Here is a 288,358-nt window from a genome sequence, read left to right as displayed (position 1 = left end):
GTACACCAATCAGAAACGGTCGGGCGGAGAGGACGCACCGCACTTTGTTCGAGCCACAGGCCGTCTCGGCGTGCTGAGCTGAGCGCCGTTCCGCTCGTTGGAATAATTTTAAAGTGTACATTAACATTTATGCACAGTTTGCTTAGTCGTTGGGTAGCGGCTAATCACTGTTTTGCATAAGGCTCATACAAATTGTAATTGATATTCGTATTACGTTAGAAGCAAATACTCGTAGATTGTGCGAAGACCTTACTTCTCGTACATCTGCCGTTCTCAAACTAAAAGGCGGCGCCACTTTGTCCGTATCGACATTTTTAGACGTGACTGTACCTATAGTAATTTATTTACTTTAATATAATACACCTGAAAACCCTTTTGTTACACATTTGAAAGCGCAAACAGTCATGTTAATGTTAACAACGCGGTGTCTTGTCGCTGTGTCACAGAGTGGCGTGGGTAACGTCGCGGCTCGACTGCGTGTTACCGCGTTCACAAACCACATGACGTAGACTTGCGACCTGACTAAAGGATGACTCACGTTAGACCGGGCCGACCGGGCTGTGTCCGAGCCGGAGCTTCCGGCGCTTACTTTTCTATGACAGATGACAGGTGATCACGTGATGCTTGCCATAGAAAACGAAGGTCCGGAAGCTCCGGCCCGGACACGGCCCGGTCTAACGTGAATAATCCTTAATGCTCCCAGGGTTACGTGATCTTAGTTGTTTCGTTTGGTAGCGAAGTCAAGTAACTTTCATCAAGTAAAGATACTATTTCATGGGTTGCTCAGTTGATTACTGAATACTAAAGTAATGTAATCAAGTAGTCAAGTTTTGTCGAGTTTGCTATTTCCCAACTGAACAACTACGATGTACTTACATGACATAATGATTAAATTCATGCATAAAACTACACAGTCTCAACACAGAGATATTTAAACGCGCGCACCCGAGCTGCATACATCGCTATCATCGCATTGTTAGTAGCTCGGTACACGTCAAAGGCCGTCGGACCACTGTCACTTTTACACTGTGGTACTAGGTACATATAATATATCATAAAAAGTCACTATATGCTATATCGATCTCCAGTGACGTAAATATGTATGCCCGGCTATACATATAATACTCGTACATGGGAATAGAAGACTAAAACTCATTCTGGTTAATTTGCCACCCGACCTCCTTAGAAATATACTTAAGTACAAAATTACGGAAGGCTTGACATTTAATTTCATCATCATCATCATCATTCTAGCCTTCAGTCGCCCACTGCTGAGCATAGGCCTCTCTTCGTGTACGCCACTTATCCCGGTCCTGGGCTAGTCTCATCCAAAAGTGGCCCGCGATTTTCCGAATGTCATCCACCCAACGAGCCAACGGACGCCAGGCGCTACTTTTATCCGAAAGCGGCCACCAATCCGTCAACATTTTGGTCCACCTGCCATCACTCTGCCTAGCAACATGGCGCCCAACTCCATTTAAGCTTGGTGATGACGTCACCCACGTGTCGCACCTTGGTGCGGCGTCGGATTTCGACATTCCTCACTCTTTGCAGTTGGTCTTGCAGTTTAATGCCGAGCATGGTGCGCTCCATGGCTCTTTTGCTACTCGTATTTTATGCACAGCCCACATCCATGAGGGTGAGGGGTGAGGGTCCATGTCTCGGCACCGTATGTCATGGTGGGTAGGACACATTGATTAAATGTTGAATGCTGCCCAACCCAACTGGATTTACATTTACATTTAATTTACTATCTAAAATTTCATAAATTGTTAAACATTACTAATGATTAGTTATACAAAATCTAAGTAACTGTGGCAACCTTAACCCTTATCTTGGCACTGTAACACCCGTGATACATGGAACATAAAAAAATCTAGCAAGTTCACTTTATTACAAAATAATTCTGCTATAAATATCTTGATCTAACCTCGCAACGCTTTAGAACTATTGCAACCCTCTCTGTTCGAAGTGTGGTCACTGAACTTTTAATGCAGACGGCTATAATAGTTATACATAATATATTGCGTTTCGAAGATATCTTCAAAAGACGCATTTACCACAAGAGATGCATTTACCTATATATATATATATATAATTTCCTATACGTAGTTTAAAATTAGTGTCGACTTGCTGCGTAGAAATGTGCTTATGTACTTCATAATCTAGTGCTAGTGTATCAAGTTTTTGTTTTTGTTTTAGATGACACAAAGAAAATGGTAAAACAGCTATTGCAAATAATTAGGACGAGACCATTAAAAATTAAAGCCTTTGGCGGCATAGGTGTCAACATGTCGCTTATGCTGTGCTCTTGTGGTGTCCTACACCGTGGCTATAGTGCAGTTTAATTTAGTTATAGCTACTAAAGAGGCGAAACTACAAATGTAGTGCATAATTGTTTTCCATCGTATTTTCCCGGAAATGTTCGTATTTTGTCATGCTACTTCAGTCAACTTCAATAATTTTTGTACCGAGACTGATTGATATAGCAAGATACGTTCGTACATTTCCGTGAAAATACGATGGAATATAATTATGCACTAATAACCTAAAAACCTTATTTTTTCGATCGTTCTTTTAATTTAATGATGAGGAATAAATATAGGCCGATACGACTATCCAAATGAAACTAATTAAAGAACTAACTAGTTAATAATAACTTAATAACTAATAATAAGCTATATAAAAACCTATTTGGACTGAATTGAATGAATTGAAAAAAAAAACAATTACAGAAAAGCAACCAGAAGCGACATTCAGCTAATCAGAATATGTATAAAATTAAAACATTACAAAAATGTTACGTAACTTAAGAGCTCTTGCCCACTGACGCCCAGGTTTTTACGGGTACGGTTTTCTGCAGGATCCCGTTTAAGTACTCGTAGTAATATATTCGTGCTAATATAGTAACGTTCACACGAGCATTCTGTTTGCGGGATACTGCACGCATTCTACTAAAAACGTGATCCTGCAGAAAACCGTACCCGCAAAAACTGGACGTCAGTGGTCAGCTCTAAAATGATTAATTTTAAAAGTTTCGTCGTTAACTACGTAAATATGACACACAGTATCAGATGTTGTTCTGTTAACACATAAAATAGCCATACATAAATTTATCATAAATGTCCGTCTGTTACCTTTTCATGCTTAAATCGTTGACCGATTTAGATGACATTTGGTATGAAGATAGTTTTAGGCCCGGGAAATTACATAAGATAGTTTTTATCAATCATCATCATCATTTCACGCAGACGAAGTCACATGCAGAAGCTAGTACGAGAATAAATACCAGCTTTTGTTGAACGATCTGCACAACACACACACACACACATTCATACTAATCTATTCTGTGTCACGTATTTGGAAAGTTCCCAGTCCAACGCCCCACGAACGTGTGAATCAAATCCCGGCAATCATCATAATGCGTTATGCGCTGAACTGCTTATTGCAACGCAATCACATCCGATTGATGATCGACGCGGAGCGAGTAATGGGATTAACTGGAAACTGATTACTAAATGAATACAATGATAATTCGGGCTTAACTACAAACTATCGCAATTAGCTGAAAATTTGTATTGAATTATTTACAAATGGAAAACGCAACAGCATGAACAAATAATAGAAGTTAGGGAAAGTTTGCCCTAATCAAGTTCTTAAAGCGTTTCATAGTGTAAGTAAGTCCTTAGGTTTAATAAAGATGGGTAGTCACTATACAATCTCAGCCAAATAACAGTATCCGGACCCCTAGACCTAATTAAAAACTAAGTTGAACGCTTGAACTTATTAAATATTAGTGAAAATTAAATTTCCAATTGGCGGTCTGGTCACAATACTAGTGGTGTTACGAACTTACGACCTATCAAAAAGTAGGTAATGTATAAATACCTATTTATGTAGGTAAGTACTCCTTAAGTTGAGAATCCCCAAAACTCTCAAAACAAAACTCTTGAATGTATATTTCTGCTCGCATTAGTTTAACATTAGGATACTTAGCCGTTCTGAAAAAGGGAAACTATGGTGACAAGGGGCGGGGCGACGATAAAATGAAAATGAGGGGGCGGGGGGCTCGTTAGCGAGCGGTCTCGCGGCGCGCTGCGATTGTCACGAGCTCAATATTTACTCCTCCGACCCCAACCAAAAAACGACCTTATCAATTGCACCACAACGTCCAATTTACATCATCCACGACATTTTAAAAACGCTGACGGAACAAAGAACGCATAAAATTCTGCAATACAAAGGATTTTCAGAAATGAAACAGACGTAATGTCTAATTAGATGATTCGTTCGTCGCTTCTGAAAGTGGAATCGAAATTTAAAAGCACCCATTTGAATATTTCGAGACTTTCGCGAGTCGACTTGTGAATAGTTTATGAGTTCGGTTTACGACGCAAGTTAATTTCAAGTAAATTAGGTTTCTGTATTCTGTTTGCATTTTGACAGTGAGGTACAAACCAACAAAACTTACAAATAAAATACTTCCACTTATAGTAGTATACCCTATAATGGACACGGAACCAGTAATGGGACAAAAAAACACAATTCCTCTAAAATAAGTATATAAAAGTAGTTTATAAACACTGGATATATTTTTATCATAAATAAGAGTCCTAGAGCTGATTATGTTTGAATTTTTATTAAAGTCGGTTATTTTTTAAGAAATGTGCGTCAACCCAAAAGTTGTCGTGCCACTGAAAAAAAATATCACTAAAAATTCTTAACAACTTCGCTAAGAGAGGTGAGTTAATTTATTAAATTTTAATTAATTAATACTTGATGAAAACTAGAATGTGTTTTGTTAATTGCATTTACCATGAGATAAGGTATACAACACACTATGTTGTGACTCCACAGATGTAAAAAACATAGTGGTATTTGGCCCAATCCCATTATAGGAGCTGTAAAACTGCATACCTCCTATGATGGGACAATTGACATAATGATGCTTGCCATGCCATAATTTCATGTTTTAAACAATACAGAAGTAAAATGTAGTTACGAAATATGTCAACCAGGGGTATTCTCGGACTTAGGATAAATTAATATCGTTTTTCCAAACTTTTATTTAACTTGCCTTGTTAGTTAGTGTGGGTCAAATCTTGGTAGCTGAATTTGACCCACTTTTCGATTTCCGATTCAGTTGAAATTTTGTGTAAGTACGTAATTAAGTATGCAAATCGGATGATAATGCAATATTATGATAACATGGACTTGATCTGATGATGGAGACAGGAGGTGGCCATGGGAACTTTATCGCAATAAACCCTAACTAATTGTGTTTGGGTAGGTATATTAGAATTGTCTCGATGAATCTAATACAATAATAATTGGCTGTGGAAAGAAAAATACATTCAGCGATAAAAGCTTATACCAAAAATTTTTTTTTTTGCCATAACTTATTCCCCATTTCAACATTTTATACTGATAGAGCAATGTCCATTATAGGGGGCCCATTACTGGATCCACGTCCATTACCGGGGGCCCATTACTGGAGCTTTGGTGTCCATGACTGGAGAAAAAAAGCATAGTTTTAATTTGTTAATTATGTGGAAACTCATTGCAGTATCTTTGATACAAGACGCCTAAAACATGAAAGGCGGATAGGACTTTCATCTTTTAACACGCTAAGCGGAAGACCATTTACATGTACAAGGGAAATATCATAAATACTCCAAATTTCCTCTTAAATGTCCCATGACTGGTGCTGTTACTATATATTTTAAAATATGTTCAATATATATTTCGCCGCAAAGCAATAATGAGTTTCTGTTACGGTGGCAGACCGATCTGCCTCTTCTTTTTTTTCATATTTACAGTAGGTAAGTACCTATTCTAAATATTCAACTATCTGTTAATTTATTTTAAATTTATAAAAATAATAAGGTTATAAATTGTCATGCACACCTGCGTTAGCAACGTCGTCTATTTTAACTGGAAGTAATCGAAATATTAATAATTCTAGCCGTTCCTCTTTAACGCAATGTTCCTATTATGTCCACAAACATTATTATATAACAACAAATACAAATTATCCCTGTAATCCCCTAATAGAACTATAATTTAAAGTTAGGTACCGTATCCGCGCCGAGCGACTTAATTTCCTCGGGAACGACGCTATCTGTATGCCATCTGCGGTGAATGGTGCGAGCAAACAGCTCGCGAGATATCACCACTCAGGTGTAGACGCGCCACAGATCACTTGCCGGTAGATGCACTCGCTGTCTGAACATCATTGGCGCTGTCATACTAATTGAGGATTGTCTTTTCAAAAGGGCTTATTTTTTGTATGGTGTCCATAGAGAAATAAGCCCTTTTGAAAAAACTCTCCTCATTTGTATCCACGCTTACGCACTTGTCAAAATAATTCTAAATAGATTTTAAAAATCTGTTATTGTTTTGATATTGATATTAGGTAGGTACTATGTTTGCATCGCGCTAATATTGTTAACTTCAAATTTTAATCGTTATTTTTTTTTATTTAAACTTTATTGATACAGACAATATGTTTCTACAAATGTCATGTCATGTGACATTCTCCTCTAGATAGGGCTAAACAGAGACAGTTATTATTTACCTATTTTCAAGTTGTTCCCCTAATTTGATCCACTTAGAATTAGTTTCAAACAACTATAAAATATGCAAGGTATATAAAATTGCCAATGGTTGATGTGACAATGTACAAAGACCCACTAAAAAAATTATAATGTTAGTCCGAAAATATATTTAAAAACATTAATCAGTAGAAATAATTATAATTATGAAATGTATTGACGTCAATAATTATAGGGTTCAAAATTAGCTGAAAATGAGCTGTTGTTCAATAAACCGAGTGAAAGTCTTGTGACCACTCAATCAAACGGAGTCTGTCTTGAAGGATATCTATGCGACGCACACATAGCCGCCCGTCGCGACACCGAGAGCTACAATTTGCAGTGGTATTTTATTTGAACAACGGACAAGCTCGACTAAAATCCACCATGCTCAAAGCGAATTCTAGAGAGCCAAAAAAGCATTTTTCTATGTCAAAAGGGCCTTTAACCATCAAACGTCGTATATTATACGTACGTAGGCAGTGGACCTTCTAATAATAAAATTAGCAGTATCTCGTCTACCTGTATCCTACCTATATGTAACAAAACGGCATAAATGGACCTTATCATCGAATTTTCAAAACCGTTCTTAATCCAAAATCATTATTACAACGACGCTATCAGGACACAACACTTCAAAGTAACATAAACAGCCGACAGATTCTCGCTATAACAATCTCTTACACGTGCCTTTTAATGTAGTACCTCACCATCGAAATATCGGGTACAGTTTACCTACACAAAGCTATGGGAATTGTATGGAAAACGGTGTACCTACCTAAATATATTCGGTTTCTGAGGAATTGGTGCTAAATAAGAGGGAATAAACATACAAATAAAACGGAGTACGTGTAATCGCACGTACATTGTACAGTCAGGAAAACTTTTAGCTTAGCACCCCTGTATTAACGTTGGAGAAATACGTTTACGCATGCCACCTGGTCCGGGGGAACCAGGAGCGATGACGGAGTAACCAGTGATAGGACTAGCGTCTAAAAACGCCAACGAATGCCGACTCCGCCTTGTAGAGAAGCGCCGCAGGATCACTATCAGCATTCAACTGCGTACTAGCTTAGCACCCCTGTACCCTGCATACATATTTGTATATCCCTTCGAAGTTTTGTAATAATAACGTCCTCTGAACTCTTTATAGCTCCTTGCTCACATACACTCTCGGTCGATGAAAGAGCTCTCTCGGGGCAAACGTCGGACCTTTTAATGGTAACTGCCCCGCTTGTTCTCATGAACAATAACAGAGGTTCTCAGACGGCCGTCAGCGACTGGAAATGCGACGGGGAGTTTGCAGTAACATACAGATAGATATGATAAGGGTTCATGTAACTTGTGCGTAAAACGTAACACAGTCAACATTACAAAAATCTATGTTAATCTCGGTTTTCGCGGGAATGCCAGGAAGGGCTAGGGTGACTGCAATACGAGGGCTGATCCGAAAGTTGTTAGTTGCTCCGGCTCTACTCATGCGATTGCAATATGATTTATACCATTGTGAGGGATATTTCAGTATGTAAAGAGGTGACGTCAATTCGTTTTTAGAAAAAGCATACTTTTCTTTTCAATATTTTTTTTCTGCGACGTGCCGAAGCCTATGGCCAGCAGCCAGGATGATTAGTATTTGAGACACCATTATGTGGTATCATTTTATAAACATTTTTAGTTTAAAAACATATAATTTTTTTAGTTGCTGCTAATTGCGAATCTCGATCGTCTTTTTACGTAAAAATCATTTTGATTAAGTAAACCTAATTATGACTTAATAGGTGTCAATAATGAGTCATTTCATCAAAAGTAGTAATTTCAGATACTTATTCAAAAATGTGCTTTATCATATAAAATTATTTATCCATTATACATCGAAAATAGCAGAAGGAACCGAATAATTAATCCCAGGTAAATATAAGTTGAATCTTAAAGATTTTAATACGAAATTCAATAAATTACTAAGAAAAAAATCGTTTTTTTCTTAGTAATTTATAACTCCATACAAAACAGCTATCAGTAAAAAATATATTATATAAAAAATAAACATTTATGTAAAAAAAAAAATAATGGCCATAATTAGCATTGAAATATCCCTCACAATGGTATAAATCATATTGCAATCGCATGAGTAGAGCCGGAGCAACTAACAACTTTCGGATCAGCAGGGATCAGCCCTCGTAGTTATCGGCCACTACATAGTAATTGGCCACTCCTAACAAATCAGAAAGAAACAAGCAAATTGAACTGTATTAATTCTGTCTGTGCCATTAGCTAGGGATATACGTATAGATATATATTAAATAGAGTAGGACCAAGCTAACTCTGCATCGCATTTCCAATGACAGTGTGGCCATGTCATCATTAAGGACCTATGAAAATATGACGTAGGTATATAATGACACTCCACACTTTGTTCTATTAAAGTCTATGCTAAGTGAGTTTAGACGGACTCTATCCTTACCTTTAATAATTAACAACTGTAGGTATAATTTTATTCCATTGATATTTATTCAATAAATAAATAATTGATAAATTGGACGGTCCAATCAGTTATCAACAAAAGCATTCCTCCCCCATTTGTGTCATTTTAACCCGTCAAGTAAAATTAGGTTAGCAGCGTCCGTGTGAACGGGTTATGCAAATCCGGTTATCTGTTTTTCAACGTCCGGTTAATTCAGTTCTTTCTCGTTTGGCGCGCGAGCGCAGGAAAATTGCGCTATTTTGCATTTTGATGAACAATTTCGTTGAAAAAGACAAATATTGTCGCTAGTGTGTTGGCCGAAATAAAATTTATATATTTTCGACATTTTCTTGATGACAACAAATTGATGTCACACGAACCGAGCACCGATAGACGAGCCGTAAATAAACGTTCTTAGGGTTCAGTCAGTATTTGAAAGGTTACAATAGTAACAATATTACCTCTTAGATATTTCAATTGTTACTTAACTAAAATAATTCAATATCCATTTTAGCTGCCATATTGTATTTTAGCTGCTATAGCCTAAAACCCTCTCGTGCTTGAAAGGAGGCATTTGCCCAGCAGTGGGACGTATATTATAAGCTAAATTATTATTATACATAGGTATTATTATTTTTAGCTGCCAATAAAATTGCGCCAGGGACAGTATACGTTTTCTGATATTTTTTGCTGTTTGCTTCTTTAAGGACCTTAAGCTTTCATAAAATTCAATGTTATTGTAGCCTTTTTCACGATATCGAATTTTTTTACGTTTTAGGAGTGCTTTTTCCCGTAGGTATTTGCTTATATTTTCAAATAACTTACTTACTTAAAATGTAACTGTTCAACTGAATAACGTACCTACATTGTTATATTAATTGTGATGGTTGCTTTATTATTCTTATCAACGTAATAAAACATAATACATAGATATGGCGACACGCTCAAAATAATGACATTAAACCACATTTTGCCGCACTTACATTTTAAAAAATACATCGTATATTGTAAACATCCGGTCATAAAGCGGACCTCGTAAAGCGCGCCATTACGGCACAGATGTTATCACGACATAAAACGCCAAAATTAAAACCTATAAAATAACGAGGCCTGATTTATGTCGAACGCGTCGGTATAAACGACATATTGCGGTTATTGGACGTCGTAAAAATATTGGGTGTCTCCCCATTTGTTAAGTAGTACATAGAATTGTGATTCTTGGGAAATGTTCATATTTTGACGTAAAGTACGCTTATCACCCCCATGGAGCGCGTGGATATTCGAACCGGCAACAAGCGGGCAGGTTTGTCCTAAATATTTAAATAATGATACGTGTATTTGAACTATGTATTTATGAGTCACAGATACTTGAAATAAATGATTTTTTTTAATTTTTTTAATAAACGAAAACACATACGAAGTCTCTAGTGCATGTAAGCTTTTATGTCTAGGATTATTAAAAGTAACTATATATTTAATACTTACTATTTTTATAAAAATCCTCAACGAGTGACAATACTACCTATGAGATACTTATTAAATAATCAAATATAGGACGCGATTCTACGTGCACATCGCCTAAATAGCCTAAAATTAAAATGTCTAAGTTTTAATCATATTTTAGACGGCGGATTTAACAAGTGCTATTCCAGAACGTCAAGCTGACTAAATTTAGCCAGATTTTAGACGGATTCTAAAATTTCTAAGTTGAATTGAGTGTGTTGCCACTTTAAAAAAATAAGTGAACGAATGAATGAATGATATCTGTATAAAAACTGTAAAATCGTATTTTCTTTTGGGTGAAATATGATAATTTAATGAATTTTATTCCATTACATATATTTAACACTAGTGTACACACCTTAGACCACTAAAACGTTACTTTTTAATTATGTAATTAAAAATAATTAATCAAATTTTAATAGGCAACATTTAAAAAAATCTGCTGTCAAGTACGAAGAAGTTTGTAAACTTTGTTTGTATTCCAATTTGTTTGGTTTTGTTCCGCGAAAGCGGAGCAATAAAACGCAACAGGAGGTGCTCGTAGAGCATCTCCATGCTAACTTGATGTTAGCAAGAGGTAAGCATGTTTATTTACTAATATGGTGGCACCGTCCCCGCTCGTAGCGCATCGCCTTCACACAGAGTGTCCACTACGTGACGGCCCATGGCCCGCGACAGCCTAAACAATTTACGGAACTTCCGCTCGGACCGGTCAAATGGGTTAGACCCGTCTCGCAACCTCTTCAAATAAATTTTTTCACCCTCGCCCTCGCCATACTCCCTCTCTTCGGCCACCACAGCAGCTATGACGTATTCTTCATCCATTTCGAAAAAGAAATTCTGCAAAACTTGACTTTTTTGTGTTATCGTATTTTAAACGGGACTATTTTATTCGCCGCTAAAATTAGTCAGTTTAGCTTGACGTTTCTATGTTTTTGTTTAAAAAAGACATGTACTGAATAGCATTTAAGCAGCTAAACCTAAATTGAATAGACCGCCTAAATTAAGAAACGTCAGATTCAAATTGGTGTTGTCATTTGATTATGACAGCTGCTCATAGAATAGCAAAGTGGTTTAGCGACGCCTAAATAAAATTAGGCGGTTTAGCGGCCGCCGTAGAATCGCGTCCATTATTGGTTTAGATATAGGTATGTCACGTTTATGATATAGGTTAGGTACCTATCTTCAATAATAAGGATACTTAAAATTCGCCCATTCGCTCTCAAGTGGCTAGTTGAGTTGACAAGTTGACAACCTTTTTTTATGGAAGTCGGTTAAAAACCAAAGAGGCGCAACATCCATTACCTAAATCAAAGTGGTTATGTTGGAAACAGTTGATTACTTACCGTAACGCAAGACTGCCTCGGCTTTCAGGCCGACTCACTGGGACTGCGAGCCGATTTTTGAAATTCGACCGCTCGATTTCGTGTATTTCGTTCAATAATATCTCCACTACTAGGCATTTAAATTCTACTAATAGAATTGAAAATGAGTGGTCAATACCACTAGATTCCCAATTTCTATCGCTCGTATTTCAAAAATGAGCATTTCGTCGTCTTCCACCGATTTTCGAGTGACGAAATCGAACGATCGAAATTCAAAAATCGGCCCTCTGGGCTTACAAAAATGCCGAGTGAGAGACCTTTCGTATTATGGTAGGGGAGCCCAAGAGGGGATTTTTGTGTTTACTCGAGCGCGTCAGATTAAGATATGAATGATATCTTGCTACCCCGTGTAGTCTACCTTTACCCCTTTTAGCCATCTATGTTGAGCCCTTGGTTGGTGGGGGGTTCAACAAATTGTTAAGCAGATTGTGGATTTGGTCATATTAGTCCAAATTAACGCTATTATTGTGCTATTACTAAATCTTATAATTATTTGCACGCCTTTCCTTAATCTGTCGGTTACAGTGTAAAAATTAGGCGTCAAACTTGTGTTCGTCAGATTAAGAAAATGCCTACAAATAAGTGTTATATTAAGTTATAGAAAAAATATAGCATTAAAGTGGACAAAAACGACCAAACCCACAAACTGCTTAACGATTTTTTAACCCTCCACCAACCTCCCGAAATTAAAAAAAAATTGTAGACTATTAATTTTTAACCCGAAATTAAAAAAAAATATATATATAACTTTTTTTTCTTCTTATCATCTTATATTTCGATTCCAATAGGTCTGTCGTATAACGCTCGAGTAAATCCCGATTTAGCATCGTGGGCTCCCCTATAGGGGAGCCCTTAGTACACTATTACATAGTACAGTGGAAACTGGATAAGTGGAATCGCAAGGGACCGGCTGTTTAGTTCCGCTTATCCAGGTTTTCCATTTATCCAGTTTTCCACTAAACCAGGTTCAAATAAAACATTTTCTCACTTACAGAGGCTCTCGCTAACAGAGGTTGTGGATGCTAGTAATGTCGCTTATAGAGGTCACGTATGGTATGATCAAGACTGAAATAATCATCTTTTATTAAATATGTATGTAGATATGTATGTATTAACAAAAATAGGTATGTAATCCTGACTTTAAAAAAAGCAATACTGTAAATAATCCACAGTACCTACTCGTATACAATTTTCAAAATTACAAAAACAAAATCACTCCTAATATTTATTTATGCAAGAGAAACCAGTATGGTTAAATAAATCAATGTACCGATTGTACTTTAATGCAAAAAAAACTGAACGATGTGTGATCTCATACAAAATACGTAGTTAAAACACGAACCATAATGTTAACGAAACAAACTACCCTCCTTGTGACGGTTTATTAAAAATACAAATTTTATAACGCCGAGCTATTCCACTCATAGAGGTTTCGGAGACGGCTGCTTCCAGTTACAGAGGTAAAAATAAGAAATTTTCGAAAAAATGGATTCCGCTTATAGAGGTCCCAAAATTCCACTTATAGAGGTAATTCGTTGCCAAGGGACTGGAACCGAGAACTTGGGTCCACTTAAAGAGGTTTTCCACTAACCCAGGTTCCACTTATCCAGTTTCCACTGTATACGATAGTATACTATTACCTATCCGACATGGTGTCGGCACCTTACTCGACTACCTAAGATGTTCTTGTAGTAATTAAAAGCCGGTTTATAGCTGACTGACGTTTATTGTCAAATCATCTGAAATCTCATGTGCCAGTATAGTAACAACCTTTTTACAATCGTAGCATCTCTCCCTCTTAAGTTAGCTACCCGGTAAAATAAAATAAAGTTTTAACTAAACGTTTAAACGATTTACCATAATAGAACACAACTAGAAACATAAACACAACTAGTACTATTTACTGACTAACACTACACTTACTTAGCTAGACTTTTGGGCCCGCATCCAAGCGCGCAACGCACGGGCGGAAGCATCGGGCGGTGGCGCGGCCGGAGCAATCAGAGCATCCGCCGGTGGCGTCAGGACACCCGCTAGCGGGAACGAGCTGCGTCAAAGGCTGCTCTGGTGCTGCCTGAACTTCACCGTCCGATGCATCCTCAAACGCTTCGTCAGCACCCACACCTTTAATCTACATGCCTTCGCCATTCGATTCCCTGACCCATATCAACCGTATAAGAAACTGGACCAGTTTGCGACTTAACCCTACCTTCCAACCACTTCTCCCCTCTTACGATCACTGTTACGATAGGTATTGGAAAAGAAACATATTAAGAGCGGTAGGTAAGTCCGAGCCTTCGTGCAGAACTCTTTTCATAGCTTCTTTAATTGTTTTTACCACATTTTCACCAGCACCGTTGCCTTATGGCCTGTACGGTGCTGACGTAACGAGCTTAATACAATTTTCTACAAAAAACTTCTTAAACTCATTAGCTAAGAATGGCGGACCATTGTCGGTCACGAGCTGCTCAGGAAAGCCAAAACGCGCAAATACGGATCGGAACGCAAGGATAGTTGTACGAGCGTCCGTGTTTCTCATGATGCGCGTTTAAGTATCTAACAAAACTTGTTTCGCCTCTAAAAAGGCCTGCTTACAAGCGGAATCCCATTTCCAAACTCTGGTTCTTAACAACGCATGCAACGGATGCAACAAAGGGCTTACATTTGGTATAAACTTTCCGTAATAATTCAACATCCCGAGAAAACTTTTAAGTTGCGATACGTTTTTCGGTTCTGGAGTATTGGAAATGGCCTCTAGCTTAGTCCGATCTGGTCGTAAACCATCTTTGTTAATAATCAAACCTAAATAATTAACTTTATCTTATAAGACCTTACAATTTGCTTAATTTTAAGGTCATTCCCATGGTGCGTAAGCGTTCAAGTACAGCGCGCAAGTTTTGCATGTGCGCCTGTTTATTAGGCCCGGTCACGCAAATGTCATCCAGGAAAACAACACAATTAGGAATCCCGCGCAGTTTTCCCCATAATCTTTTGGAACTTCTCCGGAATGCACGAAAGCCCATACGGTGTGCGACGGTACACAAAAGTACCCACATGAGTGATGATTGCAGTGTACGGCTGCAAGTCCTCCGTCAACAGACACTGTTCGTAAGCGTGACGTAAATCCAGTTTAATGTACTGCTCCCCCCCCCCCCGCTAAGATTAGCAAACAGCTCCTCTATGCGAGGTAAAGGATAATAATCACGCTTAAGATTAGGACCGTCACCTTGTAATCAGGACAAATGCGCAATTCTCCATTCTGTTTAACTACCGGTACTATTGGGGTTCCATAGTCAGAATGATCAACGCGGCACAGGGTTCCGTCGCCCTCCAGACGTTCAAGTTCGCGTTCAATCCGTTCGCGCAACGCGAGCGGTACCGGCCTCGCACGAACATAAACAGGGTCGTGGTCTGTGAGCTGTAATTGAATGCTTTTTTTACAAGTACCTAATTTATCCGTGAACACCTCAGGGAACTCACTACACAGCTGGGTCACCAGTCTGTCCTCCTCCACTATCTCATTTATAGTTATCTGGTTGACCTTAAGAGCACGTATCCATTCACGACCCAAAAGGGGCCGCCCTCCGTTTGGAATGACATACAATGACAAGTTAGTAGGTCTGATACCGTTTAGCGCAACGTCAACCGATAAGTATCCAAGGGCTCCGATTGGTGACCCAGAGTAGCCGCGAAGGAAACTATCATTAGGTTTAATTATTTTATGAGCAAACTTCTGCTTATAAAATTCCTCATTAATAGCAGAAATGCGACTACCCGTATCGATCTCACAAACAACATCTTGCTTGTCCGTCCACATTCAATGTAATAAAATAAGGTTTGTTACCGGTGACACTTGAATGTTAAATAAATCCTCATCAGATTCTTCGTCCATGTAATTTTGCCGTCCGAACTGTCGACGACCCTCATCGCGTCTTGACCGCACATCACCTTCAAGTGACCGCGCGTGTTGCATTCATCACAGTTGTAATGCATATATTTACACTTGTCCGGCCGGTGCGCCTTCCCGCACCGCCAGCACTGCGCCTGGTTGCCGCGCGCCGTGCCGCGCGCCGTGCCGCCCCGGGCCGCGGCCGCGCCGCCGCCGGCTCCGGGCCCGCGCTTGTCGCGCCGAGCACTCGCGTGATGCAAACCTTCACCAACATCGCCGCCGCCGCCGTCGCCGCCCGAGGTGCTCGCCGGCGCCACCACTACGCCGCTCACCTCCGCGTGCTTCTCCGCGGCCTCTAGGGCGAGAGCCAGCTCCACCGCTTCTTTATACTGAATATTTTTTTCAGCGAATATCCGAGATCGCATCGCCTCGTTTGCCAGTCCCGACACGAACTGGTCGCGCAGATTCTCCTCGAGCTTGGTGCCGAAACTGCAAGTGCTCGCTAAATGCTTTAAGTTCTGCAAATATTCTGCGAGCGGCTCGCCGACTCGCTGTCGGTGCAGCCTAAAGACGTGCCGCTCGGCGATCTCTGATCGCTGCGGTTACAGATGACCAGTTAATAATTTTACCAGCTCTTCAAATGTTTTGGCCTCAGGAAGTGTCGGTGAACACAAATCGCACATAAGAGAATACGTGGCATGCCCGAGAACTGTTATCAGCAGAGGCACCTTCAGTTCGGTCTTCACTTCATTTAATACCATGTACCTACTGTTCCACTCTGCGGATATATGCCGGCCACTGTTTAGATGTCAAGTCAAACGGTTCCAACTTCCCGACAGTCATTTTGAAATACTAAATAGCCCGATAAATTAACTGAAAACACAAATAAAATCCGAAATCCTGTCGCCAATGTAGTAATTAAAAGTCGGTTTATAGCTGACTGACGTTTATTGTCAAATAATCTGAAATCTCATGTGCCAGTACAGTAACAACCTTTTTACCATTGTAGCAGTTCTTACTGATTAATACTTTTTCAATTGAAAAGATTTTCGATAACATTTAATATAGTTACGTCGTCCGCGAAAAACTAAAATCGAAATTTCTTTATCAACCTCCCTGTCGCTCAAATATGCAAGTTATTTCTTTCTCGTGGTACGTCCTCTCTTGACACCGATATCGAAGCTTATCACGTAAACCAATACAGCCGGGTAAGTCAATGGGGTTAAAAACTACCAAATACTCGCTTAAATGTGCTCTGGGGAAAGAGCTCCATTGACAAAAGATAGCATGTTCTTTAATTTTTAACAAGCAGAAACGTCTGCGAACGGTGCTATTAAGCTTAGAATAAATTTTAAAAGTGGAAAAATTACTGTCTTGGGTGAGACTTGAACTCAATCCACTTCCACTTTCACTTTTCACTTTAAAAATTTATTCTAAGCTTAATAGCATGTTCTTTGTTAGCCTATGCTTTATTTTTCTTATATACTGACCAACTGGGACTCCAGCACTGCACTCAAGACTCTTGAGTCAAGAGTCAAAGATAAACAAATAGAACTAAATCTAATCTATCTATACCTGACGAAACCTGAAGTGGATGAGCTATCTGTATGATGACGAAGCCTGCACTGCATGCACTGTAGATCTGAAGGTACCTATGCTGTTTTTTTTTTGTTTTGGATTTCACGGGCCTATAAATCCCGGTCTTTTGATAGGCTTGCGTGGGGATATAGATCAGTTATTATTATGTTGTTTTTTTTTTGGGTCAATACATTATTTTAATTTATCTATCTATCTAATCTATTTCTAACTATTGTGTTTGTTTTATTTACACTCGGCTTGTTTGCACCGAGTAAAATCACTTCACGATAGGAGACATTTTAGTACCGATACTAGTGTTAGCTAAACTAATAATGAAGATGGCTTAATTATGCCGATGGTTACCTTCTAACTTTAGGAAGGGTTTAGGGAATTTGCAAGTAAATTAGTAGCTCAATACGTCGGCGTAGCCAACTCTTGTGACGTAAACTTCGTCCCCTATGGACACCGCGGTTTCTGATACGGCGAGGGTCCGTTTACACTACTTAGGTTGCAAGTGATTTCTACTGGCTTCGTGGATTAACTTTATGTGAAGGATAATAAATTTAAATCCTACTTTGGAACACAATATTCATCGATATCACCTAAATGGATCAACACGTTATATCCAAGCATTGGATGAATATACATATCTTGTGAGATCCGCAGTGGATATGATTGTAGACATTGTTCCCAAGCTAATTTAAACAACTATGTTTTTATATTTATATAACAACAACTATATAAGTGGGCAAAAATATTGACATTAGTTGACTGAATATTTATTAATATCAGCAATATCCTGCTTAATACCGTGCTAGGCATAGCCTCCAATTAAACCACTTGGGTGATCTTATAAGACCTACCTAATTCGTCCGATTTTAGTGATTTAGCCAGGTAGCTTTGGTGAATATCCAAAGGCCTTATAAATTTAAAGTAATCAAACTAATCAACATAAATAGACATAGATAGATAGATAGAATAAGAGTTAAGGCGTATTTATTCGAATATTCATTTCCTTTGTTCCTATTCTAGCATCATTTTATTTGACGAAGCATCTCTGCATCGCTTGTTGTCATTATCATAAAAGATAAAGGCATCTCATTACTTTCCCCATTGTACTGAAACGTGAAAATGTAATCATTTTCTCCCTAAGAAATTAAGCGGGCGTAATCTGTGGATAAAAATTAAAACCGGCCAAGTACGAGTTGAACTTCCTATTAGAAGATTTTGTACATTATTTTATCAAATGAATAAACGTTCTTATAGTTGTTTAAATTGTTGTCGCTAAATGCAGCTCCTAAGCTATAAACTGTTCAAGTGAAGGAAGCTAGCATGCAAGTAGCTTGTCAAGTGGCATCAGGACGCGCGGAGTTAAGCCAGCGAGACACTCATCCAGGGCAAAACTTTCGCGCTGCCACACCAAAGCCAACTTGCCCCTACTTTACCCAACGTAGCGGAAGAGAAACATTTATTTTAGACAGTCATGTAAACTCTAATATGAGTATTCGTGGAATAAATTTAACAATAGGTACCGAGTTCATTCATATCTCAACGAATACATTATATTCAGGAGATAATTTACTGATACTTATATAATACATATCAGCGCTTTACTGTACTGAAAGTCAATATTAAAGAGCTTAAAATATTGCATTACGAAACAAATCTGCAAATAATTTATAAGTTATAATGTGGAATGTGGTGTTGAATATCTAACTTAGGATTTAGATTACTTAGGTATCTTACAGACTTATTTAATAGATTAAGTTGCGAGAGATGTTTCAAAGCACAAGAGGTGAAAAAACTACCGAGTGAAACACAAAGTTTATCACTACGATGAAAACGATTAATTTTATCTTTAAAATTAACGAACTATATTTTAGATATTAATGCTCCTATTTACTTAACAAACTGTAAAAAGCAACAAAAACACAATGTGATCCATATCCGTTTAATTTCGAAAGGGCCGAAAACAAATCCCTATCAATCCATTGAGAATCTTCCATCTCCAAATCCGTATTAACTTCATTAGCTTCGAAAAGCTTTGAGATACGTTCGTAAGGTATCAATTTAATCAGCCACCGGGAGTTTATTCTCGAATGAGCACTTAACGTATCGAAATGATATCGACATTGCGTGCATTTATTTGCTCCAAAGGTTTATTCATTCTCATGTGTACTAGCGCAACGAATCTTTGTATTCATTTGATTATTGAATGTATTGATTATTTAATCTTGACAATTGAATGTGTTTTATATTGTATTTTTATTTTTATCTTTTCATTGTTTATAATTTTATCGTCTATTATTACTAAACTTAATTAGTGTTAAGTTAGTTAAGGCAATATTAATTTTGTACGCTAACAGGCAAAGCACAGAATTCTGTTTACTGTATATTAAGACACTTGATGTAAAAGTATGTTATACAAATAAAAATATTCTAGATAATTCTATAAAATACACACAATATATTGAAATAGAAATTGATATCCATTGAATATTGTCGGAATTCGGTCTCGTATTAGCATCTGATGCAGCAACGTGGCTTCGGCTCCAGGTAATCCCTTGTCTAATAGAGATTGATGTAGCCTACGACCTGCGGGACGCGGTGATGCTTCATCATCAAATTGTGACATTTAGGTGTGTGCAGTGATTTATATTACCTGGCTGCTACAGTTATTAATTTCTGTTATATCTAATATAGTTTACAATATTGACCACTAGCTGTGCCCGCGGCTCCGCCCGCGTGTAATTCGGTCTGTGTCAGTAAGCGGCTAATTTCTAATCCTAATTTCTCTCCCTTTCCCCTGGAGGCGGAACTTGAAGTAAAGTTGACATATTGATATGCTAGAGAACTGAAATCCAGATAAAATATTTTACAATTAGGTACCACTAAATAAAACTACACTCCAAAATCAATAGTTTTATACGCCCTTATTCAAATTTTACACGTGATTTAAACTTAGAATATAACCAAACGGAGTGGTCATTAACAGGCGTTCCCCTCTGTCGAAAATAGGCGGCCAATGGTCAACCGACGTTTATCTGACATGGCTATGTTTACGTTACGTGGGTACACATTTAATGTGCCTCTCCCCCGCAAAAAACGCCAGACTATTTTGTACCGAAAATTATAGACATGGCGTCTCCGTTGGTTATATTCTCTAAGGATTTAAGCGACAGAGTAGTGGGTGTATATCGGACGATACAGTAAGGTATACGCGCGCGAGCGAAAGCGAAGCGGCCTGCCTGGCTAGAGCGCCACTTACCGTGGTCTTCTTCAGACTCCTGAGGAAGACCACGTGCCCCTTGTAACCTCAATGCGTTGCGAAACTTTCGCGAATGATTCGATTTTTTTCGGGAAGGCATGGTAATGCGTATAAAATGCGAGTCCCAAATCGTTTGACTCCGCAAACGACCAGTCGGCCGGATTAAGATATTTTGATGCCCTAAGTATTTCTAGACCATGGTGCCCCCTCTCCCTAGGGTCATCAAGTTCACATTGAATTTTTTTGGTAAATTGAGTGACGTTCATTGCTGCATTTCAGCTGAGAATGGAAATCAGTCACATCATTTTTCGATAATTTTTGGTGCCCCCTAGGCATGGTGCCCTAAGCAAGTGCTTATTTTGCTTAAAAGGGTTAATCCGGCACTGCAAATGACAGAGGTCAATGTTTTTTTTTTCAAAGTACCCACCTTCGTGGCCATTATTAAGTGCTTAAGGAGGCGATACGTATGAATATGGATTTGATATGGATGCGATATAATTACGATTAGGTATAATTTATTACGGAGAAAATAAATTATTTTATGCAATTATACGCGTGTTGATATGTGTGTTTATTTTACCACTACGTAACTATGGTAAACTCATTTTTTATTGGTTACCTACTTAATGTTTACTCAGTTCCCCAAAAGATGGCACTGTGCAATGAGGGGCAATTAATATACTGTCGTTTAATTTTGTTGTATTATTAAATCAACACAATTATTCAATGAAATTTGTTGATATCCGTACGATTGATTGAAATTTTAGAAGAGGGGTCTTCTAAACTTAGAGTTAATTTGGCAAAATCCTTCCTCGGTGGCTTATTTATGTCACATCGTATTAAATTCAGCGCCATTTGTTAGTTTACCAGAGTACTCTATAGTGTCAGCACATATTTGAAAAAAGTTTGCCCCTCCTTCCTAAGTAGCGCCATACGATTCAGGGGCAAACTTAAGTCAATCGAGTGTTGTGGCTACCCCCCCTTTTAGGGGTTGAATTTTTATAGCCTATAACCTGGCCGGAGATTTTCTCGACAGATTAGTAAAGTTTTTATCAAAATCCGTTCAGCCGTTTTCACGTGATGCGCGTTCAAATAAACAGACAAACAGATATTTAAACAGACAAACAGACAAAAATTCTAAAAACTGTTGGAACGTGTTCTGTTATCAATTCTAAGTATCCCCAGCCAACTTTTTTTCAAATATCTTCCATGGACAGACTTTCGACCCTCTTCAGCTTTATTATATGTATGTATAGATAGATAGAGTCTGGCTACTGAAATATTACACAAATGTTTGGCGGGAAATTCAAAAAATCTTGGGCTGGTCACACTTTGTGTAGTAGGAATTATAGTTTTGATACTAGAAAATATTTTTTATTTCTGTGCACATGTAAGGTACCTAAGGATATAAGTTAAATATACGTTGACGTGCACTCAAAGTCAGCTCACATAATTTCTACCACTATGTAAAGTACAGTCAACGATAAACACATATGTTAACACTTTCTCACCATATACCATTGTAACAAGGCGAAAAATGAAATGTAGTGTAAATAAGATCTAGCTCGATAATACCGTAATATTAATCCATCACCAAAAAAATACATAAGTACTATGCCAAATATGCTAAAAGCTAAGTATCAAAATATTTATAGAGCACCAACCTCCGAATTTGTTTACATTTCTTTAGGAGTTGTAAACATTGCAGTTTTTCGTTATACAACGCTACACGTCGACTTCGCACATTGTCGTAATTATTTACGAGCTTAAATAATACTTTGCGAACCTCACTCAGTATAGACATTATTAATATTATTTAAAATAAACCCCTTATAAACCGCAAACAATTTGAATGAATGACATAAATTGACAACTGACTTTTAGCTTTTTTTTTTAATCATAGACAATTGGTGATACAACAACGAAATATCTGTCAACAATTTTTGGCTAGCCAGACTCTAGATATTGCTATAGAGTCAAGAAAAGTTTGAGGTTTTATAGTCTATAAAAAAAAATTGTATTTAGTATGGCGTATCGTTATTGTTGCTTTGTATAATTGATAAAGTGATTGAATTGATAAATATTTCAAAACTTAATATTCAAGATTTATACATATAGGTAATTTAAAAGTTTTTCTTCGAAACAATATACGAATGTGATTTGATTCCTTTTCAAATACTAAACAGGTACGTACGTACATAGGTAAATATTATCACCACTCGGCCAAGCTGATGATACTTTTAAATTGTTATAACAAAGTGATATGCAATTAAACGAACAGTATAAAATATCAAAGGCATTGTAGGTGTGTAATGGCGCAGAAATAAGCTCAACTGGGAACTGTCACGGACACCGCGGGACGTGACTAGGAGCGTGTGCGACCGATACGTGATTTAGGTAAGTTTTGCAAAACGGGTTAAATTAAATGTATCTGCTTATTCGGACCCCTACGTTAAAATTAAAAATCAAATTGTAAAAAAAGTATAAACGTATTCGAGTGTATATTTTTAGATAAGTAACTATATTCGAGTAATTTCTGAATTCTGCAAATTTCGCAATTCTGCAAGATTCTAAAATTGAACCACCAGCGTAGCGAGTGGTTCGAAAAATGTAATCTTGAGCATTGCGAGGGTTTCAAAGCACGAGGGTTAAACAAAATTTGCCCCAAGTGAATCACAAAATTTTTCACGACACCAACCCGAAGCAAATATTAAATGTAAAATATCAAACGAAATCAAACCAAATGAATGTTATTAAATATTTATCATCGAAAATCATCATTTAAAAGTCAATTCTACCATCAAACATAAGAAAACAACTCAAAATTTGCATTTGATTACTTTGTCTCACATGTGAATAAAATGCAACTTTGCTATCAGTTTTTGAAGTGCAAAGTAAGCCTTTCCGAGCTGGTGTGGTGAAAAAAGTTTTAAACTAACCTACATCCAGCAACATGAATTTCCATTTTTAAACAAAAATGTGTGAGCATATTTAACATAATGCCTCCACAAAATAAAGAAAACGCCATCATCATTTAGGCCCAAAAGCGTTTGCATGTCATCGTTACAAGAATAAATTCCGTGTAATAAAACGACAGTGATTTTGAAAGGACTGTTTCATATTTACGGCTATTTGTCACTATTTTTTGCATCATTTACAAGAGCGGTTGACATTGAGGTATGTTGACGATTAATCTCAAAGTAGGGAAAGGACAGGGTTGCCAGAATTACTAAATAATCTGTAGATTTATACATTTTGTAGGTATTTGACTTAAACTTTGACTATTTATTTAGATAAGAAGATAAGATATAGATAAGAGACTACAGACTACCCACCGTGTTTCCTAACAAAGATACAGACTTTCGTATTTTCCAGTCTGTTATGATAAATTCAAGCGGCACACGTCAAATATTTTAAAGCATAAGCTTCATTCTTAATCTGTGCATATGAGCAAGAAATCGCAATCTGACACACAAGTAGCAATATGGACCCAACTAGAAGGTGATTCTAGTATGTTCTCGAGTTTAAACTGGGTCTCATATATTTTCAGAAAAAAATATTTCCGTCAAATAATTAGTTATAAGTACAGTCAAGTGTATATTCCGTATTCCAAAAATCCTGGCAACACTAGAAAAGGGGTACGGAGGAGGCGAGAAAGATGGTCCTCATTATTTAGTCGAGCATTATATCAAGCCGAGGTTCCACACTTCGGCGGAATTAAATCAAGGCTCGACTGCCGCGGAGCTATCGTTATTCGTTAGTGACTGCCTGAGCTTGGTAAATTAAAGTTAGCATTGGCGGTCCTTCACTTCTCTTCATTTACCTATTCTTGGATAGGTAGTTAAATGATAAAGACGATGAATAAAATAAATAGGTAAGTAGTTCAATCAAATTGATGCTCCATATCACAATTGAAAATATATACGCTAACGTCTCCGTTTTTGCGCGCGCTTTTGTTCGCGTGGTACAGGTTGCGATTGTGCTTGTTTAGTATGGTTTATTTATAGTAATAATAACTCAATGGGGAGTTCTAATAATTAGGAATAAATAATAACCATTATTCACTTTCGCTTCGCTACAAAAAAACACGCTAGGCGGATTCACTTTGTATAGGAAGGGGGAATACCAACTGAGATTACCGACTCTACATTATCCCCATCAAACGCACTGCTCATACTTGAACGAGTCGCGGTGAGTGTAAATAATAGATAACGGTCCACCAATGAGCTGTGGATGAGCAAAACGAAATCAATGTTAGCTATTTTGTTCTGCGTGCCGTGTCGGGTCGTGGGCGTAGGGGAAAAGGGAAAGCAGAGCCATTTCTTATACCTAAGAGTTTATTTGAGCTTAGCCAGAAAGGGTCAACATTCAAAAGTAATGTAAATGGGTCATTTTGCATTGACGGGTAAATATTGCCATCCAGCAAGAGCAGGCGTGGCTCACTCCCCGATTTCGTCGCTTTGCAACAGGTAGCTACAAGTACATCCGTTCCACACCAATCTTGGTGGCTAGCTATAAGCCGCGCGTGGCGCTGTCGCCACCTAGCGGCCATATCTGTCCTGATCGTAACAGACGCGTTTTGTTAGATAGTGAGTCTTCTGTACCTAGTACATATTATTTATTCTGTGGCAAGAGCAAGACCGACGGTATACTTTGGTAAATGGTAATCAAACCACGAATTCTCATAGCGAATTCTCCTGATCAAGTTTTTTGAATACGCATAATTTATACATATGGGCGCGAATAAATATCTAAATGTAAACCTTAGGATTTTCCTATAAATCAATGGATACTCATTGCCGTAAGTAATATTATTGGTCAAACTTTCCAAAGATACCATAAACATGTTTAGAACGCTTTTTCCTTGACTGAAATACCCAATAAAAGTGTAAACCTGGTAGTTGTAAAAACTGATTTTAAATCAAGTTGAAATTAAATAAAAAATCATAGGAATTGAATTGTAGTGTGGATTAGAGGGTATCCACTACCTATTTTGTTCAAATCGCAACCTTAGAGCTGGCATTAGTAAAAATACCTCTTCTGTCACAAAACATTATTAAATTGCACAATGGCGTATTTAAGTTTTAAGATTTACCTCCGACGTTTCGAGGACGGCGTGGTCCCCGTGGTCTCGGAGAAGACTGGCTAAAGTTGACATCAACATCTTCTAGCCATTAATTGAGCATCCTTTTAAATCCAATAGCTGCTCCACTGTTTTTGTCGCGCCCCATAGTCGATATTCGTCGGTCGGCCCCGCGTCGATTTGAATCCACGCCAGACCAATATTCAGCGGAGCGACAAATCAGCACTTCGATATTGCCTCCATTTGCTATCCAAATCAATATTATGGAAAATCGGATTTTTCATCGCGCCAAACCGCGAGCATTAAGTGAACCGAAAATGTTTAATGCTCAAAATGTATCGGTTTTTTCTGGTTCAGCAAATTTTTGTGCTAACGCGCGAAAGATGGTGAACCACTTGAACAAAATGGATTTATTTAAACACAATAAAGGTTTTATATTTAATAAAGGCTGACAATAATCTTTTGATAGGTACTTTCACATAGTATTATACTATTATGTTCCTCTTCATTGTTGTCGAGTGGTTTTTATCAAGGGAGGTCTATGTCGTGATTTTGTATGGCGCTAGACGTCCTTTTATATGTTAATCCCATAGTTTCCCATACTTTTCTATTGCCGATCACCAACAACGTACAGCATTTATGTGCCAGAATTCCAACTACTCACAGTCTTTTTGGTTGTTGCTAAAATATGTTTAGTATGTCTGTTTTCGTCATTGGTACCGTATTACAGGAGTATTATCGATGGAATATGACAAGTCTTTACATTTTTTGCCCTTTCCCCTTAATGTAACAATTTTTTCGAACCAAATCTTTGTATTTTGTTTTACAGGGGTTTCAATGTAACACTGATCATCTTATCAAAAATCCATTCCATCTAACTCCAACGCACCCTATTTCATTATTACATTTCAAGTTACCTACCTACTCTAAAACAAAATTAATTCAGAGATAGGTATTTTCGTATCTCGTTTCAAACTGAATTGATTATTTATACAAAATAACACGAATTTTGATTATTATTTATGGATGCGTACTGAGATTCTCAATAATATTGATTTCAAATTGTCTTAGTGCGTTTCTTTCGCACCAATTTATGAGTGCGAGCGAGATACATACACATACATTTAATATTTTAAATAAATTTGTTTCAAGAGCTACTTTTCTGGAACGTGTAGTGTAACTTACATCAACTTCCTTGTAATAAGATTATTGTTCGTATTTCGTATATATGTATTTAAACCATCGTCTTGATTGAAGCAAAGGAAAATCAAAAGTATCTACAATCGGATGACCCTTTTATTGCTAACAGATAGGTAGGCAAGAACCAGCCAAAATCACTATTATTCTCACAGGACATTTCCAATAAATTACCTTGAAAAAGGTTTTCTAATAAAACTCCTCGGTGACGATTGTCACGCCTCTATCTTGTCTTTTGCGTAGACCTACAGTAGTTACTAACATAACATGGATTGGATACTACGTCGTACCTAGATTGTTGAAGAATCAAGACGGCGAAGCGAAGTGACATTAGTTTGATAGTGATGCTGTAGTAATTTTTAGTGTGAAGAAAAATAGGAATGTACGTATTGGCTCATCGCATATTACGTTTTTGTTTTGCCTCGCTTTGACTGTACAAATAGTAAGAAAGACTATATTTTTGTCACGTCATCAAGGATTGTATCGTGGAAGGACTTGTAAAGGCAATCAAGAGTAACCAATGCAATGGTAAGAGTGCTACCTATGCAAGTTACCAATCTGTATAACTTATCTTCGATTATAGTGAGGCAAAAGTAATACCCCAACAAAGATTCATAAATACTAGGATTGTAGCCTATTGTTAGTAATAATATTACACTAATTAGTTACACATATTATTTATTTATAACACTGAGATTATTGCCACATCATCTGCTTATAACCTTACAATATAAATCTTAGACACAAATGACAGCACTCAAAAAATAGTAAACTAGTATAAATACTGAAGGTTTCCATGCAGAAATATCTTCTTAGTACCTTCGACTATCTAAAATCAAGTGAATACGGTATTTTCTGTGTAAAAATAACGTACAAGCATTTTGCTTATCGGTACGTGATTACATTACCGCATTTTATTACATTTTAGTTAGTAATACGAGCGAACAGAATGTTAGATCTGTTTGTAATACTATTTTGCGCTTCCGGAAAGTACGGCAATATGTGGATCCACGAGTCCAGTGACAGCGTCAAAATGCTTACCTGAAAAGATGTGTAATTTAATCTATACCGTACTCGTAATAAGTATATTTAAAATTTACTTCACAGAATTCATGTTTTAAGTAAGTACGTAGGTCAATAAATATAGTTAAACTGGACCTCAATTATATACTATAGAGTCTGTGCGGAAGGAGACGAGCCGTGGAATGTAAGTATGAGGCACAATACACGACTCTTATCTTTCCGAACAGACTCTACACAGATATATGTATAGCTATTCATAATTCTTTACCATTAGATCATACAAAGAAACTATATCAAATAGCAACTGGATATCGATTCCGTATTTATGCAAAATTACTTCAAGTCGATATTCGTATACCTACTTATGTAATTAACAAACGACAATAATAAAATTTCTCGCCGACACAAATCACACTTCTGTGCCTTGATTGTATTCCATCCGCCATTATTGCGTTCCATTATCTGACAACCTTTTGTGTAGGTTTTCGGTAGCGTAGAGTATGAATAAAAAGAACTGTCAATTTCGAGGCCCGACTGTACCCTCTTCAATTCAGTTCTTCACAAATTTACTACAATAACATAACCATTGATAGTTTATATAAAAAAACAGGTTAGACGGCCCGATTCGAACTTTAAGATACTTACGATACGATACGTTATATTACGGCTAGATACTATATCGATTAGATATGTCAGTGTCAAAAGTGAAGTTTTTGTTTGAAGAAACGTCACTTTTGACACAGATATATCTAATCCAGATCGTATATCTAGCCGTAATATTCGACGTATCTTAAAGTTCGAATCGGGCCAAGAGCTTCGCTTCATTCGCTTCGCAATCGTTGTTTGTTATTAAATGTTTGACAACACGAAATGGTTGGCACTTTTCATTTGTTCTAAAGATCTGAGACATCAACAGATTTCAAATTTCAACGTCGTACCTACGAAATGTGTTATGTAATATGTTAGATTATATTGGTTATTTCAATTACCGGCGACTTATCTATCTCGAGACAATACTGGCTCATCTTAGAGGTCTCTAAAAAAAGGTCGGCCAAATAATATGTTTAACCGTCAATGTAACTATCATTGACGTGAATTTAACTATTTCAACCGAAAACAAAAGATTATTTTACAATGTTTTAAATCGATGTCTACTGATCTCGGCCAAAAGTTCCTAACGGCGTTATTATACGAGAATCGTTATAAGCTCAAGGTTCGAAAAGAAACAGTGAACGACAGCGTCTCACCCTCACCTTGGTCTCAGCTCTGTAGGAGAAGCAGTGAATGATGCCACGGTGCAATCCCTGCAGAATCCCGAACACGTCTCCGGGCCCTAATAGTTCATGCGTGGTTTCCGTCAAGTCGGGCCGCACGGACACCACGGACACGGTGCCGGAGGACACCCAGTGCATGCGGGCGTCGCTGTCACCCGCTACTACTATGTAGTTACCTAAAACATAGTTTACATTTAATATACTCTTACTACGAAATATAGCTACCCTGTTTATTGATTCGACCTGAAAATGGAAAAGCAATACCTACTAGTGGCGGGGCGTTAAAAATATTCGCTAGGTATTTAAGTCGGAGTTTATTTGGCTCGCTGTTACTTTGGGATTTCTTGAATATAATTCCCAGCTGTCATTAAATGGGCAAGCCAGTGAGAATCTAGTTATACGTTTATTTTAACAGTATTTATTATGTCGAGTTCGATCTTACAAAAGCCTTGTCATCAGGAGGTTCACTTTACAATTTGGTTAAAACAAATACAACCCCGCGCAATCTATAATTCCCTTGACCTTAACATTAATGAATGATGAAAATTACTTATTTCTCTTTAGCTAAAATCTAATGAGTTATTTACGTTTAAAATGAGGACAGAGACAATTAAAAACAAAGTTCCTCGCGTTTTTCTCCTAAATCCTTTTTTAATGAAAGAAAAGCTTAATTAACTGGGGATTTACCAGGGAAGAATATTGTGTAATCCATGGCCACGGTGAGCTGACGAAGAAACGACTCCCCCGTGTCGGCGAAAACGTAGCAGTTCCTCAAATGTTGGCCGAACATTGCCGACATAAGGTCGCACCGTCTCACGTACGGGGTCTGAGCCAAGAGAGCTGGCAACTGCTTGATCAAACATTTAATGTCATTATTACCGCGACAAGTAACGAAATTATTTATTTAAAAATATTCTTGGTTAGTACCTGTCGTCCACGCTCTGTCACCCAAAGTTGTTTGACATACTTCCACAATTTTTGGGATTGGTAATCTTAAATGATAGAATAATTTTGTTAATCAGCCTCTTAAAATAAAACATGTAAGGTACTGGTAAATGATTAGCAGCTGGATTAAAAATATGTCGTTAAGTGAATCGTTTACCTGAAAGTCCTTGATTTTTAAGTACGTCCATAAGTTCTCCCGTTGCCTTTTCGTATTTAGTTAATGTATGTTCTTTTGAAAACGTGACCTAGATATAAAAGTTTGGTCAACATGTTAAGTTTTTGAGTTAAACCTAGTCTAAATTATAAATAATTTGGTTTTTGTAAGTAAAAATAATGTAATAAATATTATGACCAGGCGGTCTAGCAGAAGTTGCGTTATCGCGCCTGAGTTCATACTTGAAATCGCGCTTGATATATGGAGTCGCGCGCGAGAACGCAACTCATGCTTAGACCTCCTGTAGTGGTCAGCAAGGTGACCGTTACAAAGAAAAATATCGTATGAATAGCAGTTGCGAATATTTACCTGCATAGAAGTTGCGACTACCACAGCTGCCAGCACCTTCCCAGAGAGCAGACAAATGTTCTGAATTATCTCGGGAGTCAAGTCGTTGACCAGATACTCGTCGCCACCCGTAGCGGTCAGCAAGGTCGCCATCACATAGAAAGACGTCGTGTAGTCCCACACTTTGGTTGGCGTTTCTCTACAAAAATAAGGTAAGTAAATATATATTTTTTTCATAACTGGCAAAGCGATTTTCCGCAAATTTTATCCGTAGATTTTTGCGCACTTCTACTTTTTATTTAATTAGTTAAATACACATCCTCACCCCAGTCTCTACCGCTTTTCACTCATGTACGAAATGATTTTTGAAATAAAAAGGTTGTATTAAAATATTACTTAAGTAATTCTGTTTATAACCTGCACGCCTCGCCTTTGTTACCATATAAGTGGAAATAAGGATGCGTTCCAATATATTTGGGCACTTAGACCGTTACTATCAATTTGATGCTGAACGTACCAATACAACAAAGTTTTATTTAATAACAATAAGAAATAACACAGCTCGTAGACTCTCTGTATAATCAAAATCCGACTAATGATACAAACAAACGAGAATAATGGATTATCTTTGTAACACACTAATGTTAAATTCAACGAAGTTTATTTGAGGTATAGTTTAGAACGAGACAATACAGATTTCTTGCTTTGTCTTTATTAAAGAAACAAAAACTTTTTATGGGGACTCGTCCCTACATTTATAATCAATTTACAGTCTCGATGTATTTGATTCGATAAAATAACCTCTAAACGCTAAAATATTTTTATTTCCTAAGTATACGCCTCTGGGTACGTTATGGTGATTCACTTTTGTATGGAGAAAAAAAAGTTGTAATATTTTTCCTGACTTTGCTCACCAATGGAGTCTCCCCACACTAAAAACTATCTATTTCAATTTTCAAAAGAATCGAATAACGTTTAGAGGTTGCACAAGTTGAAAAGGTAGAGTGAGAACCCCATACATTGCGTGAAAATGAACTATGTTCTAAAATGACAAAATATAATGAACTGATACTAAAATCGAATGAGAAAACTGAATTTTGCGTCTAAAACACGATAAAAGCACTTTTCCTTTGGAAATAGGTGGAAAAACTGAAAAATCTTAATTAGAACATTTATCGAGTAACCAAAATCCAAGTTTACTATTAATTTTAAAATTTATTTATATGTAGAAGGTTCAGTATCACACTACTCTCTGCTTTGATGGTAGCCGCTTAAACCATTTTCTACCCTCCGATGTAGAGTCGTTGGTTATTTGAAAAATCTTTGTTGATGTTGTGCAACCTCTAAACGTTGACCGATTTTAATTTTTTTTAACGTATAATATTTTTTTATCAGTTAGAACAAGAATTCGAGCAAAGTCAGATGAAAATCGAAAATTCGGAAAAATGAAACACCCTAATGTACGTTTGCAAAATTATCGGACTTTCAATGATAATATTTATGAATTCCCAGGTAATTTACGATTAATACAATTTCTGTTCACAGCTTGTTAGTGATGAAAGAATAATTAAGTTTAAATAACGAATGCGGCTCGACCAGCGCATATTATTATACCACCATGTTTATCATATCTCATTGCAGGTATCAGCTTTATACCTATTATTAAGAAATACGCTGAACATATTTAGGGGTCAAATCGGTAGCTCTATAATTGACCTTCGATTAATCCGCACTGAATGCGATACAGTGTATCTATACAAGGTAACAGTTTCTCCAGAGATTTAGGGACACGTTGGATATTCAGCTACAAAGAGTTATTGATTGTAGAATAGGTCTAAAGTCAACGAAAAAATCATACCTTCGAGCTTGACAGTGAAAATAGATGGCGCCATATGGTCTGTGGTAACTGAATTGTGAAAAGTCAAAGTTGACAAGTAGAATGTACAATATGCAGGGCACCCTTGGAGCGGCTCCCGACCGATTACGTCATTTAAATTTGAATAATTATTTGATAATCAATATTTTTATTAATTGCATTAAAATCAAAATTCCAAGAACTCAAAAACGACGTACCTACGCCACTTGAAGAGTGCGTCATTATTTTTTTTATATAAAAAGGAAAAATGGAACAATTCACCACTTCCGACTCGAATTTGCGACCTCTTGGAACCTACAAGTATTAGAATACTAAATTAAAATAAATATAAAACACATTTACTCTTCAAGAAAATGCGTCTTGATCGTCCGCACGGTGCAGATGGGTTGCACGGCGATGATGACGAAAAGCCACAGGCACGTGAAGGTGTGCACGAAGAACACCACTGCGTGCACTGTCATCACCGCCTGTGCACACACACACACTTATCTATAAGAACATTAAATGTTTTTTTCTACCTAAAATATGTTCGATACATAAGTCCGGCTTATTTCCCTCACAAATTTGAAAAGTATTGTCACATCCGGAAGAAAGCATGAAACTTGGCATGCATGTAGCTTATGTAGGTAAGAAAAAATAGAAGAAGCCACTTGTCAAGTGGATCCTCTCCCACTTTTGTGTTCCATTTTTTAAAGGCGTTAAGAAAAAAAATTGAGCCCAATCGAGCATCAGGAAGCGATTCTAATTTAGCTTCCAATATTTGACTCACACACATATACTTAGTAAAATACTAACTACCTAACAAGAGTAAGTTAAATAAAATCTTGTAACTAACTTAATAATCAATACGAGAATGCGAGGCAGTAACACACCTGTAAGGTAGTAAGGTTATTTGTAAGAACAACCGATGACTTGTTATAAAACTCAAACAAGTATTTGATTCGGAACAGCTTGTTTGCTCTCAGGTAATGCATAGCCTTGATAGTTTTCCTGTAACTAAATGTTAAGGTCAATGTGGCTAATTCCGTCATAGGGGCTATTCCGTCCACTAGCGTTTTACTCGAACAACGAACAAGATTGATAATTTCGTCGACAAAGCAGCGATTGCTTTTCGTTTCAGCAATCAAAAGCAAATGTTTTTTTTTTTACGATTGAAAATCAAAGAAATATACGCTCGTGGACGGATTAGTCCCTATGACGGAATTAGCCACATTGACCTTAATCATTAATAGTTAAACATGAAAAATATTATTTTTAAAAATATATACACCAAACTCGGAGTAATTAACAATGGAGCCGCCATTAACAGGCGTTCCCCTCTGTCGAAAATAGGCGGCCAATGGTCAACCACATATCAACCATATGTATGGACTGACGTTTATCTGACATGACGTACCTATACATTTGATGTGCCCCTCCCCCGCAAAAAACGGCAGACTATTTTGTACCGAAAATTTTAGACATGGCGTCTCCGTTGGTTATATCCTCTAAGACACCAAAGGATATGTCCCAATTGATGCTAAGCTACGAGTAGGTATGTTAACCTATTGAGCGCTCTTAACTGGAGCTGTGAGATAGATTTTAGAGCACATTAATTTTATACATATGTCACCATACACTCTCGTCAGTTTATAATCTCGCTAGTTAAATTATAATATAAACTCGTCAGTTTTTTAGGAAAATTACAAACTAATCTAACCTACGTTAGATTGTAAACACGGGTTCACAATCTTACGGTTGTAATTATATGCCTTATTAACCATAATTTATAATCTGCTACTGGTAATAAGCTCTGGTAATATAATTATTATTAAAACAAGTTAAAGAGAATTCGGCGTAATGAACGCTATTAAATTTTTACACTCGTCGAAGCAAAAGGAAATAACGAGCATGTGTTTCCGGAAAAAAATATCTCGAATGATGTTAAAAAACCAGGTAAGTACGGGAAATAAAATCCAGGGTAGTGCATTTCAAAAATACCTTGCACGCTTCACGGGAATAGGTACTTTGATAAAATCTATACTAGTATCTGCGAGAGAAAAGTTGTTTGGGCTTAGAAAACAGTTTAGTAACATTAATAAAAATAATAAATGGCAACATCGCACGATAGTTCATAGACATACCTCGACACCGTATTGTATGTACTCAGTGAGTAGCGCCAATATTATTAAGCTTGTGCGACTTATATGTAGGTATAATATGTCGTGGCCAGATCATATAATTTGATCATATCATGAAATGCCCTTTTTGGATTGATCACTTCATGGCATGGTGGTAAGGTTAGGTTTGACTTTTTCATGATGTGGCCAACCGGTCAATTCAATGATTTTCACATCATGAAATGATCAATTCTATGACCTACCTGTATAGATAGGTACTTATAAAACAAAGTCCCCCACCGCGTCTGTCTGTTTGTGTGTTTGTATGTTTGTTCGCGATATACTCAAAAACTACCTGAACGGATTTTCATGCCGTTTTCACCTATCAATAGAATTATTCTTGAGGAAGATTTAGGTGTATAATTTGTCAACCCGTGCGAAGCCGGGGCGGTTCGCTACTATAGATATATATTACATACAGTCAAAGAATTTAATTTCCGACCCATTGTCACAGTGACGTGACAATCAATATGAAAGTCGCTAGAGACCTCATACTGTGATAAAGTACAAAATGGGTATGAAATTAAATTTTTTGACTGTACAATAAAAAAATAAACAAATTAAAAGGACAGTAATATTAACTTTCATGAAGGTGAATTCAATATAATTCTTGAAATACATATACTGTAAGTATATGCACATCCAAAATTGATTGCCCTTTTATCAATGAATTCCATTCATAATGTCCATGCAATTTTGTAGCTCGCAGTACATATATCTACGGATTTAACAAAATGTATATTGGTGTCTAATGTATGTACCTGTATTTCATTTTAAGCGGATTTGGGCCGGGAAAATATATATTTGCCTTTCGTTTGTATTTATATACGTTCTCACCTTTAGAGTATGCAACACGAATATTTGACTAGTACGAGTAGTAGACTAGTAGAGTATTCAATCGCAACATCGATGCAATTGCTAACTAAAGACACAACATATTTTTTCCGATATTGCTGGTTTAGTTAGGACAAGAAAAATGTTAATTGGAGCACTAAATCCAGTCGACTTACGGAAAACAAAATCCGAAGAGCATTAATGGGAAGTTAACGAACAGATCTGAGTAGAACAATATTGTATGTCTGTAGTAGTTTCTACGGCATTTGCTAGCGTCCATGATCAATTCGCCACGCTTGCTTGCGTACCCCTGAAAAAGTAACAAGTTCAATAAAATGAATCCTTTGTACATATGTGTTCGTATGTTCGCACCACAGATTCAACATTCCAGTGTCGATTTTAATCCTAATATTAAATAGATTTATAACTGAAAAAAAAATAAACTGAAGTAAATGCCCACTACTACGAAAAACTACCTAACTAACCACCTACCTAACTAAGAAAAAGTGACCAAGGCCTCCCCAGGCTGGAATCGAACCAGTTTCCTTAGCCCATAAGCTTAGCCCACCGTAGTTATTTCAGTTTATAATTTATATAGTAGTGTTTCTACTTGATAAAAAAAATCTGAAAAAAATTACCTCATGCATAGTCAAGTACATGTTCAGATAGAAATAAATGTCGAAAAATGCCAGCGCCCACATAATACCATAGCAGTCGTTTAGCGTAGTAATGCTGTAGAGAACCATCACGTAATTCGCCGTTGCCATGAAACTTGTCAAGTAGCCTCCCATCTGTAAAAAAAATCAAAAGTTATTAAACAGACTACCTACAGTACATACATACTTTTGAAACTGCATACATATTATGGTCGCGACACAGACCAACCACTTTTCAGTGGGTCGCACTTATCCCATTCATAGCGAAAAGAAAAGCATAAATGTCACTTTCTGACACCGCGCAATAGCCAGGCAATAGTATTCAGAAGATATTAAGAGACTCGCTATCACGTCGTTGTGGACGCGATAAACGCGACTTTAGAACTTCTGGGGCCCGTTTCTCAAAAACTTGTAAGTCCCTTTCTAACAAAAGCTGTCAAAAAGTGACATCCGCTTGTATTACAAGTTACAAGCTGTTATTTCGTATAACCTAGCTAGTTTAAGACGCCGCGATTAATTTTTAAACTTTGCAAGTGCGCCGCGGACAGAAAAAGATTGAGTACCCCTGGTACAGGGTGTAAGGACTACGCTTTGTAAAGAAAATAGTACCTATCTAATTAAAAACAATACGTTACCTAGCGTTTTTTATCACCGCCTGAATTAATGCCAAGTTACAAACCTCCGGCAAAATACTCATATTTTATTTCTTTAGCCGGTTTCGGGTACGTATAATTATTTAAAAGGGGAAAAGTAGCGGAGTGAGTGTAAAGGCTTAAAAGATAATCGGCCTGCTGACAATGATGAACGCGAGCCATTTCGGACTTTAAATGGTGTCGCCGGCCTCTAATCGAAGCGGGAATAACCAACACATTGATACAAGTTTCAAGTTTCTTTATTTGGCCAAGTAACAAAGGAACGTTACATCTAACAAGTCAAATACAGGTCATTGCTAAAACTAATCATGCAATGTCTTAATAGGTAGATAAAATAATATAAATCAAAATTTATTATTAACATAGTAAATGATCAAATAGGTAATACTGTAAGCACAGTAACGTTAATTTCTCAGTGCTGTGCCCTGTTTATCAAAAGCTTGTAATTTGTAATTCAAAAAGGGACTTCCACTTGTATTACAAGTTACAAACTTTTGATAAACAGGGCACTGGACACTAATATCTCAGTAGTTGCCATTTTTAATTACAAGTAATAAACTACTAGAATAAGGCTGTCAAGCAGGAAGTTTACCTTATCAAATGCTATTATACCTACACTCAGTAAACTGACTGACAATTAGATAAGTTGGATATTATGATCAAAAACCGATTATTCACAAATATCGCTTTGCATAAAATAAAAATACTCCAATCCAAAAAGATAAACATAACAATATAAGAGTCTGTACAGCACACATAGTTAAGAAACATGCGAACAAAATGCCTGCGTTAGGCAAAACTATCACTCTCTCTACTTACATCTTATAAAACAACGTCCCCTGCCGCGTTTGTCTGTTTGTATGTATATATGTTCGCGATTAAATCAATAAGTAGGTACTGAACGGATTTCAATATGGTTTTCATTTATCAATAGAGTGATTCTTGAGGAAGGTTTAGATGTATAATTTGTTAAGATTTAGTGTAACCCGTGCGAAGCCGGGGCGGGTCGCTAGTATGTAAATAAGTAGGTATAGAGCTAAATATTCACCAAATACATCCAAGTTCCCGGCCTGAACAAATTGTACACGTTTTTTTGGCTCTGCAGGGAAAACGCGCTCATCGTGCCCACCGACTTCGTCTGGCTCAAGTTCGACTGCGAATGGGCGGTTCTTAATGTTGAAGCAGCTGCGCACAAACAAAGTTTACTTCATAAGCAATTTCAAAGTTTCATAAGTATACTAGATTCTACTTGAAATGAAATACTTCTAATAGTATTGATTGGCAGCGCCATCTCTCTCGCTAACTCGGTATCACCTGAGATGATCCAGTTAGAAGGTCTGAACCGTACTGTTCTACTTTAGGGATGGCCAGGGGGCGCCATAAGCCTTCAGTAAGAAGTGCATATACTTGGAAAAATTCGACCTATGCCGCTGTGGCCCGGTGGCCGAATGGCACAGGCACCTGTCGCGATAGCAGGAGGACGCTGGTTCGATTCCAGCCTGGGGCACTGGAGGCCTTGGCCACTTTTTAGTTTATGACATTTATTTCTGTTTATACTAGATTGAATAAGCTGTATGATAGCAAGACAGGTACGTCATTGTAGTAATTTCTCGAGCGAAAGTACGCATTTATACTTTACTGTGGACGTCCACGGTAACGGCACATTTTACCGCCACGTAAATGTATAAGATTATGCAGTCTTTTTAGGGTTCCGCACCTAAATTTTATTCTTTTATTGTATACCTGAGTATTCAGGCAAGTCATAACGACTATCATCGGTCGTGCAGATGGAGCTGAATTTAGAGTCCATAGAGTATATATCGTCGAGTTCTGACCCTTCTGTAATCAGATAATGAGATAATTATTATGTTAATGAATTCGCAATAAAATGAATATAGACCTCGCAGCTTTCAAAATATTGTTACTTCTATAATTCACTGTTTATTTTATAAGTATGTTTGGTTTTTGTATAGATCCTTGATAACTAGATATACCGCTTAAAATATTCTATTTCGAATTTAAGTAGTCATATATTTTTTTTGTCGTATGTGTATCGCAAATGGGGAAGATGGCCGATGGGGTCGAAAAGTGCTCGAGTGGAGACCACGGACTAGCAAGCGCAGCGTAGGACGTCCACCCACAAGATGGACAGACGACCTTGTTAAGGCCGCCGGAAGTCGCTGGATGTGGGTCGCTTCCAACCAGTACGAATGGAGGTCCAAGGGGGAGGCCTATGTTCAGCAGTGGACGTCTTATGGCTGAGTCTCTATGAACTGGTTACATATCAGCTTTAAATATATAGACACCTAAATAAATAATAATAAATTTTCATAATGTACGAAATAAATCGAAACAAATATCAAAAAATCGCGGACCCGGACCGGTCCCCGAAGGCCAAAGAACAGTTTTACTGAAGATATTGATACAAATCAAATTTTCCCTCGCTCCAACATTAAGTTGAATCTGTACCTGAGTCAGAATCATCTGCGATGTTCACATTGATTGGCAGAATGTAGTCTTTCGACGTTTCGAACGCTTTGTTCAAGGGTTCCTGTATCTTGGGGTAGTACTTCACCAGGTTGAAGAACGTCTGGCTCGGGATGACGAGCAAATCGAGGCTCCGGCTTGCGTAAATTGACACTTCGGAACACGATATCGGATGCTGTTACCACAAAATTATTATTTATTCTGATGTAGGTACTTATTACTGTCATTTTCCAAAAGTATTTAAAAACACGCATTGTAATAATATGAAATTTATCCTTTAAGACATTCCTTACCCCAGTAAAATTCCCAAACATTCCGCCTGGTCCCATACAAGTGATCATTTCATTGTAAGAATTCATAACGTCAACCTGAAAAATATTATAGGTATCCACATATTATACTCTAGCGGCCCACCATACGAGTACCTACAAGGAAAATTGCCAATCGAATTTGAATCAAGCGTATTAGAAAATAGAGTTGAATTTGTTTTGTTTTAAAATCGAACGAAACAAAATAAAAGCAACTGCTCCATTTCATTAAGATTTAAATTTCAGTGGAGCTAATTTGTACTAGTATTAGGACATTAAACCCCAAGAGGTAATGGAGTATTTATGGAACGGTAATACATACCTTCAAAAAATTGAATGAATGGCAAACCCGCAATCCCAGCTTCCTTACCTTGCCCCGATAAATAATGTAAATATACGGTTGTACATCCTTGCATTGTATGACGGTTTCGGCCTTTAGGAAGTACATTTCGTTGAGGTGCTGAGTGATGACCCTGATGAAGGAGCGCTCCACTTTGCTGAAGAGTGGGACCTCGCGTAGGGTCCTCTCGTACATGAAGACGAGAGTGTCTTCCATTAATGCAGAGTTGAGTCGCCGGCATATTTGCTAGACATAGCCATACTTTATGTCAGAAACGATTAAAAGATTATTCGAGGTAAATTAAGTAGCCAGGTAATTCGAAAGAGTTCTTGATTATAGTTAGGATCAATCTTAGCAGCGTCGTTTAGTTTTTATCTTAGAGTGCGAGTGATGCGCATTTAGCATTATTCGTTGAATTTTAGTCAACTATCATAAAATTTTATCAGTTCACCTGAGGATTGCTTCCGTTGGTGCGTCGCCACAAATAATCGAAGTATTTTAACGTTCTTGCTGTTAGCATTGGATCAACGTTTTCTTGGTATAAAAAGTTCGCCAAGTCTGATGTTTTTTCCTGAAATAAAAATAATCACTTGTGTTTGGTTATTCAATATGCGAGTTTGAAAAAAAAAACAGTACCTACTTACAATATTGATAATGCATTTTTTTTTGGCGTAGAGCGGAAGCCCTTTAAAGGCGAAGTTAGGAATTTACGGGGATTTTATTATAGAAGTGAAATGCAACTATTTGACACTCACTATGTGATCAAGTAAGGCGTTGCCCGTTGAGGAGCGAGCGGACGCGACATATCCGCACATAAAGGCAAAATACAAGATAGTTAAGATTACAAGCGTTGTAGAGATGAGGGCGTCCGTCGTATTCACCGACATAGTAGGTGTGCATCCGCATCCTAAAACCAAGCCTCTATAAGTCATATTATTGTACACTGGCTGTTCCTTGATACAAAAATGCATGTCACGAAAGGCCCACTTAGACGGCGCGAAACATATGCAATATGCAATTTTCTTTACATTGTAGACTACAGAATTAAACTTAATTCATTCGATCGATCAAACACACCATTATGCCGAAAATTACATATCAATTCTATTTAAATGGGATTTCTGCGCGCCTGACAATTGATACAGGATCACCCACATATGTATGTATGACGTTAATTTTAAGACGTTTCGAAACATTTTGTGTCAAAAACCTCATTTTCAGACACAAAATGTATTTAATTGACCGGTGTTCAAATTTATAGGTACAATTTACATAGTAATTAGTGCACGATGCACCATGTGAAGCTAAATACAAAATTGCGTAGTCTTGAAAAAACGTACATAAGTTTCAACCCCATAAAAAAGTCAATTGATATACCTTAGAAGAAGAACTTAATTACTTATTTACATTTTACAATGGTTAAATGTGCATTAGCAAGTCATACTAACCCACAAAGGTTTTGAAACTGTGAAAGAACACTTTGACATACTCCTTTATTGCACCTAAAAGATTAAAGCAAAATGAAACTAAAAATAGAAATAACTAATAACGCATAACATATGTACGCCTCGCAAGTAACATACAAGCACAAAATGTTGTATTTCACTGAACTAAACGTTAATTACTTTTTAAATATTAATAGGTAGGTACAGCCCGGCAGCTTGAACATGTCATGCTCGCTTAATAGTATATTGTTAACCAAGGGATGAAAGGCACCCATTTCTGTCGAGGTAAAGAGATATGGGTATATTGGGTATAATAATGTCATGGGTCGTCTACGACGACTACGAGTAGTACCTAAGCGTTATTGAGTTTACTGTGAAAATACATATGTCGATTTGTGTAAGATGAAAATGAAAATTGATTTATTTAGGTATCAAAAATGCAGCTTATTGCATAGTAGAAGAGTATTAGATTTTAGGAGTAAGTATTATATTGTTAGACAGCCTAGGAAACCCTAAACTAGGTAAACCTGTCTTATAGGGAATGAAGATTATTCAATAATGTTTATTTATTTCTCATATATCAATGTTAATCCAAAATGCACGCTTTGCATGCCAAAAAAAACCTCAAGTGTGTGATTTGTGAAAAAAAAGAGATGGTATAAGTTTAATGTGGTATATCTGTCACATCGTAGTTCCGCAACAGATAAAAAGATATGAAATCGTTTTTTTATCGAAAGTGTTGTCTGTCGAGATATTTCTTACTCGCTACGTCTTACGTAAGCGAACAACTCGCGAACGCGGCGCGGCGCGGCGAGGAAGAAACAAAACGTTGATACGTATAGGTGTGTCCTACTCACACATGAGCGATTTAGACGCGAAGCGGCGCGGCGCGGCGCGGCGCGGCGCGGCGAACGCGCGGCGAACACGCGGCGCGGCGCGGCGCGGCGCGGCGAAGAAGAAACAAAACGTTGATACGTATAGGTGTGTCCTACTCACACATGAACGCGGCGAAGGCGCGGCGCGGCGCGGCGGCCTTGTCCGACTAGGGAGACACTCCACGATCGCAATGGCCGCACGCAGACACGGTTTATTAGTAAATTTGTATTTAAATTATGAGTAACCTATGTCTTTATGTGGTTATGCAAGTAAGTGCAGCGTTCTTCGTTGTCTAAAATTTTGGTTTACTGGGATTTTGATTTGGCACCGCCTTCAAAAACTAAGTACACAATTACCCGGGTGGTTATTAATTTGCTTATTAGGTACTAGCTTTTGCCCGCGACTTCGTCTGCGTGGAATTAGTAATTTGGGTACCATAATTTTTAAACAAATCTGCTTTTTATTACATCCTTCTTTTCGCCCCCAAAATGGATGACTAATTACAATTAGTCAAAAATGCGAACTTTCTTTATTTGTAACGAAATTAAGATATTATTTTCTTTTATTTATTTATTAATTTTGACGTGATAACGTAAGTTGATAAAGTTGAAAAAGTTGGAGAAGTTGAAGTTGGACAATTTAAAGTTGGAGAAGTTGAAGAAGTTGGAGAAGTTGAAGAAGTTCGAGTTGGAGAAGTTGAATTTGAAGAAGTTAGAGAAGTTGAAGAAATTGAAAAGGAGAAGTTGAAGTTGAAGTAGGAGAAGTTGTAGATGTTGGAGAAGTTGATAAAGTTGAAAAGAAGTTGAAGAATTTCGAGTTGGAGAAGTTGCAGTTGAATTTGAAGCAGTTGGAGAAGTTGAAGTTGAAGAAGTTGTAAAGGTTGGAGAAGTTGAAAAGGTTGGAGAAGTTGAAGAAGTGGAAAAGGTTGGAGATGTTGAAGGTTGAAGAAGTTGGAGAAGTTGAAGTTAAAGAAGTTGGAGATGTTGAAGTTATAGAAGTCTACTTCTTCAACTTCTAAGTTGAAGAAGATGGAGAAGTTCTTGAAGTAGATGTTGAAGTTGAAGAAGTGGGAGAAGTTGAAGTTGAAGAAGTGGGAGAAGTTGAAGTTGAAGAAGTTGAAGTTTAAGAAATTGGAGAAGTCGAAGTTGAAGAAGTTGAAGTTAAAGAAGTAGGAGAAGTTGAAGTTAGAGAAGTTGAAGAAATTGAAAAGGTTGGAGAAGTTGAAGTTGAAGTAGAAGAAGTTGGAAAAGTCGAAGTTGAAGAAGTAGGAGAAGTTGAAGTTGAAGAAGTTGTAAAGGTTGGAGAAGTTGAAAAGGTTGGAGAAGTTGAAGAAGTGGCAAAGGTTGGAGATGTTGAAGGTTGAAGAAGTTGGAGATGTTGAAGTTATAGAAGTAGAAGTTGAAGAAGATGGAGAAGTTCTTGAAGAAGTAGATGTTGAAGTTGAAGAAGTGGGAGAAGTTGAAGTTGAAGAAGTTGAAGTTAAAGAAATTGGAGAAGTCGAAGTTGAAGAAGTTGAAGTTGAAGAAGTAGGAGAAGTTGAAGTTAGAGAAGTTGAAGAAATTGAAAAGGTTGGAGAAGTTGAAGTTGAAGTAGAAGAAGTTGGAAAAGTCGAAGTTGAAGTTGAAGAAGTAGGAGAAGTTGAAGTTAGAGAAGTTGAAGAAATTGAAAAGGTTGGAGAAATTGAAGTTGAAGTTGGAGAAGTGAAGAAGTTGAAGAAGTTGAAAAAGTTGAAGCGCTTCGAGTTGGAGAAGTTGAAGTTGAATTTGAAGAAGTTAGTGAAGTTGAAGTTGAAGAAATTGAAAAGGTTGGAGAAGTTGAAGTTGAAGTAGAAGAAGTTGGAAAAGTCGAAGTTGAAGAAGTAGGAGAAGTTGAAGTTGAAGAAGTTGTAAAGGTTGGAGAAGTTGAAAAGGTTGGAGAAGTTGAAGAAGTGGCAAAGGTTGGAGATGTTGAAGGTTGAAGAAGTTGGAGATGTTGAAGTTATAGAAGTAGAAGTTGAAGAAGATGGAGAAGTTCTTGAAGAAGTAGATGTTGAAGTTGAAGAAGTGGGAGAAGTTGAAGTTGAAGAAGTTGAAGTTAAAGAAATTGGAGAAGTCGAAGTTGAAGAAGTTGAAGTTGAAGAAGTAGGAGAAGTTGAAGTTAGAGAAGTTGAAGAAATTGAAAAGGTTGGAGAAGTTGAAGTTGAAGTAGAAGAAGTTGGAAAAGTCGAAGTTGAAGTTGAAGAAGTAGGAGAAGTTGAAGTTAGAGAAGTTGAAGAAATTGAAAAGGTTGGAGAAATTGAAGTTGAAGTTGGAGAAGTGAAGAAGTTGAAGAAGTTGAAAAAGTTGAAGCGCTTCGAGTTGGAGAAGTTGAAGTTGAATTTGAAGAAGTTAGTGAAGTTGAAGTTGAAGAAGTTGAAAAGGTTGGAGAACTTGAAGAAGTTGAAAGGTTGGAGAAGTTGAAGTTGAAGAAGTTGAAGTTAAAGTTGGAGAAGTCGAAGTTGAAGAAGTTGAAGTTGAAGAAGTAGGATAAGTTGGAGAAGTTGAAAAAGTTGAAGCAGTTCGAGTTGGACAAGTTGTAGTTGAATTTGAAGATTTTGGAGAAGTTGAAGTTGAAAAGGTTGGAGAACTTGAAGAAGTAGATGTTGAAGTTGAAGAAGTGGGAGAAGTTGAAGTTGAAGAAGTGGGTAAAGTTGAAGTTGAAGAAGTTGAAGTTAAGAAGTTGGAGAAGTCGAAGTTGAAGAAGTTGAAGTTGAAGAAGTAGGAGAAGTTGAAGTCAGAGAAGTTAAAGAAATTGAAAAGGTTGGAGAAGTTGAAGTTGAAGTAAAAAAAGTTGGAGAAGTCGAAGTTGAAGTTGAAGAAGTAGGAGAAGTTGAAGTTAGAGACGTTGAAGAAGTTGAAAAGGTTGGAGAAGTTGAAGTTGAAGTTGGAGAAGTTGAAGAAGTTGGAGAAGTTGAAAAAGTTGAAGCAGTTAGAGTTGGAGAAGTTGAATTTGAAGAAGTTGGAGAAGTTGAAGTTGAAGAAGTTGAAAAGGTTGGAGTAGTCGAATTTGAAGAAGTTGAAGTTGTAGAAGTTGAAAAGGTTGGAGAACTTGAAGAAGTTGAAAAGGTTGGAGAAGTTGAAGTTCAAGAAGTAGGAGATGTTGAAGTTATAGAAGTAGAAGTTGAAGAAGTTGGAGAAGTTGAAGAAGTTCGAGTTGGAGAAGTTGAAGTAAGAGAAGTTGAAGAAGTTGAAGAAGTAGACGTTGAAGGACAGTTGAAAAAGTAGGAGCTGAAGTTGAAGAAGTTGAAAAGGTTGGAGATGTGAAGTTTAAGAAGTAGGAGAAGTTGAAGTTAAAAAAGTTGGAGAAGTTGAAGTTGAAGTAGGAGAAGTTGAAGTTGAAGTAGTTGAAAAGGTTGAAAAAGTTGAAGAAGTAGGAGAAGTCGAAGTTGAAGTTGAAAAGGTTGAAGAAGTTGAATAAGTAGGAGAAGTTAAAGTTGAAGACGTTGAAAAGGTTGAATAAGTAGGAGAAGTCGAAGTTGAAGTTGAAAAGGTTGAAGAAGTTGAATACGTAGGAGAAGTTAAAGTTGAAGACGTTGAAAAGGTTGAAGAAGTTGAAGAAGTAGGAGAAGTTGAAGAAGTAGGAGAAGTTGAAGTTAGAGAAGTTGATGAAGTTAAAGAAGTTGAAGTTAGAGAAGTTGAAGTAGGAGAAGTTAAAGTTGAAGTTGAAAAGGTTGAAGAAGTTGAAGAAGTAGAAGTTGAAGAAGTTGAAGTTGACGAATTTGAAAAGGTTGGAAAAGTTCGAGTTGGAGAAGTTGAAGAATCGTTGAAGAAAAGGTTGTTGATTCCCCATACAAACTTCCACCCCCTTTTTCACCCCCTTTAAGAGGGATTTCTGGGATAAAAAGTACCCTATGTCCTTCCCCGGGACTCAAACTATCTCTATACCAAATTTCATGAAAATCGGTTCAGCCGTTTAAGCGTGAAGAGGTAACAGACAGACAGACAGACAGACGGACACACTTTCGCTTTTATAATATTACTAGCTTTTGCCCGCGACTTCGTCTGCGTGGAATTAGTGACAGCAGCTAAACTAGGTATGGCGCCTGGATAATTCTAATAGCAATGATTCAATTCGCACATTGCTTGCTTCAATTATTAGGCAATTCATTAACTCTTTCAATTCCACCCCCCTTTGCACTCTCTTCAGGGATGATTTCCGACATAAAAACTATCCTATGTCCTTCCCCGGGACTCAAACTATCCCTATACCAAATTTCAACTAAATCGGTTCAGCGGCTTAAGCGTGAAGAGGTAACAGACAGACAGACAGACAGACACACTTTCGCCTTTATAATATTAAGTATTGATATAGTATGGATAGTATGGATTAATTACGTTTTGGCAGAAATTGGCTTTACGACGGGATAGGGACTGGACAAGGATAGGGGTGGGGTCTGGGTATATAAAAAAATATTTTGTGCTTTTCAGTGGGTTGGGTTTTTGAAAGGACCTCAAAAGGAAACAACGGAACCCTTATACCCCTTATAGGATCACTCGTGCGTCTGTCTGTCTGTCCGTCTGTCACAGCCTATTTTCTCGGAAACTACTGGACCAATTAAGTTGAAATTTGGTACACATATGTACATTAGTAACCTAAAGATGGACATTTTTTTATAATTTTAAAATACATAGGTTCGAAGTTATTTAAGAAAATAGCCAAAAAATGACCATTTATCTCCAAAACTACTGGGTCTAAAATATTGAAAAACAATATATACAAAATAGTTCTTTACCTATAGATGACAGGAAAACCTATTAGAAATGTGAAGTCAAGCGTGAGTCGGAATTATGTACGGAACCCTAGAAACGCGAGTCTGACTCGCACTTGGCCGGTTTTTTTAAAGAAATTATATTAAGTTATTTTGCTTTTATGTTTGTTTTTTTAATTGATTTATTTATATTTTTACTTTTTTATTTCACGTTATTTATTTTTGTCTCATTATGACGATCGATTGATCTTGCTGCGCGCTCGTAATACAGGGACCCACTCCCTCTCCCACTCGCACTCGCACTCGCACTCTCAATCCCACTGAAAACCGCATCAAAATCACGGACAAACATACATACATAAATACATACCGGTCAAACTGAGAACCTCCTTTTTTTAAGGCGGTTAAAAACGAAAGTAGTTGCTCTTTTCTGTGACCTAGACTTCGCAATTAGCTTAAAAAAATTAAAATAATTACATTAATTACTTTGCCGAATCTTTATTACAGCGAACTCAGAATAGTCGTAAGTGCCATAGACGCTACTGGAGTTAAGTCTTTTATGTCAATTTCCGCGAATTTATATATTTTTTTAGTTTTGTGCCTATAGATTACAGGAAAACCTATAAAGAAATCAAACGGGAGTCGACTAATCAAATCATAGCCGGTAATTCTATATACGCCACGCCTCTAGCCGCGTCATATTCGCGTCTAAAAATCAAATGGATTGATCGCGCCCGTTCCGCGCCGCGCCGCGCCGCCGCCGCGCCGCTTCGCCATCGCGTCAAAATCGCTCACCTAGGACACTTCCATATGCAACAACGGTTTGTTTTTTCCGTGCCGCGTCTCGCCGCGCCTCGCCGCCCGACATTCGCGTGCAAATCGCGCGGCGCCGCGTTCGCAACGAGATCGCTTACGTAGGACACTTCTATGGGCATCAAAGGATTGATTTAGCCGCGCCGCGCCGCGCCGCGCCGCGTTCGCGCGTTGTTCGCCTACGTAAGACGTAGCGTTAGGATTCCGCTTACTAAGTAAATGGGGCTGTTTTAAAATTGTACAAGTTATGATAATATAGGTACTAAGTATTAAAAATAATATAAAATATTATATTGAGACCTTTTAAAAACCCGTTACATTTCAATCAATCAATAATCATTTATTTCGAACAAAAGGCCATATATGTTAATAACATACTAATACGATGATACGATGGATCTTGTTATCCGAAATAAATATATTAAATAAAATAAATAATACTTAAATCTAGGGTTAGTACAAACATAACATTGAAACAGATTTTTACACAATGGGGCATGGAGCTGCACCCAGTACTTTAATCATGGTGAGTCCCACCGGTCGGCCAACGTGCACATGATGGTATTCGAGTTGGCATTTTTTTGTATTTTGACATTTGTCTGCACTTACCTCCAATGTTATGATTCGAGCCGTGCATAACAATAACCCGTGAACAATTAGCCATGATATAATCCGTCCCATTTGGAAGGTAGGGCCTACAAAACGAGATGAAAGAAAATGCAGATGCAAAATTCACAATCGTCAATGCCGCTGGCAAAAATTTTAGTAAAAATATCAATTGGTTAGTCTGCATTATGTCTTCTTCCCAGTAATTCACTGCAGCCACTATTCTGGTTAGCTGAAATTGTAATAATTAGTTTATCAAACGGGCAAATCGTCTGCAAAGGCAATTAAACTGCGTTGTTTTAGTGGGATTTAAGCCCATGCATTTTGGGCTTATAATATAAATAAATAGGTAGTCATACCTGCAACAATTTGTTCAAACGATACTTATCTAAATCTGCTTGATCATTTATAAGGCCTACCTGGAATATGAAGCAATATTAAAAAACACACTTAAATACTGAACATAACCTACAAAACTACATATTATATAACAATGGATAAAGCGCAAGCATTTACATTAAATTAGCATGTACATTATATATTATACAGTGTTCCCAAAACGGAACATACACTGTCCCGAGTTCGAACGTTCGAGTCGAGTTACGTGACATATATTACGCAATTAGAGTTTCGAAAATATACATATTTTCAACTGATTAACGTTGCGTGCTCAATACAAAAAAAATATATAAACTAGGCTTAGATATTTTTATGAGCTTATACTATAAAACCATCGCTCCACTAACAAACTGATTGTCTCAGTTAAGCTATAGTGCTGTATTTACCCCAACTCTTGATTCGTACTTGGCAGCATGACACAATTATTTTACATCGCACCTTAAGTGAATTTATTAGGTTTACCTTAGTAATATAAATAAAAGATACATTAACTTACAAAACGGGATAAAGGAAAACAGATGATAGCATCCAAAACAAATCCATGTTTTAGGTATCGTGATATAGTATTTAAAGGATGAGTGATTAGAAGAGATCGCTCATCGTAATAAGCCACATATGCCATTATCGCCATGTCAACGTACAGTAACATGTCCACGTAATAAACCTCATGGGTACGAAATTTACTGTAAGACACCTGAAAACAAGTTTAGAGTAGTACTTTTACTGCCTTACTTAACATATTATTATCTTCAACCCTATTGATGACATTGTTTGGCTAATGAGAGTGATGACTAGATGAGAGTCTAGTCAAGACGTAGCGAAATCCGTTGCCATACGTCTGAGGCGTGCGATGACCAAATATAGACTTCCGTTAACATATTTCATTTGATTGGAACCCGCTCGGAACATACCACACGAGAATTCTATGCAATAAAAAAGTTTGTATGTACAGAACTACAGACGGTGCTACACGGACTTTTTTTAATTTATGTTTGTTTCCAAACTGGAGATACAATTGAGTAACTTTTTCATAATTTGAACAATGCTACAAATGCTAACAGCTGATTTCTGGAATTTATGTCTCCTGAGGGACTTCTCAAATGAGAAAATAACATAATACCTATTTAATTTAGATAGGGCGTTAGCGCTTGCTTGCTTAAGTTATACCTATAAGTATATTTATATATAATATGGAACCGGATTGTGAAATAAATATTTTTTTTATAAATTATAAATATAATACAAGAGAACAATGCACCATGATATCCATGACTATTAAACAAATGAACTGCTCTCAGTTTACTTTACCTTTTTCGAGTGAAGCAAATCTGTAACTATTCATGAAAATCACGCATCTCGCTTAATCGATACTCACATACTTACCTACGTGCTGTGTTTGAAGTTTAAAGCATGTATTTGTTAACTTAGCGCCACTTGCACCATCCCACTAACCCGGGGTTAACCCGTTAAACCGTAAGGGCCACTTGCACCATCCCACTAACCCTAGGTTAAGCGGTTAAACCGTTAACTTAGTGTCAAATTGTACTGGTAACCATGGTAACTTCAGGTTTAACCGGTTAACCCGCGTTAGTGAGCTTCGATTGTCAACTGACGATGCAACGTCGTACTTACCGCTATGCAATATGGTACAGTGATCACATAATATACGGCCAGGAGGGATCTCACAATGCACCAGACTTTCAGAAACATCCCGTAAGGCGTAATGCTTCCCGGTAATATGATGAACCTTAAAAACCTGCGAATAGAAAAAAGCTGCAATATACTCTGCTTCTGTGTTGAATGCAGATAAGTATATCCTAAATTCTATAATATTTTTCACATAGCTTGGGTATGGTTACAGCTGTCACTCCATACAATTTATCCTTAAAACGTAAAACATTAAATAATTTTACGGTTTAGACTCAATTGTTTTTAGTCACTCGCGGGACAAACGCAAAATCTCGAAATTTTTTATTGAGACGACAGCTGTCACAGACGTAATACCGATGCTACGGGGAAATTACTACAATAATCAATATTTTGCATTTTTAATCGCTAAAAAGGGATCTTTCCCAGAAAGCCATAGTGCCAGGATATGAAGAAATGGGCTCCTTACGTAAGTTGGTACCTACGTCATTGTTACGTCTTATTAGTATTAAGATATTTCATTAATTATGGTATGGTTAGAATTTACTATAGAATACCAACCAACTATTCGTGAATATTTCGACTGTGAACGAGTCGACTTATTAAAGCAATACAAAATGTACATAAATACATTTCAAATGATGTAAAGTATATAAAGATACCACACAACATAAATAAACAGGTAGATTCTCTGTATTTCATCTCTTTCAAAGATTATGTTATGTTGTGTATATAACCAAGCAGCCGCGACGGCACCTTTTGTCATCTCATCACATCACCATCCTCGTCATTAACATCATATCATCATAATGTTTCTCCAATAACCAATATTATGCAGATTCAGCACTTTTATTCCAAAAGGAAGGTAATGTGACGAGACGAGAAACGGCCGCCTGGTTACTAGTATAATATTTTGGGCACGACACGTGTGTTCATGTAATTTATTTGTATTTATTTAAAATTTTATTCAAGCAATAAGGCCAGGTTATGTGGCGCATCTGTTAAATCTAGCATTAAATAATCTGTGCTCAACCGACACCAATTTTTTTCATAAAAACATCACATTATTCATCAAAACGATTTATGATGTTCACGAATAACAATATTAGAGCCTAAAAATATGTTTTTCTAATAAAAACCATAAAATGGTTTTTCAGAAGAAACCAGAATAGGTACTATGATTTTTATACTTGACCACTGCGTGATCTATAAGTGGCTCATTACAGAAACTTTCAGTATTGCTCACTTACACTTCTCACGTGAGGAGTTTACTCAATTGATAGAAATGAAAATACTGAGAACGGGTGCCATAGTAGACCACATTATAAAAAAGTTAAATTACGTGCTATGGCGGGATGACCTAGAGTTGGACACCTGCCTTAACAACTGGACTGAGGAAACACTAAACTAGGAGTCTTGGTAATCAAGGAGGACGTTGCTCAGCAAAGGGCCACTGAAATCGGCTAATAAAAAGTTCTATTAACATAAAAGTTATAAGCTGGAACGTCTTAATGTCACACTTCTACCATAATTTCAGAGACCCGTATTGTTTAAGTATTTTTGCGTCCGTAGTTAGGTACAAACAGTCTTTTAATATTTACCTCATCACTCCTAACTTTTCGAAGGTCTTCGTGTAGTGGGCTCTCTCCTCGCGGCCGCTTATGGCGACGAAACTTTCTTTTATCTCTTGCTGTAAGGGGAACAAACTTTGCGTACGAGGTTTTTAAGAGCCTATGGGCTGATTTAGACGGCGCGCGAACTCGCATGCGATTTTAGTTACATTGCGGACTGTTGGTTACGTCCAATTCTACCGACCGATCAAAACCCGCAATGCGAGTTCTCGCATCGTCTAAATGAGCTCTAATACACACTAGCATTTTTTTGCAGGCAGCCATTCCTACGTAATCAAGCGCCGCAAATCGGACTTGAAAAATAAGCATACGATTTAACCTACGCCGCACTGCTCGCGGCGAACGTCGGTCTGCAAATGCTTTAAAACTACTTTGAAGGCACTGATATTTTAAAAATATGCGTACTAGAATCTCCGACCACATTTTAGATCTTCTTGGCTTTGATTTATACCCGTAAAGATCGGTTTTCCTAGGATAGCGGTGCCGTCATATTATTATAGCGGTAGTCTCCATACTAAATAATACGGCTTAATATGGATGTCGTAGTATTTGTATGAAGACGGCTGCTACCTATATGACGGCACCGCCAGGGCACCGCTATCCTAGGAAACCAGAGCATAACGGTGAAAAGCTATGCCTGAATCCACAGCACGGAAAAGTATCACACAAATTCTTCAAATGAGCATCTTCATTTTGGTACGAACTGAATTTCATTGCGTGCCTTTCCCTGACCTGATGGTAAGGAACTGGCGTGACATCAGTACCATCAGTAGATAATTACTTCCTGATAACTGTAGATAGTGTAGATGTAATGTAAGGGTGCTGAGAAAATACTGCATAATATACCTACCAATTCCGAACCAACAAGTCCTAACAGGTCCTGAGTGTTGGCTTACAAAGTGTTGGCTTGCAAAGTGTTGGCTTGCAAAGCAATGTAATTGGCAGCTATATCTCTTTCTTTGAATTACCTACAGAAATGATGTCTTACCGCAATTCGATTTGTTTTAACGTCTATCCGGCCTACCATGGGTTGAGCAACTTCATATTGAACCACTTCGCTTCGGATTTCCGGATCCTCTAAAACCTGAAAAGCATTAAATTTTAACATAATTTAATCAACAACTGCACAAAGTTACAAAATAGGGTAAAATAAACACCGCAATGCTAAACTAATAGTAGGTATTAATACATCAAAAAAGTGCTGCTTGAAAATGCACATTCAATTTACCATATCATGCGTGGCCGGATCTTATTTTCTAGTCTTTATGTAATACATAAAGCATACTTAGTAAAAATTATATTACGGCATTTTAGTTAAGTACGGCATGTAAGAAGCTTTGGTTGATATTAAACTGTTTATTAGGTAGGTATACAAAAATAATCAAAACCAAAATATTACTTTGCTAATCCGCGAAAAGATAACATGCTAGTCAATCAGTGCTAACCCGTTATACTTACTTGCGTATTTTTTACATGCAAGTAATGTTCCCACCCTCCACAGAACATTAACATGAACATGGAGTAACGCCTGATTCTATTCACTACAAAAATAATATCTATAATTACTATCGTTAAGGGACCTTCGAGTCTATTAATTACAGTCTATGCAATGCAAACATGACTACATGGTTAAGGTAGCGCTCGATATTCCAACGACGAAGCGAGGACGTGGAAGACCACCTGCCACCTGGCTGACGACGGTTCAGCGAGACCTGAAAGACCTCAATATAGACGCCGACCTTGCACTCAATCGTGCAGAATGGAGGAAAAGAACAGGGAAGGCCGACCCCAAGTAAATGGGAACAAGGCCTAGCAGGATGATGATGATATGCAATGCAAACAGTATGGTAGGCAGACAACTATTTTCGTTTATTTAAGCCAATGCCTACTTTCTAATCATAAATACTGAAATTTTACATCAAAAAACACCTAAAAGTCATAACCCCGTTAAAACAAATCCATCCCAGTTACGGGGCATATTAGTTAAGGCCGTGGTCTATCTATCACGTCGTCCGAAACATAATTTTTCTACTTTAAGTTCTGATACAATCAGCTAAGTGTATTTAATAAAACGATTAACTAGTAAAACTGACGAGATATCCCGTATGGACAGATCGTTTCCAAAAATCTTGTATGAAGTAAAAAGATTGCGCATAAGAGATATATTATGTGCACAGGAACATAATATTCTATTTCGCGGATATGTTATGGATTGCAAACCCGTGAGTCAGGGAGACCGCGCTCATCAAACCTCGGTCTCTCACGCTCTCTCACTATCAGACTATAGCCTTATCTCGCATGACTCACCTTCATAATGGGAGCGCTGATGTCGGGGAACGTGCCCCAGCACTGCACCAACGCACTGTACTCCATGTGCAGCAATATGCAGTTAGTCGACGTCAACACGGTGTACACCTGGGCGTAGTGAACAATAGGATTATATTATGTTATGTAGTTATGAGGAGTCCTGTGATAACGTGGAACTATGTAAATTGACAAAGTTAGTACGTCCCGTCCTCCCTTGACAGTATCGTCGTGGTCCAGGGCTCCATTTTAGTATTGTATCTGTGGCTACTCACCCAGCCATGTTCCTCTAAAGTATCTACGTAATAAATACTAGATCTCTCTTGGGGAAACGAAAAATACTATGTACAGTCAAGTGGCAAAATATGGGCGTAGACTGCGTAGACACCTTACTCAAAAATATGACCCATAGTTCTTAATTCGCTGACATAAGAGCTATGCGACATATTTTTGAGATTTATGTGTGCACCCATATTTTTACACTTGACTGTACCTAAGCATTTGTTCCAATAGATACACTGTATTTATTGTGTACCATGGTCCTGTTATTGATGACGAAAATTGAGTCAATTACATCAAACTAAATGGCGAATAAAATGGACAGGACAGTGGTAAAATATTGTAAAGATCCACCAATAGTCAGTTAAAAGTGTGTGGATGTTAGTACTTAAATAACATAGTTACGATAGTACTCTTTCAACATTTTAATTTGCATTTTAAAATGTTGCTTACCTTCGGTAATCCAAAAAGCATTTCGATCATTCCAAATTGACTTCCGGGGCCCACGCACGTTACTACTTTTCCCTGGTTATTAACAATATTGCAGTGACCCTAGAATTATAAACAATAGGCCTGTTGCAAGTAACAAAGAATCATGGAAATAATGGTTTCAAAGAAACATATATGTTAATATGATTCTAAAAAATGGCCCAATCTCAGTATAAACTGAAGGATTATTATTATTAATATATTCAATAAAATAAAAGTGCAAAATTCTCCAATCGGCCCATAATCGGCCATTATTACTGAAACGCCAATCAGAAGCGTTCTAAACAGTGACGTCATCAATCCATAACATATTTCTTAGAGCAACATAGACAACCTCATTGACCGAAATCCATACGTTCTCACCAAAGAGTTCGAAGGTGTAAAAAAAATGTTATTTCGCCACTAAACATTTATTACGTCCAAAAAATATTATTACACGATATAAAGTAGATATCTATTTGTTATTGTCTAAATAATACGATATTTCACCAACCAACTTTTTTAATTATTTGGCTGAATGGAACTATCATTGCCATGTTGGCTGTCGTAACTAGAAAAAATTAAAAAGTAAAACCGGCGCTCGGTGATTTTCACTCAAAATTTACATGTATCTAAATAATTCATCTTAAATTGCAACCATGTGAGAATTTTTGTGTAAAATGAGTTATTGTGATAATTTTCTGTAGTGTATTTATCATCCCTAATCGTAATATATGGTGCTGAATTAACAATATAATTCGGATTCAAGGGAAATTCGTAACTGTAAGTATGTAAACAATGTCTACCACCCTACCACCAACTAAATGGTGACGTCACAAATGTCTCGCGAGGCGTTTTCGCGCGAGTTTTAAACTAGCTATAATAAAATGCAATTATTTATGTTAAATCTTATGAGTATAGCTGAAATATTGTGTTTTTCGGAACCAATACAAGTGTACCGACAATAATAAAAGGGATTTCAAAATTTGTCATCAGGCCTATTTTCTTAGAAATCAATACTTAGCGTACAGTTTATACATGTCTAGCTTAATATATAGCTTAATATAATAACTTGTTAAAATAAAGTTTTAACCTCTTATTTCGGTAAGTGTTTCCTTAGGCTTGAAAAAAGATAAGGTCGGGATAAATTTAATATTTGTCCCTTTCAAAACATTATATCCCCTCGAGTAAGTATACCGAAAATTTTCATCGAAGCCCTGTTTTCTTTAAGATAATAGCTTAACCCTTTTTAAGCCGCGACAATCTAGACGGTTTTACAAAAAAACTTAAAATAAATTCAATACAGTTATTTTTGGTAATCAATTACAAATCCATTTTTACAAACGTTCATTTGAACCTAAAGTCTGACTGCTAAGGTTGAATTTCTATTGAGGTAGATAAATCGGACTAAGTATGCCTGAAAAAGGGTTTTATGCGATAAACATTGTAAATGGGCTCACTAGCTCGTTTACCTTCAAATAAATACACAGCCAGAGAATGCCTGCCTCCCCGTCTCGGCAATAATGTACTATGACTGAGGTGTGTCCTTAGTGGTGCAGGCTGGTGCACGACAAAGAACGCGACTTCGAGGAGCAATGTAGGGTTGACCTCAACGCTAAACGCGAATAGCTGAAAACGCGCCAGCCTGCTGCCATCCATTACAACTACGTGGCTGGTGTCCTCACGTGCCCTCAATGTGCGCGAAGGTTCACCTCGAAGATCGGCTCCGTCAGCCATTATCGGGCGCACGAGCGCCGAACTAACTAGGAGTCGAAGTGGTCGCCGTGGCCGAAAACTGTCGAAGGATCATATGTGCCAATGTTATGGTGTTTACAATTTAATTGGACATGACATGACTTTCCCTTCCTTTGATTTCCCTATACTTACCTACTTTAATTTAACTGTTCTAAATTCTACAAATAACTAGGCTAAGTATTGAACATGATATAGGTTCTCGCGGGCTTGGTTTCCGCAACTCGACGTCATATAATTGCGCATATTTTGCGTTGAACATGATATATTTACCTTTCGAATAAACTGACCTTTTGTACGATATACATATCGCGGCCTATGTCCGCTGCATGTTGGACAACCTCGTCGTCGGGTAACACTATGGTTCTGCTGTTGGCCGCAACCGTTTGCAGTAGGTCTCGGCTACAATCCTTAAAATTGGCACAAACGCTCAGGAAAATATTTCTTATTAATGAAACAAACATTGAACAATAATCGACTTGGTGGGACTTGAAAGGACTCGAAAATGTGTCAAACATGCAATAAAAAAAATTAACATTCTAAAGGTAATTTTTGTTTGATTAAATAAATAATAGGTACTTATAGTCCCCGGGAGCTGGGAATTCAATACTGGCAGGTATCAATAAGCATTTTCAAAAGAAAAAAATATGACTTATCAGTATAAAATACATTTCAGAATTAGAAAGCTCAAATCAAGTAGGCATAAAGTAGAGTCTGGGCGGAAAGAGAAGAGTCGTGGTATGTATGGCTCAATACATTTCACGACATCTCTTTCCGAACAGACTCTATAAAGTATAACTTTAAAATACACGGCATACACGTACATTATTTTGTCAATACTTTCTTAAAGTATAATCAAGAGAATACCTGAAACAGCGGACAGTATAATAATGTCTCCACGGTCTCGATGGACAGCACTTCTTGTTGAATGTTCGCAGACATGTCTTCGAATAGATCCTTGACACATACTGCGTTATTGTAATACCTGTTTAGATCATTTTTTCATTGTTTATCCGTTGAAGGTAGAAACTTTAAAAAACATTGACTGAGAAAAGATTTATTGAAATCCAACCCCTAAAGGGATGATAATGGAATTAACAGTTTATAACGAATGCTACCGGACGCAAACGAAGGTTATTAGTACATACATAAATAGTAAATGAAAAGTTTACAAGCTGAAATATTAACGACACCCTCGTCGCAGCACAAACAAATCCGTAGACGAAGTTTAACCATGCTATCTCAACTACATTGATAAATTTGTCCAATTCTAGGTTTTATTTCATTGGAACAAAGTACACTTTAGAATAATGCTGCGATTTTTGTTACAGCACTCCTTAGCGGCCGAGTTTTTAATCTGCTAATGGCCAAATCTGAACACGACGTTATGGCACAAGTCAAACTTTAAAATATTTAACCAAAAGAAAAAACCACTTACCATTGTACGCAGAAAAACTTCCTCACTCGAGCCTTGATTTTCTCGCTAACCTGATTTACCGATAGAAAGCAGAAAAGTTCCCTCATTGATTCCTGTTAAAAATAAATGTAGGTATCGCAGAACTGAAAACTTTTATATTGCTATTAGGTAATATTACCATACTTATCATATCAGTTAAGTATAGTATATGTTACTGTAATTATACTAATTATATGTTACAGTCGACAGTTATGTTAGTAATATGCGCGTTGCTGTGTGTTTCCGTGATTTTATGTAATTAAAAAAAATTACCTTGAATTTACATCTCCTCCGTGCTGCAAGCATAAAGTGACTGCACATAGTGCCCGTATAGAAACAGCTAACATAAAATCCAAGAACAAAGATTGCAATGAGCTGAAATTGTACATTTTTGTTAATTAAATATTATATTTCAATACACTTGTACAATAACTACAAAAAAGAATTGTTCGGCATCCATGCTTATAATTGTTAAAACTTGACCATTCCACATTTCTCGTAGAAACCCTGAACTGGTGATCGACAACCTGGATTGTATTGGATTTACTCAGTAGATCGACAGCGCGCTGATTATTAGCAACGTTAGGAAACTCATTGTGTTTCCCGAGTCTCGCGATCGTAGACTTGCGAATTGTACAATTGATCTTTGACCCCTTTGCTCATACCAGAACTGCTCACCACAAACAGATCGGCGACCCCTGGGGCTATGTCGGCAATGCCGGCGCCGGTGAACGCCGCGGCGCCGAACATGAGTGATGATACCATCGGCTTTTCGTGCTTCGCGTTTAAAGTCGAAAATACCTTCGTCTCCCAGAATATCAGGTGCTTTACCCATGAGTTCTATAAGCAAATAGACAAACATGGTTTCAGCAACAAGAAATAATTAAGGATCGTTTTAAAATACAGGCGTATTTGACAAACAAAAAGAAGGTATTGTTATTTTTCCTAAACATGGTGTGGAAATAAAGCGAGTAACTAATTAACTAATGATTAATAATTTGAACACGGATATTTTTAGCTTTTTTAAGTATTTCGATTTCGAAAGACTTTTATGGGGTTACATTACCTACTTATGAATATAATATACTCATATAATGAAAACTAGGTCTTGATTTACAAATAAATACCACCACCATGATATTAATCTACAGATTAATAATTTTATACACCTACCGGTCGGCATAACTGATTGGGACAAGAGATCAAATATAGAAAGCAACCCGACCAGTAACAGAATATGCAAAACATCAGAGCAAACTTCAGAACGCAAATAACCTGAAACATTAACATTTTTAAATTACCCTAGTTGAAAAGTACTAACAAGTATTACAGAAAACCTGAGTAATAGACGTCCGATTTGATAAAATTTTGTGGATCACAATGATCACTAGATTGGGTTGACATTGTGTCAGTTTATCTCAATACACTTTATGAAGGTTGGAATGCGAAAAGTTTGACCAAGTGTGACAAAACTAACCTTGGCCCGCAATTTCATCCGCGTAGAAGTCATTAATTTGCATGCTTTCACATTAACAATATTAGTAGGCTTTATGATGACCTTTTTTCTTATGCAGCTAACTATAGATTCTGTTTTAAATCACCTGTGATAAAATTCATAGACGTACCCTGACGTTACTTTTGAAATTCCTTTCCAATTTGTCCATATACTCCCAAATGTGCCACATTTGCAGTACCGGACAAAGGGCCGCCACTTGATTGGCCACTGAACTCCCTTGAGGGTCCAGGGTGTCCGTGAAAATGTAGAAAGGGAACACTGACAGTATGTCCAAGTAGAAACTAATCGTTGCCATTTTTACCTCTGATATGTCCTTTACTGTATTCCTTATCACATTCTGTAAACAAAAAACAAGAACAAAGTGGAGGGTAAGCCTTTGCCAAAATATATTTTTTCTTAATACTTATAGTATTAGTATTTTCCCGTTCATTGAAGTTTAAGTATTACATGTACTTTTTCTTTCTCTTAGACTTCGTACCTATGTGTCCCACGATTTCTATACACCGTGTTTTTTTTGATTTCCGTTAATTTCAAGGGTGCATTCCTGAGCTTAAATCAAGTAACTTTCTCAAAGACACCGATGTTCTAATTAAGTCCATTTCGGAGATAATCCACAATTTATTTTTTTCCTATAAGGCCTCTACAAGCGTGTACACTAGGGTGTTTCATTTTTCCGAATTTTCGATTTTCATCTGACTTTGCTCGAATTCTTGATCTAACTGATAAAAAAATATTATACGTTAAAAAAATTAAAATCGGTCAACGTTTAGAGGTTGCACAACATCAACAAAGATTTTTCAAATAACCAACGACTCTACATCGGAGGGTAGAAAATGGTTTAAGCGGCTACCATCAAAGCAGAGAGTAGTGTGATACTGAACCTTCTACACATAAATAAATTTTAAAATTAATAGTAAACTTGGATTTTGGTTACTCGATAAATGTTCTAATTAAGATTTTTCAGTTTTTCCACCTATTTCCAAAGGAAAAGTGCTTTTATCGTGTTTTAGACGCAAAATTCAGTTTTCTCATTCGATTTTAGTATCAGTTCATTATATTTTGTCATTTTAGAACATAGTTCATTTTCACGCAATGTATGGGGTTCTCACTCTACCTTTTCAACTTGTGCAACCTCTAAACGTTATTCGATTCTTTTGAAAATTGAAATAGATAGTTTTTAGTGTGGGGAGACTCCATTGGTGAGCAAAGTCAGGAAAAATATTACAACTTTTTTTTCTCCATACAAAAGTGAATCACCCTAGTGTACACTTGCCTTAGGGCCGGCTTACATATTGATTAGTGTTTAGAATGAGTTCATACATTTGCTACTAAACTTAAGTACAATCTCGGTCGATTGATGTACGAAATGACATTGATATGTCACAGATTTCAATTGTTTGGTTGAGTTAAATGTAATGCCCGTGTTACAACAACGCTGTATGCTACATTTAATTACTTTTTAAACAAAAAAAAAAACAAAAAAGAAAACAAAAAAAAAAATTTTTTTGAAAATTAACTATGCCATTTAGTTCTTATAAACGTACTAAACTATACCCCGAAGTTAACGGAATTCAATAAAAACACGGTGTATATGATATCTATATATTACAAATAAGGCAAAGGCTGACTAAAAAAATTCATTGGTCTTCTAGACGCAATTTAGCACCGAAAATAGACACCGCTTAGTACAAACAGTAACATTATTAACTGTTAACTGTACATCGGTGGACCTTATGCCGTTTGTAATAAGGTCCACCGATGTACAGTTAACAGTGTGGGCGATGGTACTTCTACATAATATAATGTCCTGGTAAGCCGTAACGCTGCCATTGGGTTCATATTTACAATCTGACAAACCTTATCATAAATGGCAGTAGTGAGCTGAATATAGATGTGAAGCACCAGCCCGGTGGTGATCACGGTGTTGAGCACCTTCTCCGCATCGGACTGCGAGGGCTGAATGATGTTCGAATATGGCACCATTATGCATAAGTACAGGATCATAATGAAGTGAATGACATGCAACATGCGCATCTGTAACGTCCAGAATCCGCTTAGTTATTTTCTCCCCTTCCCTTATAATTCTAATTTCTTGTGACTCAACATTTCTATAACCTACAAAAACTATAGCTAAGCTTATAAAATAAAATAGAAAATAAATCAGGAAACTTAGGAATAATAAGATAAAATGGTACGTTTTCCACTTAAAGGCTAATTGTCGCCAACCAGAAGCGTACCGTTATAAGTCAATGATTAATAATTATTCGATGGGACAAATTATAGATTGTAACTTACAAAATCAGTGTCAGGTTCTAAAATCCAAGGGAATGATGCCCTGAGACAAATCCTCGGAGCCTTAATACTGGTCACTTTCGGGGACATCTGATACAGTTCTAGGAACTCCTCCGTAAATTTCGGCCGACGTACGTTTTTAGCATCTAAGGAAGGTTTTAAAACGTATGTTAACAAACTATTGAAGACATTATAGCTTTTTTTAATAGCCTGTTATAGTGTCCCTGGGCAAAGGCCTCTCCCCTGGATTTCCGCGACTCCCGTTGTTGAGTTTTTTCCGGCCAGTTATTAATGAAGGTGTCTAAGTCGTACCGCCATCCTCGTCTGGGCCTGCCACGCCCGCGGTTATTTTGCGGTATCCACTTGGTGGCTATACTAGCCCAACCTATCCGGATGCATGCGGCAGACGTGACTGAGCTGTCCCACGTCAGCCTGGCGGTTTTCTCCCCTACTTCAGCTATGCGTGTTTTATAATTTATATGAACATAAATTTTACCTCTGTAATACATGTGTGAATCATCCACGAACGTAGGATCCTCGTCCTCTATACCCGCTAAACGATTTTTGAGCACTTTCATTGGTCTGTACCGAGTCCTGATTTGCCTAGAATCATTTTCTTCGTACGCCTCTATTGCCTCCTGAAGAAATATTGTAAGAAAATTAAGCTCGGCAGTTTTTAGCAACCATGTGTGGCTATGAACCATGGAATTTTCGCTAAGCCGACGATATTCGAAAAAGGACTTTATGCTACTATATCCTACTAACTTGTTCTGATACGACTTTTATGTGTAAAACTTACTACTTAGGTACTGATCACACTGAATGCGGATCGGCACACCGCTGCGGTGTGTAAGCAAGATATCGATGGAGCGAGACAGTGCTATATGCACGTATAGAGATACGTGCATATAGCACTGTCTCGCTCCCACACTAGAACAAACGTGAAGACCGCCTTACTTGCTTTGTCCTAGCACTACGGAGCCGTTGTTCTATCTTGTCGCGTATTTCGTACAACAAAGCCGGCTGCTCGGACATAGCGCGCATGAAGTCAGTTCGCCGCAACACCTAACAAATGACAAATTAACCTTTAAAATGTACATGCAATGCTTCATATTGGATTTAAAGTTATGCTATAGTCAAATGTCTATCCTAAACGTATATCTAAGCATGTTTGTGAAATCAGAATTTATTTAGAAAATATAAAATTTCAAATTTTGAATAATAGCGGGCCGTAATTTCAGGTTTTAGGTTAGGTTTCGTTAATGTCGTCTCGGACATGGGTGAATATGGTATCGATGCATTCAGTGTAATGCCCTGAACACAAATATATGAGATGACAAGCGCGAAAGTAGTGGGGGTAGTTGCGGTAGCGTCATAAAGTCTGCAGTACAAACTTTTTTTTTAGTTTCTTTTAAACATACCATGTCGGGTACCAAATGAAAGGGCTTTGTGAGTAGATCACAAATATATAACATACTGTAACATTTTCAATACTTGGTCTAACAAATTATTAGAAAACGTTCAAAAATTTCACAATCCACTGTTGACTTTCAAGTGCTCTAAATTGAAAATGGCTGAATGGATTAGTCTAAAATACATACCCAATGACTGTGAATATTCTCTATATAATGTTAAAAAATAATTAACCAGATATATCAAAAAATAAGAAAAGTACATCAAGTTGAAAAAGTATAATTATCTGTTACATTAAACTGCAACTATTATTAAAACAAACAAAAAACCCGACTGTTTACATATATTTTTGAAATGGTCTTGTCACTAGCTTTCATTTGGTACCCATATTGCTATAGTAAGAAAAAAAACACAATACCCCCCCTCCATTTTTTTATTTAGCCGGCGCCATTTTTGACATATGAGGTGTGGTTGAATTCGTCAGAATTGTGGTAGTGACATAGGCTACATACATTTTGAGAATGGCGCCCGCTAATATAAAAATGGAGGGGGGGGATTGTTTTTTTTTTTCTTACTATAGCAATATGGGTACCAAATGAAAGCTAGTAAAAATACCATTTCAAAAATATATGTCAAACTGTCGGGTCTTTTGTTTGTTTCAATAATAGTTGCAGTTTAATGTAACAGAAAATTATACTTTTTTCAACTTGATGTACTTTTCTTATTTTTTGATATATCTGGTTAATTATTTTTTAACATTATATAGAAGATATTCACAGTCACTGGGTATGCATTTTGGACGAATCCATTCAGCCATTTTCAATTTAGAGCAGTTAGAAGTCAACTGTGGATTGTGAAATTTTTGAACGTTTTCTAATAATTAGTAAAACCAAGTATTGTTAATATTATAGTATGTTATATATTTGTAATCTACTCACAAAGCCCTTTCATTGGGTACCCCACATGGTATGTTTAAAAGAAAATAAAAAAAAGTTTGTACTGCCGACTTTATGACGTCACAGCAACTGCCCCCACCACTTTCGCGCTTGTCATCTCATATATTTGTATTCAAGGCATTACACTGAATGCGTCGATACCATATTCACCCATATCCGAGACGACATGAGCGAAAATCGAGTTCTAGAAGACTTTTCTTTCGTTGGCCGGGCCACTATAAGTAGTGTACTTTCAATTATTTTGCTGTCGGAAAAACAGTCAACAGAATCAGCAGAGATCCTTTATTAAGGTTTCACTTATTTTGACTTTTAAACATGTTTTGACAGTACCTACAAAACTAGGAAACTTTGTAAATGGTTATCTAAAACGAAATGAATACATTTCCAATGATGAAAAGTTGCATCTTTGTGCCTTTGGTGTAATAATTACGTACTAACATAGTTATACGTTAATATAAAATCTTTGGCTTTGTGTAAAAGCCATTTATAAATATTTTCCATTTTCCATAAATTTTACGCTAGGAAAATAAAATTCAGTACCTACTTTCGCGATATCGTTATGAAATCAGAAAATGAAATTGGCCATTATTAACAGAAGCCGTTAATCGCCACGCCGAGGACGGCTTAAAAATTGAGTGCAGCAGCCATTTTAATGGTTATTCATAAAATATTATCATATTTATGTTACTACATATAGTGTTTTCGTTTGGTTTCCAATTAAGCTCCAGCCATCGGTCTAAAAGCTCTTTTACAATAACGTATCATTAATAAACGTAATAAAGTACTTTTTAAATCCACATACATAACCTAAACCAAAGACATATGTAACTTCGTATAAGACGAATAAAGTCTAAGGAAAAAACGTGCCTCGGAATTGAAGCAAAAGTCATTCTCGAATAGATGGCGCACACACCTTTAGCCTATCCTCGGCTAGATGGCGTGACGACACCGTTTCATATTTAACAATTTTAACACATAGATATCAGTGAATGAACATGGATCAAAATGATATAAAAATAATAAAATCATTTATCCATATATATACATGTTTTGATAATTTTATACGTTTTCATTTTGAGTTTTAGTCGTGTGTCGATAGATGGCAGTTAATTTACAGTGACTACAAAATTTACAATGACAGGACCCCTCTATACTATCTATTCTTTTTGCCTAAACTAAAACCTATACATACAAACCTATAAATGTATATATATACATATATGTAAGGTCAATGCGGCCAATTCCGTCATAGAGACTAACTATCCCGCACATGTGCGTATATTTATTTCTTTTTCAATCGCAGGAAAAGAAGCCTATCTGCTTTTGATTGCTGAAACTAAAAGCAATCGCTGCTTTGTGCATGAAATTATCAATTGTGTATCATTGTTTGAAAAAACGCTACGGTACGGAATTGTCCCTATGCCGGAATTGGCTACATTGATCTTACATTTATAAGTCGTAAAAAGATTTTAAGATGTACCTATCATGAAACCTTTTCTAAGGCGCCGTGAGTTAAGGTTCTTCTCTCTGTTCTCACTGAGCGGGAGCGAGACGTCTCTGCGTGCCCGGGATCGCGGATATCATAGTTTAGAATTGTTATAAGTAGTTATTTTCAACAAAATAAAGTAATTCAATAGTTCTATCAACTAAAAATTGCGCATTTTTACATTTTCTGCAAAAAAATTTTTGTACCCGAGCAAGCGAAAGATTACAATATCTTACTATACTAATCTGAAAAACAAAAATCGGGCAAGTGCGAGTCGGACTCGCGCACGAAGGGTTCCGTACCATATAAAAAAAAAACAAAAAAAAAAGCAAAAAAAAAAAACGGTCACCCATCCAAGTACTGACCACTCCCGACGTTGCTTAACTTTGGTCAAAAATCACGTTTGTTGTATGGGAGCCCCATTTAAATCTTTATTTTATTCTGTTTTTAGTATTTGTTGTTATAGCGGCAACAGAAATACATCATCTGTGAAAATTTCAACTGTCTAGCTATCACGGTTCGTGAGATACAGCCTGGTGACAGACGGACGGACGGACGGACGGACGGACGGACGGACGGACGGACGGACAGCGAAGTCTTAGTAATAGGGTCCCGTTTTACCCTTTGGGTACGGAACCCTAAAAACGGACAGTAATAACCGGTTTCTGCTAATTCAGTCGAAAAGTTGAAAGCCTTAAACTTGCCTGTAGCTCCACGTACGTAGCAGCTGTGACGGTAACTTTGGCCGGGATCGAATAGAACAAACTCAGCTCTCCAAGAACCTGTAAAATCAAAAAACTTTTCAATCATAAATCGTATTTGATTGCGTTATAAGGTGCCTAAAGTTTTTGTTTTAAAATTGTATTGGAAAAGTAATGGGATATTTTATTCAAGAAAATACTCAGATTATACATTATTCACTTTACTGAGAGAAAAGTAAATGAGAGTAATTTTAAATTTAACCTCCTGAGACCCCCCCGCGTATAATTTTTTGTACATATTCCACAATCAATTATGAATTTTCATTGAGTAACTAAGGGTTCCGAAATCAAAAACAAAATAACTGCTTCTGGGTCTCAGGAGGCTAAGAGAGACGAGACTTCATTTAAACTCAGGTTTGGTTACATAAGGAAAAAAAACTAATTTGATTTGAACACATCAAATAGGTACATAAAATTTATTCTACGCAGTATTAGCAAAAAGTCAAACATTCCATTGCATAAATACTGAATGATCGCGGCTCGGAGTGACAGTTAGAAATAGCCATAATTGGATCCAAAATTATTCAAAGGTAGATGTTATTTATTTACATTAGACAAGCTTTCGCCATTACACGATTCCCCCTGTCATTTTACAGATCGGAAGTATGGCGAATTGGAAATAATGTATAATAGCTGATGTTAATGGTTGAACGGCTATATCATGATTGTAGATGAACTAGAAACCAACTAGATATGGTTATTTGCTTTCCGGTACAAGTAGGCATGTATTTTCATTGATTTCACCGTGTAAAAGACTGTACACGACCAAACCCGGCCACGTATGATGTGGTAAATTTATATTAAATGAATGTACATTTTCAAGCAGCACTTTTCCCTTAATTTTTGCGGCTCAAACATTTTAGCGCACGCCCACGTTCACGTCTACACACACGCAGTCGGTGTGGCCTGAGGGCCTACCGCAAACCACGTTCGACGTGTTGCCTCTCTGTCTCACTTGTAAATTCGTACGTTAGTGTAACAGGGAGGCAACACGTCAAACGTCATCAACTGAATTTACCGTTCCTTCCGTGAAGGCTATCATCGGACTCTCATTGTCCTCGTCCGACAGCATCTCCACGACGCCCTTCTTCAGACAGATCATGCCGTTTTTCACCACACCTTGGTTCCAGATATGCTGGCCAGCCATGAAGATCTCGTGGCGCATGAGCAGAGAAATCTGGCGCAAAAACGCCTCAGCTGCAAGATAAATGAAATGGAAATATATCAAGATTAGTAAGCGGGATGTCAAGTCACTCATATATCGAATACGTATGTCACATTTCCAATATAGAACTAGCACTCTATGTATTGTTAACTTAGACTAAGACGCAGAGATAAGATATCACGTTCATCAGCAATACGAATAGATACTTATACCCAGCCGTAGACACCGTAGTCACCATTGAGATTGAGATTGTAGTAAGCTATTAATATGTTACTAGGTAATAATTAGGGCGAGCGAAGCGAGCCCTATCACTATTCGACAAACTATGCATTCTTGCAGTGGTACACTTTACGGAAAAACTATCGCACTGATAGGTTTGAAATTTAACATAGTAATTTAAATTCATGTCTAGATGTGTTATCAAACATAAAAATATCATTTTATAAACCTAAAAAAATAAAATAAAGGAATAACACTTTGTATTACTACTAGCGCCATCTGTTAGAAAATTATGAATTAAAATTCGTGCTAATGTATTATGTGCTAACAACAATGAATACAAAAAAGGGTTAAAATTTTGGATTCTGACCCATCTCGCTTCGCTCGGTTTGATTCCCAATTTAGCAATTAAGTTTCTGTGAATACTGAAACATTCGATCTTGCTCTATATTCACTGCGAAGGTCAATTTACTCGTATGTTCTGTTCTGTGACGCCGATGAACTGATCAGTCATGTTGTGTTAGCAAACTTAAATCGGGTTCGATAAACAGTTTTAGTGTTACTATTGCTTGGAACTGCCAAAATTATAAATAAAGATAAGCATATTAGGCCGTCTGTATCGGCCCTAAATCACTGAAGTTTGTTAATACAAACGGACTACAACCCGACTGCAACTTGTATGGAAACTGCACGCCGACTGCACGCCAATTGCAACGTCGGCGTGCAGTTCAACAAAATTACCCAGAACCCTGGCAGTACCTAGTGGAACTTAGGTTTGGTGCAACATAGGCACACGCTGTTTCAGTAATTCGACACGTCTTGATGAATACTTGGGAGAGCAGTACGATAGAGCTGATGCTGAACCCTGGCTGTACCTAATGGAACTCAGGTTTGGTGCAACATAGGCACACGCTGTTTTAGTCATTCGACATGTCTTGATGGGCATTTGGGAGAGCAGTACCCAAGATAGAGCTGATGCTCGCTCGCTCTTTGGTCGGTCCCTCATGTCTGAGGATCGTGGTCAGTATCAGGGTTGCATCTGGAGCGGATGATCTGTCTCCACCTGTCTCTATAGAGCTGATGAGCTGATGCTAAACCCTGGCTGTACCTAGTAGAACTCAGGTTTGGTGTAACATAGATACACGCTGTTTTGGATATCCGACTCGTCAGAATGAGCACTAGGGAGAGCAGTACCCAAGATAGAGCTGATGCTGAACCCTCGCAGTACCTATTGGAACTCAGGTTTGGTGCAACATAGGCAAATGCTGTTTTGTTCATCCGACTCGTTTTTTTGAGCACTTGGGAGATACCCAAGATAGAGCTGTAGCTGAACCCTGGCAGTATTTAGTGGAACTCAGGTTTGTTGCAATATAGGCACACGATGTTTTGGTTATCTCACTCGTCTTGATGAGCACTTAAGAGAGTAGTACCCAAGATAGAGCTGATGCTGAACCCTGGCAGTACCTAGTGGAGCTCGGGTTTGGTGCAATATAGACACACGCTGCTTTGGACATCCGACTCGTCATGATGATCACTTAGTAGAGTAGTACCCAAGATAGCTGATGCTGAACTCTGGCAGTACCTAGTGGAGCTTGGGTTTTATACAATAGAGGCACACGCTGTTTTGGTCATCCGACTCGTCTTTTTGAGCACTTAGGAGAGTAGTACCAAGATAGAGCTGATGCTGATAGAGCTGGGTTCAGCTACAGCTCTATCTTACTCAAGCAGTATTTAGTGGAACTCACGTTTGTTGCAACATAGGCACACGCTGTTTTGGTCATCACACTCGTCTTGATGAGCACTTAAGAGAGCAAATTATACGTAAGTTTATGTGCGGAGCAGCATGATTACCGCCAGTAGGTGTCCAGACGGGATAGTTTTACGCTCAATTGTGTGGTGTGGACGCATAAATAAATTCAAGGACATTGGCTGGGTGGCCCAAGATTATGTAGGAAAGCCAGTTGTCTTCCTTACAAAAAGTCCTGGGCGACCGTGTAGGATGTAATAAGCGGTTATGAAATTGTATGTTACGTGTGGATGATATTGGCAATTTGATTTTGTCGTCTAGACACGTTTTTAATGGACAATGTAAAAGCTGTAACAGACAGGCGTACCGGACAGCGACCGGGGTCCAATTAGTAGGTATATTTCTTTCTTCTCTCACTTATAGCTGCGTCCTTAACGGACTTATTACGTACCCACTCGATCGAACATTGAACAAGCCTCGGACTGGACCAAAGTCCGCGGTCCGGTACGTTTAGGTAGAAAAACTCCGCGAGCTCAGCTCTGCTTTTTGCTAGTTAATATTACCATTACTGCTAGCAAACATGTTATGCAGTCATAAAGAATCAGCAAGAGCAAGCGTTCGTTGGCATTGTGTCTGGGGCGAGAGCGTATCAGACGCTGGGTTTGGAAAACCAATACAATCTTGATCAAATAATTTATTGCCTAATGCTAAAACAAGATGCTAGAAAGTCTTACGTGAATCTCGAAATATCAGAGTATCATGGAAGTGGGCTATGTTAATGTCATAAATTAGTTCCATCTGCAACGGCAGCGGTAGCTTTTGAAGATGATCAGACGTCAAGACTCCGTCTTTCATGCGCCAAAGCTGCATCTTGTATGTATAGGCGAGTTCGACCAGCGTCTTTGGGGCACCGGACTTTTGTAGGTAGTCTAACATGTGGTGGAACTGAAAATAAATTTAAGTTTTTTTAATTCAAATTCAAAATTATTTATTTCATGTGATTTAGGTACACACATAGCAATACACAACAATAAACAATAAACATAATGATATAGGAGGCAAACGAGCAGACGGATCACCTGATGGTAAGCGATTACCGCCGCCCATGGACACCCGCAACACCAGAAGGGTTGTAAGTAAATAAATCTTGTATGTTATTGTGTAAGTGTGTGTGTTACTGGTGAATTTCCAATATGTCTTGGAAGCTTGGAACTCCAATAGCCTTTTAAGAATTTATAACTCTCTTACAGTAGATGCCGCTTGGCATTTGTAGGACATGCAGGTACCATATGAAGGATTTGGTAGAAACATTTGCTGTCATCGGGTAAGTGTCGGTAGCTTAGTTGGTAGAGCGACGGGCTGGTATCCCGGAGTCGCGAGTTCGAGTCTGGCCCGAGACAATGTTTCTACTTTTCCTTTATTTCTAAATTTACAGCATTTATCTATACTTTGCCATTATAAAATGAACAAAGTTTGGTATAGTACATTCATATAAACTTTCGTTTTTATAAACGTCAGCATCGAAAGAAGACTAATCGTTATATTTATGCGTATTACTACGTATACATAGCTAGCCTTAGACTTAGTTCGTGCTCAATCCCAATTTAGCATAACAAGAAGCATTTTTTGCCAGGAGAAATGCTCACGAAGAATACATAATATCGTAGCCACGCGAACAAAAGCCAGTTATCCAATAAAAGTTCAGCATGTCCATGTTCAGCACCGACAAGATTTCTATAGAAACTTTAAACTTCTATTAACTTTCTTGGGAGATGAAATTTTAAACATTCCTTGTAACTACCACAAACGCCTGTACGCGTTCTGTAAAATACTTAACATGCAATATGTACATAGGTAACTAATGTTTTTTTTTCTGGATATATATAGGACAATGCTATGGATGGACACGCCATAGAAAATCGTTTAGTGCATACCTACTTCATGTTAGTGTTCGCATCAATGTCTGTGTAAGTGCCTTAGGGGAGTAAGTTGAAAATATGTTGACGTGGCGTAGGTACCATAACAATGTGGTACAATAAAAACTTGTTAAGTTACTGAAATTGACAGGCACCCATACTTGGCACAATATCTTTCCGTCATCGCGTTGTTAATCGAGCTGAGATTACGTCAGGCAGTAGACAATTCAATTTGCGACTGCGGAGTGAGGTACTTCCATTCGGTGCGGGGTGGAGCGTGTCCATCTGTCCATTATTTACGAGTATGTCAAGACAAACTCGTAAAGATTCATTATAGAGATAATACTATTACTTATTCAATGATAGAAATATAGTATTTTCTGTCTAAATTAGTTAAAGAATAACTTACTTGGTCGACGAACAGCAAACGGCGGCTATTTACCACAACCAAATCCCAAGTGAGCTTTCCAATGAAACGATAGCGCACGATACAGTGTCCCATTATCATCATGGCTGATGTCAGCCACATTTCCAAGGGGAACTATATAAAAATAAATACCAACACGAAGTTAGCTACATAAAACATCTAAAAGAAATTTAAATCATGGAGATAGCATACGACCTAGCCTAGCGTCATTCATTCAATGGATATGTTACCTATCTTAAAACCCGTTTTTTGTGAAAACGCGTTTTCCCTAGTTTAAACTAGTTATCCGCAATGCCTGAAAAAAAAACAAGTTCTAACACTTCTAACTGTTTTTTTAGTCAAAACATGTTTATAATTTTATTATTTTTACTTTATTATTTTTAATTAAGATAATCTCCAACAGTCATACATTTTGAGATGTGGCCGTATTGAGGCAGCGTACGAATTGTTCGAATACTTATTTCAGTGAAAACTAATTTTCACTAGACGACGATACACATAACATACAAGATCTGAATTATCATTATAAAATAATATACCTAGAAAGGTGTTAATTTTTTCGCTGTTGGCTTACATCAACTCAACTTGTTTAATCAGAGATTTACTAGTTTTTATAGACTACTTTTTATAATTTTTGATTGTAGCCCCATTTCACACGTACCTATTTTAAATTCCAAGACCGGATTCCACTTAGAATTTCCTAGTAGAATCCGGTCGGGCAATAAGTACATGCTACAAGAAGAAAAGTGGAAGCGGAAGCTACGGACTGGGCAAGTTATTGGGAACTACATTTTACACAAATGTATTTACTGGCTTTTGTACTCTACTTGTTTAGTATGATTAATAATACATTAATCGCATTTATGTGCAATCTTCCCTCCTTTATATTTTTTTTTTAATAGCATGATTATGGATCAAACTAAATACCATATTCATTACTTATTTCGTAACATTATCTTTGTGGAAACATCCAGATAATGATTTATCTGCCAAATTTTATCTAAATGTATATAAAACATAGGTAGTCGTATGAAAGTGTTGGACTATCAGTCGACCTTAACTATAAGTAGTTCGTTTTTTTTAGTATTAGAAATAAGGTAGGTAAACAATCTTGATGTGTATTTTTATTGAAAAACACGTTTTAAAAATAAGTCACGGCAAATATGTAACAATTATGAATTTAATACGATCATTTATATTCTTCTGCTTTCATAAGTAATAGTTACTGATTTTTTGAAAGCGTTTTTCAATTAAGACATGTCAAGATCGCTTACCTTCTTTCTAATGCTAAAAAAAAGAACTATAGTAAGTACCTACTTAGTACCTAGTAGTCCTAGTATGACTAAAAAAGTATGAGTCCCTAATCATTAAGACTAAATTGAATTTGAAATCGTATTATACTTACAACGGGAAAAGAATCGCCAAATATGACATTTAAAAGGCGACAGGCACAGTAATAGAAGCAAGCCATATAACTGTGAAACAAATAAAACATAATTTTATTATTAAACACCTTATTTTCCGATCTTTTGGTATTAGACACCACATAATATAATTTACATAAAACTCACTTGTTAAACCGTAGCTGGTCAGCCCCGACTTGCGGCGGATATCCCAGGTTGTAATGTTTAGATGCATCAAAAGTCACTTTGTGAATGTAGTACCAAACGCATGTCACACCGTGCAAGAACAGCACTATCAATACGAAATGCTGCGAGAGTAAAATCAGTCTCCTCGAATTGTGCATCTGCAACGGTAACAACCTGTTTTTACAGTTTTTACAAATTGATTTGTGAAGGATTTGTGTTTAAGAACCCATCAACGTGCACACTAGCACTGCTAAATAATCGTGATTATTTAAATTTTAAGAAAGATATTTAAAAAAAGGGAACCGCTACGTACTGTATTTTGTATTTAAGTACCTTTTGAATACATCAAACTAGTTTTTATGTTGCTTGAATCATCGATCTATGAACTCAAAACAAAAACGGCCGTTTTCACTTTGGACGCATAGATGGACGAATCCAGCAGCATAAAAACTAGTATGATGTATTCAAAAGGTACTTAAATACAAAATACAGTAGGTACGTACGTGGCAAATTATTTGATATACTAAATAGGTACTTACATACTCGTTAACTTGCATAAAGAAAGTTAGCAGCCTGTATATACGGCCTATACAAAACCAACAGCTCATGGTGGCCAAATAGCGGTAGTTCACACTGTTCTGAACTAGAAAAAATAAATAAGTACCTACTGTTAAGGTGCCCACTGATTAACAGTCCGCCGGACGGTATCGGCCTGTCAGTTGTTCGGAACTGTCAAAATTTTGTTCTAACTGACAGGCCGATACCGTCCGGCGGACTGTTAATCAGTGGGCCCCTTTAGTGACCATTCAATGCATCGATAAACAGCATGTCATTGTTGTTCTATAAAGTGTGCAGAAAGTGATACGTTTCTGCACTAGATCATTTTACTTTCCGGGTACGATTTTTTTCATTTTATTAAGATAAGCAATTGGAATTTGGTTTTAGGTAAATGGATTTGTTATACAATTTCCATGCTAATAATTAACTCCCCCTTTCCATAAATAACGATACTTTTACATAATATACCTACGGTTAATTGAATGTACCCTAAAGAAATGCTATAAAAAATATACTTACGGCTCGATTCGGAAAATGAATTAGATTTCTACTAGACTTCAACAAGTTACGATACGGATAATTTAAAGATATTTTTATGATAGATATGTCAAATTTGACGTTTCCGCGATTCTGGAGGTCCTCTTGAACGATTTCGACAAGTTATGACTTAGATATCCAAGTCACATCTAACGATATCTAATGTAGATCTAGTTGATCTCTAAATCGTCTCAAGATCTTGTGATTATCTCGAAATCCGAATAGGCCTGTTAATCATGTATTTTACTTTCCTCATATTCGAAATGAAATTTAGAGTGTTTAACTCGGGTGAAAAGCGTTCTTTCAGCCTCGGACTATTGACGCTCGGCAGTGGAACTACCTCGGCAGAAATGCGTGTCTTTCATCCCTTGGTTAACAATCTACTATACAACAAGTACATTTAGGATAGACGGACACATTCATAGTTCAATATACTTACATATCAAGCGCAATGGTATAAGACTGACCACATCGTAAAGTAGTAATATGGAACTTCTCCTGTAAACTCTTATATGAAGTCTAGCCAAAGTCCAACAAGCGTGTAACATATATACAAAGACATCCGCCGCGAAAATCAAATCGCAAATGGTAGTATCTAGCAAGTAGATAGGGAACTCGGTATTATTCAAGTAATATTCAGTCAGTAGAAGAATAATATACTGGTATATATTCGTCACTTGTACTAGAACCTGTAAAGATGAAAATTTAATTAAATAGCGCTTTATGAGACGTTATGATATCATAGGTTTATGTGAAAAGCGAGAAATGTGTCAAATTTAAATTGTAAGACTACGAATAGAAGAAAGACGCAGAAAGACCCACAAAGGAAATTTACTTAGGACCTTTCCTGATTAGGCAGGTTTTGGTGCGACATCAGGACATCACTATCACTACCCTGCATGACCCCCTAAGAATTACTTGCGTTGTAGCGCGCGACCCCATGTCATAATGTCAAGCGCAACTTATGCAAAAAATATGCAATCGCGTGAGATAACATGAGTAATGCTGGGGGGTCTGATTGGCGCAGATGCGGGGATGCGTCCCGCAAATTCGTAGGTATCCAAAGTGATAAGTAGGAACTTTACCGATTGCGCTAACGTTTAATGGCTCCTCTACGCGATAGCGTTAGAGGGAGCAAATGATATTGCTATCTCATTCTACCGCATAGCTGCGTCCCTTGGAGTGGCCGGCGCTGGCCCATCGTGTAGAGGAGCCATAAGTGATTTACTTTCTAAACTTCTCACTGACACTAATACGTCAGTAGGTACGAGCGAGATGCATTAGAAACTAAGACGTTAGCACAGCGGTCGGCAACCTTTTAGCAGCCAAGGGCCACATAGTGGTTAACGAAGTTGGCGCGAGCCGCACTTTTTTAATATTTATGACTTTATCAGACATTGTCGTTTGTCAATATTACATACAAAATAGCCAGGGAGGCTCGCGGGCCGCAAGTGAGAGGTTCGCGGGCCGCTTGTTGCCGACCGCTGCGTTAGCATATATGTCAGTGTGGACACAGTCAGTGACTCGTGGTAAGGTTACTTGTCTTAATAAAGGCTTGTAAAACACTACTGACCTGCCACCACATGAGCCAGGGTAGAAGGATGACGGCCATGGTGACGCGGTACAGCCGGCCCTCGAAGAACCTCTGTCCCCGGAGCCCGAGCTTGTCCAGCTTGCTCTGGTCATGGTGGATGTTGACGCGGCTCGACCTTACTGTTATTTCAGTGTTGGTGGTTCTGTAATAGTACATTTTACGATACAAGTGCTAAAACTAGGAAATTCGAAACAAGTGGCGATACATTAAAACACGACCGAAATCGACACGAGTTGCGAATTACCTATTCGCACATGTATTGGACAACGTTTTACAGTACATATAGCCCTTTAAATTTTCGACAATGTCACTTAATGTGCTAATTATCGCACTAGTGCGGTAAAGTAGCGCCATATGTACTGTAAAAAAAGTAATCGATGAGTTCAATGCCCAATTTTAGAAGCAATATTCATATTAAAATATGAATATTGCTTTTGTGCTATATATTATTGCTTTTTAAGCTTATTGCTTTTTAAGCTTTTGTGCTAAACTTGTTACAAATTTTTAAGGTGCATTTTAGAGCCATGTTCGTGATTTTTTCTATCGAGTGAAAGTCAATAAATCTGGTTTCAAATAGATTCATGAAGTTTCAGAAAGGCCTCAAGATTGCTATTCATATTTATTGGGAACTAAAAAAGTACTACGATTTTTCAATAACTCTGCTGGCTAAACCTATAATACCGCACTTTAACTTTTTTATTTTTATTAGCCTGGTTAAGCACTTTAACTTCCAGCAACTAAACTCTAATTGAGAGTTATCAATGTCTGAATAAATGAATGAAAAAAGCCTGAATAAAAATTGAGTCATCTGTTTAAAAGCCCAAAAAATCCCTTTTTTATACATTGTTTTAGCTTTAATTGTTATTTAATAAATACATGGAAGTCAGTACTACTTTGAAAATGAGAATCGACGGATATTTTTCCAATATCATTTTATTACTTTTACGTTAAGACTTTAATTGCCGCGAGCGATGAACAGCGGGAAATGTATAAAATGGGGCTATTATTATTGTTAACATGAAATATTTAAAACAAATTCCAAATGCAATACAATTACTAACCCGATGGTCCCCAGGGAAGGTTCACTAAGACTTCTCAACATATTTATTAAATTACCCTTTACACACTAATAGTAATAGTTGCAGCCATGATGGTTTCATAACCATCTAGTATTTCATCAAAACCTTTAGTTCAGTAAATGCTTATACAATATTTGTTCTTTTTTTATACGACACGATAGGAAAGGAACTTGTCGAATGTCTCCTGTACATTCGCGTGCAAAGAGACACCAAAAGGGTCCATTATAAGAGAAATCTAATACAGTTTTATGTTTCATTTCGGCTGTATCACTAAGCAGCCGAAATGAAATGCCATATTTGGGCGGATATTGAAATTTTACTGCGCTCGGCTCACGAGAGCGTCAGTCGTAAAGCGTGCAAAACGGACGAGGGCGCAGCCCCGCGGCACACTGGGAGATCATAATTAATATATTGAAACTTCTCACTTATTAAAATTTATTACCGTAAACTCAGGTAGATATATATAGTCCTTTAGCACAACTATGGTCCAGTTTTTAACGTTGATTCTTAAACGAGCCTTTATGATTAGTACTCGTTACATTTATTTTAGAGCTTAGATACACTAATATTTATTACATATTATATAAGCTAATCAACATAATTTGAAAAATACTAATACTAATTTTTCTGGAACTGGAATTTGGTCCATAGTTGTAAGTTGTGCACTAAGGTTACCTGATTTTACAGACAAGTCAACTACATACATCTTTTCTTTATTGCAACCGTTTATGATGCGTATAAGGTTTTACATTTATTCCTGGCGCAGAAATGGATATTTCTGAAACTGACTATATTTCCGATGAAATGAACGCACCAAACTTCTAATGATCATGATCACCATATAAATAATCCCTTGTCTTCGCTACAATCAGTTCGTTTGTAGTAAATCAATTGTCATTCAAGCAGCATCTAGATTATTTGAGTTCAATATCCCGTGGCGCTACTGTGCTGCCTGCTGTCGAAATTGTAAAACCACCCACACCCAGTGTAATCGCGCCTTTAGCGCGTGCGATGGACGGCAAACGCGGTGCTAAACAGGAAAATATCCCCAATGAGGTGAAAGTGCCAAATTCGTAACAGTACATCATAAACCCGCAATCCGTACGTTACTGGTAGATCAGCTGTCGCATTAGCCACATTCGACAGTCTCCTGCTAAAATCTTGGCTCTGTGGCTGCCGGTTTTTCAAGGTATAAGACCACCCAATGTAAACGCACCCTTAGCATGTGCGACAGGCGGCGAGCGCGGTGCTAAACTTTAAAATATCCCCAATGAGGTGTAAGTGCCGAACTCCTAGCAGTGAGCGACTGAGCGTCATAAACCCCCTTGCAATCGGTCCGATCGGTTCGCAAAATGGTACTCTGGAATATTCCGTCGGGACTGTTTGCGTACTTCATGGAAATTGTATATTTTAATAATATTTTTGTAAAGCTTTTTTCGATATAAATTCGATACGTCAAATTCACATTCGAGAATAAAGCCACTAGTGAAACGGCTACGCAGCTTCACGCTGTAGCAACTCATATAAAATGAAAATATGCGTCCAAGCTGTAGCAACGAAAGAATAATTCATATTCAGGAGGGGGGAGGGAGGCCATCCACTTTGCATAGATAGGTAGTTATTTTGGTGAAACCCGTGCACCCAGCTCTCATGTAATTAAGAGATTAAAGATCAGCGGGTAGAGTGGAGCGAACTCGAACAGCTTTTTACAAAAAAATCAACGTGGCGTGCATAACCGCTGAAGCATATTTTTTACATGATATGTTTTGCTCTAGTTTATAAGTGAGAGAGGTTTTGATTGGATTTGTTTATTTATGCGTATCTGATGGGCAAAGTTTTTCTCGTTATAGTGATTTAGTGGAATATTATAGGAACGAAGTTTTGAGGTTGAGATATATTTTGATAGTTTTTGTTCATAATGTAATTAATTCGTACAAGCATACACGACTGGTGCCTCGTTTTGTGGGCTTTTCTACGTTATGATACCGCGATGAAATGCACAATGGTTTCCCATAAAAGTGATGCTAAGTCCGAATTTGATAGTCTGCCACGGCGGAACTTGCCAAAAGTACAAAAAAGAAGGCCACTTCGATGTGTGGGGGCTGATTTAACCCATTTGATACCGAAATAATAGTTATAGCAGCAGTTAGAAATTTACTGGTAGACGCAGAAAAATGAAATTTGTCAGTATTTTTTGCCGGAAGTGCTTGGCCGACGCTCTCAAAGGTGACCATCGGTTATCCTAAATTAACCCATCTGATACCACCAAGAAACCAATTCCAGTCGGTAGGCATGAACCCTCATTTCAGGAATATAAGTCTGCCAAGGGTTTTTCTGCCGAAACACCTTGACAGACGAGATTATCACCTTGCTTGCGTACATAATTCTGTAACCAAACTCATCGATGGACAAGCGTACGGACAGACGGACATAAAGTTTCCTAGGAACCCTAAAAGAATATTAAATACCTAATAAATTATATAATAGTAGGTATGAATAAAAAAGTAAAAACAGAACATTTTCAAAATGGAGTGGAGGATTTAAATCTGTATTCCTCGTTTCGAAATATTTTTATTTATTTTGCCGAGCTTTGATAATTGGTTAAATTATTAAAACGTTACTATTGAAGTCTAAATAAAACGAATATTTCTTACCCATACTTAGGCTACTTATTTATAGATTTGACGCTACGAAGTAACATTTATTATGATTATTAACAGACATATATACGCAGACAATCTACATAGAGCGACCTCACTACCTACTACAAACAACAATCTGTCTGTGTGTTGGTTGGAACCAAAGAGAATATAACCACTACGTTGATGGAACCTATTTCAAGCGCCCTCTGTAGTGAGCGATTGCAAGTTTTTAACCCCATTTAGTAAAAGTAATCCGTTCTGAAACCTTTCATTGTCAGTCAGCTAATCCTCTCCGTGTTTAATGCTTAAGTTCTACCTTTACAAAGTCTTTATCTATGCTAAATTCGCTCGCTGAAGACTATTTACTGGTTTCCAGCCAGCAAGACTAATATATTTTACTTAATGCTTTACTATACTGAAATTAGAACCCTATTGATAATTACATGCAGTAGCTTTTACAGTTTAGGTGATGTAAATAATATATTTTTATTTTACGAAATTGGATAAGTTGTGTCAGCCTATTTTACTGAGTCGGTTACATTGTATAATATTTATACTTATGTACTCAAGATAATAAAATGGTACAGAAAAAGGGGAAAGTAAAGCAAATACAGTTTGTACTAGATTTTGCAAAATAGCATAGTCATAATGCGTTACATGGCCATGAAACTTTGCGGCCGAGTGTACCTACTTCCAACCAATACCACTGTATTAAGCTATCGCTATATTGAAAAAACAAAATCTTCACTATAGCTATCTTTTTTAAAAGAATACGATAATTTTATTCAGTTAAATTGGGGAGATACAAGGCAGCAGATTTATAATAGCTTTAAAAAAGGAAAGAGACACCGTACAAACTTAACCTCCAAAACCTAATTTATTTATATAAATAATAATTAACTTTAATTACCTACGATGTTGCGTAACTGTGCGTTTTTATTACCTACTTAAATAAATGAAGATTCCCAAATATATTATATCGGCCAATAAATGTTTGATTTATTTTATATCACTTCAATGGTAAACAAGCATACTTCTCATCATCTTATGGTAAGCGGTTACTGTAGCCTATTACCCGCAACTCCAGGTGTCATCACATAGCATTACCGATAATTTAAAATCCCGTACACTTCTTTTTTGAAGAACCCCCTTAACTTTAGTCCCTCGAGGAAACCTCGACAGTATTCTCATGTAGAATTCCCAGTCGCATTGCATTTTTTTTAAATGTCCTAACAATGCGGGTGGCTATGCTATCATCATCGTTTGCAACACAGATAAAACATATTATACAATATCGAGGATCACAAACAGGAACAATATCAATGCAGAGAGAAAAGTTTCAGGCAAAAGGTGTTACATGTGCGTGCGTGTGAGTTGCCTACAAATGTGTGTGTGATGCCAAAGCACTCGTCAGAGGCATACGTGTATTGAAATTGTCGAATATTGGACCATTCATTTCATCACAATGAAGTTAAGCCGATATGTTCAGTCAGCAAACTTTAGGTATATTTACAATGGTGTAGTAATGTCACTAGTTTGGGCTTAGTAGTACTTATGGGTACGCTTTGGTATATGCAATATACAGTGTGTGGAAAGATAAGTCGGGCCCTGGAGGGAAACTACCTTAAATCCTTAAGCTGGCTTATTTTACTTAAAGGAGACATTCCTTTATTTTTTAAAAGAAACAAAACTGCATTCAAAGATTTTCCAAAACTCGCTTGCCTCGCCCGGGACTCGAACCGTTTAAAAATTTTATTTTATTCTACTAGTCGATACAGTTAATGTTAATGATAACATTTCTCCAAGAAACATTAGGTCTTACACTCGTCTGTCGTATAAAATATCCATAAAATCTAATATTTAGTACTCAAGACTTTTTAGACAAGCCAAATTTAAGAAAAAAAAAGAAAAATCTTTAAATGCAGTTTTGTTTCTTTTTAAAAATAAAGGAATGCCTCCTTTAAGTAAAATGAGCCAGCTTAAGGATTTAAGGTAGTTTCCCTCCAGGGCCCGACTTATCTTTCCACACTGTATAAGTCAAATGACAATATCAATTCAGTAGATATTAGGTAACTCATTCGATGATGGAGTTAGAAAATCACATTAGACACTTTGTATTAAAACCACTCGTGTCAAAGTTAGGCTGGTTAAAATCATCTCCATCAGTTGATGCCTAAGTATGCAATGCATTCAAAACACATTTTTTTACAGAATCATGCATAACGTGTCTTGTACTCATATGTATGTACGTGATATGTTTACCATGCAATGTACTCGTGTGTCTCAAGCCTCAAATAGCTCAACAAAAGCCGGTGCAAACCGGCACGCCGCAGCCGCCATGTAAAAATGCTTGCCATTCCCGGGTAAAGTGCAGCAATATGAAAGGTGGTAACTTTGTGCAGTAACTGTGCATTCCGCCACGCTGCTGCAGTAACTGCACTTCTAATTAGTAATGTTCGAGCTTTGTGCCCGACATCAAAGCAGTGCGTACCGACGCTCCCTACCCTATTGTAATAACTAGTGAATTTTTCATATCTTTTGTAGGGAACCAATTGCGCTCTTTTATATTATGTATTTACTAAAGCACTACTTTGTTCGTCGTTTTTTAATATTTTAGAGAAACAAAAGAGTGTTTCTGTTGACTTAAACTACTGGTTGAAGAAAGAGTTAGATTAGGTATTTATTTATCTAGCTGTTTGCGAACAGCGGCCAGCGTATATGGAGTTATGTTTTTAATGCGTATGTCTATGTCACATACTGTTTTTAAACGTCAGAGCTTGACAACCAAGTATTAATTTACAAGACCGTACAGACTAGACCACCTACTACAATACTACACTGCTTTACTCGTCTTTGTCTTTGCTAATGATGTACGTTTATTCTACAAAAACTGGTGTCTTGATACACAGCGCCAGCCGAACAATGTGACACTTACAATGTTTCAGAGTCTACCTAACTACTTATATGTTTCCTCCCATATATAGTCAGCAGCAGAAATTGCTAAGCGGGCGAGGTGTTCATAATTACCCTGACACGCTCTTATCCTCTTAATAAAGTCGCGTCAAGATCATTTTGAACACCTCGCAAGTATTAGTATATTTATAATTCTTATCATTTTAGTTATCTACGTCTGAATGCTGTTACTTATATGTGTTCCTTTTGTGTCCATGTTATTGATGTTATTTCGACAGCAGGCGTGATTGAAAAAACGTCTGTTATTGCTTTGGGATTTGGCGCAAAAACAAATTAAGTAGGAGCGTTAATCGAAAACATTTCTTTGATGTTTTCTCAACAATACCCTGAAATAGACGCGATTGTTATTTTACAATAATGGTGCCTGCTATTTGATTAAATAGCGACTTATTGAATTGAATGTTTCAATAAGCATTTAATTAAAACATGGATAATTGATAGACATTCTCTTAAATTTACCTGTGTTTTAATGGGCTTTGGCTAACTAATCGTAATATACCTAATGCCATAGGAACTGAAGAAGTGAAGGTAATTTATGTCACTTACCCTCTTTGCCGTATTAACTAGACGGCGATCGTACAACTCATAAGACCAGAAATTCACGCTCCGTCACGGAATCGATGATAAAGGCGACCTACTTTTAGAGGACCTACATGAATGATAGAATTCAATATTTTACTTTTAAAATGATTCAATTGAATGCGCAGATCCGCCCGTGTCTTTGAAATAACTTAAGTATATATATAGTTGAAAAAAAAACAACGGGTTGCACTCCGGGAGTGCCGACAGAAATGAAAACTCAATGACTAGTCCAAAATGTCTGCAGCACTATACTGTATAATTGACCCATCCTCCTTTCTATTGAAAAACTTTAGTTCCGAAATTTCTGGTCAGTGAGCTTGTTTAAAATTCGAAAATCCAATTTGTAGCGTTAATTGTTTAAAATTCGAATAGAAATTGTAAAGTTACCTTGCAGACCTCGCATCTAAATATATTTGGTCATGATATTTTGAGTTTTATTCACCAGTACTAGAGTTCACTTTTATTAGCGATTTCATCAAGATGTAGCTTTATTGAATTATATTTGAGTGATATAAAGTTAGAATGTAACTGTGAGATCCTCGTATTTCAACCCGTACAAGATTAGAATCTTTTTCATGTACCTAATATCATTGAGTTTTTCTTTATTGATTTAAATGCCATCTAAATGAGTGGCCATCTAAACGTTACGGTCACGTGATCGCGTTACGCTGTCTCGAGTTTATCATATTTTCCCACCTCAAAAAGTGCCCAGAGCCGCTAAAGAAGTTTTCACTTCAATAATAAACGTAGCGAAAATGACTGCGTTCATGTGTCTTGCGACGCTACATACTTTCATAACGAACATAATTTATCGATGGTTGACTGGTAGAGAATGCCATCAGGCATTAAGTCCGCCATGTGTACATTTTTTCATGTTTTGTGCAATAAAGTTTAAATAAATAAATAATTCTAACAATATCTCATGTGAAAATCCGTCAACAAGACTAAAGAAGAGTTCCAATATCAATGGAGTTTGTGAGGTAAGATTAACATTTATTAAAAGACGAATAAAATTTATGGCAAAGCTCACAATTACCTATTAATGCACCCAGTATGTACACTCTTAGCAGGAAAAATAAATAAACCGCTGCCAAAATCCGTATAAAGCAAATAGCTGAAAGGTCCACTCAGGGACAAAGCAAAGGGAAAATACCAGGGAACTTTGTTAGGGTGACATCAGACAGTCCGGTCCTTCGGTCACGTTTCTCGCTGTGTTAACAGACGAATTCGTCGAGAGGAAAAATCCTGTAGAGCGGTGATTGAGTTAGCGCCCGCCCCGAGGAAATGGACGTCCGCTGTCGCCTCTGTAACGTAATACCGCGGCTAGAGCTCGAGGCGGCCATTTGTACGGGATTGAGTTAAGGGCACAAGGAACTAAATAGCTTGGAAGTGGTAACTCACTTTTTACAGTGGGGTGACACTAAAGAAATTCGTGGCCATATATTTACCTCGCTCTGGGGCGATGCTGTTGAAGCGGACTGGAGCGATCTCCATGTCGATAACTGGCGGGAGATGGCACAGGATCGAGACAACTGGCGTTTACTCGTGTCGAAGGCCAAGACTCATTTTGGGTCGTTGCACCATTAAGTATAAAACGGAAAGCTACAGATTTTAAACGTCAAAGAACTAGGTACTTACTAAATTTCTTTTAAACCGTTATTAATCCTCACTTGCCTTATTAACGCGGTCAGTGTTTCCATATACATAAATAAATACGTAAATAAGAATAAATTCGACTTTAACTTACAGATACATACATATACAGGGTGTAATGTTTTAGGTAATACAAGATATAGGTAAATATCTACGCAACTGTACTCATTCGGTACTGTGAGCAACCCTGAAATCGTAAAAAATATCACGAGATCCATATTAAAGTTAAATTCGACAGTTGTATGGAGCGCAGGATTTTATTGTGAGTTCAGAGTTACTGCTATAGTAAAAGTTGATCACAGCAATGAGTACAATCGCGTACATCAATCTTGTATCGCATCTAAAATATTACATCTAGTAATGTCTGAACAAGCACTCCTGTCCAACGTATTGACCATTGAGAACCTGCTCAGATATTAGTGAAAACCTTGGGTGCCCCTATATTTTAACAGGTAGCGACTGCAGCACTTCGTTACCAGCGCACTGTAGTCAAATCATAAAAGACTTTACTTAAAATACCTACAAAGAACCTAAAGGTCTCATCAGTCATCGTACTAACGCAAGGCTTCATTAATATGCGGCTTAGCCTCTTATATTCTGTTTCCACTTACCAATCGTACAGTTCGGGGTATTATATTCAGAAATCGGAATCCAATTATAGTTTAAAACCAACTAAATATGAATATCATTACCTACAATGCACTTTCAAACTATGTAGCTATGCTTTGAACCAACCGAGCGCAAGCTTCAATAAGTTTTCGATACTTTGAATTTACGATAATTAAGCCCCAGTAATCTGACGCTACGTGAAAGGACTTTGCTTTTCACCGAAATCCTCGGGGCCAATACTAGTAGGTGATTCAATTATCGGCCACACACACGTGTGGGGTTTGCACTTGCACTAGCTAGCTAGGTTAATTATAATGGAATAAAACGCTGAATATTTTTAGAAGTACCATCGAGTAGAAATTTGGAGAGTATTTTTTGTTCCAAATATAACAATAAATTTTAAATATTCGGGCTTAAAGCTCCTGTGAATAATCCTTGTATCTCCAAATAGTTAGCTCCACTCGACGGTCTAATCAAATTTGAAATCCTGTCGTCTAATCAACTATTGGTATTATATACTAGGGTGTCAAACATTAGAACGTTTAGTGTGACGTGGCTCTTTCTCATTTTTACGCAATGTGTGTACAACCGTAGTAACCGTACGTACCAACCTGATGATATCTACGTATAAAAGTAGGGGAATCCGGGAAACTTTCTAAAATGGAAAACTGGAAACATTCTTATTTTTCGGCATGCATGTGTGATGCCAAAAAATAAGAAAATGTCATGCCAAACAGGTCTCGTTAGAACTTAGGACACATATATACATATATAGGAGTGCTGATAAAGTATTTATTTATTTTTGATACCTATTTTGATTTTGGCACATTTTTCATTAAAATAATCAAGTCCCCACCTGGCCAAACCTCTCGGATTCCCCCTACAATCTGATTCTAATATCTCATTAGCAGATACCACATGATGCGTGACATTACCGCAGTTCTCGGTCCACTTTTCAACGCTATACATACCGTATATTATATCGCTAAGATTAAACTTCCGCCACATCGCTTTAGTGCCGTGTCAGACTCTTCCCGCTACAATAAAAGGACAGTCTGGACAACCCTTAGGCGCGAAATGAAACCCGACTTCCTGACCCACGGAACTAGACATAATGTAGCATTTTACTTCGCTCGACTTAGAAAGGCTTCATAGTAAGTACGCCGTAAAGTTCATATTATTCACTTTACTGCAGATGAAATTGAGTGTAAAATGGTGTAGGTATAAAGTATACTTATTATAGTTATTATATTCATAAAGGCAATCTGGTTTTACATAATTTACGATTATTAAATTATTATTAAATTATGATATAAAATAATAGTTTTAAATTCACATTTATAATCCTCCACGTTATAGCTAGGTATAATAAAAGTGTTTCACAAATGAACCGGCTATGAGTTCGTGTCTTGATTGAAAGTTTTAGTAGTTAATTAAGTATAGTTATCATATTTTTAATTAAACAGAAAAAAATATATTAACTATAGCCTAAACCCTCTCGTGCTTGAGGTGAGGCCTGTGCCCAGCAGTGGGACGTATATAGGCGAAATTATTTATTATTATATAGTAACAATTAACTTATGCCGTATAGTTATTAATATTATACACGGATATCTAAGAAGAACTATTAAACAATGATTTTTGGCAAAATTTTTACCATGACGGAACCAAGACTTGATTTCGAGTATTTTTTGAAATATTAACCTCACTTTATGCAGTAATTTTCAACCAAAATTTTATCTCAGTATTGCTCCAGTATTGCCACGGTATCCAAAACAGTCTTTATCCTCAAATTTCTACAAAAAATGCTAAGGCACTTAAAGTCTCCGCTACCGTACTTATGTCAGATAGCTAAATAAAAATGTATATTTAAATCTCCCGAGCATTGGGGTCAAAAGGTCCATTTAATAAGTTGGAAATTCTGGACACTCCTCGTAAGCCTCCGGGCTTAGGTGTAATAGCACATACAGCCAGACCCGTGAAAGGGTCTGCTTAAACATTATAATATTGGTTTAGATGCAAGGATGTGCCCCTGCATTTCAATGAACAGAGGGGCCACCGCGAAAACCGAAATTCGCAAATTGCGGGGATCTTTCTCTTTTACTCCAATGAAGGCGTAATTAGAGTGACAGAGAAAAATGCCCGCAATTTGCGAACTTCGATTTTCGCGGTTATAGCCCTGTGCCGCGCTGAGTGAACCTTTTATACAAAATTCTTGCCGGCTGACAGCTCTACATAAATACAACCGATTAATTAATATTTTTGTGTCATGGCATAAGAAAAAGTAATACAAGTAAGTTGTGTTAATATTATGATATCAGGTTTAAGAATCTTTATTTCTCAAGAAGATATAACCAAACTTCACTTAAATGAGAAACACAATACATAAGATTATTAATAAATTATGCATGCATAATTAACATATATATAATATCCACTACCTATCTAACGAGAAATATTATTAATTAGACTTGTTTCATGGGTCATATTTATTCATATAAGTATGCAGTATTTTAGAAATTAAATAAATTAGGTAGATAGGTAATTTAAAATATCAACGAGAGGAGGCATACACCAATTTCTTTAATAAATAAAAATGCGACAAACCTATTTTGTACTGTATTCTTCATTTTCCTCAAAACAAAGAAATAAAGGGAGTAAAAACACAGAGTTTGCAAATTTGGAGCCTCATTATTTGCTTCTTTAATGAGTACCCACAAAGAAGTTATAAACAAAAAAGGTGAAAGTTAAGCACTCGCTTTAGATAGGTACTTGTGGGTCACAATGTTCAAAGAGAACTCGTTACCGACTGCTGCTTGTTTGGGCTGGATGATAAAAACACAAGGCTAATTAAAATAACAACAACAGTTTCACAAAATATTTATTACTTAATCATAATTTTTTATATTTATACTCGTACCTACTAACTAACTATATTTGTTTAAGCAGTAGGTTTATCATTATCACATTCACTGTCCCGACGCACATGTGCGTCCACCGTCATACAAGTTTGTTCCTAGGCCACGGCCCCTGGCAGTGAATGCGTTAAAAGGGCTTTTATTACTAATTAAATAAATCAGGCGTTCCCCGACCTGATAGTTTATAGTAATTGTCTACATACTAGAATAATTTGAATAGATAGGCTTTCCTATTCATATGTTTTTTATTCAAGTATTTCCTTTTAAAACCGTTCAATGACATTTTTTAACATTATGTGACATATTCACATATTATGTATGTCCAAATACAATAAACCCATATTTCTTTCCAAGATGATTGTAAGTAAATATTGTATTTTTCACGTAGCACGAGTAAGGTGACAGCTGTCATCTCAATACATATTTTGTGTATTTTTTGCGTTTTAAAGTTTATAAATTGTATGAAGATGGCAGCTGTCATCGTACCCAAGCTATGTGAAAAATACTATAGGCCCCGTGCATGAACTATAGGGGGCAGCATAGGAGCCGACAGATTTTTGGCGCGAGGCGTAAATGTGTCGTTTATTATGCATCCTATGTAGCCCGCAAGATGGCAGAACCTACTATGCACAAGGAAACGTACCGACGAGAACGGTAGATGGTAGCACTTGCTTTGGCGATGTACATGTGCACATATGTTTCCGATTCAAGCCACAAGATGGCAGACCCTCCAACGCGCACGGTCCCTATAGCAATAAAGGTGAGCAGGGTGTCAACCTGGTGTCAACTATTGATCATCATTAGCATGTTGAGCACTGAGATTACCTTTGTAAATTTAAAAATAATATCGGGAAAATTTACATTAATATTGATTAATGTCACTTCACGGTGAACACATGCAGTTAAAATTTCTGTGATAGCGAAAACCCTAAAAATCACCGCGCCTCGAAAATTATAAGAACGGAACAATGTAACGCGAAATAAAATCAAACGTTTTCCGTGATCGCAGAACGTTGGTCGATGTTAAAAATGGCATGTCGTGAAATTGCCCGCGTTTCCGGAATCTTCCATCAGCCAATTGCAATAAATGAGTGAGTCTGATTGGAATCCGATGGTACATTTTTTTGCCCGGCAGACGTCGAGCGAAGAAATGGAGGCAATTTTCCGTACTCGGGTCCATTTATCACAAGCCATTAGGTATTGCGATGTTTGGACGGTAATTACCGATGGAAATGATTTTGTTAAAGGAGATTGGGGTTACAGGTTCACTAGATTAAGAAAGGATAGCGGGGATAAATACCTGCTCTCATTACATTTTTATTTAAAACATTTTAGCATTATTTGAGAAACATTCATCAATTTTTTGAAAATCAGCGCCATCTGACCTGGATAGTACCTAAGTTATACAGGGTGTCCCTAGCCATTGGACAAAGCCGAAATGTACATATGCATTAGGGTTTTTAGAACCAGTATACAAAGTTTACTTTGGAGCAACCTGTATGTGTTAGTAGCTCCTGAGGTAATAAATAGTATGAAACCTTCTTCGACCGTTTTGATTATCTTTTTTATTTATGACATTAATAAGATTCTGACTTTTGACAAATGTCATCATTGCCGCACATTTTCAAACAAATTGTCAAAAGCACTGCCAATGATTAATACAGTATGTTTCTTTTTGTTGTCGATTATTGGAAATAACTTTTGTTTGATAATTTATTTTTTTATCTTTTGTTCTAATTCAAAAAATATTACCGTTAGAGCATTTCTGAGAAGTAACCCTACGTGGGATTTCAGGGTTAGTCCAATGGCGAAGGTAACCCTGTATATATATATATTATATATTTTTTTATCATATTGGTATTTGATGAGGGTCAGTTGGTCCTCGGTAGGAGTACGGGCGGCCGATTGCCTTTAAGTTTATATTTGGAGTTTGTGCCTATAAAAGGCCATTAAGAAATAGTTGCTTATTATTTCACAAGGGGGCAAAGTTGTTGTTTAACCCCTCGTGCTAATATTGATACCCGAGCAAGCGAAAGATCCCTAAAATGAACCACGAGCGTAGTGAGTGGTTTGAAAAGTGGAATCTTTAGCGTTACAAGGGTTTCAAGACACAAAAACTGTAGTAAAACATTACAAATCAAATCCAAATAAACGCTCTTAAGTACCTACTTATCATTCAAAATCATCACTTAAAAGTCAATTCTACCAATTCGTGAGGGAACAACTCAAAATTGTAAACTAAATACTTTGTTGCCCCACTTGGGGATAAAATGCAACTTTCTCATCCGTATTTAAAGTATCGTTAGCCTTTACGAGGTGGTGTGGTAAAGTCATAGGCGAAAAAATACTGATCTCGACACAAGAAAGAGGGATTGAGGGTGTAATTAAGAAGGGTTAAATACCAATTCTATTCCAATATGCAGTGCCCAGCCAGTGCGAGCGCAAGTGCAGGCGGCAGCCGCGACAGCGCGATGATGCATCGATATTAGTCAAGTCAACGTTTTTATATATCACATTCCTGTACGGTTACCATCAGTTTGTCACTGACATAAACGCCGTCGAGAACGTAATTTACTTTCTATATATCTCGCTCGCACTCGCATATTAGTGCAAACGGGATGTATAGAAAGTAAATTACGTTCTCGACGGCGTTTATGTCAGTGACAAACTGATGGTAACCGTACTGGTTACCACCCATAACGCAGAAAGTTTTCTTGCTATGTACTTGTACTTAGGGGTCATCGATTAATTACATCACACGTTTAGGGGGAGGGAGGGGGTCAAGAAAATGTGACATGTTGTGACAAGGGGGGGGAGTCACAAACTTTGTGACGTCACTTTAACTTCATCAGTAACCGAAAATTTATTTAAATTATTTTATACGCCAATATACATTTAAATAACAAGTTTTAGAAACGATAATCGTTTTTATTCGTTTAATTTTATTTCTTAATCAGTTTTGGGTTATAAAATTACTAATATTTCTTTTGTCAAAAATATTTTGATAAAATATTGAATAAATATTTGCCGATTTCGTTGAAGAAATGTGACGTCACACCAGGGGGGAGGGGTTTGCCAAATGTGACCAAGTGTGACAAGGAGGGGGGAGGGGTAAAAAAACCTAGAAATTCGTGTGACGTAATTAATGGATGACCCCTTATGTAAAAAGACACTTAGTTACAAAGACTAAATGAACTCTATAGAATAAATGAAGTTCCTTATTTAGGTACTTCTATACAGAATCGCATACCAATTATTTACCGGCAATGATTCGTTACTCGTATTGGATGTTTCCATTAAGGTTAATGGACTTAATCCCCCGGCTCTAATGGGTGATTGGATCCCTCGGCTTTCCCGAATCCTGCGATTATTCGCTGGTCCAGCTACACTTTCTTATACAAACACAATATTCCTTTTAGTCTTGCAAAAACAAATATTTCTAGAGTAAATAAACGCCTCCGAGTCTAGTCAAATTGCCAATGTAAGTATACTCTTGGTGGTAAGGTTAGTATTTTGGCCTTTCTGAAAATGTTATAGGTAACTACACAGAAGCTTTTATAGCGGAGAAGTTCAATTCAGCTCTAAAATTCAAGTTTTAGCTTACTGTACCAATCAATTTCTTTAATTATAATTTAGTATACCTACTTTTGGGAACGGAAAATAATTTGAAAATTTTCACAAACACATTCATCTGTGAAAAATCTCCACACTTTTTGAGAGTTAGAGCGAAGCCCGCAATACACTACACTAGAGGCTGTACACTGTGCCATGAGTGGGCTAGGTACGATCATACGATGGTACCTAGTATGTAAATTACAAAATTTGTAAAATCGTGTTTGACGCGAAGCAAATAATATGCATGCAAAGACGTTGCAAAACGGATGACCTGAATTAACTTAGCAAGTGATGCATGTACTCACGTATACTGGGCTGACATCCTTGTGCTTCATAATTGGGGCTAGGCTGCGCCGGAGAGATTTAATTAAATCTTCCCCGCCCGCCGTTATTCCGAGATTGACAGATTGACGCGAATATCCCTGTAATTAAATTTTATGGACACACTTTAATTAACATGGTTTTTGTATTTTTAATTTTTGCTTGCAATTCATCTTCAAACAAAAAGTACGTAAGTTTTCGAAAAATAAAGACACTGCTACTGAACCTATTGTGAGACTAAGACATACCTACATTCTGTTAGATAATAATAGGGATTATTTTGCATATAAGATAATGAACATTGTTTAGAAGATTACTTAAGTCGTATCTCAAGATTAGCCTAAAGAGCTCCGGAGAAGCTCATTGTAATTAAAATCGTGAACCATAAAAGGATTTCTGGTAGGTATATTATCGATTACTGCAACATTGTAAATAAATGTAATGAATGAAGTCAGGCAAGGAAACAGTCCAATTTCCTGGAATACCTTTCAGTCTCGTACGCGCTGTATATATCGTCATCCTTTTTTGAATGCGGTTATGTTTATTATTTCTTAACATTTTATTTAAATACTGATACATGAAAACTTGTGACAGATAAACAATTTACATGTCATGACATGAATTTTGAAAAGAAAGAACTGGAACTTTCGAATGATCCATGGAACATGGCGGATCGTGCTAAAGACATTTTTTTTATTTTTTGCATTCTGCTGTTTAATGTATAATTTAGATAGCATATTATGCAGTGAACGGCAAGTTGACGGGTGCAGTCTTTAATGAAGAATTCTTCTGGAAATGCGAGTACCAATTCTTGGACATCATTCGGCAGTTCGTGGTCTCGGCCGCCATTACGCTTTGTACTGCTGCTCCGGCTATCCTCCAGTGCATCGTGAAGGCCTATCACCGTACATCATGTGTTAATACTTTGTATTGTGAAATATTTTACTTGTAATCTACATTTACTGTATTTTGGCAAGGGCACATGAGGCTGCCACTTCTCCAATAAATAATAATAATAAGAAAGAACTGAGATTATAGTACTTAATCCTTTAGTCCGTAGCGGCAACATACTTGCCATCATACTTAAAACAAAAACGCATCTCTACTATAAGAATTAAGGTTCGAAATCTAATGACTAGAAAGGAATGTCAAATGGTTAAAGGGTTAAAAGAACGAGCATAATCGATCTGAGGTTGGATTACTCTAAATCAAATTCTAAATTATAAATGCGTTGCATTAAGGTTTTGCTACTATTTGTTTTTTACTGGTTTAAATGCGGAACAGTTCACTTGACGTAACTTTCATATGGTGACATTTGTCATCAGTTAAAAAATCACAAAATTTGTATTTATATTTTGATAACACAAACATGTTTTACCCTTTAAAATAAGGTAGCTGACTAGTCGTTGCATTTTCTTTTGGTTGAGATATTAGTGTTTATATAATTAGTTAAATGGATGAGTTGTTTGTAGCAGTGCCTGAGATGATTGGGACAGGCAGTGCTGAAAATGCTGCGGCCGAAGCACTATCGACTACTCCAGTCGAGCAGGTACAGAAGCTGGAATCGGATCTAGAGGCCAACATGGTATCAGTGTCATTAAAATCCTACATCACTGCAACGCACCCTGTGTCATTGAGTTATTATTACTATAGAGACGACATATCAAACAATGAAATTGTTGCAATCACAACATACCACGCGACGAATAGGTCGTAAGCGCCATGATCGTCGTAAGCGCCGTATAATTCATGGCGCTTACGCGTTTAGGTCGCGAGATTCACGCTCCGCTTCTATGGTTTGATGCCAAAACGGCAGCAACTCATGGCGCAAAATACTGGATCTCTGTGCCGGTTCTATACGTTAGTAATAACTGTTCAAATGCTCCGTTCTCACGTTAGAGTTTTTAGATCAAAGAATAGAGTTGTAGCTACCTATTGTTCTCGAGAACGTTGTACTATAGGATCAATTATCGACGTTTGCCATACAGAACTGAGAACGTTCTCGGCAACGGCACAACTCTACCAAAGACAGAGGAAGACTGTGCAGCGCCATCTCGTTTGACCCAACCATCGAACGCCCAAGGACCCTACAAATATCTGCATCACTTTTTATTCATAACATTAAATATGTTTTTAATATATTATTTTACCACCACCTGTGTAAAAAGATCGCAGCGCTAGCGGATTTTGTATAATTGGGCGCAGAATACATCTTCACACACCCATCATCATCTTTTATTAAAGTTTAGATGAAAATGTAATTACGTAATATAGGTACTATCCATCTTTCACAGAAAATAACTGTAGAAGATGAAGACGTAGCCAGGTCAGAAGCCACATTTCGCTACACCATAACCAACATCAGTCAGCTTAAAGAACAAGTACTATCCCCGCCATGCTTCGTGAGATGTCTTCCATGGAAGATCCTCGCCATGGTGCGTCTCACCACGACTCCGGATCGGCAGCAGCAGAAAGCACTGGGAGTATTCCTCCAGTGCAATGGAGAGAGCGACTCGCCGGGGTGGTCGTGCTATGGACTCGGAGAACTCAAGTTGCTTACATACAAGCCTGACAAGGAACACTTGTGTAGAAAACTGCATCACATGTATCATTGGTAAGATTATTGTATAGTTCTTACTAAATATGAAAAGGACTCGTGTCTCACCGTTTTCTTCTCTATGGGTGATACTGATATTACATCGATATTTGAAATAATATTGTAAGCTCATGGGCCACATTATGTCCATCTAACGAACATCCAGAAAGCCCGGCCGTTCAGAGGGGCTGGGATGACATCCTCTGTAGGCTTCGCCACGCGAATTTATAGGCTGGTGCCTCGAGAACTGATCTGGCGCGTCTCAGGGCCGCCTCCAAGCCTGAGTCGGGTGCATGGCTGCACGCCTTGCCATCCCCTCAATTAGGCACACTGCTGGAGAATGATTCCCTAAGGATCGCAGTGGTCTTAAGGTTGGGGTGCAAGGTGTGCAACGCGCACCGCTGCATCTGTGGAGTGATGGTGGAGGAGAACGGCCACCATGGGCTCAGCTGCCAGAGATACGCCGGTCGTTTCCCCAGGCACCAATCTTTAAATGAAATCGACCGTCGAGCGATGCTGTCGGTGGGTGCTCCGTGCCTCCTGGAACCACCAGGGCTGTCTCGAACAGACGGCATACGACCCGACGGGCTGACGCTGGTTCCCTGGCAGAGAGGGCGATGTCTTATATGGGATGCAACTTGTGTGAGTACATTTGCTGCATCCCATGTAGGACACACCACTAAGTCGGCAGGCTCGGCGGCAGAGATTGCCGCCAAAAACAAGCGAGAAAAATACTCTGCCTTGGGAGCCACTTACGACTTCGTGCCCGTCCTGTCAAGACAGAGAGCTTAGCAAGCGCCTCAGGGAGAAGGGGAATGACCCCCGTTCTGACTAATGGCTTGTCCAACAGGTCTCCATCGCCATACAGCGGGGTAACGCTGCTAGTGTGATGTGGACCTTTGGACCCGGCATGGCTCAGAACGGCTTTTAGTTACTTAAATTTTATACATATTGTAAAATGTATCCTTTGTGAGATAAATAAAACTTAGCTCAAAATATCGTATACTTTAACATCACATCGAAATAAATTTGACAGCAAAGAAGATGATTGGGGTTTTGGACATTTCATTTCATGGAAAGAATTAATAGATCCCGACAACGGCTTCGTCAAAGACGACTCCATCACAATGGAAGCTCACGTGATCGCCGAAGCACCTCACGGCGTGTCATGGGACTCCAAAAAACATACCGGCTACATTGGTAAGAAATTACATGCCGGATACGTTGGTAAATATTATGGTCATATCCTACCATTGTTGTCGTCATCGTCAGGGTGATCATGATTACACTTACCAAATATAACCAATATTCACTCCTTTGTGAGATTCATTAGATACCTTAAAATTAGTCCCCTAAAACTTTTGGCGAGTAAACTACGGTATGTCTATGGAATTAGCACTGCGCAAGAAGATGCATTAATGCTATATTTCCATAAATAATCCTGACATAGTATATTCTCGTATGTGGTTGGTATCTATTCTACTGAATAACTCGTGTCATTTGCACCATCAAACATAAAATGAGTCGTACATGGTCGTACTTAGGTGTTCAATACTTAACATCGGTTAAGATTAAAACGATAGGCGACCAATTGTGGGACAAATTCTATTAGAAATATATTATTTTCCAGGATTGAAAAACCAAGGCGCTACCTGTTACATGAATTCATTATTACAAACCCTTTTCTTCACGAATGTCCTTCGCAAGGCCGTATATCAAATCCCGACGACGGGAGATGACAGTTCCTGTTCTGTGGCATTTGCTCTTCAACGAGTGTTCTACGACCTACAGTTCTCTGATAAACCTGTTGCGACAAAGAAACTAACCAAGAGTTTCGGTTGGGAAACGCTAGACTCATTTATGCAACATGATGTCCAAGAATTTCTTCGGGTATGTATCCTTCCGATATCCAATTGCAGTAGAGATAGATAGATAGAGATCTTTATCTTTATTTGCATCCAAGTACACTTTTACAATACTTGTTACTACTTTATAGCCAACGTAGTACCTATGTACCTACACAATACAATTTGTCCGTGAAACATACACTAATCTTACCAACTACACCGCCGAAACTTGATTTACGATAAAGTCGAAAACGCGTAACAAGTTGTACGTAATCTTAAAGCAGTTTATAATTTCAGGTATTACTAGATAAGTTAGAAAATAAGATGAAAACGACAGTAGTAGAGGGAACCGTACCGAAATTATTTGAAGGAAAAATGACGTCTTTTATAAAATGCAAAAACGTCAACTGCACAAGCACGCGCGTCGAAAGTTTCTACGACATTCAACTTTGCGTTAAGGGAAAGAGCAACAGTAAGTTTCATGAAATGCAATATCTTGAGAAATGTTTAGAAATTCAAACTACTCCAAGTTAAGAACTTTTAATGTTATCGGTTTCCGTCGAACAAGTGGCATGAATTAGATTTAATTTAATTAATTAATAGGTATGTTATTAATATAATTGTATTTAACACGTTCACTGTCCCAATCTGAATTGTTAACCTTACGCCTTTGTAATACAGGCTTGCCGTGATCCATATACGGGGGGCACGGACAGTGAACGTGTTAAGTGATATAAAAAAAAAGATTTTTTTTCACTCTTGCGTTCGGTCATGCGGTGTATCCTATTAAATATTATCGTTGACAATTTTTTCTTAGAAGCAGTTGCCACTGACCTGCTTAGCAGAATAGTTTAGCTTGTGCTTAGTCAAGTGAGTGGGCGTGTTTGTTAAAAGTGTTCAAGTCCCCTAAAGGCAAACTTTGCTTACCGACTGTTGTCTTAGACAACATCCTGGGTAAACTACTTTCCCGCCACTATCGGTGTATATTCGATCCGTAGCTCTATCCCTATCGCTACGGCACTACTTTTCTAACATACATGTATTCAGCAGCAATATCTGCTAAGCGGGCGAGGTGCTCAAAATTATTATGACGCGACTTTATTGTTAAGAGAATGAGAGGAAGAGAATAAGACTTTATTGCCAAGGTAATTTTGAACACCTCGCCCGCTTAGCAACTTCTGCTGCTGACTGTACATGTACAAGGTAGCTAAACGATGACCGCTGAGCCTGGCCAACTACTACGGAGCACCAAAAGTGTGAATACTGTAGAATATCGTACATGTCCTGAGTTACACCTTACACAGCTTAGAAAAACACAAATTGCAGGCTTAAGCAATAGTGACTCATTCCGCGATTTCGCCAATTTTGGTGTCTAGCGTAGTAGTTGCCGCACACCGCTACGGAACGGACGCCTGGTCATATCTGTCGTAATAGACGCGTTTTATTATTTATCCTGGGGCTTATGTATAATTTGTTTTTTTCAGTCTACGAATCTTTCAAAGACTACATCAGCACGGAACTCCTCGAAGGCGACAACAAGTACGACGCGGGCGAGCACGGGCTGCAGGAGGCGGAGAAGGGGGTGCGGTTCGACGTGTTTCCCCCCGTGCTGCATCTGCACCTCATGCGGTTCCAGTACGACCCGCTTACGGACGCTTCCGTCAAGTTCAATGATAGGTATTTACCGACGATCTAAATATGCAGAGACTAAAAACTATGTTAGCATGAGCGTAGAGGGGGATTTCGCTAACGTTTTGTGTCCTTTGGCTTTAATAACAGGTAATAAAGCAGTCCTCATACCTCAAATTTATAATCAGTTTAAGACTCCAGCAGCAATGATTAATTGGCGACGTCACGAAATGACTAAAGCAGCAGTTGACGAAATTCGATACCGTCTTCACGGATTGGGAAAAATGTATTTCAGACCTCTAGACTCATAGTTATTGATTTGAAATTTGTCATTTACCAACCTAGCGAACAAATAGTAAAAAATAAAAGTAGTAGTTAAGACTTTTATATTTTTTAATGTCACCACTTTTTGCCTTTTGTTTAGTTAAGTATAAACAAATGTTTACAGGTTCGATTTCTACGAGGAGATCAACTTGGACCCGTACCTGCAGGAGACCCCGCCGTCGCCGGCGCACTACACGCTGCACGCCGTGCTCGTGCACTCGGGCGACAACCACGGTGGGCACTACGTCGTCTTCATCAACCCTAAGGGTGACGGCAAGGTACAAGGCAAATAACAAGTAATCCCTATTAATGTGAGGTTTGAAATAGTTTGAATTCAACAAGATACTCGAGCATTACAAGATAGGTACAATTTATGTTTCCGATCTGATTTAACTTATATTATAGTGCAAAACTAATAGCATATTATAGTGCTTAACTACGAGCACAATGCATCTTTCGTAGGTACGCAGTAAATTTGAATTTCAACATTAAAATATTTTTATAAGAAATTCGAAAATTTCAAGAAAATTGAAGATATATAATAGTTAATAGTAAAACTCTAGTACCTAAATATTGTTATGTTTTTCAGTGGTGCAAATTTGACGACGACGTGGTGTCCCGCTGTACAAAGCGGGAAGCCATCGAGTACAACTTCGGGGGCAAGGAGGACGCGCCGCATCTCGCTCGTCGCGCCACCAGCGCCTACATGCTCATCTACATACAGTTCAGTATAGTATCTACGACAAGTTAGAATAATCCATTTTTCATAATCCGCAACGCATAAGCTTCGTCAGGTGATGTGCAGATTTCTGATCAGCCACAGGGTGCGAACCGTGTGACGACACAAAAGAATTGGACAAAATCTGCAACAGGCTTTGTCAATATTAATTACTAATTAATTAAAAACCTAGTTACAAAAATGGTATCAGCATCGCTCGTCTCATTCGTTTTTCGTTTATTTCGTATCATTCTGTATTCGTCACTCGTTCTTTACTCGTCTTTTTCGCTCTTTATCAATTTAATCTTTCGGAATATACTTTAACTTGTCTTTCTCCTAATTAGCAACAGGCGGGTTAATGTTCGCAAATCTATGTGGAAAGGAAAACGTCTCTTCTTTATCCGCGATCCCGGACACGCACGAGTCACGACCGTCCGCTCAGTGCTCATCGAGCTGTGTTCGGAGAAGAACCTGAACTCACTGCACCTGTTGTATGGGGGGAGTATTGGGGAACATGGGGTATCTTTCGGACATCGACCCCCTTGAGAAAGGAAAGGAAAATGACAGATCTAATACCAATGCAGGCGAGACTGACTACCACACGGACAGAACTGTTAGCACAACTGATAGGTATCTAAATGTTACCAAAAAACCGGGCAAGTGCGAGTCGGACTCGCGCACGAAGGGTTCCGTACCATAATGCAAAAAAAAAAAACAAAAAAAAAGCAAAAATAAAAACGGTCACCCATCCAAATACTGACCACTCCCGACGTTGCTTAACTTTGGTCAAAAATCACGTTTGTTGTATGGGAGCCCCATTTAAATCTTTATTTTATTCTGTTTTTAGTATTTGTTGTTATAGCGGCAACAGAAATACATCATCTGTGAAAATTTCAACTGTCTAGCTATCACGGTTCGTGAGATACAGCCTGGTGACAGACGGACGGACGGACGGACGGACAGCGAAGTCTTAGTAATAGGGTCCCGTTTTACCCTTTGGGTACGGAACCCTAAAAACAATTACTTAGTTGACTCGATTATTGCATTGACCAGTGAATAACTAGTAGCTATACAATATACTATAAAATTCCCATTTGTCTGGATTTTTCCACAGTACCAAACTCTGAAATCGCAGCCCATTTCATTTTATTCCCATTTACTTATAAAAATCGCCCGTCGATTGGCAATCGTATATAACTGTGATAACGGATATGATTGATGGCCGGTCTGATTGAACCATAGACTACCCGCGCTTAAACGCTACGCTAAAACGGACGCCCTTTTACCACCCTTTACGCCCTTACTTCGACGTTAACCAACCACCCTACACAATTCAGTTGTATCAGAATATTTTCCACTACGACAATATATTTACAACTTTAACCTATTGATAATGAGCTATTTCCTTGAGTTCAGATTGTAAGGTTATCTATAAGTTCAGGAAACAGGAGAGCCTACAGCGAACATCGGAAATATAAAGGCCGATAGAGTACGGATCTCTTCTTCTTCTTATGGTGCCGTCTCCTGCCGGAGGTTGGCTATCATTAGGGCTATTTTCACTTTTGACGCTGCAGCTCGAAACAGCGATACGGATCTCTGAAGCGAGAGATTGCGCTGTCATACTAGTGTGTAGTTTCACATCCTCCATCTGAAAAGTAAGAGATCTGTGGACTTAACTAATGCGCTGCGTGCGCCCAGCGTCCACTGCTCAAAACAGAACGGCAATAACATTTCGAGTAGCACCACCTCACACGATGTAACAGCTTTTAACTTTTACCGACACTTCGATTGGTGTAATTTATATTGACAATTAACTTTATAAATGAACTTAAAAAAAACGGCCAAGGGCGAGTCGGACTCGCGCACGAAGGGTCCCGTAGGTACCACCCAACAACGGCAAAAAAATCGCGATTGTTGTATGGGAGCCCCACTGAAATATTTATTTTATTCTGTTTTTAGTATTTATTTTTATAGCGGCAACAGAAATACATCATGTGCGACAATTTCAACTGCGTTCATGAGATACAGCCTGATGACAGATAGACACACAGAGGACAGACAGACGGACAGACAGACAGCGGAGTCTTAGTGGTAATAGAATAGGGTCCCGTTTTTACCTTTTGGTTACGGAACCGTAAAAATGGGTAATTTATTAGCGTAAGCAGAGACCAAATAGTAATTATTCAAAATGGACGTATACGTAAATAAAAAACTTTAAAATTTGCGGTATTGCGGGTTGGCAGCCTTCTTTATTTACTATACTCTGGCGTAAGACAGTGAACACTAACCAATTCGTTTGTACTCGAATTCCAATAGGTAGGTACATGAACAATGCAATAATTCACCCACTTGATTGTCTCGAGAGTCCAATAATCCACGTAGATATCTTATCTACAGGACGTCCCAGCTGAAATACGTGCTTCAAGACGTCTCCGAGTCCGACATCCCGGCCGATCTGTGCGAGCGAATCAACGACGAGATGCGATACGAGATGGTAAGAACATGTAAATATCGATTTACCGCTTGCAATCCATTATTTTTCTTTTTTTTCGAACGTATAAGCATTAAGCTTTACGCTTTCAGGCGGCAGAAAAGTAAAATGCAGAAAAATCAAATCTGACACCTCAGTCAGTTCAGCAAAGTACTACGCGAGGATTTTCAACGCACTAAAACAGTTCTTCACTTTGCAGGCCCTAGCTGGCTCAAAGTATAAAGGCAGATAGTGAAGTCGTCGAGTTTTTAAATGTAGCTAACCTATATTTTATAAAAGTTTACAATACCTAGAATGTTTGCTGAAACTGTGCAGTCTACCGAACTTGTAAAATTTGAATGTAGGTTATTATAAATGTATCTATTATTTACCGTGTGTGTTGTTACTATTTTTGTATTGTTGTTAATAAAATTTGTTGCACTATTATTGATGTATTTTTAGTATTTAGGTATAAATCTGACGCAATAAGTAGGTACCGCATAAAATTAACTAGGTAATGATAATGACATCTACCGTTCTGTTGTGTTGGTGTATCAGATTGGTTCACCGAATGTCGAAAGCGAATTCATCACATATAAACATTTCATGAGTGCAAAAAGAGGTAAAATACAAATGAAAAAACGTCATCACTTTTCATCGAGCTCCATAGCGGCCGCCAACGGCCGCTTGAGTGTAACGAAACGTAAGGTTAGCGGACTGAAAATACGAAAAGGTGTATTCAAGTTTCAAGGGATATGGTTGGTGATTATTTCTTGGAATATACCTACTGTTACAAAGGCAACTAATTTTATGCGGTCACGTATTATTTCTGAATTCAATACTTCCTACGACCCTTCATCATTCCGATTTAGATTGCACTTTTGATATTAGACAGGCAGTCTTGTAGTAGATCTGTGCTTAAAACTAACTAGACTAACTTAACACGTTGGCTGTCCACCACACTATACCTACAGTACCTATTGCTCCCACGCCCATTTTTCTGTTAAATTTAAGTGAGCTTTTGGTCCCACCGGTGATGCTCATGGCCACACAGAGAAGATTACGTGATCCCACCGGTGAAGCTCATGGCAGCCATGGTGTTAATTTAGATATAATATTTTCGGCCACTAAGTTGTCTTATACAATCAATATCAATGACTCACATTCAATCAGATCACGCCAGCTTTGGTAAATCTTTATTTGTCAATAGATCATCTCGAGAATCCTAAACAATCTTAAGCGTCGTTTGGCATATCTAATGCTAGGCATACACATACCCATGAAAGTGAATAGAATGGGCACAAAATATCAAATGCTTGTCACGTATGCTGGGAGACCCTTGATGGAAAAGCCATCTGTCCCTCCCACGCGACCTATTCAGCCCACTTTAATACTCTATCATATTTGCTAACGTTATACGACATTTAAATATCTTCAGTCGTCCCTAATATTTGTACCTACGAACAAACTATCTATAGATGTATTTGTGGTGAATCTGACTGAAGCGGCTCATGCGTTAGTCGCACTCGATTTTACTGCGCACAAGACGGACAGACAGACACAGATATGTACACAGTAAGCACCGCTGCCAACATTACAACGCGTCGATTTAATCCAGCAACTAATTTATTTGTATGTATTAACTACTTACAACATAAGATAAAACAATTGAAAGCTATAAGACGACTTCTGTCCGTAGAGGGTTAATAATATATACTAACATTGCAACTTAAATAAAAGCTTTTTAGGGTTTTGATAGCTGAAGTACGCGGCGCTATTTCTTCAACTGTGTTGGACTGTTCGTTTACTATACTCATTTTCTCTATTATAGATTGAACCTAAGTAGATAAAAGCTATTTCCTGCAAATACCTGACGCGAATCATAATCACAGTACTTACCCTTATTATCAAACTGCAACCTCGGAGTCTGGTAAAACCTCCGCCATTCTTGCTACCCATCAGTGTCTGTAGTCCCGTGGGAAAGCATTGTTTAGAGCAGTCTTAATTGTACCCGCCGCTTGTTATGAATTTTAAAACGCACAAACAAGACGTGTGATGCTCAGACTTCAGAGAGCTTCCCTGAAGTTTCACTGGTTATGAACGATTTATACGGAGATTGGATGGGGCACGAACAAAGTGAGGTGAGGTTGCTTGCTAATAATTGCAGATAAGATTTAAGATAGCGTGCATGCAATGCATGCATTCTCTTCGGAAAACTTACTAAAGTTTTAGTATATTATATTGGTGTATTTAAATATATACATCTCACTCGCACTAATATACCAGTAAGAGCGAGATGCATGGAAAGTAAGCACAGGTCTATCATCCGCTAACGTGAAAGTAAGTTACATTCATGCAGCGTTTATGTCAGTGCCAAACTGGTGGTAGCTGTACAGATCCCTTCGCCTTTGTTGTTTTGTTATTTCTAATTTTTACTCGTCTTGTGTACAATAAAATGTTTACATAGGTACATACATCTTTTTAAACTTCACACAGGTCGTTCATATAATCTAAGTCGTTGCAATATTAAGTTATAGAGTTAGACCAAGAAAAGTCTGCAGCGAGTTTGATACACCACGCAGTGCAAGTGTTATTTTAAACATCAAACTTCTATGAAATTATGACGTATAAATAACACCTGCACTGCGTGGACTATCAAAATCGCTGCAGACTTGTCTTGGTCTAGCCTTAACACCCTAAGTTCTCAGAGAGCCTTTGATAAATTATTCGTGTTATTAAACCGTCTGGAATATTAGGTAATTACTTTACTAGAAGACATGTTAATATCACCTTTGAGTAAGCTTTACAGCTAATCTCTGGTTTTGCTTTGATTAGTTCTGTTTTAACAAGTTGGATTGTTGGATATCGTCCGTAGGCGTCTAATACCTTATTTTCACTAACCATACTAATCAAACACTAATAGATTCGGCTCATTATGATCTCTTTTTGTAATTCATTATAATCATTATAAAGTTCCAGTCGTAATTTGATTCCTCCTTTTGAGTTCTGGATTAATAGAAAATTTAATATTGTTAAACCTTAAACTTAATATTACGTAACGCTGAACCTAATGCTAATTAAAAACTATGCTGGAACAGCGATACTGTTTTCCGCTAGTTAGGCTAGAATTTTAAACAGCGACGTTCATGCTAGAGCCATAAATCGGCTTGACACGTGATAAATTAGGCGCTATCCGGTGTCCGCGCACAAAATATCAACCAGCTTATTTATCGTGTCGGTTCATTTCAGCGACAAACCGCTACCATTAAATACAGTGACCGGGACGATTGCAATTGACTGCGAATCTGGGTGCAATCGATGCACACCGTATATTATTGGCATCTAAATTATTTTATTAGCCGAGTTCGGACGTGCAAGATTCAAACTGGAGACCGCGAATTTGAATCCGGGTTCGAATAAATGGTCCAATTATTGTCTGGTAAAAAGTATAATCCCTTGGTTACACTAAACTAATTTACTTTCTCGTCTGCCGGCGCTATTCTAGAACCACTTATTTAGCTTCCTTTACAGTTTGTAGGTTTACTTACTATTTTTTGCAATGAATGGATTGAATTCTCAATATCCCACATGTTAGATATCTACAGCCATCCCTTTTCCAAACAAATAGACAAAGTAAATCATAGGCGATGGTTACAAATGCGCCGCCCCTGTCTTCGGCCTTTTTGTCCCAGTAATGAAACGTCTAGGCGGTTCCCATCGGCCACAGAGTAAAACCATCATAGGAAAACCAGTATAAACTAGGCCTCTGATTGATTAAAGTTGTTATGGACCTCGACGACACAGTTATACTGGTCCTCTTGACGTGGTACGCATAGAAAGCGATGGATAATAGCCCAGGATGACGCATCAATCAGGCTAATCCAATCACGGGGAGTCGAATCAAAAATAACGACGTTACTCGAGTAAGTTGGACATTTTTCATTTCTTTTCAGTTTTTATGTCTTATTTGAAGACAGTTCGCAGATTCTTCGTAAGCCATTCGTAAGCCAGTTGAATGTCAGTTGAACAAATCGTGTATAGATTCTTATACTTACCTTTAAACGAGCAATTCTTGTATATTTATTTATACATATATTTCGGGGATCTCGGAAACGGCTCTAACGATTTTGATGACATTTGCTATATGGGGGTTTTCGGGGGCGAGAAAAACCGATCTAGCTAGGTCTTATCTCTGGGAAAACGCGCATTTTTGAGTTTTTATATGTTTTCATAGCAAAGCTCGGTCTCCCAGATATTCTATATTATAGTAAGCATAGGTTATTTAGTTTAAAAATTTCTTACATTAAATCTCAGAGTAGTTCATAGGTACTTATTTCGGTTTCGGTAAATCAGGTCTGTCTAAATAGGATACCTACTTACACTTAGTTCCTAACTAAGACATTAAACAGAAAAAATATGTTAAAATAGTAGTTCTTTTCTTAAGGCTGATGATTTACCCGTAGCCACTTATTTGTCCCGAAATATACACATAATGTATGATACAGTTGTATATTATAACTAAAACTCTAGTTTGCTTTTTACTTTTTATTTACTCATACGTAACACAAACAAAAAGTTTCCATACTAGATCCACTACAAACTCATCCGTCCCGAATATCATTGAATTCGAGTTTAGAGCTGCAACGTTAGTTATAGCTGGAACAATAGGTACCTATGCAAATAAAACTAGACGTCGGATTTTGAAATATAAAAAAAACCGTCAAGTCTCTCCGGACGGCAATTACCGGGAGTCTCGACGGCGTAATCCGGCGGACGACGAAAAACTCTTCCTAATTAATAGTACAGCTTCTGGATTAATTAGTGCCGATCTCCAGCCACTCTTTATTATTTGAATTCAGCCGGCTAACAAACCTATCATTAAAGCTGTAGTCGGAAAAGTTAAACTTTCCAAGCTGTCTAGCCTAGCTTTTTACGGATTTCATGCCTCAGAATGAGCATAATTATCTAAGTTTTATGCAAGCTACGCCGCTATGCAAGACAGTTTTGTCTTTGGTTAAGTAAAGTTGCTCGATTAATTCAAAACTTTATTGCATTGCACCAACTTGCATTAGTAATTACTATCCACTTCTTGTTTAAGAATTATTAATTGACCTAACTTAACCCTGCTACGGGGAAATGAGATATACCCAACCTTATTTACATTTTAGGAGTAAAATTCATAGGTAGAATACAGCAGCAGCAGCACACACACAGCACACAGCACACAGTAGCAGCTCTACGGGAGAAATGGCGACGTGTCGTTAAACAAGTCGCTCAAAAGTCTACATAATGGCCACGACCACTCTGTCAAGAGTGTAACGAAGAAGAAGAATACCTAACTAGGTACTTTAAATAATCATACCTAGGTACTGCTATATTTTGCTGCAAAATGTTTTATTCTCATGTAGAATATGTAATAAGTAATAACCAAACTACAAATCCACGCGTACGTAGTCGCGGGAATCAGCCAGTATTATTATAAAAGGATATTTACCAAGTTCTAGCCACACCATTATCCGGTTCCAATATAATTATACAGTATAAACATTCCGAATAGGACCCCAGTTCGCTTTTACCTCCCACGAAACGAGAAACTTTCATAATGATAATTGGACCCTGGAAGGTAATCACTTCTGATCCCAAAAGAATCAAGTTGTACCTTCCAGGTAGGTAAGGCACGTTTTTGGGTAAATTTTTGAAGAGGGTGTTTTTTAGACATTTGTAGGGCAATTTTTTATTTTTGGAAAATCAGATTTATTATTATCGTTTTAGAAAGGGTTTTTGACAACAATAAATATACTGTACGAGGCACCACTCTACTTTTTATAGTTAGCTAGATATGGACGTTTAAATATTGACATTTGTATGGCATTTTTCGACATTTTATGGCAGTATCAACATTTTTATGGCACTAATTATTGTTTTTGTGGCGTTTGTACGACCCTGACAACATTTGTATAGCACCTTTTCGAAATTTGTATGGCAGTATATCGACATTTGTATACCACAATCGATATTTATACGGTCAAAATAGCCGTACAAATGTTGCCAATAATATTTTTTTGCGAAATTTCCTACACAATATAACAGATTCACTTATTTATTTTACGATATATTATAAGTATTATAACACTGTATTTGTAACTGTTATTGTAAATTACACATTTTTATTTCGACTGTATACCAACATATTAAGCGTCCATACAAATGTCGTTGTAGTTGTACCAAAATATATCGAAAGAGATTTTTGCCTGTTTTTATATAAATAAAACTGCTTCCACGTCTACATTTGATGTTGATCGACGCCCAACTAACCTTACTATTGTGTCGTAAATTTAATTTAACCGTTATTCAATAGACAAAGAAAAATTTGGGGGGTGTCTTTAAGTCATAACAAAACAAGTGCCGCGCGGGACATCAATAAAAAGGCTTCCCTTGATTTATTAAATAACGCATTAAATTATCATTTATTAAATCTATTCTCTAGAAAATGCTCTTTATAACAATATAAAGTTATTCATAATACGTTGCCTACATCCAAAGTTATGATTTTTTTATTGGGTGTGTGCCGCCACTGGGACACGCAAAAAACGGCAAATTTCGCCGTTTTTGTAACTTCAAATGCGATTTTGTCAGAAACAAATAATATTTAAGGTACAGTTGTACATTATATTAAAGCTCACAATACATTGGATGAAAATATATACATACCCAGTCTTTTAGTCCTATGGACTTCGAGTTATAGCCGTGGGACAGCAAAAAATGCCTATTTGAAAATTGACCCTTTTATACCTATGTAACCAAATGTTGTCAGTCGATTTTCCTTGCTCGAGACATGCAGAACAGGTACAAGCATATTTTTAACCTATATAGATTAGAACCCTCTCGTCATCAGTGTTTGTCGATTTTTTTGCACTATTCCTGACGCCCTATATTCCCGGCCCCCGGGACTCCTGCCAGGGCCTGCAGAGGTACAACTGCGCGGGAGAAAAAGGCATACAGATGAATGTAGTCTGCTAGAGCCACCTACACCTTCAGCAGAACTGGGAGACCTACACGGTTAGCAAAATGATCGAAACCATAATACCTACTAGGGTTTGCTCCCGGGAAATACCGGAACCGAAAGTAGCGGGAATTCCCGGGATTTAGAGCCAAGCAAAGAACCGGGATTTCAAAATTAAAATCCCGGTACTTTCGGGATTTTCGGGACTAAAATTTCCGGTACAATATTTGACTGCTTTCTGTTACTTAGCATGAAATATCATGTTTTATAAAGAAAATAAATATATTGTATCAATCTAAGGCTGATATAGAAGCAAAAAATACAGAGAATTTTGTAATTAATAAAATACTACTTGTAATTCAAATTCAAACACGGTATAAGAAACTCTCATATGATAATGATATTTTAAATGAATTAATTTATTACAGTGAGATGCCCAGGATCCTTGGTAAATTCTTAATTCTGGCTGAATAATTTATTGATTTGTCGTATTGTTATTTCTGTTATTACATGTTCGAAGGTCCACAGCTCATTTTAAACGCATGCGAAAATTAGATGATATTACTGAGCCACAATTCAGTTTTTGCCGATCAACAAAGATAGTAAAAATATCACATGTAGTTTAGGAAAAAAAAATATTATTTAGTATGTACGCAGAGGCCGTTCATATCACAGTAGTTAACTGTTAATGTAAGCAGTGATTGTGTGGCTTAAAGATACATATTATGGTACAAAAGAAGTGTGTACCTTCACTATGCTACTTTTATATTGTTTTATGCTTTTCTTACTGAAAATTGATGTAAAAACTGATTTTTGAAGGCAGTCCCGAAAGTACCGAAAATACCGGGAAATCCCGGTACCGAAAATCCCGGTTCTTTTAAACAGTACCGGTTCTGCAATCCCTAATACCTACTGCCTACCAGACCAGCCATGTCGTTCAGGATACTCTAAAGTGGGTTAATACTGTGTTGTGCGTACACTATTATTACCTACAATAACTATCCACACTGTGGTACAAAATTTTCGGCGAATCCCTTAAGATTAAGATTCCTGGTATCTGCGGTAAAACCATTTACCGAGTCAACGTCCATAAATGTCAGAAATTCGTACTTTTACCAATAGGTGCGGGTCGGTGAAACTTATGGTTTACATAGTTCGGGCTTTTACACTCACATGTACCTACATATATCTAAACTTTAAATTTTAAATACCTAAGTTAGGATATCACTAAAGGATCTTCTAACTCCTTTATAAATTCAAATTCTCCAAAGAGGGTGCTGAATGTTATCAGGGCCATCCGTTAGGAGTTACACTTAATGAAGCCTCCCCGAGGAGTAATGTTTCCATTAGAAACGATTACCCTGAATAGAAACTTCGAGAGCCGCTGAACACCCAACTATTATAGCTATTTAAACCCGCTAAGGGTATTGAATAGCTTTGCGATTGTTCCGATTTCACCCGTATTGTTAGTCCACTCCATTGATATGACGTGAATTCAGTCCATTTAGACTACACTTAGAAAACGGAATATAAATAGAGTTAGACCAAGAAAAGTCTGCAGCAATTTTGACAGCACACGCAGTTTAAGATACCTATTACTTATTCTGTGACGCAGTGCAAGTGTTATTTATACGTCATAATTTCATAGATGTTTGACGTTTAAAATAACACTTGTACTGCGTGGGCTATCAAAATCGCTGCAGACGTTTCTTGGTCTAACTTTAATATTAGATTTAAGGTGCTACAGTTATACTACAAAGACATCGTAAGCGAAGAGTAGGTTTCACTGAGATTAATACCATCTTTTGATCATATTTTGAACCGACATTAGGAAGGTACAGGTTCAGTGATCGATTGTGCCTTTTTTGTAGTTTACAATAACGCGCCTACTAACAGTAAGTGATGCATAGATTCCTTTGGTGACACAACCACTCCTAGTCATAAAAGCTACAAATATTTACAAGTACTTGAAGCGGTATTTATATAAATTACAACTGAAAACAATTAAAAAAACCCGGCCAAGTGCGAGTCGGGCTCGCGCATGAAGGGTTCCGTACCATTACGCAAAAAAACGGCAAAAAAATCACGTTTGTTGTATGGGAGCTCCACTTTATAATTATTTACTTTATTCTGTTTTAAGTAGGTATTTGTTGTTATAGCGGCAACAGAAATACCTACGTCATCTGTGGAAATTTCAAATACGTCTATAGTTATCACGGTTTATAAGATACAGCCAGGTGACAGACAGACAGAGAGAGAGACGGACAGTGGAGTCTTAGTAATAGGGTCCCGTTTTTACCCTTTGTGTACCTAAACCCGGAACCCTAAAAAATGGTTTAGGGCTTTTTCGTAAATAAGTAAATGAGGAGTTAATCCATGAAATAAATTGTACTTTAAATGCATATAAAACTACTACATTTAGGTACCTACAGGTACGGTACTGTAACGTGATAAAAGGTAATCTCATGAAATACGCGGAGCAAACTTCAGTGCAGGATACTCTACCTATCCGTAGACCTGATTTGATTACCACTGGACGTGAGTAGTTATGATGGTGGACGCGTGTTACTGTCCATGTCCTTGTCCTGTTCGTCGTCCCCTGGCTCCTCTGGGTACTCCTCCTCTTCGTCCTGTGCTGTACTGTTCTGCGGGACCTGTGTCGGCTTGACCGATTTCTCCTCACATCGGTTCCAACACAGCGGTTCTCTTTCGAAGTTGTTCTCGTTGCCGGCACAACCCCCATAGACGAACGATTTGCAAAGCTTTTCGTTTACGTCGTAATAGAACCTGAAACGTTAGACGAGGTTAGAAAGGTTATTGCTGCGCATAGCATTATTTGAGGATACAATACCGCAACATTTTCGCCCGGATAAATGCGAATCTTGAGCGTTGCGAGGGTTTCAAGAGACATGACCAAGCTTTGCAGCCCTAGTGAAACGCAAAAATGTTCACCACACCAACGAGAGGCAAATACTAGAGTGTTAAACATTACAAATCAAAATGAATGTTTTTAAATATTTTGATAAATATTAAAATGATTTTAAAACCATCACTTAACAGTCCATTCTACCTGTAAACATGAGGTAAAATTTGCACAAAATTTAGACTGATTGAGACACAGTTTTCAAAGAATAAATACGACTCATAGTTCACGTTTGGCGATTTGTCAGGTTTTCAAGTCACATTTTTGTCAAGCTCGAGTTCTGATGATGGGGTCCGTGAGGAACTCAGGGAACTCCTCAAATCGTAGGATCTTTTAGTTATTATCTAAAAACGAAGCATTTGCATTTAAATAAGTGCATATAAATATGGAACTGTTAATGATGATCAGAACAGAATGGACCTCCTCTACAATAAAAAGAGTTTTAAAAGTCTTAAGGCTAATTTAATTTAATTATACCTACATAATTGTTATGAGATGAGATCGGATGAGATCTGGATGAGATGCACTATGGTTGTAAATAATTAAATGTCATTTTAAACTGTTTTGAGGAAGCGATATTTTCCATTAAAGGTTATGTATTTAGTATTTAAAACTATTTTGTATTTTGCACTTGATACAAAATAGTTTTAAATATTGATGAATAGTAGGTATGTATATCAAGGAAGTACCTATTTGTATTTAAATACTTTTTATAAACTACTTCTCCCATCTCTGCAAATACATGGCCTCAAGGTGTACCCATTAAATTTAATATGATTATGCGTGTGTGTATGTATGTGTGTGTTTGTTGATTTTATTAAATATGTGGAAAAGTTACTTACATTGTGAAATGACCCAAACATCGTCCAGATACGGGCTGAAGCTTACAAATGTCTATGTTACCTGGGAGGCTCGCCGGCATGAGTGCAGATCCTGTAGACAATTATATTTGTAAATAGTTTTAACAAAATAACCGTATAACGCATTATTGTACAGTCGACGTCAAAGATATGTTTACATTTTTTGCCTTATTACAAAGGAGTAAGGTGCATAAGTGTAAACATATCTAAGACGTCGACTGTATCGTACGTGGCAGCAGACATTAAGGAGACTGTACAAAATGAAACTTAATATTATAAGGACACAGTTGCAATTTCAATAACAAAGAAAAAATGATTCAGGATGTATGTAGCCGCATAACATTGAAGTTGCAAAAGTAAAGGTAGGGACAAACAGAGCTCACGCAACGCAACGTAGGTACCTACCTATTTACATTATGAAATATGGACCCTGAAATTTGTATGCTTAGAAACATAGGTAAGTACTTGTCATACGCAACGCAACGCATGACAAGTATAATTATGTCTCTAAGCATGCAAATATCAGGGTCCAGATTTCATAATGCATTGCTTACGTTGCGTTGCGTGGGCTCACTTTGCCCCTACCTTAACTGTTGTAGTAAATAGTAGAATTTCTATTTTTCTCGGCTGTTGCGTGTTATAATCGATGGTAAAAATTTCTCATAATAATCGCTCTTCTCTCGATTCAACGACAATCAACTGTATGATTCGCTCGTATCTAAGTATGTCGCAATATTTCACGTACAGTCAGCAAAAGAGGGAGTTACACGATATAAAGGCTTTGATACAAAATATCAAGCAATTTTTCACTAAAGTTGACTATACTACCACCCTTAAAACGATACAATTTAATAGTAAGCGCGTTGATTGACATCGTGTGAACGTGTTCACGCCGCGTGGACACGATTATTGTGCGGATGAGCTGTGATATTGACGGCCACGCCTGCCCATTGAACGCCCCGGCTGCCGCCAAAACCAGAAAGCCATATCACTGCGAAACAAGCGGTTCTAGTCGCCTTTTGTGGGACGGTACCTAATGTCGTGGCAATTGAATTCCGTTTGTAGCACAAAATTAATTAGGCGCTTCGTTTACAATTGGCCAATGTAACGCATTCGTGTTGAAAAGACTTTCGCAATGTCACTCGCAAATATTGATACAGATATGGAACATATAATATATGTATGTAGGTATACAGCCGCCATCAGATATATCGTACGCACTCTAGCGCCTTGACAATAGAGGCGTGTTCAGATATTTATGAGCGCCTCGGCCGCCCCGATGTATCTGATGGTGACTGTACGTCATGCATCACACGGCTAAGCAATACGCACCATTGTTTTGCGCAGACATTTCCATTTTTTTAGCAAAATGTCTTTGTCACAAAGTAATATTTCGGTGTGGGTATAATATTCTGGCTCTTTAAAGCACAAACTCCGTAAGGCCTCTAAACTTTTGTATGGCCGAGATTGCTGAGGTAATCAATCACTTTTAATGCCTACCTTTGCAATGGTTGTGGCACTCCTCGACAGACTCGAATTGGTTCTTGTTGTTCTTTGTGCTGCATCCAGAGAACACATGCGGTAAACACTGATCCAGCTGCATGTTGTAATAGTATCTGCGAATGGGATGCTTGGCAATTATTGGATCAGTTATTAGGAAGCTACTTAACAAAAACATCGATTTGATAGACTTAGATCAAGAAAAGTCTGCAGCGAGTTTAATAGCCCACGCAGTGCGTTATTTTAAACGTCATAATTTCATAGAAGTTTGACGTTTAAAATAACACTTGCACTGCGTGGGCTATCAAAATCGCTGCAGACTTTTCTTGGTCTAACTTTAACAACCTGGAAAATTTAAATAATTGTTTGGAAGAACGGTCCCTGAAGTTTTATTTAATCAAACTTTAAATGCATAATAGGTACAAAATATTACAAAGGTGGTGGGGAGTGATGGAACGGTGCCAGCATTGTGAATTAAAGTCGGAAAATTAACTATTTATACTCACAACACTTATACAAGGGATTTCCATACTTAGTAATTAGATGGCGTGGGTCTTGCTTATAGCAAGCATGGGTATGTACCTGTATTTATAAAAAAAAATATTCAACTAGGCCTAGCAACAAGCACTTTTAATTTACGTTATCTTTTTTTTTCATAAGACTCCGTCATCTATTGTCATTTAACGTGAACAACGTTCACGCAAAACCCTTATTTCACAGAAACACCATTTTCTAAAGAGGTAACATTTTTCTTAGTCACACTTCTGTTTCTCTCCACTGATCTCAACCATGATCTCAACTATATAGTAGAAGGTACCTTAGGAACCTACTTTGTTTGGTTATTTCCGCAGTTGCCAGTTTCCGGTTGCAGCATGCACCAATAATCCCATTTCCACATTTGATCGAAGCGTCCGCGTCCCGTGTCGCCTAAAAATTACAAATAAAGACTAACAGAAATTTAATGCAAGTACCTAAGCACTCCATTTCGTTTTATACTGTACAGTCAGCAGCAATAGTTGCTATGCGGGCGAGGTGTTCACAATGATCTTGACGCGACTTTATTGTTAAAAGAATAAGAGCGCGTCAAGGTAATTTTGAACACCTCGCCCGCTTAGCAACTTCTGCTGCTGACTGTACAGGCAGCGGTTAGGTAAAGTGTAGTAGGTAGGTCGATTCACGAGAACCACATTCGACGTGTTGCCTCTCTGTCGCACTTGTAAATTCGTACTTAAGTGTGACAGGGAGGCAACACGTCGAACGTGGTTAGCGGTAGGCCCTCTGGCACGAATGGAATGAACGAAACTTTCATTGTATGAGTGACACCTGTATCAGTATTCAAATGGCTGCCAAAGATACATTATTGGATTTAGAAGCGTGTTGTGAATGAAGGTCAGAAAATCATGTTTTCGGAGATTGATATATTTAATGTTTTGTAGTAGATTTGGAGTTACAACCTGACTTGGTAAACGAAATACTATGTTGGAGACGTATATCCCTCGGCCTGGTAAAGGGTTAATGTGATATATACACACAACGTACGGTCAGCCAAGAAAGTGGTTTACCACTTTTCAACTCTATCAATCAGATGATAGAGTCAAAAAGTGGTAAACCACTTTCTTGGCTGACTATACCTATGTCATACAGAATGATTTTTTAATCGTGAATCGAAACCATGTTTTCTAATACTCCTGCTGAAGGCAAACACGAATCACTAGTGCTTATCGTAATTAATGAGCTATATTAACGCTAAAAAAAGAAAGTAGATCCCCACTTATCATCTTATATGGTCACCCTACTCGGACCACGTGAAAAATTTAAAATTTCGCCCTGTAGATATTTTCATTCACTCATTCCATTCATGCCAGCTCTTGTGAATCTACCTGTACTGAGTGTACAGTCACCTGCAATAATATGTTACTCTTCGAACGCCGCAAAAATATGTGACACGCTCTTATGGCTCTACGAATAAGATCGTGTCAGATATTTTTGCGGCCTTCATTGTGTAACATATTATTGCAGGTGACTGTACCTACCTACATATGTACCCACTATAGGACCTTCGGTTCCGCCTCTTGGAAAATCTATACATATATGTATGTAGGTACTTTTACATAATAAATTTAATAATGGTTGCCAGTTGCTCTTCGCTGCGCCTGCTAAGGCTACTGGACACTGGACGTGGACACTACTGGAAAATATGATTGCACATAGAAATGCAATCTATTCCGAGAGGATCGTAAGTTATTAGTCCATACTTACTAAAGAATCTCCGTCCACTCCTTTGAAATATATCTGTAGTATATTCAACTTTGTAATCTGATTTTCGTACATCTATTCTCCTTATAAATGTTGTAGGCCGCGCCGATGTCGATTCTGTCTTTGAAGCCGTGGTCAGTTCGACTTCTACTGATGGTGTCGCGTCGTCCGAAGTTCCTTCTGGCTGAGAAACCATTGTGATCATATTTCCATCAAGCAAACGAACCACCATTCCCAATACGACGAAACAAGGGCGAAAATGCATGCTGTTCGATATATAAACTGGACTGGCGAATACAATAAAAGGTAGACCAAATTTATATCCCCATAACATTTTTATAGTTCTCTCAAGACGTAAATAAACCTTAGTAAGGTTAACGTTACATACTGAAATTGATTTTAGTTACGTTGGTATGTATATGTATGATGTTAAATTTGATGTACTTATGCCACATCGAGTGATATTTTAAATATACATAAACTAAGATATTTTGCGTCTACTGAAAAGTATCCGACAGCCACAGAGGTTCCTTTACCTCCACTGCTCCACACACTCGCAGCGAAAGACGCGAAAACCCCTAAGCGCCACTTGCACTAGTCCACTAACTCGGGGTTAAGCAGTTAAACCGTTAACCGTGTCAAATAATTGTATGGTAACCATGGTAACTCCAGGTTTAACCGGTTAACCCCGGGTTAGTGGGATGGGGCAAGTGGCCCTAAGAAACTCCCAAAAATACCAAAAAGAATTGTGATTATTTTCTCGCCTTCTCATTTTTGGTTAACGCTAAAAGAAATAACCAATCCTTTTTCGTCTCAAACTCTTGAGAACAATGCAAAACGGATCTATTTAAAAAAATCTATTCAAATTGACCCGCTTTCATTGCTCTTTTGTTTGTAATAGGTACATACAATGTTGATTATAGTTTGTAGGTACACCGGGCCGACAATGTGGCGGTATGCGATAATGATTTGTGTGTGCACAATGCAACGTTTGATCGCAACTGTTTGCTGATCTAATGGCATTTTCCATTTGCATTCGAATTCCTGGGCTCTGCAGCACTAGGGCGATGGGGAAATGCCGAAAGCCCGGACAGCAGTGTTAAAGGTACAGAAGGTCCGTTGTATACAGCGTGTGTTTGACAGTGTTAACACCAAGGACCAATATTTAACGCAATTCAAATGTAAGGCGACCAACATATAAGTATGATCCGGAAATTATACTTTTCGGAAATATAATACTTTACCAGTTAACTTTTGAAAACCTTAGGTACAAAATCCGTAACATTTAGGTGTAACGAAAACACACCTTCGCCTCCGCTGATGAAGATGGGAATACTGAAGACACCCAGAAATTCCTAGGATTACATAGGGGCACTTAGGCGCCCGATAAAAATACAGGATTTGATTTGGCAATACCAACCTTTTAGGTGCTAAGCGCGTCAAGTTACAAGAGTAAGCAATAAGCAGACATCGTAAATTTTATACTTAGCATTTTTGGTGCAGCGGAGTGGTGTTAACGGAATTGGTATAGATAATTCCAACTGAAATGGTAAATTAAGGTTAATATTAACGTAATTAACGCTAATTAATCATTAGGGTAGAAATTGTTTATACCAATTCCGTTAACACCACTCTGCGGCACCGAAAATGCTATAAAATTTACGATGTCTGGCAATAAGATATAAGAGTAAGCAATAATAGTGATATGTAAGTATTTCGCTTCCACGTAAAGTGTTGAACTACTGACCTGTGTTCCTTGTGCCCGAGCGATGAATACTCGAATGCCCGAATCGGATTATAGCTAACGACTCGGCATTGAGCGGCCGCGGCGGCGCATTCTCGGGGCGCCGACACTGATAAACTGTACCGACTGCGATGGACCAAATCAAGTTAGACACGTGAATCCTTTGCACGGTCAGAAGGATTAACATGGATTAACGAGCTGGGTGTAGGTATTCTCACTATGCGGAAATTAAGCGCGTAAATTTAAGAATATTTAACGTAAAGCCTTTATGTTATATCCTTAACTCAAAATTAGCATCATTTTATTCTAGTGGACCTAATGTTTAGTTGGTCCTAATGTTTCTATAGTGTCGCTACTTGCGTTACAAATAGTTGGTCCTAATGTTTATATAGTGTCGCTACTTGCGTTACAAATAGTTGGTCCTAATGTTTATATAGTGTCGCTACTTGCGTTACAAATAGTTGGTCCTAATGTTTATATAGTGTCGCTACTTGCGTTACAAATAGTTGGTCCTAATGTTTATATAGTGTCGCTACTTGCGTTACAAATAGTTGGTCCTAATGTTTATATAGTGTCGCTAGTTGCGTTACAAATAGTTGGTCCTAATGTTTATATAGTGTCGCTACTTGCGTTACAAATAGTTGGTCCTAATGTTTCTATAGTGTCGCTACTTGCGTTACAAATAGTTGGTCCTAATGTTTATATAGTGTCGCTACTTGCGTTACAAATAGTTGGTCCTAATGTTTATATAGTGTCGCTACTTGCGTTACAAATAGTTGGTCCTAATGTTTATATAGTGTCGCTACTTGCGTTACAAATAGTTGGTCCTAATGTTTATATAGTGTCGCTACTTGCGTTACAAATAGTTGGTCCTAATGTTTATATAGTGTCGCTACTTGCGTTACAAATAGTTGGTCCTAATGTTTATATAGTGTCGCTACTTGCGTTACAAATAGTTGGTCCTAATGTTTCTATAGTAACGCTACTTGCGTTACAAATAGTTGGTCCTAATGTTTCTATAGTGTCGCTACTTGCGTTACAAATAGTTGGTCCTAATGTTTATATAGTGTCGCTACTTGCGTTACAAATAGTTGGTCCTAATGTTTATATAGTGTCGCTGCTTGCGTTACAAATAGTTGGTCCTAATGTTTATATAGTGTCGCTACTTGCGTTACAAATAGTTGGTCCTAATGTTTATATAGTGTCGCTACTTGCGTTACAAATAGTTGGTCCTAATGTTTATATAGTGTCGCTACTTCCGTTACAAATAGTTGGTCCTAATGTTTATATAGTGTCGCTACTTGCGTTACAAATAGTTGGTCCTAATGTTTATATAGTGTCGCTACTTGCGTTACAAATAGTTGGTCCTAATGTTTATATAGTGTCGCTACTTGCGTTACAAATAGTTGGTCCTAATGTTTCTATAGTGTCGCTACTTGCGTTACAAATAGTTGGTCCTTATGTTTATATAGTGTCGCTACTTGCGTTACAAATAGTTGGTCCTAATGTTTATATAGTGTCGCTACTTGCGTTACAAATAGTTGGTCCTAATGTTTATATAGTATCGCTACTTGCGTTACAAATAGTTGGTCCTAATGTTTATATAGTGTCGCTACTTGCGTTACAAATAGTTGGTCCTAATGTTTATATAGTATCGCTACTTGCGTTACAAATAGTTGGTCCTAATTTTATTTTATTTTATTTTATTTTATTTAATAGGTCTGCCAACAGCGGTTACAATGATACATTGTTAGGTATAGGTACATTTGATAGGTGTCTTATGTTTAATGCACAGCTAATTATAGGCACACACCACATGTGTAGACTTAAAGTTAAATTAATAAGATTAAGAAACTAAATAAAATGGGAAATGGAAATACGTTGTAATTCTACGTTTCCATCGAGGTTGATGGTGATCGAGAAGTTGCTGTGGTTGGCCACAGAGCGGCTGAAACTTGGCTGGGTGGAGCTGATTTATAAATCAAGTGTGTAGGTAGATATTTTAAAATTAGGTTTTAGTCCAAGAATTCAGCTACTCTCCACCAGAAAGTCACTACGCAAGTTCCTTGCCAACTTATGTGTTGAGTGATAGGTATTTATATGATCTTACATGTTATTTAATTATACTAATATTATATAGTAGTACAGGAATGAAGAGGAAGAATGCAGAAAAAAGCAAAAAATCACGATAACATACAGTGATTCAGCCCTGGGTGTTAGTCCGGAATTTACTCAAAGAGTCGAAGTAAATATCAGCATTGCCACATTTCTCATTTAATAATCTACTTAGGCGGGGAATAGGGAAGTTTTTACCGAGAATAGTTTTACGAAAAGGAGGGTTTAGGGGTTTTATTGGAGTGCGTGGATATCTATGCGGAGCTCTGAAATGATTTTTTTCTAATAGTTGGGGGCAATCCATTTGATTTCTCGATAGCTTGTATAAAAATGATAGGTCTAAACTATCTTGGCGTTGAGATAACGATGGTAATTTAAAGTGTTTTAAGCGTTTCTGGTAGGACCTAATTTTCTTTGCCATCCCGGTTGTTCTTGCTAAATGCCATACAAAGTGTTTTTGTATCCTTTCCATTCTCAAGTTATGGGTCGCAAAGTGTGGTCGCCAAACTACGCTACAGTATTCTAAAATGCTTCGTACTTAGGTATAATATAAAAGTTTCTCAGTTGTAATCTTACGGAAGGTCTTACTATTTCGAATCACGAAACCCAGCATTTTAGAAGCTTTTTTTGTAATGGCATCTACATGAGGGATAAACGATAGCTTTTGGTCAAATATTACACCAAGATCTTTAACGTGGGTGACTTCCTCTATTATTTCGTCGTCTATGTAATAAGATGATTGCCGAATGTTAATATTATGCGTAAATTTAAGATGATAACATTTATTACTATTCAAATTCATGCCATTGACAGTGCACCAATTAACCAGTCTATTGATATCTTCTTGAAGCAATACAGTGTCTTGTGTCGAATTTACAACGTTGATGAATTTGAGATCGTCTGCAAATAGGAATGGTGTCGCGTTTATTATAAATTGTGGGATGTCGTTTATAAATATGTTGAAAAGAAAAGGTGCTAGATGTGAGCCTTGGGGGACTCCCGATGTTATAGATTTTAGATTAGAGTCGAAATCATTGACAACTACATAAAAAGATCTATTGGTAAGATAAGAACGTAACCAAGACAAAAACAATCCCGAAAAACCATAAGCTGATAGTTTCCGTAACAACACGTTATGGGACACATGATCAAATGCCTTGCTGAAGTCTGTGTAAATAGCATCGACTTGCTTACCGGCATCTATTTGTTCTAATAGTGTTTCGACAAAAGTTACAAGGTTAGTGTTAGTAGATCGAGCTGGAACAAAGCCATGTTGATGAGTTGTTAAATTTTGTTTGATATGATATTGAATTATGGGGCACGTCAGGGATTCAAGTATTTTAGCAAACGTGCTTAGAATAGAGATGGGTCTATAGTTGTCAACAAGAGTATCCTTGTCCGATTTAAATATTGGTACTACTTTAGCAAGTTTCCATTCTTGGGGAAATATACCCGATCGAAGTGACGCGTTAAAGATTAAGTGCAGAGGTTCAACTAAGTTCTTTGCGCATTCATAAATAAACATTGGTGGTATACCGTCGGGGCCAGCACCCTTGTTGACATCCAGACCCAATAGTTTTTTTGTTATTACATTGTGGTTCAATGTCACATTTGTCAATACCTCTGAGCTCACATCTATAGAGTGGTCATTAGGATTAGTTAATACTTCGTCAGTGCTGTACACAGAGGAGAAAAAATTTGCGAACATATTACAGATGACGGAACCATCGCTCGATGTGGTCGCCCCGTCTGTCGTAGTTTCGGGGTACGTGCTAGCACCGCCACGTTTGGCTTTTATAAAGCTCCAGAAGTATTTAGGATTGTTTGAAATGTTCCGTTCAACTCTTTATATATATGAATTATAAAATTCGGTTGCATACTTAGTACACCTTGTCTTAAGAATCGTAAGAGTAATCTTGTCAAGAGGGTTTTTGTATTTGTTAAACCTAATTCTATATTTATTTTTTTCTTTGAGCATTCGAATCATGTTCTTATTAAACCATGGCGGGTACTTAAAGCTTCTATTTTTTCTAACGAGGGGTACATGGTTTTCAATGACAGTATCTAGTGTATCGTAGAAAGTGCGTACCATTACATTAATATCGGCATCCGAAAGAAGTAAATTCCAATTAATTTTTGCTAAAACTTGATTAATTGATTCGTATTCTGCTTTCCTAAAGTTACGTATGGTATTGAAGTCATTATTCTTTAAGGTACCCGTCTTGTTAAATGATAAGTTTATATCTAGTGGCGGATGGTAATGGTCGATTTTACTAAGTACATCTGTTGCTGTGCTAACCGTACAAGTTGTACTAAGGTCAGTGAGAATTAGATCTAATATTCTGTTTTGACTACTCACTATCCGGTTTTTTTGAGAAAGGTTGTTTAAGTTACAAAAATCAATGAGCAATTGTGTTGTGTGTTTATATAGTGTCTAATGTTTATATAGTGTCGCTACTTGCGTTACAAATAGTTGGTCCTAATGTTTCTATAGTGTCGCTACTTGCGTTACAAATAGTTGGTCCTAATGTTTATATAGTGTCGCTACGTTTTTAGTTCCGTTCTTATTTCATTGATTACTTGTACCTGGATACCTAGAGTCAAAATTTCATCATGTAGGTAGTAATTGGGTTGGTTGACTTTTAAAAATTCTCAATCGGGGCTATTGTGAGGAAATGAATTAGAGTAGGTAGGTAGGTATATGTACTTATTTCTTTTTCTACGTTTTAGGTGGTTACCATACCTCAATTCACCAACGCAGCGGCAGATAACGTTTACGAAATTTTATGATATTTAATATCTCCCTGTACCACTTTGCGAGTTATCGCCTGAAAAAATCTTAAAATACCAAAAATTGGTCTAAATTAATTTTATTATTATATCGCATTTAGGTATTTAATCAGTGTTAGATCATTTCTTGACTAATTCGTTTAGTTATTTTTGCATAACTTACACCCTTATTTACTACATCCGTGTAAATCGCCTGTCTCCATAAAACGAATTACCAGCTATCCGCCGTCGGCGATTAGCCGGAAATTGCTTCCAAGTCTTACTTTTACTCTCATTACTTTAATGAATAAACTAATAAGGTAGAGTCGATATTATTCATAAAACTTCAGAAGCCTCAATTAGTTAATTTATGTTTTATCCCGTTCTTACAAATCCTTACATATTTTAAAATTACAGATTAAGAGCTATTTGAGGATTGTAGCGCGTTTATGAATACCTAAATATGCAGTGAGGGAAGGCCCTTCTCTTATTAAGGTAGAAGGTAGACCATCCAAACCATAATCACAGAACACCATTTAAAGCCCTTGCTACACGGTCGCCGACAAGCCTTCAAACCGCGTGGCCTTGGTCTGTCCCGGACCGTGTAGACAGTTGTTACCAACAAAATTTGACCAAAACTGACCAAGGACAGACGGTTAGAAGGCTTGTCGGCGACCGCGTAGCAAGGGCTTTAGGAGGCCACGGGCCATCATAAATGTGTGCATTTCAACTGCACTAAAAAAGTATAAAACTGGTACTTATCCTTGTATGGATTTTTCTACACAATCCGTTTGACATTGCTCTTGTGTGTATAAGTAGGTATGCCTACCTCATGAGTCATAACAAGCATTGTCTACTTACGTATAGCTACGCGCTCAATGCTAGATGCGTTGCGTTCTATCGCTTTGGTTGGCGCGCACACAGCGCACACGTTCAATTAAATGTTATCTATGGAGTTCCGTGCCCGAGCCCGTATGTCTGTCCGCCAACAATATTTAGTCCCATCTGTCGTCCAGCGAATCGTGTGTGTTTGTGTGGAAAACGGATCACTAGGCCGTGTATTCCCAATGCTCAGCACGCTCAAGCGAACTACATACCTACTAGAACAGAACTGTGAACTTGCGATTCGTATTCGCACCATCGCCCACACTGTTAACTATCCATCGGTGGACCTCATGCCTTTTGTAATAACTGTAATATGGTCCACGGATGGACAGTTAAGAGTATTGCTGTTTGTACAAACCAAATACATACCACCATGCCACCACCTTGGGAATACTAGTCCTTAATAGTAATAGTAGTAATAATTTACTATGGAAACAAAAGCAAATCGGTATGTAGATGTGATAACTAGCTAGTCCAACTCGGAAATTAGGATATAAGTTCTTATTGGTTATAATTTATAAAATTGTAAGTTGTAATTGTAAGTGTGTAAAATGTAACTCTTTTTGGGATATTTCGAACCAGCCGTGAATGTCGATATCGTTACAGAACAAGTAGAGTAGGTATAACTTCCTAAGTATTCAAATCAAAGTTATTTACTGAGTCGATATCTAAAGCTCTCAAGTTACTCGAGCGCAGTTTTACGACTACTAAACCGAAAAGCCAAAATACATTTTACTACGCAAAAAGCGCAACCACTTTAGCTGGGTAGGTTTATTATGAAAGGGTCCCATTTCGTTCGGATATTTCCAATCATCGGCCACTCGATGATCCCGTTATCCGATAATCGGGTAATCTTGTGGATGTTTTGAGAATTAATTAACAGATAGATGCCCTTGCTCTCCTAGTTAATTAAATGGATCGGGGCAATGATCTCATAATCCTTGCAATATTTACCTATCTACGTCACTTTAGAAAAGTCTTATTTCATTTCATTTCAATCCCTTGTAACACACCAAACGTAAACAAAAAATTGCCAATCGGGGGAAATAATTCGTGTAGTCGCGTATTTTGGCATAGTTATAGAGGAAATCGTGTATAAACAACAATTTAAAAAGATTTTAAAGCGGGAAAGTTACTTATAATCAATCCTAATATCGTTCTTTTTAGTTTTTCGTAAATAACTCGTAAACGGTAGCTCATAGCAAAAAATAGTCTTTTATGTAGATAAATAATTTTGTATAAAATTTCCTACAAATTAGATACACACGATGTCCCAAAAATATCACGTCAAACTGACACTGGAGGTAGGACACCCTAGTAGTAAAAATTAAATGAAAAAACAGGCTGCATAGGTACCTCGTGAATGTTAACTCTCAAAGTAACTTTGAGGGCTTTCCAAATGAATACCAGCGGCAGCGTCACTCAACCGTCAGTGATAAAAAAGAGCAAAATTAATAAAAACAAAAATCGGTTATAATAATTCTAAAACCATGCAACTTTTACTGAGGTCATGTTAAGCTGGTTTGGATGATCCTCTTATGGTGTCCTACCTCCAGTGTCATTTTGACATGCATTTTTTCGGACACTGTATATCTACATATTTCCTAGGAAATTTTATAAATATTATTTACGTATAAGACAATATTTTGCTATGGGCTACCGTTTCCGAATTATTTACGGAAAACTATAAAAAGGGACATTTAAACCCCGCCCTACCCGTTAGCTTCACCCCCACCCTCCGGTACTTTTAGTATGTTGTTTAATACACCATTCCCTACAACTATGCCAAAATACGCGACTACACATATTATTTCCCTCGTTTTTCCTTCGTTTGGTAGCCTAGTTTTGGATTATTAACAGAGCCTCTACCATCAGTTTTGACATTGACATAACGCTCACGTCTACGTAATTTACTTTCTGTACATCTCGCTTGCACTAATATGCGAGTACGAGCGAGATGCATAGAAAGTAAGTTACGTAGACGTGAGCGTATATGTCAATGTAAAAACTGATGGTAGACGCCGTACTGGTAGGTACAAACAGCAACACTCTAACTGTCCATCGGTGGACTTTATGCCTTTTGTAATACCGATGGACAGTTAACAGTGTGGGCGATGGTACAAACTAATACAAACAAGAGCAATGAAAACGATTTTTATTCCTCTATCAAAATGTTCCCGCCGGGCACAGGCGGGAATAGGTGTTTTCAAATAAATCATTCCCATTTGTCCCAAAGTCATGTATGGCGCCTTTCACGTGGGGCGGGGACAAATGGGAATACACCAAGGAATTGCATTATTTCGCCAAGGCTCACGCGGCCCAATTGCGATATATAGCATTCAGTAAACGCGCGGTGCCGCAGGGAGTAATCAGTCGACCATTTGGCACTGCGCTGTATGCGATTCATTTATCATGGCTAATAGCCGTCACGTTAACAAGTGGCATGGTATCTCTGGATCACTAGTAAAAGCCTTTCTCATTAAATATTTCCTTTCTCAATAAATCCAATTTCTAAGTGCACATGTTTCTTGTAATAGACTTCGAAGCACCAAAAAAATTGCTCCATCAAAATCATTGAAAATATGTACAGATACACAGATACGGTACACTGCCAGCACTAAGTTTTGGAGTGCTTAACCGGCGAGGATTTTATTTGTTAACATGATTGTATGTACAGTCACCATCAGACATATCGGATCGGCCAAGGTGTTCAAAAATATCATCAGTAGAGGCAGTTGTGTACAGATTATTTATGAACATCACGGCCGCTCCGATATTATCGGCTGGTGACCTGCTGTATCAAAACCACTATCAGTCTATCACATTTCAACTAACATTGACTATTGATTCAGTGGCATTCAAAGGGTTAACAAAATTATGAAAAGGTATTAAATTTAAAAACAAACAAGTGTAAACAAATATAGGATTATATTCAGTGAAACATTCACATCCAACATAACAAACATTGGAACACCCTCCAATAGTTTGTAGGTAAGTTGTCACGGCCTGCTCGAGGTCCGAATCCTACAGACGGGTCTAAATAGTGAATCAACTATGAAACTATAATCCCATTTGCCACTATTATTTCCGGCAAAAAATTAGTTTAAAATTAAATAGTAACATTATACACGTTCGGATGTTCTGAGCGGCTTTCAGCCTTAACAATGTGGTGCTAGTTACTTAGGTGCAGCGGCCGCGCCGGGCCCCGGCGCCGCCTTTTGGTGATTCGACAATCAGAATATTATATTCTATCCACACTTCAATATTTTCTATAAAACAGGTTACATAAGAACTCACGTATCGTTAGTTGTTTTTAAGTTAGAAAAAAGCTGAAAACTACAGGTCCGCGATAGTTAAGTGCAGGAGCTATTATGTACAAGCCTCACTAATAGTTACTATTTTATCACAATGGGGATTAAATTTGATTCGATGATGCTAATAGAAAAAAAACGAATGAAATTGTATTAGGATTGTCTATGAACAAGAGCATTCAATGGTCAAGATTCAACACATGATAAAATGACGTAACATAATAATTAAGTATTACAGACAGTATAAATGATAACAATATTATTTTAGTCTATGTTATTAAAGTATGCGGATCAAGCGCGACTATGGGTGACCGTCTACCAAACAAAGCAAATCCCAAATTCATCTTTATTACATTCTTAACAGGACTTTTATTACCTAATGCAGTTTGGCACTAGTAAATTCAATTCGATCTAATAAAATGGTATACATTATTTACCAAAGCTACCGTTAATGCAATTTAATACTTTCATACAGTAGGTTTTATACAGTAGAGTACAGAGGTGGTCACTTTGCCTAGACCAGCGGTCGGCAAACTTTTAGCAGCCAAGGGCAACATAGTAGTTAACGAACTTGGCGCGGGCCATAGAAAGTAGGATCCTATAGAAGTGGTATACGCGTGCCTCCGTAAGGGACAAAACATAGGCAATGCGACACTATGATTGGTCGAATTAATTTGTTGCCCACCATAACCCATACTAATTTAAGGTGGGGAATAAAAAAAATGTGACACTGTGACAAAGACAAACAATAATAGCGCTTTCGCTGCTACTCCTACTGAAAGATACATAAGACTATCCCGTTCGCTCAATTCCCCTACCCATCATGCCTTATCTAGTTAAAATACTAGATTCATGGCGCGGGCCGAATTGTGGTAATATTTGTGACTTTGACGTTTGTCAATATTACATACAAAAGTGCCAGGGAGGCTCGCGGGCCGCAAGCGAGAGGTTCGCGGGCCGCATGCGGCCCGGGGGCCGCTTGTTGCCAACCGCTGGTCTAGACCACATATCTGCCTTGATAGACAATACTTCGAGCAATTACCTACTAAAATACATTCCGTACCACTTATTATTATTTCATTAACGCGAAACATTTTTTTTTTTCAATAAAATTGATTATTACATACATTTAATGATTTTATTCTTGCCATATGGAGCATTTTATATTTAATGATAATTATAATACAACCCACGTTGAATGGGAGAGGCCGGTAAAAGCTAATTGTAAATGACACTCAACGATAGTTCGTTTTTAGGGTTCCGTACCCAAAGGGTAAAACGGGACCCTATTACTAAGACTTCGCTGTCCGTCCGTCCGTCCGTCCGTCCGTCCGTCTGTCACCAGGCTGTATCTCACGAACCGTGATAGCTAGACAGTTGAAATTTTCACAGATGATGTATTTCTGTTGCCGCTATAACAACAAATACTAAAAACAGAATAAAATAAAGATTTGAATGGGGCTCCCATACAACAAACGTGATTTTTGACCAAAGTTAAGCAACGTCGGGAGTGGTCAGTATTTGGATGGGTGACCGTTTTTTTTTTTGCTTTTTTTTTGTTTTTTTTTTTTTGCATTATAGTACGGAACCCTTCGTGCGCGAGTCCGACTCGCACTTGCCCGGTTTTTTTTTGCCGTTTTTTGCATTATGGTACGGAACCCTTCGTGCGCGAGTCCGACTCGCACTTGCCCGGTTTTTTATGCAGGGAATTTGACAATGCCATAGATGCTAAAATTGACAGGTGCCTCCCCCATTTAATTCAAATAGGTACTATGTACCTACAGATGTAGTGAATAATCCTTTACCATCGTATTTGCACGGAAACGCACAAACGTGTTGAACTGTTTATGTCATTTCAGTCAGTCTCAGTATAAATACGGAACCCTAAAAAGTACTGAGGTTGACTGAAGTAGCCTGACAAATACGAACGTTTCCGAGAAAATAGCAAAGGATTGTTCACTGCATCTGTAATATTCTGCTTTGATGGACGGTCACCCAGAGATAAGGAACATCTACATCTTACCACCGAGAAAACGTAAATAAAATGCGTGTCGCCGGCTTGTCGCAGACGACTATAGGCCACGTATACCAAAAAGCGACCACACACAGGCACATTTGACTATATACATATAATAATACCCTTAAACATCGTTATAATATATCTCCATAGTACAAACTCGTATCTAAATAATGCTGTATACTCTGTAGAAATGCTGAGCTCGAGTCGAATCACCAAAAATGCTACCGGTCGGTCAGTTGACGCCCCCGGTCGTCCGGCAATGGGCGACCGACCGACCAGTCCGTGCTTAAGTATAAATAAAGTAGTTTATTCGACATTCTAAGTATTGGGGGAGGCCAAACACGATTTTCGACACTGGAAATGCTAAAAGGCAATACCAAACTGAGATACTTTGAACATAACCGACATTCACTTACCAAGTTCGATACTGTCTACGCTAAAATGACTCATTGCCTGACCGTTATAAGGTTATTTAGCTGCACAATAAAATGTTTCACAACGCTTACACGTCTAGTGAGAAATAAAAAGAGTATCCGCTTACCATCTGAAGCGCACTTCTCCTTTTGCATTATTTTCTAAATTTAAAGGTATGCAAAGTCGCTTTTTCTAGTGGAGACTAGATAGTATTGATGAATTAACAGTAGATGAATGCTCTTAGTAGACTTATTCAATAGTAATAAGGGGATGAAACATATACACATTAATGAATTTGACTTGAAGGGCTACCGCGAACATCGAAAATCGAAATCTCGTTATCTGCATATCTGTCACTTTTGCATATTTCAGCGATATAAAGACAAATAGACGAAAAAATTAAGGTCGCGATAGGCACTGATTTTAGGTCAGTTAGTCATTATGCACGCTTTAACTCTCGTGATGTCTGGCGTTTTATAACTAATTGAAGTCATTTGATTTTTGAATGGTTTAGTAATTTCTTTAAAACAAATTTACAACTGAGCCAGGAGCCCGTCATTTTAGTTTAGACTATTTCTACAACATAACTGTAACGATGGATATATTTTATAGAATGATTGGCCTACACAATGTTTCGAAAAGTAATTCGGCGAATCGTTCAACTATATAAAACAATGTTACGCACATCTGCTAGCAGGACTACTGATTCCAATTATTAAACAACAATGAATGTCACCTATGGTCCAAATATATATAAATACGTAATAAATAGCGCGGTACAGGTCGAACTGGTGTTTGTGGTCGAGTGAACGTAACTTACGTCGTCGCGGACTGTACCCAGCTGCTAGGCCGTACTGTCTACATTACCTTAGTAAACATCCTAGTATATATTTGACAACCTAATTCCAACAATTAACCAACTTTTTCACTATTTATTAAGTATGAAAGTGGCAATTAATCGGATAGTGTCAAGCACTCAAACATTTGAGGTACGTCCTCCTATTTTATAAATTTAACAGGGAGGCATCAACACAGATAACTGAACTAATTAAATAGGCATAGATAGAGAGTCGGTTATGAACGAAGAACGGCGTTATAAACACAGCATCATCAAAATGCGGCTTGATATCAATGTCGCGGTTTTAAATTGTCTAACGCCAACGGTCGACAATACTCCAACAATCATACGGCGCCGTGTCCGCTCTACCTATTGATGAGAGCACAATCTTAAGGGGCCCACTGATTACCAGTCCGCCGGACGGTATCGGCCTGTCAGTTAGAACAAAATTTTGACAGTTCCGAACAACTGACAGGCCGATACCGTCCGGCGGACTGTTAATCAGTGGGCCCCTTTATGCTTGATTTGTGTCGCTCATATATTAGTTCAGGAGCCTGTGATAGCGCCCGGCGCTAAGTTACATTCACTCGGAAAACGGTTACGTCTAGGGCCCATATAAATATGCGTTTTAAAATTACAAAATATGTACATACAATATGGTCTAATCTACTAATGTATAAAACATGGACTCCACCGCATTGCAAAAATATGGAAATTATATCGATCTGCTTCCAAACGTCATAAATAGATAACAGACAAAGTCGGTAACGAAAGTAAATCGTATTTACATAAGTATCGGGGCCCTAGCGCGGTCCCGGCGGCGGCGCGGGGAGGCGGGGGGGGTGGGGGGCGGCGCACGCTCAGTTGTAGATCTTGATGGCCTTCTCCAGGTAGTTGACGCGCGAGCGCTTCGGTGTCTTGTTGATGTGGTCCAGCCCCAGCCACGGCCGCCCCGTCGCATCTGGAAGCGACAGATCTTCTTACATTTTAGCACGCATTCCGGGACGGACTCGAGCGATGACCATCGACAATTTTGAATTTTGCAAACACATTTTCAGGAGAAGAGATCCGTTACGTTAAATTTTCATTTTGGAATGCCGGTATCGTCTTGGGTCGTCCCATTCGTTTTTCGTCACGTTCTTAAATTAGTCCTATTCTGCTTTCGTCACTCATTCTACATTGAAAGCCACCGACGATTGTGACGAATGTAGAATGAGTGACGAAAGCAGAATAGGACTAATTTAAGAACGTGACGAAAAACGAATGGGACGACCCAAGACGATACCGGAATGCCGTTCATACTTATTAACAGTGTCAAAGGCCAAACCGTGATACAGGAACGCAAGGTGCTGCCTAGCGGTCCTGTAGCACATTATGAGAGTATCGACTCGAACGGATCTATTCCCGTGAAAATGTCCGAACACCAATAGCATGCCAATGTAAAGTTTGTGACGGTAGGAGGAGGTACTTACTTGCGTTACTACTCGGCCTGAAGTCGAATATGTTTATTGTCGCTCCTTCACTTATGTAGTTAGGTCTGCCATTTGTCACTATAGCGAAATTGTACTGAAACAAAAAATCACACGTGTTAACATAACTAACTCAATTAATAATTACATAACACTAGCGACCCGCCCCGGCTTCGCGCGGGTTAACAAATTATACACCTAAACTTCCTCAAGAATCACTCTATTGATAGGTGAAAACCACATGAAAGTCCGTTCAGTAGTTTTTTAGTATATCGCGAACAAACACAAACAGACAGACGCGGTGGGGGACTTTGTTTTATAAGGTGTAGTGATTATCATTAAATCATCTGTCAAGATGTTAAAGACCTCATAATGATAATGATAATATTCAATGTTATTACCTTTTCCCACTCCTTGTTGGGTATGTCGAGCTTAGCCTGCAGCCGGTCTTTAACGGCCTGGAACGGCTCGAGGTGCTTCACGCGCGTGTAGAACGGGATACCGAACGTCGCGTACACCTGCTTGTGGAAGTGAGCGCACGGCACTAACGCCTCGTCCTCCTAAAACAACATTAACAAATTTAATACAAAACATCCTCCTTAAAATAAAATATCCTCCTAAGGCCCAAGTGTTCTTGAGTGGAGACCACGACTCGGCAAATGTAGTGTAGGACGCCGCTCCGACCAGGTGGGATGACGATCTGCGAAAGACTGCAGGCAGATGCTGGATGCGGCAAGCTGAAGACAGGGCGCTTTGGCGCTCTTTAGGGGAGGGCTATGTCCAGCAGTCAGCGAAATGCTATACATGGAAGTATTCTGTCCGCTCAATTATGACCCAACGCAAACTACCCCGCGATAGGCGGTACTTACAAACTGCTCGATTGGCAATCTCAGTACGACCGAGATGACAGTCAGTGACAAATGGCTAAATTGATTTATAAAAACAACGTTTTTTTGTAATTAAAAATATATTCATGTGTCGTGAAGTGGTGCAGAAGTTATTTTAGTTCATACCAAGGACAGTGGAATCACTTTTCACTTGTAGTAAACAGATAACTTCAGTAGAATTTGGAAGAAACATGACGATTTGTTTTCAATACTACCGTGCTAAGCTAAAACGTACCAACTGCATACGACTTTCATAAAAAACATACGACTTTTTAAATTGCGAGGATAATAGGGATGGTGTTATGCTAAATGAAGTAGACTATTTTACTTGTGTTTGGTTTAGGTATTTTCTATATAATTATAAATGTAGTAATAAATTCCTTCTTACAGATTTGTATTTTCCTTTTTTATTTCATGAGATGGAGCTATAAAAAAACTACCTAGTTATTTCAAATTAATAATCAAATTTGGTATTGTCATTTTACATTACTTTCCATTCAGATTCCCACAAGATGCTATTCGCAGAGAACTATGGAAAAAAGCTGTCCAATTAGAGAGACATGAAATTGAGTGGATGCCTGGCAAGATATCTAGAATATGTTCTATTCATGAGATATAACCCGTGAGATAATCATACCCGGTCTGCTATATGTAGATACATTTTTCCTATCATGCTTTCACTGAATTAATTTAACAAATACACACATTATCTAAAAAGTTGATCATTTGAATCCACCCTCTACTGTCACATATATGTAGGTTCTCTCTCAAGCCATTTCCGTCAGTAGAAAAGAGCGGCAAACATATTAACTCACATTATAGACGGGTCTAACGCGAATTATATTCAATTACCTTGATTTACCGACGTAAATCAGTTTCGTTTCGTATAATGTGAGTTAATATGTGTTCAAAACGCGGTTATAAGAGCGGCAAATTTAGAAAATGTACGCGCGCGAACGGCTGTGGTCCTATACAAAATTTTAATTTTGCACCTTTTTCTACTGACAAACTTGCTTGACCGGCTATATAAGTACATATAAAATATTCTGAACTGAAAGTGGGGATTTATTGTGACTCCGCCTGTTCAAATATTTTTGACCCGATTCGTGTACCCATGTAAATTTTGCAGACTGTATAGCCAGTCCGATTTCTAAGATCAAGTTCGCCATACATTTACTATGGCGTACTTGATCTTAGAAAAACGGACAGACTATACCTGAACGTGACTTCGCACTGCCATGCAGATTGATAATAAAATATACAAAATACTTATTATAGCGGAATACATTTATACAACAATGATAGATTTACTTATGTTGAGTTAGTCTGTCATGTCATAACAACATTTTAACTAGTTATCTTTTAATCTGCATTAAATTATTATACGTGAATTATTTGACTGGTTCTTCACTGTATGGCATAAACCTATCCCTGTCCAAGTCATATTCTAATCAAATATGAACCGCGAACTCTCAGCGGCCAGTACGTACAGCAAGAAGGTTATTAGCGGATTAATGTCGCTGATTGGTAGTTATTGACATTATATGCATTTCATCTACACTTAGCTATGTACCATTAGTGTAATAAAGATGACTATTATTTCGTTTACCAGCTTTGATTACAGGCTCTGTAAACGCGTCGTCTTATTTGAATATAGGCGTAATTGTGTATGTGTGCTAATTTGGCCCGAGAATTTGAACGGTAATGTTCCTAAAGGCGGTATCCATGGTTATATATGATCGCAGCCAGCAGTGGACTAATATAGCCTGATGATGATGAAGGCCCAAGGTCCTACCTATAGTACCTCTTCAGTTCGGTGTCATTTAAAGCCTATTAGATTGGAACAGAGTCGCTTTTTCTTTGTTACGTTCAATTTTCCAACAACGCAAAATCAACTCTATTTTCTACTTTATAGGTTCAAATTTCAGTGGCAAATATTGGATTTGTCATTTGTATGGCCCAGGCATAGGCCTTAGTAGGATATTACTAAACAAAAATACTGACATGTGGGATTCAATATAATGTACAAAAATCAATAAGAGCTTCAGAACATTTCACATCAGTTGATAATACGTCGTGAATCATGATTATTGTGGCGATAGATAATGATGGTAGAAGCACAGAATAAATAATAGTCTAGGTACAGAATACTCACTCTCTAACAAAACGCGTCTGTTACGATCAGGGCAGGTATGGCCGCTAGGTGGCGACAGCGCCACGCGCGGCTTATGGCTAGCCACCAAAATTGGTGTGGAACGGATGTACTTTTAGCTACCTGTAGCAAAGGACCGCTAACGCGGAGTGAGCCACGCCTGGTAGAAGTAACAGTCCATATAACCGTAAAAGCTTCTTTCTGCCATCGCTCTACCGACAAAATTTCCATCTTCACCACTTAGATAGTTGGCAGTCCTCAACTCCAGAAACTTCTTGCCTGAGACAGCTAAACTGTGGAATAACTGCCGCCAGCAGTAATTCCGGACCGATACGACCTTCATTCCTTCTGCTTTCTGCTTTCGTCACTACCTTCTGCTTTCGTCACTCATTCTACATTCGTCACAATCGTCGGTGGCTTTCAATGTAGAATGAGTGACGAAAGCAGAATAGGACTAATTTAAGAACATGACGAAAACCGAATGGGACGACCCAAGACGATACCCTTCAAAGCTTCAATCAACGAGCGTACTCCCATCTAAAGGCCGGCAACGCACATACAATCCGTCTGGGTGTCCATGGGCGACGATAATCGCTTACCATCAGGCGCTTCGTCTGCTCGTTTGCCTCCTATATCCAAAAAAAATCGCCAAAAAAGTATGATGGGATTTAAACGCTCGAATTATGACATGACCCATACCAACTGCACATATACTGCACTCACAAATCAAGTTAAGATACAGTAAGTAAACACAACTGACCTGTAGATTCAACTCGTCCTGAGGTATCTCCTCTATTCTGTAGAGTCTGGGCGGCGCTATGGTGACCTGGTCGAGCGTCAGCTCGGGGTCGGGCCCAGGCAACACTTTGTGACACGACACCTCAACGATCCGTAATCTGCCGACAAATATTATCATGAATCTGGGTTACGGGTAAGTGTATTGATACCGTAAGTATGTGCAACAACCACGCAAATCGAGAGTGTGACAAGGCCTCAAGGGTTCCCCCACATAATTATGTCGACGCGGAATCGGCAAAATCCGACAGGAAAAAGCTTTATGTCTGCGCAATAAGAGCGAAAAAGTTGTTGTTCGGCTCGGCACGCATCGGCTAGCTAGACGGCTTTTTCGCTCTTATTGCGCGGACATAAAGCTTTTTCCTATCGGATTTTGCCGAATGCACGTCGATATATCTGGGGAGACCCTAAGTTATATTATATAACAGAAATAAGACTTTTATTAACCAAGTACCTAAGTATATTTTGGAAGAGGGTTTAGGGCTATAAAACTAAACTAAACACTCAATCCAGAAAAATAATATTAAAGACACTTACCGGCCCGACCCGTCGGGAGACATTTCAACAACTTTAGCCGCTTCTTCTAATATGTCTGCTACTTTGCCGCCTTTGTTTGGATATAAAATTAATTCTTTATCTTCTTTATAATTAGGACCAACCTGCAATGAAATATAAAGTAAGTTTTTTTAGTTACGAGCTTATGAGGAACAAGTTAATCCCCATTCTTACCAATAGGAACTAATAAAATAACTCAATAGGAACCATATTTGTATAACTTAAATCCGATGCGACAAAACAGTCATCGAAAAAAAAACTAGCTTCTATTTTCCCATCACAACACAACAAACATGTCGCGCGAGTGACTAAGAACAAGTGAGTCTAAACCGTAAAATTATTCAATGATAGCTTCTATTTTTTTACACACTTACCCATAAACATTTGAACTGTTTCTTATTGTCCAATTCGTTAACTTTAATAGATAAAATCTGGTAGAACAATTTCTTAGGGCACTTTGGTTTACAGTACACTAGCAGGTCCTTCAGTATGCCGTCGTAGGAGTACCGCAGCGGCAGACCGGGCGTATCCTTGTAACTGCAACAGTCAACAACAATGATGTTAAACAATACATTTAAATGAACAAATAAAGAAACAACTCGGCAGATCTACTTGGGTCTTAGTTATTTTTACTTTGGGCTGCCGGATATGTGGATTTCCCTAGATTAGTTTTAGTATAAACCCCGTCTAAGGGTGGTATTCCACCTGTCCAATATATATTTGATCAAATTTGTATTTGCGTCTCACATTTTGCTTAATGAGACGCAATGCACATCTGATCAAATATTGGACGGTCTAGCCCAAATCTCTGTTAACCCTTTACCCTGCGTCGATAAAAAAGGCGATGGCACACTATGGCACACTAAGTATAAGTGATACAAGTATTAGTTTATTACAAAAATTTAAAGTGTAAAATGGTCTACAATAACTAAATAAGACTATGTTAAATTGAGCGTTAACCGAAGTCTGATTTCGTATGACGGGAAATAGGTTAAAACCACCTAGTTAAATACATTTACTGGATTTTACTTACTTCTGACACTTGAAGAACTGTATTAAGTAAGGGTCGACGTTGAGCCGTTGGCCGACTGCTCTCGCCATCTGCTCATAACGCATTTGCATAGACAACTCCATTGTGAATCTGCAAATGTTTATCTCATTAGTCATAATTACAATAAAACATTGCTAACGGTTATTTCAAAGGCAGTTTTTATGTGGGTCTATACCATGTAACACTGTCAATTAAATACTATTCCAAAAAAAAACTAAAATAGTAACTGATGTACCATTCACGTGCAGATAAAACACAAAACAAATTGAAGAACTTCAAGCACTCTGCATTACCGATTCGGCGTGTCAACCCTTCCACTTCCTTAAAAGTTTTTCGTAAAAAGTTTTTGTTCTACCTTTTTTATGTGATTGGAACAAAGGAATGTAGTATGCCTTTCAGAAGGGAAAATCGAGATATGCTAGCTTAATGAAATTAATGTCTACTTGCGGTAATAACATCTGTTAACATTAACAATTAAATGTAATCAACTCGCACGATCGTATAAAGTTATGGGACATTTTTGAAAATATTGTTTTGTATTTTGATTTTGACTCACCCCGGATCATTGGGTAGCGTCTTATCCACAAACTGCACCTCGACCTTGTAGAAGATGTACTTGAAGTAGTCCTGGCAGGTAGGCAGCTCGAGCTCCTCGTGCCGATGGTCGGCTCGCTCGAACACGATGATGTCGCCATCCATCAGTTCGTCCAAAGCCTGGCCGCGTGCACACGACTCAACCCGAGCGAGGGCCGCCTTGAGGCCGCCGCACGGGTCGGACACGGTTTAGGGCATGCAATATTACGCGACTACTAGTTAGATTAGGAACGATTTTAGGGGTTTAAGTCATATTATGTTAAAAGATACGGTCGCTTGGATACGCAATAAATCATGGTAAAAGTCTGATGGAAACTACTCTCTAAAACGAAGTAATTAATTAATCCCTTTTTGCAAGTTTTTGTTAAGTTTGCGTACGACTCGCATCTTCAAATTGGAACAAAATCTAAAGCTAGTGCTTTTTAAGCTGTTAGTTAATGTTTGCAAGGTGTTTATGATGTGAAAATTGCATGCCCTATATAAATGATATTTAATGCAGATTCGTTTTAAGTTTGCTTTTCAATTGAATGGCATATTATAAGCATTTTGAAGTTTCATTAAATGTTAGGAAATAACTGTATAACATTGGTATACAACGAATCTGCACGTATTTTCAAAACAATAAATATGTAAGATTAGGATAAAGTATTCTGTTAATGGCACATAAAATGCACATTTTTGACGGGGTTTTCGCTTTCGCAGTTTGTAACAAATGTGCCGATAACGCGCCATTATCAAAATCATTATCCGAAGTGGCAGTAATGGTAATAGCTCTATAAGATAATATAGTGAGAGGCAACCTAGTTACTAACCGAAACATCAAACATCAATATTTTTTAGTTTATTTTTCTTTCCTAGCAGCAAAGCAATAGGAAATAGAACGTAAAAGCCGCTTTTCCGCTAATGTTAATGTTAATTAAGTCAAATAAAGAAATCAAAGCTCCTGTCACTTTAAATGTGTAAAAGACTTCTAGATCTATGACTATCTTACAATTCAATGGTGCTAGATTGCAGAGAAATAGAAGATTCAGGTGTAAGCAAAGAATCACTGATTGTTCAGATGTGTTAGTCTACGACAAATTCTTAGAATTTGACAGCTAATTATGGCGCTGTACGGCTCTGAACATTATGCAGTAATAAACACTTGTTGGTAAAAGTTAAGAGCCCATCAACGTGCACCCTAGCGCCACTGCTAAATAATCGTGATTATTTAAATTTAACGACAGGTATTTAAAAGAGGGGGCCGCTACGTACTGTATTGTGTATTTAAGTACCTTTTGAATACATCAAACTAGTTTTTATGTTGCTGGATTCGTCAATCTATGCGTCCAAAGTTAAAACGGCCGTTTTGGTTTTGAGTTCCTAGATCGACGAATCCAGCAACATAAAAACTAGTTTGATGTATTCAAAAGGTACTTAAATACACAATACAGTACATAGCGGCCCCCTTTTTTAAATACCTGTCGTTAAATTTAAATAATCTCGATTATTTAGCAGTGGCGCTAGAGTGCACATTGATGGGCTCTTAACGTTTGACAAAGTTGCCACAAAACATACGGCGCTATCTTATTCAGCTGCCAAATTTGGTGGCACAAATATTTCTTAGACTTCACACATCTTACACCATCAATAGATATTTGACTGAATGCAATTTTATTTTAGCAAAATTCATTTTGTTGCTAACGGTAGATGACAGCTACAAAGCTATGGTTATGTTTATTGTCTATGGTGTAAAAATAATTGTAATGACACGTACCATACCTGTGCCGGCCATACATGTTAACTACAAAGCAATCAATCGTCCAAGTACCATAGAATGTCTACTACACATCACAGAGTGGGCTTGAGAACTTGAAATCATACTGCTCTTAACAAATGGTAACCATTGACATCCTACTGACGAAAATATTTGTCTCGTACAACATATTTACAATTACATCGTAACCGCAAATATAAGTTACATCAACAGCATTTGACCAAGGAGTACATAATTGTATAAGTACAGAAGATTTTATCGTGAATAATAATTCTGTTCAAAATTACTAGTACTCGAGAACGAAATGGCGGTATCCCAACGTCTGTAGTGCACCATAATGCGTACGTCCATACCCGCGTATGGAAAACCACTATCAGATTTGAGACTCTTATATGGCGAGTTATGTTATGATTTCATTATCAGGCAAAGATTTTCGTGGCAACTAAAGGCTGCATAATGGCCAGATGGATCGATGTAACTTATAAAAGTGGTAGGACATCGATTTTCCAATACTAAGGTATACAACAAGTTGTTCATAAACATGTAGAAACGGGGGTAGACTAATTAATAATACCTTTTCTAGAGGATCGTTGTAATTGTTGATCTTCTCCACGAAGTCGGGTTTGATTTCCTCGTACAGTACTAGGGGAGTATCAGCTGGGAAACCTATGAATAAAAAAACATATATTAAGAATATGACTGGAGTCAGAAATCATTTTAGCGAAGTAATAGTTATTATATGAGTACGTAATAAAATATTGTTTAGTTCAAAGGTATTCAAATTAATCTCTTTAACCACGGGCGCAATCTAGCGTCCGAAAGTCCGAGGTAGCGTCCAACACTTATGTGTTTCAACCATAATAATTATGTAACTTGTAAAGTAATAACAATAACCGCGTAAGTGTTTAAGGATCTCAGCCTTTACTTAGAAACTTATATAATACTCACCAGCGCGTTTATTGAGTATCGGTATGAGATCGGGCAGCTTGCTCGCAATCGGCAAATAGTGGTGTCCGCAATAATGGATCCTCTTCTGCTTCGGATCATAGAACTTGAAGAACAGCACCACATCGTTGTCCTTGTCGAACGTGGGCAGGGTGCTGAGGCCGGAGTCCGGGGGCAGCATCTCGAGGAAGATGTTCCAGGGGTTGGTGTTCTCTGACACGTCTGCTACGGTCTTGTGTTGATCGTTGATTATGTCTAGGCAGGTTGGTCTGCAAGTCTGTTAGAATAAATCATGTTTGAAAAAGTATAATGTGGAAATATTTTCAATCGTTCAGTGTCTGTATGAGACATAAGTTATTTACTCTAAGAGCTCGAGAGACATTAGACCCAAAGATCAATGTTATTTATAATTTATAATATATCTAATTTTCTACTGAAAGTACTGAATTCGCCAACCTTTTATTTTCTATTAAATTTGCCTAAATAACAACACATACAACACCAGTCATACTTAGATGTGTTTTTAACTGTAACAGAGTATATACTGTAAGTAAGTAGGTTCAAAATTCGAAAACATTACCTAACCGCACAAGGCGTAGAAACCGCTCCAACTCATAAACAAAAATCTCTTTCAGTCCATTAACTGTTGTTGTGCATAGTGCGACTTAACTTTTAGTCATATTTTTGCATTTTTTCGAGAACGATTTTTACTGCCCTATACAACACAGCCGAGGTCTGAACCCACGATTTGGCCACCACATACATATGAGCGGCTAATAATGAAAATGCACATTTCTAACCTGATTAGAGCGCGCACTGAACGGCCACGGGCGGAGATGCTTCTGCGGATAACGGAAGTTCTCAGCCAGCATCTCCATGAGCTCAGCGACGGTGGCCTGCTTGCGCACGCGGAAGGCGCGGTAATGCGCACGCTCCGGGTCGTACAGGTCGTTGCCCTGGTGCCCGTCGAAGTCGTCCTCCAGCACCGCGTTCACCGTCATGTACAGATGCGCCTCGTTGCGCTCCTTCCGACGGATCTGAAAGGGAGGATTTTTAGTTTTGATGCTGTGTGTGACTTGTGAGTGAGAACGCTGGCGATTTACGGCGTTATTCATAAATTTCAGTAAAATTTAACAAGCAATTGATAATCGTTTGTCCGTGTCCGTCATTTTGACACGTACTTATGTTTATTAGAAAGAGACAGAGGTTTGCTAAACAATATGGATGTTAGGGTAGGCCTTGATACACACGGCCAGCCAAGGGCAAAAGAGAGAAAGCTCTATCGTATCCTTAAATATATGACGTGTCGCCAAGTCGCCATATATGTGACTATGAGTGTAATTGAACTTATGGTGCTATAATTAAAATAATAAGCATGTGTACTTACAGTTTCAATTCGTTTCTCCTCTGCCAGTCTCTCGCTAAGCTCAGATGGAATATCTGGTTGAGTTACTTCTTGCAACACTGTTTTTAATTGAGAATCCCTGCAAAAAAATAAAAGATGTTAGCAGCTACGTGAAGGTGAGAGTCAGGATCGCGGGTGTACCTAAATAAAAATAAACAAAAAGCATACCATATTTTAGTACCTAATTTGTACTATTTGGTACCTCCTTTAAAAAAATTAGTACCTCACGGTATTAAAAGTTATTACCAAAAAACATTACACCCGCCATTCTGACAGTCAGAATGGCGGGTGTATTTTATTACGCAATGATCCCGCGATTATTGATAAATTCTATAAAAGCCAAATTTTAGTACCTTTTTAGTACTTTCATATTCAATTATAAATTGAGCCATTTTATTTGTGGTTTCCGAGTTTTACTCATTTTACACTTTACATTGCTATTACAATTTTGCAGGCGCTGTAATTTTCCACCGTATCGATTTCGTTTTTAAGAAACGCTACGCTACAACTATTGTTATTACGCCAGGATTTAGTACCTTTTACGTTTAATTTGTTACCTTTTCACGATTAATCTGTTAAGTTCAATTAACTATGAAAATTACGTCTTACAAATGGCCAGGCGCCATGTCATAGAATTCTTCATATGAAAAAATTCTGCTCTTCATTGTGCTTGTAATTGTGTACCTAATACCTACTTTTAAGTATATGGTGATTAATGAAATAAAACCCGCAAATTATGTCTGTTTGTCGGTATATGACTTCTCGTCCCGTTGATGTCCTTTTTAGGGTTCCGTACCAAAAAAGTACAAAAGGAACCCTCATGGTGCGACTCTGTCCGTCTGTCCGTCCGTATGTCACATCGCTAAATATATCGAGAACTACGGAAGCTATCGATTTAAAATTTGGAATGATTATTTGTTTATGAATTTTTAATAATTATGGAAAATGCCCAATATAAAGAGGGGGCAAAATTTACAAGTCTATAGTTACTAGGTCGAGTAGGATATCATTTGAAAGCGCTCGAATTGAACATTACAAAACATTTCTTTTTCACACTGAAAAATAAATTTATATTTGAAGGAAAAATGTGAAAAACAAAACTATTAAGGTCAATGTGGCCAAATCCGTCAGAGGAGTAAATCCGTCCAACAACATTTGCGACTATTCTAACAACAGTATACACTTGCTGACTCGATCGCTAAAGCAGAGAGCATATTTAATACCAGTAGTCAAAAACAGATCACAACAGTAGTCAGAAACAGCGCTCAGTCGCCAGTAAATGAAAAAAAATAACGCTATTAAAGTTCAGGTGCGCTCCGAACTTGATATCGAGCTAAGTGTGCTGCTCTGTTTTGTGAAGTTGGGATGAGACGATGTAAGTTAGGCCTTAATAATGGCTTATTTAGAATTTTAGACGATGCGAGAACTTGCATGCGAGTTTCATTACACTGCGGTTTTTGATCGGTCGGTTGAATTGGACGTAACCAACAGTCCGCAATGTAACTAAAATGCATGCGAGTTCGCGCGCAGTCTAAATCAGCCCTTAGTAAGGTATGTTGGGGTAATACCGGACGGATTTGGGACTAATTGGGAGACCTCGCGAAATATTTTTTTTTCTCGAGCTCAGTACGTGTCAGCTTCTAGAAATATGGTGCAAATCGTTAAATAATAACCGAAGGTTAAGCCTGAATATTGGCAACCTTCAATGTTTAACGGTTTCAGTTTTATTCGAGTGTAAAGATGAGACATATTTTTATTCGAGGGTAACGATGAATTTGTCATCCCGGGAGAACATCGGATGGCGAAAAAAAACCTGTTCTAATGCTCAGATAACAAGGTATCTAAAACAGTATATCCGATGTTTAACCTCCTCCAACGTATATGAATTTCAGCCACGAATAGCTGGAAACTTAAAAGTTCTCATCAAATGTTTAAAACTTTGCATTTTTGCATCCGATCTTGACCCATATACGAAAATTTGGTAAATCTGTGGCTCTCAAAGTGTGATATGTCAATAGAAACAATTTCCTAAGTAATACATTCATACATATATAGCGACGTACACTGCTAATATCTCTTCCTTTTGAATTACCGTCCTCGAATAAAAATAAAGGAACGAAATAATTACGATAAAAACAGAGTTCTTGCAGTCATAAAAAAACAAAGTTTGACAATCACTGCTGAATTTTAAATGGGTAAAGGTCGGATTGTTGCTATCCGATCTTTACCTGCAAGGGTAAAGATCGGAAATCGGTCTACAGCAGTCCTAGGTCTGTTTTGATTGGATTAATTTAAAGATAAACCTTCAAAACGAAATTGGACATCAACTGAATCACAAAAACAACCACAGTTTTATCACAATACTCGACATAAATTACAGGGCGAAGATCGGATGGCCAGAAAAATGACCAAAATTACCTTGCTCCCTTTAAAGGCGCGTAGAACATATCCGATATCACTGAGCGGCGGAGGGACACTGGTGTCCGAAGCGCAATGAAATAGCGTCTTGCACATTGTTGTCAAAATTAAGAAATAAAGCCTACTTTGGCGGAAATGAATTTCCTACGTTCTTCCCCCGCATCCGATATTACCCCAACATACCTTATGTTTATTATTGTTCGATATGCATGTTTATCGGTCTTTTTATCCATTTTACATTATAATCTCTTGGTGAGAAACCATGGGTGGTTAAAATTTGTGTTTACAAAACTATCGAGCGGACAAATCCGTCAATTACGAAACGGGAAAAATCGTCATGTGCCGGAATTTCCCTATTTCATATATTGCCAACCTTTTTTGATTTGACTCACTTAGGTAAGTATAACTCATGTCATACTCATGCAGTGATGCGAGATTTTTACTGAATTGTCAAATTTCTCATATAAATTCGTGGTAGCTTTCGTACATCAATCTAAGATATCTGTGCTGTATTATTTAAAATTAAAAAGTAGATTTCATTTTTAAACTTTTTTTAAAGGTTTAATTTAAAAATAGGACGGATTTGCCCCAAGAATATATTTGGGAATAAAATCTAAATTTAACCTTAAATTGAGTTCACTAAGGTTTAGTTTCGATTAAGGGTATAGTGGTATTTATGTTCACTTGGCGTACCTACATGTTTGTAATACGTCACGATACAAGAAAAATCGTTGGTTGACAGAAATGCCCCAAACCCTAGGGAAAATCCGTCAACTGACATGTCTTTAAAAAAAACATATTTAAATAACCAGCAGTACTAGGAGTTTAATATGAGTACCTTTATATAAATAAATAATTAATATTGGGGACATCTTACACAGATCAACCTAGCCCCAAACTAAGCAAAGCTTGTACTATGGGTGCTAGGCGACGATATACATACTTATATAGATAAATACATACTTATATACATAGAAAACACCCATGACTCAGGATCAAATATTAGTGTTCATCACACAAATAAATGCCCTTACTGGGATTCGAACCCAGGACCATCGGCTTCGCAGGCAGGGTCACTACCCACTAGGCCAGACTGGTCGTCTATATCTCATAGGTTAAATAAATGCTTAATCTATTACAGTGATAAGGTTTATTAAAAAGTTAATATCATCATAGTTATGACCGGCCAAAGTGAACTTAAACTATGACGGAAATGCCCTCATTGACCTTAAATCCCCCCCCCCCCTAAGTATCCCCGAAAAACCAACATACATACAGTGAGTATTTTAGTTACTAAACGTGTCTGAACACCAAAAATTTAGTCGAGAAGACTAGTAAGAGTGGTGGAGTGAGGCCACGGGGAGGCTCACTCGCCAGAAAAAATAGAACAAAATGGATCCATTCGACTAATTTACTGACTAATCTACTCGACTAAATTGTTGGTGTTCAGACACGTAATACTCGCAACTCGCCAATCGACTAATTTACTGACTAATCTACTCGACTAAATTGTTGGTGTTCAGACACGTAATACTCGCAACTCGCCACTCGACTATGTAGTCCGAACTAGGCTAGACATTGATACTCAAGGCGGTTTGTGTACAAGTGGCTTAACTGCGAAACGCAAAAATCGAAACTTCGTTATCTGCCTCTCTATCGATCGAATATGCAAGAGTGATAGAGAGGCAGAAACCGAACTTTTGATTTTCGTGTTTCGCGGTAGGCCCTGTGTTGGTGCTAGTGACGCCCTCTACGCAGAGTTTTGCGTAATATTCCCTGTGGGGTCGCTTTCCGTGCCATATTTATACTCAGACACAGCGACCTTGTCAGAAGAAAAACTGTACCAAGACGATAGAAAAAAAACATCATGTAATAGTTAAATGAAATAATTGCTTGTATTTCTAAAAGGTATGTATTTCAATCGTATGTCTTCTTAGCAAAATCAACGGGATCCCACAAAGAAGTATATTTTTCACACTAATATACCGACAAACAGACATAATTTGCGGGTTTTATTTGATTAATCAGTAATCACGATATACTTAAGAGTAGGTAATGCCGCCAGCATCCTTGGTACAATGCCTCAAGGGCCTATTTTAGATTTAAGCTAGTTATTAATTTCGTTTAGTAGTACCACTGTATATATTTTATATGTAAAAAGAGTAGGTATAGGTACACGGTACGCGGAATTTTTTCATAGGAAGAATTCTTTGACATCGCGCCTGGCCATTTGTAAGAGGTAATTTTCATAGTTAATTGAACTTAACAGATTAAACGTGAAAAGGTAACAAATTAAACGTAAAAGGTACTAAATCCTGGCGTAATAACAATAGTTGTAGCGTAGCGTTTTTTCTTAAAAACGAAATCGATACGGTGAATAATCGAAGCGCCTGTAAAATTGTAATAGCAATGTAAAGTGTAAAATGAGTAAAACTCGGAAACCACAAATAATGTGGCTCAATTTATAAATGAATATGAAAGTACTAAAAAGGTACTAAAATTTGTCTTTTATAGAATTTATCAATAATCGCGGGATCATTGCGTAATAAAATACACCCGCCATTCTGACTGTCAGAATGGCGGGTGTAATGTTTTTTGGTGATAACTTTTAATACCGTGAGGTACTAATTTTTTTAAAGGAGGTACCAAATAGTACAAATTAGGTACTAAAATATGGTATGCTTTTTGTTTATTTTTATCTAGGTACACCCGCCATCCTGACTCTCACACGTGAAGCTATTGAGATAACAAAACATCGTAATTTTAATTAAACGGGGTAGACAAAGAAATTGCAGCTACCCGTTAAAGTTTAATTTCTTTGTCTACCCCGAACATTTTTATAAACTAATTTCGGGTAGTTTAGTGGTGTTTTATTAATATCTCCGTTGACATTTGTTGGGACGTCAGTCTTTCCGTGACCACAGCTGGTGCAACTCAGCTGAAACGTCGGAATTAAAGGTAAAAACAATGAAATTATATCGCGGTAGACCCGTTTGTGTAATTAAATATGTGTACAAAACGCGAGAGTTTAAAGTGTTATATCGTAATTTTAATCAGAACTTGTTGAAAACTAGTGGTGACCATTTTTATAATATCCGCACTTACAAAGGTGCGTCCAGATCTGCCAAACACGCTACGAATGAGCCTGTGTACGAAACTTTTTCTAACTGCTCGCATGCATTACTTAGTACGCTGTGTATCCTGGCGTATCTAAGGGTATTCCACCTGTCCATGTCATTACGTCTCACTTTCTCATTTAACCAAAATGTGAGAAGCAATACACAGTGGACAAAGAAATTGGAGAGGTGGAATACCACCCTTAACAACACTAGTAAAACAAAAGAGTTAGAAATTGAGTCTTACCTAATATAAACCAACATGTAGGCGTTGGTGCAATGGCGCACGGTGAGGGCCATGTCCTCGTCGTGGCCTCCGTAGTTGTACTCAATGGCTTCCTGCTTCGTGCAGCGAGATACCACGTCGTCGTCGAACTTGCACCACTGCACATAACGTTTTCTTTTTTTTAGAAATTTAAATCAGGCAACAAGGCCCATATTGCAAATACCTTACAGACTAAAATACATATGAATTTAATTATGATTAACTCTAATAAACACCATTCCTGCAGTTATAAGAAATACGTTAAACGTTTTTTCGGCGTCACTAAGTTTCTTTTGGGCTAACTTTATTACTGAAAATGAATATCGAATTACTACAATCTACAGATTCGAGTTTGTACTGAACAAACCGTAGAAAATTTCGAGTATGTGTATAAGTGTAATATCTGCAAAGCCTTTGAAAGACAAAGGTCACTAAAAAAAGCAAACATAAGATACCAGCCCAGTTTGAGGTGCTAATAAAATTTAGACCTTATCACTACGAACATAAAGTTTAGATGTGTTAAAGTGTAACTTATTACCCTGCATAGTATGACGTATATTAGCCGAGCGTCTTCTACTGCTAGGCTCGTCGAATTCTAACCTTACCACATTTGACACAAGGTTCAGTTAGCATATGCCACCATCATTAGGGTTCATGAAGACACGTACGGGCCTTTGAGATTGTTGCCTGCTTGCACAAGCTTGCAGCGTGTATACAACCCGCATCTCGAGTGCCTATCGACTTCAAACCTTACCGCTATTGACATAAGGTTCAGTTGACGTACCTTGCCGTCCCCCTTAGGGTTGATGAAGACGACGTAGTGCCCGCCGTGGTTGTCGCCAGAGTGCACGAGCACGGCGTGCAGCGTGTAGTCGGCCGGCGTCTCGGGCTTCTCCTGCAGGTACGCGTCCAGGTTGATGTGCTCGTAGAATTCGAACCTTATTACAATGGGGAAAAGGTTTAGGTTTACAAATATATATTTAGAAAAAAAGGCATTGTTATCAAGTTTAAATTGAATGTCAGCATTAAACAAGGGTTATTATACAAAAAACTCTGTGGTATGTCAACTAGTAAAACTGATACGCTGTTATTCTTTTCAATAGGGGATATTACTGCAATGTTCTGCCGCCAGAGTGCAGCACTACCGACTCAGTAAATTCATAGACTAACTTATACATACTGTGCCTTAAACTGTTATTTGACAAGTTTTCACAGACAATAAAATATGACATTGATGCATCAAGTTTCATCAATTAGTTATCTGCCTCTTTATCGCTCGAATATGCAAGAGTGATAGAGAGATTAGATAACGAAATTTCGATTTTCTTGTTTCGCGGTAGGCCATGTGATTGACGTGACGTGTGATGTGTCAATGTGGTTTGTTTACTGTATGTGCCACAAAGGTGCCACCTACGCAGAGCTTTGCCTAATATTCCCTATTTGGATTTGGTTAACCTGATCTGGATCCCAGTAGATATCTATTTGAAAACACACAATTTAATTAAATTTATTCATTTATGAACTAAGTTACCAATACCACAGACGTGTAATATTAAAGGGCTTGGCGGGTTTTAAGTACTTGCCTGTCATTTCTTGTACATTGTTTTGGATTATTTTCTTTCTGATCTTCACTTGTTTGGCTCCCACGGACACGATATCGGATCGACAAAGATAATCAAATTTTAACTCTGAATATAAACGATAAGCTCGCCTTTGTACTTTCTAATGTATAACTTGTTACCTATCCTTGTTTCGTACAGTTTTTATTACTTACTTAAAACCATGTTAAGGGACTCTCACCTATCGTTAAACTTGACGGAGCTATCCGTGATGGGGTCGTACTGGAACCGCATGAGATGCAGATGCAGCACGGGGGGGAAGGAGGCGAAAATCACCCCCTTCTCCGCCTCCTGCAGCCCGTGCTCGCCCGCGTCGTACTTGTTGTCTCCGTCCAGCATCTCCGTGCTGATGTAGTCTTTGAACGACTCGTCGACTGCAATCAAGTACACTATTCAGCAGCTGAAGTTGCTAAGTGGTATTTCACCTGTCCAATGTGTATTTTGTCTTACATTTTGCTTAATGAGAGAGTGAGACCAAGAAATTTGACAGGTGGAATACCATCCTAAGCGGCTGAGGTGTGTGAAATAACCATAACAGAACTTTATTATTAATATTAAGACTTTGACCGCCAAAGATGTCAACTGTCGCGAGCTGCTACAGCGTAATATTAACCTTCGTGCATGCCCAAAAAGGTTGACGATGATACGCCGCGCGCGATAGGCGTGGCGTTCAAAAGGTTAACAGAATAAGAGTGTGTGCTAAGAAATTTGAACATCTCATCCGCTCAGCTACTTCTGCTGCAGACTGTATAACACACTTTTAAGAGTTTTAAGTGCGCCTATTTGGACTACATACTAAAATATTGCCGCGAACATCTAAATGTGATATTCGCCTACCCTGTTACAACAGGATGATATATAATCTATCGTGTCTATCCCTGTTGCAACAGCATGATAGATAGAGAGAGATATTGGAGTAATAAACAAAGAGAAACACTACTTTAGATTTTCAAGGTTTGTGCGGTCGCCATTTGTTTCAAGTTTTACGGTTGTATACAATCCTGGAGTTGTAGCATGGTCGCGTTTATCACATCACCATGGTTTTGTCATGGTGACAGCACCATGCCTGTCACGTTCTAACATGTATGTAAGTGCGAAAGTGACGCATGATACGACAGGTGATAAAAACACGACCATTTTACCGCCGCTGAAGTATTTAATTCCCGAAAATACCCACACTAGAAGCAAGACCCATCAACGTAAAGTATAAAACAAAATAATTCGGTATTCAAGTATTTGTTAGTGACTTACTGTTCTTCTTCCCCTTTATATTCAGTTGTATGTCGTAGAACGTCTCGACGCGCGTGCTCGACACGTTCACGTTCTTGCACTTGATGTACGACGTCATCTTGCCCTCGAACAGGCGGGGCACCGTGCCCTCCACGCACGTGCCCTTCATTTTGCTCTCCAATTTGTCGAGTAGAACCTAAATTTAAGAATATGTATCAAAAGTGGTTTCTAACAAAGAGTAGGAAGAAGGAAATCATGTCATTTTGAGTCACTGCTTGGTTAGTTCAAAATGGCTGCCATTTAACTAATCACCAGATTTAGTAAAATTTAATACCAAAAAAATATATTTTACCACCCTAAAATAATGAATGATCACCAAAATTATACCACCATTTTAATGTGAAATGATTAGCAATTTTATTATATTTTACTATCCTTTTAAAGGAAATGACACCAAACTAACCATTATTAACCCAAAAATAGTAAATGATTACCAAATTTCAAACCCCATTTGAATGTGAAATGATAACCAAATTTTTACATCTTGCTATCCTATTAAAGAAAATGACACCAAAATAATCATTGTAAACCCAAAAATAATAAATGACCACCAAAATTAGAATTCCATTTTAATTAAAAATTAAAAATTAAAATTCATTTATTTCAAGTATCTGTGACTCATAAATACATAATTAAAATACAGGCATTATCATTTATCATTAAACAAACACTAAACACATACTTAATATTATAATTTACAACATTACAGCAACCGTGGTAAGCACATTGACAACCATCATCTATTTCTCAATGTGTTTACCACAGTGCTGCTGGGCGTATGAAGTCCGCAGCAAAATGTGATATACGGACAATACTTGTCCGCAATCATTTCTAGGACGCTGTTGGAGCTGGCGCGCACGCGTCGCACCAGGAACGCGGCTCGCAGGCGCATGGTAGCTTTAAAACACGACACATGCGCCTCCGCAAACATCCCTGACGCGCTGCAATATCGCGGCAGCCCCATCAGCGCCCTAAACGCGTTATTATACTGTACTTGTAGGGCCTTATACGATTTCAAGGTGAACTTTCGCCATAGACTGCAGGTGTAAAATGTTGTGCAAAAAGCTCTGAACAAAGTCACTTTACTTTCCTTTGAGCATCGAGCAAATCTGCGTGCAATCATATTAGCTCTGATCGATAAGGCCCTACGTTCCCGTTCTATGTCAGCATCGTCTTTGAGGTCGGTAGTAACTATATGACCTAGATATTTGTACTGGTATACCCTTTCTAGGGCAACCGTGTTGAGTCTGATAGGTGGTATTACAGATGGTATTTTAGACTCGACCCCAAAGACCATGTACTGACTTTTGATTGTGTTATATTTGAGTCCGTGCGTGTGTGCGTAATCTTCACACACTTTAAGCAACCTTCTGATGCCACAGACTGACGCACTCAACAGCACCATGTCATCGGCATAGCTCAAGTTGTTCACATTAACCCCGTCTATGTGACAGCCCACATGCATGCTGCTGAGCGCGACAATCAGCTCGTTTATATATAGGTTGAAGAGTGATGGTGAGCTCAACCCCCCCTGCCTCACCCCACATTCCAACCTATATGTCTCAGACAAAGTACCTGCCCATCTCACGTTGTTGATCTGGTTTCCATACCAATATCTAAATATACCTATGAGATCGGGAGCTAAGTTAATTTCCTCTAGTTTCTTCCAAAGTATATCGTAGGAAACCAGATCAAACGCTTTTGATAAATCAAGGTAACAAGCATAAACTGGCGTATTCCTGTCAACATAATACGCGGCGGTGTGCTTAAGGCACAGGATCGCACTTTCAGTTGACAGCCCGGGCCTAAACCCGAACTGGTTGTCATGCAACGAAAGGTTCTTATTCAACTGTGCATTAAGCACACCGTCCAGTACCTTTGCCATAACAGTAGCGAGCGATATCGGCCTATAATTAGTTTTACTAGTTAAGTCTCCTGTCTTGTTTTTCACCACTGGTATGACAACGGTCTTTATCAAGTCCAATGGCAGGTAGGAATGGGATATACATAGAGAATAAAACATTGAAAGTACACGTGAAATATGACAGCCAGCATAACGTAGATGCTCCACACTGAGGCCATCATGACCAGGCGACTTACCACCAGACATAGATTTAATGGATTTGGCTACCTCTAAGGCCGATATCCTTGTCACCTGTCTATTCATAATGGCCCCAGTGCCCGCCCCTCTTTCACATGAAGGTGCTATGCTAGGTTTCACAGTAAATTGGTCTCTGAAGATATTAGCAATAGCTCTATGATCCGTTACTCCCTCCACGCTCGCCGGCGGGCCAGACCTAACATTTATCTTGCTAGTTGATTTCCAAAAAGCCTTAAAATCTTTTTTCGAGTGTTGTGATGCTATTATGTCCATTTGTATTTGATTTTGATGATCTTGACACCATTTTAGTCGGGACTTAAATATACGTCGACTTTCACACATGTTATTATATTCAGTGCCTACTATAGGTTTGCCACTACACACCCACACAAGAAATGCTTGCCTCGCCCGCCAATGAGCATCCTTCACGTGCCTATTCCAACCCACTATACGATTTTTGTTCTTTTTCTTAATTCCCACATTTCCCTTACTAACTATGGCAGACTGGCTGAGCGCAGATACAATGTCCCTATACATGTTATTTAAAATTGTTTTATGAGAGGGGTCACTACAGCATTTATCGCCACAATCTATAAAATCGGAAGGAAAATGGATATTTCTTAACCTGTTATCGCATTCTTGTGTGTATATAGCAATCTGCTCCTTTGTTCTATCCCCCCTATAATGTAAATTTATAACCAAATTTTTAAATCTTGCTATCCTATTAAAGCAAATGACTCCAAAATAATCATTGTAAACCCAAAAATAGTAAATGACCACCAAAATTGTAACCACATTTTAATTAAAAATGTGCAAATATTTAATATATCGTTATCCTAATAAATTAATTAATCCACTTCGTCACCTTTTTGTAGTAGCATTTTATTTCTGTAAGGGTCGCAGTTCAAACCTTTTTTTTTTTTTAAGAGGGGATATGCTTTACGCATAGCACCCGGCGCGGGGACGGGCCGGGATGGTTATGTGGGACTCCCTGTTGTGGGCTAATGAGACCCCAGGTTTACCCAGTAAAACCCCTCTGTTGCCGCCTCGCTGCTATATGGAGAGGTCCCAGGAACGCCGAAGTACTCTTCCGCAACCTCGCCAGCGGCCGTCCGGACTCGGACCCGACTCTAGGGGAAATCACCCCTTCACCTCAGTGGGCGCGTTGATTACACATCGCGCCCGCCCACGCAGGGACCTTTGTGTGGGCGACAGACGTCCCCGAGCCTGCCGCCCACAAGTGCCCTTATGGGGGTAACCGGCGGTCGTATGCCAACCGCCGCCGCCCCACGCGCTTGCGGCGCATTGGCTGAGAGGCCGGATCTTCCTCTCTGCTACGCTCCGCTGCCTCCTTCTGCACCATCACGTCCTCGCAGAAGGAGGCCACCGCCTTCCATCGACTCTCCCCACCAAGCATGGCTTTTACCACCGCTGGCAAGGACGAGTCTCTCCCCACTACGGCCACGAGTGCGGCCCTCTCATCAGCCCACGCTGGGCAAATGGCTAGCGTGTGTAGCGCCGTGTCTTCGGCATTGCCGCAGTCGTGGCTCGCAGTTCAAACCTAACCTAACCCACTTTTCTAGTAGCATTTCTTTTCTGCAAGGGTCGCAGTTCAAACCTAACCTAACCCACTTTTCTAGTAGCATTTCTTTTCTGTAAGGGTCGCAGTTCAAATCTAACCCAACCCATTTTTCTAGTAGCATTTGGTTTCTGTAAGGGTCGCAATTCAAACCTAACCTAACCCACTTTTCTGATAGCAGTTTGTTTCTGTAAGAGTCGCAGTTCAAACCTAACCTAACCCACTTTTCTAGTAGCATTTCGTTTCTGTATGGGTCGCAGTTGAAACCTAACCTAACCCACTTTTCTAGTAGCATTTCGGTTCTGTGAGGATTGCAGTTCTAACCTAACCTAACCCACTTTTATAGTAGCATTTCGTTTCTGTAAAGGTCGCAGTTCAAACCTAACCTAACCTACTTTTTTAGTACCATTTCGTTTCTGTAACGGTCGCAGTGCTAACCTAACCTAACCCACTTAACTGATAGCAGTTTAACTTACTTTTCTAGTAGCATAACGAAATGCCACTAGAAAAGTAGGTTAGGTTAGGTGGGTATTTGGTGCGGGGTACGGGGGGTTGAGCGGGAGAGGCTAATAATTTTGGCATCAGTTTACTTTATTTGGTAGTATGTATACATTTTTTGGTAATCATAGTGGTTTATTTAGATGAAAATATCCCATTAATTTGGTCCTCAAGATTTGGTGATCATTCATGATTTTTGGTGATCATTCAATAATTTTGGTATTTGAATGCAATTTGAAATCCAGTCGTAATTAAAACGGTGGTACTTTTGTATTTTTAGGCCTTATTTTTTTGGTGTTCAGTAATTTTTTTTGGTAAGCATGATTTTTTTATTTAGGGTACCAAAGTATTTTTTGGTGGTCATTATATTTGTAGCCGTTCAAAATACCTATCTAATATTTTCTTGAACATGTTTTCAGAAGTATTTTTTCTGATATTACTCCAAACAATGACTTGCCGATAAGCTTTTATTTATGTTACTAAATAATGTATGCTTTTGTCACATGCCACACACTGCACGTAAGAAAATATTGCACCTATTTTGTGTTTTGTTGTAGAGTCAGTCTAACCTAATTTCATCTACATCTGTCACTATAAACGTATTTCATAGAATTTTCCACACTTTGCCATCATGAACATCAAATGCCAAACTGTAGTGTATAATGGGTTGGCTTAAGGCGAGGTATGCCCGAGGAAAATTTTCAGATTCTGTCAAATTACCCCATTTCACACACAAGCACACTTCACGCACACTACCTCACTTTACTGGGACAGGTCAGTGACCCATCCTGTTTTTTTTTAAGATGCAAATGAGAGTATTTTAAATTTCGTGTTAACCACTAGCCTCCTTTGAGGAAGAGAAACTCTAAAAAAGTTCCATTGAAAGAAGGAAGAGAAACAATATATTTTATCTTACTCTCCTTGTCTGTTCATGTCACATGTGACGTATTTAAATGTAAATTAACTAAAATCGAATTCATTAGATACGCGTACTAAATAAACCGAATAAATACAGAAGTCGTCAGATGAAAAACGTTATTTAGGTACTACTCTATTCAATAGGGCTTTCGATAAGGCGCAAAATCAATTCAATGACAATTTCATTTAAATCATATGTGTATTCCGATGATGTTATTATTATATAACTTACTTACCTTAGCTTAGCTTCAATCTGTATATATTTAGTTGTAGTACCCAGCTAATAAGAAAATTTTGCATGCTTTTTCAAGTGAAATGTAGGGGAGAGCGGGGACAAACGTAACGGCGGGTGGAAAGGAAAGTAACTATTGCTCTGTAGGGTATCTAATAGTCAAAACACCACTCCGCTGCTATTAGGTAATAGACAGTGGCGCCCCCTTCACTTGCATTCAGTCGAAACGGGCGCCACGTGCTATTAGGTTGTGTGAGAGGACGCAACGTGATTTTTCGAATCAAAAGTACGTTTGACTTTTAGTTATTTGATGTTTACGTTGTATTAAAATACATACATTTTCTGAATATTTGCATATCCCCTAGAGTGGCATTGTCCGGCTCCCGGTCTCTACGGTAAGTGGCGGGGAGCCGGGAGACGGACAGACATAACAAGCCGTTGAATGGCGGCGCCTCAGATTTAACGGTGGGTTGAGGTTGAGTGGCGCGGCCATTTTGGAAAAATATACGTCAAGTGGCGGGGCCTCCAGGATGGTCATCGCGAATTTGGCGCGTGTTAGAAATATGACCGTTTCTCAAAAAATATGTATGAATGATATATATTAACTATGTATTATTGAATTCAGCATAAAGTGGTTTATTTGATTGTATACCAATGAATTACATTCTATTTTACGTGAATTATGCTGGACTTGATCAAATCTCATATTATTACCAATTTTTTTCTACTTTCATGTATAAAAATACGTATAATTAGGAAATAAAACAATTGACTGTAGAAAAAGCAGTTTTTATGACAAAACAATACCAAGGACCGGAAAACCCCTCTTTACGCTTAATCCTATCCATTCGGTAACCCAATCGATTCGGTTACCGTATCATTCGGTAACCCTATCATACTGTTACCTGATTGTAATGGTAAGCTTATTGAAACGGTAACCTTAACCTTTAACCGAGTTAATCTCAAAACCCCATCGCGATAGGGTTTTTGTTAGGGGTTTTTAACAGGTTTTTATTCGGTTATGGTAACCTTTATTATCGGTTGCTTATACGTTTGCAACATCCGTATTTAGTGATGTGCCGTCAGTAAAATATTAAAAAAATAGTTGTTTTATTAATTGTTAACTTTCTTAATTTTGTTTTTTTTACTTTTTTGTTTATTTATTTACTATAATTCATTTATTTCATTAATGTTATTTATTTTATTAATAATATTTATTTTATTAATGTTATTTATTTTATCAATGATATTCATTTTATTAATGTAATTTATTTTATTAATAGTATTCATTTTATTAATGTTATTTATATGATTAATATTATTTATTTATTTTTATTATTTTGTTTATTGTATTTATTGTGTTTATTTCGTTCATTTCATTCATTTCATGTATTGTTTAGTATGTGGTTTCAGTGACAGAGTTATTCATACTGCGACCTGCGACTTTCTGCATTATATTCAATTAGAATGTTATTCTGAATTAAGTTAACTTTTGTAGTACAATGTATATAATTTGTAAAATAAATTTCACTCCTCTTTTCAATGGTCGGATTGATTTGAATTTTTTTTAGCGTAAAAGTTGTGATTGTGATAGATAGGTAGGTACTTTTTTTTAGGAGCTTTCGAAACGGTGATGATAATTTGATAATGAAGCTACATAAAAAGTAAACTGCGAAATTATAATTATGATGGTTCAATGTATATTCCTTTGCCAATTAAGTATGTATTTTGTTTATTATTCTTATCAGCCTTGAGGTCTTACGTATGCTATCTCTTTCACACATACGGAAAGTGAATGAGATAGCAAATTACAGCAGGTAAGAAAAGAGTCCTACGCTTATCACTAGATTTGCAGAAAGTCGCAGATCGCAGCATGAATTATTGTATTGTATTATTTGGCGTGTTTCCACTTGAGACCGTCATTTATTACTTATTGGCAATAACAATAAGATTTAGTCGTGGCGTGGTGAATTTTTTGACAGCATTTGTGATTTGAGACACGTGCGGTAGGCGGTGTGTGAAACGATATTAATACCTATTGATTTCCGTCTAATAATGAATGCAAATTTTAAATATCAGCTGAAATTTTTAAAAACACAATGAGTCTCGGTAGTAACTCGGACACTGAAACTACATACTAATGCCTATTCCCATCTGTGCCCGGCGGAGAGAAATAGGAATACACCATATCGAGCTATTCCTTTTATCATACCTTTAAAAACACCTTTTTTAGTGTTCCGTACCCAAAGTTCCGTATCTCATGACCCGTGCTGCCGTCCTAGTCTAAAAGGCAGTTTTTCGACAAAAGCTAGTTTCGAGATAATCGCAAAAAACCAACCCAAACATCTTTCTTGAATTTCTACGAAACGGAAAAACTTTTACCATTTTTTCTTTTTGTATGTGGTAGGTATATATATGTACTTATTTTAGGTATTTATAGTATGTTTCTAAACAGCTCGGTTTTTTTTTTATAAAAAACACTTTAGATTAGTATTAAGCTTAAAAATGTGTAGGTCGTACTAGTCAAGAAGGCGGTAAACATGCGTTATGCGGCGTTCTAACTTAGTTACAAAGTAGAAACTAGGTAAAAACGCCGTATATGTCACATGCTGCCTTTTTGCTTAGTAACAATGTATAATTCGCACTTGAAATCCTAAGTTAAAATACCTTATAGCAGCTATTCGGTCTTTTTGGTTAGTATACTAGGAAAAATTTAGATTTTGTCCAGATTTTCGACTAGCGTGCTAGTGTAAAAAAACGTATACCACCAAAAACACCGAATATACGGTTTTATAGATTAGTATTTATGGAAGAAATGGGAATAAAAAACAGTCACGTAGTTTAAATGTTTTTTATATACGAACAAAAACGCCATACTACTAGGCTATTATTAAAAAAACGAGATCCAGCGATTACTTTTTGGATTATAATCTTAATTACCATACAAAATTAACACATAAATTGGGGTATTCCCACTAGTTACCATCAAGTTGTTACCAGTGGCAACTAATGGGATTTGTTTCCCAGTAGTTACCACTGGTAAAAGGTGGGATTTTTTCCCCAGTAGTTACTACAATTTTGTAAGGGTTCAATAAAGCCTCTATTTTTATAGTATTCTACTTATACTGTTTTTATTACTATTTAACTATAACAACTTGATGGTAACTAGTGGGAATAACCCTATTTATATGTTAATTTTGTATGGTAATTAAGATTATAATCCAAAAAGTAATCGCTGGACCTCGTTTTTTTAATAAAAGCTTAGTAGTATAGTGTTTTTTGTTCATATAATAAAAGACATTTAAATTGTACTGTAAAAAAATGTTGGTGGTAACTACTAGGGAAAAAATCCCACCATTTACCAGTGGTAACTACTGGAAAAAAACTTCCCAGTAATTACCACAAAACTGAGTTGGTGGTAGCTACTGGGAAGAAAGGTGGGAAATAAATTCCCAGTAGTTACCACTGGTAACAACTTGGTGGTAGATACCTAACTGGTGGGAATAACCCCATAATATGTACAAATTTTTAATGTGTACAGTCTTTCTGATTTTATTTGTATCATAGGCTAGGTTTACTCGACTCTACTAATGACATTACATGTACTTCTAATGAGCATGAGCAACGAAACTTAAAAGAGTCCGCAATAAGCTCAGCCGAATTATTACTTCCCATAAAAACGGAGATTCGTACTCATTTTAAAACAACGTGTTGGATTGTAATAAATTGCACATATAATAACATAAGGTATATCTATACCAGTACCTAATTAGTTTATATTCCAACAAAACTAATGAAATAGAGGAAAAATAAGTTTTGTATGAAAAACTTATATTCGCTGTATTTTTTTTATTATGGTATCTGAAGCTACACATTAATTACAGGCACAGATATACCTTATCCTTTAGTGAGTACAAAGTTTTAGAGCAATCTACCTAATCGTTTTAAAATGAGAGCGTAACTACGTTTGTATGGAGATCCCAGCTGGCTGCTGACTTAAATCTTAGCAACCATCTATCTTTGTAGGTGACCAGTTTTCGCATACACGTAACTCACAATAATACATCATGTTTTACCGAATTTGTGGCATCTCTAATAGTTATTTTAGTTTGTTATCAATAGGCATCGAATCATCGAGAGTTTCATCGCACGGTAAGACGTTAGCGAGTTGTGTAGTCTACATTAACAATAAAATTAAACTCGTATTAATTCCTGCACATACTCTGTCATTTATTTAATTCTAAAACGCATTTTAGCGGTTGCACCTAATTAAAAATCAGATTCAAATTTTAATAAAATTATTTTTCTATTAGATTACAAACTCATAGCTTTTACTATTTTAACATACAACTATTACCTAATACACAAACATACCAACTTATTTTAAGATACATATTATTTTTTTTATAAAACCCACTTAGGTATTTAATGGCCTAATATATATATAACTCTCAGTTGGTTTTTGGATGGACCCAGGTTCCATACAAAGATGCCCATGGTCCTTTGTCCTGGTTATCTAAATACTTAGGCGGAAAATGTTATTCTGTCCATAAGAATTCTCATTAAATTTCCCTTTAAAACATTTTTCAATAAGATTTAAACTCTTCGTAATGTCAAATACCTACTTGGCTTATAGGGAATTAAACCCGATACAATTAGCGCTAATATAAATTTGATTTTATTTAAATAAAAGCAGTCAAACCGTCGAATGAAAAAATAAAACTTAAACAACGTTTGCTGTAGAAAAGTACGTATGAACAATTTCATCATCACAAACTACGCTAGAAAGACGTATTTGCTGTCGAGCGTAAGTATTTGCGAGGCAATTTTAAAGTATATACCTTGATAAAAATGATAATACTCGAAGGTACTGATTGTAAACACTACATATTATTGATAAAATATGATGGTAATGCAATAATAAAGTATTTTTCTTACTTTGGCGTTCGGTCAATATTTCGCGCGCAAAATGCCACCTCCGCTCGCATACCGGCAGCCACAAGCCTGCGCTTGCGGCTGACGGCTTTTACTTAGCATAAGGGTGTCTTTCGGCGCGCGGGGAGCATGACGAAGGTTGAAGCATATACTGCGTTACAGACTAGTTAGACGCACTTTCAACCATTATAAAAGTTTGTTTGCGTTTAATACGACGTCCATACAAAATAAGAAGAACGTATAACATTTATACGTTTCTAAAGACTATTACGGTGACGTAAAAAAGTTAAGTGATACTAGGCTTAAATGACGTATGAGACATTTAAACAAAAAAAAATACTATACGATTTTTTAGACTAGTATCAGATCTAAATTTTTGCTAAAGATCCTAATCTTAAAGCGCGTATAGCGTCTTTTACGTATTTTTAGCCTAGTTTTTGGCTTATACGTTATTTTAGGCTAGACATGGTGGATAAGATTTTACGCAAACCAGAGCGTAAAAAAACGTATAGCTGCATATACGTTGTTTTAGCCTGGCGTTGTCAAATAGTCGCTTTTTAGACTAGGAACGCTTAGAAAATTAGTGCAAATACGGTCTTTTTACGATATTTTTCTCGAAAACTAAGCCACTTATCGGAAAACGGGCCAAAGTGGTCGATGCATCTCGATCTCTACATTACGAATATCACAAAAAGTCAATTTTGGCAAAATGTCGAAAAACTGCCTTTTAGCTTAGGAGGGCAGCGTGATAGCTAGGCAGTTGACATTTTCACAGATTATATATTGCTGTTGCCGCTATTACAACAAATACTAAAAACAGAATATTATAAATATATAAGTTGGGCTCCCATACAACAAACGTGATTTCTTTGCTGTTTTTTGCGCAATGGTACAGAACCCTTCCTGCGCGAGTCTGACTCGCACTTGGCCGGTATTTTATTTTTTACATTAAATTAGGCACAGTGAGCCATTGAAGTGTTTCGCTATCCACCATCCGGTCAGATCAGCTGAATTGTACCTGATGATTTAGTTATCACATTAAAAGCAATACGGGTATCGACCAATACAAAGACTATGCGGCAGTAAATTAAAGTAATAAAATTAGGTATAAATTAGACAAGAAACTATTATTATTTACTTCTATCTATACGGCACCCAGACTGCATTTTAATCCAGGAATATTATTAAGAATATAAAATCATGATTACATTTACTTGATTAAGAATGAGATTATTCTTATTAAATTTGTTCACATACGTTTTATATTTCCGATCAAAATTATTGGAATAATTTTGACGGAAATAAAATCAACATGATTTTATTCTTAGGAATTCTTATTCAAATAATGATTTTATTCTTGAATGCCCAACACTGCTTACTAAGTATGTATCTATTTAATTTTATCAAAATTATTTCACCTAGGTACCAATGTTACAGATACTCAATAAATATAATGAATTCTGGTATTAATGAAAGATTTGAAGTATTAAAATAAGGTTATCACTGCTATAGATAATATATATATTTTCTGCTCGCTGCATTAAGCAAAACAAGGTAAATTACGACTTTTAGTTGACACAACTCACCGCATCTGAAAACGTTTAAAAGTAGTTGCTTATTATAAAATAAGCCCATAATAACTACCTATTATGTCATTTGTCAACAATGGTTAAATATCTACCACACTACCACAATCCGCTAACGCATGTATCTTTATCACAAAGTGATTTTTTTAATCACTCTATCTAAAGATAAACTATACCTACCAGTAAAATTACTAGTTAGGTTAAAATATTTCCTTAAATCAGTCTTTACTCTGTAGGTACATACCAAGTTTGAACCCGAAAATAGAAAAATAATATCTAAGTAGCATTAAAAATATAACTAAATAATAGCAGATATTGCTAGGATAGGATGGTGTTTACTTGCAGCAAGCCCTTTTCTAAAAATTCTAAACTAGAATTGCTCCGAAATGAACAAAAACAATAAGAACACACAGGTATAAAGATAAACAAAGGAATGGCCGCGCTGCGGCTGTCGCTCCAAAGTAATACTGTAATCGCTCAATAATGTTTTCAATTTTAGCTTAAGGACTCAAAGTACAATATTGTTTGAATTGACAATAAGCGAAGTTACCGACAAAAAAACATGTTTGTGCTGGAGACTTAATAGACCGCCCATGCCAACCACGGTTATTCAATAATAAGTTCAATTTAAGTGTGCGTAAAGATTACAATCGTTTGAACTGGTTCAAAACCTTATTATGAGGTAACTGAATCGACTGGGTTTTTATTTCGGTTACCGGTAACCGAGGTTAACTCGATCTGATACGGTTACCGAATCAAAGTGTTACCTTATCAGACGGTTACCGTTATGGTAGGGTTTTTTATAACCTCTTTTAAAATAACCCTATGAAAAACCCCGGTTAAGGTAACCGGTTCCGGTCCCTGAACAATACATTTAATATGATTCACACAGTTCTAACAAACTTTATTTTACGCGGGAATTCGACCGTTAAGGAATACCATCCTTGTTTATTGACGAATGCATCTTGCAAGAGTGAGCAAGCAAGGCATAGTTTTAACGGTTTTATTTTAGGCGCGAAATACGATGTCGCACAGAGGCCGGGAGACGGTCTCTGCCACTCACGGGCTTGTTATGACGGAACCGTCTCCCGGTTCGCCGCCAATTAGGGAAGTGTCCGGCTCCCGCCCTCTGCCACGCAGGGGCATATTTTAAAAAATGGCCGCGCCATTTCTCCTACCCTTCAACCGGAGGCCCTGCCACCCGAAGGGATATTGATTATTAATTAGATTGATTGCAATTTATTTTCTCGAGCACGTTCAGTTTCAAAGATATCTTTCATGTTTTCAGAAAAATGCGGTCGGGTACAAAAGTAACAAAGCCGTATAGGTACAAAAGTAACATTTACATCCCATACAATATATACCTATTGAATCTAATATGGTGTCACATGCTTAATGCGTCAATGATGATTTAAACGATGTATGCCATATTTGTGAGTGAAAAAACTCTGACCCTGAATTATCTGAGTAGAAAACATGTTTATAACAGAATAATTGATCTCATCACTTGAAATAAAAACAATTTCTAACGAGGACTTAATATTGATTTATTTTCTTAAAATGCTAATGTTTATGTAGTTAAAATGCAAATATTAAAGTGTGTGATCAATAATAATTTACATATTTAATTAGTACTTTTTGATTTGATATACCTATCATATTATATTAATTACAGCCCACTGTATCTTGTTACTTTTGACCCACACGTGTTACTTTCTGCACGCCAACGGGGTCATGAGTAACAAAAGACGATTTTTTAGTCACTCTGGTACTTACATACAAAATACACAATTATAAGGTTCATCAAGATGTTAGTGTACAGAACATGCAATGAAGTTATATATGACTACATTAATTTCATCAAAATAATAACGGTTAGCCAGAAACTAAGGTCAAAGTACAAAGTGTTGCGTTTCTCCCCGCTCTCCCCTACGCATCCAAAATTACTGTCCACCTATGTTCATCACTACATTTTTGCAAACATATCGTTATCTTCATCAATAAATAAAGTCCTGGCAGGGTGGAAATTTAATTTTGGCGGATTGTTTTTCTCTGCATCTGACTGTACAGCTACGCCAAATTTTTGGTAAACTTACGGTTATATGTTCAGAATCTGAATCTGTGTAGTTATTTAGTACGAAAATACTGAACGAAGATATATGAACATTCCTCTGGTCCTTGAACTACGTCCAAAAGAGAGGTATGGGCACTGTGAATTACATCTCGCTTTGTGTGGTAGGACACAGCACAGCGGATGTCATTCCAGATCTAGAGCAGAGCTCAACCTTACAGAAATCTGCAGCCAAATAACACTAGATCCTACTCATAATAATAATAAAAAATAAAATAAAATATGCACAGAATATAATTGAACTAGAAACTTTGTTTTATTTTATAGTAAATTTGGATAACAACCGATACATAGACAATCACAGTAAACCAGTCCGCAACGGTATTGGCCTGTAAGCCTCGTAGGCAAGTATATCTCGGCCTCACGAGCCGCAAAAACTCACTAGGACTGAGGCTTGACCATAGTCGTTTATTTATTCTTGATTTCATGAAGGTTTGCAGAACAGCACGTAACCGCATTATATATCTGGGCGGACCTCACAGCAACAAAATAGGTGTACCGCTTCAAGATTTTCAAGTAGCACACGAAATATTTACATATCGTTCCGTATTAATAGGTAATATTTGAAGATCAAAAGTTCTCTAACATAAATACAAGATCACAAAATTGTCATCACAATCAGTTCATTGACGTTGACGTACAGAAGTCACATGGGTACGTTTTTAAAATTACGCAATATTAGGTAATACCAGCATAATGAAAATTAACTCCAATCAATAAGTATGGGTCTTCAAACTTTTTTCTTTTTAAGCGGGGTTTCAAGGAGCAAATTACTTAAATGATTTTAGAACCGTATTGTTTTAAGATAGTTTACTGCGTTTTTCAATAATTATCCCCCGTAAACAACAACAAATCAAATTTAAGATGAGACTCGAGCTCTATGTGATGATAATTAATTTACCCTATTTTTGTAAATACAATTTGTCTACTGGTATACTTTTTCGTATACGTATATGATTTAATGTCAAAATAATTGCAAAACACAACTGTCAGTTTAGTGCGCCCCGCGATAGGACCGCCTTCGTTCACGCCCAGCGGGCATCTGATCAAAGAAGTTGCGTGCACGGGACCGCTGATATCATGTTTTTGAACTTATTTATTTAATGTTAAAATAAAAAAAAAAGTAATCGCGGAATTCGCTCAAGCATAAAATTGCGCGTTATTAGAAGCAGTTTTCATATTTTTATCTTTTGTGCACAAATTGTTACGAATGTTTAAAGTCCGTTTTAGACCTATGTTCGTGATCGTTTTCTATCGAGCAAAAGTCAAAAACTTAGGATTCGAATCGCGGAAGTCACTAGGAAAAGCCCTCAAGATTGCTAATTGAATGTATGGCAGCCGTATTGTGAACCAAAAAAGAGCTACGGCTTTTTAAAAACTTCGTTTTCTGAACCCACTGCACCTTAAAGTAATGAGAATTTTCGTTTTCGGAAATATAGAAAAAGACAATAGCTATGGGTTTTCGAAATTTTACAATGACAAACAAGAGCATATTTAAAATTACAAGAAAACATAATATACAATAACGTCTCCCACATCCGATTTCTCATAACTGTGTTCAAACCCTCTGCGTCATGCTTTGGACAACGTTTTATTCACATTCCATAACTGTTTTATTGCCGTTAATTTTAATTATTTCGGCATATTAGCTTCTTATTTATATCATGCCATCATTCTAAAACATCAGACTAAAAATTTTCATGAAATCTGCGACTGATTGATATTTAGAGAAAATTGTTCATGTATCATATTTTGGTAAAATGTATGCAATGACGTTTTTAACTGGTTTTAGGCTCTCGCGGAAAACGACTAAACGTTTCCAACCCTAGAATATCCCCAAGACTTAAATCAATCGAAGAATTTTGGCAAATATTATATACTCTGATATGTATATTGCGATAGTAGGCAAAAATATTATAGAATAAAATCAATTTTACCGTGTAATTACAAAACGATCAGTCAGAGAGTACTTGGTAGTTTGTCCAAAGTGAAAAGCAAACGGTCAGAAGCATGTTACGTAAACTAACACAAGGGAGGCCAATTACTTCATTCTTGAATTTGGATCTAATGTTGGATATTGCATAGTTCTTCAATATAACATCCAGAAATCCATGGCCATTGTCTTTTTGTTTTTATGTCCGAAAACAAAAATTCTCATTACCTTAAGCCAACCCGTTACTAGATATATGTAGTTACGTACGTAGTTCATAGGATATATATAAGGACCATTTACTCATGTCACTGCAATAATAAAGCATCATTTAAACTGAACACTCGTTTCTACTCAATTCCGAATCCTCACCTTACATGGCGATCCTGCCAGGATAATATTAGTGGTACTTACGGTAAATCGAAGTTCATCGGTGCCAGCAGAAGCCTTATTGTCACCTCCGGCCGCAGTTTATGCGATGATAACCTAGCCTAGAGTTAGCTGGGTCCGAATAGATTTGTGTGTGTACTTCTGTTTTGTTTACCCTAAGGAACTCCTGGACGTCATGCTGCATGAAGGAGTCCAGGGTCTCCCAGCCGAAGCTCTTTGTCAGCTTCTTGGTCCCGACGGGCTTGTCCGAGAACTGGAGCTCGTAGAATACTCGCTGCAGCGCTAAGGCGAGGGATCTGGTCAACAGATATTTGTGTTTGATTTACCCTAAGGAACTCCTGGACGTCATGCTGCATGGAGTCCAGGGTCTCCCAACCGAAGCTCTTCGTCAGCTTCTTGGTCCCGACGGGCTTGTCCGAGAACTGGAGCTCGTAGAATACTCGCTGCAGCGCTAAGGCGAGGGATCTGGTCAACAGATATTTGTGTTTGATTTACCCTAAGGAACTCCTGGACGTCATGCTGCATGAAGGAGTCCAGGGTCTCCCAGCCGAAGCTCTTCGTCAGCTTCTTAGTCCCGACGGGCTTGTCCGAGAACTGGAGCTCGTAGAATACTCGCAGCAGCGCTAAGGCGACGGATCTGGTCAACAGATATTTGTGTTTGATTTACCCTAAGGAACTCCTGGACGTCATGCTGCATGAAGGAGTCCAGGGTCTCCCAGCCGAAGCTCTTCGTCAGCTTCTTGGTCCCGACGGGCTTGTCCGAGAACTGGAGCTCGTAGAATACTCGCTGCAGCGCTAAGGCGACGGATCTGGTCAACAGATATTTCCATGCAATATACATTTGAAGTGCTGGTGGCCTAGCGGTAAGAGCGTGTGACTTACAATCCGGAGGTCGTGGGTTCAAATCCCGGCTTGTACCAATGTACGTTTCGGAACTTATGTACGAAATATAATTTGATATTTACTAGTCGCTTTTCGGTGAAGGAAAACATCGTGAGGAAACCGAATCCTAATAAGGCCTAGTTTACCCTCTGGATTGGAAGATCAGATGGCAGTCGCTTTCGTAAAAACTAGTGCCTACGTCAATTCCTGGGATTAGTTGCTAAGCGAACCCCAGGCTCCCATGAGCCGTGGCAAAATGCAGGGACAACCCGAGGAAGATGATGCATTTCTGAGTCGGCCCTTTTGGCAGGCCTCAGCAATGCCCTTGGCCCTTCGCCCTAGCAACTCGTCAGAGCCTCGTACTTGCCAGTAGGGACCTCGTCAGAAAAAGCGATTTTTTCCTTTCTTCGGCAATATTACTATTGAAGAGAGAAATAGAGGGTGAATTAAACGAATGATGAATGCAGGAATTCACACACACACAGATAACATTTGTGATTCCATATTTAAAATGAAACTGACGGTTACATCTCTCTCCACTTACTCAATACTTATCCCTTCAGGTACAGCATGCGTCATTTCTAAGTTGTAGGAACGATAATTTTCTTTCACTCTATTATTTCAAGTTCAATTGACTAAATTATCATCTTGTCCAATCTGTATTATGCTGTAAATAAGTGTTTTCACAGGATGTCCGAATTGAGAATTTTTATATTCACATGGGGCATCCCATAACCTAACCCCTAAAATTACATTGCCAATGTATTGCTCAATGGTAATAATTACCTTGTACTATCGTCCGACTCCGTGGGCATTTTGTAGACTGCCTTTCTCAGTTGGTTGGTGAAGTATAGGGTCTGCAGCAGGGAATTCATGTAGCAAGTCGCACCCTGGTTCTTGAGGCCTGTGGAGAAGTGTTACTTTTACAAATATATTAAAAGACAGAACTAGCATTTTTTATATGTACTTCAGGCTCTAACACTTTAGTTTAATGTGATGTTTTCGCCAGGAAAAATTCAATAGGTATACAATTAACAGGCTAGTTTTCATAATAACGCCATAATAATAAGTATAGGTTAACAGGAAGAGATCTCTCTTAGGCAGAGTCCGCAACAGCCGCCACAGCCTCCTGAGCGTAGTAGCGGGGAGGTGGGACAGTGGCCTAATCAGGCACTGCTCCTCGCTTCACTTAGGTTTAGGTACTAATATAGTTGTTTAAGTATTTTCTTATTACTAACAAACTTATGGACACTTATTCGTGTGAAATAAAGTACTTTTTTTTTAGGGATAACTTCGGCTTTGTACTACACATTTATGTTTTATCTGATGTACCATTATTCCTTTTTTTTTCGTACAATAAAGTGTTTACTTACTTAATAATTCATTTACTTTAAAAGACACTGCACGGACTGCACCTGCATAATCTTTCTGGTTTAACTCATTGGTTGACTGGTAGAGAATTCCTTAAGGCATTGAGTCCGCCAGTTGTACCTTCATATCGTATTGTGCAATAAATATTAAATAAATATGACTGGTAATTTTTTTTTGTGAAATCGACTTGCTGATCAAAAGTACTAAACCTAATCGAAATGATAGAGCATAAAAACTCATCATCGACTAGGTGAATCATCGTGCCATTTAGGTATATATAGGTACCTACACTGTGGTGACGAAACTTCAACGAGCGTGTAAACACACTTCTACGCATTTAGACAGTACTAACTGTTATATCCATATAGATTTCTAAATGTGTATATGAGATTGATATTCGTCAGGTAAAACTATCCTTCGCTTTATTACAGTTGCGTACGTATATTAGGTCTGCCTAGTGAGGGAATATTTATTATGTAGCATCATTCTTAAAAGGTTATTTGAGGGTTATAGACAGTCTTACTACAAAACATTGATTTGGTAATTCTATATGTACTCGCGCAACACGTACGAAGATCGGTTGACGACGCATGACGTCACGCACTGACGTCACGGCTCCCCGTTCCGAGTACCTACATTAGACTGCGACTACATATATATTGCAGATTTCACAAAAACCTAAACGTTACTTGTATCTAGTTATTAAGTTAATAAAAAGAAGATAGTACTATCCTGGAGTTTCATCATTCTTCATCATCATCATCATCATAATTTAAGAGCATGGCTCTTGTCGGTGGAGTATGCGCCAGTTTTCATCAGAAGAGCTTAATTGAGGAGTACATCGTACATTATGCATATTTCGAGAAAACGAATAAATGAGGTTTTGAAAGTGGCAACATATCCCTCCCCTGAGATTTCACATTAAGCCCTGTTCCAGGATCAGTAGAGCCCCTTATGGAGGCCGTGACAAGTATGAAACTTACCAACATAGCCGGTATGTTTCTTGGAGTCCCACGACACGCCGTGGGGCGCCTCCGCCGTCACGTGCACCTCGAGGGTGATGGCGTCGTCCTTGATGTAGCCCTTCTCCGGGTCCAGGACGTCGTTCCACGCCATGAAGTGGGAGAAGCCCCAATCATTCTCCTTACTGTTGAAAAAGAATATCGATGTATTTTTAACCCTTTTTAGGGTTCCGTACCCAAAGGGTAAAACGGGACCCTATTACTAAGACTCCGCTGTCGTTCCGTCCGTCCGTCCGTCTGTCACCAGGCTGTATCTCACGAACCGTGATAGCTAGACAGTTGAAATTTTCACAGATGATGTATTTCTGTTGCCGCTATAACAACGAATACTAAAAAGTACGGAACCCTCGGTGGGCGAGTCCGACTCGCACTTGTTATTTTTGACCCACAAAGACATCAACTTACGCGCGTGACTACCCAATATCAAACTTCGTGCATTCCGACGAGGTTCAGGATAACGCGCCGTACACGATACGCTTGGCGTTCAAAGGGTTAGACTCGTGCCGTTATGTTGTTGACCGTTACTTTTCTCACGCGGTTAAAATGGTAGTTAATACCATGGAACATGAGCAATCCAAATTGGTGAGTACTTATAGAATACCGATAGAGTGCCAACGATAGATTAATCCGTTTGACGCATGATTTATAAACCTACGTTTTTAAGGTTTCTTCTTGGAATTGTGGTTTTGCGCGTGAGGGAGACAAGTAAATGTAAAATATTTTAAATCATATTAAATCCTTTAATTGTATCACTCCATAGTCCGCTGTACGCTGTCTGCCTGTATGTGTGTTCGCGATAAACTCAAAAACTGCTGAACGGATTTCACGCGGTTTTTACCTATCGATAGAGTGATTCTTGAGGAAGGTTTAGCTGTGTAATTTGTTAAGGTTTTGTATAACCCGTGCGAAACCGGGCCGGGTCGCTAGTGTAATATATAAACTCGTTATAGCCTTCCTTCTTCTATAAAATCACTGCGCAATTTCTTCAACCACCTGAGATAAATGATAGATCTATAATAGCACCGTGTAAAGAAAATTTTACACTTAAATCAACACTTACCTGTAGAACAAATGCTGTATCTTCCTAAAAAACGGTTCACAGTCCGGCTTATGCGAGATGAGTCTCAACTCCGCCATGGCGTAACATGACCAGCTGGAAGACTCGCTCTCCCCGTTGCACTGCAGGAAGAAGCCGAGTGACTTCTGCTGCTGGCGGTCGGGCGAGGGTGCCTGCCGGGGCATCACCATAATCTTCCAGGGCAGGTTGCGCACGTAGCAGGGTGGGGACAGTACCGAGTCCTTGAGGCTACGGAAATTCTGCACTGTGTAGCGGAAGGTCGCTTCGGACCGCGCTTCGTCGTCTTCCATTTCGGTGTCTTGCTGTATGGGGAAAATAATGTGTTTATTCATATGTCTGGGTACCACAAAAAACGAAAACTAGTATTTTTTTTTAATTATATACCAGATCCTGTACTTATTTTGTTCACTCCACCTGCATCGTAAGGGCTTTTACGTATAGCCTGGCCAACCGATTTTTGGCGGAAAAAAGGAGATAAGTCTAAAAACTGTAGGTTGATTAGTGATAAATAATCACCATTATTTTTTTTAATTGATAGACAGTATCTTGCCTTAAGGCCCATTTACATTATGCAAGGTTCTTGTACAAAAATTGGCAATAATTGTATGCAATTATTAATTTTATTTAATAATATAATGATAGCATTTAATAATAGTATTCAAGAATTGCACCCAAGAGTTAGCTGTAAGCCACATGAGCAATAATCAAAAAAAACATTATTACGCATGAAAAAACTAAGCAGCATTTAAAAATATTTGCTAAGTTTTTTAATCTGTGATTTAATGATTTTTATCGATTTCCGCATTTCAATCATGTTGTTAAACAAAATTATCAAAAGAAGAGGAGGAGATAACGAAATACTTAATCAGTTGAAATCCGGACACACCAATTTTCACACGTATGAATCGCCTTCAATTAAATTAAAGGACGTCAGAGAATGCTTAAAAATTGTTAGAAATATGGGGCATTATCGTCGATGGCACTTACGCCGCACAGCGTCGCGGCAATGTGTTTATGTCGGAGCATCGTTAATAACGGCATAGCGCCATCGACAATAAGGTCCCTTTTCACAGATAACATCACATATACATCACTTACAACCATAGCTGTAGATGTTGTCTCCTGGTTCTTCATAACCTCACTCATGACTACCTGATCAGTGGACCATTTCATAAGAAGAGTCTCCGTCTCGTCGCAATCCTTATCTGTGGCGGTATCTACGGTCTCCACTGTAACATAGAAAACTATCATTACTCACCTGACGAATTTTGTTTATCAGATTGCATGGATAACAAGTGATAAAGTAAACAATAATATGGATTTCATTCAAGGGCTGCTGACACAATTTATCTGTGCAAAATGAAGCACGCTTGACGACAGGCTTCTAAAGGTTAGTTCCCGATTCGCCGTATTTTTATTTCGCCGGATTTTCTGTTTCGCCGGATTTACTTTAGGACGTGACAGGCCGTCACAATCCGAGTATTTGAAAATCCGACGAAACAAGAATCCGGCGAAACGGGAACTAACCCTTCTAAACACTATGGGAATCAGTATTGCTCCAGAGCCATCTTTGTTAGATCTATTCCCAAACATTAACGTATATATCTATGGCCTGGCCTTACGGGCACTAAAAATGGTACTAGTTTAGCGGTGTGCCTCACGAATTCCAGCCAATCGTGCAGTCTAACGCAACTAGTTGCGACCAATAGCGCGCGTGATGCGAACTCATTAACCAACCGCGCGCGTGATGCGAATTCATCACCAATCGCGTTGTACCGGTGTCACACCGCTGTACTGGCCCCTGTTATGCCTCATTATTATTGTCCATAAAGCCAGTCCCTAGATATCTATGTCAATGTTCCCAAAATATTTATGTGAGTACACTAACACTTTTAGCAGTTCTGATAACCTTACAAGTGTGATATGTAAGTAAAAATAACATTATTTTGCTAGCACAGGGGTCTCCAAACTTTTTGACCCCGAGGGATGACCACACGACCAGGCCTCCGCTTCGTTTTTGCAGGCAGGATTGTATTATATGCTGGGTTTTCTCATTACTTGGGCCTGTGAGCCATAGTGTGGAGAGCTGTGTTAGCAGAAACTACTTTTTTAAACATTTTACAAGATGTGATTTGATTCTTTATGTTATTCATGAGCCTTTGTATTTTGTATGGGGTTGTGGAGTGGGGTTATTCACCTTTAGTATCCAGTTTTGGTAAAGACATTTAGGATAAAATTGCACTCTTTTTAATTATTCAATTCCCTACAGGTAATCTTACTTAATAAATATTAACACATCTTCACATAATAAATATTGCATTCATTATGTCCAAAAGAATTGCTTATACTCTTTAATATATCTAATGACACAATATGCCACAAGTTGTCATATTGGACAATAGAGAATTTGGTACTAGCCAGCTGTAAACTAATTAGGAGTAAAAGAGTTCTTGCAACATTTTAATGTTATTTTTCAGTAAAGTCTGACAAGAAATTGTAGAAAATAAATGAGAGCGCCACTTACTACGTAGCTGTCATATTTTTGACGTAAAATGCTTAAACATGGCAACAATTTAGTATGGAAATTTTTTAGTTTCATTTTATTTAATTTCTACTATTTTATGTCGCACTATACCTAAGAAAAATATTACCTAATTACTTAATAATTACTGTAAAATATTAACATTATGTTTCTCTTTTTTTAGTGTTCCGTACAAAACTTTGTTTTAAAAGTAGATTAAAATGTAGTCTATAAAACCTGGAATTGTCTTTACGGAAAAATTGATTGATACCTCCTTCTTCATATTTCCAACATGCGGATGGAATCCCCACTATTGTACTATCCCTAATATTATAATGCGAAAGTAACTCTGTTTGTGTGTCTGCTACCTCTTCATACTTAAATTGTTGAACCAATTTAGATGAAATTTGATATTGGGATAGTTTGAGGCCTGGACAAGGACATAACATATGTTTTCATCAATCATCATCATCATTCCATGCAGATTATGTCGCAGACAGATGCTAGTACAGTCAAGTCTAAAAATTTGGGTGCACAAATCAACTAAAATAGAGTAAGTTGTCTACACCCATATTTTTACACTAGTTATTGATGTACAGTACAGTTAACAGTGTGGGCGATGGTACAATATAAAGACACAGTCCTATAGTCAAAAACAAAATACAGTGGAAACTGGATAAGTGGAATCGCAAGGGACCGGCTGTTTAGTTCCGCTTATCCAGGTTTTCCATTTATCCAGTTTTCCACTAAACGAGGTTCAAATAAAACATTTTCTCACTTACAGAGGCTCTCGCTAACAGAGGTTGTGGATGCTAGTAATGTCGCTTATAGAGGTCACGTATGGTATGATCAAGACTTAAATAATCATCTTTTATTAAATATGTATGTATTAACAAAAATAGGTATGTAATCCTGACTTTAAAAAAAGCAATACTGTAAATAATCCACAGTACCTACTCGTATACAATTTTCAAAATTACAAAAACAAAATCACTCCTAATATTTATTTATGCAAGAGAAACCAGTATGGTTAAATAAATCAATGTACCGATTGTACTTTAATGCAAAAAAAACTGAACTTGGTGTCATCTCATACAAAATACGTAGTTAAAACACGAACCATAATGTTAACGAAACAAACTACCCTCCTTGTGACGGTTTATTAAAAATAAAAATTTTATAACGCCGAGCTATTCCACTCATAGAGGTTTCGGAGACGGCTGCTTCCAGTTACAGAGGTAAAAATAAGAAATTTTCGAAAAAATGGATTCCGCTTATAGAGGTCCCAAAATTCCACTTATAGAGGTAATTCGTTGCCAAGGGACTGGAACCGAGAACTTGGGTCCACTTAAAGAGGTTTTCCACTAACCCAGGTTCCACTTATCCAGTTTCCACTGTATACAAAACTCCATGTTGTAATTAAAGTACAGATGCATTTTTTTATATGTTGCCATTGTTTTCCAAAATTGTTAAAGACTTTTATAGGAGCTTAATTTCACAAATAGACACTTAAATCTTTATTTCTTAAATATAACAAATAAAATATAGTTCTTTGGAGTTTGATACAAACACATTTTCTATGTTGGCTATTTGGTGCACATCAGTTAATTTTATTATTATTTGTCTTTTTAATCAAAGTGACCCTACATACATGGGATCATGTATACCTTATACATAATATGTACAGAATTATACATTTTAAATTCACATGTCAGCAGCTCATTTGAAATAGGAAACCTTGACTTGATCTCCAAATAGATGTGGAGGTGGGGAAACTATTTTAAATGACTGCAAAGTTTAGTATTTGAGTAGATGAAATTAGGTATAAACTGAGCTTTAGATAATATTATTAAGTACTTAATTAATATTATTGACTAAGAATGTGCAAGTATTGTTTATTAAAATGTACTTTAAATTTTTTCTCGAGACAACCTATAAAGGTACATTTGAGAGATAATTTAGTTATACTAAATTCATGTTTCTAAATTCACCTAACATGAACAAGACAAGTTACCTATAAAAAATAACCCATCTTACAGGCAAGCCAGGTTTCATGATAATTAACACTTTCGGTGCCAGGCGCCACGTTTCCAGTATAAAATGAACACACATATGTGTTCTTGGCAGTGAATGTGTTAAATGTGCAACTAAACCATAAAACATGCAGACAATCTCCTTTTTTAGATGACTAAATATATGTATACAATAAATACTATATTTATAATGTATACAACCACATCAATAACATGCATCTGATATAATAATTAATTTGATGTTAAGTAAAGATCATATATGATCAAAGTTTAATTAAGTATTAAACACAAAGCGTTCTAAAATTAGAAAGTATTGCACTCAGAGGACGACTTGCAATTTTAGAACAAAGGAAGATGTATATGATTATGCATGAACCTAATGCAAGTAAACAATCAAATATTGATGTTAACATCACCAAGAACATGACATGGACATCACATAAACAAATGGTCTCTTTCATACCTACCAATACTATGTTTAATTACATTTGAGGTTAAGTATAGTGTAAATATTTAAAATTTATGAATCAGAATGATAAACAGCCCATGCTCAACCTTTATATCTGGCAAATAGAACAAAACAGCTACTTTGAAATGACAATGACGTTAATCCGACCATTAACCACTGAATAATATAAGTGCATTTGAATGATAAATTAGGCCTAATCCATACGTCATTAGCGTGCCAGATTAGTTTTCCAGGGTTACGACAGATTTAGTGGTGGTACTGACCGTCTTGTGTCTCCATCTCCTCCACTTGGTTTACATTAGTGTCGTGCTGCCTGTCCGCAGCAGACGTGTGGTTCATGTTAGCCGGGCGCGCCACGGGGGACTCTCGCCCACGACTCTTCGATATTTCCTGGACAGATTCAAGATTGAAGCAACTCAACGCGCGATGCTCATTACACAACCCACGACCACCGAATTTTGCACTACACCTACCTACCAGGGGATCGCTCCCTTTGGATTTCCTGAGGAGTCGTTGACAGAATCGCAACGGGCCACTTCGTTTGCTCTCAATCCTTTCGTCTTGCACTGCTGTTTTCTGATATTAGAGCGCTCTGCGCCGAAGTAACGTTTATAAGCGGCGCGGCCGTCTGCAAAGATCAACACAAGGGCCCGACGTCGCTGGTACGCTAATAGCACATTCCTAATATTTTAAGCATCGCCAGAATGAATCGATTACTGCATTATACGGCCGAGTAAAAATGTTCACTAAAGTATCCAGTATTATAATTATTTACGCGAAAATAAACAAAATGGTGGTTAATTTAATTTCTGGCTTCGGATGTGTGGCCCGGTTTGATCGACGAATGCACCATTTTCTCGTTCTCTCACATTCACCGTAGGGATGGCCTCTGTTCGATGTCTTTCGGTAAATAAAACGACTCTGCACGAGAGGCAATTTGTATTTCGTTGTATAGTTGTCTTGCTCGTTCGTTGTAAAAAAAAAGTGACAACTTGAGAAATGATGTTTGCTTTGGACTAAATCGTGTATACCTTGTTTAAATTATAATCAACGTTAAAAAATATATCTTAAATAGCTTAAAAAAATTGAATGTTGCCATAATATTATATTTTCCTCCAAATTAAGGATTTTTATGACTAATCAATGAGTTAGCTCTTGTTGTTTATTTGAACTAACAGCTAAAATAACGAGATTTTACAGCATCATTTAATTGCAAAACGACAACTATACATGTTTTTTGACTATACGCGAACGATTTCACACAACCGATGATGAAAAATTTTTTTTAGTAATTTGCTTAGAGAAATTATGCGGGGAAATATATTGTTGTATAGCAACACTGCAAATCATTCATTCAATTCAATCATGAATCTAGGATATACCTGGATCTGGCATGAGTGGTGGGGGTAACTGACAGAACGGGATAGTCTTATGTATCTTTCAGTAGGAGTAGCAGAGAAAGCGGTATTATTGCTTGTCCTTGTCACAGTCTCACTATTTGTTTGTTCCCCACCTTTTTATTAGTATGGAGAATGGTGGGCAACAAATGAATTCAACCAATCACAGTGTCGCATTTGCGTATGTTTTGTCCCTCACGGAGGCACGCGTATACCACTTCTATGCGATCCTACCTTCTATGAATTCAATACATTCGTTCATTACATAGTCTGTGGCAAAGTTTTAAAACTGTCAAAGTCAAAGTGACTAAATGTTGAGCTGTTGAGCAAACGAATATTTTTATAAATTTCATAAATTAAGCGATGTTTTTAAACAAACGGTGAAGCGTATAGGTTCTAAAAATGTTTCCTACAAATCATAAAACTATTTTCGTACTCGATCATACACCATACTTTGGTATATCATCGGATAATCCAATAGACTTCGATGTCTCTAAAAGCCGGGGCCCTGGCTATGTCCCTTTACCGCCAGTTTGCAAGTCGCTATGGACTTGCAGTGTGGAAGCTGCAGTTGAATACTGCCGAATAGTATGGGATCTATTTCCTGAAGGCAAACTGGTAATGTATTCTTTTCTTAAGTCAGAGCCTCAAGAGGTTATTAACACCTAGTAATTACTCGAATTTGCTTCTATATTCCGTATTTCAGGTCCGATTTGTTGTCAGTGATTCTGCAGCACACATCCTTAATACTTGGGTTGCAGCACAACAGAACTTAACCCATGTAAGTAGTTGATTATTGTATAATGAATACAAAACAATGAATTATTACGTATTAGTGTACTAAAAGCGACGACGAAAACGAAATCTGTGTGCCACACACAAGACATGTCCATGGGGCATATTGCATAAGATACACTGTTTTGTTGTAACGGGGCAGCAGTTAGTTGAGTTTAGCGGTCTGTTAATTTGAGGGATAATCCAGCTATCTGGTAACTACACATTTCCTTTGTTCTGCCTAAAGAATTGTGTGATGATTGATGAAACATGACCGAATAAATTAGAGAGCAACTAATTATTTTGATTATTCTACTTTTTCTTATTTTATACCAGAGAATAAATGGAACAATACCCAGGAACAGCTCCTAATGGACTAATAGTCTATCTGAGAGTTATGTAATGGTGTCTGCAGTAATGCAGTATTATTTTTCTTATGTATTCGGTTAATAATTTAAATAGTAGTGTGGTGTGACTACCTAAAAAAACACAAATCATAACATTTAATGAAATAATTTGATTTGTTTCCTAATTAAAATTACATAACATTTCAAAAATTGCTATGTGAATATTCTAGTCTAGTCAGTTTATCTACTTTATCTGTACCTATTTATAAATTTGTAAATAATTTATTTCTCAAAATACAAAAACAAAAACATTTCAACACATTGATAAATTTCTGTATTTTATATAAAAGTTTAAAAATAAACTTCACTTCTAAGTAGTAAACTGTCAGTGAACTAACTATCCTCAGATCCTTAACGGCTTGTGCCTTGTTGGCGCGGTGCGGCGTGGTGCTGGAGGTGACGTCGTGGGGCTCTGTGCCGCCATTGAAGCCCTAAGTCAGCCATCACCCACACAATCTGCCAGGCCTAACTCAGAAGCACTTTTTCAAAACAGGTAAGCTCGGAAAAGGAATATACTGGGTGACTTTCTGTACACAAAATATTATGTTATGTATTTTGTTTGGGACTACATATGTCGATATGTTAAGCAGTACCTAGGCGATAAATACACTAACATTACATACTTCTTCTGGAAAGAGTAATAATGACAGGCAAAGTTGAAGGCACGAGGCCTCAGGGCCCTCTTCCCAGGGACGTATTTACCCTAGGGCCATCCGGGCCATGGCCCGGGGCGCCAACCCCCAGGGGCGGCATATGCCGCCCTTGGCGGATTGCATTTTGTTTTTCTTCCTTGACTTCTGGGGCGGCAAAACGTATTGGCCCGGGGCGCCAAATTTCAAAATACGCCCCTGCCTCTTCCTACTAGATGGTGTGCTCAAATTACGGCACCTAAAACTGCACAAGGCCATGCGCTTGGCAGGAAACAGAACCCATTGGAAGAAACTTGGTCTTCAACAGAAGGACATGATGTCACGATCCTCAGTATTGAGGGACCGACCGATACTTCTTAGTAGTGATGACAGTAATTAAAATTTGACATTTCGCTGTTTCAGGGGTCGAATAATCTGCATAACAAGTGCACGAGATGATGACTCTATAAGGAGTCTGGCAGAGATAGCGTTGAATGCTCTTATCCAGCAGAACAAGAAAGCTTCCAGTGAACCTAGTACATCTGAGTCGACGAGCACTGCTCAGCCACAGTAAGTTTTATTATTAAGATGTTAGAATTATAGAGGAAATTGATTTTAATATGAAGGTTCGATTTGAGTGATGCTTAAATAATTATTATTTTACCTTATTTTGTCGCATGTATCGGTAGGAATCGCAATTCGTGGATTCGTCTTTGTCGGACAAAGTGAACTCGAAAATCATTCACGAATTGCAGTTTCCGGAGTTTCCCGGCCTCTGCAATACTGCCCTCTTAAGCTAAAAAGCCGTATTTGCATTCAGTTTTCATACAAATAGACTGCAAATACGGCTTTTTAGCTTAGGAGGGCAGAATAATGTACTATTGAATGTAACATCTACTTTAAAATATTTCAGGGCCTACCCTATCCAATATTGCCATTTAGTAATAATAAACGTTACTCCAGAGAAAGCGGAAATCAGAGTGAATAATCAACCATTAACAGAGGTAAGACCACAAATAAACATTGATAAAATGGCGGTACCGTCATATAGCGGCCATCTCCATACAAAATAATACAGCTAAATATGGATGTCGTAGAATTTTGTATGGAGACGGCCACTATATGACGGCACCGCTATCCTAGGAAACCAGAGCTTAGGGTCGGTTGCACCAAACCGTCTGTGATCTGTCATCGTTAAAGCGTTCGCTAAATTTTATTATATGGGAAGTTTCATAGTTCACTGTTGAGTGACGATGATCAGTCCGCTAATTGTGGTTGGTGCAACTGGCACTAACTCTAAACATATTTTTAACATTACACTTCCTGATTCTAGATATCAAACAATAATTCAATATTCTCGCCACATACGTTTCAGATGGGGAACGGCCTGATGGGCGTCGAAGTGATAGTGTCCAGGGCAAGCGCGCTGGCAGCACTGCTCGGGCGTCTAGTGTTGCCACATTACAAGCTGGTGACCACCACTGTCACTGGGATACCGATGAAGGTAATCCGTAGAATTAGTATCTTTGTCTATACTATACTCTTAACATAACCATTTTATGATCGAAAACAGCAGGCGACAGCATAAAGATTAAACTGTTTTGTTAGAATATAAACCATGCCTATGCCCCTACTTTTTTTATTACTATAGTTAAGTGAGAAGCGAAAAACTAACTCCATAAATTCCTGGCAGCTTATAATAATTTTGAAAATTTATAATTTCAAACTAAAGGGCATGGCTATAGTAAATATTTTATTAAATATATATTGTTAATATACAAAGAGGAAAATGGGGACTACCTTTGTATGGAGAACCGGTTGCAAGGGGTCATACACATTAATATCTAATACCTTTAAACGAGCAATTCTTGTTTATTTATATATATTCTGGGATCTCGGAAACGGCTCTAACGATTTCGATGAAATTTGCTATATGGGGGTTTTCGAGGGCGAAAAATCGATCTAGCTGGGTCTGTATCTGGGAAAACGCGCATTTTTGAGTTTTTATATGTTTTCCGAGCAAAACTCGGTCTCCCAGATATTAGGTATTGAAATTGAAAAAGTAAGGCTTGCAGAATTTAGTGACTTACTAGCGCCATCTAGTGCCGAGTTGTCACATTCAAAGGTAAGGACGAACGGTGCTTTTCGGTTCGTATTAAAACTTTTGTCATATTAGCTCTATTTATTTATTTTAGGGAAAATCAACAGCTTTAAATAGGTTTGATAAGCAAAATTTGTTTACTGTTTCGTAATTTCTATTGATCTCCATTTGACCAGCCGGCGTATTATGGATGGCTTTATCCATCTTTATCCACGTGATAAAATAACTGTCACTTTTTAACACCGTGGGATAGAAAGTGACGGATACCGTTTTATCACGCTGTCACGTAGACAAGAACGACCATCATATCCGTACAGAGGCATTTGCCAGGATTTGTTAGCATTTGGACCAATTTAGTTTTTACCAGAGTCTAGTAAAAAATTTAATTTAATTTATTTATTCAACCTTTATTACACGATATAAGAAAGTACAAATGGCGGAATTAATGCCTTAAGTAATTCTCTACCAGTCAACCATTGGGTCAAACAGAAACTTAATGCAATTGGTGCGGAAAAGAAACCCAGTGCAGAGAGGTTAGTCTCTTATCTAAATAATACTAATATAGTAATATGTTCAAGATCGACATCCTCCATATAATTCGAAGACCGTCTATTAACTCGTCTGTCGCTTATGTATAGTTGTAGGAGGTATCGTCTTGGGTCGTCCCATTAGTTTTTCGTCAAGTTCTTAAATTAGTCCTATTCTGCTTTCTTCGCTCATTCTACATTCGTCACAATCGTCGGTGACTTTCAATGACAGACAGACAGACGGAGAGGCAAATGGACGAAATAATTAATGGTGTGATTAACTCTGAGTTCTCTCATTTCCTACACTAAATGGCTTATCAAGCTCTCAAATATGCTGACTGACAGACATACATTTGACACTTTTTGCAGTTTCTTAGGGTGGTATTCCATCTGTCCAATATCTTGGTCAAATGTAATTGCGTCTCACTCTCTCATTAAGCAAAATGTGAGACGCAATCAATACAGATATTGAACAGGTGGAATATATATACCATCCCGCATGACGTCACTTCTGTAAAACGTTACATGATTACGATAATAGATGGCGTTATAACACAGCGAAACTAGCTAACGTAAATTTGTACGACTACACTTGTATGCCATCCGCCATCCTATGTTGATTTACCATCGATTTTTTTTCTAAGGCCTGGCCTTAAATATAATTTTAGGTATGGTCTGGTGTTTATTTTTTTTATTATGCCTGGCCATCATAATACTATGAAACGATTTATTTATTTTCACCACACCAACTGGCAAAGGCTCTCATGATTGTTCAAAAACTGATAGCAAAGTTGCATTTTATTCACATGTGAGGCAAAGTAATTAAATGTAAATTTTAAGTTGTTTTCTTACGTTTGGTGGTAGAATTGACTTTTAAATGATGATTTTGAATGATAAATATCTAATAACATTCATTTGATTTTGTTTGGTAGCTTACAGTTAATATTTTCTTCGGGTTGGTATGGTGAAAATTTTGTGTTTCACTCGGGGGCATATTTTGTTTAACCCTCGTGCTTTGAAACCTTCGCAGCGCTCAAGATTCCATTTTTCGGAATGGCTTAAGGTTCCGTCATACAGGCGCGTTTTCCGGGCGGGGCGCGCCGCTTTTACATATAAAACGCTCACGTGCCGCTGACGCCCCGCCCGGTAAACGCGCCTGTGTGACGGAACCTTAAGCAAAACGTGAGAGCTTAAGAGAAATTGGACAGGTTGAATACCACCCTTTGGTAAACGCCTTAGTGCTCAACATGCTAATACCCTAAAAGATGACCTACATTAATTTAAACTTAATTAAACAAATAAATTTCACTCAGTATTTAATTTACCAGCTTCGCCTACGTTCAGGGGATGCTCTCTTGAAAGTAGGTTAAGTACTAGTAGGAACTAGTAGGTACTAGTACGTAGTCATAATCAGGAGAAAGAAAGACATTGATCAGATTTGACCTACTAGCATGAATTGCGTTCTCGCGCGCGTCTCCAATGTCTCCATACATTTAGCGAACTTATCTACACTCGAGCGTTAAAACTAGAGATGCAACGGATAGTTGTTTGGCCGGATACCGGATATTCGGCCTGACCATCGGCCGAATATTCGGCCGGCGAAACTATACCTACATTTTGGCTTTTCAGGTTCGCATTATGCAGGTTTTGACCTGCTTCGTAGTAGTTCGCGCGGACTCACTTCTAGATTCGAAATGAGTGCGCGAGCAAGTGAGTGAAATGTTTGAATTGTTTTAAAATAATAAACGAGTACGATTATAACCGTGAATGTTTCTTAATCCAATTTTGTTTACTCCAAAATCAAGCAATGTTACTATCCGGTATCCTGCTAGATAGTAGGCCACTATCCGGTATCCGGCCGGATGTTAAAAAGATGGCCGGATAGGCCGGATACCGAATAGTAACCGAATATCCGGTGCATCTCTAGTTAAAACGAATAATCAAAACCAAGTGCAAGTATCTAGAAAACGTTACGAGTAGGTACCATCGTCGACACTGTTAAATGACCTTATTACAAAAGGCATTAGGTCCACCGATGGACAGTTAAGAAAGAGTACGTTTGTACAATTCCTCGCCATTGTGCATGCGACCAATAACGTAATGTAGCGTTCAAAACGTCATCAGGACAATTAATAATGTAAGAGCAGGGGTGCGAAACTCCTGACTTCGGCCAAACTCGGCTCCGCTCGGCTCAGCATTGCTCCAAGCAATTATTAGGGTTGGCACCACTTGACTTCCTTTTGCGTGCACGACCACAGATAAGATAATCACTTGAATTTTGACAACCCTAAATAGCCGAAAGGGATAGTGCCATATATTAGAAAGGGATAGCATGATTCGACCCAGAACCGCTGCCAAACTTCGGTTTTGTAGGAAGTTTCCTTTCTGTACGGTAGTACTATTATTTATTCTGTGGTAAGAGCACGCGATAAAGTTTTAATTGATAGACTTTCATTATGTAGCAGTCACATAAACTACGTACAATTTTCTCGTATTTTTATGATGTAAGTGGTATGCTCATTTCTTGAAGGTTTGAAAGCCGTGTCGGTCCGGAAATACCGCATGCGACATATCGTAACATAAAACATGCATATATCAAGACACTGTTAGATTTGTTGCCACAATACGTCAATAGATGGCGCTGTTCTGGGAGTGATTCATGGTTACAACTGTTCATTGTAAATTATACTAGATCACAGATTTCACGCTCTTCATTGGTTCCAATTCACAATGGTCTCAGACCATTTGTTCCATTAAACTAGACGATCATAATGGCAATTTTTTAAGCTCCTCTTTTTTTTTATAGAGGGGCACCTAGTTACTACTTACTTGGTTGGCGCGGTGACCCAAAATGAGTCTTGGCATCCAACACAAGAGCACGCCACTTTCATCTAGAGCTGGGTCGTTTCGAGTTTTCCGTGAAACGAAACGTAGCGGTATTTTAGAGCTGCGTTTTGCTTTGCGATAGTTGCGTCCGTTATGCGCGACTATGTTATCGTATGTCGCCGCCTCTTTGTCATCGTTTTTATTAGTTTTTATAAAAACAGTTTGTCGTTCCTACCACAAACTGTTATTTCGTTACAGCACAAGAAAGTGTTTTTGAAAACACGGAAAAAAACGCTCAGCTCTACTTTGATCGGTCCAGAGCGGTATCCCGCCAGCTTTCGCCGACGCCGAGCTCACGGAGATCTGCCTCCAATCTATCTGCCCAACGGTATTTAGGATGACCAACAGGACGGCGCCCAGTTGGTCGCCCCAAGTAGGCCCTTTTGGCTCCTAGTTACTAATCATTCATTTCATTTATTTATTAACAAACAATCATGAATACATTTATGATATTAAACACTGATAAGCAGAGCTCGGATTTTTCACGGCAAAACAAAACACTAGCCTAATCTAGCCAGTGCTTGAAATATTATTTTATCGATATCGAGTATTACTAGAGTATATGACAGGTATTGCCTCAATACATTTTTAGGGTTCCGTAGTCAACTAGGAATCCTTATAGTTTCGCCATGTCTGTCCGTCCGTCAGTCCGTCCGTCCGTCAGTCCGTCCGTCCGCGGATAATCTCAGTGACCGTTAGTGCTACAACGCTGCAAGGCTATAGTCGGACTTTCATACACTTGCGACCTTTGATTGTAGAGAATGGATTTTTTTGTGGTAAGCACCCCTAATGGCGTCTATTATTTTGCCCAAGTTTCAGCTTCTTATGTTTGACAGTTTCTGACTTATGTCACTTATACGATTTTCAGAAAATAATGATTTTCTCATAAACTACCTACACAATTTTTTTGAAATTATTAGTCCATATTCTATTAACTAAGACCCATATCTTTACAGAAAATATTAATATCACTTGTTTAAAAAAAAGAAGGAAATAAAAGGAATCGAAAAGTTCAATTTTTTTTATGTGTTACGAGCTAGCGACGTTGAACGTACATTTGGTGTACATAAATGGCTTTATAGTGATAAACGAAACTGTTTACTCCCAGAGAATGTTGAAAAGCTAATGATTATCTACTCCTATCACTATTACAAATAAAATGCCATGTGCTGCTGTGTGTACTGACGTAGATTTTGAAGAAGAAATTGCGTGTGTTTCTAATATATAACTTCATACAAATGTTTTTATTACATATTTATTTTATTTGGTGACGTATTTTCTTCTAGTACTGAATTATCGATATCGATAAAATAATGTTTCTATCACTGGCTAGATTCCGATAGTGTTTTGTTTTGCCGTGAAAAATCTGAGCTCTGCTGATAAGTGATAACATAGGTATTTAAAGACCCTATTCCTAATAACGCTTCAACCGCGCATGGTTCAAAAGAATCAAAAATACCAGCAGCGTTGCCGGAACGTTGAAGTGAGTGAGATGCACTGACATTGGACAAATAAATTGGACAAGTGGAATACGACTCTAAAAGACATAATAATAGAAAAGGCTAAAATCAAGGACTATTTAAGAAACTAGCGCCATCTAGAGGTGAGTAGCGACACTAGGATGGTGTAAAAACAGAATAGAGACCGTGCGTGTTAGAGGGTCTGCCATCTCGTGACCTGAATCGAAAGCGAAAACAATTCACGCTTCCAAGCAGGTGCCACCCCCTACACTTCACGCTGGCTCTGTTTCGCATAGTAGGGTCTGCCTGACACTATGACTTGAGATCATCTAAATCTAAAAATGGAAACTAGACATGATGCTTCGCGCCAAAGAATAGGGGACTTCTTTGCTGCCGTCTACAGTTCATGCACGCTCCCTATAAAAAGTTTAGAGACATAACATAATACTGATTTAAACTTTCACGATTATTAAACATTATCAAACTACACAACGGGACTTAATCGCGTATTTAAGTTTTAAGATTTACCTCCGACGTTTCGAGGACGGCGTTGTCCCCGTGGTCTCGGAGAAGACTCAACTCCGACTCTTCCAACTCTTCTCCGAGACCACGGGGACAACGCCGTCCTCGAAACGTCGGAGGTAAATCTTAAAACTTAGACATAACATAATCGTGCGATTACATACACATACATTATTGTCGAGGCTCGGAAGTAGCTACTTGTAGGCTGAGGATTCGTTTTAAACGGACGGCCTTGGGAGTCCGTTTAATTGAATCCGAAGCCAGCAAGTAGCCTTCCAGCCGAGTCATATATAGTGCTTTTCTCAAAAATGGTGCAAGAAATATAAATATAATAGGAATATTTTACAGAAGCAACGTTCTTACGTATATATTTTCACAGAAAAAAGTAGAAACAATTGAAAAATTTGCTTTGCCGCCTTTTTATTTTTTTAATTTTAAAATAGAAGTGTATTTTTCTGCCGAAAATACGCCAAGCTATTTGAGGCAGCTAAATAGTCGCGGTACCAACATTATAATAATTATTACTAATCATCTGTTGGGCTGTTTAATGGGCCTGTGCCTTCATTTGATATGGCCATTTAAACTTTTAAAAAGTTTGGAACTCGACAAATAATGGAATTTGTATGCAACATTGCAGTCCTAAAATCGAGACTGCAATGTTTTTGTCTTTTTTTTAAATATTTGACTGACCATAAACTCCGCACTTCGCGACCTATTTTTTATACGGTTAAGTCGACTTTGCCGTCCATTTTTGAAAAAAATACTGTTATTCAACGTACTTTTTTTTAAATCATTTTTTTTTTCAGGAGAATTTGATAATATTTTGTACAATAGCTATCATGAAATTGCGATTTACCAATTTGAACTATTTTATTTCTACGCGGTTTTATTGTTTCTACGCGCCTCACATATCTCCAATTTTTTATTTATTTTATACAGTAACTTACACTTTAACCTCGTAAGTCCTGTGTTTTTCCGACAGAAGTAGACATATCTGCCGGCTGTACTATACCAAGTACAAACCAAGAATAGTAACGTGCTTCAGACCGAAACAAAAAGATGTCGATTCTAGAGATTTTTTGAAGTGAGGTCCTCTTTTCAGTATTTTTTATGGCATGTTTATTATGTATAGCACCTCTTTAAGAAGGAAATTATTGAAAATACTTTGTACTTGTGTGAGTACATTGGGTTTTTACACAGTATAATAAAAAAGTTAAAGGATTTATTTAATATTAAAATTAAATCATATATTTTCTCTAAACATCACTAAAGTAAAAATTATACTTTATTACAACATAACGAATCAAACTTCTTATAAAAAGGGGAATTAAAAAACGTCTTTTCATTATTTTAATACCATACTACATCCACGGAGGTTGGATTTGGGTGTTCAAAATCTGGACTTGATCTCCAGACCTACCCCTTGCACTTTGCCCACGTCGCGGCCTTGTGCACTTGTGCTTCTAACACGGCTACGCCACCTCATTAACCACGAGCACTTTGAAATCGATGACTAGATACACGTCCGCGTACTGCAACTTCTATTTCTCCATCTTTATATTCCGAAAACGAAGAAAAGTCCCTATTTGATTCTTGGTCGGGTTCAGATATAAACATATCTTCATTATCCGAGTCCTTGAAGTCATAGTTATTGAGAAGTTGTGATATTTGCTTTTCATCAAATGCTAGAATAAGGAAAAAAATACTTGTAAGTTAGACCGAACGTACTACCGTAAGTACAAATTATTTTGACCGAACCTCCTTAAATATACAGGTTTCTTTGAAATATTGTTTATTTTACAATATTTATAATTTAAATATACTAATACATTCGTATGACAACAGAAAAAACAAGTGATTACTTGAATATAAACCGATTATCTTACCTCGTGCTGGCCAGCGACCTGACTGTGTGGCCATCTTGCGAAAAAGTGACACTGACACTGACAGTTGACTTTACCTGTCTAACATGGCGAAACCGACCATAGAATATAGAATGAGAATGACCGTGTCAGTGTTGCCGTTGTAAAAAAATTACCCGGTAAATGGGGAATGAAAATTTTGTACTTGAGTAAGTACAATAGGCAGTTACGCCATCTATGTAGTTAAAATGTCAAGTCTGAAGTGCTATCCTTAATTTGTACTTGTACAAGTACGCGGGGACTTATGAGGATAAACACTTTAAAAGTTAACAAAATACATATACGACAATAACGGAGTACTTAACATTAACTACTTAGTTCGAGTTACATATCGCTGCCTCAATATTACAGGGTTCTATGTTACATTTTAAAGATAGTTGAAATTCGACTTAATGCCACTATGACAATGTTCAAATTTCAGTTCGATAAAAGTGAAACATGACAGGGGCCAGTACAGCGGTGTGACACCGGTACAACGCGATTGGTTGATGAGTTCGCATCACGCGCGCTATTGGTCGCAACTAGTTGCGTTAGACTGCACGACTGGCTGGAATTCGCGAGTGACACCGCTAAACTAGTACCATTTTTAGTGCCCGTAAGGCCAGTCCATAGATATATACGTTAATGCTTTAATAAGATGTAAGTGGTACAATGAGTTATATCGACAATTTAACACCTTTTGTCTAAAGGTGGTATTCCATCTGTCCAATGTGTATTTGCGTTTCACATTTTGCTTAGTGAGAGAGTGAGACGCAATGCACATCGGATTAAGGGATTGGAAGGTGGAATACCAACCTTAGTTTTATTTTTAAATATTTCTGTATTGTGTTACAGGAAGAGCAAAACGCGAGCTCCAGCGCGAACTACGACGTAGAGATTATTCACTCGGCCGAGGCCCACGCCGGACTCCGGGCGGCGCAGACGGCTGCGGAGGCCACGGAATCTGTAAGTCCCCGTTTAAGGTTAGCTTACAATATGTTCTGTGGGAACGCGATTATGACAGGGTCTTCTATTTTTAATCACAAGGTATTTAATTTTTTTTTCTACAGTTATAATACGGCTCCGGTTTAACACTGTAGTATTACTAGTATTATACCAAAGACATATCGCTGGCCCAATATTACAGGGTTCTGTTTCACTTTTATCGAACTGAAATTTGGACATTGTCATAATGACATTAAGTCGAATTTCAACTATCTTGAAAATGTAATATAGAACCCTGTAATATTGGTCCAGCGATATGTAATTCCGTATAAGATGAATAAAGTCTAAGGAAGAAATGTGCCTCGGAAATCAAGAAAAAGCCATTCTCGGCTAGATGGCGTTGACGCCGTTGACAGAATCTTAACACATATTAGTGAAAGAACGAGGGTCTAAATCATAATAAAATAAAAAATAAATCAAAATCATTTATCCAATATGGTTTACATTTTTTGATATTTTTATACATTTTATTTTTAATCGTGTGTCGATAGATGGCAGTAAATTTACTGTGACTATAAAATTGACTAGGACCATGAATCTAGGATATAACTGGATTTGGCATGAGGGGTGGGGGGAAAACATCGAACGGGATAGTAGTAGAACGCTATTATTGTTTGTCCTTGTCACAGTCTCACATATTTTTTCTTCCCTACACTAAATTTAGTATGGATTATGGTGGGCAACAAAAAAATTCGACCAATCACAGTGTCGCATTGCGTATGTTTTGTCCCTCACGGAGGCACGCGTATACCACTTCTATAGGATCCTACCTTCTATGACTAGGACAGTAACCCTCTATAGTATCTATTCTGCTTGATTATGCACAGGTAGTGCTGCGGTGGTGGACGCCGCGCGGCGCGGAGGGCGGCGCGGGCGGCTGCGGCGGGCCGCTGTGGCGCGTCACGCCCGCCGACGTGGCGTCCCGGCCCTCCGCCTGCCTCGTCAACTTCCTGCTCAACGGCCGCTCCGTCACGCTCGAGGTGCCCAGGTACGCCGGCAACCTGCCTGATGAACACTGAGACTCATCATCATCGTCTCAGCCATAAGACGTCTACTGCTGAACATAGGCCTCCCCCTTGGACCTCCAATGTACCGGTTGGAAGCGACCCGCATCCAGACCTTAATAAGGTCGTCTGTCCATCTTGTGGGTGGTCGTCCTACGCTGCGCTTGCTAGTCCGTGGTCTCCACTCGTGCACTTTTCGACCCCATCGGCCATCTTCTCTGTGTGTCTCACCATAGAGAAAATAGTACATTATTGTCGAGGCTCGGAAGTAGCTACTTGCAGGCTGAGGATTCGTTTTAAACGGACGACCTTGGGAGTCCGTTTAATTGAATCCGAAGCCAGCAAGTAGCCTTCCAGCCGAGTCATATATAGTGCTTTTCTCAAAAATGGTGCAAGAAATATAAATATCATAGAAATATTTTACAAAAGCAACTTTCTTACGTATATATTTTCACAGAAAAAAGTAGAAACAATTGAAAAAATTAGCTTTGACGCCTTTTTATTTTTTTAATAAAAAAATAGAAGTGTATTTTTCTGCCGAAAATACGCCAACCTATTTGAGACAGCTAAATAGTCGCGGTACTAATCATCTGTTTGGCTGTTTAATGGGCCTGTGCCTTCATTTGATATGGCCATTTCAACTTTTAAAAAGTTTGGAACTCGACAAATAATGGAATTTGTATGCAACATTGCAGTCCCAAAATCGAGACTGCAATGTTTTTAACTTTTTAATTTTTGACTGACCATAAACTACGCGCTTCGCAACCTATTTTTTAAACGGCAAAGTCGACTTTGCCGTCCATTTTTGAGAAAAAGTACATTACAGTGCTCACTCCATACATCAGTTTTGGTACCGAAATGACTATTATTTTCGTAGTCGAAATCTAGCATCGAGTAGCGGGATTATTAGTACTGCTACTTGACGATAGATGTAGCGGCGACCGAAAAGTCTTAATACTCAATAATTTTCAGCTACTATCATAACCGGATTAATCGGAATCCTATTTTTAACTCCTGCTTCTAATATTAGTTGTAAATTGTTGTTCAATACAATTTTCGAGAGACATCTAGTATCGAGTAGCGGTACTGATAATTCTGCTATTCGATATCGACTGCGAAAATAATAGTATTTTTGGTACCAAAACTGATGTATGGAGTGAGTATTCTTACTATATTTGTCTACGGTCTCACTGACTATACACTGGTGATGGTGCAGGAAGGGCGGCGGGCGGTCGGCGTCGCACGTGCTGGCGGCGCAGGGCGGCGAGCTGTGGGTGGGCGCGCTGGGCGGGCGCGCGCCCTACGACGAGCCGCCCGCGCTGTCCGAGGGCGCCGGCGGCCGCGTCACCGACTACAGGTGCCTAGCCTGCCCTCCGAAGCGCCACGAGCACCATCCGAATAACCCGGGGCTAACCGGTTAAACCGTTAACCTAGTGTCAAATTGTACCGGTTGCCATGGCGACTCCAGGTTTAACCGGTTATCCCCGGGTTAGTGGGATGGTGCAAGTGGCCCTAAGCCGAATAGCGCTATCTCAAAAACAAATGATTTTGAAAATGGAATTTTCAGTAATAGAAACTAAGGTATAAAGTTAGCTATGAATTTTATTTTGAAATAGCGCTCTTTGGCTTAGCAGGGCATCTACCTATTCAACCTATACTCCAGCTTTCTAGCACGGAGTACGGCCCCGATCCCGATACATAATCGAACTTCAACTGTCAACTCCTACCCGAAATTGGACAAATGGAGATTTCGCCGTACGGCCATGTACATTGTTGCGATGATTATATTTCTCAAAAGTTGACGTTTGATAGTGGAATTCCCGCAAATCATATGGCGCAGTGTAACACCATTGACTTCGGCTGTATACATCTACTACTAGCGCCATCTTGTGTTGAATAGTAGTAGACATTTTTAAAGTTTTGAAGCTAATGGCGGTGTGTATGAACTATTGGGGGCATTTTTTTTTTAACAATTATGGCCTGGACTATTGGGGGCAGCACTGAGTGGTATTTATTGACTTGAAGTATTAATAGTACATTTCAATGAAAGTGTGGAAAGTGTGTTATTATTTATGAGTCCCGAGATGTCTTTTATGAGTCGCAGGCGAATAAAAGACACGGGACAAGTAAATACTAACACTTCCACACGTACATTAAACGACGTTTTTTAATACATTTGCGAAAAAACCTAAATAAAACAAATATTGGTTACATGAGTATTACACTCACAGTTACGAATTTTCCCTTGAACTTGAATGATATTCTATATTATACAGCACTATAAACTACGTTCAGAGTTGATTTACATTTCAAAAACTAATCACATTAACTCATTTCATACAAAAACACAGTTGCAATTTAAGTTAATTATTTGGATACAACTAAATTTTACGTGAAAATGGCGGGCGCCGGTTTTACTTTTTAATTTTTTAGGGTTCCGTACCCAAAGGGTAAAACGGGACCCTATTACTAAGACTCCGCTGTCCGTCCGTCCGTCCGTCCGTCCGTCCGTCTGTCTGTCACCAGGCTGTATCTCACGAACCGTGATAGCTAGCACAGTTGAAATTTTTACAGATGATGTATTTCTGTTGCCGCTATAACAACAAATAAGGTTTACTCGGGTAATTCCGAATGTCGAAAACTGTCGGATAATTCCGAAAGAGACTTTTATTATGATGGAATTAAGGGTGATTTTCATCTGAATTTCGGAATTATCCGACATTCGGTAATACCCGAATACACCTTACTAAAAACAGAATAAAATAAAGATTTAAGTGGAGCTCCCATACAACAAACGTGATTTTTGACCGAAGTTAAGCAACGTCGGGCGGGGTCAGTACTTGGATGGGTGACCGTTTATTTGCCGTTATTTGCATTATGGTACGGAACCCTTCGTGCGCGAGTCCGACTCGCACTTGCCCGGTTTTTTTTCTGTTAACGGCAGCCAACGTGGCAAGGATAGTTCCATTCAGCCAAATAATAAAAAAAGTTTTTTAGTGATACATCGTATTATATAACGTTTTATTTATATAATAACTAATAAATATTTACTTTATATCTTGTAACAATACTTTTTGTACGTAATAAATGTTTAATGGCAAAATAAAATGTATATAAAGTTTTTGAACATCCAAATTCTTAGGTGAGGACCTATCGGTTACGGTCAGAATTAAATTTAAAAAATCTAGAAAAGTAAAAAGCACTAGTTCGCAAAAAACAACTTTGCGAACGCTAAACAGCTACGAAAAGTAGCACTTTTTGAGCAACTGTATTAAAAAAAATAGTTCTCGGTTCGGCCATGGGTGTGTTTTCCACCTGTCCAATTTCTTTGTCCAATGTGTATTTGCGTCTCACATTTTGCTTAATGAGAGAGTGAGACGCAATACCAACCTTACATGGCAAGCGCCACGCGCAAGTGAGCTTCCGTGCAATGTAGCTTACAACTGTAGGTAGGCTATTGGCGTGAAGTTTAAATGTCAAGATTATGTTTCCCATTTAAAAAGATTTTTCAACCAACTCATCAGTTCCTAAATACATATTACTATAAAATTATTTAGTCATTTTTTTTACACAAGATTTATTGCTGACTATAATTGTCTTTCGACAGCCTACTAATACGCATCGAGATAATTTTAACAAACTACACTAAATAAAAGCTTGTAAAAATACATCCTAACATTGATTAATTTAATTTGTCAGAATAAAGGAGTTCGGTGCGCTCATGCAGCAAAACCGGCTGTTCCCGCTGCGCGGCGCCGGCGCCAACGCGCGGGCCAAGGCGCGCCTGCAGCGGCACACCACCTACTGGCCGCTCACCATCTCCTCCACGCTCGTCTTCAACTTGGGCTCCGTGAGTATTCATCGCGGACCACTGACACTACTATACTGTTTTTTTTTTATTAGAAAAAGACTACCCGGTCTTGACCTATCTCTTAATTGGAAAACACAAAAAAAAAACTTACTTATAAAACCAAAATAATGTAAATGAACACAGTAAAACCAAGCTAATTCTGTAGCGATTTTCATAGCACAGATTGTGCAAGTATTATTTTAAACATCAAACTTCTCTATCTTCTAATTTTTTATAGCATAAAATGATGTAGAATACAACTCGGTTTTGCCGCTCGAATCTTAACATTTTACAAGTAAAATTACACCTATTTATGGTGAGCTCGTGCTGTTTGTAAATGCTTGACTTGAATGCGGTGTCTGTGCAGTCTGTGGTATTGATGAACTTTGTTTTAGTTTTATGACCCGAATCCAGCCTACATGAACAAGCAACTCGAAATGCATCAAATTATGCCACTGATGTACATAAAATGCAACTTTACCGTCCGTTTTTGAAGAATAAAGAGAGCATTTTTGAGCTGGAGGTCTAGCATATGTTGCGTTCTCGCGCACGAGTCCATACTTAAAGTCGAGATGTATGGAGTTGCGCGCGAGAACGCAAGTCATGCTAGACCGACAAGTGTGGTGAAAGTAATTAATCATGTAACCTATTTGGACGTCATGTCATTTTTGTATATATGCGACTATACATTTTTACGTCTACCAAAAACTCCACTAGATGGCGGTGTTACAATACCAAACTGGCTAACGACTATACATCGTAAGTATAATTTTACGAATCGACGTCTTCGTTGTTTACGACGTTTTTGACGGTTGTCGTAGAGATCGGTTTCTCTACGACGCGGTGTTGCCAGTTGTGACGTTTATGTCACATAATTTTTAGAGGACCGGTTTTTTTATACCGGGGCCGTTATTGTATGAAACTTCAATATATAAATTAAAAAGATTTGTCCATAGGCCATTCAAATTAGATAAAAAAAAGACTTTTGAGGTTTTAATAGGGGATACTACTGCAATGTTCTGCCGCCAGAGTGCAGCACTACTGACTCAGTAAATTCATAGACTTACTTATACATACTGTGCCTTAAACTGTTTTTTGACAAGTTTTCACAGACAATACAATATGACATTGATGCATCAAGGCGGTTTGTTAACAAGGGCCTACCGGTAAACGCGAAAATCATAATTCAGTTATCTGCCTCTTTATCGCTCGAATATAGAAGAGTGAGAGAGAGATTAGATAACGAAATTTCCATTTTCTTGTTTCGCGGTAGGCCATGTGATTGACGTGTGATGTGTCAATGTGGTTTCTTTACTGTATCCGGCCTATGGAACTCGCCGCGCGAGCTCGGATTAATACCTACGAATCCGCTCGCGTTCACGGTAGACAAGCGAGCCAGTTGGTTGCCACACGCGCTAACGTACGCACGCGCGCTCGAATATGCCTGTGAGATCATTCATACGAAGGAAATGTCATCGCAACGAAAAAAAAATTACACAGCTTGTAGTGTTTATGGCTGCAAAAATACCAAATCAAATAATAAATTATCGTTTTTTGCTCTTCCGACAAATGAGGAAAAGTAAGTAAACCTACCGTTATTTTTACGATAGTTAAAAGCTACGAAATTTCTTTAAAGATGTAATGTTTCTAATGACACATTTATAGTTATATATAGGTGAACCAGGATCTATTGAGGGTGCGCCATGTTACGGAAATTTGTTGGTACTAATTTCTAGCAATGGCAACAACTTTAATAATAGACGACATCTACCCTCTATGATAGTTGTCAATATTGACAATGTAAACATTGCTTTGTCTAGTTTCGTGTGAATTATTATTAGACTGCAATAATCATGCCGAAAGTTTTAGATTTTACAGAGAAAAAGTTGTAAACGGTGTATATAGTTATTTATTGAAAAAAATCGGGTAAAAAAACGTGCGGGAGAGAAATTTCTTCCATTAGAAAACATAACAAAATTACCACCTGAATTGACGGGTAAGTTTCAAACTTATGGACAAATGTCACTATAGTCAGGTCGTCACGATTTGGTTGATGTCTTGTAATAATTTGATTTGTGTATTAGGTGTATCGCATGCATCGGTATCACAGATTGCTAGCGAAGGGCGTAAGGGCGGAATTAAACGACCAAACCTAAAAAAAAGAAAATAGATTTGGATGATTTTGATTTATGTGTCATACGTCGTAAAATTCACGAATTTTATAGCGTAAAAACCGAAGAAATATCCAAACATCAAACTTCGCACTTATTAAAGTTGTCGGAATAAAACAAAAATCATCTGCCAATTTCCATTGTCCCCACTATACAAATTGTTTCTATATAAAATTCAAAACGAGCGCCCTCTTGACAATACTCCCAAAATTCTGGTTTACCTATACTTACCTATCTAAGTATCTATTTGAAACAAGTAGGTAGCTAACTTTTAAGTTCTTTTGGTACTGTCATGTTTATTTTAACGAAAGTAGGTACTTACTGCTATTTCAATGTAGGTATTAAGTACTAAACTTATGCCCTGTTTGTCTTATAATACCTGTATTGATGTTATCTCTATTATCTAACGTAAATCTCTAACAGGTTTTAAACTCCACGAAGTTTTAAAACTAATTCTTGCTGGGATCATTTCGCGGTTTATAAAACGGCGTAAACACTGCGGTTACTGCAGGGACATATGACCTTTTAAAATGAGTATTTCGCAAACACTAACGCATAAACGGAATATTAGGTACCTATTATAATTTAAGATTTAGCTTTCCTTTTATTTCACTCGTAGGTATTTATTTATCATTTTTAAGCGTCAGCAACCCTAGCGTTGTGCCGGTGCGCGCGGTGCGGGGAGCGGCGCGTCGAAGGTCATTCCATTGTATTATTGCGTAGGTATCAAAACGGTAGGTATTTGCGTTTTCTTTGAGAGATAAGTATCTGTTCGTAAGAACTATTATATAATCTGTGACTGTATGTGCCACAAAGGTGCCACCTACGCAGAGCTTTGCCTAATATTCCCTATTCCCAGCAAGCTAGAAATCATTTGAATACCTACATTAGGTACTAAATTCGTATAATCCGAGTTTGCTCCATCCCAGGAGGTGTGGATAAATTTTGTGGGCCTTGGGAGATACATTTTACCTTGGAGTCCTTGGATTTATCACTCTCTTATTTTAGAAGTTACAGGGGGGAGGGACACACACATGTTGCCACTTTGGAAGTGTCTCTCGCGCAAACTATTCAGTTTAGAAAAAAATTATATTAGAAACCTCAATATCATTTTTGAAGACCTATCCATAGATACCCCACACGTATGGGTTTGATGAAGTTCCAAGTATGGGGAACCCCCAACTTTTATTGTTTTTTTTTTTATATTTTTGTGTGAAAATCTTAATGCGGTTCACAGAATACATCTACTTACCAAGTTTCAACAGAATAGTTCTTATAGTTTCGGAAAAAAGTGGCTGTGACATACACGGACAGACAGACAGACAGACATGACGAATCCATAAGGGTTCCGTTTTTTTCCCATTTGGCTACGAAACCCTAAAAACTAGTTTGATGTATTCAAGATGTACTTAAATACAAAATACAGTTCGTAGCGGCCCCCTTTTTTAAATACCTGTCGTTAAATTTAAATAATCACGATTATTTAGCAGTGGCGCTAGTGTGCACGTTGATGGGCTCTTAAATGTTTATTTTACTATGTTTTTAGTATTGGTTGTTATAGCGGCAACAGAAATACACCATCTGTGAAAATGTCAACTGTCTAGCTATTACAGTTCATGAGTTACCTGGTGACAGATGGACAGCGCAGTCTTAGTGATAGGGTCCCATTTTTACCCTTTGGGTACGGAACCCTAAAAAGTTTGTTACTGTTTTGCACGTAATCATGTTTTTTTACGTCTAACAAAACCGCCACTAGATGGCGGTGTTACAGGGCCAAACTAGCTAACGTCTGTCCATCGTAAGTTTAACTTTACGAATTGACGTCTTCCAGTTGTATATTATGACAGAAGTCGTAGAGATCGATATCTCTACGACGCAGTGTTGCCAGTTGTGACGCTTATGTCACATAGTTTTTAGAGGACCGGTTCTTTTATACCGGGGCCGTTAATGTATGAAACTAATAGCACAGAATAAATAATAGTACTAGGAAAGAGAATAGATAGATAGTATAGAGGGGTCCTGTCATAGTAAATTTTGTAGTCACAGTAAATTTACTGCCATCTATCGACACACGACTAAAACTTAAAATGAAAACGTATAAAACTATCGAAAAAAAATATATATATGGATAAATGATTTTAATTTTTTTATATCATTTTGACCCATGTTCATTCACTACCTACGTGTTAAAATAGGCCTGATGACAAATTTTGAAATCCCTTTTATTATTGTCGGTACACTTGTACTGGTTCTGAAAAACACAATATTTCAGCTATACTCATAAGATTTAACATAAATAATTGCATTTTTTTATAGCTAGTTTAAACCTCGCGCGAAAACGCCTCGCAAGCCATTTGTGACGTCATTAATTAGTTAGTGGAAGGGTGATAGACATTGTTTACATACTTACAGTTACGAATTTTCCCTTGAATCCGAATGATATTGTAAATTCAGCACCATATATTATGATTAGGGATGATAAATACATTACAGACATTAATCACAATAACTCATTATATACAAAAACTCTCACACGGGTGCAATTTAAGATGAAATATTTTGATACATGCAAATTCTGAGTGAAAATCACCGAGCGCCGGTTTTACTTTTTAATTTTTATTTTTTTCTGGTTACGACAGCCAACATGGCAAAGATAGTTCCATTCAGCCAAATAAATAAAAAAGTTTTTTGGTGAAATATCATATTATTTAGCATTTTATTTATTTAATAACAAATAAATATTTACTTTACATCGTGTAATAATATTTTCTGGACGTAATAAATGTTTAGTGGCGAAATAACATTTTTTTTTTGAACCTCCAAACTCTTTGGTGAGGATGTATGGATTACGGTCAATGAGGTTGTCTATGCTGCTCTAAGAAATACGTCATGGATTGATGACGTCACTCCTGAGGTCGCTTCTGATTGGCGTTTCAGTTAAAATGGGTGATTGGAGAATTTTGCACTTTTATTTTATTGAATATATTAATAATCCTAATGTTTATACTGAGATTGGGCCGTTTTTAGAACCATATTAACATATATGTTTCTTTGAAACTGTTATTTCCATGATTCTTTGTTACTGTCATCAGACCAATTGTTAAATATGAAACGGTGTCGTCAACGCCATCTAGCCGACCATAGGCCAAAAGTGTGTGCGCCATCTATCCGAGAATGACTTTTTCTCAGCTTTTTCTTGATTTCCGAGGCACGTTTTTTTCTTAGACTTTATTCATCTTATACGGAGTTACATATGTCTTTGGTACTAGGTACAGAAGACTCACTCTCTAACAAAACGCGTCTGTTACGATCAGGACCGATATGACCGCTAGGTGGCGACAGCGCCACGCACGGCTTATGGCTAGCCACCAAAATTGGTGTGGAACGGGTGTACTTTTAGCTACCTGTAGCAAAGCGACGAAATCGCGGAGTGAGCCACGCCTGCTAATAGCCGATTCAAAATACGTATATAGAGATCGTAACACAGATTTGTATAGATGTCGTAGTCAGATCGTATAATCCGCCGTATTACATTACGGCTAGCCGTTATCAAAAACAGGGGCGTTTTGAAATGCGGCGGTTCGACGATTAGCCGGATTGTCATTGCGATACGTTCTTCAATAAGGCGGCCAACGTTTAGCCGCATCGTACTACTATTTTAGATTGTAGAGTGACCAGTTCTTTCGGTCGCCTACGTAACCGGAGTTTGAAAATGTTTGCAATTTAATTTATTTTTACCATGGTCCCACCGCACTACATGTGTTTCTTTTCCAAAACATTTCCTTCACAACTTAAATAGACGGAGCCCCGCAAGCGGGGCTCCTATTTCTGGGCGGTTTGCCCTTCGGGCATCTGAAGCTACCTAACGAACCTAACCTACTTACCTACCTACGCTTTTTTCCCCAAAGTGTAATGTTTTCACGGACGTCTCACTAAATCAATAGGTAGGTAGGTTAGGTTCGTTAGGTAGCTTCAGATGCCCGAAGGGCAAACAGCTCAGAAATAGGAGCCCCGCGAAGCGGGGCTCCGTCTAGTTAAGTTGCGAAAGAAATGTTTTTTGAAAAGAAACAGTCCGACGAACTCCAGATTTGATGGACACCCCAGCGTTTGTCAGGCAGCGCCACGGGTGTTAAAAATGGGAACTAAAAACTGTCAAAGCGGCGGCTAATGACTCGCTGTATTACATTACGGCTAGCCGTGTTGAAGAACGTATGGCGCCGAATACATTCCGGCGGATTCTCATTCAGCCGCATTCAATCCGGCTAATCGTTAAACCGCCGCATTTCAAAACGCCCCTGTTTTTGAAAACGGCTAGCCGTAATGTAATACGGCGGATTATACGATCCGACTGCGACATATACACTAGATGACGCAAATGCATCTACTTCGCGTGTCCGAACCCCGACCAAGCGTCGAGGTTGGCCGTCGCTACTGACACTCCACGCACGTCAGTTGTTGCAGCCGGACGTCCGAGAAAACTTAAAAAATGCCTCGTTGCGTGATAATTAACTGCAACACCCCAAAAATCCCATCATAACTAAGTAATTTTAAAATCATATTATTTGTAAAATAATTTTAAAACAATTTTTTAAGTATTCAACGATGTGATTCCAATAATATCATAATTTTGTGATAAAAAAAATGTAACCTAATTGTATTTGGATTGGTTAGGTTTGTCCCATTGAGAATTAGTTGCCTGCTGAAAGAAAAGTACAGTCAGCGACAAAAGCGTGTATCAACTTGCATTTTCGATTTATTTAAATTTTTATTTTTACCAAGGTGATGGAGCCCCTGACCCGTCTGGTGGTGCAGGAGACATTGACGGAGGACGAGGTGGACACGTGCCGCGGCGTGCTGCTGGCGCTGCTGGGCATGGAGTCCCGCCACGAGTTCCCCACCGCACAACTACCTTCAAACTTGAGGTACCGCTAACTGAACCTGACCTGATTGTGTCCGTTGAATACCTAAGGGTGGTATTCCATTATTACCAAGGTGATGGAGCCCCTGACGCGTCTGGTGGTGCAGGAGACACTGACGGAGGACGAGGTGGACACGTGCCGCGGCGTGCTGCTGGCGCTGCTGGGCATGGAGTCCCGCCACGAGTTCCCCACCGCACAACTACCTTCAAACTTGAGGTACCGCTAACTGAACCGGACCTGATTGTGTCCGTTGAATACCTAAGGGTGGTATTCCATTATTACCAAGGTGATGGAGCCCCTGATCCGTCTGGTGGTGCAGGAGACACTGACGGAGGACGAGGTGGACACGTGCCGCGGCGTGCTGCTGGCGCTGCTGGGCATGGAGTCCCGCCACGAGTTCCCCACCGCACAACTACCTTCAAACTTGAGGTACCGCTAACTGAACCTGACCTGATTGTGTCCGTTGAATACCTAAGGGTGGTGTATTCCATATCCAATTTCTTGGTCCAATGTGTATTGCATCTCACATTTTGCTTAATGTGAGAGTGAGACGAAATGACATTAGACAAAGAAATTGGACAGGTGGAATACACACCCATGGTAGAATCGAGAAATAAAATTTAATACTTCAAGTCAATAAATACCACTCAGTGCTGCCCCAATAGTTCACATTCACCCACACTGGCATTAGCTTCAAAACTTTAAAAATGTCTACTACTATTCAACACAAGATGGCGCTAGTGGTAGATGTATACAGCCGAAGTCAATGGTGTTAAGGCGCTATATTTATCGCGCCTGCATGTTTCCGCCACGGGAGACGATGTGATGAAATATATTCACAAGAATACCCGTTCTACAGCTGCAATCGTGCCATTACGTGGATTTGAGCTCGTTCGTGGTAAGCGTGCCGCGGCCACAGCTGGAAACCCCGAGCGCGGAGTTTTGGCTGAAAGATGTCGTATTCGGCGGTAAGGGGTCATCCATTAATTACGTCACACGAATTTCTAGGTTTTTTTTACCCCTCCTTGTCACACTTGGTCACATTTGGCAAACCCCTCCCCCCTGGTGTGACGTCACATTTCTTCAACGAAATCGGCAAATATTCATTTAATATTATATCAAAATATTTTTGACAAAAGAAATATTAGTAATTTTATAACCCAAAACTGATTAAGAAATAAAATTAAACGAATAAAAACGATTATCGTTTCAAAACCTTGTTGTTTAAATGATAATTAGCATATAAAATAATTTAAATACATTTTCCGTTACTGATGAAGTTAAAGTGACGTCACAAAGTTTATGACTCCCCCCTCCCCCTTGTCTCAACATGTCACATTTTCTTGACCCCCTCCCTCCCCCTAAACGTGTGATGTAATTAATGGATGACCCCTAAGACGCGTAAATTTTAGAGGGTACAGTAGAGTTCATAAATATGTATACATTTCTTCACCTTAATCCATCGCAATAAGGTGAAAAAATGTATATATATTTATGAACTCGACTGCTTGTACATTGTACAACTTCAGAAGGAACTTGTTGTTACCGAATTAGTCGCTAGATGTCGCTGCGCTACTCCGATGGACATCGTACATCGCGGTGTTAAGATTTTTCCTGATTCAATGACCCTTTTCGAACAAGTTTGGATTGTTATCGCTTCTCGGCCTTTTGGCTAAGATCAAAGTGTAGTATCTGTTCTTTTCAGCTTAATATCTGAAAGTTCCCTCACTGAGGGACCAGTATATTAAACTGATTTTTGTAAACCGACGGGATGTTCGGGGCTCGCTCCACTCCCGTCACGGGTCGGCCCGGCAATGCAGTGCCGCCGGGATTGGCCCACATAAATATTTGAAAAATTTCATTGACGGTGCCCATGTAGAGTATATATATAATAATATGTAACCTATGTATAGTATCTCCAAAGACATATGTAACTTCGTATAAGACGAATAGAGTCTAAGGAAAAAACGTGCCTCGGAATTCAAGTAAAAGTCATTCTCGAATAGATGGCGCACACACCTTTAGCCTATCCTCGGCTAGATGGCGTGACGACACCGTTTCATATTTAACAATTTTAACAGATAGATATCAGTGAATGAACATGGATTAAAATGATATAAAAATAATAAAATTATTTATCCATATATATACATTTTTTGATAACTTTATACGTTTTCATTTGGAGTTTTAGTCGTGTGTCGATAGATGGCAGTAAATTTACAGTGACTACAAAATTTACAATGACAGGACCCCTCTATACTATCTATTCTTTTTGGTATCTCTAATCATTGTGTATTATCACTTTAACAAAATCAACGGTGTTTGCGTTTTACCTACTGATTCAAACGAGCCTTCTGTATTTTTCTCCTGCAATGGGAATTAGGAAGGTAATTGGAGAATTTGGGGGAAAATCATGTATTTCTTTCCTAATTTGTTATTTTCCTTACCTCATTACATACCGATTCAAACTCAAACCGCAATAGGGGGAAATTAGGAAGGTAATTGTTGCAAACGTTTTGGAAGGATATATTTTAAATTACCTACCATCCAAAAATATTCTCCTTCCGGTTATCAAGTTATTCAATACCAAAGTAAATTATTATTTTCTACTCGGTGGGTAAGTTTTATTTAGGTCTGTAGTTACTTTCCTGATTTTATAGTCCATTAAAATTAGAATATTAGTTAGAATTATCGTCCTTTTTGACTCCTTATTATTTACATTAGAATTACCTTTTAATACCTTCTTTTTTGACTCGGTGGGTAAAATTATGATTAACTTCCATCAGGAAAAATTTGGATGGTAATATTTTACAACCATTTCCTTCCTTTCTAGGTAGGTAGGAAGGTTGATTACCGCCTGAGTCAAAGAGGAAGGAAATATATCCTGAATTTGGTCCTGAATTTTCTCAGTGTGATAATTTTGATTATTAGCTGTCGCATAGTCGTAAACGATTTAACTCGTGGTCTTTCTACAGAGGCAAGTCGAGCAGTCGCCGCGAGGAGCAATGGCGGCAGGTGTGGAGCGAGCTGGAGGCGCTCGTGCGCGCGCACTCCGCCTCGCCCGCGCACCGCGCGCTGCTGCGCACGCTGCTCGAGTGTCGCGCGCACAACCACCAGGACAGTCAGTATAATACTACCCTCTATTACTCGAGCAGAGAACGTTACAGTCGAGCAGCCGCCGCGAGGAGCAATGGCGGCAGGTGTGGAGCGAGCTGGAGGCGCTCGTGCGCGCGCACTCCGCCTCGCCCGCGCACCGCGCGCTGCTGCGCACGCTGCTCGAGTGTCGCGCGCACAACCACCAGGACAGTCAGTATAATACTACCCTCTATTACTCGAGCAGAGAACGTTACAGTCGAGCAGCCGCCGCGAGGAGCAATGGCGGCAGGTGTGGAGCGAGCTGGAGGCGCTCGTGCGCGCGCACTCCGCCTCGCCCGCGCACCGCGCGCTGCTGCGCACGCTGCTCGAGTGTCGCGCGCACAACCACCAGGACAGTCAGTATAATACTACCCTCTATTACTCGAGCAGAGAACGTTACAGTCGAGCAGCCGCCGCGAGGAGCAATGGCGGCAGGTGTGGAGCGAGCTGGAGGCGCTCGTGCGCGCGCACTCCGCCTCGCCCGCGCACCGCGCGCTGCTGCGCACGCTGCTCGAGTGTCGCGCGCACAACCACCAGGACAGTCAGTATAATACTACCATCAAGAAACTCGCACCATGTAAATGGCGCTTTACTTGAGCAGAGAACATTACCTACAGTCGAGCGGGTGCTGTGGGGAGCCCAGTCTAATAAAACATGGTCTTCTCTTCCCAGAGTGACACAAGCCTACGTCACAATAACATGGCCGCTATATGTATATAGCGCTATCGCATATTATCATATAGCGCTGTCGCATGACGTAGGCTTGTGTCAGTCACGTGACCACGAAAAGACGGGAAAAGAGTACCAGGCGGAGTATATTAATTATTATACCATGGGGGAGCCACTTCTACTATTTCTACACCCTCTGTTCAGACACGGATACGTGTGTAGGAATTTATTGTCTAACGGCCGGTTCGAACTTTAAGATATACGTCAATTAATAGATCTCGAAGCGATATGATTTAGATATGTCAGTATCAAATCAAATGTGGCGTTTCTTCAAACAAAAACGTTACTTTTGACACTGACACAGCTAATCCATATCGCTTTTAGATCTATTAATTGACGTTTTTAAAGTTCAAATCGGGCAGGAACGAGCCCCAGCCGCATTTTTTGAACAATAAAATGTCCTGTATCATTCAGGTGACAGCCGCGCATCTGTAATTCGAGCGACGACGGACTCGCCGCTGTCGCCGACGGGTGCGGGGGCGGGGGCGGGGGGGGCGAGCACGGGGGGCGCGGGGGACGTGTGGGCGGCGCGCGGCGCGCTGGACGCGCTGCTGGCCGCGCCCCGGCCGCCGCGCCGCCCCGACTTCGCGGGCCGCATGGCGGCCGGCGGACGCCCGGCCGTGCTCTACCAGCATCTCCAGCAGGATGTGGAGGCGCAGCATTAGACGCGTCCTGTCCCCGGTATTTGTGAGCTCATTCTTCCAATTTTAATCGATACGGAGGCGATGCTAATCGAAGATGATAATTAATAATGACTATTCAAAGGTTCGGTGCGACGTTTCGCGAATAACCCCGACCCGACCACATAATATTTATGTGAGAAAACCGACACAAATAACCACGCAAAACAGGTGAATGAATATGTATCATTTTCCTGCGTTCACGTATCGAAACAGCAAATACAGATCTGCCTTATAAAACGCAACTCAGGGTTCATCGTAGCTGCCATTCACCATGCCCTGCTATCGGCTGACTTCCTCTCGGTTGACGAAGGAAGATACTATTTATATCACTTACCGTACCTAACTCTGTTCCGGAATCGCTATATTCCGTGTCCTCTTTTGCATAAGGTACCAATTACTATGATTAACTTTGACATAAGAAAAAAAAACCCCACTCTGCTACAGATGGAGATTTCCTTGTTTCATAAAAAACGGTACTTAAAGTGTACTCGGGCAATTCCAAGGAAAAATAACACTAAAATATTGACGGAAAATTCCAAATAGTTACTTAATTTTAAATGATTATTCAGATTCGAAATTACCCGAATACACCTTATATACTTATTCGCGAAATAGTAAACTTTCAGATCGTACAATCTTAATACGGCGGCCACGGCCACGGATTACTGATTAGATTAGGGTTCGAACTAATGTGATTGTTCGTGTTCAGCGCTTTAACCTTTTGGACGCCAATGACCGATATATCCGCACCGCAGGTTCAACGCCAAAGACTGATTAATCGGTCACAAACCACAGAGCAACATAGACCTACATGCATAAAGTTCAATTTCAGTTTTGACACTTCGGTGACGTGGCGTCCGCGTGACAGCTTTTGTTTGACATGGCGTCGAAAAGGTTAAGGGCGTCCGCTAGCTGGCGGGGGCGCACACATGCGGATTTCATTGTAGGTAAAACCACCGTACGCGTCCGCGCCAGTTAGCTCTACTATTTCTCATCCGCGTCAGCTAGCGGACGCCCAAATGTCCGTTTCCAGTGTAAAGGCACGAGACTGTACCACCATGTAGATAATTTGTATTATTGGTGATAAATCGTATGCTAAAACTTTGCGACTGGCGTAGAATTTTGTATAAATCGCGCGTGTAAATAACCTGTGGAACTGTTCGTCGATTGTGTGGTAATCAGACAATGCTATTGTAAATTGTAAGGGAAAAATGTTGAAAATTAACACAATGAGTGTATTGTGAGTGCTTGTTTTATGTCCGTGTAGGCGTGTAAGTTAGTAATAAAGAATTATATTTTGCATCTTATGTTTTTATTTTCAAATACATAATCATAAATGAAGTCCGAAATCTAGTTGCGCTGTCAAGTTTGATAGGGTAGTTTGGGGAGCACCCAAATAGACACCCTAATTGACATAAATATAAACCCAAAATAATACAACTTTTATGTTACGCAGTCATTTAACGAAAGATCATTCATTTTGATACTAATTAAATTCCTTTTTTTTGGTTGAAAATCATTTACTGTATGTATTTTATTTCGGTTAAAAAAGTGTTACATTATCGTACTCCTAACCTGTTCCATTTACCCCAACCTATCCGATCGTCTTGAAAGCGCGACAAGATGCATAAAGCATAAATGTAATATTTTGTACCTTGATAGTTCATCTCACCTTTCAAGTAGCTATCTTTCTACAAATTATAGTATGATCCAGGGGCGGTACCGGTATTGTTTGTATGGGAACGAAACCGGTATTTTTTCGTTCGTTGTTAATTATTTCATTTTCATCACACTCGCTCAGTAAATGTGGAATTGCACGCAGGTTTAGCGGGAGTTATAGAAAAATCGTTCTCCCTAGGGAGTCAATGAAGTTTTTAGTGCCATAATTAACAGTTTTTTGTCTTTATACTTAATTTTTGTATCGCAAGTGTGATGAAAAACATTGTGTGTAACTCGGGGCGTAATAATATTGCAAACTCAAATCTATAAATCGCTCCGGCAAGCCGTCGCGATTTAACTTACTCTCGTTTGCAATATTCAACTTACGCTCCATGTTGCACAATGTACTATTCTAATTGGGCAATCTAATAATACGATATCGTTAGCTAAAAACACAACTGACTCCTACGTTTGGAGTAAGTATAAAAAGGGACAGATCTGGGGGACCTAAGATAGGTGGGTAAGTTTTATTTATTTATTTTATTAGTTTTAATTTATTTTATACTTAGTTTATTCTTAATTTTAATAATAGTTTATAAGTTTTGTTATTGAATTGTTGACATTAAAAAAGCTATATTGGAGTTAAAAAAAAAGTATAAAATAATTTCAAAATATATGGTTATTTCGAAGTTTTTGCAAAAAACCGATTCCGATCCCTGGTATGATCATATTTAGTGTAGACCAGTTATTCATTGTATCTGTTAGCCTTTGGACTTGTCTTATTTGACTTAGTATTCTCGTGGGGTGGATTTTTTGACTTCAAACTGGTGTCAGTTGGTAATACGAAATTTTTGGAAGTACATAATATAAGTAAAGGGATTGTATTCGTTTGTTTAGAATGAAAATGCGACATTATAAAATTAATATTTTATATTTGTTCAATAAAAACTACATTGTGGGCCCGTGTAACACCCGGCGCCCGGGTAACACGTCCTTTGTATTATCTTGTTGCATATAAACTCTGCGGGCAGACTGTGTCATAAGGCAATGGTGAGTTGTCGTCAAGGCATCTGGTCCGGTAGCGGCTGCGGCCGCCTAAACGTACTTGTTACAATTATTGGAATGTCACGCGGGATGCGAACGTTCAAACATTAAAATTATTACAAAACAAAACCTAACACTAGGCTCGAGTCGAGCCGCCGTACACTCGCGTCGCAGTACACTGAGTGCGCCCGGCATAGTCCGTCGATACGCATCCAAAATATCAATACCCTATAAAACTTACAAAACCGACCGGTAATGTTAAACTTAGGGCTAAGTTAAAATTAAACGGAATTCAAAATAAATTACCTAGGTACAATAGCTTAGTCTAGAAAGTTATTTATAGGCGCACGGGGGTTTGGTGGGATGCGCGTGTCAGTGGGTGGCTTCTCGCAGCTTCTTGGCCACGGGCGGCGCCGCCACCGCCGCCGCCGCCGGCGCGTCTAGCGAGTCTCCGAGAGAGTTCTCTTCCGCTGAACTCGCCTCCTCCAGTTGCCTGTCAACAACGATACGCACGTTTAACATTTGCAAGTTAAAATACAGTAGGCCATTAGGAGATAGAACTGGCAGGACTATCAGACATTTCGTTCGTAATGTCAAATCAATTCCTAAGTGGATAGCAGAATACGAAAAATAAGTTTCTATTGCTGTTTCCTGTCCAGTAAATTTGCTTAGAAATTATGTTAGGCGGCTGTAGATTTCTCCGAATTTCTTACAAAAGTAATACTGCACTTTTAACATCGCATGTACTGTAACAACAATACGTCAAATACGTGGCGTTTAATTTAATTGGCGCAGCCGGCGTGATGGGCTTTTTCCCAATGCAGAATATTTTTGGTATCCAATTAAAGGTATTTAGCGTCACATAAAATTCATCAAAGTGCAAACGCCCATTTTATGTACAAACATTGTTATTATCTTATTACTTATTACATTAGAAATCGCCTACATTATTTTGTATTTTACGAGCATGCGAACCGATCAAAAGAAAGAGCGGGTGCTTAGACGAGCCGATCACGATCTGTTGGCCAACAGCATCGTTTATATTTGCGCGGCGTGGGCGGCTGGCTTTGTAGGCGGATGTCATTATTCAAATACGTTTGTTGAATCTTTGCTTTATGGATGAGCGGGCCTGGGCATACACTTCAGTGCAATGGTTGACCAAAAACTAAGGCTTAAAAAAATTAACAACACATTGCCGATTTAATCAAATTTGATAAGCATTTTAACATTTACTATGACGCATCAGGTATTTTATTGTGTTTATCTATCGTCTTTATTATTCCTACTTGTAAGTTTATCCTAACATCATGAAATTAACTAGTAAAGGAACTCCCGTTTGTTTTACTGGACAGCTAAGGTGTTGTGGGATCGCTACGCTCGAGCGAATGCGCTATAAATCGAATGACTTAAGGCGACTTGCACCATTCACTAACCACGGGGTTAACCCTGGAATTACCATGGTTACCAGTACAATTTGTCACTGGGTTAACGGTTTAACTGGTTAACCCCGGGTTAGTGGAATGGTGCAAGTGGGCCTAAGTCAAAATTTTCTGTCTATCATTAAATACGGAGCCAAAACAAAGTTAGGATAAATCAGCCAAGATCTGTCCAGATCTCAAGTCTGGCAAAGGGGCCTCAGTGAGTCTGCTCGCCAAGTGGCGCCAGTATACCGACTGAAACCAGTGTGGGAAATTCATCGATTGGGGGTAAAGATGCCCCGTGGTATTTACTATTTTGGCTCAGTTTGCGCTACAGTTATGGCACTGTCACCAAGTCTGGCTCCATAGCCATTTTTGAGAAAAACATGTTCCATAACATGTTTTTCTCAAAAATGGACGGCAAAGTCGACTTTGCCGTTTAAAAAATAGGTCGCGAAGCGCGTAGTTTATGGTCAGTCAAAAATTAAAAAGTTAAAAACATTGCAGTCTCGATTTTGGGACTGCAATGTTGCATACAAATTCCATTATTTGTCGAGTTCCAAACTTTTTAAATGTTGAAATGGTCATATCAAATGAAGGCACAGGCCCATTAAACATCCAAACAGATGATTAGTACCGCGACTATTTAGCTGTCTCAAATAGACGTATTTTCGGCAGAAAAATACACTTCTTTTTTTTATTAAAAAAAATAAAAAGGCGGCAAAGCTAATTTTTTCAATTGTTTCTACTTTTTTCTGTGAAAATATATACGTAAGAACGTTGCTTTTGTAAAATATCTCTATGATATTTATATTTCTTGCACCATTTTTGAGAAAAGCACTATATATGACTCGGCTGGAAGGCTACTTGCTGGCTTCGGATTCAATTAAACGGACTCCCAAGGTCGTCCGTTTAAAACGAATCCTCAGCCTGCAAGTAGCTACTTCCGAGCCTCGACAATAATGTACTATAGTTACCGTTTGGCGCGCGGCGTGCTGAAGGCCGAGTCGGAGTTGTCGCTGGGCGAGGCGGGCGTGGCGGGCGTGGCGGGGGTGGCGGGCGACGCGGGCTTGGCGTCCAGCGAGTCCTCCGTGCACGACGTCGGCGTGTCCTCGAGCACTGAGTCAGCTGCTAGCTTGCCTGCAAGCAATACATCAGGCATTAGACCTGTATGTAAGGGCTAAAGGTTGGGATAACCAAACAGTATGGAGATTAGAACTCTGCCCTCTTTCTGAGTCAAGAAAGTTTAGTAGGTATAGTACAATGTACAATAAACCGGGTGAACGTGAATTACATAAATTCATAGGTAGTTACGTAAGTACGCATGAGTAATTAACCTGTACTATAGTTCGTTTTTTTTGCATTAGAAATAAGGTAAACAATCTTGATGTGTATTTTAATTGAAAAACACATTTTAAAAATAAGTTATGGCAACTATGTAACAATTATGAATATAATACGATCATTAAAATTTATATTCTTCTGCTTTCATAAGTAATAGTTACTGATTTTTAAAAATCGCTTTTCAATTAACCTTTTCGACGCCGTGTTAGACACAAAAGCTGTCACTCGGACGCCACGTCACCGAAGTGTCAAAACTGAAATTGAACTTTATGCATATGCACGTAGGTTTATGTTGCTCTGTGGTCTGTGACCGATTAATCCGTTTTTGGCGTTGGACCTGCGGTGCGGATACATCGGTCATTGGCGTCCAAAAGGTTAAAAGACATGTCTAGATCGCTTACCTTCTTTCAAGTTCTTTCTAATGCAAAAAAAAACGAACTGTAGGTTTGGTTGGGGATCACAACAGTGGTATTTTGGTTGGGATGGGGCCCTCTCAGGCCAGGATTCTAAGATGAAGCGATCATCGCACATATCATGACAAAAATATGAAGTTTTGGTGGTCGCCAATTTTTATAATACAAATATTAGAACCTAAAAGCTGAATGTAGTTATAAGCTCATTTTTAAATCTAGAATATTTTGCAACAATCTACTGCACGTATCTAGTTGGTGCCTTAACTAAACTCCAGGTAGATAAACATGTGAATGCGCTGGATACTTAAGTAGCAAGCGTATAGGTACAGTCACCAGCAATAACATGTTACATAGCGAAGGCCGCAAAAATATCTGGCACGATCTTATTTGTAGCGCAATAAGAGCGCGTCTCATATTTTTGCGGCCTTCGCTGTGTAACATTATTGCTGGTGAGTGGTGACTGTACACTTGTTAAACTCAAACACACTTTAATTTGGTACTCACCATTGCCATTGGTGGGTGGTTCAAGATTACTTTCGTCGCTTGGCAGTGGTGAGCCTCCGTTTGTGGGGGCAGGCGTCGAGCTAGGGGACTTTCCAATTAGTTCTGGCCGTAGATCTGACAAGATGTTGTGTGTCCATATCGCCAACTCAACCATGTGTGGGTACCATTTTGTGCCACAGCCATTTGTCTCCTGTCAAATAAGTTTGTTTTGAGAATGTGACAACTTAATGGTTATATTTTATATACTTCCTACGTAAAAAAAGTGGAGATGATGTGATTTGAGTCTTGACAAACGATTCTGCTGCTGCTAAAATTGCCAATGTGTTTGAAGCTTTATACTGGTACACTGATGCTACTGTTGATCGACAATGTTGCAATAATGCAGCAGAATGTATGTAGAGTGTACTTCAATTAGCATTACAATACTATGCATTTTCAGACAGGTTACAACATTAGAGCTGTTTTGTTATTATTGAAGTAAAAAGTGATATTTGACTACATACCTTATTTAACCTATCACAGACGCTCTGTATATGTGTAACAAAATTGAGGTATTCCTTGGCAGTGAAGTCGCTCCCCTCCATCTCAGGGATAGCTTGTAGGCATTCGTCGGCCATGAAAGGTGCTATTTCCGGGCTCGCCGCCGCTAGTAGTGCTGATGCTGTGGCCGTGCCTACTCCTTTTAAGTTGCTGAGTGCCGTCATAGCTGATTCAATGTTGGGCAGTTTACGGAATGCTTTCTTTGTCTCCGCCATCACAGCTCGCGGTGTGTTCACTTTTATCAGATATGATAGTTGTGGATAAAACCTCCCTCTCTGCAATGGTAAAATGTTTAATGTTTATTGATCTACATACTTGTAACTTTCTACAATAATATGAAAATGATGCTACGGCTCTTACACCAATGATTTTTTTTTTAATTAAAAGTTGTGTTGTAAATTGCTAAAGGCTTATTAATTAATTTTTTAAACACTTATTGCACCTCTGAAATCAACTATGGCCCTATATTTAAGATATTTTCAACTTGAATGTACCACATTGTCCATTGTCAATAAGGTCAAATTCTAATAAAGTGAATCTTTAATAGCAGCTCCTTGATGACAAGTGATAATAAGTATACTTTTGTTTAAATTTAAATGGTACATTTTATCATAAGATTATGTTCACAATAAATTAATAATATAGGGTTAGGTTTCGTATCCATACCTTGTAGTGTTTTTTTTTTGTTATTACAGACATGGATTATGATGTTTAAATAGTGATGGATAGGATAACAAATTTCATAGTCATCTTGATAAATTCACATGTCCCACATGCCGGAATGTTTTGGAATTTAGTTTGCATTTTATTAAAATAAAAATACAATTTTTTTTACAAATTACAGTAAGTACCTATAATACCTATTTATGTCATTTAACAATGACTGCTGAAGAAAGTATGATGGCACCCAGCTGTTTTATTTCAACCACATGATGAGTTACACGTTATGATGTAGCAGTTTACAAACACTCACCGCTTGTTTCCATTTCATGAGCTGCACCAGCTCTTCATGTATCATGTGCGCGTCCTTGCCCCTGGACTTGATCTTCTTTGGTAATTCATTCTGGTACCTGGAATTAAAGATGAACTTATTAGAAGTAATTAAGGCTAAAAACTTCTTTAGCCTTCTTTGAAAAAGTAAGTTAAAGTATAATAGGTATTGTAGCTCAGAAATCGCAACCAATACTAATGATTTTTTTGAGTTTCAAAATAATTTTGTATTAGCAATGGGTATGTCTGGTTTATATTATTATTTAAAATAGAACCATCTAAATTTTATAAAATACAAAGTTCTGGTGTAACTAGGGGGTACTTAATATAAATTGCTAAAGTTAAGTGTTGCAACTAATCAAATTGCTAACAGGTAATAAAGTAGTACCTTCATAAATAGTACATTGTAATGTGCTATAAGTACATCGTTTTTTTACTACTGCCTAACTTAATTTATTTATTGCAATGGGAAATGGTGATATGAATGTAGATTTATAATTCTCTAATAAATATCTTATACCTATTTTACGTCAGCCAATCTTGTTTTTAGGGTTCCATATTTTAGTTATTTTTATTTATTATTACATGTGTTAAAAATTGAACAAATTTGACCTTGAAAATTATAGCTTTTTAAACCACAAGAAAAGAAAACCACAAAGGAAACTCTATGAAAATAAACAGTACTAAGTATAGGAAGAAGTTTCCTCAAAACAACTGTTTCATCCTGAAACGTGCAAAGTTAGTCGTTAATAAAATGATGACTCATTGTGGTCTTAAAATTAAAATTTGTGACATAAAAGGATCTTAGGCTACATTTAGATATCCTTCTAGAAGTTATCAATTGCAAAAGGAATAACTAAATACTCTGAAATAACATCCAAGTAGATACAAAATAAAAGGCAGTCACCATTTTGAGCGGATGTTAGCGTATCAAACAAAGCATTCTCAATAGAGAATATAACATAAAGTAAGCATGTTTTATTATAATAATATGATTATAGGCTTTATCTTAAGTCCTAATTAGCAGAGGACTTTACAGAATTTACAGTAAATGCTTTAACATAAGAGTTAATTGCACGTCATGATATTAAAGGCAGCCACCATTTTATATCGCCCGAGCACGGAGATATTTTCCCTCATACTGCTTCAGGAAAAACGAGTGTCAATTTGACATCGATCCCACGTGACGCAGTGATTTTAATGAGCGGTCCGCGAACTAGAGATGCAGTCCGCGAGGGAGGTAGCTATCAAATCAGTTTGCACGGATACACACACAATACAAGTTCATTGACACGCCACGGCCGCATTTTCTCCTCTCAAAGACGAATACACTTACCAGTTGTCTAATTTTATGAGCTCCTCTGGTTTCTTTGTTTTCTGTTCAGCTTTTAGTTTAATCGCTTGTGGGTATAACTTCAAAATAGTGTCAAATTGTTTTGCATCTGCCTCCAGAAAGAAAGTAGACGTGTCTTTCGCGGCAGCCATTGTGAACGTTCTAAATGTACAGTACAACACTGCGTTATTTAGTTAGCTATAGCGCCGAACTCGACGCGGCGGCAGCACCTGGCAAACTGGGCGCCCTCTCCCCACTCGACGCCATCTTGTCGAGTGAACCTCGTTATGACGTTCAATATTATTATTTGAAATTGTCTTTTTTCTTAGATATTTGTTAAAAAATTACATTAAAACCTCTACAGAATGAATAGAAGTTATCAACGAGGACCTAATTAAGTCCTCTTTATAAAGTAGGACGTTCCAGAGCGCTAATTCAAAGTGCGAAAATACACTTACTCGACATTACAAGGTCATATCGGCTACACTTCAAGTCGTGGCAGCGGACGTTTGCCTGGCCCCAGGGAACATCGGGATAGGAAAAAATAAACCTCATTTTGCCTTCAAATCACAACACTGTAGATAATTATCAAGCACTCAAATCAAAATCACGAGTAGAAATGAACACTGTGTTCACAATTTAGTCACGTCGACCTCGGGGCTTTATCACAATTTCCTTAAACGTGACGCAACACACGACACCGTTCCACCGAAACGACTTTGGTAAACACGCATATTTTCCGTTGCATTGCAGTACACACTGAGCTCCGAGTAGTCATGAAGTAGTAACTAGCGTGTACATAAGGCATTTAGGTAGTAGGACGTACATATCACCGGGGTGGAACGTCACCACACCAATCGGCTTTGTTGTTTTGTTTATAGATCGCCATGTGCTTTACTCCCTCTTACAATTCAGGTGGATTACGATTTATTGGGTCTTGGATATGAGAGCGGTGCGGATTAACGCTTTGTTAAATTGTCTGACATGTATTGTAATATATAATTAATAATACTTTAATTATCTATTACTACCCTCTAGCTAATACTTCAGTTTTCTAATTGAACTTCAAGTTTTCCGTTACTACAAGTCGGTAACTACTACCGACCGTTTAATTCAAATTACCTAATATTGTACTTACGGCTGTTAAAAGAATTGCCGTCCACTAAAATTCCGATGCTACGTATAAGGGGTCATCCATTAATTACGTCACACGAATTTCAAGGTTTTTTGACCCCTCCCCCCCTCCTTGTCACACTTGGTCACATTTGGCAAACCCCTCCCCCCTGGTGTGACGTCACATTTTTTCAACGAAATCGGCAAATCGAATTAAGTATTATTAATTGTTTGTCAAAATATTAGTAAATTTATAATCCAAAACTTATTATGAAAAAAAATTAAAGTAATAAAACCGATTACCGTTCCAAAAACTTGTTTTTGAACTGTACAGTAAATAAACTGATTAAAATAAAATTTTGGTTACTGATGAAGTTAAAGTGACGTCACAAAGTTTGTGACTCCCCTCTCCCCCTTGTCACAACATGTCACATTTTCTTGCCCCCCCCCCCCAAACGTGTGATGTAATTAATGGATGACCCCTAAGTACCTAATATTTAAATGAGTTAAAAACCATGTCCTGTGTAGATTTTGTTCTTGAAGATGTCTAATGATATTTTTAGTAAGTAAGTAGGTACTTATATGTACCTGAGAAAGTATACGAGCAGAGTATTGTGATTTGTGATCCCGACATTTAATTAGATTACAAAGGAGGTACCTACCTATTATTTTAAATCGGAGCTCATACTTAAATAGCACTATAACTTTGGGGCAGGTCCGCCACCGGAGACAGACAAGACCGATACTTACCTATATATATAAATTTAAAGAGAATGATATATATGTAGGTATTATATTTTTAGGTTGACTGTACCTAGTCCTGTCCATCCTACCGACGAACATGACAGACACGGTTAACAGTGCCACCGATTCAAATGTTCACCACGATAGAGTTAAGAATTAGAACCTTGGCACACCAACATTTCTTGCTTCTAATCGTTCTAATCCAAGTTCCCGAAGGCTCATTTTTGAGTCGGTAGCATAGTTATTATATTACTGTATCTAACTGTACTCCCACCCGCAAAATTGCATAGCCACTTTATGAACGAATTAATTAATTAAGGTTCCGTCACACAGGGGCGTTTTCCGGGCGGGGCATGAGCGCGGCGCGGCGTGAGCGTTTTATATTGATTCGGTCAAATTGTGTTTTTTGAAAAACTAATTATAGCCAGCCTTTTATGAATGTAGTATGATACCTTAGGGTATGGTGCTTTACGCACACTAGTGTCCTTCCCCTCCCCCTGACGCAACCCCCCCTTTTTGCATGAAATATGTCCCGGTTCACAGTTTTTTACATTTTTTGAGGAAGTGTCAACGAAAGAAATAATCCTTAATAAATTCTTAATAAAAAAGGTCATATTAATTTTTTTTATATGAGCACCATATTCATGTATTAGCTTGTCAAAATTCGAAATAACATAGTTTTTACTTAGGGTTCGAAACTGATTTATTATACACGGTGTAACATGAGGAAACCGAATAATTTTAACAGCGTATTCCTGATCATATTTAGCCAAATTGTCCTATAAACTTTTTGAAATTCGCCTAGTTTCAGAGTTAATACCAATAATAAATAAACAAGTTTTTATTGTTACATAGTGCTAAACGCCTTTTTGATGGCGATGTTGCTACTATGGGATTTAGTCTAAATATCCTTATTGATAGATGTCAAAAAGTGACAAGTAACACTTTACAAAAACTAAGTTTTACGAAAAAAAAAGTAAAAATCCATTTTAAGTGACAAGTTTACCAATAAGATTTACTTTTTATGTACAAATACATTCAAAAAATTAAAAAAAAAGCCATGCAACAAAATATTTTTTTTTGGCGAAATTGACCTAAACTCATATTACATCTTTTCCTTTTTTTGACATCATGTATACATTTTAGGAAAAAAGTGTCAATGAAAGAAATAATCCCTTATTAAATTCTTAATAAAAAAGGTTATAGGTATTCATTTTATAACACTTATTAACTTATTATACAAGGTGTTCTCAAGAATGAATGAAAGAAGATGACTGGGGTTATTTGTGACCCCAAAATGCCGATTAAGTTGAAGGGACAGGTCTATAAGACCATCATTAGACATGCCCTTCTGTACGGCAGCGAGACTTGGCCTTTACTAGAGCGGCACAAGCAGGAACTGCGTGTCACGGAAATGAAGATGCTACGGTGGATGTGCGGAGTTTCACGCAAGGATCGCGTCCGAAACGCCCACATTCGGGGTAGTCTTGGCGTCCGTGACATTGCAGACAAACTGCAAGAGTGTCGCCTTCGTTGGTATGGCCACGTCTCGCGCAGACCGGCAAGTTACGTGGGTAACAAATGCCTGGCCATGCCGCCTCCTCCCGGTACGGGAAGAAGAGGCCGGCCCAAGAAGCGATGGCTTGATGTCGTCAAGGAGGACATGCGTGCCAACGGACTCACGACCAGGGATGCCGAAGATCGGGCAAAGTGGTCACGAAGGAGTCGGAAGGCGGACCCCGGGTCCTCGCGCCCCGCGCGGGGGCACAGCCGGGATTGACGCCAGGATGATGATGATGATGATGATGACAAGGTGTTCTCAAGAAATGCGAAAGATTTTATTTCTGAGGTCAAAAGAAGGAAAAAATGTAATATTAGTTTAGGTCAATTTCGCCAAAAAAAATTTTTGTTGGTTTTTTTTTTTATTTTTTGAATATATTTGTACATAAAAAGTAAATGTTATTGGTAAACTTGTCAGTTAAAATGGATTTTTACTTTTTTTTTTCGTAAAACTTAGTTTTTGCAAAGTGTTACTCGTCACTTTTTGACATCTATCAATAAGGATATTTAGACTACGTCCCATAGTAGCAACATCGCCATCAAAAAGGCGTTTTGCACTATGTAACAATAAAAACGTTTTTTTTTTAAATTGGTATTAACTCTGAAACTAGCCGAATTCCAAAAAAGTTTATAGGACATTTTTGTCTCTAAATATAATCAGGAATACGCTGTTAAAATTATTCAGTTTCCTCGTGTTACACCGTGTATAATAAATGAGTTTCGAATCGTAAGTAAAAACTCTGTTATTTCGAATTTTAACAAGCTAATACATGAATATGGTGCATCATATAAAAAAAATGAATATGACCTTTTTTATTAAGAATTTGTTAAGGATTATTTCTTTCAATGACACTTTTTCCCTAAAATGTATACTTTCCTCAAAAAATTTAAAAAACTGTGAACCGGGACATATTTCATGCAAAAAGGGGGGGTTGCGTCAGGGGGAGGGGAAGGGACGCTAGTGTGCGTAAAGCACCATACCCTAAGGTATCATACTACATTCATAAAAGGCTGGCTATAATTAGTTTGTCTTCCCCATACATTAGAACACAATTTAACCGAATTATATGTAAAAGCGGCGCGCCCCGCTCACGCGCCGCCCGCAAAACGCGCCTGTGTGACGGAGCCTTTAGATCACTGAGATCGCTGTGCTCATGTGCATTTATTCTGCTCCACTTTTACCCGAGTCTTATCCAGCATTGATATCGCAAAATGCTATATGAGTTTAGCACCCAAATTAGCTGTATATCAGCTAGTTTGTTTAATTAAGCTAACTAGGGTACTTATTGAAAAGAAAATAGTTAGCCGAAGATTTCTCTATCCATGATATCGATCACGCTCCTGTGTTCGTGATAAAAGAATAAATAGCCCATCTTGTATAAGATGCGGATCGCAGCGGGAATCCGTAGCCCCTCGTCCTTCGACGAGGGCACGTTATTAATGAAACCAACTTCTCTTCTGTACGGTTACCATCAGTTTGTCACTGACATAAACGCCGTCGAGAACGTAATTTACTTTCTATACATCCCGTTTGCACTAATATGCGAGTACGAGCGAGATGTATAGAAAGTAAATTACGTTCTCGACGGCGTTTATGTCAGTGACAAACTGATGGTAACCGTACTGTTCCATTTTGCACCGGACCGACCGGCTTTGCTGAAGTAAGTACCTACCTAGTTTCTGAGCTGCGATAAAATGCAGAAACTTGTTAGTGCCAACATAATTAATTAGATAAGTAGGTACTTTTATTTGATTTCGACTGTCTCCGTTTACATTACAAATGACAAAAATGTATACTTATTCCTACCCTACAATATTAATTAGGTACCTTTGTCTAGGTACCAAAATAATCTAAATGGTCGCGCACTGTGCGATTTAAGAGGAATTTCCTCCCGCGGACGCTCCGGCTGTGGAATGAGCTCCCTTAATTCCGAGGTTTTCCCGAGGGTCTACAGTATGGGGTTCTTCAAAAAAGGAGTGTACAGGTTTTTAAAAGGTCGGCAACGCGCATGTAACACATCTGGAGTTGCAGGCGTCCATAGGCTACGGTGACTGCTTACCATCAGGCGGGCCGTATGCTTGTTTGCCCCCGATGTGCTGGTATTAAAAAAATACCTGTAGCATAGAATTCGGCAGTCGCACCCCCATACAAACGGCAACCTGTGTTTTGCACCCTTAAGAATAAATTCTGGATAAAATTATCGACCCATTTGCTAAATAATTATCATCCCGATCCCGTTTCAGCAGCGAATCGTTTGAGGTTTTCTTAGAGTCGGACCAATAAAAGCCTGCAGCGGATTTGATAACCCACGCAGTGCAAGTGTCATTTATACGTCAACATTTCATAGAAGTTTGACGTTTAAAATAACACGTGCACTGCGTTGGGCTATCAAATCCGCTGCAGACTTTTCATGGACTGACTCTATAAAACTTGTTAAATAATAAAACATGAAACAAAAGAACAAGTGCGGGTTCTGTAATCCCATCCTGTTATCAAAAGCACTGTTCTCTATTCAAATTCAAAGATAACGTGCCGCAAACGAACTATTTGTGTCGCTTTACAACCCGAGTTCCGACAGAATTATTATGGCTTCAACTTCAAAAGGGTGCGGACTGGCAATACCCAGCCCCTAAAAGATGTTAAGTTTCGTTACGAGGGACGGCACAAAAAAGTACAGAAGGGAACAAACGCGTCGAGGGTTCGCCGGTTTTTGGTGAGGTTTAATTTTTTTATGCGAGCGGGGCCGAAAATGCGGGCGAACAGCCGACCGTCTGTTGGAATCGATTATAAGCAAATTCATGTTAGCTTTTATTAATAAATCGTTATTAGGGATTTTTTTAAATTCCTGTAGAATTGGACAATTATGTACCTAATATTTATAATATCATGTTAACATTACAATAAGGATACCTACCTACGTTAACGTAGCTTATGGATAATGTACCTACCTAATACATAATGTAACACTAAGGGACTTTAGTTTAGTCGCATAAGAACCTGCTAAAGTAGTTTTAGAATTTTTAGATAAATAATGTCACAAACTCACATAGGTATCACAATATGGAGGTAAATTAATAAAATTATAAATATACGCTCATAGTTACAATACATATTAAAGAAGTAGACATAAAACTTTAAAATAAAGCCATCTTCGCATTGTAAAAAAAAACTACTATGGGGCTATTCATAAATTACGTCATTTCAAATTAGGGGGGGGGGGTCTGGACATCGGATGACGGTAGCATGAAGTAGGAGGAAATGGGGTCATTTGATGCATGATTTTTGGATGATTATAGGGGGGGGGGGGTCCAAAAACGTCAAAAATCGATGACGTAATTTATGGACAGCCCCTATTCAACGGCTTGCTCATCTGTTTTACAAGTTTTAAATTTCAATAAAAAATAAATTAATTTATATGCAAGGCGAGTGGCCGGAGTGGCCCATATATCCCTATATACCTATACCTATCGAACATTACAAATAGTGGCGTGTTTAACGACCAAAAGCCACTTATTAGTATGTCAAGCAACGCAACGAAACGAACACACTATCGCAGTGGGAATTAAAATCGTTTCTTTTTGCGCCAAGGTCGGCGAGTTGCGATGTGGTTGCGATACCTAATCACAATGTGCCGACTGAACAGTAGTAGTCATGACGCTTGACGACTGTCGCCTCGGGCGAACCAGTGTAAGTGTGATTTCAATTAGCCAAAGCATTATTACGAATCGCGAGGTCAATTATACGTGGGTGGAACGAGTTCACGAGGCTGTGAACGACGAGTTTGTGAATCGAGTAGGCGGCTACGGGCTGCGCGGCCGGGCGATACGGAGAAGTAAGTTAATTTTACATCATACTGCTAGCGCCATCTGTTGCCGATCGTTGCTATGAATATGCTTGCGAAGCGACCTCCAACGGTTATAACTGGTACTAAGTGATTTGGAGGGAATTTCTTGTTTTTCAAATGATTTTGATTGAAAATTCACGAATACATCCTATTTTAATACGCACACCAACCAGTATTCCTCTATGTATGTAGCGATACCCAGGCTTTAAGTAGCTTAGTACCTAATAATACCTACCACCTTTAGCTTTTCAAACCTCCACCTTTAGGGCGATACTCGTTTGAACGCCTTGCAGGTTGCAGGTAGGTAGTAAGGAGGCAATTTTTAGGGTTCCGTACCCAAAAGGTAAAACGGAACCCTATTACTAAGACTTCGCTGTCCGTCCGTCCGTCCGTCTGTCTGTCACCAGGCTGTATCTCACGAACCGTGATAGCTAGACAGTTGAAATTTTCACAGATGATGTATTTCTGTTGCCGCTATAACAACAAATAATAAAAACAGAATAAAATAAAGATTTAAATGGGGCTCCCATACAACAAACGTGATTTTTGACCAAAGTTGAGCAACGTCGGGCATGGTCAGTACTTGGATGGGTGACCGTTTTTTTTGCATTTTTTTCCGTTTTTTTTTTCATTATGGTACGGAACCCTATGTGCGCGAGTCCGACTCGCACTTGCCCGGTTTTTTATAACTGGAACACCGCGCGCACAGGCGATTGTACTATTTAAGTACTTAAGTCCAGTGACTGGACTCCAGTCGAAGCAAAACTCCAAACTATTCTTACTCTTCCATAGAAAATTAAGGCAGGTAATAATTTTGTTCTTATCCTTCGGAGTTCGCAACCGTCTTTTAATACAAAATTATCACACGTTTAGAAAGCAAATCAATAATTTATTATTAACTAGGTAGGTACCTATATAGAGTTGTAGGCTGCTTGTAAACGAAATTAGAATCAAAATATCAATTATCAATGATTCTAAATGTCCGAAAATCGTCACTCTGTCTATCCAACATAACCAATAATCTTGACACTTGACAGGTGTATGAAATTATACAGGGTGACTTGAAAGGTGTGATCAAAAGTAGTAGGATTCTATTTGTGACGTCCCACGGTCAAAGGTACCTTATGGCGGGTATGGAGTTATGCATACCCCAGTAATCTACAATAAATAACCTATCGATAACACAAAAGATCAACCTTCTAGGTTGCGTAGTTACAGAGATATGATTTTTTGAAAATAATGTTGTGAAATGAGCAACTTTACGATAGAGAAGTTTTAAGTTTAGCCGCCTAAAAAACTATGTTCCTGAAGTAAGTTACATAGTTGACTACAAATAATAATGCCTTATATATCTGAGATTAAAAAAATATTGCGACTTGTTCTGTAATGCAAATAGAAACTTTTGATATCGACTGATTTATGTGTATACTAACCAATCTCTTGAAAATAAAGTTTTATTTCATTTTCACCATTGATTGCAATGAGCTCTCAAGATTTAAATTTTATCTATTAGAAAACGACACTGACAGACAGTTTAAGCAAAAAACAATACCGATTTAGAGGTGAAAATGTATTTTCTGACTTTTTCATATAAAATCACAAAATTGAATATTTTTACTTTTAATGTGACACACAATCAATTTTTCTGAGCACATATGAAAGAAATTCTGTCATTCAAATGAAATAAATCCTAAAACCCCAACTAAATACTATATTTAACCCCTTATGCCACTTTAAACTTACATAACAATAACAGTATTTGCTCCATACATTTACGAAAAGGTACCTTATGGAAATAAATCTAATAATACATCACTACAAAATATCAATCATATTATAGTTTATCTTTTATGAATAGAAAATATTAATTTACATTAAACTGCCCCCAATTTAATTAGTTCTTCGTCATAATAATCTTAAAAAAGACCAATAATTTGTATGTAATGAAAAGGTACCTTGTGGTCAAGTTACATGATGAGGCATGATGATGATGGAACAGTTAGGATAAACTAATAATATTTTGGGGTTAAGATGGTATAAATCGTCTATTTCTTATCAATAATATATTTCGGTTGCTATTGAAGATAAGCGGCATTGAGGTTCAATGACCTCAGATATTCCATAAGGTAATGCGTCGGGTATTGGCATTTTTCAGCAAACCAATGGCTGATTTACTGCATGCGACCAAACCAAATGAAGATTATTCTAGTTAAGAAAGACTTGACGAGAGTAACTTTGGTATAATAGCAGTCTACTTGGATTTGTGATGTCGGTCTATGTACGGTTATAATATTTGCGAGGCGCCCCAACCAGAACTGAAATTATCAAATTAGTTTTGTAGAATGCTAATACAGTTCTCTACCAAACTTCTTTTCCCGTATTGACTAGTTTTTTTGGGAATTTTCAATCTTTTTTCCATAAGGTACCTTTTCTACTAAACTCTGAGACGACATTACTAGGCTTATAACTAACTTATAACAAAAATAAAAACAGGTAAACAAACGTTACGCATTAAGGTTTCAGATCACACAATAAAAAAAAATTGAGCATTTTTTCACCTCTTTACAAAACATTTAATATCTCCGAAACTAGAAACCCTCATAAGGTACCTTTTCCCGTGGAACGTCACATTTACGTTCATTTTTCAAAATAAGTATGTCGTATGACCTTCGTATTCTCGCGCCGGATGTACCTAATGAAATGACAACTTATTACTTTAAACCACTATTTAATTAAGTAGTTTACATTCTCTAGCCCATATTTAGTAAAGAAAATGCGGGTTTCTGAAAACAATAGTAAAAATACGAATTTAGTGGGTATTTTTAATAAATTCCCTATTGTATTCGCTGACATTGAATGTGTTAACTTTTAAGTTCTACTTATATTAAACTTGTAAGGTTTTTTTAAAAAGATATTGCCCGCGTAGCGATCGATCGTGATACAGATGTTCATCTAATTTGCAATTGTATCATTGGAAGCAACCACAAACCCAATGAATAGGTTTCACGATGGTTTCTTGAATGAAATGACGTCACTACGCTACGTACGGTTATAGCTATTGTATTATGTAGGATTATAGTACAGATGATTGGGTTCTTTCTGGCGTCAGATATTCTGCTGTTGAAAATGAAATCACGAATTAGTCACAAGTCGGTAGCGATGTGAGCCGGACGCCACGCTCTTTACTTGCCTTCGCGCTCTTTCGCGCCGCGGCCGGTTCCCAGCGGATTTAGGCCAAGTGTTTCTCTTTCCTTCCTGGCCCCAAACGTAACTCTATCCTTTTCTCCTAGTGCTACTTTCATTGATGTAATCAGTTCAATGTTTACACTTAGATATCAGGTGATGAAAATTCATTGTGTTTTGTATGCTGATAAAGGATTTCTCAGCTGGTTGCCGTGCTTTATGTAGGTACTTATATCTTCTGGTATCGATTAGGAAATTACAGGTTTTTGTGGGGAATGAGTATATTTTCGTTGCGTCGCTGTAAATGGGCACATGCGGAGTTATGTTTTAAGTATGTACGTTGGCTGTCGTATCAATAAGACACAAAATACGTCCGTTTGTTATTGGTTCCGTAAATGTTGTGTAACATATTTTATGTAATGTTATCGGATCTTATTTACCTTTGCCGTTTAATGAATCTTCAGGCAGAATAATGGTTTATTAATCTTTTGATAGTTCTGATAGATAGGTATATGTTTCTTATATGTCAACTGCATAAATAATCTAGTTCCACATCAGTTACAATGTTACATAACTTACTTAAATAGGCGGCCGGTCTACCTATTGGGCTATTGGCTAAATTAGTTGGTCGATTAAGGAATTAAACCTCGTTTGACTAATTCAAGTATAAACCATGAAGAACAATACAAGTGTTTATGGTATTTACCCTCTTCATTAAACTAGTGATAGTGCAGTTCGACAGAACAGAATTATTATAATAAACTTCAACATACCACTAGTCTTTAGAGAGTTTACCTCATTTTACTCTTCATTACAGTTAAATGGATAGACGTCACACGTGTCCGATTTTTTGTCCAATGTGTATTTTTGTGTCACATTTTGCTTAATGAGAGAGTGAGACGTAATGATATTGGACACATGGAATACCACCCTGGGGCATTGCCATTGGCAATCACACAATGGCGAAGGTCAAGTGTCAACATAACATGCTATGTAGTACATAATAGTTATGACATTGATCCTATTATCTTCATGCCATAGACGTTATCGTTCTTGGACTTCTTGCCATAACCGAAATTAGGGCGAGAGCTTGGTTTTATTCTGCAGAAAATGCAAGAGTTTGTCAAATAAATCTAGAGCTAGATATGTTCTTATATTTAACCTATTTGAATACCTACCTAATATTGAACCTTCCTGATATAAAACCGTCTGACTTTTTAATCTTCGTATTAAAGGAATCTTCTTTCTACGTAAGAAAAGAAGAAATCCCTAGAATTCCCAGTAAACAACACTCGGAGTATATTTGCATATCAACCAAAAATGGCAAAGCTCCAAGTCTGTTACTGGATGGCCTTTGTGCATACACTGCTCTGAAATGCACCTCATTTCTTAGTGCCAAAGTCAATAGCGAGCTAGAGAAAAATCTGCTTATTTCAGACTACATTACTCCTAATAGGTATTTATCTCATCGGATTAAAATGTCGCGGAGTGCAAAATATGGGTAGACTGTAGCAGTTGCTAGGTATTTATATTTTCGAGTCAGACCAATTTAAGGCAGCGATTTTGATGGCCCATGCAGAGCAAGAGTTAAGTAAACGTCACAGTTTTATAGAAGTTTGACGTTTAAAATATCACAATGCATTGCACAGCCAGGCGCGGATCCAGCCCTCTAAAAAGGTTGTGGTCACAGCCACTCCAAAATCGGTCAAGTGCGAGTCGAGGGTACCTGATGATTCCCCGACCAATAAATTCGCAGAGGGATCGCAAGCGATTTATTTCAGTCCATACACACTTAGATATATAACTACGCTAAAAAACTTCTTCGGCTGTAAATTAAAAGCTGGCATTAAGCTAGAAATAATTGCCCCTGTAAGTAAATAATCTATATTCTTGCAAATAATTAGGGCTCTGTATTCAGCTGGGGTACCTACCCTAATGATTACCCGACCAATTTATAGCACAACAATTACACAATTTATAGCACATTGTCGATTCGCTTGACAACGTTTCGCCGAAAATCGTTTCGCAGAGTCAATTATTCGTAGATGCAACTTTTGGTCGACTAACTTTTGGTAGACTCTTGATTCACATATCATTCAGTTCGCTTCTGTGTAAATTAGCAGACCAATTATTAGAAGAATTACATTTGGCGGAGTAATCTTTTCATCAAGCAACCTTTAGTCGAGTAGGTAACGTTTTACTTATAACTTTTTTTCAAGTTTTTGTCAAGTGGCACTCAATCACACTACATATAAATAAGTATAAGTACTGTGGACGGTTTTACCTGTGGACACTGCCGGTATTTAAAGAACTAATAACGATACACTACCATCGTGAACTTAAAAAAATGCATTTTCTTATATTACTAACAATCCGTTATTCACCGTTTTTTTTTGTTTTTTTTTCTTTCTATAAATAAATATTATAGGACATTTTTACACAAATGACTAAGCCCCACGGTAAGCTCAAGAAGGCTTGTGTTGTGGGTACTCAGACAACGACGATATATATAATATATAAATACTTAAATACATAGAATACAACCATGACTCATTTATATTTATAAATGTAGGGAGATTTTTTTTTCGACTCTTAAAAAAAATTATGCCAATAGCTAAATTTTTATCCTCGTAATATAAATGTGTTTTGTGAATTCGGTAAATGATACAAGTGTGTAAATAATCACAAAATAAGCTTCAAGGTTTCATTGTTGTTTTCTACAGTTTTCGCATTTTGCCAGATGTTTAATTGATACCTAAATACTAAATAGTATATGGTTCATAAAAAGGAGGTAGAGTAGTGTACCTATGGACACCCTGACTAACGAAAAATCAAGCTTTATTCGTCTAAAGCTTTGCGTACTAAACGATGATTACGAGGTCTTTGTAGACCCTGGAGACAATATCAAGTCCAAAAGTTTACCAAATATGACATACGATTTTTTGTAAGGTCTATGGAGCCCTTTCCATACCCATGCGCTCTAAAACTCCTATGACAGACAGTTAAAAGCAGGAATTATTTTAAGAAATTGTACAAAAATTTCTGAATGTATAAATTTAAGACTCCATAATTTAACAATTTAAAAAATTGCTGTTTATTCTGTATCACAAATAATTTGAGTTGTCAGCTGATATAAATACTTATGACAGCTAGGAGTTCTATTTAACTAAGTAGGAGTTCTATTTAAGGCACCGTAACGTGTTTCGGCCAATGGTTAATTTACTCGGGCAATTTTGACGTTCACCAAACGATCACTCTACGAAAAGTAAATCTACGTAGGTATCGATTAACTGACTACTCTGCGTATAACTAATGAAATTCTGCCAAATGTGTCTCTGCCAAGGCGTCTGCGAAACAAAAATCGGTGTAATTCTACTCGGGGAATCAACAGGGCACCCTATCAGGGTTGTGGGCATGCCCACCGTGCCCACAACGGTGGATCCGCGCCTGTGCACAGCCTGTTCTATCAAAATTGCTGCCAAATTAGCTTGGTCTGACTCTATTAGCCTGTAGAAATCAGATTTGGAGTGGTGTTGATAGAACAATAGGTCAATGAGTTCTATGGCACAATAAATAATTACAATTGTGCAATGCCAAGTTGAAGGTAAAGCATAACTCGAATTACATAGATTGTTCTTAGCTCTATAGCTTATTTCTATAGCACTAGGATAGGCCTTTTCGCTGTATTACAATACCAATATTGATAAAAAAAATTATTCAAATTAAATAATTAAGTAACCGGTGGATAAAATTGTATAAATTTCTAGTAAGTACCTATAGTCACCCTGTATGTTCGAGCATTATCTGCATTTTTTAATGGCTACAAATATAATGACCACCAAAAAATACTTTGGTACCCTAAATAAAAAAATCATGCTTACCAAAAAAAATTACTGAACACCAAAAAAATAAGGCCTAAAAATACAAAAGTACCACCACTTTAATTACGACTGCACTTCAAATTGTATTCAAATAGCAAATATATTGAATGATCACCAAAAATCATTAATGATCACCAAATCTTGAAGACCAACTTAATGCGATATTTTCACCTAAATAAACCACTATGATTACCAAAAAATTTATACATATTACCAAATAAAGTAAACTGATGCCAAAATTACTAGCCCCTCCCGCTCAACCCCCCGTAGCCCGCACCGCATACCTACCTAACCTAATCTACTTTTCTAGTAGCATTTCGTTATGCTACTAGAAAAGTAAGTTAAACTGCTATCAGTTTAAGTGGGTTAGGTTAGGTTAGCACTGCGACCCTTACAGAAACGAAATGGTACTAGAAAAGTAGGTTAGGTTAAGTTTCAACTGCTACCCATACAGATACGAAACGCTACTAGAAAAGTGGGTTAGGTTAGGTTTGAACTGCGACCCTTACAGAAAAGAAATGCTACTAGAAAAGTGGGTTAGGTTAGGTTTGAACTGCGACCCATACAGAAACGAAATGCTACTAGAAAAGTGGGTTAGGTTAGGTTTGAACTGCGACCCTTGCAGAAAAGAAATGCTACTAGAAAAGTGGGTTAGGTTAGGTTTGAACTGCGACCCTTACAGAAACAAAATGCTACTAGAAAAGTGGGTTAGGTTAGGTTAGAACTGCGACTGTTACAGAAATAAAATGCTACTAGAAAAAGGTGACGAAGTGGATTAATTAATTTAATAGGATAACGATATATTAAATGATTGCACATTTTTAATTAAAATGTGGTTACAATTTTGTGATCATTTACTATTTTTGCGTTTACAATGATTATTTTGGAGCCATTTGCTTTAATAGGATAGCAAGATTAAAAAATTTGGTTATCATTTTACATTAAAATGGAGTTCTAATTTTGGTGGTCATTTACTATTTTTGGGTTTACAATGATTATTTTGGTGTCATTTTCTTTAATAGGATAGCAAGATGTAAAAATTTGGTTATCATTTCACATTAAAATGGGGATTGAAATTTGGTAATCATTGACTATTTTTGGGTTAATAATGATTATTTTGGTGTCATTTCCTTTGAAAAGGATAGTAAAATGTAATAAAATTGGTAATCATTTCACATTAAAATGGTGTTATAATTTTGGTGATCATTCATGATTTTAGGGTGGTAAAATAGATTTTTTTGGTATTAAATTTTACTAAATCTGGTGATCAGTTAAATAGCAGCCTTTTTTAATGGGCGGCGATCGGTCGATCGTAATTTTAAATATGAAGAATATTAAATTACCAACATGGACAAACGGGACTCGCGCTCAGAGGGTTCCATACCATCACAATCATGTTTAGCGGCAATATGTACAGTCACGAGCTTTAATTTGGGACTTCCATTCAATGTTGTTAGAACATTCGTAATGCAATAAGGTTGAAACTTCAGTTCGATAGTGTTGAAATGTCAAATTAAGACATTTAAAAGTCATGGCGAATTGACCCTTGAAATGATAACCTCTTTGCAAAAAGCTATCACTCCGGTTTTAAATTCTGTATAAAGTGACATTTTCAAAAATATTATTTCACAAATTGACGTAATTGAATTGTTGCCCCTAGAAACGTAAACGTAAGTAAATGTCGATGGTAAACATTATGTCAATTAATTATGACACTGCGTTAAAATATTAGCTCTAAATAGCGTCAGTTTGCTACACGATATTCAACCTTAGGCACCTATCAAATTAAAGCTCGTGACTGTATTTCAGTAAAAATAAGTACTACTAGTTTTAACTTTACTTTTAATATTGTATTATCTTTGACAAATTCAATTGTCGGAACCTACTACCGTTCATAAATGACTAGGTATATAGTTAAGCACGAGGCGTATTCATTTTGATTCTATGTTGTAGGTACTTAATTGTTATTCAAAGAAAGTGTTATCGACCTAAATATATCGTTCATATAGCTACCTACGTAATTAGGTACGCAGAGAAATAATATCGTTCTAATCAGATAACACACAAAACAAAGTTTGTTGACATTCAGTACCTATACTTACAATGTTATTAACCGAGCGAACGAAAGTCTTACCTACCTAATATTGAACTTGGGACTTTGGGACACATCGTTCAGGTACTTAGGGTAGGTATACGCGTACCTACCTATATTTTTAAGTTTACTTTTTATCTATTCACAAAAGTTTCTTTCCCAACTTCCCCAAGAACTTCAAAGTTCAGTTAAAGTTTTTATGAATGTGACAAGAGCATATAATAGTGACAATCTGAGTCTTTTTAGGGTTCCGTACCCAAAGGGTAAAACGGGACCCTATTACTAAGACTCCGCTGTCCGTCCGTCCGTCCGTCTGTCCGTCCGTCCGTCCGTCTGTCACCAGGCTGTATCTCACGAACCGTGATAGCTAGACAGTTGAAATTTTCACAGATGATATATTTCTCTTGCCGCTATAACAACAAATACTAAAAACAGAATAAAATAAAGATTTAAGTGGGGCTCCCATACAACAAACGTGATTTTTGACCGAAGTTAAGCAACGTCGGGCGGGGTCAGTACTTGGATGGCTGACCGTTTTTTTTTTTGCCGTTTTTTGCATTATGGTACGGAACCCTTCGTGCGCGAGTCCGACTCGCACTTGCCCGGTTTTTTTAAGTTTAAATATGAGCAGTATATACCTACCTACCTAGAGATTGGGGGTTTAGGATTTAGGGAGCCTAAAAGCGGGACTCCCTCTGGTCGCATAACAACTTTTGTCATATTTGAAATTGTCATAACACTTTATGCATAAAATTGGAAGTCGTAAAAATCTTCAGTCAGAATTATTCCTGAGCATAACTGGGTTTTTGTCATAAATGAGTTGTCATAATTTTTATAGTCATTAATTTAATTCGCATAAAATTTTAAGTCATATGCTTGATATCCATAATTGTTTTTCGTTCGAAGTATTGCAGTGCATAGTATTAATATAGACATAAAAAATTAAGTCAGATATTTATAGTGGTCATAATATGTTTTTTTCATAAAGTTTCAAAAGTTTCAAAATTTTTGTAACCAAAGCATGAATAATAAATATGTATGGTTGTGAGCAACCTATGAAGCAAATATTACTTTAGTCATAAATGTCATAATCGTAACCACAAAAAGACCGTATAAAAGAGGAGATCGAAGGAGAGGAGCCCCCTCCAGTAGGAGAAACGGTTTTATAAAAGAAACTAATCATAATAGGTAGGTTAGGTTCGTTAGGTTTCTTCAGATGCCCGAAGGGCAAACTACGCAGAAATAGGAGCCCCGCGTGAGCGGGGCTCCGTCGAATTAAGTGTTTGGACAGATATTAGGGAAAAGGTTTTTTTCGAGGAGTTGTTGAGAGGCTAAAATTATGTAAACCATTATGGTTGAAAATTATTATGCTACAAAACGTTATAAGTAGAAACATTATAAGTATCGATAACTATGCTTTTAGGTGGTATATGACATTTGATTCATTATAATCAAAACCTATATGACAACTGCTGAGTATGTCATCAAATATTATGGCTAAAAATGTATGATACATAATAATATGACTTTTAATTTGTATGCGCAATGATGATTATGACACAAGTTGTTATGCGCATCAAAGATATGACCTAAACTTGTATGCAACCCAATATGGACCCCCTAAAAGCGGTTAGCTCTGGTTTCTTGGTTTTGATATGCAGAGACCGGATCTGAGGGCCTACTGCGAATCACGTTCGACGTGTTGCCTCCCTGTCGCACTTACGTACGAATTTACAAGTGCGACAGAGACGCAACACGTCGAACGTGGTTCGCGGTAGGCCCCTAGGCCCTCTGGCAGCATGGTGCACACTGCATGGGTCGTTCATTAAGCTCAATTTAACCCCTCAACGGTCCACAGTCCAAGCAACCAGTTAGTGTAAACGACTTCCTCATTAGCACAATGAGTAAGCGTGTCGTGTATAGTTGGGTAAATGAAACATTAGGGTAATTCAGCTCCATTACAAATATTACAATGACAATGCGTGCTGAAATGTTTATATACTTTTGATATTTATTGAACGACTTCAACCTATAATCTTAGTATACCTACGTATACTAGGATTCCCATAATGTGTTTGCCGTTTTATTTCTTTTCACACCACCTATTCGGAAAAGAGCTTTTTCTTCCCTGCTAGGAAGAAAAAGCTCGATATCAAAGTGGCACTTTTCCTCCCTGCTAGGAGGGATCAAAGTAACACTTTTCTGTTCTAGCACACTATTATTACATTTTTTTTGCACATTATTTTTTTAGCTTAAATAATCTGTTTAAGTATCAGATTGTGTCAACACTAAGATTTTTTTATTTTCCTCATAGTTGATGTGAAAAGCAGTATGTGTCACACGGTATCAAAATTATTTCGTGTTGGGCGTTAACACTTGAATCCCTCATTACGCTCAGGATTCTACTTTAGAATCCCTCACTACGTTCGGGATTCTATTGTATTCTAATCCATCGCTTCATTCAGGATTCAATGTACGCCCTTGACGGAAATATATAATTTTGATCCCTTGTAACACAAACTACTATTGTTTAAGTAGTATATATGAGTTAATTTGGTTGTAAGTTTTAAGAAGTCTTAAAATTAACGGCACATTGACAGCAAGCCCGAAGCGCGAGTGAAGCGTCTCCTTTTCAGCTTTTACAAAAATGCTTTCTCAAGTCTGTCAGGATTTTTTCCTCTACAGCTGTTGCATCTCTCCAGTGGCGGATTTGCAGACTTTGCCGCCCTAGGCCCCATGTCTTATAGCCGCCCCTTTCGCAGCACCTATCATATTGACTAGATTTTTAAGTTATTTCTTGTTATCACTAGCGAATTTTTTGTCACAATTTGCCGCCCCTAATTTTTTGCCGCCCTAGGCCCGGGCCTACTGGGTCTTAGGGTAAATCCGCCACTGCATCTCTCAACTGATTCTCGTACCTACTTTGTAAGCAGGTTCCATAGATAATTATCTGTAATTTTTTTGTGGATTACCGAGGTCTACAGCTCACAGAGCCACTTTTAGCCACTAGTTTTAAATGAATCACAGTTACGGACTTTACGACAACACCTCGGACTTTGCTCGATCTAGAACGCACTCAATTACTACTACCGATGTCACACAATATACTGTGTATAATATTATGTAGGTATAAAAGCGTGACACACAGAATTAGCGTGTTACTGGTGTAACTCACTTCGCTATCAGTAGCAACGGCGCTATCGCAACGAGTGGTGAATTGGTGATCTCAATCTCTGGTCGACCAAGGTACCTATTTTGTATATTTTTTTACATACTTACCTACATATTTTCAAAGAATATAATAAGTTTAAAATAACAATTAAAAATTACAACTAGGTACAAATTACAACTAAACATTAAAACTAAAAATGTACCCGAACAAACCGCTCCCCGCCGTCCCCGGTGCGAAGGTGCCCATGATGCTCGCAGCATTTCCACGCGGGAGTACCAAGATTTTCTAATACATATTTGAAATGTCGGCTTGTAAGTAAACGAGCGCTATTATTATGGGCTAGAAGATTAAGGGCCACTTGCACCATCCCATTAATCCGGAGTTAACCAATTAAATCTAGAGTTACCATGGTTACCAGTACAATGTGAAACTGGGTTAACGGGTTCACCGGTTAACCCCGGGTTAGTGGGATGGTGCAAGTGGCACTAAGGATATTTAGCAATTAAGTGGATTATTTTGCTTATATTGACGATGTCACAATTAATCGATTAAGTATTTACTTAAGTGTCACTGTTCAGTTCAGAGTGTAAATGTTTAGGTCAAATTAACTCTAAGTTTAGAAGAGAGGGTACGGATATCATCAAATATAATTGAATAATTATGTTGATTTAATAATACAACAAAATTAAACGACAGTAAATTAATTGCCCCTCATTGCACAGTGCCATCTTTTGGGGAACTGAGTAAACATTAAGTAATCAAGAAAACTAAAAATGAGTTTTGCATAGTTACGTAGTGGTAAAATAAACACACATATCAACACGCGTATAATTGCATAATTATTTAAAATTATTAATTTTCTCCGTCATGAATTATACTTAATCGTAATTATATCGCATCCATATCAAATCCATATTCATACGTATACCTACAGCTCTTAATAATGGCCACGGAGGTGGGTACTTTGAAAAAAAAAACATTGACCTCTGTCATTTGCAGTGCCGGATTAACCCTTTTAAGCAAAATAAGCACTTGCTTAGCACATCTAGGGGGCACCGAAACTGTAGGCAAAAAAACGCGCAGGCTCCATCAGCATTGCAGTCGTCGTGGAGTAGGTGTACCTACATGAAACTTTTATACGTGTACAAGTACCTTCCCATCTAATAACGAAGGGTCGTAGGGATCACGTAAGAGAGTGAGGGTACGTAAGAACATCTCCAACGTAGGCTTTCGATTTGACCTTACGCGGAGGCCCTTAAAGTCATGGAAAAAAATCTTGCTTTCGGGCTTGCGGCCAGCCGATTTTTTCGACATAGGTTACCGATTTTATAGCTTCGATTCGATTTCAAGCCACTCTTTTGCAGTTCGGCGTTAGGTCTTATGCGAGGCCTTCTGCCTTACGGCAAAGTTGATCTTCTGTCTTAATTACACTTGGGCGTGGATCCAAATGCAAGCTCTTTCGCAGCTGGGCCTTCTGCCTTGCTCACACTTCGCCAATGGGGTTGGCCGGTGGAAGTTTTTAGCAGATGGCGCCATCATAGCTTGCCCCGTCAATCCCTAGAATTGTGTCAAATTTTTGTTTTTTTAATACCCTGGATGCCAGCTCTTTAAGCCAAATCTCATAGAAAAAGGGGCAAGCTATGATGGCGCCATCTAGGCAAACCTTTGACAGTTGCCAACCCCATTCAATTCACTTGGTCAATTCCAAAATTTTCGCGCGCGCTTCGCTCGCGTTTTCAATTACTTTATAGAATATTATAAAGGTGACATACCTTGAAGATATGAAATACCTTACTGTATCGTCCGATATACACCTATTACTCTGTCGTTAAAATCACGTGTAAAATTTTAATAAGGGCGATAAAAACTTTTGATTTTGGAGTGTAGTTTTATTTAGTGGTACCTAACTGTAAAATATTTTATCTGGACTACAGTTCTCTAGCATATCCATCTTTCAACTTTACTTCAAGTTCCGCCTCCAGGGGAGAGGGAGAGAAATTAGGATTAGAAATTAGCCGCTTACTGACACAGACCGAATTCCACGCGGGCGGAGCCGCGGGCACAGCTAGTATATTTCATAAAATACCAATTTCGGTCAGGCCTCAGGCCGTATCTGACAGGCGCAGTAACGATGCCAGCATTGCCTATCTGGCCATCTCCCAAAATCGTGAAACCGGCCCGGCCATTCGTGAAATAGAATTAGAACATTCGTGACCAGCCACTTTGTAATCATTTTTCCGTATTCATGACATTCTATTTTCCTTCATATGCCACGTTAATAAAATTATACTGATGTGTCGTCGAAAAGTTTCTATAATTAAATTTCCATAGTTTAAAGTTCCGTATTGATACATTTCGGAAACATCTCATATTTTTATAGGGCCCGATATTTTTTGTTTCAAAATAAATGTTTCCTTTGAAATTTTCCTGAAATTTCCTAGAACTTTTCCAACTTTTTTGAAACTTTCCGCAACTTGTACATCTCTACGTTATTCGACCATTACTTTAGAATTAAAAAATACTTAACATAATGTACGAGTACACAACACATGTAGAGGCATAAGTACCTAGATACCTAACCTACCTACCTATATAGTGCTAAAGTGGTATATCTAAGTGATTTAATTAGTGGCACTTGAGGAAACGTCTTATTGTAAAAGAAAACAATAAACATGTTAGTTTTAGCGTTCCGTAAATTACAGCTAGAAGGCCACTGAAACAACGGATACTTGGAATGGAAGCTGTCATATTTATGTATGTAGTTGCGAGGTCGTTTAGTTTACATAACATGCGGATATCGACCGCCGGTTATTCTTCAATCGAAGGCAAAATAGTCGATAAGTACTAACGTAGCTACTAGTACGTACCTAGTTCAGTGTCTGGGGTCGTCGTATGTATATAGGGTCTTAGACTAGTTCTCTCTCAACTTAAGTCGGTCAAAAGATAATCTTCTGAGATGGGGAATTGGGCGACAAGGTGATACATTCTGCGAGTGTGGAGTCCCTCAAACAACATACACATGAGACAGTGTTCTCTGTGCTCAACGACGTGCACTGAGGAAGATCTGAGGGCTACACCCCGAGGGCTGGAAGTGGCAAAGCATTAGCAGACAAAAATTTAGTTTTAAGAAGTTTGATCCCTTTACACGAAAATAAGAAGACGAACTCAAGTCTCCCACCCTTCTAAGCCAAGTAGTTTCTTCTTTCACTTTCTTTAAAAGTTAGACCAATTTAGTTCGAGTATAATTAGTTAGAGCATTGACATCGCAGCCTCATTGCTTGTGCAAATATGGTCATTCATTATGTTATGTGATAATATATGAGGACCCTCCTCATTGAGGGATGACTTACCTACTTTGGTGTCATGAGAGGGAAGAAAATCAAAGGGCAGCATAAACCCGGCAGTCGCATAACCAATGAAAAAAATAAAAATAATAATCGTGTAGGCAAATGTCGGTCGTGTCTCGTGTATTATTAGGTTCATTCATCATCCGTTCCATTCGCTACTTTCTAAATCTCAATAAGTACCTTAAAATTATGTACTTTTATAGTAATCTCAATTCAATTGTGGTAATTAGTATTTACCTAATTAACATTGCTTTACGCACTCGGGTTTTATTATTGACTTTAATTTTGTCGGCAGGTATGGGCGACGTGATATCGAGTCACTATGCCGGTTCTACGCAACGCTGATCACCCCGCGTCGCAGGCCACCGACTCGGTGAGCTTGCGCTACGCGGTGGCCGTGCTGGGAGCCTGGGCCGCCGAAGGAGGTACGTCATACTCATCAGTCTAACACTCCGTGTATTGTAGCATGCCATGCCATGTTGTATTCACACGATGGCGGTGGCATTTTTTATCATTCGTTATTGGATTTTCGACTTTAAGCGTTGGTAGTTAAAGCGAATTTAGCGTGTAGACGGATTCAAGACGGATTTTTTTTAACGCGTGTTGAAATAGCTCTCGTAGGAGGCCTAAGCCCGCACTGCCGCTGCGCGGTAGCCGTGCTCGGAGCCTGAGAGCCTACCGCGAACCACGTTTGACGTGTTGTCTTCCTGTCACACTGACGTACGAATTTACAAGTGCGACAGAGAGGCAACACGTCGAACGTGGTTCCGTAGGCCCTCTGGGCTGCCGATGGAGGTACGTGAACAGTCTAACACTCCGCATATTGTCCTGTAACCTGTAGGGCTATAGCCATATGTGACGTCCCACGGTCAAAGGTACCTTATGGCGGGTATGGAGTTATGCATACCCCAGTAATCTACAATAAATAAGCTATCGATAACACAAAAGATCAACCTTCTAGGTTGCGTAGTTACAGAGATATGATTTTTTGAAAATAATGTTGTGAAATGAGCAACTTTACGATAGAGAAGTTTTAAGTTTAGCCGCCTAAAAAACTATGTTCCTGAAGTAAGTTACATAGTTGACTACAAATAATAATGCCTTATATATCTGAGATTAAAAAAATATTGCGACTTGTTCTGTAATGCAAATAGAAACTTTTGATATCGACTGATTTATGTGTATACTAACCAATCTCTTGAAAATAAAGTTTTATTTCATTTTCACGATTGATTGCAATGAGCTCTCAAGATTTAAATATTATCTATTAGAAAACGACACTGACAGACAGTTTAAGCAAAAAACAATACCGATTTAGAGGTGAAAATGTATTTTCTGACTTTTTCATATAAAATCACAAAATTGAATATTTTTACTTTTAATGTGACACACAATCAATTTTTCTGAGCACATATGAAAGAAATTCTGTCATTCAAATGAAATAAATCCTAAAACCCCAACTAAATACTATATTTAACCCCTTATGCCACTTTAAACTTACATAACAATAACAGTATTTGCTCCATACATTTACGAAAAGGTACCTTATGGAAATAAATCTAATAATACATCACTACAAAATATCAATCATATTATAGTTTATCTTTTATGAATAGAAAATATTAATTTACATTAAACTGCCCCCAATTTAATTAATTCTTCGTCATAATAATCTTAAAAAAGACCAATAATTTGTATGTAATGAAAAGGTACCTTGTGGTCAAGTTACATGATGAGGCATGATGATGATGGAACAGTTAGGATAAACTAATAATATTTTGGGGTTAAGATGGTATAAATCGTCTATTTCTTATCAATAATATATTTCGGTTGCTATTGAAGATAAGCGGCATTGAGGTTCAATGACCTCAGATATTCCATAAGGTAATGCGTCGGGTATTGGCATTTTTCAGCAAACCAATGGCTGATTTACTGCATGCGACCAAACCAAATGAAGATTATTCTAGTTAAGAAAGACTTGACGAGAGTAACTTTGGTATAATAGCAGTCTACTTGGATTTGTGATGTCGGTCTATGTACGGTTATAATATTTGCGAGGCGCCCCAACCAGAACTGAAATTATCAAATTAGTTTTGCAGAATGCTAATACAGTTCTCTACCAAACTTCTTTTCCCGTATTGACTAGTTTTTTTGGGAATTTTCAATCTTTTTTCCATAAGGTACCTTTTCTACTAAACTCTGAGACGACATTACTAGGCTTATAACTAACTTATAACAAAAATAAAAACAGGTAAACAAACGTTACGCATTAAGGTTTCAGATCACACAATAAAAAAAAATTGAGCATTTTTTCACCTCTTTACAAAACATTTAATATCTCCGAAACTAGAAACCCTCATAAGGTACCTTTTCCCGTGGAACGTCACATATATATATGTTATGTCGGTGTCGGTTCTACGCAACGCTGAACGAACTACGCGGTAGCCGTGCTCGGATGGGCTACTGAAGGAGTAAGGTACGTCAACACGTCAACAGTCCAATATTATATATGCCAAGTCATACTGCAATTAAGCCATGTCGGTTCTACTACGCGACACCGATCCGACCGACGAGTCTTCGCTACGAAGATACTCTTTACTTTTTTACTCGACGCTATCAAGATTTAAAATCCTATTATTAGTCACCTTTGCCTCCCGTCCCCTATTAAACATGCAAAGAACGCCCCGCCGAGTGCCGCCGGTGAATTCTATTCCACTAACGTAGGTGGTACGTGGGCAATACTGAAAGTTTCTGGATTCTGATATATGAGACGACTTATTTTTTCTAAGTGTGGCCACTCCAGGAATTTTCAGTATGCCCTAAATACGACTACCTAAACTACCTTGGCGTAACTACATATAACTACCCCTTATTTTATTTAATCGTCTTATGTAAATGCGACCTTAATACGTCTCTTAAGAGTTGACATTGACGTAAATCTAGACGGCGTATGTATACAGTTAATTATTTTTGATTGATTTCCATATTTAAGGAAATAATTAAAATTAAATATCTAATAAGTGTCGTTTATTGTTTTTGGCAGCTACGTACCCCTTCGACTTGACGAAGACGCGGCTGCAAATTCAGTCCGAAGTTGCAGCCGCTAACAAAGCCGGATATAAGGTACTACTTATAGGTACAGTAGGCGCTTGTCAATCCGGCATGCCCAATAACCCGACAGTTAGCATCTCAAATGAGCTGCTCTATAATCCGGCAGTTTACACAGCAGAATGCCGGACTACAGAGCGATTGCATTTTTCGGTAGTGCCATGTGTCTGTTCTTGTGCTTTTATTTCCCACACAAATCCACTAATCCGGCAGTTCCATCAATCCGCCAAAGGGGGATAAATTCGGGTGCCGTATTACCGAGCGCCTACTATTTATAAGCCATTAAATTCTATTTCACCGCATCATGGCATTTTTAGGTCTATAAGCATCCCGTAACAAAACGTATTTTATCTTGTAGATCGAGAACCATGGCATGATAAAAACAGCAGTCGGCATCGCAAAACAAGAAGGCGTTCTAAAACTATGGAGCGGCCTGATGCCCATGTTCCAACGACACATCATATACTCGGGCAGCCGTCTCATCTTCTATGAAGAATTCAGAAACAGGTTCAAGGATGAAGATGGAAAAACGTCTCTGAAAACCGCGTCTTTGGGTGAGTTTAGATTTTACATTTAGATTTTTATTTCTTGAATGTTAAAGCACAAATTCGACTGCAAAGTTCTGGAACTGCATGGTTCTCTTTTGTGGAGTTCTGTATTTTTTTCATCATTTGAATGGATATAATGTATAAATAAAGTCGATAAGTTTTGTCGTTTCGTTGTGGAGCATCAAACAATGAATTCCGGAGAACAAGTAAATAGCATTGTGTTCGAGTTCGAAAACAATTGACGTGGACTGAGACTTGCATCACAATTACACAGCAAGTAAAATAAAATACCGTCACTGGATTTATTTAGATTTATGATTGTATATAGGGAGCAAGCAGCAACATTTTACTATGGAGGTACTTGCTTAAGACGAAACAGGAGCTGAGTTTTAAATATTTTAGGTAAATATACCCGTCTCGTTAACGGAAGCGGCACCTAAAAGTAGTGCGATAAGGACAAGGCGAAAAATCCTGCGTAAAAATCTCAAAAATCGAGGTTTCGTACTCCTCTGTTTTCTCCTCCAAAACTTAACCAATCGTAACCAAATTTGGAAATCTAAATGATTATGAAATTATCTGTGTCGGACCGTTTTGCTTTTTATATCAGTTTTGAATGCCACGCCTCTCATTGCGGCATAGTCAATTAGGCCATTTTGGCCATTTTTGAAGGGCTCTAGCGCCTTAAAAAACAAAAATATCAAAAAAAGCAAAACGGTCCGACACAGATATTGACAATATTAATCTGTGTTGAAAAAATCATTGCTCTAGCTTCAAAAACCACGGAGGAAAACGAGGAGTACGTTTGTACTTTGTATGGAGAAATGACCACTCCCGTTGGCTCTTAACACTTTCGCAACCAGGCGAAATTTCAAACAATACCCCAGAAACCGACAGTACTCGCTAGTCGGGCAACGACGTGCAACTCAATGCCGCACGCCGCGAACCCGCTAGTCGGGCAAGCGGCGGACGCTCAGGGCTGTGCCAAGTAACTTTCGTATAAGTACGTGGATAAAATTAAATCTGCTGTCTCATCTGTTTAGGCTCCCCGTTTTGTTCTTCTCCTAATTCTAACTCCTATTGATACATACCCGTGTATGCAATTTCACGTAACCAACTAATAAAAATTTTTATTTTGTAATCGCATTATGTAAAGTAAATAAAAATACAAAGTGAAGTAATAAAATATAATAATCAACTGTACCAACTTTTCGACCACATAATAATCAGAAGACTTACAATTTTTTCTGTTAGTGGCAGTGGCAGCCCTGAGGTAGTGAAGATGCATTGCTTGCCCGCCTGTCGGGCACTTCGGCGTCGCGTGTAGGTTTTATAGCTCTTGCCCGACTAGCGGGTATGCCGGCATCTGAGTAAAGTTTACGAGTGCCCGAGAGTCGGGTACGCGGTGTCGAATGTGTTACCTAATTCATATGAAACTATCATTTCGAACCTTACCTCAATAGAAGGGTTATGTATGGGAGCGATGCATAACGGCTTACAATCATAATGAGTTCATATAGGTGCCAGCATGACAAAATTTACAAACCGGCCGCGTAGCCAACGTGCCAATCGTTAACGCTCCGTAGCTTATCGTAGCCATCTCTCTCTATCACTCTTCCATATTATATTAGTCCTATAGTGACAGCTGCGTTTCGTTCGCTACGGAGCGTAAACGATGGCACGTTGGCTACGCACTCGGTATTTTTAAGGATATTCCAATCTAACAATAGACATCGGGCATAGTTAGGTAGATAGTTTTATTCGCTGAAAACCACACCATAAACCTCAAGATTGTATAAACTCATTGCTTTATTAGTATTACGTCATGTTTCACCTGTTGTTTAAACGCGTGTGTTGTTGAAGCGAAGGCGGGCTGGCGGCGGGCGCGCTGGCGCAGCTCGTGGCGTCGCCCACGGACCTGGTGAAGATACAGATGCAAGCCGAGGGTCGGAGGGTTCTGCAGGGCAAGCCGCCGAGGTATACTGGCTGCTGGCAGACGTACAAGCTGCTCTATAGGGAGAGCGGGATTTTGGGCTTTTGGAGAGGTAATTTATTATCCCCAATATATAAAAAGCGATAGTAGCTCTGTCTGTCTGTTGCCTTTTCACGCTAACCGCTGAACCGACTTAGACATTGGCATGTCGGTAGATAGTTTAAATCCCACATTGGATAGTTGTACCTATCCTAGAAATCCTACTTTAAGAGGGTTAAAGGGCGAACTTCTTTAGGTAATACCCTATATCCCTAACATGTTTATATGTTCAGGAGCCGTCCCAAACGTGCAAAGGGCAGCGCTAGTCAACATGGGCGACTTGGCAGCCTATGACTACAGCAAACAATTCTTGATGCGGGAATTCGGCATGGCAGACAACGCGCTGGTGCACGCCGGGGCGGCGTTCGCGGCCGGTTTCGTGGCTGCCGTTGTGGGCACTCCGGCAGACGTGATGAAAACCCGTCTGATGAATCAGCCCGTCGGTCCGGATGGAAGGTAAGAATATACACTGCTGGACTAGATTAAGGATCTCCAAACTTTTTGGTAACGGCAAGGCTTCCAGCTTTTCCGCTTCCTTTTTGCGGGCCGGGTTGTGTTCCTAATGATTCTGAGCAGCATTCTGCTGGGCGTAGTTCGAATATCTCTGGCTGCATTGGTACCGACCAACGTCACATAAAGCTTCAGCTGTCCACTGTTCCGAGTCTACTGTATAGGTGACCGTATTAGCTTATAGCCGTCTGCGAAAGAAATTAAGGCCGGTATTCATTTGACCGTGAGTGAGTGAAGTTATACTTTGCTCGGTAATTTAGACTAATACAACACTGGTATCGCGAGTCCCGAGTCCCCATCCTACTAATAACTAATCTAATCTAACACTTATCTAGAGTCTGTGCGGAAAAAGAACAGTCGTGGAATTTAAGGGGCCCATTAATAGTATTAATACCATTCCGCGACTCTTCTCTTTCCGAACAGACTCTTAGCTTCTAATCCTAACCCTCTAAGAGTTATGCTACCGTGGCACGTCTGTGTATAAATAATATATGTACGATTATAATATGATATTAGGTACATAATATAATAGGATCACTAATTAATTAACACATTATGCGCATACGTGAAAACAAAAGTTAAGTGTCCAAAAACTAAATCCAACAGGATTTACACTGAAGTGATAATTCAAACAATACTTCAATCCACTTCAATTTCAAACGTTATTATCTCTATAAAACTTATATTGTAAACATTAAATTGTAAAAGCATATCCCATACAATATACAATAAATACGATTACTAAAAAGCGTAAAACACTCGGTAGGTAGGTACTGGAGCGCGTTTAGAGTTTATGAATTCCCTGACAACTTAAACGGCTTCGTCCAATAGATTTGATTAGATGGGTTTCTTTAATTAAGTTACGAGCTCCCTTGGGGCAGAGCTTTATTAGGTACGTAACTAAATATAAACTTTCGACAAGGAGTAGTAGGTAGGTACACTAATTGGTTCACCTACCCAATCATCATCAAAATTAACACGGCAAGTGCCAACTACCTAGCCTAGACAGTCAATTTTCCCATACATATCGTTGCTGTTCAAAGCCATTCGTGTTAACTATAAATAAATAGGCGCATTGACTCCGTAAATGCACATTCAAGATAACGAGTCAAAGAGTCGAATCGGCCGAGGTCGGCCGAACGCGGTCAAAGTCGAACCGCGGTCGGACAAGCAATGTCGTATGAGCATGACCCGGTTTTGCCATACATACACATTTAGCTTGGACTATAGGTATCTACTTAAAAATCAATACTTAGGAGTGACTTATACCAATACCCAAGTTTATCTATTTTGACTAGGAGGCCTCTACCTACGGGTTTTATGGGCGATCTTGAAGACCTGCAATTTAGAATTTTTAGAACAAATGACTAATAACCGTTCCTATACAAGAGGTATTACTATTTATTATTCACTTTTTCGTATGCTGCCCATTTCAGTAGCACTTTAGTTTTTTTAATATTGACCTAGCGAATCATGCCTAAGCGCCACTTGCACCATCCCACTAACCCGGGGTTAACTGGTTAAACCGTTAACCCAGCGTCAAATTGTACTGGTAACCATGGTAACTCCAGGTTTAACCGGTTAACCCCGGGTTAGTGGGATGGTGCAACTAGTGCTTAGGAACGCATACCTAACCTTTTAATTTAACCCTTTTCATGACAACGTATGAAACGTATCTTACAAGATATTTAATAATTTACACCCACTCCTCTTTGTGTTTTTTTCATAGTTAATTTGTATTGTTCTATCAAACACAAGCGAGACTTTTAACGAAAATTATATTGATGATATGATAACCTAATCGATTGTGATGTATCTATTCCAGGGGTGTCCTGTACCGTGGCATGATCGATTGTCTCCAGCAATCAGTGAAGAACGAAGGCATTTTGTCCTTGTACAAGGGCTTCTTGCCCCTCTGGATGCGATTAGGCCCGTGGGCACTGATCAACTGGATGGCTTTTGAAAACATCATGCTTGCCTTAGGGGGAAAGACATTTTAGAAAATAGAACAACAGTTGCTGAAGTCAACAGAAATAAGCAAGACAATGATTTAGGTGATGTGAAGTCAGTTTTAGAAGCTGACTAGAAGTTTGGGCAGCGAACCATAGTGACTGATACCTAGGTAAGCGCTACTTGCACCATCCCACTACTAACTCGGGGTTAACCGGTTAAACCGTTAACCCAGTGTAACCATGGTAACTCCAGGTTGATGGCCCAGGTCCAGTGGGATGGTGCAAGTGGCGCTAATTCTAACTAAACTTGAAGGCAGGTCTATAATGTAAAAAGCTAGCGTCTTCTAGAAATCCTCTTGACATTTCATCAAGTGTAGAAATATGCCACCCCAAACTAAAGCTGGTCAAGCAAATCTTGTCAGTAAAAAAAGGCGCGAAATTCAATTTTTCTATGGGACGATATCCCTTCACGCCTACATTTTTCAAATTTGCCGCCTTTTTCTACTGACAAGATCTGCATGACCAAGTATATTTTGATTGCGTAGCACAATTTTTATATTTTATTTATATATTTTACTTGTTGTTGTTTTATTAATTGATGTAGGTATTTTTATGTGGAATCATAGACCAACTACGTTTAAGTGATATTGCGGGGCTTCTATCCTATCGATGTTTTTTACGTTTGTTTTGGTGTTGCCTTTAAGTCTTTGCGACCAACCAATTTTATTCATAAGATAGATATTCTGCTTATAGGTAAAATACATACTTCAAGAAAACATCAAAAACACGCATAAAAATATCCCAAGGATTAAGCGCAAGGCGTGAACTTAGTAAAATAGAGATAAGTTATACATAGTACTTAAAAAGTAGAATCATATAAAGATGATTTAATTGAATTTGAAACACTTTGATGAAGCGAACTAGACAATTAGGTGCTATCTTTTTTTAAATATTCGATTTTAAGTTACGTGTATATAGTCAATCATGTTAATCTAGTGTAATGATTAATGAAGGGCAAACATCTGATAACTGGAACATTACATTAACCATTATTGTAGGTATACTTACATATGCCGTCAAATTAAAAATGTTACCGCCAACGTCATTGTCATAAATATAGCTTGTTATTGGAGGTTCATCCTACTAAGTTAATTTTATACCAAAGTTTTATTTTATATTCCATTTGTTCTGTAGGTACTATTACAATACTAATTCTTGTTCAGTCTGAATTTAGAAACGGCTTTCCCACAACGTATCCAGGATTCTTGTCCAGGGTCAGTTAAAAAATATATGTAAACAGAAATCAAATTATTTCACTAAATTTAATGCTGTTGTATACAACCTGATTAAATTCAAGGAGTCTACAATTGACGCCTTACAATGTGGTAACTAAAACATTTATGTTATAATCGTTATAACAGTAAAGATCTGCATAATTTCTCGACAATTCAGTACGATATAAAATATTGTAATTGAAATGAAGTTAATTTTATCACAGTTCTAAAATACACTTCGTAGAGTCTGTGCGGAAAGAGAAGAATCGTAGAATGTAATGGTCCAATACATATCACGACCCTTCTCTTTCCGCACAGACTATAATATTTCTCGTACACTATCTAATGCAGTGGTTCCTAACCTTTTCAGTCCGGTCACCCCTATGACTAACTAGGGAACCTGATTTTACCCCTCCTCCCAATAGTAATAAAAAAATTAAACGTGCACGTTTGTTGTATTGTTATATTAGGTTAGCTTATTACCCCCGTAAAATACCAGTTTTACCCCCACGGGGGTAATTACCCCCAGGTTAGGAACCACTGATCTAATGTAACTGCTCAAATGGACAAAGACGTTAACATGTAACAAACACGTGTAAAAAGTACGATATTATGCAAAACTTCTGAAAAACTAAGTCGTATTGTCAGAAGTTTCGAAATCGTACTTATTATTAGGTACATTATATTATTATAAGCCAACTGTTCACAAATCAATATAATTTTTTGTTTTCCTGTATATTTTATAAGAATGCCGTTTACTAAATGTGATGTTATTTAGGTATAATAAATTATTAAATTGTTGAGAATCATTATTGTTTTTGCCCTTAACGTAGGTACCCCCTAGTAGGTATGCGAGCGTTTTTAGGGTTCCGTACCCAAAGGGTAAAACGGGACCCTATTACTAAGACTTCGCTGTCCGTCCGTCCGTCTGTCTGTCACCAGGCTGTATCTCACGAACCGTGATAGCTAGACAGTTGAAATTTTCACAGATGATGTATTTCTGTTGCCGCTATAACAACAAATACTAAAAACAGAATAAAATAAAGATTTAAATGGGGCTTCCATACAACAAACGTGATTTTTGACCAAAGTTAAGCAACGTCGGGAGTGGTCACTACTTGGATGGGTGACCGTTTTTTTTTGCTTTTTTTTTCGTTTTTTTTTTGCATTATGGTACGCATAGACCTAGGATTCGCTTGCACTTGACAGACAGCTGAAGTGTGCGAAAGGGAAGCCATCACGTATATGAACATCCCATGAGTGCGAAAGAGTCAGATTACCAAAGAGAAAACGTAACCACTTTTGAGTTTGACGACGGCCGCGGACGGCCAAGAGCTTATCACGGTAATTTTCAAATTGAAAAATATACACGGATTAGGACGAAAAGTATTAAATAAAGTAATTCAGTGAAGATGGTGTCTTGTAGTGTGCCGGATTGCAGTGTCACAGGGCCAAATAGTCCAAGCAAATACTCATTTCAGAGGATTTATGATATTCCGAGCGAAATTTTCATAACGATATTTTGTCAAATTAACAGCGTAAAAAGTGTAAGAAGCCGGTTTATACAGTTCATTATAAGTTTTTCTTCCTTTGTGTGCTAATATTTTATCATATTAGTCTATAATTTAAAATATTTTGTGTAAAAACATAATCTGTTACTTTACGCTAGGGCTTGACAAAATGTTCACATGACAGTATCGATAACTTGTCGGTATATTAATAGCTATGTAATTATTTCTTCACAAGACATCATTAAGATATTAGCTTTTATAACCGACTTCAAATAATAACGATTGTTATACCTTTTTGAAGCTGTTCATGTATAGCGGTAAACTTAAACTTCACTTTCCAACACAGTAAGAGTTACATTAAGATAAGTCTGCAACGATTTTGATGGCAAACGCAGTGCAAGTGTTATTTATACGTCATAATGTCGTAGAATTTTAACGTTTAAAATAACACATTTGAAAAAGTAGTCGATAAAGCAATCAAACATCGACAGATTATTAATACGTTGTAACATGACATCACTATTTTTGATCTGACATAGACAAATTACGCACACACTTGCATTTCATTTTTGGTCACACTTTCGAAGATTGACAGTTGTTCTTTGTCATATAATTCTTTGATGGTACGGAACCCTTCGTGCGCGAGTCCGACTCGCACTTGCCCGGTTTTTTTTAAGTCGGGACTATATGCAAGTGTAACAGTTAAAACTGAACCCTTATGCCTTCCAATATACTATAATATACTATCGCAGGTTATAATAATCCTCTCTGTCTTCAGAAAAGCGTGCAGAAGTGCCTAGAACTCAGCGAAAATAAACTTTCGAATAATGGGTGCTGCCAGGTAATTTTTAGAAAGCTAGCTCAAATGCATTGAAATAGCGGAGTCTACGCATGTCAATCAAAACTGCGATGCTACTCGTACTATGATAGAACCCGTAGAATAAATGACAAAAAGGCAAGTTCAAGTCACGTCCAAGGCAGTATTTTTTTCCCACTTTTAATTTATTTCTAAGCTTAATAGCATCGTTCGCAGACGTTTCTGCTTGATCCAAAATTAATTTATAATTGTAATTCATTCTGCTTTAGCCAGGTTTCGTCAATTTACCCTTATAAGTACTTACATAAAAGAAAAACACGAATTTACAATATTAAATTTATTAGTAAAAATATTATACATCTTCCACAATATTGGAGAATTATAACTTAATTAATTAAATATTTGATTATCATAGATTATAGCACGTCTGATTTCTTAATTTTCCGTCATGCACTTACTACTACAGCGGGAAGCGTCAGCGTCACTAACACGTCTCGGCGGAGCGGACGCCGCTCAGTTAAATGCTCAAGGGGAACTTCTAAGGCGAATGCCACACTGCCGCTGGCGCGTGAGCGATGAGCGGAAATATGAATACGATACACGATACGCAAGTGTTACGCAAAAGCCACCAGTTAATAAGGAGACCATATCTTTTCTGCGTTTTTATCAATTGGCGTTAAATACTATCTCGCGCACACGGCTTCGTCTGCTCACCTGTCCGCTCACCGGCGTCACACCAGCGTGGCATTCCGCCAACAAACATGCGGGGGAAATCATAAAAGCAGGAGGCTCATGGAGCTCGAACGCCTCATTATAAAAGTCTACCAGGTATGCTTCCATAAATATAATTATTTTGGGTATATCTCAACAAAAATAAATATCTACATTGGATCAACGAGCACTCAAAAGTTTTATTAATTTCAAAGTCTTGACTAATGTAATGTTTAAACGCTAAGTAAGTACAATGACACCCCCAGTGCCACATTATTCTCCCTGGAAACTAAACGAATCGTATTACTGCAGTAGCCGAGTCATATGTCACTATATTATTTAGATTTTATTTTCATTTATTATTATTAATTCGAATTATTTAGATATTAAATTTTCGTTCACATCCCTATTAAGACTAAGATGGGTAACAAAATTTTAAAATAAACACATCAAAAGCGATAAAAAGCGTAGTGTTACACAATTTGTATATTGATATAAAATCCTCGCTGTACATCCGTCTATCAAAACATTGTCATATCGTAAAACTAATTCGTGGATAATACAAAATATACGGGCGTTACCATTTGTGCGTAACACAACACAAAATATAGTCTGATCCTATACCTAAGGAGAGCTAAGCTGTTTGAGGACGCTACAATTTTATATCCTACTTGACTATGGTACCAGATTATATAATTTTTGTATAGGCGTGATAAACATAAGATCGAAACATGTAAAAAGAACTTAAACTCTATTCCTTAACATGTAAATGGTAAATATTTAAAATGAGCAATATACTAGTAAAAAGGATAAATAATGGTCATAAACATATTTTAAAACCAAATCATTATAATCATATTGTGGGGGAATTCAGTAATTACCGAGTTGATCCCTATTACCTTTACACTAAACACAGGCATTTAAAACACTACAAATAACATTCTGGCACGTATTTGAGGACAAAAAACAGGTATTCGTCCTTCCGAGTTGTCACAAAAATTAAGATATGGAAAGTAATCAATAAATTCGTCACACAGAACACTACACAGATAAAAAACACGACACGAAACGAAGTTTTGTACTCCCGATGACAATTCGTACTACAATAATAATATTGCAAAACAAGGCAGTTGCGAACTCTATCGAGTTCCATGGACATACGGCGTTACGTTAACAATTAATACGACAATTAATAATGTGTATATAAAACCACTTATTGACCGACTGTTGGACTTGAAGCACCATGTTGAACATTACATAAACCAAACGCTACAGACCTCGACGCTACGACACTCACTCCTTGCCTTTATTCTTAGTATGGATCACTAGAACAATACGTTACGAGCTATGAGATGACTCCACTTGCACTGAGAATATATTTTTCACCTCAGCAGCGCGAACAAGGGTACTTTGCTTCTTAAAAACAGTGAGCAAAATGCGATTTTGCTCACTGTGTCATTTTCTCTCACTCAGTGAGCAAAATCGCAATTTGCTCACTGAATGAGAATCATTCAGTGAGCAAAATGCGATTTTGCTCACTGAGTGAGACAAAATGACATTCAAGTGACCTTCATAGTCAAATGTCATTTCAACATGCGGGGTCTAATACAAGTTCGATATACTTTGGTTCTATTATCTCTGTCCCTCTAGGTATGTTCTCACTGCTTAGGGTGAAAAATTTTGTGTACTACACGAGATCAAAGTTATTTACATCTCGTGCGCTTTTGAATCCCTTACTACGCTCAAGATTCTAAATTAGATTCACTCGCTACGCTCGTGAATCTATTATAGAATCTTTCGCTTGCACGGGACTCAAAATAAGCACTCGAAGAAATATCAAACTTTGATCTCTTGTTGTACAAATAACTATACATCCCAGTGAGAATCTATCCTTACATATCCAATAGTCACTTTTGCATATGGCAAGGTCACACAATAAATATCACTTCTTTCGGTTATTTGGTTATATAACCTTAAAGACGTCACGTAAAATGTGATAGGGACAAAATACTCTTCTTTGTGTATTAATCAGTTTAGTAGCTTAGGGTATCAGATTAGTTTACAAGTTCAAACTACTTCAAACTGATAAAAGTGACATGTTGTATGAAACTAGATGGTATATTAGATTTTTGTTTTACAAATGTCGTACTAGAATTAGGTTTCATTGATGAGCCAAATTCGAAGACTATATGACCTATATCGACCATTTGTTAATACTTAAGCTGAGATACGTCACTGAGTTACGTCACATTAGGATGAGATACGTCATATAGTTATGAAAAGTGGGGTTTGCAATCCCCTTACAATAAAGTTGTATGAATGGTACATATTTGACTCTGACCTGGCGGAGACCACAACACGCCGAATCAATTCGGGATTATTACAATTGCTGTAATGGAAGTACTTTAAGTTTAAAATCCAATATATGTTGTGGTCTTTGCCAAGTTTTACAATAAAGCCTGCAAAAATGGCCTAGTCACAGTTATTGCCTAGTGTTAGTAAGCAGTGCTGAATTAAGGGCAGTTGCTAACGCAAGAAAAAACGTAGCACTTTCCACAGACTATTATCCACCAACATTGGTGCTGCATGCACGTAATTTGCCCTTAAGTTATTCAAGGCTGCTTTAACATTATTATTCTTGTGCACGGATATCAGAGTTTCAATTCAATTTACATTGTAAATGCAAGTAATTTGAAATGTATTTATCAAGTTTTGAAAATCTGATTATGTCCTTGTCAACCATGATCACATAAGTAGGTAGAACCTACGCATCTAGGAATTCTAGGATTTTTTGCCCGATAGCTGAAAAGTCACTATATTGACCATAAACAAGCATCGGGTTGTAAGTCAAACGCTTCAGACATTTTAGGCTCATTGCCGAGGCCAAGGTTTATTGGTTTGTAAAAGAATACACCAGACAGAATCTAGTCGTCATAATCGGTAGATATTGTCAAAATAATGCTCGTGACTTGACTGATGGATCCTTCTACTTATATTGTCAAACTTATTTACTAACTTTGACTACATGCAAAGCCGAACAAGGTATTTTGCGCGCTTAGATTGTCAACAATGTCATATAATGTTAGCATTACTTTCGTACAAAATCTTGTTTGTCTTTGCCTGTCTCTTAGTTATATTTTACAATAGCTAGGCGACATAATTGTTTACTGGTGTAAGAACAATCCGTCTATTTAGCATTTTGATGCTCGTTCGAGTTAGACGGACGGTCTTATCAATATAATGTAAGTGGACTGGACAAAATGGTCATATTTTATATGCCCACTGGTCGATAAGTGAACTATCGCCCGGGAAGATAAGTAATAAACGATAGAGTACAATCCACGCGCGAGTTATCCAGGCATATCCCTCGCGTGGACCGTAGAGGTGCGTTCGGTTACCGTTAAATACGTCACGAGTTATATTTTAGTAACAAAACTTCCGTGAGACAGGGACGTATTAAATATATTAAACCCGGTTACTCACGTATTTAAAGTCGACGATTGCTCGTCAAGTTTCGCTCAATAAAGAGGAGCATCTTCACGAGCAATCGTCGACTTAAACTACGTGAGTGACCCCGGTTTAATAAATTTAATACGTTACGAGACTTACGAGTTCGTAAACCCTGGATTGATCGTGTCGTAATTTGTCAGTTTACAATTATACCTAGGCAAGTAGTGGTCATTCCAGTCCTTATCAATCAAAGATGTCTGTACTACAGACTAGGCTTGTACTAGACTTTCACTTATGAGATGAAAACTCTGATGGTCATATTTCCATGAATTTTTACGATACGGAGAAATTTATTGTAGCACAGTAAGAACGTATTAGTAGTCGGCCAATAAAATATTGCCATATAAATGATGAGTAACGGTAAGCGAACGCATGGTAGAAATTGTATTACCGGTGGTGGTGTCACGGTATGGGCGAGCCGGGGGTGCACTATGAGTGGTAGGCGGTCACATACGAGGCTGGGAACAGGCCGCGGCGGTGCGCGATCTCACCCTGCAACACGAGGATAACGTTAATTAAGTTTAGTTAAACGTTATGTGACGCAGCGGGTACGGCGGAAAAAGCAATCGAAAACACCATAAGGAAATATACCTATTACATGCTCAAATCAATGAAAAAAGTAAGTATAGTCTGGAAAACCAATTTTATAAGTAGACAAAGAACCACCACAAGAAAACTCGTTTTCACGTAAAAAATACTGCATCGAAATCGGCCCCTCTGCTGGAGAGATACGATGCCACAGACAGACAGACATACATTGGCGTCAAACATATAACACCCCTCTTTTTGGGTCGGGGGTTAAAAATATATGTGCGGGGTCGAGCTCCCATACAAATTTAGATTTTCACGCCTTTTCTACTGATAAATTGGTTGCCAGTCTACCAAAAAAATACTTTATTACTACACTACTGTTCTACTGATAAATTGGTAGTTGGCTGAAAAGTGTGAACATTGTCGACATACCTGCCACCAGTGCTGGTCGGAGCGGTCGGTGACGGTGATGACGTCACCGCGTCGGAACTCCAGCTCGCCGGCTTCCTGCGGGGTGAAGTCGTATAGCGCCTGCACCAACGTCTGTAACAACATGAAATCGCAAATTAGTTACGGGCATAACTTCTACTGTGAGAAAAAATGCTTCATTCATCTTCCTTTTTTTAGCATGTAACCATTCGCAAGTTGCCCGAGACCTGATACATGGTCAACGGTTGTTCGTCCAGTAATTAGAAAAGAGGAACCGGTGGAAGGTTGGTTAACTCGGTCTAATTTTTTTTGATTTTCTTTTACTTATGTAATTTGACGAAAATATCTTTAACCTCCAGCCGGCCATCCATGGTATTTATTTGACAAATCAAAATTGCATATCTTGGCAAATTTTGATCTATGGTCGGTTGATAATATTACTAAAGTCTTACCCTAGATAATTTTCGTGTTTTGTATTTAAGTAGTTTAAGTCTAATTTTGAGTACTGCATAGATTTATAGAGCTTCCAACCCAGAGCGGAAATTTGAACCTTGGAATTGAGGTTTTGTCAAATGAATGAGTCAGCAAGTTAAATGTTTGAAACTAGTTCGAAAGTTTCGAGAATACAGTAAAAAAAAAGGCTTTAATATTTACCTAAAAAGTTTCATTACTCTAAAAAGTCTAAAAGGTAGGAATATATTTAAATGGTTTTCGAGCTAAAATGTGAATGTAATTAACCTAGATAATGGCATGGTGTAAAATGGCAATTATACACGCGTCGTGCACACGCAGTGCGTACGGGATTTGAATTAACTGTATTATTAAATTATGTCAAGTGGTTTTAACCAATAAAGGACTACTCGCGGTGTAGCAATCGCACCGTAAGAGGACACACACACACGTTACAAGATGTAATTTACAAAATCTTTACATATTAATATTGAGTTCCTTGTAAGAAGTAATTTGTGTTCTTTTGTGCAAAATGGCGTTGATTTCAATATATTTGTGGGATTATGTAATCCCACAAATGTTTGTGTAAACTTGTTAATCCTCCAAGTGATACATTTAGTTCATCATTATAGTTATTTATTGTTAGTATGCAGTTTGAGTGGATAAGATCACGTTGTTTACAGCTACGAACGATGATATTTAAACAGACGAACTCATACTTTTAGTTAGGTAGTAGGGAGTTATAAATGTGCGCGTGTAATTTCACCAGCTTTCTTACTCATATAGGTAATGTTGTCACCAATAATGATTAGACCAAAGATAAAAATCCGTTGACGCACCATTTATGCAGTGACGAGTCCACCTTGTCACGTTTTTACACTTTGCAAACCCAAGTGAGAAATATATGTTCAAGAACAAAATCAGTGTGACCTCAAAATACGATAAGAAAGAATGATTACGATATTATCCTCCCACATGAATTATACAAAATATAATATAAGATTTCCTTTTGACAAAAAAATCGAATTATTTTCCCAATGTCTGAAAACAATTGCGAAAAATCAACAATATGCCGCAGCGCATTTTTGCCCACTTGTAGTAAGTGTATCTGTAATTTTGTATATTATGCGACCCGGTTAAATCATCCAATGCTGATGCTGTAGACGTTTACCTTTAAGCTCCACCGCGGCTGAACCTTTATTAACTCATTGTGTACTTAATTAGCAGAACTATCATAGTAAATTAGCCAAAAACACTTTCTCAGGTACTTTCATGAATTATTAATGTAAGTCGGCCTACATTTTTATTTAAATTCGTAAAACATTCTCGCGTATCCAACGTATCGGCATTCCAATTAATTTTCGCTCATGAATCAAGTTCAGCAGGTATTGGAGGTAAATTATAAACAAGGCATGTTCTTATGTTGTAACAGGAAGTTTTTGGAAACTTTCTTCGTAATAAAATTTCATCCGATATTAATCCATATTAACCCTAGACGCGTAAAGTTCTCCTTTTTGTGCCAATTGTATGGCAATCATTTACAGCGTGTAAGAAAAATTTTGTGCCCAAGTATCGTTGTTTAGTCAAGGACATAGAATTTCTGTTTTCCTGTGTTAATTTGTCCTTGGCTAGGACACTTTGTTTAGGGACAGATGTATGCAAGTGTCACAATAAATAAATAAATATTATAGGACATTTTTACAAAAATTGACTAAGTCCCACGGTAAGCTCAAATCAAGTCTTTGGTAATATCCAAGTGAAACAATGTCCAACTGTCAATAACTTCAATAAGTCCAATTGTTATAGTACCCTACTGCCAAAATGTCTAGGGATACTTTGAACATATGCCCCAAAGGAGAACAAGGGGTCCAAGTTATCCTGCCGTCGTCGACAAGGTCTACTATCTTCATTTTGAGTTGTGGGTCTCTCACTCTCTAGTTACAGTTCCCCACAGATCATGAGTCGTGTATACCAACCTATTTCTATGCTGTTCATTACGAAAACTTCTATAATAAATCTAATGTACATTTGGATTAGTCATCGAATAGATTATTTTAAACTGTTACTGTAGGTATATTTTTAACCTAGTCAGTGACTAATTGTAATGAATTTAAACTGGGTAACATTTATTCCTCGTCCCTGCGAAACCAACATATCTAAAGCCATTACTCATAAACGTCTGTCAAGGAATAAGTTGATAAATTGATGATCAAATAACCAAAACGCTCTTCTTAGTGTACTAAAGAACAAGTTTCGTAGACTCTACGTCCTGTTTTTACAGTTATCAAATAGGTGTCATTAGAATCTTGGTTTCTTTAACCCTTAAATCAACAGAAAACACTGGTCGTTAGTTCAAACCTCATTGGCGCTCAATAGCATCAATGATTCTGGTTAAGAAAAAAACATACAGAGGATCAACATTTTGAACGTTGCCGAATTAAGAGTTAAATATGTTTCTGTGCTTACAACATAGGCATTAATGTCAAAACATTTGTTTTTGATTAGACTAAGTATACAAACATTCCCCGTAAAATAAATAAATAACAAAACCGGAGGCCCATGTGTTCTCGTGTCAGACTGCTATTTGCAACCAGAGATTATAGAATAGCATCATAAAACTGGAACAATATTCCCGTTGCCTACTGTCCTTACCGAGCGTCACGCCTCGAGCAAAACAACATATACCGTCAACTGGGGTGAATAGGAAATTAGGAATAAAACCCGTAAATGATATTTACCAAATCATTTCTTAAAAACTACCCACACAAATTGTACCATGCAAAATCTACTATTATTTTCACTCGCTTGATACAATTTGAGAGGGTAGTTTTTAAGAAATTACCTGGGTAATGCCATTCCCTATTTTTATCCCTATTTACCCCACCATCCATATTCATCCCGTTGACGGTATTGACTTGACATGTATAACAGGTAAACGTTATAATTATTTTACAGGTTATAATATTTTTTTACACCACGACGCTGTCGACGGTGGCAAACGGCCTACGGCCATCTTTCTGGCATGCAGAGTAGCATAGTAAATGAATTCTATGGACCCTTTTATTTCCATGCCCATCAGTTTTTTTATGTTTACAATTTCTTTTCAGCACGCGCAGGCCCCTGGGGCCTACTCTGCCTAATGGTAAATTCAACCATATATTTAAGGATTCCGGCTTACGAGAACCGAAATCTCCACAGTAAGTAGGCCGAGAAGTGACCAACAATTTTTGGAGATCAAGTGTGGTTGAAGCAGTACGCTCGGTGGCTACTGGAATGAGTCCTGACCGGGTTATTTTCGTTACTTTATCAGGGTCAACGCCGCACTATTTACTCTGACATCGGCGCGCCTTTAACATGGACAAACTGATATTGATTGAAACGACTTTCTGGAACTAGTTTGTAGAATAACGTCGGTTGGGGATTGATTCCGAAGTGCCTTGACGTTGTAAATTATTTTCTATACCTCATCTGATTTTCCTATTACAGTAGAGCGTGTCACATATTTTTGCAGCGTTCTAAGAGTAACATATTATTGCCGGTGACTGTACCCTACCTAGTATAGTTAGATTTTCATCATCATACAGCCGTTCGTCAGTACAGCTGTCCAGTACTGGACAAGGCTTCTGTCAAAGACCTCAACAACAAACAGGACAGAAGACATACATTTTTCACCGCCTAGTACCGATATTTCAAGCTGTGCTTAGATTGGGGTTAGATCGATCTGAAAGAGTGTCCCAATTATTTATTGATTTATTAAACTACGTTATATGATGATATTCTTACCTCTTCTGGCACGACATCTTTGAGCTTGACGTCCTGGAGGCGGCTGACGGACGCCGTGCGATGGTAGTCCACCAGCTCGTTGAGGGAGTTGAACTTCACCACCCAGAGGAAGAATTTGCTCGACGCATCGCGCAGTACTTTGAAGTGTTGGACGCCGTCCGGACATCTGTTGAAAACCAACAAACATGCAAAAGTTAATCGTATTAAAGTAGTGAGGGGTTCTAGGTTAGGTCCTATTCGACCAAACGCACTATTGCCTGCAGAATTAAAGAACACATTGCTGCGGTCAAGAACAATGACGCCCGCAGGTCAGCTACTGCTCAGCAGTCGGGTACCTACAAATTACTAGATCGAGTTGCATAGTATTGGGTCTTGGGACTTGGGTCATTTCGACAGAACGCCACGATATACCAAGATTGGTAAGAGAAGCCGTTGATATTCACAAATACATAAATTTCAATCGTGAAGATGGGTTTAAACTGTCAAATGTGTGGAATCCTGTGATTTGTTTGTGTAAAAAACCAGTGATATCCAAATCAAATCCGCGTAGTGACACTGTGAGTGTAGTGTGCTCGGATAGACCAACAAGTGTGAACGCGACCGGTGGTAACGTTGAAAGCGAACGCAGCCGACGCGCACGAATGAGGGTAGACCCAGCGCGGTCTACACAACTTTGACACCCACCCGCTACCTTCAGCGTGAACAAGAAGCATGTAACTGCGCCGAAATATCTGGAGCTCGAAAATAATACAAAAGGTAATCACGGTCCATATCCCGGTCGATATAAGTCTAGTGAAACTAAATGCAATTCTATTTTACGTTTGCAGTACCAAAGGAATAAACCGAACACTTGCAACCCATTAGGTACATCATTTAAAACATTCTTTAACGGCTATCAGGAACCAAAGTTCATATTGTAACATATATTTACATATATTGTCTAGCTAGTATATCTAGCAATGTACCCATTATGCCATAAGAGCACTCTATCTACCAAGGTAATGGTAGTCATAAAATGTGGAATCGTTTGTCACCCGTGTCACACGTTTCACCGATAAGTTAAATGTAACAGAGTAACCAATCATTACAGGAAAAATGGACGGATAAATATCGATTTAATTACATATGACACAATGCGGTCACCTCAAATGCGTCTAAGTAATGAAATAATTATCATATTATACTAAACTATTCTCCGTCCTCCATCAGCAATCTCATCAATAGTTAAAAAACTGTATCCTGACTGACAGGAAAGGATAACAATAAAATATAGTTCATCGTAGCGATTACCAATTTCAGGAAGTTGTTTATATTTAACTCAGTACTTTTTTTCCTGAATAAATGAGACGAATTTCCTTCACTCATACCTATAAAAAGTATAATTGCTACTGCCGAGCAACTCATAATACGAGTTTGATGTTAAACCACAAACTTCGCTGAAAGCAGTTACGCTATGACTATGACTGCTAATCAAAGTAAATAAACGGTTATAAAAAATAAATCACATTCCAAGGACCATGAGTCACGTTTGAAACCAGTGCGCTAATAATTATCACTCGTACTTTAATCCAGTGTGTGCAAACAGTAAACAAATTGTTTTTTCCGTTGCAGTCAATTGAGGTTTATGAGAGATGCGCAAAACAGTAATTTCACGTATTACTTAGATTTATGAAAAAGTTTCGTTTTTAATAAATGTGGGCTTTCCTTCTTTGTCTGTTAATTGAGTAAGATAAATAGAACGAACTAGTTATTTTAATAAATATTGTATTTGTATAAGATTGTCATCACGCCCTATCACACTGGCGATTTGCGAACTCGTTGCGCGCTCGCCTCGCTTTCAACTCGTTAGCAAATCGCCAGTTTGATAGAGGGCCCATAAACTTGGTTGTAATGGATTTCAGCAACCTCAAGAAAACATAGAGGCGACACAGAAGTGCCTATTCGGATTCGCAGTCCCACCTTTTATTCGTTCTATTATGGCCTTGGAAAGCGGAGAATAATTTTGCTCTAAATTGTTCGTCAAGTCTTTGATGTATCATGTCATGGCTGTCATTGTTAATTATTTAGTCTCGTGCGTTATAAAAATCATTTTATGCAATACTTGATATTATTATCTTACGCACTTACGCGAATGCCCTTTTTGGGGGCAAGTACTGCAGGTACACTCAACTTTCTAATATGGGACACAACCATACTAATACAGAGCGTTAGGTACTTATGTGTTAATATGGTAGTAATTAAACATCATAGCTTCGATCAATTATCACCAGAATTACTCGTCAAAGTGCTAATGAGCTGCAAACACGATCAATAAGTCAATGACTAATTCTGACATAGGCCCTATCTATATTAGGAACGTGTAGTAAACGAGTTTCGTACGATCTCCTTACTTAGGCTGACTCACGATTTTCGACGAACTGGTTTAAGTGAAACGACGGAAAAAGATAAGAAATTTGATTGAGAATGTCGCGAAAAGCGGCATAGGATTTAATGAAAAGTAGGCCGGCCACGGACATTAAATATCGTTAAGTAGATATTATACCTATAGCTCAAATAATAACAAAGGAAGCTTGGATGTCTCTCTTAGAATTCGATATCAATTTCTGTATCAAAGCGATTATGTAGGTAAGGTATATTTATAAGCATTTCTAAAGCTTACGTATAGATATTACTTAACCATACGAACAAAGAGTAATGTTGTTCAAGTTTTTTTCTTAATCACCTACGCTCTGCATATGGCTAAGCTAAAATTATATTACATATATGTATGATCCTTTTTAATTATACGATTTTACGGCTACACGTAAAGTTTATCTAGATGCGTACTTTCTAAAGTTTCTCAATATACCGAAGACAAAATATTATAATAAAAATAGCGATAGAACCATTCGAGCAATAATTCATGACTAATACAGAGGCCGAGCGAGAGATATCGAAAAATAAAATATAAAGCTGCCGCAGCAGCTACTATTGCTTAACATCCAAAGTATGACTCACTCGAACAGCGTGCTTTTTTTCTGTGCCAAGTCAAACAGAGGCAGAAAATGTTTACCGTGTTTTCCGGTACAATCCTAGATTTCATAAATAACTTCACCTATAGATATTAACAGAATTATAACAAGCACAGACTAAACAAAAAAGGAGTGTAGGAAGGTATTATCAGTAGGTAAAACGAAGTAATTAGTCTTATTATTTTGTTAAGACAGGAACTGCTTAGCTATCTTAAAATAGAAACGCCGATGGTAATAAGGATTCAAAAACGTTCAAATTACAATTTTTATTCTCGTTCGGGTTTTCTCCTTTGTTAAGAGGCTAAAGTCACGTTGTATAGCACGTCGGTGTGGCAAAAAAGCACATGGCCTGCCTGATGGTAAACGATTACCTTAGCCTATGGGCGCCTGCAGCTACAAACGTCACATACGAGTTGTCGGCCTTTATCTCGTGCTTATGATATATACCTTCTATGATGCCTGAGCCGAAAACAAATGCGAATGATATGCGAGTTTTAACTCCCGTCACTATAGTTCGTTTTTTTAGCATTAGAAAGAACTTGAAATAAGGTAAGCGATCTTGACATGTCTAATAATTGAAAAACGCTTTTTAAAAATCAATAACTATTACTTATGAAAGCAGAAGAATATAAATGATTGTATTAGATTCATCATTGTTACATATTTGCCGTAACTTATTTTTAAAATGTGTTTTTCAATTAAAAGACGCAATAAGATTGTTTACCTTATTTCTAATGCTAAAAAAAACGAACTATAGTACCTATTAAATTTTGCGTTTTCCTCTGGTCAAGAAAATAGTTTTTCAGTAAGCGTATTATAGGATTTATAGGACAAAATTCTCGTTGTATTTTTTTCAGTGAGCCTACCGTATACGTCGAAAATCAAAATCTAGTTATCTGCCTCTCTATTTTTTTTATGTAATAGTCAGCAAACGAGCAGACGAGCCGCCTGATGGGAAGCAGTCATCGTCGCCCATGGACATAAGCTACATCATAGGAGCCCTTAAGCGTTGCCGACCCTAAATACCCGCTTCTTGAAGAATCCCATGTCGTAGCGCAATGGAAATACCTCAGGAGGCAACTCATTCCACATTCTGCACGTTCTGGGAAGAAACGAGCGAGATGCCCGCTTATTCTTGGTGTGCCATGTATCTAAGAAGTGAGGGATCGGTCGAATACTCAAGAACGACACTAGTAGAGAAGCATAAAAACAATTTACGATTTTTGATGTTCACGATAAGCCCTCAGCCCTGCACTCACGTTGCAGAGGGGCTACCGCGAAAACCGAAATTCGCAAATTGCGGGGATCTTACTCTTTTACTCCAATGAAGGCGTAATTAGAGTGACAGAGAAAAATGCCCGCAATTGACGATTTTCGGTATTGGCGGTAGCCCTACAGGCCGCGAATGGGATACCGAGGCCATGGACTAATGTCCATGCCGTGGCACATATTCCAAAGGTAAGGAACCTAGTGTTTGACAGCTTTATTCCAATAGTATACACAACGTTTGTCACCTCTATTGCTAGGAAAGTACGTCACTATACAAACACTGCCTATGCCTATATTCATCAATGAGGATAACATGGGGAGTAGGAACTAACAAATGTTTGACACTGGGAATTATACAAGGAAACCGTTTAGTACGTAGCACAATTCATGATAAGGAATTTGCTGTTGTAAATGTTGTAATGTACTTGTGTACAAAAGCAACACACTTGATTGCCCATAATCTGAATCTTATTGTCAATAATGTAATGACATATACAGAAACAAATATTTAGAGTTAGACCAAGAAAAGTCTGCAGCGATTTTGACAACCCACACAGTGCAAGTGTCATAATTTCATAGAAGTATGACGTTTAAAATAACACTTGAACTGCGTGTATGGGCTATCAAAATCGCTGAAGAGTTTTCTTGGTCTAACTCTAGTGTCCGACCGAAGTTTCGTTTTCGGATTATGCACAAAAATTATGTTTCGGTCGAAGGTTCCGTTTAGGTAAAAAAAAGTTTTCGGTCGAGCCGCAACTGTATTTTCGGTAGTGAGCGACCGAAGTTACGGTTTCGGTAGGTTTCGGCATAAAAATCATGTTTTAGCCGAAGGTTCGGTTTCGGCCGAAACTAGCGCAAAACACACACATTACATATAGGTAATTATTTAGCTAAATTTAAATTGTTATTGGTAAATCATAATATGTGGTCTACCTGTAGTGAATCATCTTATGATACTTAAATAAAAACACTCATCAGCAAATTAATAATCAAAATGAGTACTTCGGTAAAGCCCATATTATTATTCTGCTCTGTCATTGTTCAATAACTTGTTTAAAGGTCCTTAATATAATCTTTCTTGATAAGGTTGATATAAAATTGTATGGATGTCAACATGATTCATTCATTGAACTACGAACAGTTTCTGTTATCAATTAAGTACATTGTTCCTTAAAATAATAGTAAAATAAAACAATACCTAAAAGGTTGAAATGGTCTAAGATCCCACATATATGGTCGACCTTCACCAATCTGTCTGACGGATGAAACTATGAAAATATGAAAGAAAATATGTCCCAGAACATAAATAAATAGGGTTGCCTAAAGAAATATGGTCAAGGCTATTTTTAATAAATTTTTGAAAAAAAAATTTTTTAGGCAAATTTCACCGATTTGTCTGACGAACGAAATAAGTTTCAATGGAAAGTATACAACTTGTACAACATAAATCAACTAGGTTGCCTATCTTTTTCCGGTCACTATTATGTGGTTGCCGTGTTTAAAGAGGTGATTTTATATCGATAATTGCACTCAATTATACATCAAAATGATGGTAATTTTATTGCAAATACAATGGTATAGGGTTGCCTGCAAAAATCCGGTCACAAATAAGGGTTGCCAGGCTTTTAATTAAAATAAGAAGAGAAGACTTTTAGCGATAACTCATAAACGGCTTAACAGATCAAGTTTGTTTTAATTTTATTTGATTGAGTTTTTTAAGCACTATTTTCTTGATTTTTTTCATATTTTTTGGACAGATGGTTCAAAAGTTAGAAGGAAAAACCTTTGTTTTTTCTTTCTAAACAATTATTTCCGAAATGATTCACTTTATCAAGAAATGTTGTTCAAAGACCCGTATTTGTTTTGAAAGGCCTATCCAACGACACCCCACACTATAAGGTTGTCACACAAAAAAAAATTTCACACACATTTTGTTTCTTTCAGAGCGATTATTTCCGAAAATATTCACTTTATCAAAAAATGTTCTTCTAAAACCCCTATTTATTTTGAAAGACCTTTCCAACAACATCCCACACCATAGGGTTGACACGAAAAACAAAATCTTTACGTACATTTTGTTTCTTTCGAGGCGATTATTTCCTAAAATATTCACTTTATCAAAAAATGTTGTTTCATGACCCCTATTTATTTTGAAAGACCTATCCAACGACACCCCACACTATAAGGTTGAAACGATAAAAAAGAATTTCACACACATTTTGTTTCTTTCAAAGCGATTATTTCGGAAAATATTCACTTTGTCAAAAAATGTTCTTCTAAAACCCCTATTCATTTTAAAAGACCTTTCCAACAACATCCCACATCATAGGGTTGACACGAAAAAAAAATCCTCACGTACATTTTGTTTCTTTCGAGTCAATTATTTCCTAAAATATTCACGTTATCAAAAAATGTTTTCCAAAAAACCGTATTAATTTCAAAAGACCTATCCAACGACATGTCACATTATAGGGTAGAAGCGATAAAAATGGTCACATACATTTTTTTTCGTTTGATACCTATGTTGTAAGATGTCATTTGATATGAGTTTTAAAATAAATAGGGTTTTTAAAAAAAAAATTGATAAAGTGAATATTTTAGGAAATAATCGCCTCGAAAGAAACAAAATGTACGTGAGGATTTTGTTTTTCGTGTCAACCCTATGGTGTGGGAAGGTCTTTCAAAATGAATAGGGGTTTTAGAAGAACATTTTTTGATAAAGTGAATATTTTCGGAAATAATCGCTTTGAAAGAAACAAAATGTGTGTGACAATTTTTTTTTGTGTGACAACCTTATAGTGTGGGGTGTCGTTGGATAGGCCTTCCAAAACAAATAGGGGTCTTTGAACTTCATTTCTTGATAAAGTGAATCATTTCGGAAATAATCGTTTAGAAAGAAAAAAAAAAGGTTTTTCCTTCTAACTTTTGAACCATCTGTCCAAAAAATATGAAAAAAATCAAAAAAATAGTGCTTAAAAAACTCAATTAAATAAATTTAAAACAAATTTGATCAGTTAAGCCGTTTATGAGTAATCCTTAAAAGTCTTCCCCTCTTATTTTAATTAAAAGCCTGGCAACCCTTATTTGTGACCGGATTTTCGCAGGCAACCCTATACCATTGTATTCGCAATAAAATTACCATCATTTTGATGTATAATTCAAGCGTCAGACAGATGAGTGCAATTATCGATATAAAATCACCTCTTTAAACACGGCAACCACATAATAGTGACCGGAAAAAGATAGGCAACCTAGTTGATTTATGTTGTACAAGTTGTATACTTTCCATTGAAACTTATTTCGTTCGTCAGACAAATCGGTGAAATTTGCCAAAAAAAAAATATTTTTTTTCAAAAAATTATTAAAAATAGCCTTGAACATATTTCTTTAGGCAACCCTATTTATTTATGTTCTGGAACATGTTTTCTTTCATATTTTCATAGTTTTATCCGTCAGACAAATTGGTGAAGGTCGACTATATGTGGGATCTCCTACTAAAAAGGCTTGCATTCATGTCTGCTGGAAATTATTACGACTCAATGTTCCTGAGGTCAATGAACTTATTTTTATACCCAAATACCTACATATATTCAGGAAAAAAGATATACAACAATTAAACATAATAATTGCTTCTAGTCAAGTAACCAAGTAAACCCTGCAATTAGGGCTACCATTACCTAAGCTGAAATAAAATCAAGGTTTTTCCCCAGAAAAAAGATTTAAAAAAAATTGTTTGTTGTGAGTTAGTGATACATCTGACAAAGATTTTACTAGAAAGCTTTACCAAAGCCTAGCTTGACCGGATGCTCAGAGACAGAGTCCAAACTAGGACAAATCCGGGGAACCCAGGAAGGGACCAATGGCAGCTATACCTAATTTAATCATAAAAAAAATGTGACCCTGGTGAAAGCGTAACAACTTGCTATGAGAACAATATGTCCAATATGATTGATACACAATCATATCAACATTAAGAACTTACTTGACAGATAAGGAGAAGTCTCCGGGGCTTGATTCACTGATCCTTATAAGAAATCCACCCTCTGGCTTATTTGCTAATAGTCTCTCAGCATCTGCTCTTGTGATCCTTCCATAATACCAACTGGAAATAAATAAACTGATGTAGATAACGCTATTTACACATGTCTGTTACCTTTCTTCTCTTTCTCATATAAAAAAAAATGAAAAATTACATATTGCTAGATCAGCACATTAATATTAAAATAGATTCCTGACAATCAATAATAATAAATAAATATACTTTTAAACTTACAAAGACTGATATAATTTTCAAAGCTTTTTGGCAATTTCAATTAGCTTGACTTAGTAGTAAAATTGAAGTATCAAATTATTGATTTTGTAGAATGTTTTTATCTGAATAATTTCAACTATATAAGCATTTCCAGAAATGTCCTATGTAAATGAGGAAAATGAATTATATTATCAGAGTATGAAAATATTGACTATAAGACCAATAATATACTGTTGTGTTATATTATTGGCTTACATTGAATTTCAAGGAATATAGTTGATAATTTTAGATAAGTGAGAACCTATAATTGGCTCTGTTATTCTATTGTAGTTTATATAAATGTCTAAAGCTGTTGGTTTTCCACATATACAATTTAAAAAAAAGTTCATCATGGTTGATAGCCACCCTCAAAACAAAACACCAAATCATAAATTTTGATTTCTCTGAATGAAAACATTTAATATACAATGGAATGGAAGGTCTTTGTTTAGGTATCTGGGCGGCTAGAAGTTAAATAGTGTTTGTTTATTAATAAATAATTTAACCATTCCAGTTGACATCACTAGTACATATAAAAAGTTTAATGTTCTAATAATCAGTATCTACTTTTGATCACATAACAAATACAAAGTAATGTAGTTATGCAGCAATGTTTCTAGAAACTAAATCAAGCCTACAGTTAGGTAGTTGGCTGAGAAATTGTATGGGAATTTTGTAACAATACAAAAAGTGAAATTCATGTAAGTATATAAGTGGATGATTTTTAGGAACTGTTTACGAACCTGTGGTTTTTCATTTGAATATAGTTGCTAGGTATTAATCCTTCTCTGCCGTCTAATTCTGCCCTGTACCAATTCATGTCTTCCTCCATATTTAGTATCTGAAAGAACCAAGTTCTAGATAGAATCTGCGTCGGTACTTTACATAACAACCCGGAAACTAGGTTATCGTGTTCAAAACTTACTTTTAGGACCTGGTTTTTCCTAAAACTCAGTTCATCATCAGCGGTAGCAGTGAAATCGTGTTTTGCTATAGCCTCCATGATCAAATTAGGCACTTCACTGAAATGTCACCGATTACCAAAATAACTCACAAAGTATTATGCTATATTCACAGTACTTGGGGTCAAGGCAGTAGAGTAATCATAATGTATGAATTATCTTATAAACTTATTTAAAATAATTTGTTACTGTACAAATACTTGGAACAAATTATTTATTCTTTCGTTCGATCTTCACCCACAGCCACACATCAAAAACTAATGTTACCACAGTGAAATAACGTTAAGCTCTCTATAGAGTATAGCAGGCCTAGCACGGAACCAATACGGAACCAAATATTACATTGTTATAGTGATAACAGACTATCGCACCGCACCAAGGTCATTGTACGACACACCGATAAGTAAGAGCGAGAAAGAGATATCGCTTTCTACAGATTTTCTTAGAGATATACCTTGGTCCGGTGTGATAGTGTGTTACGGCCTTTAACTCTGTGCTACATTAAAGACATTATAAAAGCTGTAACAGACTACCGCACTGCACTGCGACCTGCGGCGCACCTATCAATAGTGTGTAAGGTGGTAGCCGTACGTGCGTTAAGGACGCAGCTATAAGTTAGAGCGAGAAAAAGATATTTTGACGCGATATTATAGTGCGGTAGTCTGTTACGGCTTTAAAAGATGTATTCAATTCGTTTAGTAAATATCAAAATAATAGAGTAAAGCGCCAAATTAAAAAAAATTAGGCGCGAAGGGCAATATGGAGTAATCGTCTCATAGAAACAAATCGCGCTTTTTCTACTGACAAAGTTGTTTGACCGGCTAACACAATAAAAAATATGAACGTCCAATTAGGACCGATGCCGGCCAAATACACAAGCTGTCAAGTTTGACAGTTCTTTTAAGTCCATTTCGCTCCCAGTGGCATTACACGCGTAAGATATTTTTCTTTACAAATCATTATTTATTTCAGAAATCTTTCGTTTTAGATACTAAAATGTGTGTAAAATTATAAGCCCTTATATGTTGTATGTTTGTTCGAGTGTTATTTTTGAACAATTCAAGAAAAAGTATCTTTGTTTTGAGTTGTGAAATCTTCTTTCCTCAGGTTTAGTCGTAACTCTAATAAACGCAACGATGTCGGGAGGATTAGATATATTGGCCCTCAACGAGGAGGATGTCACCAAGATGTTGGCTGCCACCACCCACCTTGGGGCAGACAATGTACACTTCCAGGTAAGCCGCTACATAACCTATAATTGCATATATCTTTAGGTTTTTCATGATGATATAAGAATCCGTTCCATATCTTGTCTGATGTATACTGACGATCTATTCTCCCAACTGAAGATATAACACCCAAACATGTGATTAAATTAGTCGCGTGACGGTACTTAATATATTGTGTATTTTAGATGGAAACATACGTGTACAAGCGCCGTGCTGATGGTACCCACGTTATCAACCTGCGGCGCACCTGGGAGAAGCTGGTGCTGGCTGCTCGCGCCGTCGTCGCCATTGAGAACCCCGCTGACGTGTTCGTCATCTCTTCCCGTCCCTTCGGACAGCGCGCTGTGCTGAAGTTTGCGGCACACACTGGCGCCACCCCTATTGCTGGACGTTTCACCCCTGGTGCTTTCACCAATCAGGTAATCTTGACTGATTTGGTCTCATTGCTATAATATAATCTTGCAGCTTAGCTAATAAATAACAATTATGAGAACTACAGAAAAACAACCATATGAGATGATATCAAATTTACACCAATATTGTTTTTGCATATCAAATTCCTTCAGTGGGACATGTCTATTTGAAATTCAATTAACTAACAGAAAGTTATAATTCCAAAAACTACAAGTATTTGATTTTCATTATGAATAGAATTCTATAGAGAAATAAGATTATTTCTCTGTTGCTAAAGTGTTAAGGGGCCCACTGATTAACAGTCCGCCGGACGGTATCGGCCTGTCAGTTGTTTGGAACAGTCAAAATTTTGTTCTAAGTGGGCGCCTTTATGATTACGTACTTAATGATGATAACATAACTAAGGAACCACTGACTGCTATCAGCAGGTTGATTAAACTTTATCTGATATTCTTTACTACATGTCAATCTAGTATTTTTCTATTTATTGTCTTTGTCTAACAAGTAATGATGTTCAACAGATCCAAGCCGCTTTCCGTGAGCCCCGTCTCCTGATCGTGCTGGATCCCGCCCAGGACCACCAGCCCATCACTGAGGCTTCCTATGTCAACATTCCGGTCATTGCTTTCTGCAACACTGACTCTCCTCTCCGATTTGTTGACATTGCTATCCCATGCAACACCAAGGTAAGTTACTTCTTGTACAGTCAGCTGTGGATTTTAATAAGCATAGTGCACAGTAAAAAATGGAATCTAAGTTGCAGAACTACAACCAATTATTTATATACTTTTCCCCTCTTAGTAAAATCATGATGAGCTAGTTCTAAAGTCTAAATCTAGTCATAAATAAATAATCTTTTTGTGCAATTACAGTCGTCCCACTCCATTGGTCTGATGTGGTGGCTGCTTGCGCGCGAGGTGCTCCGCCTCCGCGGCGTGCTGGCCCGTGACCAGCGCTGGGATGTCGTGGTGGATCTCTTCTTCTACAGGGACCCTGAAGAGACTGACAAGGAGGAGCAACAGGCTAAGGAACAGGTGGGTCTTTAGTACTGGCATAAATGCTTGGTAGATCTGATTTATTGAAACTATTTGTATACAACTCATAGAAGAGCCCAGTGAGTAAGAGGGAAGGGGATCAACAAGTTCTGTCCTGCTGTATTAGATGTTTCATGTCATAAGAACATTTGTTTCATATCATTATTTAACCTTTTAATCAGCCATAGACTGATATATAAGACAAACAAAATCGGGCTCATTTCGCCGCGGTCTGATAAATAAGACATAACTTCGTGTATCTTCGTACCGCCGGCGAGACAAGCACGCTCGATGAAAGATTCTATGGCGGTTAAAAGGTTAATTCACTTCCTTTGTGAAAATGACAGATAAGACTAAATTAATTTAAGTACATATTTATGAGTAGGATTTTTATGGAAGGTTCCCTTGTTTCGAGCAGATATGTTAATGTTGATATTTTATTCTAGGCTGTTGTGGCCGCCAAGCCCGAGGTGCCGGCGCCGGCGCACGAGGACTGGGCGGAGACCGTGGAGCCGGTGACGTCGTGGGCTGACGACGCCGCTCCCGCCGCTGCCGCTGCCGCCGCGCCTGCCTTCGGCGCTGCGCCCGCGCAGGAGGACTGGGCTGCTCAGGTACTTACTCTAACTTAAAGTTTTAACCAAACTCTTAACATGCTCGTTGGCAGTTTCGCCACAGGCATGACCTCACTGCCAAATCAGAAGGTTCGAAGTTGGCCAGCCAATTTGGACATCAACATTTATTCAGCAAATAGGCCACAAGGGCACTTTTACACGTCAACATTGAATTTACATACAAGCAAAAATAATAACATCAACAATTTTATAAAATAAAACTAACAATTCAATCTAACGTATTACAATTACTAAGAGATGTATATGGTCTCTTAATGTCGAATTACATACAAAATACAGATACAAAACACAAAAAAAATCTACGACACTTAAATTATCGCGTAATACACTTGATATTCAGTGCGGTTAGAAAGGATTTGTCTGTAAAATTTCTACATAGTTGCAAATATAGCGCGTACGCGGTTTCATACAAAATGTATAAGTCGAAAACAGGGGGTGCAGAGGTTTCGTATAGGAAGCGCCTACGTATGCACCTCAGCGTTTATGAATGTGGTTATTAAGTATAATGTAACTTGCAGGTACAAGACGAGTGGGCCGCGCCCGCGGCGGTGGCGCCTGCGCCGGCGCCGGCACCCGCGGCCGCGCCGTCGTGGGGCGGCTCCGGCCAGGACTGGACCGCGTCCTAAACGGTTCATCGGCTAAATAAACTCACTCAAACATATCTAAACACTTTTATTTTACTTAACCCCTTTTTGGGCGTTTTCTAAAATAAATATTGAAAACCTGATTCTTTCCAATCTGGACGTTCTTGGGCTCATTCTACTCAGAATCGACAGCATTCTCCATCGCACCATTAAAAAAAGATGTCTCAAAATGTCCATTCCATTACGTCACGTTTTAGTATGATTTTTTTTTCACTTTTATTCAATTTTCATACAAATTATTGGGATATTTTATCATCAGAATTGAATATGCTAGTGATTCTGAGTTGAAAGAACCCAAATACACCAGGATCTGTGAGAATCAGGTTTTCGATATTTATTTTAGAAAACTCCCTTTTAACAGTTTTAACACCTTCACAATCCTGACGGGCTAGCACATGATTGGCGCGACAGTCGGCCGTATTCGAACAATGAGATATGTCAAATAATGTTGATATACGTTTCTTCAAACAAAAACGTCACTTGACACTTGTTTGACTATGACATATCCAATCCACATCGTTTCAATATCTAGTATTTGACGTATCTCATTGTTCGAATATGGCTGTATATCTCGACTCGTCCCTCTTTTATTAACATAGTTAGAAAAAGATGGGTAGTCTATCTCGCCGCGAGATACTGTCGCGTCAATCATGTCCTAGGCCAACACTGCCCCATGTATGGGTCACGACACTCACGTGCTTCCCGTGCCCCGCATATGGGACATTAAGATACGACAAACGCCTAATCAAATCTAATCACGTGTTTCCACCATGCTCCGTGGAAACCCCACTGTCTGTTTTGTGATTTATTGAAACGTAATGCTTATGTACACAATATGTACCGAATTAGTACATACTTCAAATTTTATTGAGTACAATTTTTTTCGGCGTCTTATTTGCTAAAAAGTAAGTATTTACGTGAATTTTCTTCAATTAAATTTTGGGGTTGCTGGGGAGATGCTCTACAGCAAGTCCGATTTGAGTTAATTGTATTCTCGATCTATTGAGGTACAATATTTTTGAAGTTTGTACTAATTCAGTACGTATTGTGTACATCAGCATTACGTTTCAATAAATCAAAACAGACAGTGGGGTTTCCACGGTGCATGACGTACTCGTATCTAATCGAGATATATTTTGATATTTCTTAATCGATCTTTCTTTTGAATTCTAGTCCTGAAAGAGAGTAACATTCAGAAATGTATTGTACTAATCCGAGTGCGTAGCCAACATGCCAATCGTTTACACTCCGTAGCGAACGAAACTCGACTGTCACTGTCGCTATAATATGGAAGCTCTATGGAAGTAATAGAGAACAAAGCGTTTATCTTAACGCAAACGATTGTCACCTTGGCTAGGCACCCTGAATAAGTTAAAATTCTATTGGCACGTATGTGGTCGATAAATCGTACCAACACGCTTCACAATTGTTGCGCCATTTAGGGTCCTAGGTAAATTGGTTGTTCAATACTTACGCTATAGATTTCCAATTTAGCAAGAACCCTAAATGGCATAACAATCCCATGTGGTGACTACCACGCCTGGCAAAGGGTTAAAGCGTTTTTAAATTTGTTTTTCTGTTGGTGCGGTTCCATAACTACGTTTATATAAGTTACTCTATGGTATCTATGAACGCCACCACATTTTCGTTACCTCGACCCAATATAAACATAAACGCGCATTACTTATACAAAGTTTTTAATTTTTAATGTGTCTATACAGATGAATCCTATAAACACAGGTGTATTTCGGGTTGCCTTGATTTGTCAATATTCTTAAAATCATCTTCTGCAGGGGAGTGACACTGGCGACTTTGAAGAATTGCTTGGCTGGTCCCTGGTTTAGGTATTCTGATTCTAAGGATTTAATTCGTGTTCCATTTTCTAAAATACCCTGAAAAATTAAATAAATATATCTGTCTTTTCTTTTCCGCTGCATAGTGATGCTTTAGTGGGATTTTTTCAAGCACCTTCTCACTTTATACTTATGCGAGTTGACGAGTTTTAATTCCACAATATTTTTTCAACTTACATACCACTACTGGGTAGTGGTATGAGAAGTTGTATTGCCCCATGAGATCATAGTTATTAAGGGCCTCATGAATTTCGAGTCTCTCGTTACTTTCCGCATGGAAAAAACTTTGTTTTCTTGTTCCGCAAATAAGAGTAGGTACCATCACGCTCCGCGATTGTAGCGCCATTTAGGGTCCTATTAGGTCCTAGGTAAATTGGTTGTTCAATACTTACGCTATAGAATTTCCAATTTAGCAAGAACCCTAAATGGCATATGTAGTGGTATGTAGCTAGTAAGTTAAGTACTAACTACATACCACTACACTGTGTGGTGACTACCTACGTCCTACAGTCAGTAGCTAGTTAGCTACAGAAGTAGGTAAACTATAGTCTGTATCTTTAGGTATTTAAATAAAAGTAAACAAACAATTTGTACATTTTCGGGTAGTTATAACATTTATTGGTTAACCAACCAAATACAAAACCGCCTGGATTAGTCACTGAACGACCTGACTTTAACCTACATTATTTGATCATGTAATGTTTTCATCTGCCCTCAACTGGCTTAAGGAGCCATTTGAGGGTAGATTTTGTTTACTTTTATATGAATACCTAAAGATGCAGAGTATATAGTGTGTGAGTCGTAAACAAAAAACTGAATCATGTCAAGAGAATTATTTGTGAAATATTAATTACAGAGATTAAAAATAGAGCCTACAAAGATTGAATTTTCAACAAACGACCTCTTTATATATTTCGATGAAAAAACCTACTTACTTAAAAGAAAAGATTTTGACAGTGTTTTTTATCGACTGGTAAAATCTAAAAGTAAAATGTATGAGATCAGAAATCGGTTGTCGAGTGAATTTTATTGTGTTTGAATAGTATTAATTAGTACCTAGGTACATAATTATTACATAATTATGTCGATGTATTAGTGATTCGTGTATTATCTGTACCTAAGTTTTTTGGACCCCACCCGCCATGCGAATTTATGTAAGTACCTACCTAAATACCTATTAAATTCTCAGCTTAGGACTTAGGACAAAGATGGGTACCTACCCTCGGAGTAATAAACATTAAGTTAAAAATTATGTAATGTTTTTGTCTGTTTAACCAGGCGTGGCTCACTCCGCGATTTCGTCGCTTTGCAACAGGTAGCTAAAAGTACATCCGTTCCACACCAATTTTGGTGGCTAGCCATAAGCCGCGCGTGGCGCTGTTGCCACCTAGCGGCCATATCTGTCCTGATCGTAACAGACGCGTTTTGTTAGAGAGTGAGTCTTCTGTAATACCTAGTACTATTATTTATTCTGTGGTTTAACTGAATAGTGCCTACAAAGATAAACTTACGAAAAGGACGAAGTTCTTCGGAGCACTTTTCGCGGTGTCAGGCCGAACGTGCTCAATGCCGATGCTTTTTACTTCTGTGAGTTCTTTCAGCTGAAAGACAATTTCTCCACGCGATCCACTGAAATAAAACATGAAATGTTGAGACGAAAACCGCCATTGACTGATTTCTTAGAAATGGGTCTCACGGAGTTCACCGGTTGTACGCTACCCTACTTAAATAGTTCCCTGTGATCTTGACTAAATGGCCGATCCATTTTGTTGTAGGTTTTTCCACGCTGTGTTTACCGTTATGTTTTTGACACTTGTGAACCTTTCTGCCCTAGCGGCGTCGTCGGTTCTACGAGCAATTTGCCTCGTACACTGCCACTGCCTGACAACTCTGTGCCATGTCGAATGTCGACAACCTTTGTATTCTAACGTACCGGCCCCGTAGCCAACGTGCCAATCGCTTACGCTCTGTAGCGATCGAAACGCAACTGTCACTGTCGCACTAATATGGAAGAGTGATAGAGAGACACAAAGCGATTCGATGGCGAAGCGATAGCGATTTTCACCTTGTCTAGGCCGCCGTTTTTAATCGATGTAGGATAATCTGTCAGAGCACAGGGCGCTATGTGTGTACAGTCGACGTCAAAGATATGTTTACGTTTTTCGCCTTATTACAAAGAAGTAAGGTGCAAAAGTGTAAACATATCTTTGAAGTCGACTGTACATGTACCTACCTAGTTACCTACTAAATTCTACAGGGACATAAGCGGTATACGGAGACGTAGGTATAGTTGTTGTGATTGTTCCTTGCATTCTTCGACATGCGAAATCATGTGTTGTTGAAGGATTTGTGTTATTTACCTAAACGGCCAGCAGTCAGATGGCACGGCGCTTCGCTTGGCCAGCACAGTGCTGGTGGGGGGGCTCGCCCGCCACAGAGGCAGAACCCCCCACAGGGCGACGCGCGACGTCCACGGCAACGTATGGCTGCCTAGAGTAACCGTTGCATCCTCGATGTTATCTTTTTCGTGCTGCGAGGTAGCGGTATCTGGTAAATAAAGAATTGTTTAAATAAGGTTAAGGTTACTCCAATTAATTTAGAGCCGTGATACAAAACGGTTTGAATTTTTACTGACATAAGTAGGTACCTACTAGAAGGATTTGTAAAAGTTGGATAGCTAGGAGGTAGGTGCTATTTAGCAAAAGAAAAATTAAATTCGGCCACGATTCGTGTTATTCTTTCCTGAAATACCTAATATAAAGTATGTAGATAATGAATTACCTATGTATTAAATGAATTGAATAGGTATATACAAATATATCTTTCTAGTCATAAATGGGTACCTACATTTAAAAAAAAGCTCTTTGTTACCAAGAAATTTTCCTTTCCTTGAAATTGTTAAAGCTGTACCTACAATTGTATTGACAGAAGAACTTCTTAAGCTCAGTGCATTTCTATAAAAGCTTTATAGTGCCTACATTAAATTTATTTGTCTTTTCCTTGAAAATGAATTATTATCAAACTCGCCAAAGCAGAATAAAATCTCTGACTCGTAACGTTCTGGGACTCGGAGTAACAATAAAAGCTCCGAGCTACGAATATGCTTAAATAAATACAAAAGTTTTTATAAATAAATACGTATGTTGTACTCTCAGACAGTGGCGGATTTGCAGTCTTTGCCGCCCTAGGCCCCAGGCCTTGTAGCCGCCCCTTTCTCAGCACCCATCATATTGACTACATTTTGAGTTATTTCTTGCTAGCATCAGCGAATTTTTTGCCACAATTTGCCGCCCCTAATATCTTGCCGCCCTATTAGGCCCGGGCCTATTTGGTATTAGGGAAGATTCGCCACTGCTCTCAGACATTTACTGCGCCCCACTGAGTTCGGGTGCACCGGCTAGGACCGGTACAGACGAACTGCAGACTGCAACCCGACTGCAACGTCGGCGTGCAGATCCAATACAAGTGGCAGTCCGTCTGTATCGGCCCTTACTGTCTGCTGTAGGTACATAATTAGGTACCTATTTTTTTTTAAAGAAATAAATAAGTTGTACCTCTTGGCGACGTCTTGTAAATGAAATGGCCTTAATTTAAAGCATCCAATGATCAATACAAGCATAGATGCCATGTAGAATTATTAGTAAAAACAGAGTTACGTAAAATGGGCCATCAGTTCCATCACATCTTAGTTGTTTCTGGAAGCCATCAATTATTATAACTATGCCTCTTGTCTTACAGTGCACTTGGCTGCGAGAATCCTAAGGGGGTAATAAGCAGGCGAAGTTTCTATGCAATATTGTGCCTGGCTATTTCTCAGAACTACTGGATGGATTTGTTCAGGTTCTTTCTGGCTTTGTTCGCATCCGGTGAGAAATAGTTGTAGTAAATTGGGTTTCTACTTAAAGATTTACGTTTTAGGAATGTATCTAAGAGTTTTCGTTTTGTAAAGTACCATATGCATGTAGGTATACATAGTTATATCCAGTAAGATTAAACCGATGTTTTTAACTTACAATAACAAACTAATTTACTCGTTCCTACCTGGCCGGTAACAAAATAGGTTCTTAAGTTTCGGATTGGTGTGGAATATCAAAGTAAATACAAGTCAAAGTTTTCCCATAATGGCCCGCGGTATAACTGATTATTTGATTAATTATAACGTAGGTACCGTTTCTGCATATAATTTTCTGCGTTGTGGGTGTTTTTAACAACGACCAGTACCGTACACGACATTTCGCTTTGGAAATGAATTATGGGTGCGGTCGTTTGGCCCAATTATAAAGAGTGTTTTCCTGTTGGACTGCTCTTTATTTTACTTTTTTTGGATTGTTTATTTTGAATGTCAAGGAAAACTAATTACATGCCTACTAACTTTTAAAGGAAAAGCGGTTAATTATTAGACTGTAAATTGTTTTTTGTTCTTGCTAAGAAATCTTAAGTAACTTCTACATATTATTTATTTTCAATTCGTCTTGAATGAAGATTTGGATGACCCACTTTCATTGGTCTTGACTTGAGTGCATTTTTATAGGTAAGTACCTATACCCATTGGCGTATGAAACTCGGTATTTCTATCTAATTAAAAATAAAATGTAAATACCTAGTGATAAATATTATAAGTTATTTTTTGCTTACCAGCTTTAGATGTTTGTGACCTTATTATTATAAGCCGACGAAGTCGCTGCGTATTTCTGAAAATAACCAATTTATTCTGCAAATTTGTAAACTATTTATACAATAGTGCTTAGGCATTCTAGGCCATTCAATCCTTTTTGTAAAAGCTCTCCTTGACGAGGGAAAATCCTATTTTCTGACAGTTTAGTCAGCACCTAAGTAATATCCCGAAACCATTGTTGATGTCTATTGTGTTTGGGTCAATGTATTAAGAATTACAACGAGTAACAAGTAGGTATTGTTAAAGTCAAATGGGGCTCGTTGTTGTGATTAATACCTTCATTTTATTTCATTTTTATACTTAGTGTTATTTTTTACAAATAAATTTAAATAACTACCTCAGTGCCTGTTCCGCTCTTAACAGAGATGCAGCGAGACTCTTCATCACAAAGCAGCACTCTTCTTCAATTGACGTCTCTGAATGGACTAGAATGAAGATTGTAACTTTCATTAAGGCAACAATTGCAAATCCGGATCCACATAGTAAAACTGTAGTAGGTACAACGAGTACAAAAAATACATTGTTGGTTTAGGTGTCCAACTAAGGCTCTACCTACTTTCTACTCCAGATTTAGACCATCTACAATATTGCCACATTTCCGAGCAGTGGCGTGAAAAATTACTTATTTGCAATAATTATGGTACAATAATTCGAAAGATATTTTTCTACAGTCAGCAGCAGAAGTTGCTAAGCGGGCGAGGTGTTCAAAATTACCTTGACACGCTCTTATTCTCTTAACAATAAAGTCGCCTCAAGATCATTTTGAACACCAGGCCCGCTTAGCAACTTCTGCTGCTGACTGTACAATGACGTCAATGAGACATATGTTGCTGGTTAAGCACACAAATGTTTACATAAGTAGAGCAATAATATTATTTTAAGAATACGTTATTTAAAGTTACATAATACATATTAGACCCTGTTTACTCGTACTCATTGATTAGTGTTTAGTACAAGTTCATACATTTACAACTTGCGTTTATTCAGTATTCAGTATTCATTTATTTCTTGCTTCCACGATACATTTTTGGGTAGTTACATATTTCTTATGGTATCACATGGACCCTGAATAGGGTGTAGAGTCTGTTCGAAGAGTCGTGGAATGTATTGGGCCCCATACATTCCACGACTCTTCTCTTTCCGAAAAGACTCTAGCAAATACAAATAATTTAATTAAGTCAATTTATGTTACTTAACGTAATATACCCAGTGGTCTTAACAAGTTAACACTAATCAATGTGTAAACAGGACTTTAATCTATTTTTTTTCACATTCCTGCCGCTATGTACCTAGTACATATAGCTGGTCAAACCAATTTGTCAGTAAATAGGAACAAACAAAACTATACCCATCCTTTTCTTTTGGGTGCTAGTACTAGTGTAAGACAAAGATAGTATGATTCTCTCTATCTATGTTTGAAATTAGACAGCCCTTTGACACACTATACTTACATTATTTTACAATGCTAGACCATTAGTCTCTGCTCTGCTAAATTTGTTGAGCCAGCATTAGACTTACGTATGTAGCTTGCACGAGCCGAGCTGCATTGTGGGTCATGTTCTCAATGTTTGGTGTAAATGAGTCATTAGCATTACTGCAACACCTGCAGCTAACTTAGCGTGCTTTGTATTTTTTGGTCGACTAGGGCCACTTGCACCATTCACTAACCCGGGGTTAACTGATTCAACCTAGAGTAACCATGGTTACCAGTACAATTTGACACTAGGTTAATGGTTTAACCGGTTAACCCCGGGTTAGTGGTAATGGTGCAAGTGGCACTAAGTTATTATGACCATAAATTGGTCACGGTTTCCGTTATAAGTGGGTATATACGGTAAAAAGTTACCCCCTTATTCATAAACGCGCTACAAACCTTAAATTAGCTAATAAATAATCGTTTGTCCTGATCTGACATTTTGACTTATGTATTTGTAAGAAAGGAATAAAATATAATTTAACTAAATCAGGCCCGTAAAGTTTTATGAATAAGGGGGTTAAAATATAAGTGACTATCTAGTACAGTCAGCATGAACAGTAGCGGACGAAACCACGCACCAAAAAGTATCTGCCACCCTGGGTGCGTATTAGACAACATGCCAATAGTTAACGCTCCGTAGCGATCGAAACGCAACTGTCTCTGTCGCACTAATATGGATGAGCAATAGGGAGAGATAACTACGCTACGCTACGAAGATACAATACAAAACAAATACTCTTTACAGTACATATGGTCCTACTTTCCCGCACTAGTGCGGCCAATAGCACTTTCCGTGCGTATGTCAAAAGTGCAATATGTACCTACTGTAAAACGTTGTACGATACACGTGCGAATACTTAATTCGCAACTCGTGTCAATTTAAACACTCCCTTCAGTCTCTGCTTCGGTCATGTGTTAATTTATCACCACTCGTTGCGAATTTCCTACTTTCCGCACTTGTATCGTAAATAACTATTATTGCACACCTCAAAAAAAGAAATATATAGAGATATACTCCCAATAGAGATAATAGTTACAGTTCGCGTTCAGAAGTATATAATATACCTATCTGTTGTATATACAGTAGGGTGGTTCAAAGAACATTTCTATTTATTTTCCGACGGGGCACCCCCTTATTTTGTTACACTTATTATGCTGATAAAATACACCAAGTTTCGTAATTTTATCTCAACTACAAGGGGGTGCTCAACCACTTTGAAATTTTTGTATGTTGTATGAAAACAAAAAAAAAAACAAGTATTTATTATTCAGAATTTTATTTAAGTATCTGTTTTCACATTATTTGCACATGTGATTTATAAGTTTTTAAGTAGAAAAACTGTTTTATCTCTATTTTTTATAATTTTTCAAAAGTAATATTTTTAGAATTTCACTTTAAAAAATCATAAAAAATAGAAATAAAAATGTTTATTACATAATAATTTTTAATTTTCTGTGTATTTTTAACTGTATGGTGCACAATAAAGAATATTTATTATTATTATTAATTTTTAAATCACACTATCAAATAATGTGAAAACTACTACTTACATAAAAATCAAATAAATTATAACTTGATTTTTTTGGATTTCATACAACTTAGAAAAATTTCAAAGTGTTTGAGCACCCCCTTGTAGTTGAGATAAGATTACAACAGTTGGCACATTTAGTCAACATAACAAGTGTAACAAAATGAGAGGGTGCCGGTTCGTCTAGCTAGAATTTGAATTTTTCCCATACAAACGTGAACCACCCTAATATACAGACATATCTCTTTCTGTAAAGCTGTTAGAGATTGGTAGATACCTATAATTTTGATGTGTAGTCTGATCCGCTATTTATGATGCTGACTGTACCTAATGATACATAGGTATGAAACAGAAATGGTAAATATTGAAACGTAATCATAAATGTTTCATATCTTTTTAAATATTACAGACAATCAAGAATGAAATCTGCATGTTACTCAGATCCTAATTTAACAAATAGACAGCGACAAAACGGAATAAGTACCTACAATAACTCGTAGGGTCATTGCGCTAGTTTTTGTTCGGCTCTAGTTTTCGTCCACTTGACGAAAATTGAATGTTAACCTTTATATTGCTGTACAAATTTGGACTTATTGCAATCCTTAATATCTAAACAATTTATCTATCTACATAAAAATTATATTTCGCAAGAAGCAAATTATAAATGAAATGTAGGTATTACCTATTTGCTAATCCGTCAAGTGGACGGAAACTGACACCGGACGGTAAACTGACGCAATTACCCTATAGAACAAATAGAGAGTATATCATAAAAGATACTTACACAGAGAGATTAACCTTGTTTTCGGAACAACTTTGGTCATAAATTTGGATTGCGCAATAAAGCTAGACAGTCTTGAGTAGGTCACTGAAAACAGTTTAGGGATTTTAATAAATCGTTCTTATGTAGCCAACTATTCGTTCATTATAATAGTGCATACCTATACCTAGTAATGTAATAATAAATTCGGAGAAAAACACTTTAGTTATTTAGACAATTAAATATTTTCAAGCTTGCCTTAATGCTGATTGGCTGATGTTAGTGGTGTTGAAATAAAAGTATGGCTAATAAGCAGAGTTCGGACAAGATATCGCAAAAATAAATATGGTATGGAACATGATACAACTTTTTTTCAACAATTTTGAACTGCAGTTTTTGAGTATAATCTGGAAATTTTATAAAGATACTGTGTACATAATATGAGTTTAATAAATCTTGTCCTATTGTGTTGTCCTGTTGTGTTTGAGATATAAATTATTTTTGATGGTTTTGCGATGATTTGTCCGATCACTGCTAATAAGATTTAGTTCTCAGTGATTACTTTATTACACATTTTCGGAGAGTTGCTCTGTTGGCTTTGCAAATTGATCTCAGGAGATTTTTTTTTAAGTACCTAAGAATAAGAATGTTATAAAATACTCACTTATTATAAAAATTACTAAGAGAACCATCAAAACCAGCCAAATCATATTATTCTCAGCAGGATTCCCGTTCGTTTGTTTACACCGTATTCTATTCCTTCTTTTACAGCAGGAGTTAAAGTTCCCAGCGCTCTTATCTTCATTTAGATACTCCCAGATGTTTTCTCGCAAAGGATAGGCGGATCGCATTTCTCGTGGCGACGCGACTTTTAGCGGCTGTTTCCTTTCGTAAACTTTGCCTGTGGGATTACCAGATATAAGTTACGAAAGACACGAGCACGGCAAAATGAAGTACATGGTTTTAAATTATATCTTGTAAAAAAACCGGACAAGTGCGAGTCGGACTCGCAAACGAAGGTTTCCGTACCATTATCTATAAAAACGGTCACCCATCCAAGTACTGACCCCGCCCGACGTTGCTTAACTTCGGTCAAAAATCACGTTTGTTGTATGGGAGCCCCACTTAAATATTTATTTTATTCTGTTTTTAGTATTTGTTTTTATAGCGGCAACTGAAATACATCATCTGTGAAAATTTCAACTGTCTTGATATCACGGTTAATTAGATACAGCCTGGTGACAGACAGGCGGACGGACAGACGGACAGCGGAGTCTTAGTAATAGGGCCCTGTTTTTACCCTTTGGGTACGGAACCCTAATGATTAAATATGTTTCTCGCAATACTACATATCTGGCAACTGAAGTGAATGATATAGATTTCACGCATGCTAAGACATGTTTCATCTTCAGGTTACGGCAAATGGTGAAAGCTATGTTATGAAAATTGTTGAAGTCTGGCAACATTGCCTGGGGGAAACATGGGCAAAACGGGCGGTAACTCGAGCTACCTGCCCGAGCACTGCAATTTACTTCTCGTTTGAAACGCTTTCGCACTTAATGAGTGCCGCTAGAAAGGTTGGCCACACTCACAGATATGTAAAGTAGACGTCCTATCTACTACGGTATTTACAAAAACGAAATATAACCATGAGCTGGTTGTGTTTTGGTTACTTAAGGGGAAATACCGTGTATGATGATTATATTTTTAAGTACCGGCTTTAAACATTAAATGTTTATTACCTACTGATTATTTTTACTGCTATAGCCAAAATGGAAAAAACGGAACCCTTATAATTTTGTTATGTCCGTCAGTCACATCGATTTTACTTACCTATAGGTAGGTAATAAGTAAGTACATACAGGGTGTCCCATAAGTGACACGTCACAGTGACACTGGAGGTAGACCAGGCCAAGAGGACCCAAACCAAGTTAACATGACCCCAGTAAAAGTGGCACGGTTTTCGAGTTATTGCCAAATTAAGGTTTTTCATGAATTTTGACCGTTTTTAACATTGTTAGTGCCAGTGTGCACTCGGAAAGGTCTCGAAGTTAGTTTTTTTATGTGTACGGCATCATGAATACTTAATTAAGATAACAGAATAGGAATTTTATCGATAAACAATGTAAAATGCAAAAAAGTACTGGTTAAATCTTGAATTAAATTCACAGCGAAGCATTAATTTCGATTTTGACCACCTGCCGTGAAAAAAAAATTACTAGTAAAGTAATGAGCAAATAACGTCAAGCTATTAAGTATGTTATGCAGATTCAAAAATGGTATGACACATGTAGCTTCCTGCAATAAAATAGGAATTATTATCATCTTTCGAAAGCCTCATAAAAAATAAGTTAAAACTAGGAAATCTGCAAGATAAAGTTTACTCCAAGCCAATAAGGTCCCAAGAGGAACTACAGCGGCGTATGTTCGAGGCAGCATGAAACATATCCAAAATTAATTTAAGGAAATTAACTTGAAGTTTTACAAGACGGTGCCAAGCGTGCATACGAGCCGGGGAAAAACAATTCGAGCTCCTAATTGTAAAATAATTAATAAATTGATTAAAGTTCAACCAGCAGTATTTTATTTTCTTTGAAAGGGAGATAACCATTTTCCATCTCTTTCTTTTAGGCATTTGGCAAATACTGAATAGGCGTTTTGTTTTATTTCTGTATCCAGAGTTACATAAATCTTAACATAAATCGTTATTTTTACTAAATAGCAACGGATTGCAGATTACCTAGTTTTAACTTATTTTTTATGAGGCTTTCGAAAGATGATAATAATTCCTATTTTATTGCAGGAAGCTATATGTGTCATACCATTTTTGAATCTGCATAACATACTCAATAGCTTGACGTTATTTGCTCATTACTTTACTAGTAATTTTTTTTCACGGCAGGTGGTCAAAATCGAAATTAATGTTTCGCTGTGAATTTAATTCAAGATTTAACCAGTACTTTTTTGCATTTTACATTGTTTATCGATAAAATACCTATTCTGTTATCATAATTAACTATTCATGATGCCGTACACATAAAAAAACTAACTTCGAGACCTTTCCGAGTGCACACTGGCACTAACAATGTTAAAAACGGTCAAAATTCATGAAAAACCATAATTTGGCAATAACTCGAAAACCGTGCCACGTTTACTGGGGTCATGTTAAGTTGGTTTGGGCCCTCTTGGCCTGGTCTACCTCCAGTGTCACTGTGACGTATCACTTATGGGACACCCTGTATATTTTCCACGAAAATTATTTTGAACTTGATTATTAAGCCAATAATGAGTTTATTTTCTAAAAACTTGTCTTTTTATTCATAAAGGTACCTACCTACGGAACCCTCCATTATACGTGGTTCGACTCCCACTAGGCGGATGTTTTAAATTAATATTTAATATCATCATATTGAATCTAGATTTAGATAATCGTCTAGGGAGTAATTCGGGTACAATTAACAAAACAACTCTTTGAAACGTTTGAAAGAATACATAGGTATTAGGTATATATGAATTTAATACAAAAAAAGTGTAATGTGATTTGCACAGCGTGAACGTTGGCACACAAAATAGTTCACAAACGTTTACGTGGTCTACTTAGGTATATAGGTATGTCTGTTTTCGTACTCTAATATCCCAAGTCCATCTCAGATAATGCGTGTCGCGATGTCGCGATAATTACGACGAAGTAGGAAAGAAAGCGTGATAAAAAACCAGTGACCGCTTAGGTTAGGTTGTGCGTTTTGTGGTTCAGACCTTAAGCTAGGTTTAGACGAAGCCAGTGTAGCCAGTGAAACTAGCAGCCAGAACTGGCTTATAGGCCTTCGCCCTATTCCCGCCAGCGCTGGCAGGCTGCTGTTTATACGAGGTCAATAACAACTAGTGCTTTCACTGGCAGCCAGGACTGGCTTCGTCTAAACCTAGCTTTATAATG

The 288,358-nt window shown here is 37.9% G+C and overlaps 10 protein-coding genes and 2 non-coding genes across 20 annotated transcripts; 6 read left to right on the top strand and 6 right to left on the bottom strand.

The window, feature by feature from the left end:
* Window positions 1-27,877: 27,877 nt before the first annotated feature.
* Window positions 27,878-77,762, bottom strand: LOC134791774 (uncharacterized). The gene is made up of 47 exons (XM_063762929.1): window positions 77,654-77,762; window positions 76,572-76,734; window positions 75,438-75,687; window positions 74,443-74,546; window positions 73,886-74,061; window positions 73,720-73,789; window positions 72,297-72,428; window positions 70,706-70,916; window positions 67,859-68,037; window positions 66,784-66,861; window positions 63,182-63,289; window positions 62,721-62,862; window positions 62,228-62,370; window positions 61,790-61,966; window positions 60,042-60,269; window positions 59,590-59,691; window positions 59,095-59,256; window positions 58,690-58,791; window positions 58,399-58,490; window positions 57,828-57,945; window positions 57,251-57,370; window positions 55,194-55,292; window positions 54,465-54,572; window positions 53,146-53,241; window positions 52,128-52,216; window positions 50,512-50,635; window positions 49,372-49,573; window positions 48,840-48,895; window positions 48,484-48,712; window positions 41,463-41,516; window positions 40,770-40,921; window positions 40,466-40,585; window positions 40,045-40,260; window positions 39,660-39,734; window positions 39,349-39,541; window positions 38,623-38,718; window positions 37,928-38,064; window positions 36,209-36,361; window positions 35,747-35,880; window positions 33,450-33,573; window positions 32,920-33,044; window positions 30,723-30,900; window positions 30,357-30,444; window positions 30,182-30,246; window positions 29,942-30,101; window positions 29,234-29,430; window positions 27,878-27,998 (listed from the first exon to the last, which is right to left on the bottom strand). Exons 1-47 carry the CDS (start codon window positions 77,692-77,694, stop codon window positions 27,882-27,884), a joined length of 6,285 nt encoding a protein of 2,094 aa, XP_063618999.1. The 5' UTR covers window positions 77,695-77,762; the 3' UTR covers window positions 27,878-27,881.
* Trnat-ggu (transfer RNA threonine (anticodon GGU)) lies at window positions 71,300-71,371 on the top strand. Its single transcript has one exon. It is a non-coding gene; the product is annotated as a tRNA-Thr (tRNA).
* Window positions 77,763-94,261: 16,499 nt separating the features above from the next.
* Window positions 94,262-103,013, top strand: LOC134791675 (ubiquitin carboxyl-terminal hydrolase 7-like). Of its 7 annotated transcripts, none has more exons than XM_063762763.1 (11): window positions 94,262-94,375; window positions 94,457-94,533; window positions 95,279-95,598; window positions 96,617-96,780; window positions 97,211-97,470; window positions 97,725-97,899; window positions 98,912-99,104; window positions 99,505-99,658; window positions 99,970-100,103; window positions 102,496-102,602; window positions 102,682-103,013. In XM_063762763.1, exons 2-11 carry the CDS (start codon window positions 94,468-94,470, stop codon window positions 102,819-102,821), a joined length of 1,713 nt encoding a protein of 570 aa, XP_063618833.1. In that variant the 5' UTR covers window positions 94,262-94,375; window positions 94,457-94,467; the 3' UTR covers window positions 102,822-103,013. The 7 variants fall into 7 exon arrangements, with proteins under 7 accessions (XP_063618833.1, XP_063618835.1, XP_063618831.1 ...); XM_063762765.1 differs by having other exon boundaries at window positions 94,457-94,569; window positions 102,496-102,592; window positions 102,789-103,013; XM_063762761.1 differs by having other exon boundaries at window positions 94,457-94,569.
* Window positions 103,014-111,940: 8,927 nt separating this feature from the next.
* LOC134791864 (papilin-like) lies at window positions 111,941-117,480 on the bottom strand. The gene is made up of 5 exons (XM_063762990.1): window positions 117,114-117,480; window positions 115,685-115,781; window positions 114,855-114,970; window positions 113,337-113,427; window positions 111,941-112,358 (listed from the first exon to the last, which is right to left on the bottom strand). The coding sequence occupies exons 1-5, from the start codon at window positions 117,442-117,444 to the stop codon at window positions 112,118-112,120; spliced, it is 876 nt and encodes a 291-aa protein (XP_063619060.1). The 5' UTR covers window positions 117,445-117,480; the 3' UTR covers window positions 111,941-112,117.
* Window positions 117,481-131,719: 14,239 nt separating this feature from the next.
* On the bottom strand, window positions 131,720-178,116 carry LOC134791778 (ubiquitin carboxyl-terminal hydrolase 7). Its single transcript, XM_063762933.1, has 23 exons — window positions 177,673-178,116; window positions 177,463-177,589; window positions 173,275-173,405; window positions 172,159-172,478; window positions 171,060-171,223; window positions 169,492-169,609; window positions 168,491-168,632; window positions 151,485-151,659; window positions 150,415-150,607; window positions 149,399-149,552; window positions 148,597-148,733; window positions 142,798-142,894; window positions 142,211-142,447; window positions 141,414-141,687; window positions 141,040-141,131; window positions 138,672-138,829; window positions 138,098-138,205; window positions 137,439-137,601; window positions 137,047-137,168; window positions 136,475-136,610; window positions 133,077-133,235; window positions 132,679-132,772; window positions 131,720-132,167 (listed from the first exon to the last, which is right to left on the bottom strand). The coding sequence occupies exons 2-23, from the start codon at window positions 177,536-177,538 to the stop codon at window positions 132,067-132,069; spliced, it is 3,351 nt and encodes a 1,116-aa protein (XP_063619003.1). The 5' UTR covers window positions 177,539-177,589; window positions 177,673-178,116; the 3' UTR covers window positions 131,720-132,066.
* Window positions 178,117-178,995: 879 nt separating this feature from the next.
* LOC134791783 (protein asunder) lies at window positions 178,996-208,601 on the top strand. Its single transcript, XM_063762939.1, has 13 exons — window positions 178,996-179,214; window positions 179,303-179,377; window positions 180,125-180,270; window positions 180,830-180,976; window positions 181,320-181,410; window positions 181,782-181,910; window positions 190,659-190,769; window positions 191,636-191,796; window positions 193,029-193,169; window positions 195,512-195,662; window positions 202,613-202,755; window positions 205,728-205,873; window positions 207,031-208,601. Exons 1-13 carry the CDS (start codon window positions 178,999-179,001, stop codon window positions 207,279-207,281), a joined length of 1,908 nt encoding a protein of 635 aa, XP_063619009.1. The 5' UTR covers window positions 178,996-178,998; the 3' UTR covers window positions 207,282-208,601.
* Window positions 204,405-204,597, top strand: LOC134791922 (U2 spliceosomal RNA). Its single transcript, XR_010144369.1, has one exon. It is a non-coding gene; the product is annotated as a U2 spliceosomal RNA (small nuclear RNA).
* Window positions 208,602-209,870: 1,269 nt separating the features above from the next.
* Window positions 209,871-216,806, bottom strand: LOC134791731 (uncharacterized). Its single transcript, XM_063762855.1, has 6 exons — window positions 216,548-216,806; window positions 215,195-215,291; window positions 214,185-214,496; window positions 213,682-213,871; window positions 212,398-212,560; window positions 209,871-210,495 (listed from the first exon to the last, which is right to left on the bottom strand). The coding sequence occupies exons 1-6, from the start codon at window positions 216,694-216,696 to the stop codon at window positions 210,375-210,377; spliced, it is 1,032 nt and encodes a 343-aa protein (XP_063618925.1). The 5' UTR covers window positions 216,697-216,806; the 3' UTR covers window positions 209,871-210,374.
* A 10,110-nt stretch (window positions 216,807-226,916) lies between these two features.
* LOC134791736 (mitochondrial uncoupling protein 4) lies at window positions 226,917-249,711 on the top strand. 3 transcript variants are annotated; one of them, XM_063762870.1, is made up of 7 exons: window positions 226,917-227,214; window positions 239,777-239,906; window positions 242,525-242,604; window positions 242,948-243,143; window positions 245,003-245,179; window positions 245,400-245,622; window positions 247,502-249,711. In XM_063762870.1, exons 2-7 carry the CDS (start codon window positions 239,804-239,806, stop codon window positions 247,674-247,676), a joined length of 954 nt encoding a protein of 317 aa, XP_063618940.1. In that variant the 5' UTR covers window positions 226,917-227,214; window positions 239,777-239,803; the 3' UTR covers window positions 247,677-249,711. The 3 variants fall into 3 exon arrangements, with proteins under 3 accessions (XP_063618940.1, XP_063618937.1, XP_063618939.1); XM_063762867.1 differs by having other exon boundaries at window positions 226,919-227,210; XM_063762869.1 differs by lacking the exon at window positions 226,917-227,214 and adding an exon at window positions 236,106-236,208.
* Window positions 249,712-251,552: 1,841 nt separating this feature from the next.
* LOC134791461 (growth factor receptor-bound protein 2) lies at window positions 251,553-270,447 on the bottom strand. Its single transcript, XM_063762491.1, has 7 exons — window positions 270,141-270,447; window positions 269,959-270,056; window positions 268,907-269,026; window positions 260,645-260,810; window positions 256,415-256,525; window positions 253,802-255,943; window positions 251,553-253,308 (listed from the first exon to the last, which is right to left on the bottom strand). Exons 1-6 carry the CDS (start codon window positions 270,216-270,218, stop codon window positions 255,881-255,883), a joined length of 636 nt encoding a protein of 211 aa, XP_063618561.1. The 5' UTR covers window positions 270,219-270,447; the 3' UTR covers window positions 251,553-253,308; window positions 253,802-255,880.
* Window positions 270,448-271,092: 645 nt separating this feature from the next.
* LOC134791765 (small ribosomal subunit protein uS2) lies at window positions 271,093-274,147 on the top strand. Its single transcript, XM_063762916.1, has 7 exons — window positions 271,093-271,111; window positions 271,285-271,412; window positions 271,592-271,825; window positions 272,342-272,506; window positions 272,693-272,854; window positions 273,301-273,465; window positions 274,005-274,147. The coding sequence occupies exons 2-7, from the start codon at window positions 271,314-271,316 to the stop codon at window positions 274,110-274,112; spliced, it is 933 nt and encodes a 310-aa protein (XP_063618986.1). The 5' UTR covers window positions 271,093-271,111; window positions 271,285-271,313; the 3' UTR covers window positions 274,113-274,147.
* A 1,680-nt stretch (window positions 274,148-275,827) lies between these two features.
* On the bottom strand, window positions 275,828-285,326 carry LOC134791863 (uncharacterized). The gene is made up of 7 exons (XM_063762989.1): window positions 285,089-285,326; window positions 284,449-284,532; window positions 280,996-281,083; window positions 280,619-280,674; window positions 278,344-278,530; window positions 277,495-277,612; window positions 275,828-276,022 (listed from the first exon to the last, which is right to left on the bottom strand). The coding sequence occupies exons 1-7, from the start codon at window positions 285,273-285,275 to the stop codon at window positions 275,828-275,830; spliced, it is 915 nt and encodes a 304-aa protein (XP_063619059.1). The 5' UTR covers window positions 285,276-285,326.
* Between the last annotated feature and the right edge of the window lie 3,032 nt (window positions 285,327-288,358).

Source organism: Cydia splendana, chromosome 6, assembly GCF_910591565.1.
Source record: "Cydia splendana chromosome 6, ilCydSple1.2, whole genome shotgun sequence".
Classification (NCBI taxonomy): Eukaryota; Metazoa; Arthropoda; class Insecta; order Lepidoptera; family Tortricidae; genus Cydia; species Cydia splendana.
This window is presented reverse-complemented; position numbering and strand designations above follow the sequence as displayed.

Coding starts and splice junctions, on each gene's coding strand:
- LOC134791731 (XM_063762855.1), bottom strand. CDS start 216,696: ATGGCTGCCGCGAAAGACACGTCTACTTTCTTTCTGGAGGCAGATGCA. Junction 215,292..216,547: donor CTCATAAAATTAGACAACTG/GTAAGTGTATTC, acceptor CTTTAATTCCAG/GTACCAGAATGAATTACCAA. Junction 214,497..215,194: donor TCATGAAATGGAAACAAGCG/GTGAGTGTTTGT, acceptor TTACCATTGCAG/AGAGGGAGGTTTTATCCACA.
- LOC134791736 (XM_063762870.1), top strand. CDS start 239,804: ATGCCGGTTCTACGCAACGCTGATCACCCCGCGTCGCAGGCCACCGAC. Junction 239,907..242,524: donor AGCCTGGGCCGCCGAAGGAG/GTACGTCATACT, acceptor TGTTTTTGGCAG/CTACGTACCCCTTCGACTTG. Junction 242,605..242,947: donor CTAACAAAGCCGGATATAAG/GTACTACTTATA, acceptor TTTATCTTGTAG/ATCGAGAACCATGGCATGAT.
- LOC134791863 (XM_063762989.1), bottom strand. CDS start 285,275: ATGCGATCCGCCTATCCTTTGCGAGAAAACATCTGGGAGTATCTAAAT. Junction 284,533..285,088: donor CTTAGTAATTTTTATAATAA/GTGAGTATTTTA, acceptor AACTGTTTTCAG/TGACCTACTCAAGACTGTCT. Junction 280,675..280,995: donor AGAGCGGAACAGGCACTGAG/GTAGTTATTTAA, acceptor GGTTATTTTCAG/AAATACGCAGCGACTTCGTC.
- LOC134791765 (XM_063762916.1), top strand. CDS start 271,314: ATGTCGGGAGGATTAGATATATTGGCCCTCAACGAGGAGGATGTCACC. Junction 271,413..271,591: donor CAGACAATGTACACTTCCAG/GTAAGCCGCTAC, acceptor TGTGTATTTTAG/ATGGAAACATACGTGTACAA. Junction 271,826..272,341: donor CTGGTGCTTTCACCAATCAG/GTAATCTTGACT, acceptor GATGTTCAACAG/ATCCAAGCCGCTTTCCGTGA.
- LOC134791675 (XM_063762761.1), top strand. CDS start 94,468: ATGATTGGGACAGGCAGTGCTGAAAATGCTGCGGCCGAAGCACTATCG. Junction 100,104..102,495: donor TACATGCTCATCTACATACA/GTTCAGTATAGT, acceptor TCTTATCTACAG/GACGTCCCAGCTGAAATACG. Junction 102,603..102,681: donor ATACGAGATGGTAAGAACAT/GTAAATATCGAT, acceptor TTACGCTTTCAG/GCGGCAGAAAAGTAAAATGC.
- LOC134791774 (XM_063762929.1), bottom strand. CDS start 77,694: ATGTTGAGAAGTCTTAGTGAACCTTCCCTGGGGACCATCGG. Junction 74,062..74,442: donor TTATGCAAGTTAACGAGTAT/GTAAGTACCTAT, acceptor TTACCGTTGCAG/ATGCACAATTCGAGGAGACT. Junction 40,586..40,769: donor ACGCCTTACTTGATCACATA/GTGAGTGTCAAA, acceptor TTTTTATTTCAG/GAAAAAACATCAGACTTGGC.
- LOC134791783 (XM_063762939.1), top strand. CDS start 178,999: ATGTTTCCTACAAATCATAAAACTATTTTCGTACTCGATCATACACCA. Junction 195,663..202,612: donor TCGTCTTCAACTTGGGCTCC/GTGAGTATTCAT, acceptor ATTTTTACCAAG/GTGATGGAGCCCCTGACCCG. Junction 202,756..205,727: donor CAACTACCTTCAAACTTGAG/GTACCGCTAACT, acceptor GTCTTTCTACAG/AGGCAAGTCGAGCAGTCGCC.
- LOC134791461 (XM_063762491.1), bottom strand. CDS start 270,218: ATGGAGGCTATAGCAAAACACGATTTCACTGCTACCGCTGATGATGAA. Junction 269,027..269,958: donor ATTCAAATGAAAAACCACAG/GTTCGTAAACAG, acceptor ATTTATTTCCAG/TTGGTATTATGGAAGGATCA. Junction 260,811..268,906: donor GACTTCTCCTTATCTGTCAA/GTAAGTTCTTAA, acceptor GGTTTTCAACAG/ATGTCCGGACGGCGTCCAAC.
- LOC134791778 (XM_063762933.1), bottom strand. CDS start 177,538: ATGAACCACACGTCTGCTGCGGACAGGCAGCACGACACTAATGTAAAC. Junction 148,734..149,398: donor ACCCTAAGGGGGACGGCAAG/GTACGTCAACTG, acceptor CGTTATGTGCAG/TGGTGCAAGTTCGACGACGA. Junction 138,206..138,671: donor ACGCTACCCAATGATCCGGG/GTGAGTCAAAAT, acceptor AAACATTTGCAG/ATTCACAATGGAGTTGTCTA.
- LOC134791864 (XM_063762990.1), bottom strand. CDS start 117,444: ATGTTATGGGGATATAAATTTGGTCTACCTTTTATTGTATTCGCCAGT. Junction 114,971..115,684: donor TGCGGAAATAACCAAACAAA/GTAGGTTCCTAA, acceptor TCCCATTCGCAG/ATACTATTACAACATGCAGC. Junction 113,428..114,854: donor GTGCCACAACCATTGCAAAG/GTAGGCATTAAA, acceptor AATTGTCTACAG/GATCTGCACTCATGCCGGCG.